Source organism: Puma concolor, chromosome A3 (assembly GCF_028749965.1).
Source record: "Puma concolor isolate L17-30 chromosome A3, mPumCon1.1.hap2, whole genome shotgun sequence".
Classification (NCBI taxonomy): domain Eukaryota; kingdom Metazoa; phylum Chordata; class Mammalia; order Carnivora; family Felidae; genus Puma; species Puma concolor.
In genome coordinates, this window is record NC_141669.1 from 118813056 (window position 1) to 119101413 (window position 288358).

The following is a 288358-nucleotide window of genomic DNA, read 5'->3' on the forward strand; positions in this document are numbered from 1 at the left end:
AGAGCTGGAAGTGGGGCATGAATTCACAAATCTAAGTTTTGTGACCTGAGCCACCCAGGCATTCCTAAACTTAAAAAAAATAATAAAATAAAATAGAATCCCTTCAGTTTCCGTGTGTCAATCCTTTCACATGTTTACCTTTACTTCCCCATATATGAACTGTTCCTAGGCTCAACAAAGCAACAAAGCTCAACAAAGCTAAGGTAGCTTTCTTTGGGAACAACCCCTGCCTTCTTTTTGGGCTGCCCTTCTGATAGTAAAGCTTTGTTTCAAAACTCGTGTCTCAGATACTGGCTTACTGTGCATCAGGTACATGGACAGGTTTCCCTCTGGTAACATCTCCTTCCCTGTGCACACACAACAGAAAGACCACGTGAGGACACAGCAAGAACATGGCTGTCTAGAAGCCAGGAAGAGAGGTCTTACCAGAAACCAATTGTGCTGGCACCTCGATCTTGGACTTCCAGCCTCCAGAAGTGTGAGAAACTAAACTTCTGTTATATTTAAGCCACCGTCTGTGGTATTTTGTTACGGCAGTCCTAGCAGACTAATACATATGACCAACATGTTTGTACTATGTCCACTCCTGAGTTGATGGCCTAAGGTTGGACATTTTGACTTTGTGGTTGCCAATCTTTGGGTCCCAGGCTTCTTGGTTATTATGCAAAATAAAGTCACATGGGGGCGCCTGGATGGCTCAGTCGGTGAAGCATCTGACTTTGGCTCAGGTCATGATCTTACAGTTTGTGGGTTTGAGCCCTGTGTCGGGCTCTGTGCTGACAGCTCAGAGCCTGGAGCCTGCTTCAGATTCTGTGTCTCCCTCTCTCTCTGCTCCTCCCCAACTAGCGCTCTGTCTCTCTCTCAAAAATAAAGATAAAAAAAAATAAATAAAGTCACATGTATTTGTCTATTTCTCTACTCTTAAGGGTGCTGTCATTAGTAACAAAACACATAATGATTCAAGTATTAAGGAAGGCTTTGTTCATTTTTTTTTACATTCCTTCCCCAAGTTAAATATCTTGTTTACATTGTGATCCTTCTCACTTAAAAACTCGACCCTTGGGGTGCCTGGGTGGCTCACTCAGTTAAGGGTCCAACTCTTTGATTTCAGCTCAGGTTGTGATCTCACATTTCATGAGATCCAGCCCCATGTTGGGCTCTTCTCTAGGCATTTGTATTCTTGGGACTTGTTCTGGAGGGTGGGTGTCTCTATTATCAACAAGGATAAGGGTTTCAGGATTTCTATAAAGGTGGGACTTAAAGCCTGTAACTTGGGTGAGATTGGAGTTACACATGCATAACAAGCATACTGAACTTACCTATATTGTGAGTTAAAGTGGACCAATAACCATAGTGTTTAAGATGCTCTTATTCACTTTTTACAGGACTGAGAAAAGCCTCTATCCCTAGGAAAGAGAAGTACCACATACATTTGAAGTGGTTGCCAGAGAGGCGCCTGGCTGGCTCAGTCGGTGGAGAATTCCACTCTTGATCTCAGGGTGGTGACTTCCAGCCCCACCTTGGGCATGGGCATACAGCTTACTTTATTATATTTTTTATTAAAAAATTGTTTTGTTTTTACATTTATTTATTTTTGAGAGACAGAGTATGATTGGGGAGGGGCAGAGAGAAAGGGAGACAGAATCTGAAGCAGCCTCCAGGCTCTGAGCTGCCAGCACAGAGCCCGATGCGGGGCTCGAACCCACAAACTGTGAGATCATGACCTGAGCTGAAGTCAGACACTTTAAGCGACTGAGCCACCCAGGCACCCCCATACAGCTTACTTTAATAATAATAATTAAAAAAAAAAAGTGAAGCAGCTGCAGGAAAGTGAACTTTCCCTTACCCAGTCCTCTCTGAGTATTGCGGGGGGGGGACTGGCACCAGATTCTGAGGAGGACAGCAGTGTTCCTTGGTGAAAAGACCCTTTTCCTTGGGAAAGTAGCTAAGGGGGCACTGAATCTTCAGGGTGTTGGTGGAAGCTGGTGCTAAGGCTTCCAAAGTGGGAAGTTTAGGGAAGACACAGTAAAGGTGAAGCATTTGGGGTTTGCAGGAGGCACTGGGAGACAGGGTTTAGAAGAAAATTGAGTGAAGGGAGAAGATTGTCATTGGAGGTCATTACCACAACCGCCCCTGCCCAACACTTTTGTTATCTGGGAATCTTTCAACAGGCAGAGTTCCTTCTGTGGGAACTGGGAGTGTGAGGATGTGCTCTCAAATGTAAACAGACAGTTTTCCAGAGCAAAGGAAGAAATGAAACTTAAGAGTACAGACTTCCCAGAATACAGGGGATCCTTACGTGAATCTGAGTCACTCAAGACTAATACTGAAAGACATTGTATATCATACAGATTAAAAATTAGGCTGCAATCGAAAGACAGATGAATGGATAAAGAAAATGTATATACTTGTAGTGGAATACTACTGAACCTTAAAAGAAGGAAATTCTGACATGCTACAACGTGAATGAACCTTGAGGACATTATGTTCATGTCACAAAAAGACAAATACTTTATGATGTGGGAAACAAAGGCAAAAGAAAAAATTAAATTTCCTTACTACCTACAGCCCATTGACAAGTCCTTCAAACAGGCGGAATGAACTCCTCTGAGAGCTCAGCTCCCTCAGTGTTGACACTTTGCTAAGGGCAAAAGGCAATCTTATCTCAACATTATCCTGACCCTCCAGGATCCTGTGAGTCTAGTTTAAACATATAAAAATTCTGGGGCGTCTGGGCGGCTCAGTCGATTAAGCGTCCAACTCAGGTTTCAGCTCAGGTTATGCATGTTCTCCTGGGTTCATGAATCCGAGCCCTGCGTTGGGCTCTGTGCTGACAGTGTGGAGCCTACTTGGGATTCTTTCTCTCTCCCTCTTTCTCTGCCCTTCCCCCACTCGCACTGTCTCTCTCAAAATAAATAAACTTAAAAAAATAATAAACATATAAAAATTTCCTTGGAAACTTCCTTTATCTCTAACCCCTCAAACATAGGTTAGCAGTCATCCTCCAAGCATATGGCTCACTGATATACATCTGAAGGGTCTCATGACTGAGGATTTACTACACAGTAATTTTTCATTGACCTTTTCCTAACAATAGCTAGCCTCCTCAGGGTCCTGGAAACCTTGTTTCCCAAATTCCTTGGAGGCTTGTGCTTTCCCTAACCCTCTCCCAACTTGAAAATATATAATCAGTCACCCATCACAACCCCAGTGCAGCTCTTTCTGTCAACGAGTCTGGACCCGTGTTTTAATAAAACCACCTTTTTATTTTTAGAAAGAGAAAGTGAGATTGTGAGCAGGGGAGAGGGGCAGAGGGAGGGACAGAGAATCTTAAGCAGGCTCTACACTCAGCAAGGAGCCTGGCGAGGGGCTTGATCCCATGACCTTGATATCATGACCTGAGCTGAAATCAAGAGTTGGGTGCTCAACTGACTGAGCTACCCAGGCACCCCAATAAAACCACCTTTTTGCACTGAAGACATCTCAAGAATTCTTTCTTGACCATTTGCTCCGAATGCCAACATTTCCACATCAATTCCACTTATATGTAATGTGGTATCTGGAGTAGTCTAACTAATAGAAATTAGAATGGTGGTTTCCAAGAACCAGGGAGAGGAGAAAAGGAAAGTTGTTTAATGGGTATAGTTTCGGTTTTGCAAGATGAAAAATTCTGAAGATTGATTGCACAACAATAGGAATGTCCCTTTTTTTTTTTTTTTTTTTAAAGTAAGCTCTATTTCCAACATGGGGCTTAACTCACAACCCAGAGATCAAGAGTCACATGCTCTACCAACTTAGCCAGCCAGCCACTGCCTTTAATTTCCAATTTTGTACAAAAGTTTTATTATAGGATTTTACGAGAATTGAGCCTGGCACATAGAAAATGCTCCATACATATGAGTTATCATTATTATAAAAAGCATCCCTAAGCCTCCTTCTTCATTAATTCAACAAATGTCAATATCATACTTTCTTTAATGCATCATTCCACACTTTGGGGAAACCACAGGGAAAAAGTACTACCTACATGGAGCTTATACACACTTGAAGTTTATATATTCAACTATATGCACTTACTAAATTACTAGTGGTAGATTCAGATAACACGAGTAGATCATAAGTTCTGGGGAAAAAAAAAAAAGAAACCAAAAGTACAGGAAAGGCTGGTTGGTCTAGGAAGTGCTGTGCTTTGGCATGGGAACAGAGACCCAAGTGAAGGGAGCCTATGTGGTACTCCATTATATGATAAGTATCTTTAGTATTTTAATAACCTTGTATCATAATGTTACAAATAATGCCTGATTAACTTTGCAAACATTAGACTCACCAAACAAAATTTATACCAAGTTCTTTTTTTTTTTGCTTGTTGATTTGTTGCTATGTATTTTTTACTTAAAAAAAAACTTTTTTTAATGTTTATTTATTTATTTTTATTATTTTTTATTTATTATTTTTTAAAATATGAAATGTATTGTCAAATTGGTTTCCATACAACAGCCAGTGCTCATCCCAACAGGTGCCCTCCTCAATGCCCATCACCCACTTTCCCCTCCCTCCCACCCCCCATCAACCCTCAGTTCTAATATTTGAAACACATTCAAACAAAAAACCTCCCAAACACCCTTTTAATCTTTTCTTGTTTGATGATAAAATAACGTAAATGATGATACATCCATACATTGGAACATAACCATTAGGATTGTTACAGAAGGGGAGCCTGAGTGAGTCAGTTAAACGTTCAATTCTTGGTTTCGGCTCAGGTCATGACCTCTGGGTCCTGGGACAGAGCCCCACATCCGGCTCCATGCTGGGTGTGGAGCCTGCTTAAGATTCTCTCTCTCTCTCTTTCCTCTGCCTGTCGTTTCTTGGGTGCCCGGGCTTGGGCACTCTGTCTCTCTCTCTCTCTCTCTCTCTTTTTTTTTTTTTTTTTGAGAGAGAGAGAGAGAGAGAGGGAGAAAGAATTGTTGGAGCGTCTGGATGGCTCAGTTGGTTGAATCAGACTCTTGATTTCGGCTCAGGTCATGATCTCACGGTTTGTGAGTTTGAGCCCCACATTGGGCTCTGTGCTGACAGCAGGGAGACTGTTTGGGATTCTCTCTCTCCCTCTCTCTCTGCCCCTCCCCCACTCATGTGTGCGTGTGCTATCTCTCTCTCTCTCTCAAAATAAATAAACAAACTTTTAAAAAACAAAAGAAAAAGAATCATCTCGGGGCATAATTTAGACATTACAATGATAAATCTGCCATAGTATGTGATATAAATGGATATATGATCCATTTCTTACTAAAAAAAATACATAATATATGTATTGAAAAAAGTCTACAAGATTCACATCAAGAGGTGGCCAGAATGTGGAGCAAGTGGAACTCTTTTTTTTTTGTTTTAAGATTTTTTTCTTTTTTAGGTAATCTCTACACTGTATGTGGGGCTTGAACCCACAACGCCAAGATCAAGAGTTGCACTCTACCGACTAAGCCAGTTAGGCACCCCACAAATGGAACCCTTATACACTGCTGGTGAGAATTCAAAATGGTCTACTTTGAAAAAGGACATGTCATTACCTTATGAAGTTAAACATATATTTGCCATTTGACCCAGCAATCCAATTCATAAAATAATAAAAGAAATAAAAATATAAGTACAAAGACTTGAATGCAGATATTCATAATTATTAATAACACAAAACTAGAAACAACCCAAATGTCCATCAACTGGCAAATAGATAAATGAATTGTGGTATATGTATAATCTGGTAAATAACAAAATCAACCAAGTAAATTTAAAGATTTAACTGGATTTATTAAATGATTCATGAATCAGGCAGCACCCCATCTAGCAAAAGAGGTGCTCCATGGTGTAGTACAGAATGGAAAGGTTTTTTTTGTCTTTTTAAAATCTATTTATTTATTCTTGAGAGAGAGCGAGCGAACATGCATAAGCAGGGGAGTGGCAGAGAGAGAGGAAGAGAGAGAATCCCAAGCAAGCTCCACATTCAGCACGGAGCCTGATGCGGGGTTCAAATCTACCAACCGTGAGATCATGACCTGAGCGGAAATCAAGAGCCCGAGGCTTAACCAACTGAGCCACCCACGTGCACCTCAAAATGGAGAATGTTCTTATAGGATGGTGGGGCAAGAAAGTTATTAGCAGAAGAAAAGAAGTGTTCCTGGCAAGGCTGTTTTTTAGGGGGAAAAGCAAGGTGTCTTATCATGCAGACTACCTCATTTCACTTTGAGGGTAAAAGAGGACCCAGGTGCCTGCCTGATTGGCAGGAATTGAAAAATTCCTGACTGACCAGTTAAGACTACATTTCTAGGGGAACTTGAAACTGCAATTAGATTATGTATTAATTAAGCATTGATTTGGGAACTTGGTCTAAGTAACACTATTTTGGGCCTCTGTTTTGTTTTTTTTAATGTTTATTTATTTTTGAGAGAGAAAGAGCATGAGTGGGGAAGGGGCAGAGAGAGAGAGGGAGGCACAGAATCTAAACCGGCTCCAGGCTCTGAGCTGTCAGCAGAGAGCCTGACACAGGGCTCGAACTCGGAAACGGCAAGATCATGACCTGAGCTGGTCAGTCGCTTAACCGACTGAGACACACAGGTGCCTGTTTTTGTTAACAATCCATAGTATGGGCAGTTATTTAGCAATAGAAAGAAATTATCTACACATACAACATGAATGAATCTCAGAAACATTACACTAAGTGACAGAACTCAAATACAAAAGGTTACATACTGGGGCGCCTGGGTTCCTCAGTTGGTTAAGCATCCAACTCTTGATTTTGGCTCAGGTCATGATCTCATGGTTCAGGCTACCACAGAGCCTGCTTGGGGTCCTTTCTCTACCTCTCTCTCCCTCCCTCCCCCTCTCTCTCCCCCCTCCCCCTCTCTCTCCCCCTGCCCCTCCCCTGCTTTTATACTCTCTCTCTTGAAATAAATAAACATTAAAAAAATTTTTTTAAAAAGGGGCACCTGGGTGGCTCTGTTGGTTGGGCGTCCGACTTGAGCTCAGGTCATGATCTTGTGGCTCATGGATTCAAGCCCCATGTTGGACTCTGTGCTGGCAGTTTGGAGCCTGGAGCCTGCTTTGGATTCTGTGTCTTCCTCCCTTTCTCTCTGCCTCTCCCCACTCATGCTCTGTCTCTCTCTCCTTCAAATATAAACAAACACTAAAAAAAAATTAAAACAACAAATAACAAACAAAAGGTTACATTGTGCATACATATATTTTATATTAAAGTCTAGAAAAGGCAAAACTATAATGATAAAAAAGAGTCAACAGTTGACTGAGTAGAGTGTGTGGTGGGAAGGATGTGGGGAGGGCAGGGAAGATCAGAGGGCACAAGAGAACGTTTTGAAGTGATGGAAATTTTTTTTTTTAAATGTTTATTCATTTTTGAGAGACAGAGAGAGACAGAGCATGAACGGGGAAGGGGCAGAGAGAGGGAGACACAGAATCTGAAGCAGGCTCCAGGCTCTGAGCTGTCAGCACAGAGCCCAATGTGGGGCTTGAACTCACGAACTGTGAGATCATGACCTGAGCCGAAGTCAGACGCTCAACCAACTGAGCCACCCAGGTGCCCCTGGAAATATTCTATATATGGATTGTGGTGGTGGTTACACAACTATATACTATTATTAAAATTCATCAAACTGTATACTGAAAATGGGTACATCTTACTCTATGTAAATTATACCCCAACAAAGCTGGAAAAAATTCAGTGTAGTATATATAACTTAAGACTTACACATTTTCCTTCATGTGAAAAATAATTGTAATACATTTTTTTAAGATTTTATTTTATTTATTTTGAGAGAACGAGGGCACAAGTGACTAGGGTCTGAGGGGGGGGCGGGGAGAGAGAGAAGAGGGACTCGTGCTCACCAGAACTGGGGCTCCAGCATACCTGATTCGGGGCTCAAACTCATGAACCCCAAGATCATGGCCTGAACCGAAGCCAGACACTTAGCCGATTGAACCACCCAGGCCCCCCTAAAGATTTTAAGTAATCTCTACACTCGATGTGGGGATGGAACTCACAACCCTGAGATCAAGAGTCTCATGCTCCACTAACTGAGCCAGCCAGGTGCCCTTGAGGTCGTTTGTTTATTAAAACAAGCTCTGGCCAATTTTATTAAAGATGTCATCTTTTTAAACTTAACAAATTTTTAGGAGTGCCTGGTTGGTTCTGTTGGTGGAGTGTGAGACTCTTCATCTCGGAATTATGAGTTCAAGCCCCACGTCATGTGTACAGATTACTCAAAAATAAAATCTTTAGAAAGATGACGTCTGAGTGCTGGGACTATAGTTTGTTTTGCTTTTGTTTATGTATCTTCTAATTTCTCTACAATAAATGTGATTTTCTATAATTATTTCCCGAAGTGATGATGATGATGATGACCTAACTGAAGTAACATTCAGTTTGGTTTGGCAGTGCAGCGTCAAGGAGGATATTTGAACCTGGATCTCCATACTCTTGGCCATTATACTCTTCTGCTGGCTTCAGACTTCCATGGTAAGAACAGCCTGGGATGCTTAACAAAACTGTGCATCATCCTATTGAATCTGTATGGTTCATAAATCTTCAACAGTGATTCTTACCATTGGGAATTTTGATGGGACTATTGCCTAGATGTAGGATCTGAGGATCTGAAACCTCCTGAACATTTTCTTAACATATTAAGGGTCTGTCATTGATGCCAAATAACCTCACATATATATTAGTTACCCCACCTGGAATCTATCATCATTAATCCTTCCTGGAAAGTCATCCCTGACTGTGCCCCCATACATGCTCAGTCAGGTGACTCTCTGTCCCCACTACCAGCATCCGAAAGTGTACAGATCTTCTTGACAGGTGTTTACTTAATTCAGGGACTGGTGCACGCTCGCCCCTGAATTGCGATAACCAAAAATGCAAAAATGCCTCCAATCATTGCCAAATGTCCCTTAAAGGGACAAAATTACTCCAAAATTAAGAACTACAAATTTGTGTCTCATATCAGTCTAACCATCCTCTCCTCCAGCCTCTCCACAGCTTCAGATTCCTAAACCTTGCTATTCAAAGTATAGTTCTTGGACTAGCAGCATTGGCGTTAAGGGGGCTTGCTAGAAAAGCAGAATATTAGGCCCAACCTCAGATCTACTGAATCAGGATCTGAGTTTTACCAGGATCAACAATCCCTGGTGATTCCTATGCACATTAAGTTTGAGAAGCACTACCAGGTCTCTAACTTACTTGGGGGTGACTATCACTTGGAACAGAGGTTAACAGTTCAACAAAATTTCTGGAGATGATCATTCCATGGTAAAGGGCAGGACCTAAGAATCTGTATTGTTATCATGTGGCTCAGGTAATTCTCATCCTTGGGCAAATTTGGGAATTGCTACTCTAAAATAAACATCAGATTTTGTCATTATCCACCTAAAATTAAAATCTCTTTAGTGACTCTCCATGGCCTACAGTAGTGATTCTCAACTCAACCTTAGGTGCTTACCTAGGAAATCTTTAGAAATCTGGATGCTAGGCTGTTCCCCAAACCCACTAAAAACTCTAGGGGAGGGACCCACCCACTGGCGAATTTTTCAAAGCTCCCCAGTTGCAGCCAATGTTAAGAACCACTGGGAATGATCAAGCCTGAGCTGCTTAACCTAGATTAGAAAACCCAACTGTGAAAGGCCCCTGCCTGCGTTCCTAGCCCTATTTTGCGTTGTATTTTTGCCTGTGCATACTACACTCCAACCTCACTGAACTACCTGTAATTCCCAAACCTGTGGTACAGTCATGCCTCTGGGCCTTTCTACAGGTTGTGCTCTCTGAATGGCAGTTATTCATCCCTAAGGACTGAATTACCACTTAGCTCCTTCGCCTTTAGAGTAATTTTAGATTTCCTTCACACACCTGCCCAGACAGAGTAATTCATTCTCTTTTCTGTGCTAATACCATGCCTCTTTGTGTAGAGCTCTATTACTATACTTATTACATTATACAGCTGATTCTTGAACAACGTGGGTTTGAACTGTGCAGGTCCACTTAACAGGCAGATTTTTTTTCAATACAGAACAGTACTGTATTTTCCTTAACATTTTTTTTCTCTTATTGTAAGAATACGATATATAACATATAAAACATACAAAATATGTGTTAATCAACCATTTGTTATTGGTAAGGTGGAATTCTGGTCAATAATTAAGTTTTTGGGGGAGTCAAAAATTATACACGGATCTTTAATGGCAGGGCATGAGGTGTGTGTGTGGAGATGTCAGTGTCCCTAACCCCCACGTTGTTCAAAGATCAACTGTAGTAATGGGTTACAATTATTATATCTTGAGAATGAAAACTAAGGCTGGTTTAGTTTTATATCCCTAGTACCTAGCTAAGGGCCAGGAATATGGTAGGCAGCTAGTAACATTTTTGACTTAGTGAAAGTAGTATAAAAGAAGAAAAAAAAGAAGAAAATAAAAATGAGCAGGAATATTATTACTTTCTTTAAAAATCTGAATTAATATAATCTAACATTAAAATCTTAATTAGAAAAGAACTTTAAGCTGTGAGTTTCATCTGGAGAAATATGCATGAAGGCAGTAAGAGAGAAATAAACCCTTTCCTTAATTCAGTAACATAATTTGGTCCACAAATTCATTCCAAGGAGTTGAAATAATCCTGTTTCTTTATGTGTCTAAGGCATTTTTTGAACTGAGGTAAAATTCACCTAACTTAAAAATTACATTTTTATTTTTTTTAAATAATCATTTTAAAGTGTATTTTAGTAAATTCACAATGTTATACAACCACCATCTAGATTAAGCTCTAAAATGATTTCCCTCCCCTCAAAAGAAACCCTGCTACAAACATTGGGGTACATGTGCCCCTATGAATCAGCACTTTCAACAATAGCCAAATTATGGAAAGAGCCTAAATGTCCATCAACTGATGAATGGATAAAGAAGATGTGGTTTATATATACAATGGAATACTACTTGGCAATGAGAAAGAATGAAATCATGCCATTTGCAGCAACGTGGATGGAACTGGAAGGTATTATGCTGAGTGAAATAAGTCAGTCAGAGAAGGACAGATATGAGTTTTCACTCATATGTGGATCTTGAGAAACTTAACAGAAGACCATGGGGAAAGGGAAGGGGAAAAAAAAATTGCAAACAAAGAGGGAGGGAGGCAAACCATAAAAGACTCTTAAATACAGAGAACAAACTGAGGGTTGATGGGGGTGGGTGGGGGGCAGGGGAAAATGGGTGATGGGCATTGCAGAGGGCACTTGTTAGGATGAGCACTGGGTGTTGTTATGTAAGCGATGAACCGTGGAAATCTACCCCAAAAACCAAGAGCACACTTTATACACTATATGCTAGATAATTTTACAATAAATCATATTAAAAAAAGGAATAAAAAAAAGAAACCCTATACTCAAGTAGTTAGTCACTCCCCATTTTCCTCCTAGCCCCTGAAAACCACCAGGAACATTAACTTTTAAGTTACACTAAGGTATTTATTTTTTTTTTTTTTAATTTTTTTCAACGTTTATTTATTTTTGGGACAGAGAGAGACAGAGCATGAACGGGGGAGGGGCAGAGAGAGAGGGAGACACAGAATCGGAAACAGGCTCCAGGCTCTGAGCCATCAGCCCAGAGCCTGACGCGGGGCTCGAACTCACGGACCGCGAGATTGTGACCTGGCTGAAGTCGGACGCTTAACCGACTGCGCCACCCAGGCGCCCCTACACTAAGGTATTTAAAAGATATAAAGCAGGTATTTAAAAAGGTCTAGGTTCTAGATGGCTGTACAATTGTTTCTAGTCACACAGAAAAGAGTACAAATATAGTTTTTTTCAGTATCTCAAAAACTCCAATGTTTTATTAACCACTTTATGTACACTGATATCGTCTTGAAAACTAATAAAAACATGTCCAAAGCTTCTTATATAGTCACTGTACAAATACTCATGTATGTTTTCTACATTAATAATGAAGATGAAAATGACACAATAGTTACAGCTACATAAAAATATATACAAGGACTTAAGACACATTTGATATTATTTGGTTTACAACATGTGTAGATACTACACAAAAAATGAGGATATAATTTGCAGAAAAGTAAAATGTGACCAAAATCACTTTTCTTAAAATTTAAAAATAAAATTCCTGACAATAGCAATTACTAATTTACAGCCAAATCTTAGACTAAGTCAAATTAGCCAGGGTTAGACATAAGTTAAGTTAAACATTTTGTATTTAAAAAAATAAGTTTTTCAGTTTAAAAAACATACATTTCATAACATTTTCTCAAAATTAATTAAGAATGGTTTATCCATATCCTTCCAGATTCTGGAAACACATTAGAAAAAGTGAATATTGAACAGCTGATTCTTTGGAAAGCTGCACCCAAGTACCCCTTTTATTAGGTTGTGACATCAGCTAAGAGGGCCTTTATTAGGTCTGGAAGGCAAGGAGCTGGAGCTCAGGTACGAATCTACTTATGCTCAAAGAGAGAAAGGCCATGAGAAGGGAGCTAGACAACCCAGGATAGTAGTGGCACTTGGATGTGGAGTTGCCATAGTGGGTCAGAGACAGGCTGGTGTATCATCCTTTGGCTCAGGTGCTATAGGAACCAATCCCTATTCAATATACATATGTATTTTTTAGAGTAATCTCTATGCCCGACATGGGGCTTGAACTCACAACCCTGAGATCAAGACTCACATGTTCTCCCAACTAAGCCAGCCATGTGCCCCCCTGCTCAATATTAAATGAGAACAGAAATATTTCAAAGTGTGCTTACCAAAAACAGATTATGTACCTTCATATTACAAAGCATAGAAGGAGACATTTATTTTTAAAAAGTGAGCTAAAAAGTTATGAGGTATCTCCTTACTTCATCTTAAAACTAACCCAAGAAATAGACGTTTAAAAAATTCTTTAACTATTAAAATGTTTAAAAGGCACTTGAAATATTGCTTTCCAATCCAACTCAAATATACTGTCAATTAATTTTGGACATAAAAAAGCGCATAATTTTGGTGCAATTTTTCTTGTAATTCAGTGATACTTTCCATCTACAGGGCTGAAAGTTTTGAGGGATAGAGCCCCAACATTCTGCTACCTGAAAGTGCTTTTAGCGTAGAAACAGGAAGGGCGTTAATGATTTGCTCTCTCAGTGACAACATCCTGTAGTCGTTTAAGCAAAACATCATCATTTTCTTGACAGAGGCGTTTGGCAGGTGATTCTGCATCACCATCGATGGCTATTGCTCGCTTCTTGGTTCTCTGTTCACCCTGTCTTATCATATTGTTGATATCTTTCAAACTCTGCAAAAATAGAGGACATGTGTGAGTAAAAGGGGAAAAAAAGCAAAGAACTAAGCTAACTGCTTTTTCCTGCACTCTACCCAAAGCTGAACACTAGGGTAGAGATTATCTTTTGAATCTAGGCCAACCTAGTAAGAGCGATTAGATCTAATCTTTTCATGGTTTTAAAAACTGGATTTACTTTACAGCAGTAGTACTCAAAGACACTGGACCAGATGCAGAAATATCAAGGAGCTTACTAGGAATGCAAACTCTCAAGCCTCACCCTAACACCTACTGAATCAGACACTCTAGGGATGGAGTTCAGCAATCTATGTTTAATCAAGCCCTCCAGGTGATTCTGAGCTCCCTTGACATTTGAAATCCTCTTCCTAGAGCAATGCTTTTTAAGCTTTAATGTGCTTACTAATCATGTGCAGATCTTGTTAAAATGCAGATTCAGATTCAGCAGGGCTGGCATGAGGCTTGAGATCAAGCATTTTTTAAGTTTATTTTTTAATTTTTTTTTTTTTGACAGAGAAAGAGAGAGAGAGAGAGAGAGAGCACATGCACGTGTGAGCAGGGGAGGGGGTAGAGGGAGAGAATCTCAAGCAGGCTCCACACTGAGTGTGCTCCGTACTGAGGTGTGGGGCTCAATCCCAAGACCCTGGGATCATGACCTGAGCCGAAATCAAGAGTTGTTCAACTGACGGAGCCACCCAAGTGCCCCAAGATCCTGCATTTTTAATATGTTCCCAGGTGATGCTGATGTTGAAGGTCTATAAACTATATTGAGTAGAAAGGCCTTAGAGTAGTGGCTCCTGAATGCTGTGGATCATAACTGTCTAGAGAACCTGACTGGCAGAGCTTTGGGATTCAGTAGGTCTATTGAACAGATCCGTGTTCAACAAGGTCCCCCAGGTGATTCCGGTCTATGGTTTTGAAATCATTGCCTTAGAAGTCAGGTGGTCCCATCTTTGATTTCATTTAAGAATCTCTTCTAAACATCCTTGTAGGAAATCAACTTCTATGAAGAGGAAATGCAAATCTGTGAGGTATTCTATCTCAAGTGAGGTTGACTTCTGGAGACATACTAAACATATTTGCTTGATAGCCTTTCAAGTATCTGAAAACATCAATCATATAACTGTCACATATTCATCACTGTACGGGGGTTAAGATGAGGATAACCACAGAACTTTTTGCATAAATAAGAGAAGGCCTCTGTTTTTAGACTTTTCACTATCCCATCACCAAAGGAACTTCCACTTTGAAAGCTTTCCTTTAAAGTCAATATTCCTCGTGTCTGACCACCTGCCTTACTGGTCCCTTCTCAAGATCGTATTTAAGCAGGGTGACACATTGGACTCTTGCAGTGAACTTCCCTAGTATCACAACAATAGTGATGGATTAAGCTACTGAAGCAGTTGAATACACTGCTCTTAATCACAGGAAACTTGCCACAGTAACAGTTCATATTATTTAAAAAATTTTTTTAAATGTTTATTCATTTTTGAGAGAGAAAGAGACAGAGCGTGAGTGGGGGAGGAGCAGAGAGAGGGAGACACACAACTCGAACTCACGTACAGTGAGATCATGACCTGAGTATCCATAAACCTCATGTGTATATTGCTATCACGGTATTTGTGATATTCTGACAAAACTACCTTCTTATTCATCTATTTTCCTGCCTGGTTGTGGATTCAGATCAAGGCAGGGAATGGATTTTCTTTTTTTTCAATTCACTGCAGCAATCCAACCCCTATATTAATTACAAAGAAATGCTTTATAAAGCCCTGCTGACATGAAGTGTAAAGAACAGTCTGAGTCAAAAATGAAGACCAATATTGTGGGTTTACGTGTTTTAAAAAATTAAAAAATATTTATTTTTGAGAGAGAGAGAGATAGCGTGAGTGGGGGAAGGGCAGAGAGAGAGGGAGACACAGAATCCAAAGTAGGCTCCAGGCTCTGAGCTGTCAGCACAGAGGCTGATGTGGGGCTTGAACTCATGAACCAAGAGATCATGACATTTGCTGAAGTCAGACGCTCAACTGACTGAGCCACCCACGTGCCGCAATTCATATTTATTACTAGTAATTTTGCAGACAAAGAGCAAGATTAAAGATTATTAACTGGCAATATGAAATCCAATTTTTAACACAAGTACATAGATTGTTGTAACACCTTACCTTAGAAGGGCTGCCATTGAACTTATATAGCAGAGCACTCCTTGGTGTAAGGCCTGATGCATTCTTGTGTGGGGAAACATAAATGGAGTGCTGCTGGGAAATGCGGCGTGGTGAGCCTGGTTGTTGCTTAATATGTGGAAAAGGCGAGAGTGGTGGAGCTTCCATCTGAAATAATCCAAAAGTAAATTTTTGTATGATAAAAGTTCTTTTTTGAATCCCACCATATTTTTATTCCTTTATTTTTTTTAAGTAGGCTCTGTGCCCAACATGGGGCTTGTAACTCACAAACCCAAGATCAAGAGTTGCATGTTCTACCAACTGAGCTAGGTAGGTGCCCCCATATTTTTATTCTTATTGGCATTTCTTTTTTAACGTTTATTTATTTTTGAGACAGAGAGAGACAGAGCATGAATGGGGGAGGGTCAGAGAGAGAGAGGGAGACACAGAATCTGAAACAGGCTCCAGGCTCTGAGCTGTCAGCACAGAGCCTGACGCGGGGCTCGAACTCACGGACCGCGAGATCATGACCTGAGCCGAAGTCGGCCACTTAACCGACTGGGCCACCCAGGCGCCCCCTTATTGGCATTTCTTATGTGTCAGCTACACCATAAGAATCTATTAATGGCTGAAAAAAAAGCAAAGACATGGTCCATTACCCCTTGTTTTTCAAGAGTTACTAACAGATAAACTAAAATTTATTTTCCTGCATCTTTCAGGAAATACTGAAGAATTCTGAGACACCCAGAAGTGGTAATAAGCCAGGAGTATAGTATAGTATATAGGAATAAGCCAGAAAGGAGAGGCAAAGAGTAATCAGTATTCTAACACAATGATAATCTCTGTATATACATAACATACACCTCCTGCCCCATAACCAAAGCCATAGCAGAGAGAATAAAAGAGAGACAGAACTCTATGAGCCAGAAGGATGGGTCCATCATGAAACAAATTTGTTAGTGAAATGATTAAGACTTTATACTGAAATGCAAATTATTTAGAAATAGAATTAGGGAAGCAGGGTCTGCACTTTCCTTTAATATTCTCGACAATGTTTCCATTCTAGGAATAAATAGAGATGGTTCCTTAATTAATAATTTCATCATCTTCAACTGAAGCTAATAAAACTAGTTTCAATTGGCTCATGACAGACATATTCATGATAAGGAGAGGTGGAACTGATGGGAGTTGAATGAATAGTCATGGCCTCTGAGAATAGTCACAGACCGCATTCCTTGAAATGTAAAGGGAGACACAAAATACACATATATGGCTACTGGCTAGATGCAGTTTCACTTGGTTCCTCTTACAACTAAAGTCTGCTCTCCTGGGAACCAACCTCAGCTTATACACTGATGATGTTTTCACAGGCCTGCTAGTACTGCCAAATCTGCATTAAAATGTCTTAGTGTTGCCTCTACTAATGATTCAGGCCTATTTATTTCCTTTTCTCTTTATCTTGAGAAAAACATTTATCTCATATATACATATTACAATAGAAATTAAAATTAAGAGAAAAAATTAGCAGAATTGTTTTCTTTTTTCCACATTCTCATCTAGTAGTTGCCCATATGTTAACATAATTTCCAGCAACATAATCATAATACGGATAAAATTTCCCTGATTTCTTCTGGTCTGTGTTGTATGATAGTTTTAATCATTCTCTAATTAATTACTGGTATTTTTTTTTCTCCTATAAAATGCATCAGTCACATTTTAACTCTGAAGCACTTATCTAACAAACTTATAGTAATCTAACTATGACTATGAATATTCATATCATAGTAAAATATAAAACATACCACATGGTCCTGATTTGACAAGTCATATCTCAGTGCAAATGACTTCACTCTTCCTACATATATTGTATTATAAAATTTGATAAGATCACCTCTTTCCTCTTTCACTGGTCCACTAGAACAGTCAGGTGTTTTTGTAGCATCTTCCAATTCTGTTAAAAGATTCAGGGTTATGACAGATGTATTATAATACACAAGTGGTGATCTGAATCACAACTCTATGATATAAAAACAAAATCAGAAGCGCCTGGATGGCTCAGTCAAACATCTGACTCTTGATCTCAGCTCAGATCTTTTTTGTTTTTTTTAGTTCATTTATTTATTTAGAGAGACAGCAGAGCCTGATGTGAGGCTTGAACTTACAAACCATGAGATCATGACCTGAGCTGAAATCAAGAGTTCTATGCTTAACTGACTGAGCCACCCAGGTGATCCTCAGCTCAAGTCTGAATCTCAGGGTCATGAGTTCAAGTCCTGCATTGGGCTCCATGCTGGATTTGGAACCAACTTAAGGGGAAAAAAAAGTAAACACAAATCTTTATATAAAGCAATTAATGTTTTTAGAAAATGTTTGAAACCCACCTATATTATGTATAAATTAAATTGGAAACTTGAGAAATACAAATACACGTACTTAGGCTAATATTCTTCTTTTTTTTTTTTTTAATTTTTTAAATGTTTATTTTTGAGAGACAGCAAGAGACAGAGTGTGAGTGGGGGAGGGGCAGAGAGAGAAGGAGACAGAGTCCAAAGCAGGCTCCAGGTTCTGAGCCTGATGTGGGGCTCAAACTCAAACCAGGAGATCATAACCTGAGCCAAAGTTGGAAGCTTAACTGACTGAGCCATCCAGGCACCCCAAGGCTAATACTCTTTTCTCTAGATACTATTTCAGCAAGAATTTTTTCACAACGATACTTTTTAAGTTTATTGATTTATTCATTATGTATTGGTGGAGGGGGGCAGAGAGAGAAAGAGAGAGAGAGAGAGAGAGAGAGAGGGAGAGAGAGAATCCCAAGCAGGCCCCATGCTGTCAGCATAAAGCCCAATGCAGGGCCTGAACTCATGAGCCACAAGATCATGACCTGAGCTGAAATCAAGGGTCGGACGCTTAACTGGCTGAGCCACCCAGGCCCTTCTCAGATTTTTTATGCACAGTCCCCTTTCCCTGTAACACCTACTACCATCCTAATAAATGCTATTCCAAGCCATATTGGCTTTGTAACAGCTGTTGTAGGTTATTCTCACTACATGGATCAGTCAAAATTATTTAAGGTCCTCCTTTGATTAGAAATTTCTGGACACAGAGACTATACACAGTCTTCAGATTTGTGTGTCATTCCAATTCTAGTCATTAATATTTATATAAAGTAATGGGCTCTATTTATTTTGAAGGAACCAAACATTTAAAACTCTCTGGGACCTTGGTGGGATGCCTGGCTGGCTCAGTCAGCAGAGCATGTAACTCTTAATCTGGTGGTTGTGAGTTTAAGCCCTATGTTGGGTGTGGAACCTACTTAAAAAAACAAAAAACAAAGAAACAGTGATATTTTGGCAGTTTCTTGTGAACTCTAAAAGGCATGACCATAATATAAAAACAAGTAAAACTGTGCTCTATTTATATTTTCATTGTCTATCTGGTGATTTTAAGATGGGCATAATGTGAAATAAAGTTACCTGATTTTCAATATGCAGTTACCAATATTATATATCTCATATGAAAACAGAATTTTTGTCTCATGAGAGAATTTGCTTTTACTGTTTTCTTTTAATGTGACCTACTCAACATTTCAAGTATTTTGTTTTTATTATGTTTAATCTCTACACCCAACATGGGGCTTGAACTCACGACCCTGAGGTCAAAAGTCACACACTCTTACGACAGAGCCAGCCAGGCACCCCAACAACATTTAAAATATTGCAAATAAGGAATATGGCCTTAGACAAATTAGCGTGAAAAAGAAAAAGAAAAAAAAATTTAAAGAGAAATATTCATTAATAAAAAACCATAAATTTTATACTGCTTAAAAAATGATAGGGGTGTATGGGTGGCTCAGTTGGTCGACTGTCTGACTCCGGGTTTCCACTCAGGTCATGATCTCATGGTTCATGGAATTAAACCGTGCATTGGGCTCTTACTGACAGCATGGAGCCTACTTGGGATTCTCTCTCTGTCCCTCCCCCACTCATGCTCGCTGTCTCAAAAAAAAAAAAAAAATTAAAAAAAAACTTAAGTAACAGCTGTTACTTACTGAGGTCTTACTATAAGCAGGTCTTGTGTTAAACATCATACTTACATCATTCTTTGTAATCCTTAAAACAAGTCTCTGAGGAAGTACTGTAAACTTGTCAGTGTACCATTATACACTTGAGTATTGTATTTGTTACTGAGATTAAGCTGTAATCTGGATCTCTCAAGTGTTCTAGTCAATAATGCCAGTGTAGGGTGGTCTGCTGACATAATGGTGAAGAATTGGTATTTTGATCAGGAAGCTCATTCCCAACAGGTAGCTATTATAAGAGTTTCTGTTAGGTTTATCTTAATCAAAGGCCAATGCTTTGCTAATTAACATACTCAATGTAAGAAATGGGTTTTTATTCATTAAAAAAGGGGGGGGGTGGGCACGCCTGGATGACTCAGTCGATTGAGTCTGACTTTGGCTCAGGTCACAATCTCATGGTTCGTGAGTTTGAGCCCCACAATGGGCTCTGTGCTGACAGCTCAGAGCTTGGAGCCTGCTTCGGATTCTGTGTCTCCCTCTCTCTCTGCCCCTCCCCCACTTGTGCTCTTTCTCTCTTAAAAATAAACATTAAATGGGGCGCCTGGGTGGCGCAGTCGGTTAAGCGTCCGACTTCAGCCAGGTCACGATCTCGCGGTCCGTGAGTTCGAGCCCCGCGTCAGGCTCTGGGCTGATGGCTCAGAGCCTGGAGCCTGTTTCCGATTCTGTGTCTCCCTCTCTCTCTGCCCCTCCCCCGTTCATGCTCTCTCTCTGTCCCCAAAATAAATAAACGTTGAAAAAAAATAAAATAAAATAAAATAAACATTAAAAAAAAAATTCAAGGGGCGCCTGGGGGGCTCAGTTGGTTAAGCGGCCAACTTTGGCTCAGGTCATGATCTCACCATTTGTGAGCCGGAGCCCTGCGTCAGGCTGTGTGCGGACAGCTTGGAGCCTGGAGGCTGCTTCGGATTCTGTGTCTCCCTCTCTCTTGGCCCCTCCCCTGCTCACTCTCTCTCTCTTTCTCAAAAATAAACAAACATTAAAAAGCAATTTAAAAATTTAAGAATCTGGTTTTTATTGATGAAAATAGTGACTGTTATGAAAGCCTAATGCTTAAAGTTGGTGCATGTTGGGGAAATTAGAAGTACTTAAATAGACTGGTTAACATATTTGAGACACTGTCCACAATATCATGATACAGATGAGTGATTCACTGAAGTGTGTGGAGCTCTACTATTATGGATGATAATGAAGACCAGCCCTGAACTCTGATGCATGTCATTTGCTTGATCCTGGCTTTAAGGCTAACAGAGTCCTGAATCTGGAATCTTGGCACCTGCTTCAAGTGAACCTTTAATGTGTGAGGTGGTGGCTGGACAGCTGGGTGTTTGGACAACCTATATAAGATGCATAAACTATGTGTGCTTTCTAAATAGTAATCATTTTATACCTAATTAAGAATTTTATAGAACCAGAATTGTTCTTCACTATGTGGTGTTCTTTGTTATGTTTAAGTCATAGCAACCAAACATAGCTGGAGAAACTTTAACATACCTTATCTGAACATAAACTTGCCTGACTGTATCCTCCACTGTAACTTTTTCCTTTTTGGTGCCAGAATTCCTGAGTCCATTATCACTGGATACTTGTGCAGCTCTGTGCCATCACCATTGGATAAAATCTTAAAAATGGTTGTTTGCTTGCTAATAAATATCTAGTTAATAAATGTATATACAACAGAAGTTGATTTGAAACCTTTAGGTTGTAGAGAGTAGCTAACCTTCATTGACCTCAAATTTCATTTGCAGATACTGTATCTATTGAACTTCACTGCTCCTTGTATGCCAGATACTTGCTAGTAGTTACTTTGTTTCTCATGAGAACATTACTTTCCAGCTAACCTCTGGTGCCTGTTTGTCTCTACCCCCACCCCACATGCCTGGTTTTGTATGGACAGAAAAACTACCTGGGACAGATGAGCAACATGTGTTACAAAAATAGAAAGGCTGTGTGTGTGTGTGTGTGTGTATTTTATACACACGTTTGTAGTTGATGTATATGTACGTATATATAATATATATGCATTTTTTCAGTTTTACTGTCTGATACACTTCCATTGCCTTGAAAAGGCTCGGGAATAATATATCTATGTAAAAAGAATTGAGCTTGGCTTATGTATCCTTAAATAGGGCAGATTCTAGGGCATTGTTATTAAAAATATTTTTGGTGAGTAAGATCTTAAAAGTTCAGATCCCAAAAAACACCATAATGATCACGGATATCTACGTGATTAAAAAAAGAGTCCTTGACTCTGGCAATTTTCTCTAAGAATTTATCCTAAGGATATGGATCAAAGATTAAGCTATAGTGATGTTCCTCACAAAGCTATGTATAATGGTTAATAATCTAAATGTCCCACACTGTAGAATACATCACAGTACATGTGTTACACATGTACACATTAAGTAATGGGAAGATGAGACAAGGAAAAGATGGGCAGAAGAAGCATTTTTACAGCTTATCAACATAGGAATAATTACCTTGACAATATGAATAATTGATTTTCCTTTCTTTGAAAAAAATTTCCTAGTGCCTCAAGTCTTACATATCATGATGGTTAACAACAGGATGGCAGCTTTGTTGGTGGTGGAAGAATACTTATATAATTATTAATGAACAAGACATTTCCTTAATTGTCACCCCAGGCAGATCACTGACAGCTACCTTACTTCCCCTGTAATTCAGATTTATTTTTAAAATTTATTAAGAGCCTTTTATGTGTTTTATTAATGTTGTAAGTATTCTACAAAACTTTTTTAGAACAAAAAAATTTTTTTAATGTTTATTCATTTTTGAAAGACAGAGAGAGACAGAGCACAAGTAGGGGTGGGGCGGAGAGAGAGGGGGACGCAGAATCTGAAGCAGGCTCCAGGCTCTGAGCTGTCAGCACAGAGCCCGACGCGGGGCTCGAACTCATGAACGGTGAGATCATGACCTGAGCCAAAGCCGGACACTCAACCGACTGAGCCACTCGTGCGCCCCACAAAACTTCTTCTAAAGCACAATTAATAGGGGAAAAATGGTTTCAATTCACAACCTCTTTGGATGGAGGCATCTGACTCATACTTATCTCAAACTTGTTTCTTCCCAAATGCTTTCACATATGCATTATCCATTCCGCTTACATCACTAACTCCATGCCGCCTGACATCCACTGCATTACGTACAATGTAATCAAAGGTATATTACATATAGAATATTAAATTGGGCAACTTACCATAATCTGTCATTTCAAAATCACCATTTATGTTTTTATTGTATGCCACAACTTCTTTTGGAATACTTTTCAACAGTACACTTCTATAGACCTACAGGTTAGAGTGGAAAAAGACTGCTAAGTCATAAAGATGCACAGTTTAAGCAAAACCAAAATAAGAACAGAATATCATGCCAGTTAAAAGGTATTTGTCTGTAATGGTGATAATCGAGGGCAAAATGTTACTAGGCTGGTAAATATAGATTATAGCAACCATCTTAGTAGAGGGGATATGGAAACAGAGCCTACCACCTAATACTGCCACTGTAGTTTACAAAAACTAAACACTGATGAGGTTTTGCCAAATAAAAGCAATTTCAAATATCTGAGCTTGTTCTTCCTTTTAATTCCTTGCATAAGAATCATTTGATCTCATTAAGGCTTGTTTTCCTACTCCCGTCCCATTCCCATCTCCTTTCAGATGGTCACATGAAAATGTTTCCCTTCCTTCTTCTAAATTCTTTCCTACCTCCAAGACAGCTGAAAGGCATAATCCATTTCCCCTCATCCTATGGGTGGTAGGTATGAGAGGATATTTAGGAAGCTATGGCTCGGTCCACTTTGGACCCACACTAACTTCACCTTAATGATCTTTAGGGATAATCTGGACCTTTCTAGAATCTGTTCCTGAAGGATTTTTCTGAAGAGGTCCAGACACTCTTAGCCTATCAAAGGATATAACAAATGCTTGTACTTGGCTCTTCCATGTATTTTAGAGCTTAAAGAAGTGAAACTCTATGTGGGGCTCTCTTAGAAGGGGGTGTGACTACCAGTACTTAAGCATGGGATATCTGAGTAGCTACATCACATCACATCTCTCTTCCTAAGATGGCAGATCACCAAGGCTCAAAAAGAGGTCATTATGCTCCCTAGAGCTCAGCAACTAAGCTCCTGAGTGGTCAAAACCTTAAGGTAGCCCAACTTTATGTTCTTCAGCTGTAATAATAACAATATGGAACTAATAGTCATTAAATACTTACTATGTGTCCGGCCACTAGGCTAGCATTTTATATTTCCATGACTGAAAGGTTTTATAGGATTTTTACCATGGTTATTATAAAATGACATTATCAAATATGCTTGGTATCTATTTAAAGATTCAAACATTAAGATTCTTAGTAGGTGGCGAATGAAGCTAGACTTGAGCTAATAAATCCTCAAATTTCACGGGATTTTAAACATCATTAGAGAATCAAGTCCCACACAATTAGAGAATATTATTATTATTATTTAAATTTATTTTTTTGGTAATCTCTACACCCAACATGGGACTCAAACTCATGACCCCTGAGATCAAGAGTCACGTGCTCTTCTGAGCCAGCCAGGCATTATTATAGATGATTTTCATTAGATTATTTATTTTAAAGTTTACTTATTTTGAGAGAGAGAGTGCATGTGCAAGTGGGGAATGGGCAGAGGGTAAGAAAGAGAAAAAGGCAGAGAGAGAAAATCCGAAGCAGGCTCTGCACTGTCAGTGCAAAGCCAGATGCGGGGCTCCCACAACCCTGGGATCGTGACCTGAGGTGATATCAACAATTGGACACTCAACCAACTGAGCCATCCAGGCAACCCTAGATTTTTTATTAAAGTAGGCTCCATATATTACGTGGGGCTTGAAATTCACCACCCTGAGATCAAGAATCTTATGCTCTATAGATTGAGCCACCCAGGCACTTCCCTTCATTAGATTTTTTTGTGAAAAATGTCCCCACTCAACAAATGAACAAATAAATGGAATAGGAAAACACATGACAAATATATGCAAATATATCGATGAGTATATAAACAGCCAATTTCCTGGCTTTTACTGAAATTTTCTTTAGAGTTTAATGATATCCACTAAACCAAAAAAATCTAAAGTACAGTAAAACTATAAAAGAAGTTTACCTTTTCTATGACTTGTCAACAGAGAACTAGTACAAATCTATTTTTGGATGGGAGGAAAAATGTTACTCACATGACTGTTTGCCTGGGGCTGATTCCTATAACTTTTCATTATTTCTTGAAAAGTTCTTTCTTCTTTTGTTACCTAAGGAAAAGTAAATTCTGCATTTATCAGTTGCTCTTAAAAGAAAAATGGCTCTGAACAAAAGCTTCAATTATAGGTTGGCAGTGAGAGCAGTCCTGCAGAAAGTCATTAACCCCAGGCCAGTCCATGACTAAAAACCACTACCATTTATGATTTTTACTACCTTTAAAGTTCAAGCTTTGTGGCCTGTGGGGACTCAGCTAATAGCTTCATTAATCAAAAGCACTGAGATTGCTATGGTATAACTTTACTGAAAATACATTTCTTTTTATAAAAAGAATGATACCAGAAAACTCCGATCTGCTGCATCCCCTGCAGTCTCTGATTTTACTGACTTTTAAAGTACCCTCTTAAAAGTAAAGTAGCCACTTACTAAAGGATAAAAAATGTCTTATGGTGATTCACAAGAAAACTGAACAATTATTACAGGATTAGGTTTTTAATATTTTAGGACAGACTATATGGTTTCTAATACTTAGACAGAAAAGTTATGGTGGAAGGAAGGAAAGGAAGGAAATGAATTGGTGATCCATAACAGTATCCCTTCCAGTCTATTTATTATTATAAAATTTACTTAAATTACTCCTTCTCTCTGCTTTACTGTCCGTTAGCACTAAACCTGTTCTTCCATAATGATGAGCTAAAAATGGCAAAGCCTGCACTCTGAGAGTTCCATGGAAAACACAAAATATTAGGTAATAACATTTATTAATCTCTATTTTGTATAGAGATCTTAAAGGCATTGTGAGAGAGGAGTCAAAAGGAGTTTGAAAACATGTCCTCTGCCTCAAAAAGCTTAAGAATTAGGTCTTAACTATGTACATCTGCGAGTACTGCCAGTGCGGTCAATATGGTTCAGACCAAAGTTATAGATGATTGTTTCAGGTATATCAGAATTTTAAAAAGCAAGTAAGATATACTATTTTATGAATGAAAGCATGTTGTAGCACCTAGAAAGTAAAATGCTTTTCTGAGGTGGTGCAAAAAATCACTGGAAAGCAGTATATTAGAGAAGCTATTTTATGAAGTATGAGTTCATTAAATTATGAAATAAGAAATCCTAGGGTGCCATTTGTTAATTGTATAACTGACCAAGTTACTTTCAGCTCTGGGCCTCAATTACTAACCTACAACATAATGATCATTTTATTGTAAAGTATTAGATGAGAGGGGTCACAGCGATGGCGGTAAAAATGATGTTCACATTAACAGTATGGAGAACCATTTATACAAATGGTTTTTAAGACCTTTTCCAATTTCTTTACAACCAATGTATTCTTATGATGTGGGAAAGCTGATTATTACAAAATGAAATGGAGAGTCCAGAGAATAGATGCAGTAGCTGGAATTTACTACTTAACAATAGTGGGCATTTGAACAAACTAACAATTAAGTGCAAAAGATTTTCACTTTGTGCTTCAAAAATGGGTAACTAGGGCAAAGAGCTTCCCCCAACTTATACATTACCTTTGCCATGATGTAAAAGGCACAAAGAAGCAGCTGATCCAAATGTCGGTCTTTCATTAGATCAGGGCAATGAACTAAAGTGAATTCAAAACATGTCCATATCTTCCTTCGTAACTCATTTGAAACATCCAGTTTTAAACATAAATCTCGTAATCGTACACTTGCTAAATGATAGACCTAAGATGGAAGGTAGCACATTGATGCAAAAAAAACCAGTAAATAATTCTTCGAATTTATGTCTTACCATGAACATGGGCTTTCAGGCCAAGATTAACAAATACCTAGGCTGTTGATAAATGTATGTAAAATTACGTAAAATTTCTGTTCTATAGTACTAGTTCACTGGCAGAAGACTTCAATTCTCTTCAGAAGACTGTCTTAAAAACTCTTTTGGAAAAGATGTCCTCTATCCTGTCATCTATGTAAAGTAAGAAACACTAAAATGCAAGATTTACTTGCATCATGATCATTATGAATACATAATTTTTCAAGTGTTCAGAAATCCCCCATACCTTTTTTTGTTCAGAAAAGATTACTAGGAAGTCTAAAATGTCAGATAATAGGGGTGCCTGGTTGACTCAGTTGGTGGAGTGTGACTCTTGATCTCGGGGTTGGGGGTTCTAGCCCCATGCTGGGTGGAGAGATTACTTGAAAGTAAAATCTTTAAAAATTTTTGAAAAAAGTCAGATAATAAAGAACTAAAATGTTTTCAAGAATGAGTCAGAAAGCAAAACCATTTAAAAAACCTCCCCTATATTCTACACTGTTTTTATGAGCACATAAATGGAATATTAAAGTAAATGAGATACAAGGTTTTTTGTTTTTGTTGTTTCTAAGTACATCAGAGTAAATTTAGTTCAATGCCCTAAACCTTTCATGTATAACTTTTTTTTTTTTTTAAATTTTTTCAACGTTTTTATTTATTTTTGGGACAGAGAGAGACAGAGCACGAACGGGGGAGGGGCAGAGAGAGAGGGAGACACAGAATCGGAAACAGGCTCCAGGCTCTGAGCCATCAGCCCAGAGCCTGACGCGGGGCTCGAACTCACAGACCGCGAGATCGTGACCTGGCTGAAGCCGGACGCTTAACCGACTGCGCCACCCAGGCGCCCCTCATGTACAACTTTTATACGAATTGATAACTAATGCAAATGACCTGAAGGTCCTGCAAGATTCTAAAATGGCTTCCAATCATCCAGGAAGCATTATGTTTTACTGTTTTAAAAACTGGTGACCCTGCTGTGGTATTCCTAAATCACACTATTCTGTTTGAACTAAGTCTTCAAATTTAAATGTTCAGGGAAAAAGAGTCAGGCATCCCTTACAGCAAATTATCTTTGGGGACACCTGGGTGGCTCAGTTGGTTGAGCATCTGATTCTTTTTTTTTTTTTAACATTTATTTATTTTTGAGACAGAGAGAGACAGAGCATGAACAGGAGAGGGTCAGAGAGAGGGAGACACAGAATCTGAAACAGGCTCCAGGCTCTGAGCTGTCAGCACAGAGCCCGACGCGGGGCTCGAACCCACGGACCGTGAGATCATGACCTGAGCCAAAGTCGGCCGCTTAACCGACTGAGCCACCCAGGCGCCCCAAGCATCTGATTCTTGATTTTGGCTCAGGTCATGATCCCAGGGTCCTGAGATTAAGCCCAGTGTCAGGCTCTGTGCTGGGCATGAAGCCTGCTTAAGATTCTCTCTCTCCCTCTGCCCCCTCCCCCGCTCTCTCTCAAAATTAAAAAAAAAAAGTATCTTTGGCAGGAAAATAATCCATAAATAAGAGTTTAAAAACAAATATAAACTATCCAATACACTAATATGATAGAAAGTCAAATGGTAGACTCCAAAGCCACAAGTGATTCATTTTATAGCAAATTCATTTTTTCTGCATCCTATCCCCTTGTTTCTAGTCCATCTGGCCAAAAGATAAACAGAATCCATTTGGGTCAGTGCAGTGGGAAAGATGTCAGAACTTTACATTTGTCACAGAAAATAAAAGATAATGGCCCTAGTTAAAAAGATTAAAAATAATAAGTCATTAAGTAATATTTGTTAAGTATCTTTTACAGAGTTGATCCAATGCCTTAAAGAAACACATACTCTGGAAGTCTGATTCTGACAAAAAAATTCAGAGTACATTCTATTCAGTCCTGGAACACCAGCACCACGCTGAATTCAGCATAGATAATAGCTGCAACTTACTCAAGGAATGGTTATTTTGAATTCACTATAGATACGGACACATATGTTCTTTTTTTTTTTTTAACGTTTATTTATTTTTGAGACAGAGACAAAGCATGAATGGGGGAGGATCAGAGAGAGAGGTAGACACAGAATCTGAAACAGGCTCCAGGCTCTGAGCAGTCAGCACAGAGCCTGACGCGGGGCTTGAACTCACGGACTGCGAGATCATGACCTGAGCCGAAGTCGGACACTCAACCGACTGAGCCACCCAGGTGCCCCATGGACACATATGTTCTTTATACAGACATCCTATTCTCTTTTAGGATAGAGTTTTTCTAGTTTCTAATCTATGTCAAACAGGTTATAATTAAATGGAAAGAAGGATGCCTGAGTGGGTCAGTGGTTCAGTCAGTTAAGTGTTTGATTCTTGATTTTGGCTCTGGTCATGATCCTGGGGTTGTGAGACTGAGCCCTGCATTGGGCTCCTCGATGAGCATGGAGCCTGCTTGGGATTGTCTCTCTCTCCCTCTGCCCCTCTCCCCAGCTTGCACTCTCTCTGTCTGTCTGGTCCCTCTCTCAGATAAATAAATGGAAAGAAAAAAACCCAATATTCTTAAATAAATGCAGAATTAAAAATTCAGAACTAGGGGCGCCTGGGTAGCTCAGTAGGTTATGTGTCCGACTTGATTTTTGCTCAGGACATCATCTCACAGTTTGTGGGACTGAGCCCCACATCGGGCTGTGCACTGACAACGCACAGCCTACTTGGGATTCTCTCTCTCTCCCTTCCTCTGTCCCTCTCCTGCTCGTGCTCCCTCACTCTCTAAATAAATAAATAAACTTTAAAAACAAAAACAAAAAACAGGCCTTATATAGGCACAAGGTGGAGGCAGTAGTCATGGAGGCAGAGTAGAAGAGGCAGTGGGAAGTGGAGAAAATGGCAAGTCTCTCAAGAATTATGATTAAAAAGACTAGAGGAAATAAATTTAAATTTGCATCAAAAGTAATTTGGAAAGATAATTTCTTAAAATTTTTAAGTCTTAAACCCTGATCACAATGCTAAGACAAAAAACAGTGCTTTTTCCTTTACAATTTTTTTTAACGTTTATTTATTTCTGAGAGAGAGAGTGTGAGTGGAGTAGGGGCAGAGAGAGAAGGAGATAGAATCTGAAACAGGCTCCAGGCTTTGAGCTGTCAGCACAGAGCCCGATGAGGGCTCGAAATCAGGAGGCTTGAGATCATGACCTGCGCTGAAGTTGGAAGCTCAACCAACTGAGCCACCCAGGCGCCCCTCCTTTATAATTCTTGAGAATGGGCTAGCCAGCCATGTAGTTATGGAGTAGACTACAGAGGTACTTTCAGTTCTGGGATTTATTTTAGAGAAGAATCATGTTTGGTTATAAAAATCTAATTAACTTACCTGTCTTATCAGAAGTTGACAGTGCTTGTAAAAATGGGTAGGGCAAATTGAAATTATTTCTATGTTAAATCTTTCAGTCCTTTTTCATTAATACTACAGTAACGAAAAAAATACTACAGTAACGTATGTATTATAATGGAAATTGGTCAAATCTTATTATTATTTTTTTTTTAATTTTTTTTTTCAACGTTTATTTATTTTTGGGACAGAGAGAGACAGAGCATGAACGGGCGAGGGGCAGAGAGAGAGGGAGACACAGAATCGGAAACAGGCTCCAGGCTCTGAGCCATCAGCCCAGAGCCCGACGCGGGGCTCGAACTCACGGACCGTGAGATCGTGACCTGGTTGAAGTCGGACGCTTAACCGACTGCGCCACCCAGGCGCCCCTGGTCAAATCTTAATTTAAAAGGTAACACAGTAAGGGGTGCCTGGGTGGCTCAGTCCATAGAGTATGTGACTTTTAATCTCAACGTCATGAGTTTGAGCCCCACTTTGGGAACAGAATTTACTTAAAAAAATAAATAAAAGGTAACACATTGGATTTATGATAAAAACTGTGTAGCCACCCAGTATTCCACCAATTTTTATAACAATTCTTCAATAATTTAAGCTTATCTGTAAGATCCAAGAAGCACCTGTCCCACAATGAACTCTAATCTACAGCAACCTAACACAATGTAGTTCCACTAAATTTCAGAGGATGGCCAACTGCTCAAAGTGATATAAGAACATAAGGTGGTAGGATATATAAGTTATATCATGAAATGGAGTCACACCATATAAGCCTGAGTCAAACACAGTTCACCAAAATCATAATGTTTTCTTAAGAGGTCAAATATGTTTCTTTTAAAAGGGTAAACGTATATTACCTGATGTCAAAGCTGACAAAGATACTACAAAAAATATAGACCAATATCTCATGAATATTGATACAAAAACCCTCAACAAAGTACCAGTAAACTGAACACAACAGCATACCCTAAAAGGATTTTACAGTGTGATCAAATTATGATTTACTCTTGGGATGGAAGGATAGTTTAACATAGAAAAACCAATTAGAGTAATATACTACATTAACAGAATAAAGGGAAAATATGATTATCTCAATTGATGCAGAAAAAGCAACTGACAAAATCCAAAATGATTTTTTTCTTTTTAAATTTTATTTTCTAATTTTAAAAAATTTTTATTTTACACAGTGAGAGTGTGAGCTGGGGAGGAGGCAGAGGGAGAGAGAGAGAGAAAGAGAGAGAGATAAACTTAATCAGGTTCCATGCTTATGGCAGAGCCTGATATTGGGCCTCAATCCCGTGACCCTGTGATCATGACCTGAGCCGAAATCAAGTGTCAGATGCTCAACTAAGCCACCCAGCTGCCCCCAAAGCCCCCCCTTTTTTCCCCATAAAAACACTCGATGAACTAAGAATAGAATAAAACTACCTCAACATGATAAGTGCCATATATGAAAAATCCATAGCTAACATCATACTCAAAAGTAAAACAAAGAAAAGAAGAAAGCTTTTCCCCTAAGATTAGGAACATGACAAGGATGCCCAATTTCAGCACTTTTCAACATAGTACTAGAAATTCTAGCCAGAGCAATTAGGCAAGAAAAAGAAATATAAGGCATCCAAACTGGAAAAGAAGTAAAATCATCTCTGTGTGTAGTTTACATGTGTAGAATACTGGAAAACTCTAAAAAGTCCTTAAAAAACGTGAGAAATAATAAATGAATTCCATGAAGTTGCAGGATACAAAATCACACAAAAATCTCTTTCATTCTTATACTACCAACAATGAATAATCCAAAAATAAAGAAAATGATTTCATTTATAATAGCCTGAAAAAGAATAAAATACTTAGGTATCAACTTAACCAAGTATATAAAAGTGTATACTGAAAACTGCAAAATACTGCTGAAAGAAATTAAAGAAAGTGCAAATAATAAAACACTGCATGTTAACTAAAAAACAAAAAAGCAAAACAAAAAGCTCAAAACACAAATAAATGGAAAGACACCCCATGTTCATGGACTGGAAGACTTTTTTTTTTAAATGTTTACTTATTTTTTTTTTTTTAATTTTTTTTTTCAACGTTTATTTATTTTTGGGACAGAGAGAGACAGAGCATGAACGGGGGAGGGGCAGAGAGAGAGGGAGACACAGAATCGGAAACAGGCTCCAGGCTCCGAGCCATCAGCCCAGAGCCTGACGCGGGGCTCGAGATCGTGACCTGGCTGAAGTCGGACGCTTAACCGACTGCGCCACCCAGGCGCCCCAATGTTTACTTATTTTTGAGAGGTGGGGGGATGGGGGGGGTGGGACAGAGGATCCAAAGTGGACTCCATGCTGATAGCAGTAAGCCTGACATGGTGCTCAAACCCACGAACAAGATCATGACCTGAGACAAAGCTGGACACTCAACCAATTGAGCCACCCAGGTGCCCCTGGACTGAAAATTTAATAATGTTAAGATGGCAATACCAGTCAAAACAATCTACAGATTCAATGCAATCCTTATCAAAATCCCCATGATGGGGTGCTTGGGTGTCTCAGTTGGTTAAGCATCCAACTCTTTTTTTTTTTTTTCAACGTTTATTTATTTTTGGGACACAGAGAGACAGAGCATGAACGGGGAAGGGGCAGAGAGAGAGGGAGACACAGAATCGGAAACAGGCTCCAGGCTCTGAGCCATCAGCCCAGAGCCCAATGTGGGGCTCGAACTCACGGACCGCGAGATCGTGACCTGGCTGAAGTCGGACGCTTAACCGACTGCGCCACCCAGGCGCCCCAAGCATCCAACTCTTGATCTCAGCTCAGGTCTTTATCTCAGGGTCGTGAGTTCAAGCTCTGTGCTGGGCTCCATGATGGGCATAGAACCTACTTTAAAAAAAAAAAATCCCCAAGATGTTTTTTGCCGAAATAGAAAAATCCATTCTAAAAAGAAAAAGAAAAATCCATGCTAAAACTCGTATGGAATCTCAAGTGACTCTGAATAGCCAAAATAATCTTGAAAAAGAAGACAAAGTTGGAGGTTTCACATTTCCTAATTTCAAAACTTACTACAGGAGTACCTGGATGGTGTAGTCAGTTAAGTGTTTGACTCCTGACTTTGGCTCAGTCATGATTTTATGGTTCATGAGTTGAAGCCCTGCGTCAGGCTCTGTGCTGACAGCATGGAGCTTGCCTGCTTGGGATTCTCTCCCTCAAAATAAATAAACTTAAAAAAATTTTTAAAAAGGAAGGAAATTCTGAATGATGCTACAACATGGATAATCTTGAAGACTTACGCTAAGTGAAATAAACCTGTCACAAAAGGACAAATATTGTATGATTCCACTTATATAAGGTACCTTGAATAGTCAAATTCATAGTAGAATGGTGGTTACTAGGAGCCAGTGGTGGGGAGAGAAATGGTGAATTATTGTAATTGTTTGGGACAGAGTTTCAGTTTACGAAGATGAAAAAGTTCTGGAGATGGATAGTGGTGAAAGCCCCTCGACAATATGAATGTACTCAATGACAGTTTTGTACTTAATGACATTTTTGTACTTTTAATTTTTTTAAATGCTTATTTAATATTTTTGAGAGACAAAGAGACAGAGCGTGAGCAGGGGAGGGACACAGAGAGAGGGAGACACAGAATCTGAGGCAGACTCCAGGCCCTGAGCTGTCAGCACAGAGCCCGATGCAGGGCTCAAACACACGAACCGTGAGATCATGACCTGAGTCGAGGTCGAACGTTTAACTGAGTGAGCCACCCAGGCCCCCCGACACTTTTGTACTTAATGTACACTTAAAGATGGTTAAGATGGTAAATTTTATGTCCATTTTACCACACACCCAAAAAAGAAGGCTAAAATTGCTGTTAATCTTTCTTGCATTGATTGAATGACATTTTATTTTCATTTTTTAATTTTTAAAAATATTTATTTTTGAAGTTTATTTATTTATTTTGAGAGAGTGAGAGAGAGAGAGGCAGGCAGAGAGAGAGGGAAGGAGAGAACCCCAAGATGGCTGCATGCTGCCAGTGCAGAGCCTGACGGGACACCGAATCTCACCAAGTGTGAGATCTTGACCTGAGGTGAAATCAAGAATTGGACGCCACAACTAAGCCACCCAGGTGCTCCTTAAATATTTTAACTAATCTCTACACCCAATACCCAATGTGGGGCTCAAACTTACAACCCTGAGATCAAGAGTTGCATGCTCTACCAACTGAGCCAGGCGGGTGCGTCAAATGAGATCTTTTTAGATGTCATAAAATCACATACCTTTCTATAAAACAGTGCTAAAGACCCAGTTCTCTTTGGTTTGCTTATTCCAGCTGTATGTGCCTCTTGTGCTTTAGTCAGATGGTTCTGTTTTGGAGAAGCACCAATTAATGACTGAGCAGTAAGTGACACAGGACTCTCGACTTTGGACTCCTGAGTTGTGTTCATGGAAATTGGTATCAGTGTGATCTCTCCAGCATCATTTGCAATACCTAAATGTATAAGCAAGAATTCTATTTTAGAAATAAGTTGCATGTGTTCCAGAAAAACTGTCAATTATCTACCTACCTACCTATCTACCTAGCTATCCAAACATAGGAATAGGTTAGAAAAGAGGAAAGCTACAAAAATTGTAATTCTAGGTTATAACACTCTTGTTTTCTATTTCTGCTCTGAAACAATGTTTTCTTTTGAACTCTTAAGGAGATGTTTATAATTAAGAAAAAAGATTTTTGCTTAACACGCTCATTTGTAAAGCTCAGATAAGAAAATAAGTCCAATGAAAAGGGTGGTAAATTCATAAAAGTATGAAAATTCAAAAACCAGTATAAGTTCAAAACAAAACAAAAGGTGGAATACAGAAGATTTTTAAGGCAGTAAAACTATTCTGTATAATACTATAATGTTAGATATATGTTATCAGACTTTCATCAAAATCTATAGAAGTGTACATCAACAGTGTACTTTTATGTAAATTATGGACTTGGGTCATAATGTGTCAATGTAGGTTCATCAGTTGTAAGAAATACACCATTCTTTGGTATGTTGATGGTGATGAGGTCTGTGTGTGTGTGGGCAGTGGGTATATGGGAAATCTCTATACCTTTTACTCAATTTTGCTGTGAACCCAAAACTGCTCTAAAATAATAAATTAAAAAAATGGTATAGGTTAAAAAAAAAAAAAACTGGATCAAAAAGGCCATGTGATTCAACCCAGCAAGACATTTCTTAAATTACTAACCAACTCAGAAAAAAAAATAAAATAAATACATTAAAATGTTACCGTGCAATGGGATTGTAACTTTATGTCCTGTTGTCCCTGTGACTATGGCTGTGGCCATAGTTAGAAGACTTTGCCCAGGTGAAATTGATAGATTTTCAGCAGTAATGCTTGAAGAAGGAGCAATTTTCAATTTTGTTCCTTCTGTTATGATCCTGTCCATAAGTATTTCTTTTGGGGGATCTTCCCCAAAAAGTCTTCTCTTAGCACTCCCTGCAGTAGGAGAACTGTAGCGTTCATGAACAGAAATTGGAGACAACGGTTGCATATCTAATAGAGAGAAAAATAAATTTAAAATAGTTTGATATGTATTCTAAAATAATAAATCAGGTTCACTCGTTCACTCAAAAAATAGATACTGAGTTACTATATGCTAAGCAATAGGTATTCAGCAGTAAATAACACGGCTTCTATCTTCACAGAATATAGAGTATAGCAAAAGAGGTATGAAAAAGTTACTACATGTGAAAATTATGATAGCTTATCTTCCTGGTTTCTTGAACCTCTGCCTACTATTAAAGGAGCAAAATATTAAGGGTAAAATAGAAGCTGAGAGGTAGAATGAGGTGACCACTAAATTTGAGCAGTCCAATTAGCTTCTGTCTCCCAATCTTATCTAGTAAATAACATCTGAGAAGGAAAAATCAGTGATTTGGTTCACAGTTTTGCCCCCTCCTACACACCCATACTTCAAGCAGCTTAAGGCAGTAGCTTCGGCTTTTTCTTTTGTTTAAGTAGGCTCCATGCCCAACATGGAGCCCAACATGGGGCTTGAACTCACAACCCTGTGGTCAAGACCTGGGCTGAGATCAAGAGTTGGACGCTTGACCTACTGAGCCACCCGGGTGCCCCTATGGCTTTCTGATTTAGTAGGTACAGAATCATCTTTTATAAGCTCACGAGAAGATAAAGATGAGCAAAGGTGATAAGACTCTGTTTAACTTGCCTTAATCTGAGGGTTGGCAGTAGTGTGTTGATTAAAAGATTATAGATTATATTTAGTTTTCAATGCTATCCTTCCATAGGAGTGGCTTTCCCTATATACCAAGTGTGTAAAGGTTCTCCTAGCCCCTAAAAACCCTACATCTTTTTCCACAATCCTTCCCCACTTTCCCTGACCCACTGATTCTTTACAGGTATATAATATACTTTTTATTTTTATCTATTTATTTTTTCATGTTTATTTTTGAGAGAGGGACACAGCATTACGGGAGGAGAGGCAGAGAGAGAGGGAGACACAGATGCAAAGCAGACTCTAGGCTCTGAGCTGTCAGCACAGAGCCCGACATGGGGCTCGAACTCACAAACTGTGAGATCATGACCTGAGCCAAAGTCAGACGCTTAACTGAATCACCCAGGCGCTCGTATTTTTTATTTTAAAAGTTTTTTTTTTAAAGTAATCTCTATACCCATTGTGGGGCTCAAACTCACAACCCCAGATCAAGAGCTGCACACACCACTGACTGAGCCAGACACTCCTATGGTATGCTTTTTTTTTTTTTAAGTGTACTTATTTATTTTGAGAGAGAGAAAGTGGGAGTCGGGGAGGGGCAGACAGAATCACAAGCACTGACAGTGCAGAGCCCAATGTGGGCTTCAACCCCACAAACTGAGATCATGAATGACCTGAGCTGAAGCTGGACGGTTAACCAACGGAGCCACTCAGATATCCTACCTATAATGTGCTGTTTAAAGTGAAAGCATTTCAGGGCACTTGGCTGGCTCGTCAGTGGCACATGTGGCTCTTGATCTCAGGCTCGTGAGTTCGAGCCCCATGTTGGGTGTAAAGATGACTTATTAAACATGTTTACAAGGTATAAAAATAACTTCTGGAAATGATTTGACAGCTCTCTGTATTAATAAGGTGAGAGGAGAAACAGTTATGTCTTAATAAAAATCTCTGCGTATTTCTGGGGCTTATGAAAACAGCTCTGATTTCCCAACCTCAGTGGCAGATAGAAAGTTCTGTGGTAACTCCCATGATCACTTAATAGGAGTGTACCTGGATCCTTTATACATAAGAAATCCAACACAGCCCTTGAATCTGACTAGGAATGTTTAAGCCGACATTTCAAACAATTTTTTTTGAAGTTTATTTTTGAGAGAGAGACAGAGTGTGAGTGGGGAGGAGCAGAGAGAATGAGAGACACAGAATCCGAAAAAGGTTCCAGGCTCCAAGCTGTCAGCACAGAGCCTGACACAGGGCTCAAACTCACAAACCGCAAGATCATGACTGCAGCTGAAGTCGGACGCTTAACCAACTGAGCAACCCAGGTGCTCCTAAAGCTGACATTTAAAGAGAGGGTTCATAGTATAGCCATGAGGTTAGCTGCAAACCCCTTCAAATTATCTTTTGTTAGCACAGAAGTGGAAAAGATACAGTGAACTCTTTACATTTAATAAACACAGAAATTAATATTATGTCTTTTTCTTCCTAGAGTCAAGGCTCAATATTGTTTTCTAAGGATTTTCCATTATTTGATTCTCTTGCCTGAACCCCTATGAGAAAATACTTTTTTCTTCTACTTATAAAAATAATATGGGGCGCCTGGGTGGCTCAGTCGGTTAAGCGTCCGACTTCAGCTCAGGTCACGATCTCGCGGTCCGCGAGTTCGAGCCCCGCGTCGGGCTCTGGGCTGATGGCTCAGAGCCTGGAGCCTGCTTCCGATTCTGTGTCTCCCTCTCTCTCTGCCCCTCCCCCGTTCATGCTGTGTCTCTCTCTGTCTCAAAAATAAATAAACGTTAAAAAAAAAAAATTAAAAAAAAAATAATATATGCCCTATATGTTCATAGCAGCATTGTTCATAATGGCCAACAAGTGGAAATAATCCAAATGTCCATCAACTAACGAATGAACAAACAATATATAGCATATCCACACAATGAAATATTATTCAGTCATAAAGATGAAGAGCTGATATATGCTGCAATATAAACAGATCTTTAAAACATGCTACATGAAAGAAGCCAAGCACAAAGGCCACATATTATATGATTCTATTTATATAAAATTCTAGAATAGGCAAATCTATAGAGACAAAAAGCAGATTGTAGTTCCAGGGGATTGGGTGGGGGAACTGGACAGTGACTGCTATTGAATATGGGGTTTCTTTTCTTGGCTGATGAAACTGTTCTGGAATTAGATAATGGTGAGAATTGTAGAGTCTTATGAATATACTAAAAACTACTTAACTGTACATGTTAAAAGGGTGAATTTTATGGTATGTGAATTATAACCCAATGAACAAAAGAGCTCACCGAAAGAAAATTCTTAGAATACCAAAAAACTGTAATATAGAAAGTAACATCCACTCAAAACACCACCATCTGGAGAGAATCATATTTGGGTGACCATTATTCATGATCTTAGTTCTGAGATGTCTAGCTAGGCTGTAAACACACACACACATATAAAATATAAATATATATGCATATGTATACATATATACATTACAGTCAAGGATACATACACATATGCACACATTCTCACACAGACTGTTCATACTTTGTTCAGTTCCAATATGCAAGAATTTAAGTTACCATAGTTTAGTTAAAATAACAACAGCCTAACAAAATGGTTCAAATTTCAGTTTCCATGATGTACTAACTGTAACTGCATAAACAAACTTTAGTTAACAAATCATTATATAACTAATAGATGTGAATCATGATCAGTAACTAATCATGTTAATTCTTTCAAAGTCTGTCACTGATTGGTCAGGGCACATCTGCTATTCAATTCATGAGCACAAGAAAGCATACAGTTATGTTGTCTCTTTGTCTCCAGTGAAAAACCCTATATGACATTTTATAAAAACAGACACATGAGGGGAATCATCAAAAAAAAAAAAAAAGTACAGGGGTGTTGGGGTGGCTCAGTCGGTTAAATGTCTGACTCTGATTTCAGCTCAGGTCATGATCTCACATTCGTGGCATCGAGCTCCACATCAGGCTCTGTGCTGAGCATGAAGCCTGCTTGAGATTCTCATTCTCTCTCTCTCTGCCCCTCTCCCCAGCTTGTGCTCTCTCTCTCTCTCAAAATAAATAAACATCAAAGGAAAAAAAAAAGAAACCTTAAAAAAAAAAAGAAAATTGCAACAAAGAAATGAAAGTGATAATACTGAAACTGAAATTAATTTAGAACATCAGTAAAGTTACAGAAGGAACAACTGACTCTGGGAATACTGACACTGACACTGTTCAAGAGATTAGATACACAGCCTGAAGAACTTCCTGAAAGTGAAATTCGTTGACATAACTGAAGAAAGTTGTTGAGATTAAAAGGATGAAGATATCCAACAGAAAGTGATGATGGCAAAAACTTCACATTTGAGGAACTCTCAGAGATATTTCAAAGAATTAAACACACAAAGTATAAAATGTTGAAAGCTGATCCAAATTTAGAAAGGAACATGACAGTTCACCAAGGCACAGAAAAGATGCTCATTCACCAGCATAAATTACAGGAGAAGGAGGTGGCAAGCACTGTTTAAACTATTCTTTGTAAGTTTGAAAAAAAAAAAAAAAACCCCACCAACAAAAAAACCAAACCACTTTCAGGGCACCTGGCTGGCTCAGTCAGTGGAGTGTGTGACTCTTGATCATGGGGTTGTGGGTTTGAGTTCCGTGTTGGGTATAGAGATTACTTAAAAATAAAATCTTGAAAAAACAAAAACCAAAAAGATGAAAAACAAACCACTTCCATTCTCAATGTTTCCAGTGCTTTATACTGTACTATGTAAATACTTTTATTATCTTTCATTTTGCTAAACATTAAGGACTCATAGCTTTTTTTTAAATTATCACTTTTTTAAAGTAATCTCTACACCCAATGTGGTGCTCAAACTTATGCCCCTGAGATCAAGAGTCACATGCTCTACTGACAGCAGCCAGGCGCCCCTAATGACTGATCATTTTTAAAAGTTTTGATGAAACAAATAGATAAATACAAGTTTTGACAAGATTTTTTTCCTTTTTAAAGGCTTTTATTTATATATTTTTAAAAAGCTTATTTATTTTGAGAGAGAGAGAGCATAAGCAAGCAGGGGAAGGGCAGAGAAAGAGAGAGAATCCCAAGCAGGCTCCATGCTGCCAGCGTGGAGCTGGACACAGGGCTCAAACCATGAGATCATGACCTGAGCCTAAATTAAGAGTTGGCTGCTAAATGGACTGAGCCACCTAGGTGCCTCTGGACAAGATTTAAAAAAAAAAAAAAAAAAAAATTTTTTAATGTTTATTTATTTTTGACACAGAGAGAGAGAGAGAGAGAGAGAGAGAGAGAGAGAGAGAGAGAGAAAGACAGAGCATGAGCGGGGAAGGGGCAGAGCAAGAGGGAGACACAGAATCCGAAGCAGGCTCCAGGCTCTGAGCTGTCAGCACAGGGCTCGATGCGGGGCTTGACTTCACAGACCGAGAGATCATGACCTGAGCCGAAGTCAGACACTCAACCGACTGAGCCACCCAGGCGCCCCTGTCTCCTGACAAGATTTTTAAAGGTCATAAAACAATCCTAATCATTCTCATTGCTTATGAAGACTATTTTGCATGCACATTTTTATCATCTTGGACTACATGTAAAGCAAAGACTATATGTGTGCCTGCACACACATACACAAAATTATAGTTCAAGTTGGATCAAGAGCCATGTGAAGCCCGAGTACTTGTTCATCTGAAGTTTGTTCAGGGATATGTGATCAAAAGATTTTAACTGATTAAAAAATTCAAGAAAAAATTCATATAATCCAGAGGATGCACACATCAGATGCACACATCATAAGAGAAAATAAGGACGAATGAATGAACTAAAATCTTCCCGTAAGGTTCATATGAACTATTTTTTTTTTTTTTTTTTTTTTTTTTTTTTTTTAAATTTTTTTTTTCAACGTTTATTTATTTTTGGGACAGAGAGAGACAGAGCATGAACGGGGGAGGGGCAGAGAGAGAGGGAGACGCAGAATCGGAAACAGGCTCCAGGCTCTGAGCCATCAGCCCAGAGCCCGACGCGGGGCTCGAACTCACGGACCACGAGATCGTGACCTGGCTGAAGTCGGACGCTTAACCGACTGCGCCACCCAGGCGCCCCTCATATGAACTATTTTAAGAGAGTATGGATAAGTTATTTCTTAGATGAACTTAAGCATCCCAAAGAGTTTTTTTACTCTGCTTCAAATACTTTTCTTTCTATAAAGACATACATAGAGAAAGAATATAACTTTTGTCACATTTGAAAAGTAGGTATTTTGCTTATTTACAGTTTTCTGTTAGCATTAGGAAAAGTGTGTTTATTAAAAGGCTAAAATACTATTTCCACAACAACTGACATTGAAGTAAAAAAATATTAAAAAACAGAGTGAAAATCTTATTACTTTGATATGCAAAACTATACAACAAGCCACAAAAGGGTGTTAGCATAAGCCTCCTTTTACATTTCGTTTTATTTTTATTTTTAAGTAGGCTTCACACCCAATGTGGATGTAAGATTAAACCCATGACCCAAGTTTAAGAGTCCCATGTTCTACTGACTGAGCCAGCCAGGTGTCCTAGCCCCTGTTTATCTTTTAAATTTAAAAAATCTTTTTCATAAGCCCCTTTTTCAATCTTGATGAAGAAATTACATTTCATAATAATATATTAGCAAGACTTGAAATTTTGAGAAAACTATCTTTGTTATTTTTTTGTTTTACCTGTGTTGAACCTACCCCTTCGAAGACTCCCACTGTCAGTCCGAACTTCTTTGACCCTTGGATGCATTAGAGGAGACATTGGCATCATAGGAAGGTGTCCCTGTACATTTCCCCCATTTCCTGTTTCAAAGTTATTTGGGAATATAACCTGTAAAAAATAAAAACCTCTTGCTTTACATATAGATAAACCTACTGATGAAAACTTCTAACAGAAAAATGAGAAAAAAGTCTTCTTCAACTGTTCTATTTCCCTTCTTTCTTCTTCACAAAATAGAACAACTTGCATAAAGTGCTCAATAGTTTGTGTTGTTACACATATCTCACTTAATTTTATAATTTATCTCCTTAAGTTGATTGACCACTTCTAGAAGTAAACTGATGAGGTAGGCACCATCTATTTCCACTTAAGGATGACAAAATACAGGCTTAAAATATGAAATTTGCCTGAGGGCAATTACTATTTTTTAAGTTTATATTTTTTTAAATGTTTATTTATTTATTTTGGTAGGGGGCAGAGAGAGGGAGAGAGAAAGAGAGAATCTCAAACAAGCTCCATGCTGTCAGCACAGAGCCCAGTGCTGGGCTTGAACTCATGAACCGTGAGATCATGACCTGAGCTAAAATCAAGAGTTGGATGCTTACCAACTGGGCCACCACAGGCACCACTAAAGTTTATTTTTTATTTGTTTTGAGGCAGAGAAAGAGAGAGAAAACAGGAGTGGAGGAGGGACAGAGAGAGAGAGGGAAAGAAGAGAATCCCAAGCAGACACCGTGCTTTCAGTGCAGAGCCTGACGTGGGGCTCAGTCTCATGAACCATGAGATCATGACCTGAGCTGAAACTACAAGTCAGGCACTTAACCAACTAAGCCACCCAGGTGCCCCAAGGACAACTACTATTAAGTAACAGAGCAAGGGCTTCAACCCAAATCCTCTTTCTTCAAGTTCATTGCCTTTTTTCACTTTCCCAAGAGATTCTACAATGGAAGTATTGATGAATACACAAAGATTGCACAGTTAATCACAGTTTGTTGCAAAAAACCAAAGATACATGGAAGAGAGATTTCAAGAAATCATTTTCTTTTCAGTTCTTCCTGGTCTTGGATAGTCCTTCCAGTAGTGTGGAATTAGGGAAAAATTCACCAGGTTTCATGAAGTATAAGACACAGAAAAGCAAAGAAAGATGAAAAGACAAGAGTTCTGAAAGAGCAACACAGAGGTAAAGAAGAAAAAACTCAGTTTCTCACGTGATACTAAACTGTGAAATGTGTGGCTTGTGTGTATTAGGCACAAATTTCTGATTTTTTAAATTCTAACTACTACTAATGAAAACCATTTAATTTTTTACATAGACATTTGAAAAATTAAATATGATAAAATTAGTGGTTTCTTAGATATGACTTCCAAAAGCACAAGAAACGAAAAAAATAAACAGGACATTATCAAAATTAAAAACTTTGTGTTCTAAAAGACTTGATCAAGAAATTAAAAGGCAACCCATGAAATGAAAGGCAAATTTTAAAAATCCTATTAACAGATAAGGGAGTCATATCTACAATATATAAAGGATTCCTATAATTCAATAATAAAAAGACAAATAACCCAATTAAAAAACGGCAAAGGATTTGAATAGATATTTCTCCAAAGGAGATACACAAATGGCCAATAAGCACATGAAAAGATGCTGCACATCATTAGCCAACAGGGAAATGTAAATAAAAACCGTAACGAAATATCACTTTATGTCTACTAATGGCTAGAATAAAAAAGATGTGTCAGGGAAGAAAAAACAAAGGTAAGTTTTAGAGAAGATGTGAAGAAACTGGAATGTTCATACACTGATGGTAGGAATGTTAAATGGTGCAGCCACTTTGAAAAGAGTGTGACGGTTTCCCCAAACTGGAGGTACACAGCTGGAGGTACACGTGTACACAGCTGGAGGTACACGTGACCCAGCAATTCTATTCCTAGAAATGTACCTAAGAAAAATAAAAACATATCCATACAAAACTTGTCTGTGAATGCTGATAGCAGCATTATTCATAAAAGCCAAAAGGCAGAAACAACCCAAATGTCTATCAATTGATAAATGGATGAACAAAATGATATATTCAAATGACAGAGTATCATTAAGCCATAAAAAGCAATGAAGTGCTAATATATCCTATAACATGGACGAACCTTGAAAACATAATGCTAAGTGAAAGAAGCCAGACACAAAGGACCACATATCATATGCTTCCACATATTTGAAATGTTCAGAATACACAAATTAATAAAGACAGAAGTAGATTAAGTTGCTTAGGGCTAAGGAGAAGAAGGTGGGTAAGGAAAGTGACAGCTAAATGATACAGTTTCTTGTTGAGGTGATGGATATGTTCCAAAATTGACTGAGGTGATGGGTGCACCTATCCATGAATGTACTAAACACTAAATTATATGTTTAAAAACAATTTTTTTTAATGTTTATTCATTTCCTGAGAGAGGGAGACAGAGTGTGAGCAGGGGAGGAGCAGAGAAGAGGGAGACAAAGAATCCGAAGCAGGCTCCAGGCTCTGAGCTGTCAGCATAGAGCCCAATGTGGGGCTCGAACCCATGGACCGCGTGATCATGACTTGAGTTGAAGTTGGACACTTAGTGAGCCACCCAGGCACCCCATAAAGCTATTATTTTTTAAAATGACAGGATCATCAGCCTTGCCCTAACTCACCTCTTCACAGGTAGGAACTTTGTTTCCTGAAGCCTGGAGAGCCTCCCACAGTGCAGAATCATGACTCCACGCCAAACTCTCTAAAATCTGTTCTTCGATGCTGTTCAGGTGTTTCACCATGTCCCTGGAAAGTCCCTCCTCTGAGCGGATAACCACCTCAATAACCTGGTAAAGAGAAAATTGAAAAGGTAATATAGGTAGTCTTGGTCATTTCTAGGCTTTCATGTATGACTAGCTTTGGTCTTATAAGGACACAGAACTAATGATATTGTTGAACTATGATTCAATGGCTGATCGATATATTTTAATTTAAAAGGACTTCTTAAGATGTCCCAAATACTTTCACATACATTTCTGTTTTTCATGTTTTCTTTTACACATGGAGAAATGAGGCAATGATAGGGAGAAACTGGTCAACCAAGGCCAATAGTGGAAGTCGGGTCTTGGGTTCTGAGTCCAGTGCTATTTTGAATTTACTGTCTCTTCTCAGACAATTCTTCCCAATAGATCAAGAGAACAGATGAATAATATATTTAAAAGGAATTCTGCTTATATAATTCTATTTTAATAAGGGTAAATTCTAGAACAAAGTCTGTAGGTATATACACAAAAATATTAAGTGATTATTATTTATAATTAGGATTATATTGTATGGTTTTAATATTCACATTTATATGTACTTTCCTGTTTTTCTTCAAGGAGGCTATATTATTTATGTGGTTAAAGAACAAAGGCATTTAACTTCTTGAATGAAAAAAGGATGCTACAAATAAAAATGAATTGCTATCAGATAAGGTCAAAACCAACATTGTCCTTGAATAAAATTACTTATATTTCCTAACAGAAAATCTGAAAACACACATCAACAAGTATCAGAAGCAATTTTCCCTAAGACACTAAAAAAATATTTAAATCCCACTTAGCAATTCAAATGGATAAGCTTTCTAATGATCTGCATTTTCCATTACTTGAGACATATTTTAGGTATAAAAATTGAACTCTTCAAACTAACTTTTCTATAAATACTTTGAAAATAGCACATACAGCAAAATATTAACTAAATCATACCAATAAGGGTAATGTAGTAGCATCAGTCTTAAATTCGGATACTAGGTAACATTAAATGTTATTGTAGTTGTGACCCTTATGTTGTGTAAGAAAAAGATTAATAAAATAGTTCTAGCAGGAAAAAAAAAAAAAAAGCTAAGTAAGACTGATCCACACTGAATTAGTTCAAATTTAAGGAAGGAGCACAATCTTTTATTTCAGCTTCATTAGCTAAACCATAACCACGAACCATTTCATACCTTTTCTTTCTCCTGGGGAAAAGAGCTTTTCTTCTTCATTATGCATCTGTTTAATAGGATTATGATTTCCATTTATAAATATGGAAAATTCAAAGCTAACTACTTAATTCCTGGTCACATTTGCAAGTCAGTGAAGGAAAAAGGACTGCAGTTTGAGACTGGCTGAATTTACTAATATCCTCATCCTTTCCCTTTTGTTTTTGATTCCACCCAAAGGACTAAAATGTTTTCAGAATACCTCTGGAAATATTTCCCAGACATCATTACAGCCTGTAACTTTAACACTAAGATAAACAGAACGTTTATGAGGTGCACCATATCATAACTTTGCTCTCATCTCACCTTATAAAAATAAAATGGTTGTAAATTGAGAACTTCAATAATCCAGGGGAAAGTACGAGGTGAGCTATAGGCAAAGAGCACAATTTCCAAACAACAGGCCATCAAGGAACGATGAAATATATCCTGCTCTAAAAGAACCTTGGAGAACAGAAAAACTGCAGTTTAATATTTCTCAGCAATTTCAGCCTTTGCCATTCTATAAAGACTACAGAAACAAGATAAAATAATGTGTACATTATATTATACCAGATTATCAAAGATAATGTGAGCTCTCAAACTGGTAAAGAGTTTTGTTATAACATATAATCTTGCTCAATGGTAGATTTTAAATTTAAATGAGGCATACACAACAATCTGCTTTGAAATAATAAAACAGTCAATATTCCCATCAAGAGGAAGCATTAGGATTGGTTCCATTTTTTTTTTTTTTTTTGTTCCGTTTGTTTTTAAATGCCAGTTTTACAACTATTTTGTTAACATAAAGACTGTTAATCAGGGGTGCCTGGGTGGTTCAGTTAAGAGTCAGACTCTTGGTTTCAGCTCAGGTCATGATCTCACGGCTTTGTGGGTTCAAGCCCTACACTGGACTCTGTGCTGGCAGTGCAGAGCCAGTTTGGGATTCTCTCTCTCTCTCTCTCTGTCCCTCCCCCACTTGCGCTGTCTCTGTCTCTCTCAAAATAAACAAATAAACTTAATAAAAAAATATTTGTTAATCAAAACACTAAAATCAAAGGTATTATGTCACAGCTAAGACTTAAAAAAGTTCAGAGAAATAATTTACTAAGAAGATAAAAGTCGTGTTGAGCATTAAGACTTTTTTTTTGAGTTTAAGATTTAACAAAATTTTCAGTTTTAAAAAGTGTTTGTTGCCATCCTTCTTTTAAATATCACTCCAAATCAACAAAAAGGATAAGAAACAGAAACTCCTTGGATAAAACTAGAAGTCAGCTGTAACTGCAAATTAGAATACATGAAAACTGAAAGTGGATGGAAGGATGACAAATTACTCAGTAGAAAGTAGGATGGTCAAACATAAGGGCCTGAAGAGAGACACTTGGACCTAATTAATTTGCTCCATGCAACCTGGGGAAAACATAGCAACTGAAGGGACAGGAGGAATGGAAAGTAGGGGCTAGGCAGGGGCTGACACGAATGGATGATTTGAAAGTCTGTAGTAGTTAGAACTCGTCAGGTCCCCATTCAACCCCTACTCTAATGAAGCAGATGATAGGCCTCTAGTCTGTCCCAACAGGGATCTGGAGAATTATTCTAAGACTGAACTAGGGAGACTCAGCTTGAGAACACCAGACATAGAAGAAACTGTGGTTTTAGGCAAAAGTCTGCAGACTGCATTGTGAGATCAAGTTACCCTTTCTTGCTCTGTTCAGTAACACCAACATCCAGCAAAAAATTAGCAGATACTTCTTTACAGAAACTGAAATATTCCAGAAGAATCTTAAAGACACCAAATGTTAAGGGTCTCTAATACTACATGATTATATGAGACTGTTGGGTTTATATTCCTATTTTTGCCAACAAAGCTTTAAAAAAATTTTTTTTAATGTTTTTATTTATTTTTTGAGACACACACACACACACACAGTGCAAGTGAGAGAGGGGCAGAGAGCAAGGGAGACACAGAATCGGAAGCAGGCTCCAGGCTCCGAGCTGTCAGCACAGAGCCTGATACGGAGCTCGATCCCACAAACTGTGTGTGAGATCATGACCTGAGCTGAAGTCAGATGCCCAACCAACTAAGCCACCCAGGCGCCCCAACAAAGCTTTGAACCAAACTGTTCAGTTACCATAAGGGTTTATTAATGTCCCATTTTTAGTGCCTCATTTAAATGTAAGTGGATATCCAAGAACAATCCAACAACATAAGGAAATCCTCCCACTGGAAGACAAAAATTAAAACAAAGAGAAAAAAGGGGCACCTCGCTGGCTCAGTCAGTTGTTCTCAGCGTTGTAAGTTGGAGCCCATATTGGGTGGAGGTGTTACTTAAAATCTTTAAGGGGTATCTGAGTAGCTCAGTTGGTTAAGTGTCCGACTCTTGATGTCAGTTGGTTCCGGTCACGGTCTCAAGGTCATGGGATTGAGCCTTGGGTTTGCACAAATCTCTTGGGATTCTCTCTCCCTCCCTCTCTTCTGCCTCTTCCCTACTTGTGCTCTCTCTCTAAATAAATAAATAAACTTTAAATATCCCAGGGTCATGGATTGAGCCCCACGTCAGATTCTGTGTTGAGGGTGCAGCCTGCTTGGGATTCTTTCTTTCCCTCTGCCCCTCTCCCCAGCTCACACATACTCTCTCTCTAAAAAATAAACAAAACAAAACAAAACAAAAATAAAATAAAATAAAGCCTTTATGCAGAGTTTTAAAAAAGGGCCTTAAGGCTTTTACATTTTGTTTGAACTGTAAAATGTCTATACCAGTGGACTGTGAAGATATGCATATATAACGTAATATTTAGAGTAACCACTAAAACAAATCCATACAAAGAATAACAGTCTAAAAAATGTTCAAGCAGGGGTGCCTGACTGGCTCAGTCAGTAGAGCATGCAACTCTTGATCTCAGGGTCATGAGTTCAAGCCCTATGTTGGGCATAGAGCTTAATAAACAAATAGGGGCACCTGGGTGGCTCAGTCGGTTAAGTGTACAACTCCGGCTCAGGTCAGGATTTCACAGTTCGTGAGTTCAAGCCCTGCGTTGGGCTCTGTGCTGACAACTCAGAGCCTGGAGCCCACTTCAGATTCTGTGTCTCCCTCTCTCTCTGCCCCTCCCCAACTTGTGCTCTATCTCTGTCTCTCAAAAATAAATAAAGGTTAAAAAAATTTTTTTTAAAACAAATAAAAAATGTTCAGGTAATCAAGAGGAAGATGGGGGAAAAAAAAACAAACAAAACACCAAAGAGTACAAACAGAAAACAAGAAATAAAATGGCAGACATATGCCCTAACAGATCAATAATTAAATGTAAGTCTGAATTTACTGATTTAAAGAGACTGAGATGAAAAAATGTGACTCAATTACATGCTGCCTATAAGAAATTCACCTCAAATATAATGATACATGTAGGTTGAAAATAAAAGGATAGAGAGGTGCCTGGGTGGCTCAGTCAGTTAAGCAATTGAATCTTGATTTTGTCTCAGCTCACGATCTTAGGGTTTGTGAGATTGAGCCCTGCACTGGGCTCCATCCTGACAGCACAGAGCATGCTTGGGATTCCCTCCCCCTCCCTATCCCTCCCCTGCTCAAGTGCACTTGAGCGCATTCTCTCTCTCTCAAAATAAATTAATAAACTTAAAAAAAAGAAAAGGATGGAAAAAGACATACCATGCAAACAATCAAAAACAGGAGTGGCTATATATGAACAAAAGATAAGACTTTGGAACAATTAACGGCTTCAGAGAGGACATTATCTCATGATAAAAGGCAAGAAGACATAGCAATCTTCAATGTGTATATATCAAACAGCAGAGCTTCAAAATATATGAATAAAAAATAACCTGATAGAACTGAAAGGAGAGGGGTGCCTGGCTGGCTCAGTTGGTAGATTACCTGATCTTGGAGTTGTGAGTTTGAGCCCCACACTGGGTAGGGAGATTACTTAAAAATAAATCTGAAAAAAAAAGGAAAGAACTGAAAGGAGAAATAGATAAATCTACAATTATATCTGGAGACTTCAATACTGCTCTCAACAACTGATAGAGCCAGACAGAAAATGAACAAGGATACAGAAGAAGTCAACACCACCACAATTAATACTATAGAACTGACATTTACAGAACACTCTACCCAACAACAGCAGAATACACTAGGGGTCATAAAATGAACCTTAACAAATTAAAAAAAATTGAACTCATAAAGAGTGTGAGTAGAATGAGCATTACTACAAAAGGGTAGCATGAGGGAGATTGTTGTAATAACAGAACAATTCAGTATCTTGATTTTGGTGGTAGTAGCATTAATCTACAAGTGATGCAATGGAAGAAGATACATACATTGTTCCAATATTAATTTCCTAGTTTTGATATTACACTATGTAAAATGTAGCCACTGGGGGCAACTGACTACATAGGACCTCTCTGTACTACTTCTGTAATTTTCTGTGAATCTATAATTATTTCAAAATAAAAAGTTGAAAATTTACTTCTTTCTCAGGAAGCTATGGAACCATATGCTCTATCAAATATTAAGATAAATCACAAAAGAGAAAGCCATGAAATCCAGGAAAAAGGTGGACCAACACAAGAGAGAGATGAACATTTCCAGAATGAAAACTAAAAGAAATTTTATTACATTAGTTATGCTGCACTCCTAGACATCAACCTGTTGCTAATGGAACTGAAAGTCAGAGGACTCCAAGAGTGACAAGAAAGAGGAGGAGGAGGAAACTGAAAGATGATATTAACAGCTTTGAGTTTTTATAAACAGTATGTATATATGTACGTGTGTACATATGTATGTATTTACTTATGTATTTATAGTAAGCTCTATGCCCAACATGGGGCTTAAACTCACCACCCTAAGATCAAGAGTCACATACTCTGCGAACTGAGCCAGCCATGTACCCCAACAACTTTGACTTTTTTGAAAAATTCCTTTAAATAGCTATTGGAAAGAGTGGTCAGACTTATCAAATGATCAAAGGACACAAAGCAATTTCTTAACAAGCCACTCACAGTTTATTCCTCAAAAATTCCTGGGAGGTATGAGCAAATATCTTAATTATCAGTCAGGTTAATAGTTGGGGGAGGGGGGTGACTCATTATTAGCTAGCTGGAAATGAAAGGACCTGAAGGGAAAGGATACTAATGATGTAGCAGAGATTAATTTCATGTACTTTACATTTCTACCTAGAGGTGGCCAGGTCTAGATGTGCAAAACACAACTAGGACCAACTAGCAAGTCATACTGGCTAAGTTTGCTATTAACTGCTGATGCCCACAACACCCTTAGAGCCTCTCAATACACTGTTTTAAGGCTTAGGAGTTTTGAACCTTACCAGTGCTTGGGAGAATGGATTTACTTACTGACATGTCCATTCCATGAAGTCTTCGTGTTTCCTGAACCATTACAGTCTCTAATATTTTATAATACAAAATTTCTGCAAGTTTTAGTCTGTTTACAGCAAAGTCTACGGAGGGGAATAAAAGGGAAAATATTTGCTACTGAAATGTAACTGTTAAGCACTGAAAGACAAAACTTATATAAGCTTAAATCTTATACATTAAGAATAGCAAGGAAGGAAAAAATTTAATTTCTACTTTTTTAGGGCCAATCTATCTACTTTCAATGCTGTGTCAACTTTAGTTTTGTCTTCTTACCTATGTGCGATCCCGGCTGTTCATCTGTTGATTGAGTATAGTGTTGGCAGAAAGTCTCTCCTATTCCTTTCACTATTTTCATAATGTTTTCCGTAGGATTACGTATACAAGATCTATAAAATAGAAGAGGAACCTAATTACCAGGAAAAAAATCCAGACTACCAACATTTCAAGAATTTGGTTTTAGTGACCACAGTTTTATTCCCAACTGTAAATCTAGATATGTTAAAAGCATGTTTCAAATAAATCTACAGCTTTTAAACAAAATCATCTGGCATACTGTTTTGGAATTTCAACATTAGCAGTGTCAATATTATCTCTTTTGTTCTTCTATTTATATGACATTTTAGAAATGGCCAAATTATAGGGATAAAGATATATCCGTATTTGCCAGTGGGTGGGATGACACAGGGTTGACTAAAAGGGGCATAAATTTTAGGGGCTAATGAAATTGTTAAAAGGATGACTCCTATTGTGAATTATATAAATTTATATATATATGATATATATACAAATTTATATAATATTACATAAATTTATATATATATGATATATATACAAATTTATATAAAATTACATAAATTTATATATCTATAAATTGACATATAAATTATACTCCAATAAACCTGATTTAATAAAAATAGAGGCTATAGCAGTATTTATGTATATATTACACATACATATTATAATATGTAATATAATTTACTATATATTTATATATATTACATATATAATTATATATTATAAATAATTATAATTAGAAACACAATTATATTATAAATGTAATATATTATTATTATATTATAATTGTATAATTATAAATATAAATGTTGAAATTCCAAATTTAATTCCAAATATAATTTTAAATACATATACTTATAATTATATATATTAATATAAAAAATATACTTATGTAAATATAAATATAATGTTGAAATTCCAGACTTAATTCCTAATATAATTATGATTTTAAATACATATATTTATAATTATATATATTAATATATAAAAATATACTCATATAAGTAAATATAAAGTTGAAATTCCAAATTATAATTATATTATAAATACATTATTATAATTATATTATAAACATTACACATAATTATATATAATTGTAATAATATATTATATATTATTTTAATTATGTATTATATAATCATACAACTATACAGTTATATATATTATGTATATAATATATAATAGGCCATATTATAGGGATAAAAAATAAATCAGTATTTGCCAGTGGGTGGGAATGATATAGGGGTTGACTAAAACGGGGCATACAGGGGGCGCCTGGGTGGCGCAGTCGGTTAAGCGTCCGACTTCAGCCAGGTCACGATCTCGCGGTTCGAGCCCCGCGTCAGGCTCTGGGCTGATGGCTCAGAGCCTGGAGCCTGTTTCCGATTCTGTGTCTCCCTCTCTCTCTGCCCCTCCCCCGTTCATGCTCTGTCTCTCTCTGTCCCAAAAATAAATAAATGTTGAAAAAAAAAAAAATTAAAAAAAAAAAATAAAACGGGGCATACATTTTGGGGGCTAATGGAATTGTTCTACATCTTGCTTGTGATGGTGGTGGTTACATAACTATGCATTTGTCAAATTTCATACAACTATACAGTTAAAAGGATGACTCCTATTGCATATAAATTATACTCCAATAAACCTGATTTAAAGAAAAATAGAGGCTACAGCAGTATTCATATATATATTATATATAATATATATATAATAGATACAGTTGATCCTTCAACAAGATGAGTTTGAAGTGTGCAGGTCCACCTATAAGTGGATTTTTTTCAATATAGTACAGTATTGCAAATGTATTTTCTCTTTATGGTTTTTTTGTAAATTTTTTTTTTTTTAATTTTTTTTTTTCAACGTTTATTTATTTTTGGGACAGAGAGAGACAGAGCATGAACGGGGGAGGGGCAGAGAGAGAGGGAGACACAGAATCGGAAACAGGCTCCAGGCTCTGAGCCATCAGCCCAGAGCCCGACGCGGGGCTCGAACTCACGGACCGCGAGATCGTGACCTGGCTGAAGTCGGACGCTTAACCGACTGCGCCACCCAGGCGCCCCTGTAAATTTTTTTAATGTTTATATTTGAGAGACAGAGAGAGAGAGGGAGGAATGGAGGAAGGGGCAAAGAGAGAGGGGGGACAGAATATCCGAAGTGGGCCCTGTACAGACAGCAGAGAGCCTGATGTGGGCCTAGAACCCATGAACCATGAGATCGTGACCTGAGCCAAAGTCAGATACCTAACCAACTGAGCCACCCAGGCGCCCCTCTTTATGATTTTAATAACATTTTCTCTTCGCGAGCTGAATTTATTCTAAGAATACAGTATACAATACATATAACATACAACATGTGTCTATCAACTGTTTATGTTACTGATAAGGCTTCTTCTAGTCAACAGTAGGCTGTTACTAGTTAGATCCTGGGGAATCATTAGTTATGGAGTACCTGGCTGGCTCAGTCGGTAGAGCATGTGACTTGATCTCAGGATCATAAGTTTGAGCCCCATGTTGGGTGGAGACATTACTTAAAAAAAAAGTTATATACATATTTTTTGATTGTGTGGAGGGTTGGTGACTCTAACCCCCATGCTGTTCAAGGCTCAACTATATATATTTATAGTAGTGGAACAATAAACTGTATGTAATTCTCATCAAAGCCTAAATAATAATAAATAGAAAAATACAGCACTAAAAAGGCACTTAGCAAGAAATAACTGTTACCCTTATATTGTTACCTTTCTTTCATTCAAACACAGAATCTTAATTCAGAAATGACAAACAAGGGCAACTGGGTGGCTCAGTGGTTAAGCGTCCAACTTTGGCTCAGGTCATGACCTCACGGTTTGTGAGTTCAAGCTCCACACTGGGCTCTCTGTTGTCAGCACAGAGCCCTCTTCCGATCCTCTGTCCCCCTCTCTTTTTGCCCCTCCCCTGCTTGTGCTCTCTCAATCAAAAATAAATAAACATTAGGAAAAAAAAAGAAATGAAAAACAAATCCAGACTATGAGAAAGAAAGTGATCTGCCTGAAACCAGATAATGAGTGCAGTGTTCAGGACTCCCAACTCCATGTCCAAACAGACCAGTATGATGTGTAGAGAGGTAAGCAACACATATGGCAAAAATACTTTGTTTTTATCAAGTTCTTCTAATGCAAGCTGTGCCTCTTGAGTAATGTTTTCTTCCAATTAGGCTGTCTTTAATTTTTTTTAACTATTTTTCTAAAGTTTATTTATTTATTTTGGGGGGGGGGGGCTGCAGAGAGAGAGGGAGAGAGAATTCCATGAACTGTGAGATTATGACCTGAGCCAAAATCAAGAGTTGGATGATTAACCAACTGAGCCACCCAGGTGCCCCTCATGTCTAGTTTTTTAAGTTAACTTTTTGAGTTAACTGTTGGATATGGCGTAAGATAAGAGTCCACCTTCATTATTTTGCATGTAGACATCTAGTTTTCCCAGAAGCATTTGTTGAAGAGACTATCCTTTCCCCATAACGTAGTCTTGGCACCTTTGTCAAGGATCATTTAACCAAATACATGAAGATTTATTTTAGCATTCTCTAGTCTGTTCTATTGGTCTACAAGCCTGTCTTTATGTCAATCCAATTCTGTTTTGACTATGGTAGCTTTGCAATATATTTTGAAGTCAGGAAGCATTCCAGCTTTGTTGTTCTTGCTTTATTGTTTTAAAGGTATTTTGAAATTCTACATGAAATTATAGGAATTTTTTTTTCTATTTCTATAAACAATGCCACAGGCATTTTGATATGGACTGTACTGAATCTACAGATTATTTTGGGTAATAAGGACATTTTAACAATATTAAATCTTCCCATCCATGAACATGGAATGTCTTCCCATTTATTTGTTTCTAGGTCCTTTGTGTTTTGCATACTATGTTTTCTTGCTTCCCACTTTCTCTTGTTGCTATAAAATGTTTGCATCATTACCTTGACACTTCTTTTCAACTTGTTCATGCTTACACAGTTTAGTCCAGATCTATTTTATTCAAGTGCTATGAGGATTGAAGCTCTCCATGACAGTCTTCCCACCCTATCAGCAGTCTGCATATCTTTTGAGCTGTGTCTGAGGTTAGGATTGTTCTGTCTACTTTTCTGTAAACTAAAGGTTTGGGGAGTAGAAGAGAGCTCAGGTGGTGTTATGTTCAGCTTTTGTTAGAAGATCAGGGCTTTGCTTATTACTCTTCTGAAATTTAGTTAAATATCCCTATTCCAGGGTTCACTATATCTAGTCAGAGATATCTTCTAGTTCTATTAGGATTAGGATCTCACCCAAATCGGTATGGAACCTTGGAAAAGGACAGGCCCTGGGAGTTTTTCATATTTCTGCTGCGATCTTGGTGGTGGAATATAGGGGCTTTCACCTGGGAGGTATCTATGACCTTTTACTCATTTTCCTGCTAACCCCATTTGTTTCTCTCTACATCTGGGGTATTAACAAACATTCTCAAGATCCATCAACATATCTTCTTTCCCTAGTAATGCTTCTTAGAGATGGGCATATAAGAACCGTCCATTCCTTTCCTTATCATCATTTTGGAAATTTATAGCATGAAATCATATCCCTCTCATTTAGTTGCTGCTAGTAAGTAGTTTGCTGGTTTTTACTATTCTCTTATTTCACTAAGTATTAGGAAAGAAAGTTCTCTGATCTGGCTTCTATTTACCATCTTTACTAGGACACATGCCTCTTTATCTTAAGCAACTGCATTAAAATTCCATTTACTGCTGCACCATCAATATGTATTCAGTCTCCCACTTGATGAACATTTAGACTGAACCCATTTAAAGTCAATGTAAGAAGAAAACTTATTAATGCATAACTTAGGGGTAGATATAAGAGTGGGATGTCAGGGCTAAATAACCTTAAGAGGTTATTTAAACTTTAAGGTCTATAATATTATGAAATAATATCTCTGTGTAACTTTAATAGGTACTTCCATCTGATTTTAGGTCAACATACCTTGTAATTAAAATTTATTTAGAAAGATAATATTATACTTACTCAAAAATATTCATAAGTTGTTCACTTGGTGCATTTTTCAGTCCAGCCACAATACTCTGTAACCGGCTCACACTTTGAGTGGCTGAAGCAACAGGAGTAATGACTGCTTCTTTTTCTTGTAAATATCGCCGTCCTGTCAGTGGGGTAGAAGGTGCAAATGATGTTTTCTGTCAAAAAAGAAAAATCTTTTAAAAAGTTTAAAAAGATTAAAAAGTTACCTTGCCCTCATTATGTGTTTAATTCAGTGTATGTATCACCTTCTCTATTCATATTTAGTAGTACTTTTTTCCTCCCTCCTCTGGTTATCCACCAAATTTTTAACAATATAATGCTAATAATATCCTCACATTCAAAAAAACACTTTTTCAAAGTACTTACTACTTATTATCTCATTTTATCATAATACTCATTTGAAATATACACATTTTCACTTTACATATGAAACAAGCACAGAAAAGTTTAAAAAACTGTTGAAGCTGATAAAGTTAATGGAAGAGGCTTGGTCTAAAACAGGTTTTCTACCTTCTAGACCAGTAAATTTTCCATTAGACCTCATTCTCCAACCCATTTTACACATAAATACAGAATTAAGCCTTCACTATTCACAATCAAGCCAAGAGTTGTATGGCTAAAGTTCAGGGAAAGCACATAGTTTGTCATGGGTAGAAGGAAACTAAATTTTAAAGCAAGTGGCTAAAGTGATGCAAAGAATGATAAGAAAGCATAAACCCTTCTTTATGTCAAAAGACACACACCCTACTGAAAAGTCCAGGCATTCTGGGAAAATACATCAAAAATATGAAAAGCATCAAGAAATGAGGTAATACTAAATGCCACTTTTAATTTTCTTTAATGTTTATTTATTTTTTGAGAGACAGAGAGAGACAGAGTGTGAGAGGGGGAGGTGGAGAGAGAGGGAGGGAGGGGTAGAGGGAGAGAGGGAGGGAGGGAGGGAGGGAGAGGGAGAGGGATAGAGAGGGAGGGGGAGAGAGAGAGAGAGAAAGAGAGAGAGAATCCAAAGTAGGCTCCAGGCTCTGAGCTGTCAGCACAGAGCCCGACGTGGGGCTCGAACCCACAAGCTGTGAGATCACGACCTGAGACAAAGTCAGATGCTTAACTGACTGAGCTGCCCAGGTGCCCCCTAAATGCCACTTTTAAAAATTACCTTTTAAGGCTTTCATGGAAAATATATATTAGTAGAAGAAACTCAAGATTTAACTTGAAAGATGTGTTTGTTGTTAGTAGAATCAAACACAGAGAGAAAAAGATCATTCAAGACTGAGGCCAGGCTAAGTTATATTACTTTTTCAAAGTGTTGTTGAAGATTACAGTCCACATTAGCCTGTGCTGTCAGTTTCCCTAATGGGGCATCACCAGTGAACTTTCGAGGCGTTCCAATTTCCTCTTCTGCATCTGCTCCCAAAAAGATCCTCTCATCAAAATCACCAACAGTTAAAACATATTCTTCATACTCCTTGTTCACTGCTTTGCTGAAAAGAGAATTATTTTATTTACTTTTAAAGATTTTTTTAAATTATTTTTTTTAAAGTTTATTTATTTTGAGAGAGAGAAAGAGAGAAAGGATCATGACCTGAGCTGAGATCAAGAGTTGGATGCTTACTTAACCCGCTGGCCACCCAGATGCCCCTTTAAAGATTTTACTAAAAAAAAAATTTTTTTTTTAATGTTTGAGAGAGAGAAGAGACAGAGCACGAGTGGGGGAGGGGCAGAGAGAGAGGGAGACACAGAATCCGAAGCAGGCTCCAGGCTCTGAGCTGTCACCACAGAGCCTGATGTGGGGCTTGAACCCATGAACTGTGAGATCATGACCTGAGCTGAAATCAGACACTTAACCAACTGAGCCACCCAGGCATCCCATAAAGATTTTATTTTAATATTTATTCATTTTTGAGAGAGAGAGACAGAGACAGAGAGAGAGAGCGCGCGCAGAGGAGGACAGAGGACCCAAAGCAGGCTCTGTGCTGACAGGAGTGAGTCTGGGGCTCGAACTCACGAACTGTGATATCATGACCAGAGCTGAAGTCAGACACTCAATCGACTGAGCCACCCACGTGCCCCTTTAAAGATTTTATTGTTAAGTAATCTCTACACCCAACATGGGGCTCGAACTGATAAGCCTGAGATCAAGAGTCTTGTGCTCTTCTGACTGAGCCAGCCACGCACCCCAAGAATTATTTTAAGTAGCTAGAATAAAACTAAGTTACACACAGATTTACCTTTTTTAAGAAAAAAATTTATTTATTAAAGTAATCTCTACACTCAACATGGGGCTTGAACTCATGATCCCAAGATCAACAGTGGCATGCTCTACCAACTGAAACAGCTAGGCATCTCCACAATGGATTTATCTTCACTTCAAGATAGATTTAGACTCCAAGACCTGGAAAAGCTGATGACTTTCAAATTTTTAACTCTGCCCATCTAACAATATTGAAGGTTCTTATCTGATTATGGACATGCTTCACATTCACATATATAGCGATAATAAATTACTCTGAAAGATGAGCAAAAAGAGAGTATAAACTTAATCTCAAAACTAGCTGAACCTAATTAAGATCTGATCATTGAGAGAACAATAGTTGCTTTGAATATATATACATTCTGAATTTGCCAGAAGTCATTGGGTCTGTTTATGAGTTTCTCTGGAAGGAGCTCTTTTAAGTGGCAAAGGTTTCCTAAAATAAGTGTACTTAAAGACAACAAGGCTTAGTTAACAACATCTAGTTAATACCACTAATGCAGAAGGAACTTGAGTTTGAAGGAGTTAATTTGATATAATGTTCCACTTAATAAGTTGCAATAAATCATTATTGACAGCCTATAATATGGCAGATACCATTAGTGTTAGATACTTACCTATTATCAGTAAAACTGGAAAGGTCCAGGAGGCATTCTCCTTTTAAAATCTGGGAAGAAAAAGTCATTTTGTGACATGTAATTAAACACAATAACATACAAAAACATGACATTTATCTAAATTTTCACATTGGTAGTTGTTATAAATAATATACACACAAAAGAGAATTACTGAATATTTCTTTCAAATCAGTAAAACCTATATAGTGTGCAAATAAAAGTTTAAAGTCCATTTTGAAAATACTTTGAAGTTGGCCTATGGCAGTGGTTTATAAATTCTAGTGACATAAGAAGCACTTAGGGGAACTTCTAAAAAATGCAGATTGATGGACCCCAAGGTCTGAGCTGAGGCAGCATTTTATATAAACTCCCCAAGTGATTCTGACAAAAGCAGTTCAATTTTAAACCCTGGTCTATGGAGAAGGGAAACTAACATTTATTGAATGATTATATGTATCAGGCAAGAAAAAGATTCAAAGGGAATATAGGTACTGTTGCTGGTGAGAGAAGCAAAGTACAGTTTATAATATTTTCTATGTACCCCACACTATGCTTAGACTACTATACATCAGGGTTGCAAACTCAAATGCCTTCATGGGTCAAAGCTCAACATACATAAATGAAGAGGGTAGAAAGCATACTTCCCATCTTAAAAGACGTGGCCATCATTTAACTTGATCAGTTACCCATGTAGAAATTCATGTAGATATTCCAATCCTGTTTTGCCATAGCTTCTGATTTTTGAAAGAGATTGTCACATAAAAAGTCTTTATATGTAAATTAAAATGGAATGAAATTAAAATAAAGAACGTCCTACACAGGCCAAACAAAGTATCTGTGGCCCAAGAGCAGGACAATTGTCCAAATCAGGATACTTCAGGAGTGAAATGAAGTCCTATAATAATTATGCCAAGACAACACCCCAAAACTAGATAATCCAGGCAAACCAAGATGTATGGTCATTAAACCTTAGAGCTACTAGTATGCTGCTGCTGCAGAGCACAAAAGACATAATCCTTGAGTTCCTGTCAAAGTTTACTTTGCTGGAGATGTTTAACATACAGATAAGGAGCCACGACACTCTCTCTCTCTCTCTCTCTCTCTCTCTCTCACACACACACACACACACACACACACACACACACACTGGAAGAAAGATAACACTAAATACAAAAGTTTGTGTAAAAGAAGAGCCACCATGTAGGAAAGACTTTATGCTTAAAGAAAAATCTCATAATATCTACAAAGAGGGGTACCACAGTGATGACCTAATTTAAAACCCTTTTTCACCAAAGAGAAAACTCAAGGACTAGCTGGATTAAATGGCTCAATGTTTGGGAAGACACTGAGACCAAGAGGAATAAGCCATTTCATAAATACAGAAATAGCTAAGTGAATTACCTAGAGGAAAACCCAGAATGCATGCAGATAGCCTGTAAGCAGCTACAAAACTATAACGGATTTCCTGCTCTATTTATATGGAATTAAAGCTATAGTTGTTATAGATCATCCCACCTTTAGAAAATACTCAGCAGTTACTCAAATTTTGGCAGTAAATTAGTTTACTCTGACCTCCTGCTTTTTACGTTCTGTTCTTCGTAATTCTTTTATCAGAGCCTCTTACAGCTGCCTCTGCCTATGAATTTACTTGACAGTACATACAGTTGGTCACAGTCTTTAACAGCTCAGTTTGCACACCACAAAAGATCATAGGGCAATTCTGCACCACAGCATTCTACAACACAGCAGAGACTGAACCCTGATAATCTTGACCTTGAGTCCTGTAACACTGAGAACTTGCTTAAAGCCTTGTTTTTGCCTTTGAGGCTTCTGCTACTGACCCTTAAAAATCTTAGCCATTCACTTATAAGTACAGTACCTTTCTGTCAAAGAGTTTTGAAATATATGGCTTAAAGTAGTGCTCCTTTATTCCTTTTGCTTCTACTAGAAGTCCATCATGCAGTTCACACAGTACAGCAATGATGCAGGGAGGTTCTTCAGAAGCCCTAAAGTCAGCAGTATGGAAATCAGATGGTAAACCTATTTTGATAGGGTATGAAGAGCAAAAGAGGGGGAAGAAGAATATGGTCAACTTTCAAAACTTTTTCTAAAAACTAATGACGAATTTTTAAAAATAAATAAGGTTATTACCTTTAAATGATGGGTTTAACAAATCTCGTCTATTTGGGCATATAATGGCATTGGCAAAAATCAGATCCAAGCAGCACAGAAGTAAATGGTAAGAGTTTACTAAATCATCTCCAATCATACGAAAATTACCTTTATAAGAAAAAAAAAAAAGACACGAAGACCAGAAACCTCTCATGTCAAATAACCAGTTCCCACAGTAGAAATGTAAAACCACTGAAAGTATCACCTTACCCTTAGTATAAACAAAGAGGGTCCAACAGAAATTAAAGAGATCCTTAACACTGCAAGGAATCCTCCTAGAAAGAAAAAATGTACTTTTTAATTGACTAATTTGCTAAATATCACTCCACATTTGTCATTTAAATTGAAATAGCAAATATAAATAACTAGAAAGTCAAATTACATGTAAAATTCCATTCACAAAGGACAATTTACAGTCCATTAAATGGACTTAAATAAGCCTTTTTAGTCTGCACAAAATAATCAGAACATAAAAAAATAAGTATTACCCTGAATTTCCAGATATGGTAATTATAAATGGGTTTTTAAAAATTTTTTTCCACAAATGGATTCTTATGGTAAAAAGCAGACTTTAAAAATGCAAATTTCCTAAGCTTTATGTTTTTTTAATATCAATTATATAACGATTAAGGTTCTCACCTCTGCTTCCTGCTTCGTGGTAACCTCGGTAGCTCTTCATATGGATTTTGAAATATATCTAAAAAAATTGGCTCAAATTTTTTGAAAATTACAGTAGACACCTCAAAATTTCTTTCTAGCCTTTCTATACGTTCACGAAATTCTTGTGGCAGGTTTGACATGTCCATCCACTTCTTCATTTTATTAAAAAACTGTATTAAGCTAAACAAATTAAAAAAAAGCAACTTTAAAAGGAGTCCATACAATGGACAAGTTAACATTTTATTTACGCCTACAAATCTTTATTTATTTATTTATTTATTTTTTTAAATTTTTTTTTTCAACGTTTATTTTTATTTTTGGGACAGAGAGAGACAGAGCATGAACGGGGGAGGGGCAGAGAGAGAGGGAGACACAGAATCAGAAACAGGCTCCAGGCTCTGAGCCATCAGCCCAGAGCCCGACGCGGGGCTCAAACTCCGGGACCGCGAGATCGTGACCTGGCTGAAGTCGGACGCTTAACCGACTGTGCCACCCAGGCGCCCCACAAATCTTTATTTAAAAACCTAAATTTATCAAAAAAAAAAAAAAAAACCCAAAAAATCTCGCTCCCAAGTGCTATGAAATTACTCTGACTCCCAGAATCACTATAGGAATGTAGATTTTGAATTATGGTCATTACATCAATGTCTTCTAAGCAAGGGGCAATGACACCTACCTACTTCTTTTATTCCCTACAGCACCTAGACAGTAATTTGTATATACATTACAGAGTAAATACCAACAGATTGTTGAGTTCACAAAATTAGTTTGAGGACAGACATAATCTCCCAAGTAGTGGATTCTGGAAGTTGATCACAAAGCACCAGACAGCTACAGTTTAGGAATAAAATTCAAGTGTTCGTGTTCCAATGTGTGGTTCTACCACCAAATATAAACGAAGAAGGTAGTACATATCCAGAAAATCACTTAATGATTATTACTCCACCTTTCTGGCTTATTCAATTATGGGTACATTTTTTATGTCCCCATGTTAGTATGGTCTTAGATTGAAAATATGTAGTGCTAAAGTCCATTTAAGTGTCTAGCACTATATACAGAATACTTTTTTTTATAAAGATTTTAAAAGTAATCTCTTCACCCAACGTGGGGCTTGAACTCACAACCCCAGGATCAAGAGTTGCATGTTTTACTGACTGAGCCACCCAGGGGCCCCTGGAATGATACTTTAGAACAATTTTTTTTAAATGCTATTTAGCTTTTTGAGAGACAGAGACAGAGAGCGAATGGGGGAGAGGCAGAGAGAGAGGGAGACACAGAATCTGAAGCAGGCTTCAGGCTCTGAGTTGCCAGCACAGAGACCAATGCAGGGCTCGAACCCACAAACCGTGAGACCATGACCTGAAGCTAAGTCCGATGCTCAACTGACTGAGTCACCCAGGTGCCCCTGGAATGATACGTAAAAAAAAAAAAAAGTTGATAGAAGACATCATCAGCTAATTGTCCACAGGTACTCAAACTCCAGATATGCTGACTGAAATCTGAGACTCTAAGAGTCTTTTTTTACAAATTTTTTTTTTACTCTTTATTTTTGAGAGACAGAGAGAGAGAGATACAGAGTGTGAGTGGGAGAGGGGCAGAGAGAGAGGGAGACACTGAATCTGAAGCAGGCTCCAGCCTCTGAGCTGTTAGCACAGAGCCTGACTGGGGCTCGAACCCACGAACCGTGAGATCATGACCTGAGCCGAAGTTGGACGCTTAAGCAACTGACTCTTGATCTCAGCTCAGGTCATGATCTCATGGTTTGTGAGTCTGAGCCCCGTGTCAGGCTCTGTGCTGACAGCTTGGAATCTGCTTGTGATTCTCTCTCTCCCTCTCTCTCAGCCTTTCCTTGGCTTTCTCTCTCTGTCTCTCAAAATTAAATAAATATTTTAAAAAAGATTATAAACAATAGCCAAAAACATTATTGCCAGGTTGCTAAATATTTATTTGGGCTGACAGATTATAGTCTCTTGTAGGAGACTTTGTTTGGGGAGGCAGGGATGCTCAGCATGTGAAATCCTTTCCTTTGTTTGAGGAATTCCCCAATTTTGAGTCTTGCCATCTGCTAGATAGATCACCTTCACTGGAAGTTAGGGTGAAGGCATAAAACCTGAGGTCTTTGATATATGTTTGGGATTTTGAATATGGAGCTGGTGGCGCAGAGAACACAACAACTGATTAATTCTTACAATCAATTAGCTCTTAGGGGCAAATACAGTCGCAATGTCCAGGGATGGTACTGATGATCATGCAAGTCATGTCCTTGTTAGATAAATTTTTGTGATATGCTTTTCGCTATAGCTAGGCTCCTTTGGTTCCTGGACATTTTCCAAGTCTATTTTTTCAAGTCATTCTAAAGACTTTGTCGGCTATTCAATATCCTTTCAGTAAATTTCTCTTCTCCTTAAGTTAGCCAAAGTTGGTAGTTGGTATCTGTTTTTTTTTTATAAACAAGGGGCTTGACTAACACATCCCCATATAAATCCACTGTATTTACTGTTACCCCCAAAATGGCTGTTCTATCGTGGAACAAAGTACATCAAATGTTTGAAAACAAACAAACAAAAAACCTTACAGCATTGTTATTACTTAAACTAGGATTATGATTTTTAAAACTAAAATAAGAAGCAAAGTAAACTTGACAGCTTTCAAAACTATCCTGTTCATTGGGATTCTGTTGTAAAGAAAACATTATTCCAAAAAGCACATGAAAAGAAACTCCACATCACTGGCCATCAGGGAAATGCAAGATACCATTTCATGCCTACTAGAATGCCATAATAAAAAAGACAAATAATAACAAGTATTGGCAAGGGTAGTGGTAAAACGGAACCCTCAAGCTCTGCTGGTGGGAATGTAAACTCGTGCACTTTGGAAAACAATCTTGACAGTTTCTCAAAAGGTTAAACAAAGAATTCCCATATGATCCAACAATTCCATTCATACATATACACCACCCCCCAAATGAATATATGTCTCCAAAAGTTGTACACAACTGTTCATAGCAGCATTATTCATACTAGCCAAAAGGTACAAAGAACTCAAGTATCCATCAACTAATAAGTGGATAAACACAATGTGATATATCCATGCAACGTAAATATTATTCAGACATAAAAAGGAATGAAGTGCTGATATATGCCAAGGGCTAGGAGGAGGGAGAAGAAGGAAGTTGTTGTTTAATTGTTACAGAGTTTCAACTTGGGAAACTGAAAAAGTTCTGGAGATGGATAGTGGTGATGGTTGCACAATGTAAATGTATTTAATGCCACCAAACTATATTCACTTAAAATTGGTTATGTGGTAAATTTTGTTATGTAGATTTTACCACACACACACACACCCTAAAACAAATATAGAGTAGGGATGGTAAACATGGGGCATACGTCCCAATAGCAGCACACTACTGAATTTTACTGGCACTCAAAAAATAAAAAAGAAATTATTGTGTAAAAAGTTAACATCATCAATGTTCCAATTAAAATTATGAAAAAAAATTTTCATGAACTAAATATTCATTCAGGTTCTATTATAACATGGAAATAATGAATGTCATCTTGATTTAAATCGCAAGTTATTGAAAAACTTGTGAAAAATGTGGAAAAATTACTTCTCAATACTTAATACAATAAGATGCAGACAAAATAATAAAAATTCAAATTACATAACAGTAACTATTTTTTAATATTACACTTAATAGCCAAACAAATTTTTAGTTGGAACTCATTTTAAGTTGAAAGTTGCTTTGGTTAAGTTTTTTCACAAACTGAGGCTGAATATATAAATACATTTCAAAACAAACATACTAATATTTGTGGGTGGATGCATATGTAATACAGCATGGACTTGGGAGGCTCCGCCACTTACTAGGGGTGTAACCTTTGGGAAGTAATTTAAGTTCTTGGTGACTTGGTTTCCTTATCTGTAAAATGAGATTCATTTCATGGGATTAACTGTGAGGATTAACTGAATAAAAAAATACAAACCCTTAGTATATAGTAAGTGTCTACCATACAGGTAATTTCTCAATAAAAATTTTCTAGTTTTACATGTACATCTAGAATCTAAATTTGCACAGTATTTTGCAGTATGATTTATGAGCAATATTTGATGAGAATAATCAGGGGCACCTGGGTGGCTCAGTCAGTTAAATGTCTGACTCTTGGCTTTGGCTCAGGTCATGATCTCATGGTTCGTGGGACCAAGCCCCATGTAGGGCTCTGTGCAGAGCCTACTTGGGATTCCCCGAGACCAAAATAAATAAACATTAAAAAAAATACATATTTAATCATTTAAAATTATCCTTAAAGTTCAAATTGTGAAAATAGCCCAAATTATTATAAATCAATGTAAATAATAACATCACTTGTAATTCTTTTTTATTTGTCTGAACATGATGAAGCTGGTCTATGCTCTTTTAGTAGTTCAGAATCTGACACCTGAAAAAATTTATATCAGGGGCACCTGGGTGGCTCAGTTGGTTGAGTGCCCGATTTTGGCTCAGGTCATCATCTCAAGTTTGGTTGGTTCAAGCCCCACACTGGGCTTTGTGCTGACAGGCTTTGCCTGCTTTGAATTCTCTATCTCCCTCTCTCTCTGCCCCTCCCCTGCTCACTCTCTCTCAAAAATAAACATTAAAAAATTTTTTTTTTTTTAATTTATATCAATCTACATTTAAAAAACTAGTATCTTTTGACCCTTCACTACATTTTTAGAAATTTAGCGGAAATACATTTTCACAATGATGTTCAGCTGTGTATTATCACAAAGAACTGGATACAACCTAAATGGTCATTGATAAGGGGTTGGCTAACTATATGAAACATCCTTACACCCTAAATCCTAGAGTAAGGAAGAGCTACTTATGGTGATATGGAAGGATTACCAGAATATTAAGAAAAGCAACTGCAAAACAATACATATAGTAGGATCGCATTTATGTTTTAAAAAACAACCAAAACACTAAAAAACAGGCTTTTTTTTCTGTTTAATAATTTATTAACAGTAAATTGTTTAAGTGGTTAATTCTGGGGAATGAGGAAAAAAAAGAAAGAGATATCTTTACATTTTTAAACTTTCTGTATTATTTGAAAATTTGTGAACCTTTTAAAAAATGATGGTAAAAGTATACATAACAGAAAACTTACCATTTTAACCATTTTTAAGTGTACATTAAGTACATTCCCAACGTGCAACCATCACCACCATACATCTCCAGAATGCTTTCATTATTTGAAATTTTTACCATATACTTACACTGCTCTAAATTTTAAGTTCTTCTTTTTGGTCCAGTTTCCCCAACAACCTAATATTCTAAATATTTAAAAAATTTTTATATGGTCAATAATGAGAAACACTGATAGAAAAGTCAGATTATTTTATATTGCAATGAAGAGGGAATTTCTGCTCAATTAAAAAAATTATGTGAATTCAATCTTAATTATACTTTCATTTTATTTTTATCACTAATGACAAAAATTGATACCTATTAAAGTTTTAAAAACTGCCTTCAGGGAAAAATTTTGTCTTTAATGTACTATTTTTCCACTTATGAAAACTAAAATTGTTCTGAGAAAAAAAAATTTTGGTTTTTAATTTAGCATGAATTGAAACCTAATTGCTCTCCCTGGATAGGTCTTTCAAAGTTTGTTTCTCTTCCATGCTGGAAACACATGACAGCAAATAGACAACAACCTCAAGTAGTCTTGTCATGGGTAGAAAATCCCAGAAATTGAGAACACTACCACCTATGTCTGGTTCACTCCATTTCTTTTGTTTTGTATCCAGGCAAATAGTTCCACATGATTAATACTAGAGCAAGTAAAAGCTATAGCCAAGACCTTCTGATTGCTTACCTGTTGCAAGGTAAAAAATACTAACTATACAGTAGAAAAACAAGACAACACCTTAAGCAGATAATCAAAATTAACATCACCAAAGAGAAGCAGGTGGATATCGTGCCTCCAGATGTAATATAGTGAAGACACAAAACTACTTATGTAGTTTTCTATCTGGGGATATGTAACTTGCTTCTAAGTATAAGAAAATATGAGACAAATCCAAAATGAGGAGTAATCTACTAAAAAGGAGGAGGTAATTGGGGTGCCTGGGTGGCTCCAGTTGGTTAAGCATCTAACTTCAGCTCAGGTCATGATCTCATAGTTCATGAGTTTGAGACCCACAACAGGCTCTGTACTGACAGCTCCAAGCCTGGAGCCTACTCAGACCCTACGTCTCCCTCTCTCTCTCTGCCCCTCCCCTACTGGCACTTTGTCTTTCTCTCTCTCAAAAATAAACATTAAAAAAAAAATTTTTTTTTTAAAGTGGGGGGTAAGGTGGTTGTGGACTATATTCTTGCTGTGGAAACATTCCTGATTAAAGGAAACTAAACAGACATGGTAAGTGAATGTAATAACTGATCCTAGATTGGAAACTGTTCTTTTAAAAAGCTGCTATAAAGACCATTATTGGATCAACTAATAAAACTAGAATAGAGATAATAGATTAAATTATTGTATCAATGTTAACTTTGCTGAAGTTGATAACTGTTGTAGTTATCTAAGTTTATACACTGAACTATTTAGGGGCAAAGGGCTATAATGTATGTTACTTACTTTGAAATAGTTGAGGAAAAACTATTTGAGAAAGATCAAATGACAAAGCAAATGGAGTAAAATGTCAATAGGTGAATTTGGGTCAAGGGTATATGGGTGTTCTTTCTACTTTGCTTATTTTTGCAACTTTTCTGAAAGCTTGAAATTGTCTCCAAATTTAAAAAAATTAATAAAAAAAGCTACAGATAAAAAAGATTTAGTACAGAGACCTCTGAAGTCAGAATTTGAGGAAAAGGGGCAATGGAATAATGTGAGAATTGGAAAAGGAGACCTATAGGATAACAAACTTAAAATGGAATAGAGTTAAACAGAAATTAAATTCTAAAGCTAAATTTAGGACTTATAAAACAGTGTTTGAAAAATCAAAGTGCTTTACCTTAATTTAGCTGAACGTAGTATTCTGGTAAGTGAAACACAATTTCCTTCCATGATACCCTTCCCAACAGTAGGAATAATGCTTTTGCGGCATGCAACATATAACGAACATGCCAACCAGTGTATAACTTCTCCCTGGCAGGCAAAAGACAAACAGTAAAATGTATGTATTATGTTAAAATGCTTGAATTCTAGAACCAAAAAAGATCTTGGAATTGTCTGATCTTACATTATGTATATAACAGGCCAAAGTGATGAAGATATTCGCCCAAGGTCACGAAGCTTAGTTTTGCAGTAATGGGTATAAAACTCCTTACATCAGTCCTGTGTAAGATGCTAAATCAGCATTAGTCTAAAAACAGATCTTTCATCTACACCCCAAATCTAATATTATCCAAAGAGTTCTCTTAAAATTTCTCAGCACTGGCTTTCTCAATTTTATAACACTGGTGAGTCATGGCCTTAAAGATGCTTAAGTTCCTTTCCACCATGTTAATTTTATGTTTCTTCTTTAACCAGTTTGGCAGAGAAAGGAAAGTACTGAGTAGAAAGATGGCCAGGGAGACACATAAAAAGTTCATATCTATCTCAAGCAACATAAAGGAGACTGTCATTTTTGTTAGGTAAAAATTTGGGGAATTATTTACCTAATCTTTAAAGAATTTTTTTATTTTAGAGAAAAAGAGAGAGCATTAGCAGGGGAGTGGGGTAGAGGGAGAGAAGGAGGGCGAGAGGGAGGAGGAGGGGGAGGAGGAGGGAGAGGAGGAGGAAAGGAGAGAGGGAGGAGGAGGGAGAATCTGAAGATGTTCTACGCTCAGTGAAGAGCCTGACAAAGGGCTTGAAGCCACAACCCTGGGATCACAACCTGAGCCGAAATCAAGAGTCAGATGTTCAACTGACTCAGCCACCCGAGCACCCATATTTACCCAATCTTTAAAATAGTAATTTAGCCTATTTTAGCAGATATCTCAATTTATAATGCTATAAAAAAGATGACATTTGGTAATTCAACACTTAATTGTCTGCTTTAGACTTGAGATATCTCCCAAGTTAGAATCACTTTATTATTATTAATGTTTATCTACTTTTGAGAGAGAGAGAGAGAGAGAGAGAGAGAGAGAGAGACAGAGCCCGAATGGGAGAGGGGCAGAGACAGGGAGACACAGAATCTGAAGCAGGCTCCAGGCTGTGCACTGTCAGCACAGAGCCTAATGAAGGGCTTGAACCCATGAACCATGAGATCATGACTCAAGCCAAAGTCAGATGCTCAACCAACTGCGCCACCCAGGCATCCCTATTATTTTTTCTGAAGTTTGTTTATTTTGAGAGAGAGAGTATGCATGCCAGTGGGGGAGGGGCAGAGAGAGGGAGAGAGAATCCCAAGCAGGCTTTGCATTGTCAGTGCAGAGCCTGACATAGGGCTTGATCCTACAAACAGTGTAAAATCATGATCTGAGCCAAGATCAAGAGTCAGACACTCGACTAAGTCACCCAGGTGCCCCTTAAAATCACTTTATAAGTTTACTACTGAACTATATATGGATTTTAAGGTTTAAGAATTAGACACAATACAGCACAACATATTACTGTTCCTATTTACTATTCTACAGATCCTCTTTAAGACCAGATTCTAGAAGGATAAAAACATGGAAAGATTTCTTGTAGTAATCCAAAAGGGGTGGGCAGAAATGGGGTGGGTACCAAGAGTTAAAGCCCAGTGTTACTACCTTAAAGTAGTGAGAAATCTTATTTGCTCAAGGTATTAAATGAGGCATGTAAGCTTAAGTTTGGATAATTTTAGAAGCCTTGATTAACCAATTATTTGGGAATAGCATCCAAGTATTACAAGAGCCACTGGAGGGGCACCTGGGTAGCTCAGTCGGTGAAGCATCTGACTTCATCTCAGGTCATGATCTTGTGCTTCGTGGGTTTGAGTCCCACATTGTGCTATGTGCTGACAGCTCAGAGCCTAAAGCCTGCTTCAGATTCTGTGTCTCCCCCCTCTCTGCCCCTCCCCCAGTCGCACATGCTCTCTCTCTCTCTCTCTCTTAAAAACAAACGTTACAAAAAAAAAAGAGCCATTGGATACAGGTTACTAGATGAAAACACCATTGAGATAAAGAAAATAAGTACTGAAAGTTTTGCTTCTTTTTCCTAAAAAAAAAAAGAAAAAAGTCATCTTTATTATTTATTCTGATGCTAGACCTTAGAAATGCAATGATGGTTTCTGACCTCATGGAATTACAAATTTAGAGTTAAGAAAAGGAACAGAAAACCATGATCTATAATTGGTGAGACATGCTGTAAGAATTGAAAATAAAGTGTGAGAGACTATAGTATAATAACTGATGTTAAGTGGAGGTCAGAGAAGGATTCACAGAGGGAGACACCAAAATGTAAGACGGAAAGGCAAAGGAGAAATGTAAGCAGGAAGTTGTTAGGCATACTGACAGGCAAGAAGCTGGGGACAGGGCTTCTTAACAACAGAGGGGCACCGGGGTGACTCAATTGGTTAAGTGTCTGACTTAGGGTCAGGTCATGACCTCGAAGTTCACGTGTTCCAGCCCCACATCTCAGTCCCTCCAGCCCCACATCTTCAGAACCTCTGTCCCTCTCTCTCTCTGCCCCTCCCCTGCTTGCGTGCATGATCTCTCTCTTAAAAAAATTTTTTTTAAAGATTGCCTTATAAAAACCAGTAGATCTATGAAAATACCTACTCTAAGAGTCTTTCACCAAAAACAAACAAAAGAGAAAAAAAAGGAGGGGCGGCTGGGTGGCTAAGTTGTTGAGTGTCCAACTCTTGCTTCTGGGTGCAGGTCATGATCTCATGGTTGGTGGGATGGAGCCTGATTCCCGCTCTGCGCTGTAAGTGTGGAGCCTGCTTGGGATTCTCTCTCTGCCCCTCTCTGCTCGTCCTCTCTCTCAAATAGATAAGTTAATTTAAAAAGTAAAAGAAGAGGAAGAATATAAAAGACTCTGGACAGAATAAACCCTCACCAAATCTTAATTCACAGATCTGTGCTCTCTAAATCAAACATTCAAGATGTCCTGATTAACTTCCCCTAACTGGAGATTTAGTTCTTCAATTTGCCTGTTGGTGAGTGGGAAAAGTTTCCAGGCAGAGGGTGTGGCATGAAGAAAGTACACAAGTGGGAAGAAACTTGGCATGTTCAAGAATCTGAAAGAGGTGTCTGGTTTAATGCCCTGACCAGTTTGCACAGTAAATGCTTATTCAGCGACAGACCAAAAGAGGACTTGGGATGTCGGAAACACTTTCTTGGGCTTTTAGACATTAGTTTGTTTTCACTGAGCGGCCATAATTCATAATCTCCCTTTCTTATTCTTCCTTCAGCTTTCCAGTCATGCCACTCATGGATGCAGGTCACTGTCCTTTATCCAGTCTACAATAGTCCTACCGTAGAGACATACGAAGAGTGTCTCCTAGGTATTTTTCCCTCATATACAGACACACATACTCAATTTCAAATATCCAACTATGTGCTTCTGAACCCACCAATTAATTATTTCGCTGGGTGGTGAGTCGGTGGAGCACTGTGTGTGTGTGTGTGTGTGTGTGTGTGTGTGTCTAGACCCCTTGGATCATGAAACAAAACCTCTGAATTTAAATATAATGAAACACACTCCGCCGCAATGCCATCTCTCCACTGCATTCCTTGTCTGGATTCCTATAATAATTAGCAGAACGACCCTGAGGAAGACCCTTCTCTGGGCCTTGATATTATTACCTGGAAAGCAGGTATAATTCGGCCCTGCCATATTCACAGGGCGGTGGGGGAGGACTCAATGCAAGAATGGTTGGGAAGAATCTAACGATGGTTTACACTTATTTTATCCAGAACCAGGCACTGTGCTAAGCATCAGGATACGGACACAGGAGCAAGCTGGGGCTGAGAGCCTTTCCTCAAAGCGAGTACCCCACACCTCCGCCTGGACGAGGCCAAAGGGTGGGAGGCCAAAGCTTAAGCCCTTTCGTGGAATGGCGATCCCAGGTCGGGTTCCCAGGGTCGTGGTGAGAACTAAGTGAGATAACAGATTTAAAGAGCTGGGCAGTGGTGTAGGCACTAACTTCACTTTAGCTTTTACCATTATGGTATTTGGTTTTTTAACAAGTTTACGGGCACGATCATGACGTCTGCGGCGCTCGACGGGGCGGAGGGAAGCTGGTCTGGAGTCTAGGGGCCCCCCGAGTGACGTGTGACCCTCCGCTCCTCTTCCGGACTTCGGTTTCCCGCCTCAGAAAGAAAACGGATAGACTGGTCTACACCCGCCCTTCCAGCTTCGCACTCCTCTGCTCCCGGCTGGGCAGCGACCCTTCCCGGCGGGGAAACTCCCACCGCCCCACAGGGTGGGGTAGGGGCGGGGCGAGGGTGGGGCCTGGCAGGGGTCTGGTCCGGCCGCCCCACCTGCCGCCGCTCACCTCTAGGCTGTAGTTGCCCCGGATGGCGGTGAAGTCGTCCAGGGCTTCGGCCGCGCTCCCCTCGTCCAGGTTCAGCTCCTGGCACAGAGCCTGCAGCGCCTCCCCGGCGGCGGCCAGCACCGCCGCCCCCTCAGCGTGGGGCTCGTCCTCGAACATCCCCTCAGGCCCTGCGGGCGGCGCGGCCACGGCCCCCCGGCTCCTTTCTCGTTTTCTGGGCGCGCTACCCACAACCCCCTGCGCCAAAGCGCGCGAAAGTCGGTGACTTTAGCACGACGTCTCTCCGACAGTCTGCATCCGCGTTTCCCCTCAAAAAAGTCCGTTTCTCCTCCAGGGCACCCAGTGGCCTCTCTCTGGAGATGTGTGATAAGAAGATGGATCTCAATTCCTGGGGAAAAAAACAAAAACAAAAACACCCTGGGCGTGGTCTTTGTCGGGCTGCGAGGGGCACAGCCAGCGCAGCAAGTTGTTGCGGAGGGATCGGCAGCCGCGCGCAGAGGCTGCTGGGAATTGTAGTCCATATCCTGCCTTGACGGCCGCGGCGCTGCCTGGGTCTCGGCGGCTCTTCGGCTTCGACGGAGCTGTCTCTTGTGAGGTGGTCTCCTCGATCGTCTTCGGGAGAAGCCTCCTCTGTACCACTAACCCATGGGCGTGTGTTTTCCACTGCCTCGCCAAACTTCGTCTCAGACTTGCCCCTTGATAAGAGACCGAGGCACGAAATGAAAAAAGTGGTCTCGTGACAGCGGGAGGCCTCGGGATTCCTGTCTCCAGCGGCCAGTGAGTGGTCTGTTGGATGACTGAAGGGCTGGAGAGGCAGGGATGTCAGGGAACTACTCCTTGTCTCTTCTCGGTTGCTAAACCAGGCTAGACCTGGGCTGAGAGAATTGCAGTAATCAATGACCCTGGGAACCGTCCTAGTCAAGACAGTCATTCCAGGCTTAGAAATGGCCTGAGCATAAGCCTTAAGGCATGGAACGGGTCTCCACGCTTCCCCTTCTGCTCCACCAAAACCCCTTCTGCAGGAAGAGCCAGAGTGATCCAGAGCATGTCACTCTACTCAAAATCTTTCAAAAGACTCCTCTTGCCCTTAAAATAGTATCCAAATTCCTTGTGATCTGGCCTCACCTCATTGCCCCCCTCACGAGTATATAATAAGGTGCAGCCTAACTGCTTTGTTTTGGAACCTTGAAAATGCCATGCTGTCAACCTAGTTCTTGCCTCAAGGCCTTTCTCACATGCTGTTCAAAGAGCCCCAAATACTCAACACCAGGTCTTTGCTTGTCTGGCTCCTCCTCCTGGTTCAAGTTCAACTAAACGTTAACTTCTCAGGCCAATCCTGAGCACTGTATGTAAAATAGCTGACCCTCCCGCCAACACTCCTTTTCATTGTCTCATAGTGCCATATCACAATTGATATTATCTTGTTTATTCACTGCCTCTTCCTACTAAAATGTGACTTGAATGTAAGCAGGGGCTTTTTTTTTTTTTTTTTTTTTTTCATGTTCACAGTATTACAATGTTTAGATTAGTGCCTGGCTCATAGTACTTGAAAAATTACAAAATGTCCATTGATGCTTGGGTGAGGGAAGGAGTCACCAGAGATGAAAATGGAAGACAAGTCAAGGTAGGTTACAAAGGACCTCATAAGCCCCACCGAAAGCCTAGACATTGCCAGTGTGTTTTTCAAATGTTTATTTATTTTGAGATGGAGAGTGGGAGGGAAAGAATCCCAAGCAGGCTCCGTGCTGCCAGCGCAGAGCCTGACTCGAGGCTCAGACTCACAAAACTGTGAGATCATGACCTCAGCCGAGATCAAGAGTCAGATGCTTAACCAACTGAGCCACCAGGCGCCCCATCGGTGGCGGGTTTTAATGAAAGGAGGTAATGAGTGATCCATATATGTTCTGAGAACGTCCCTCTGGCTACAGTGGGACACAGGTTGGACGGGGTAGAGACCAGAGGTATGGAGATGGCAGGGGGCTGGTCCAGCATTGGAAGGAGCCAGTCTGAAGAGAGGTCGCTGCCTCAGAACTGAATGGGACACTGCTAAAGAGGGAAGTCCCCCCAAACAGAAGTTTCCATCTAGGCCAAGAGGGTGAAAGGTGATGCGGTTTCCTGGAATGGGAGTGCAAGCAGAGGGCTGAGCTCAGTCTCAGAGCAGCTGTGTTTGGGATGCTTGCAGGAAGTTTAAGAGGAGGCTGTTGGAACCTGGAAGGTAGCCCCTTTCTCCTCTCTCCTGACAATTTCTCAGTCTTCTATACTGTCCACACATGCAGAGGGGTGGGATTTGGGAACCAGCTGCAAGCCAGGTCTCAAAGGAGAAAAAACTCAAACTCCTCTTACCCCTCAAACTCAAAATCAAACTGAAACACCCATGTGGTACTTCCAACTCTCTCCTTCCTTCTAGAAGCTACTACTGCAGCTGACTTTAGGACCATCTCATTATCTCTGGAGGGAATGTTGGCACATAGTGTCTGCACAGAGAATCTCCTCCCATTGGTTTTTATTTACTTAGAGGGCTGGTATGGGTGGTTGAGGGGAGGTCTATCTCCAGTGCCAAGGGGTGTGTCAGTAAAGAAATGTCAGGATTCGTGGAGGTAATGGGTGAAATTCCTCTTGTAGTGGCTCATTTGTTTCCTGATTAACCTATGCTTATTGAGGAGAGAGCTACAGGAGTGGGGACAGCCCGGATATGAGGCATTGGGAATATTCAGGCAATTCCTGATGCTAACGGAGCAGGTAGGGGGTGTGTTGGCATGAGAAGAGATTCCAGGGTAGAACCTTTAGGAACACCTACATTTCAGAGATGGGCAGAATTTGAGGAATGAATGAATTAAACTTCTAAACAGGTATAAAAATAAAGGAGTGGTGTCTCAGAGGCCAGGAAAGAAGTATTCCATAGAGCCCAACACCGCAGAGAATTAAAATAGAATTCAAAGAAGACCTCATATCTTATCATTCATATGTTTTTTGTGACCTTTGCCAGAGCAGTTTTCTTTGGCACGGTGAGAGTGGAAGCCAGAATACTGTGGCCGAGGGGCTAAAGGGAGGAAGGTCAGAAAGTTGGAAGTAGGAAATAAAAGCTTCTAAGAAGTTTTGTGGTGGAGAGGCAAAAGGAAGGGAATTTTCTAGGATAGGGGAAACACAAGTATGTGAATAATCAGCAACAGGGGCAGGCAGAGAGAGACTGAAGATAAAGAGATCATTGATTTAGCCAGGCCCTGGAAAAGCTGGCCAAGCCAAGAATCCAGAGCCTGGGTTTTTTTCTAGGTAGCTCTTGTCTGCAAGGTTATCACCTTACATCTAGATTAAGCAGAACTGCTAGGTGCTCTGCTGAGTGCAAAGTAGAGCAACATGCAGTAGGGAGTTGAGAGTGGTAAAGGTTTGTTTGGAACAACTGCTGAGAAATATCACTTGGTCTGTCAAATGCAAACATATTGGTCGTAAGTTTTTGAGGAAAAATAGAATAAAACTAACTCTGCCCCATGGGATCCTGGCTTTCATAGTTGGTCCTGGATAGGATCACAAGAGCTGAGAAATGTCAAGTTTTTTACCTTTGTCATAACTAATCACTTTTTTATCCAGATCTAAACCGCAGAGGGTGATTCTGACCTCAAAAGAAACCAAGATAAAAGGAAAGAGCTTCAGGAATTACAAACCAAACCAGAGACTCACTGCCTCATTTTTCATTTCTCTAGTAGTTTGGCTTTCATTGAGTTGCAGCATACGGACTCTAGCCCATTTCATCTTTGCTACTGGATTTGATTCTCCTGATTCTTTTCTCACTTCATGTATACTGAGTCCTGAAAATCCTTAATTTCTTCATTCCACGATGTCTACTGAATGCCTGCTTTGTGCAAGATACTGATTCTTCCTTTGATGTGACTTTCAGGACATCTAGACTTGAACTGAGGGGCGCTGCTGGCTTAAAAATGATCCAAGAAACAAAATAAGCACCTTTCAAATGTCATCCAGCAAAGAAAAATTGAGAAACACACATTTTTCCTTCTTTCTACGACTGGATCTAGGCTGTAACTTTGGATTTTCAGTAAGTCATATCCTGTCTATGTAAAGCCTTCCACTTTCATCTCCTATCTTTTGATTCACCTGATCTGTCGCCTTTTACATTAAATCAATGACTTACTTTTTTTTTTAACTTTCATTTATTTTTTGAGAGACAGTGAGAGAGACAGAGCATGAGCAGGGGAGGGGCAGAGAGAGAGAGAGGGAGACACAGAATCCAAAGCAGGCTCCAGGCTCTGAGCTGTCAGCACAGAGCCTGACGTGGGGCTCAAACCCACAAACTGCGAGATGGTGACCTGAGCCGAAGTTGGACGCTTAAACCGACTGAGCCACCCAGGCGCCCCATCAATGACTTACTTTTACGACTTTCTTTTGCCATGTTGTAATTCTTTCAAATGTTCTAAACCGAATTATTAGAAAGTACATGCCTTGGCAGTGAGGCCAAGATGAAAGGAAAAAACTCTTTATGTTCCTTTATTTCCCTTATGAAATAAAGCATTATTTAAACAGTACTCTTTTTTTCCTCCTCTTTCGGACTGTAACTAAACTATGTCATTGCTTTTCAATAAACAGTACTGCCGTAGTCACCAACCCCCCCCCCCCCCCCCCCCGCCCCGGCAAAACCAGCCATGCTTCCCTCTTAGTCACCACTCCATGCCCTATACCTAGTCACTAAATCTTGTGGATTCCTCCTCCACCAGGTTTCTGGTTGTCTTTCAACATTTTATGTTTTCTCTTCCAATCCATCTTATGTTTAGTTACTAGACCAGTTTTTCTCAAGCAACATTTACACCATGTCGCTTTCTTTCTCAGAACTCTTCAGGGGTTCACTATTATAATTGAATCAGATTTAGACAGCTCAGCATTGAGCATTGGGGACATGTCTGTCACATCCAGCCTCACCTACATGCTTTTTTTTTTCTTTCATCAATACGCTCTCCCTGCTTTTTATCAGGATTCATGTTGGTTTTTATTTTTTCTTATTACCCATGTTGGTTTTTATTTTTTCTTATTATCCAGTGGAATTCCCATTTAACACTACACTGAATTTCGAATAGAAAATGAAGTATGGGTACTGAATCCAGATACATTGTGAAAATTGTCTCTGCTTTGATTCCACTGTGTGATAGGGCCCTATGATTAGCCTCCCTGGTGTTTAATATTTCAGAATTCTCCAGAGCATGCGTACAGAACCTCTTAAGGCCTTTAGAGGCTCCAAAACTAAAACATTTACCGTGTACCTCCTCCAGATGTAATTTAAAATATAAACAATTCTAAACAAAATAAGTACAACACCAACAAAAAACAACAAAAAGAAAGTGTAACAAAGTTCTGATTGTTTTTTCCAACATGGCTATTTCATTTTGTAATTCTTTCAAAAAATTATTTTTTCGTCCCCCAGCTATGTTGTGCCCTAAGCAGGTACTTGGTGTGCACAAACATGCTCCTCTAATGAAAAACTACCCACCTAACCTTTTAACTGTCAGAAAAAAAAGCAGTTGATAGTTGTGGGGAGGAGCATAACCTGACCTCATTCTTCCTATTCTTGTTCCTCAAAAGAAAAACTAAAGTGGGGGCACCTGGGTGGCGCAGTCGGTTAAGCGTCCGACTTCAGCCAGGTCACGATCTCGCGGTCCGTGAGTTCGAGCCCCGCGTCGGGCTCTGGGCTGATGGTTCAGAGCCTGGAGCCTGTTTCCGATTCTGTGTCTCCCTCTCTCTCTGCCCCTCCCCCGTTCATGCTCTGTCTCTCTCTGTCCCAAAAATAAATAAACGTTGAAAAAAAAAATTAGAAAAACTAAAGTGGTGGTTGGTGAGTTGGGTCCCTCCCAGGAAAGTAGTACCAGTCCTGCTCACAAGGGCAGTTAAGTGATTTTTGCTCCTCTTCCTTTGGACTTTGGATAAGGAAACAAGAAACTAAAAAGTCCAATTTAACTTAAAAATGTAATTCTAAGGTCTTTATCCATCAAAATCTATGTCTAGGGCACTCAATTTGGTCACAAGAAGATATTTCAGGACGGCATTTTAAGTTTTCCTTTAAGAGATTACACTGACACAGACTTAATTCTACCTAGGACCAAAACTTATGATCATTTTTGTTTCCTGAACCCATGCATACCTAGAATAATCTTGCTCACCCTTAATCCCAGGGAAGCTGAACATTATTAACTAAAAATCACCCCAGATATTAGCCCAAAGCAGAGGAACCTGATGGAAAATCAAACCATATGAGAGAGATGTATGTAACATTCAAAGACAGTAATAGCAAACAGTCTTGGTGAGATTATACCTGTTGCTTCTTGCCTCATTTCAATTTCCTCATTCAGTTTAGAGAAACTTTGAAATAGCTAAGGCTGTTCCCTATGGAGCTACCAAAGAAAGTACAGAGAATTAGAATCAAGAGACTTGAGTTTAAGTCCTAGTAATGCTACTTACTGATTCTGTGCTCTCTGGCAAGTTCTTTAACCTCTCTGAGCCTGTTTCCTCATCTGTAAAATGGCAATAACAATAATGTCTAAATTATACAACTAATGCAAGGGAAAAAAATATGTGAAACTTCCATACAAATAACATTATAACTTACTATTTCCTTTACTATTTTCCTACTGCACCAGAAACACCTGCTAATCTTCACTTCCACATCTTAAAACGTTAGCCCCGTCAATATAGTTAATTCTTAAATGCATGAATTTACATTGAATAATTGAGATTAGGAATGGGTCTACTTAGAGCAAACAGACTGAAGATTATATGTACCCACACATCCATATAAGATGTCTCTGGAAGGATGTATAAGAAACTGAAAAATATAAGAACTGTAGTGCTTAAGGAAAGAGAAATTCAATAATGGTGAGATAAAAATAAGGAAATTTGCCTTTTACTGTGTATCTTCAGTATCCTTCGAACTTTGTACTTATTCCAAAAAATAACCTAATAAATAAAATGTATGCTATAAAGGAGATAGACTGTCATGTATGTTTGCTATGATACTTAAGATACTTTTTTTATTACCTGCTTTTATTGATTAGCTCTGTTAATTAAAACAATGCACCTAAGGGGTGCCTCGGTGTCTCTGTTGGCTAAGCATCATAGTGTGGAGCCTGCTTGGGATTCTCTCTCTCTCCCTCTCTGTCTGCTCCTCCCCACCCCCCCCCCTTTCTCTCTCTCTAAAAATAAATAAACATTTTTTAAAAATGCACCTAAGGACTTCTAAGCATTTTGTTCATTTCAGAAACTATTTTTCTCTGTATATTTGATTTAAAAAATAAGATGCAGGAATAGAGAATCATGAATTAATTTCCATGTACAATCACACTGTTACTTCTATGGTCCTAAAATTTGAAATGCAACAGACAAAAGTGAAACTCATGTGGTTAGACCATTGCAGATATTAACTGAATTTGTAACAAAGTAACAGACCAAAGACTAATTTCATCAATATATAAAAGTTCCTATGAATCAACATGAAAAAGACTTAACATCCTCAAAATGAGAAAAGGATTTGAATACTTAGAAAAGGAAATAACAGCTTTAAGACATCAAAAGGTGCTCAACCTAATAAAAAAACACAGACTTACACCACTGAAAAACATTTTTTTAAAATGTTTTAACGTTTATTTTTGAGAAAGAGACAGAGCATGAGCGGGGGAGGGGCAGAGAGAGAGGGAGGCAGATTCTGAAGCAGGCTCCAGGCTCTGAGCTGTCAGCACAGAGCCCAACATGGGGCTCGAACTCATGAGCTGTGAGATCATGACCTGAGCCAAAGTTGGACGCTTAACTGACTGAGCCACCCAGGCGCCCCCCCAAAAAACATTTTTTTTAAATCTATTCAGTTGTCAAAAATCCAAAAGTTTGGAAAGCTTCAGTGACTCCCCATTTCAGAGTTAAGTCAAACTCTTTGTCACAGCTTACAAGTCACTAGGAATATGGATCTAGTCCCTTATATAACTTTATTTCCCTCTGCCTTCATTTGCTTCTCTCCTTTTTTATCCCACCCTAGTCATCCTGGTCTTACGGTTCCTAGAATACCTAGGCAACCCTAATGCCTTATGACTTTTTAAAAATTGTATTTTAAGGATTTACTTACATAAGTAATCTCTATGCCCAACATGGGGCTCAAATTCACAACCCTGAGATCAAGAGTCACATGCTCCATCCACTGACTAAGGCAGCCAGGTGTCCCACGTTATGGCTTTTGAAATGTCTATTTCCTCTGCTGCTAATATTCTTTCCCCAGGTCTGCATAATCAACTCCCTCACTTCCTTCAAGTCTTTGCTCAAATATCACCTCAATGAAGCCTACTATTAACCATTTTATTTAAAATTATACCCCCTGGTCCCCACAACCACCACACTACTGATTCCTCATACCCTGATCATTTTCCAAGAACATATTCCAGCTTCTAAGATACCATATGATTTTATATTTATTTATACTATATATTATGATACATTATATTCTTTTTCTCTTCTGGTAAAATACAAACCCCACTAGGGATTTTGGTTTATTTTATTCATTGATATTTCCTAATTACCTAGAATAGTGCCTGGGCCATAGCAAGAATTCAATAAATATCTGTAGAATGAATATCACATTGTGCAGGCAAGGATGTAGGGAGAAAAGCATGCTCTTACATCACTGGGGGGTAACCGTTATTACCTCCATGGAAGTCATTTGGCAATATTTTAATATGAAATAACATATCCTTTGACCTGGTGATTGCACTTTTAGGATTTTCTTCTAAAGACACACTTGACCATATGTGAAATACATATGTCTGGAGTTACTCACTACAGTATTGTTTGTTCTAAAGATTGGAATTTCTCAGGGCACCTGGTGACAGCTGAGCATCTAACTCTTGGCTTCAGCTTGGGTCATGATCCCAGGGTGGTGGGATTGAGCCCTGCACTGGGCTCCATGCTGAGCATGGAGCCTACTTAAGATCCTTTCTCTTTCTGTACCCCTGCCCTCTACTAGTGCTCTCTCAAAAAAAAATTGTAAATTACCTAAGTGTCTATTAATGTAATAAATACTGGCCAGGAATAAAGAATGAGGAAACTCTTTTTGGAGTAGTATAGAAAAATCTCAAAGATATTAAGGAGAGAAAGTGCAAGGTGCAGAAAAATATGTATAGAATACTATAATTTGTGAAAAAAGGGACACCTGCTGGCTCAGTTGGTAGAGCATGTGACTCTTGATGTCAGGGTCGTGAGTTCAAGCCCCATGTGGGGCATGGAGCCTACATAAATAAATAAACAAACAAACAAACAAATAAATAAAATTGATTTGTGAAAAAAGCAGGGAAGAGAATACACATATCTACTCATAAATGCATAATTATGTCTTGGAGATATAAGAAATTGATAACATGGTACCTCTGGGGAGGTGAAATGGATGGCTAGGAATATTCTGTAACTTTTGAATTTTGAATATATATATATATATATATATATATATATATATATATATATACGTATATATATGCATTACCACTTTAATAAATCTATCATGAGTCAAGAAAAAAATGTTTTCTGAACTTCTCTCTTTACATACTGTATTTTAATTTCAAATAAATCCTGATTTAATATTTTGATTAGAAAAGTATTGAGGCACAGGGTTTTTACATAAGGAATCAGATGCACAGATGAACATCTTGAGATTATTTTCAGATTTAGTCACTGATTTTTCAATATAAGACCACTTAACTAATGTCTATTTCATGCTTTTATTTCACTTTTGGCAGTGATGAGGCCTGGGTAGTGTTATGATATTAATATTTCAAACATCTTAAAAGGTTCTTATAACAACCAGAATGCTATAACAATTCATTGTTAAGTAGTAAAAAGGTCTGAGGTTCTGAAGGTCTGAATTAGAAGACCCCTTTAAAACTTTTTAAGTTCCATTTTCTTTTTTTAAACATTTTTTTTAATGTTTATTTATTCCTGAGACAGAGAGAGACAGAACATGAGTAGGGGAGGGGCAGAGAGAGAGGTAGACACAGAATCAGAAGCAGGGTCCAGGCTCTGAGCTGTCAGCACAGAACCTGATGCGGGGCTCGAACTCACAAACCGTGAGATCATGACCTGAGCCGAAGTCGGCCGCTCAACCAATTGAGCCACCCAGGTGCCCCAAGTTCCATTTTCAATTATTTTAATAATTCAGTTGCTGAAAAAAGTTTTGCAAAAGACTTTTGGGTTTGAAATCTGAAAAAGAAAAAATTTCCGACAAGATTATTTAAAGCTCTAAAACAGGATACCACAAAGGAAGCTATGGAAATGTGTTTGGCCTATTTGAAAAAAATTTTTTCATATGAAACTACTAAAATGTGGTGGGATTGACTGGCCAAACTGTATAATTCTGTGGGGTCTTGAACTGAAATGATAATCTGGGTTGTAATATAATCCAAAACTCCTTAGAAATCACCAAAGCTCTTGCAGGGGAAAAGCTTGAGGTCTTTCCTGAAAAAATCAATTTCTTTAATTTTAAGGTCAGAATACTTGATTTGAACTATCTACAAATTCTTAAAAAAATTTTTTTTAATGTGTATTTATTTTTGAGACAGAGAGAGTGAGAGAGAGAGAGAGAGAGAGAGAGAGAGAGAGAGAGAAGGGCAGCGAGAGGGAGACACAGAATCTGAAGCAGGCTCCAGGCCCTGAGCCGTCAGCACAGAGCCCAACACAGGGCTCAAACCCACAAGCTGTGAGATCATGACCTGTGCAGAAGTTGGATGCCCAACCAACTGAGCCACTCAGGCGCCCTGAACTGCCTACAAATTCTTATCCTTTTTAGTGTCCTGCCCTTTTTGCCACAAAAGTGATTTCCTAAGATTACCTGATGCACACCAGAGTTTAACTCAGGATTTAGTAGGTTTACTTTGGTTGGTGGGTGGTTGAAAGACAACGGTTTGGGAGATAAAGCCTTGTATGGCATAAGAACCATGACCTCATAAATATTTGAGTGTCTGGAGAGACAGATTCTCTACCTGTGGTCTTCTGACCAGTCTGGGGCAAGATTTCACTGAAAACTAGTGTCTGGGGGGTCATAAAAGCTGGACTCTATGTTTGATATATCTTCTATACTGTCTCAACCTTCCACCTTTTAATCTAATTCACATAAGCATCCTTTCTAGAATCTCAGCTCCATCTCCTTCCTAACCTCTTCCCATATCCCTGTTCCCTTTAAAAATGTCCCTTGCTGTATTCATACCACCACCTCTGTCAAAAGAAAAGGGGGGAGGGTTGGAGTGACAGGTCCCTCATAAAGATTCTTTGGTATCCATAGGAACCACTTTAAACCAGTGCTGTCTCCCTTGGACTTCAGACTATAAACTCTACAGGGTGAGAGAAAGAGACATCACTGAATCATTCAACAACTGGCACTCAGTCATTCTTTGTGGTGGGAAGTCATCACTGTTGTTCAGGAAGAATAAAATCCATCACTTCCCTCTGTGTTTTCTGTAACAGAAAGCAGTTGTTAATTATCCTTTCTAAAGCTTTTCCTCTGCTGTGTTCTGACAAGGGTTTGAAGATGTAGGGAAAGCAGCTGATATGATGTGGTTTCAGGGATGACAGGAAAATCTCTATATCCCACCCTTACCTTCAAACTCATTTCCAAATACCTCCTCTGCATCCTGCTTAGTAATGCCTAACATTTCTCAATTAAAGGTTCATGCCTTTGGCTTAGAGATCTACCTTATTAAAAAGCAAGCATCCCTGGGGGTGCCTGGGTGGCTCAGTCCACTGAGCCTCCAACTCTTGATTTCAGTTCAGGTCACGATCCCAGGGTTGTGGGATCGAGCACTGCGTCGGGCTCTACAATGAGCGTGGAGCCCGCTTAAAATTCTCTCTTTTTCCTCTCTCTCCCTCTGCCCCACCCCCACTTGCATGCTTTCTCTCTCTCTAAAATTAAAAATTAAAAAAAAAAAGCAAACATCCCTGGAAGAGTTAGGCTCATTAAAACTTGCATTATTAATCATTTTCGCATAACAGCCTGTTCATTAGATCCCTTCCTGAGAGGGAGAGATAGAAAAAGGAGCTTTGAGCCAGGAAGGAGAGGGAAGCTGGAAGGAGAGAGAGATTTTACAATTTTACTCAGTGCAAGTTTACTTGGCAGGGTTGATGTCTAGGAGATGGTCTCATTCCCTAAGCCCATCTCTTACTTATATGATAGTTTAATCTTTCAATAAGAAAAAATATTTTTTTTTTTTTACATTTTATTTATTTTTGAGAGACAGAGCACAAGTGGGGGAGGAGCAGAGAGAGAATGAGACACAGAATCAGAAGCAGGCTCCAGGCTCTGAGCTGTCAGCACAGAGCCTGATATGGGGCTCAAACTCACAAACTATGAGATCATGACCTGAGCTGAAGTCAGACGCTTAACCAACTGAGCCACCCAGGTGCCCCCCAAAATAATAATTTTTAATAAAATATGTATCTCAGTATAAGGAAGAAAAGCAATACTAAGAGTAAAAAAGTAAGAATCTAAAATAATAAAGACATGGCTAGGCCAGCAATAGATAATGAGCAATACCTTTTAATAGTATATGATGAAGATAAAACTGAAATCTTATTGACTTATACTGAATTTTTAACATATTATAACAAAATTAAATGTCCAGAAATTTTTGTTTTATATATTTAAAAAATTCCATGAAAACACAAAACTATGTTTGAGAAGAGCCTTGTATAAAAATAATGGAGATATTTGGAATATTTGGATATTTGAATTTGTTAATACAATCACTATTAAATACTTCTTCAGCCTTTCCCAAACTGCGGAGGTAGTCAGTAAAAAAATCAGACCTCTGCTTTTTTTTTTTTTTTTTAAAGTAATCTCTCTGCCCAACGTGGGGCTTGAACTCACGACCCTGAGATCAAGAGTCATATGTTCCACCGACAGGCCCAGCCAGGTGCCCCCGACCTCTGCTTCTTAATGGATGCTTCTCTCTGTGAATTTTAACACAATGAAACAAGTATTATTGTACTTGCCCCTCCCTGTTGGTAGTATTACTCAGAAAATAAAAATCTTCCTGGAGGGAAATGGACTCTGGCATAAATATGAGTGAAGAGATATGTCTTCACTGCTGTGAGACAGGGTGGCATATGAGGTCAAACCAGGGACTCAAACAATATTCCTCAAGAATAACCACGAGCTTTTGTCTAAGTACACTCCTCTACAGTGTACAATGTACATAGTATCCTATTAAATAAGATATGCTAACTTTATTTTTATTATTTGAAGCTCGATATCATTTTACAGCATTTTTGAATTTGGGGTATGAGTTTAACAACTGGGATTTAATTGTAGAGTGGATCTGCATTTATTGACATTAGAGGGACAGAGCAGATTAGAACAGCGCAGAGCAGGGGTGACTGGATGACTCAGTCGGTTGTGTCTGACTCTTGATTTTGGCTCAGGTCATAATCTAATGGTTTGTGGGATTGAGCCTCATGTCAGGCTCTGTGCTGACAGCATGGAGATTGCTTGGGATTCCCTTTTTCCCTCTCTCTCTGCCCCTCACGCCCCAAAATAAATAAATAAAAAGAGAAAAGAGCAGAGCGGAGGAGACTAGCCAAGGATGTGGCTTTTGGAGCAAGACTACTTGAGTTTGAATTCTGGCATTTACTGGTTATGTGACTTCGGGCAAGTCACTTTTTCAAATTCTGTTCCTCAGCTTCCCCATCTGTAAAACGGAGAGAATAATATATGGAGTGGTTATAAGGATTTAAAGAATTAATCATATAATGTACTTAGGAATCTGGCTCATTGTAAACACTTAATGAGTGTTAGTCATTTTCACTGGATAATCCACAAAATGGACAGTTCAAAAGCAGAGAGTGAAAAGTGGTTTAATGGAGTGAGACCAAGGAGAGAGCAGCAAGAGACATGTTTAACTCAACTGTGCTCAGTGCACTCAAGTTTAGCATCCAGCAGCTAGCTTCAAGGTGTCCTCTTGGCTCTGCTCAAGGGTGAAGATTTAATTCAGCAGATAGCCCTGGCCTGCAATTAGCTCAAAACTCCTGACTGCTAGTCCCAAATATGAAGACCTCTCTTGGCCAGGGATCCTTTTGAAGTCACACTCGACATGCCACAACCCTGAAAACAAACCCAACTCACCATGAATCATAAAGAAATTTGTTTGTAAAGATGTATTGGCAGAGGGCTGGGGGTGAAAGGTGAAAATCGAGGGGACAGGGTGGTAAGATTCACGTTGCTTGCTTTACAACAAAAACCTAATGCAATTCACCATTGGGTGTGTCTCTTTTTCACATGCCAGTTGCCCCTTTTCCTTCTGGCATATATATGAGTGAAGAGAAAGGCTTCTTTCAACCTCTTACATGTCACTCCATGTCACTACCTCCCAGAGGCCTCTCCATTGCCCTAGAGAGTTCACCTGTGGCTCTCCACTTATGTTCCTCAACCAGACAAAAGCCTGGGAATTAGATCAATTTCTACTTAATCTGGTATGCCTCTTGGGGGTTCCCGCCCTTCTATATGCAGCTTATCAAAGTACTCACCCAACACAAACTAACCTCTTTCTTGGGAAACTTCTGCTTGTAAGAAAATGTTCTCTATCTATGCTTAAAGCATACAGTGGGTGCTCAACAAATAATAGTTCCCATCCTAGAGCCATTTGAGGATCTGACAGTAGTTGTAGGAGAGGGAATCAGGAAAATGAAAAGGGGAGGGAAAGAGTGGAAATCTTGCATAATTGGGGTAGATTTAGTATTATGCCACTTCAGAAATTTTTTCTTGCTTGAAGGTTTTTAAGGGAAAGAGAAAGGAAGTAGGCCACAGGGATTTCATAAACATACACCAATAATATCAAACTATAAGAATTGGTTGTTAATTTATTCTTAAGATTGTTGACAAGTAGACTGGGCTTTGACAGAAGACCCAATTATCCTAAAATTGCTATATGTATATTTTTTAATTTTTTTTAACGTTTATTTATTTTTGAGACAGAAAGAGACAGGGCATGAACGGGGGAGGGTCAGAGAGAGGGAGACACAGAATCTGAAACAGGCTCCAGGCTCTGAGCTGTCAGCACAGAGCCTGACGCGGGGCTCAAACTCACAGACTGCGAGATAATGACCTGAGCCGAAGTCGGCCGCTTAACTGACTGAGCCACCCAGGCGCCCCCTAAAATTGCTATATTAACATTTATTTAGAATCTCTTTTGAAGCTGTGCTAGACCTGTTTATCAAGACTGGAACTTTATGGAAGTTCTGGCATGCCTCAAAAGCTCCATAGAATTTCATGATTTCTGCAAATTTACACCGAGAGCTTCCCTCCCTCATATATTCTATTTCCTTAAAGATTTTGACAGCAAAAAATATGTTCTGAGGTAATTAAATGGCAGGAGGTAGCTTCGGGCTGGCATTATTTTCAGTCTGAAAAAAAAAATGGGGCATGATTGCTTCTATGGTTTCTGAAAGGATTAGTTTTTACCTGATGTTACTTGCCTTGCATTTCTAAGTAGAAAGACAGCCCATGAGTTTCCTCAAGCCGCAAACAGTCTGCCTGGGGTCTTGTTCAGTCCCTGCCTCCCGGACTTGGAAGAGAGCCTGAGAGGCGATGATGCGCAGAGAGGGCTCAGGGTCACACAGCAGATCTCTCAGATCTATGTGGCCAGAAAACACAGGTGGGAGGTGAATATCTATGGAAATGATCACTGATCCAGACACCAAACAGCCAACAAGCCTACAGTAGGTGAGATAAAGGACTATTTCTAAGAATCTGTCTGAAAATTACACATTTGTAGATCAATTCCAATTGTGACCTACAAAGCATTCATTTTTGAGTTTCCAAATAGTTTACTCCTTTACAATAGCCACAATGCCAAGTAGTCCACCTGAAGTCAAATCATCTGTCAGGCCATGTCTAAAACTGCTAATTTCTAAATTCCTGTGTTGGTCCTAGAGATTACTCTTAAATCATTATTTTCTTTTAAGTGTACTTTATTTTTTTAAAATCTTTACCTTTTGTTTTCTTAGTATAAAATAAATACATGTTCATTGCCTAGAAAATTTGGATAATACATGTAAGCACTGGAAGAAAATCAGTTATCCATAATTCCACCACCAGAGAAACAGTTATATTTCTGTTTTTTCTATTCAGTTACATACATGTGCTTTTTTGTTAAAATGAAACCAGGTCATGCAGATTATCTAATAATTGCTTGTTTTATTTTATATTGCATCATCACTTATCAAAGTCATTAAATTTTTTTTCTATGATATTGTCATGGCTTTGGGGTACCTGGCTGGCTCAGTCAGTAGAGCATGTGAATCTTCATCTTGGGGTCATGAGTTCGAACCCCCATGTTGGGCATGGAGATTACTTGATAAAAAAAATTTAAAAAAATTTTTTCATGGCTTCATGGGATTCTATAATATGGATATGCCATGCTTTATGAAAGCAATTTCTCAGTATTTCTAATCTTGGATGTTTTCCATGTTTGCTATTTTATTTATTTATTTATTTATTTATTTATTTATTTATTTATTATTTTTGGGTATTTTTATTTTTAGAGAGAGAAAGAGACCAAGTGTGAGTGGGGAACAGGGGCAGAGGGAGATAGAATCTTAAGCAGGCTCCACGCTCAGTGTGGAGCCTAATGTGGGTCTAATTCCACGGCCCTGGGATCATGACCTGAGCCGAAACCAAGAGTCAGACGCTCAGCTGACTGAGCCACCCAGGTACCCTTCTGCTGATTTTTTTTTTTTTTTTTTTTTTTTTTTGAGAGGGAGAGAGAGAGAGAATCAAGCAGGTTCCACACTCAGCATGGAACATGGAGCTGGATGTGGAACTTGATCCCACATCCTGGGATCATGACCTGAGCCGAAATCAAGAGTTGAACATTCAGCCAACTGCGCCACCCAGGCACCCCTCTGATTTTCATAGGTTAAATTCCTAGAAGTGAGATTGATAAGTCAAAGTATATATTTATTTAAAGGGTTTGATACATATTGCCGAACTTAAATATAAAAAAGGTATATCTATCTATGCTCATACCAGTGCAGTGTACAATAATGTCAGTTTTCCCTTAACACATTTATGGTGACTATTAATTAGTAACCTTTGCCATTTTGGCAGAAAAAGTCATCCTGGCATCTCATCATTGTTTTGTTTTCAAACTTTTGATTACTAGGAATAATGAATATTTTTCATATATTTACTGGCCATTTATCCTCTATAGACTTGATTTCGCCCTCTATAGACTGCTTATTCATATTGTTTGCCACTTGTCTTTTGAGATGTATTAATTTGTTGGGGTGCCTGGCTGGCTCAGTCGGTAGAACAGGCAACTCCTGATCTTGGGATCGTGGGTTCGAGCCCTATGCTGGGTGTAGAGATTACTAAAAAAATAAATAAATAAACTTAAAAAAAGAGAGAGATGTACTGATTTAAGGATATTAACTCATTATCATAGTACAAATATATTTCCTAAGTTATTGTTTGGGTTTTAGCTCTGTTTCTTTTTTTTTTTTTTTTTTTTTAATCAAAGTTGATTTAAAAAATTTTTATATAGAGGGGAGTCTGGGTGGTTTAGTCGGTTAAGCATCCAAATCCTGATTTCAGCTCAGGTCATGATCTCATGGTTTGTGGGATAGAGCCCTATCAGGCTCTGTGCTGACAGCACAGACCTGCTTGGGATTCTTCCTCTCCCCCTCTCTCTCTGCCCCTCTCTCTCTCTCAAAATAAATATTTAAAAGAAATAAAATTTTTATATAGATAAATCTATCATTCTTTTACTTTATGGATCTGTCTTTGGTTTCATATTTAGTTAGATAAGGCGCTCTCTCTCTCTTTTTAAGTTTTATTTATTTAAAATAAATAAATCTCTGCACCCAACCTGGGGCTTAAACTCACAACCCTGAGATGAAGAGTTGCATGCTCTTCCGATGGAATCAGCCAGGCCCCCTAGATAAAGCTCTCTTTTTAATTTCCAGTTCTCCAAGGTCTCAAAAATGCTCAAGACCTCTTCACAGTTTGCAGCTTTTTATTTCTTCAGTAGCATTTTAGCCTTTAAACTCATGTTTATTTCCAAAAGGGAATACTTAACTATTTTTAATTTCTTTCAGTTCTTGCATTAAGATCTGTTTCACAGAATACATGAAGGAGTACACATCAATTCTAGAATCTAAAGGAATGGAACTTTATTTTGTCATGAAGTCAGTTTAAATTCACATTTAAAATTTTGTTATTTTTCTGTTTAAATTTAGCTTAAAAATTACCTACAGTAAATGACATAAATTTGTTCAGGAGTGCTGGAACACCCTATTCTAAGACAGATCAGGCACTGTTAGGGAAGGAAGAGGGTGGGATTATTCCATTAGATTGAACCACATGAGAATGTTATTTGACTTGATTTCGCCCTACAGATTGGCAATTTAATAAGGTTCATATATAGATCCTATACATAAATGACTTTAGAATGAAAAAGGAACTTTTGCTCCCCTTGTGTTAGATTAGAAAATAATTTCCTTCTGGGGCACCTGGGTGGCTCGGTCAGTTGGGCGTCTAGCTTCAGCTCAGGTCATGATTTCATAGCTTGTGAGTTCAGGCCCCATGTCAGGCTCTGTGCTGACAGCTCGGAGCCTGGAGCCTGCTTTGGATTCTGTGTTTCCCTCTCTCTCTGCCACTCCCCCACTCACTCTGTCTCTCTCTCAAAAATAAAAACATTTAAAAAAGTTAAAAAAAGAAAATAATTTCTTTTTAATTGAACAGAATCAACCAGGCACAGGCCTACCTCATAGAATAAAAGAATCTATTTTACTTTTACTTTTTTTTTTTCTTGCTTCTGATAGCTGTGAGGAGATAGAAGAATTTAGAAAAGTGGCATGACCTTCCATTTTTTTTAAAGCTCTTTTGCTTTTTTGGTTATTGTTGAGGTATAATTGACATACATTATATATTGGTTTCAGGTGTACAACATAATGATTTGATATTTGTATATTTTGTAAAATGATCACTACAACAAATCTGGTTAACATTTCTCATAATTTTTTTATACAAATTATCTTTTTTTTAGTATATGTGCTGCCAAAGTGAGCACCAAATCATCTTTTAAAAAAAATTTAATTAATTACTTTGAAATGAACTCTACCCCCGATGTGGGGCTCAAACTCATAATCCCAAGACTAAGAGTTGCATGCTCTACTGACTGAGTCAGCCAGGAGCCCCTCTCATAATTTTTTTCTAAGATTTTATTTTTAAGTAATCTCTACACCCAACATGGGGCTTGAAACTACAACCCTAAGATCAAGAGTTGCACACTCTACTCACAGAGTCAGCCATGTGCCCCTCTCATAATCTTTCTTAAATAAGGTCCAGCTTCTGGCTATTTTACCAGTTGTATATTCTTATTTTAAAAGCAGTGAATTGTTCAGGATTTTATTTTATTTTTTAAAAATATTTTAAGTAATCTCTACACCCAACATGGGGCTCGCACTCACAACTCTGAGATCAAGAGTCTCATGCTCTACCGACTGAGCCAGCCAGGTACCCCCAGGATTTTAATTTGGTTCTCTTAGTACATACTTTTGGGTGTGAGGCTTAGCATTTCATGGCATTTCTAATTGTAGAACTACTTCTTTTTTTTTTTTTTTTTCAACGTTTATTTATTTTTGGGACAGAGAGAGACAGAGCATGAACGGGGGAGGGGCAGAGAGAGAGGGAGACACAGAATTGGAAACAGGCTCCAGGCTCTGAGCCATCAGCCCAGAGCCTGATGCGGGGCTCGAACTCAGGGACTGCGAGATCGTGACCTGGCTGAAGTCGGACGCCTAACCGACTGCGCCACCCAGGCGCCCCTAGGACTACTTCTTAAATGGGAATAAGTAGTTCTCTGAGTGCTAAATCCTCCAAACTGTACAGTTATAGAAAATTTCCACTCACTGACAATTCAGAAAGCCATTTATGTTATGGTTGCCTTATATGATTATAAAACATCTGTATTACCAAGTTTTACCTTCTCACAGGACAACTGCTTATGGAAAGTAGTGCTACAGCCATTTCTGTGGTGCTTGTGAGGTATCATCATAATTTACTAAGATAGTATTTCTAGGTAATGTCTTATTTCCCGAAAAAATTCAGAAACTGTCCCTGAGACACTCATCAAAGCTGGCTTCCAGACAAATAGGGTCATGTCCTTTCCTAATTGGGTAGTTGGATTGGGATGAGACCATCATTCACTTGAAGTCACCAAGGGCTTTCTTACTGCGAAAGTCAGGCTCTCTGGTTCCCAGGGTCTAAATTCTGTCAGAGAGCCTGCCCACTGTCACTGCCTCAGATCCCTTTCAAAATGTGAGATGTCCCAAACCAAACCCAAGTGTGTTGTCACTCACCTTTCTCTATCCAGTCAGTGCCTTTCATCCTGAGCTCACTGTGATCCACGTACTTCAATAAGAGCCCTAAACGTAGGATAAAGTCAGTGAGTCTGTGGTCTGGCTCTGGCTCTAAGCAGTTGGCAGAACTGGCCTTTTGATAATTAGATTCTAAAACTTTGACTTCCAAGTGCCTGAAAGTTACCTAAAGACAACAGCCCCTTTCTTCAAAAAAAGTATTTTTGAAGTTATCTTCATAAAGAATGAGGATACTCAACAACACAGTTTGGGAGAATATAGGGTAACGTGACTGTAGAAATGCAAAGATTATTTATACCTGCAAATAAGACTGCTGCTCTTCTGATAGGAAGCTTTGCATTCTTGGAGAACATCAATGTTTGGGCTACGAGGTTAACTTTCCCCTTGCATTTTTTTCCCTAAGTGGGGAAAAAAGTAAGAGTAGAAAGGAGTGAAACACTCGACTATTTTTGTCAGCCTCACTATAGTTTCCAGAGTCAGGGACTATGTCAGACATCGGACACATATAGCATAGTGCTTGAAATAGTGATTGTGGTTGCTTAGCGCCACAATAACAAGCCCCTAGACAAAGTTAAATCCTCTGAATACACCTTGCTCACAGTCACTCATGCCACATACTGTGCCCGTGATGCCTCTAAGTCCATCTCCACCTCTCTGTTTCTAAGTCTTCTCTGTCTTGAGCTCTGCCTCCCTATCAGCTCTTCCCCCGTCACCCTTGCCTTCCTGACCTTACTCTGCTCTGAGCATTTTTGCAGGTACTCCTCTCTAGGCACATGTCATTTTCCACCTTGAGTTTCCATTTAACTTCCCACAGAAGTTTTATCCCCCTTCCTAGCTAGCAAGCTCCCTTGGGAAGTTTGTATCCTTGGCATGTTTCTGGGTTCCCCATGGCCTGTTGCACATTGGATGTGTTGTGCCTACTGGCTGAATAAATGTGCCTCTCAGTGGGTCTGCTACAGGGATAGGCAGCTTGGGATAGGAGGAGGGCAATCAGAATCTATTCCTATAGATCTTACGATGGTACATGGATAATCTATAATCGGAATTTCTGCTGTAAATATTGTTATCACTGCCTCAGATGTAAGTTTGCCTACAGGTCAGAGAGATCATCCCCAGTGGAAAGCCTGACACTGTGAGGCTTCCTAGCCCTGTAACTCTGATCGGAGGAGCCCACCACTGGGTCCTAAATAGGTTACACAAATGGAAGATCCCTGTGGGAATAGTCAGTCCTAGGGTCTTCATAGTAGGATCCCAGCAGTTCTAGAGTCAGATGTCCAGAAAACCATGGATAGGCCCCCTGAAACTGCCCTGGCTCAAGCCTTCCCCTGAGATTGGCCCCAGTAGCCTTAGTTAAGTCTGGAAGGAGAAAGGATGCCATCTGGGTCCTAGCAGAGTCAGTGGCATGCTGCCAAGCATGCTGCATGGCCCCTGATAGCCTAGCAACCCTTGCTTGCGGCTCCCTAAACATGTTCTAATGGAGGGTAAAATAATCCACTACACCCAAGAAAAGGGTTAGAGATCATTGTAAAGGCAATACATAACTCCATTTCAATTCACTCCATAAGCAGTTTTTTGAGCATGTACTATCAGCCCTATACCCTATATAAGCCTCTGACCCAGGTTAATGGGGCTCCCAGGAATTCAAAAGAGAGTCTTTCTGATGAGAAAGGGTGGTAATAGAAAGTGCATCTGTGACTCAGTTGGGAGGAAACTGTAGAAAAATAGGTTCCCAAAGCAAGACGGTTCATGGATAACAGCTGCTGATGTGAAAGGGGATGGGAAATATTTCCTGTATGTCATGTTCCTCCCTTTAAAACTACGTCAGAAAAAATAAGTATGCTAGCATATGAAAGAGCTAACATAGCCATTATTGCTCACGTACAAAGAACTTGCAGACTTTTCCAACTTTGCCACACCTGATGTACCAGGGATCTTTGCAGTACACTTCTTGGGGCAGCTTCCACTTCAGGAACTGGGCACATATAGTTAGGACCTGCCTGCTTTCCTGTGGAAAGGATTATCAGAGATCAGCATTTTTCAAATATTTCTTTTTTTAGCTGACCTAACTTTTCTTCAAATAAAACTGATACTGAAGTCCAATACGAAAAGCTGATAAACTCAGAATTATCCTGGCTAAAGCGAGGGCAGGGATGGAAAGGAACCAGAGTCCTGTCCTCCTTCAATTTCCCCAGTCAGTTCCTTATAGGGGACTCATAAAGCCTGCAGAATTGTGGGGAGGATGGAGAAGCCACTGGTCTAGGGCAACAGTGAGAGCTGTCAGGTGTAATACCCAGAGCAGGGATTTGGGCAGGAGTTCCCACTCCCCCACTCCTAGACCTAGGGCTCCTCCGCCCACGTGCTGCTCCTGTGATATTCTCCTGTCACTTTATACAGGGAAGTATAGCTTCTCTTCTCCCAGACCTTGTGGAATCTCTGACTTGGAACGACTTCTGGAAGGCACTGATCCCTTCCTGATCCAGATGCTTGAGCAGAATTTAGCAAGTAGGCTTCTTCTCTATTCACTGCTGTCAGAATGCTTCCCATGTACCACACACCACCTCAGATGAGTATCCAAGCAAGTATTTTGTCCCACGTCCACTAGATTTGGACCATTCTTTTGGAGACTGATAGGAATACAAGTTAGTTCAGCTACTCTGTTTATTTGTAAATATCTAGTAAAGTTAGAGATGCCCAGATATTCTACTTCTGAGTTTATTCCCTCAAGAAACTCTCACACAGGTATGCAAAGAAATACATAAAGGAATGCTCATTGCAGCATCGTAGTGATGAAAAACTGGAGGCGATGTAGATGTCCGAGCATAGGAGGGAGAAGTGTGAGGGTATCCTCAAGATGGAGGATTCTGTACGGCAGGAAGAATAAACAAGCGGGAGCCCCACATGCGGGCAAGTCTTATAATGCTAAATATGCAAAAAAGAGCAAGCTGCTTGCTGACAGATTTATAAATGATACAACATACGAAGTGTTTTTCTACATATAAAGTTTTAAAACATGAAAACATATTACCACAGAAGTTGGTAACAATACAATTCAGGAGGATAGTTGTTGAGGGAATTCATTTGGGGATAGGCGTGTGATTTATTCCTATTTTATTTCTTACAGTGGGTGGTAGACATGTGGGTATTTATTATGTTCTCTGTGTTAGTGACTCCCAACCTGTTTAATGTTGGATTCCACCTCTCTAGCCTTGAAGACAAGGCTAGGGATCATTCAAGGTTTGAAAGAAAATAAGCCCAGAGCCTCGGCTGCTCTATGCCTTGCCTGATTGCCAAGGGCTGACAGGGGTGGGGATGGGGTGGGATGGGTATCAACGCATCCACATATCTATGACCCCTACAGGACATACTTCTCCATCACTCGGTTGGGAAGCTCTACTCCATACTTTTTTGGGGTCTGAAATATTTCATATTTCTGTTTATGAGGCCATAACACTTCCCCCATGTCAGGACACCAGGGCCCACTATAATCTTAAATCTTGTTTCTGATTCCGCTTTCATTTCTGTAATGGGGAGCATAAATAAGGGCAAGTCCAGCATTTTTCCAGAATCCTTGTGCACCTCTCTGGTTTGCTGTAATTGGTCGTCATAGTTAGCACCTTGGGATGGATAGGCTCCTGAGGTATGGGAAAGTACCAAAGATGATGACATCCCACCCACAACTCTATGACAGAAACTTGTGGAAGATTAAGGAGATGCAGAGCCTTCTTTAGATTGTCAGAGGAGCTACTATTTCTGACTTAGCCTGAACACAAGTCTATTTGTCCAAAGGCCATGAGGCAGTTCTTAAATACAAGAAAGGTAATGGGATATTGTTATTGACATCAACAAAAAGTTTGTTGAAGTGGGCACGGTATTTAGGCCTCTGTGCTAGGCTAAATATTGGGGTGGGGTAACAACAAGGTATATTTATTGTTCTTACCCACAAAGGGCCATAATTTCCTATACAGAAATAAGGAGTAAGATTTTTTACATAATTCACTTAGGCAAAATAATTGAAAGGTAGTCTGTGCTAGAGGAAATGGTGAATAAAGATGGCACGGCAAAGTCCCTGCCCTCAAAGCTATAAAAGCTTATTTGCGTATTTGGCTCTGGATTGGAAGTTATTCAGGGCTGAAAGAAGTTTGACAGAGGTGTTACCTCAGCTACTGCATCATTTTCATCTTGAGAATACAGAAGTAGTGGGACCAAGCTGTCCAGGACTTGATTCTCTATACCCTTCTTATCTGTGTATTTCACAGACTTTATGGAGGCTCCAAAGAGGGTCATGGAGAAACGATGAACATCAGGTCTCACCTATAAAGTATCCAAAGGGAAGCAACTCATCGAAAGTGTTCATGCTTAACTTGCAAGGACTAGGTCAGTTGAAAACCCAGTCCTAACATGAGGCTATTTAGCTGTAGGTAGCTGAGGGCAAGAAGCCAAATATAGGTAAAGTTAGCAAGACCTGATGCTTTGTACTACTGGTTGTTCTCTCACTCTGCATATGAGAAATGTAGTCAGCACAGTTTGTGCCTGATACTAGTATTAACTACTCACACAATGTTTTGCTGAAATTCAAAAACCCAACCTTGGCATATTTGACTCTTCCAAGGACATGGTTCATTGTGCTCCATGCATTTCTTTTTTGAAAAATCTTTTGGGATTTGGGATGGGGACATATGTATAGTCCACCACCTTGACCCATCCTGATTGTTCCTTGAAAGACATCTTTTCTTACACAAACTCCTTCCCCACCCCATGATCAGGGTAAGTCTCTACATCTCTGTAGAGACTCTCCTTGGCAAGTCTCTACATCTCTGTTTTTCGTTTTTGTTTTTGTTTTTTAATCTGAGAAAACAGTAACACCAGTCCTGCTAACATCACAGGTTACCTGGAAGGATCCCAATTTCTATTTGCTGTTATGCCAATTACCCTCCTCTAGGAAAGTCTCTCCTCTCTCATTGTCTTACATCACCAAATAGGGAGAACAGGGTCTTCATCATGGCAGTCAGGGTAGTGAAATCCATTGTCTCCACGAGTTGCAGGAGTATCTGGATGGCCAACAAAACAATCTTCTCGTCGGTTTCACATAAGAGGTCTAAGATGCATGGCAACAGGCTCTTGATGCCTTCCCTCTGTGTGCCCAAAGGGAGTGCACCATCACCTCTCCTGATAGCACTTCATCTGTTACCAAAGTAGGGCTCCCCAGCTTAACTCAGTACCTGGTGCTTGTTGAATTTTTGGTAGGGCTGGCTAATTAAGAATAGAGAAGTAAAGAGGGCATGATTGCCCTCTCAGTATTGGCAGGGCTGATAGAGAATGGAGCAGAGCTGTTGTAAGTTGCCTCATAGGGAAAAAATGGAACCAAGAGGGAGATGGTCCAATAACAGAGACTTAGGATTAATGTAAGGAATTGCTTATAGAGAGAGAAAATGGAATGGCTAGCTCAACTCATAGTGAGTTCTCCAACATGGAATGTATCCAGAGCAGAAAGATTCCTTGCCGGATTTCAAGCAGAAATTGACTGAGGACCTTTAAGCGTCCTTCCCATTCTGAATTGGGATTCTGTTCTTCTGAAACTCCCAAAATGAAGCAATCTCAGAGTTTCAAAGTGTAAGACATACATGTAAAAAGTATTAACAATTAACATGCTAATATCTGTCATTCTTGTGTCAGACATACACACATATTTAAATATTTAAAAGAAATGGAACTCAAATGACAAAGTCAAAGGCCCGGAATTAATTTTCCTTTCTGACCCAGGCCTAGTTTCTAGCTAGCCCTGCAGAAAATGAGCTCTCTTTCAACATGAATGTCAGTGATCTTTATTTAGATGATACACATCTTGGGATAGATACCATGGCATATCCAATTTATTCCTTAGAGCAACATGGTTCAAGACATAAAAGGACACCTGAATGTCACCCAGGCTGTGATGATAGTGAGGGTACCTCCTTACACAAATTGTAGGTTTCAAATTTTATGAATATATGTGACTTGGACTTTTTACTTAGTTCTTATAATTTCATGAAATACTTTATAGTCAGTACTTACATATTTCCTAGGCATAAGATTTAAATGGTTCAAAGGGATGCATTCCCACTCGATCCTATTCCCAGCTACCCAATTTCCTTCTCAGCTGTTACCAGTTTCTTGGGTGTCTTTCTAGGGTATGCTTGATTTGTGACTTATAAATCAGTACTCTCAGGGCCCCTCCTACCATCTCCTGGTGTCTGGTAAGATAGTGCAGTCCCTTTAGGGCAAGAGTTTTGAAGACATTATTTCCATGATGTAGCCAGTCTTTCAAGCGGGCAATAGAGTATATGCTGGGCAGTCTCCTAGCCACTGGACTCTGGAGAAGCTGAAAGAATCCAGAAATAAGCCAAAGGATTTACCTTTTTTTAAAAAAAAAAATTTTTAATGTTTATTTATTTTTGAGAGAGAAAGACAGAGTGTGAGCAGAGGAGGGGCAGAGAGAGAGGGAGACACAGAATCTTACACAGACTCCAGGCTCTGAGCTGTCAGCACAGAGCCTGACGTGGGGTTTGAACTCACAAACTGTGAGATCATTACCTGAGCCAAAGTTGGACGCTTAACAGACAGATCCATCCAGGCACCCCTGTAGAAGTTACCTTTAAGCCCTTTTTCAGGAGGGGAACCACCTTCCCACCAACTCCAAAATACACATTTTCCTTTGAAACCTGTACTATATTACAGGGTGATGCTTACACTGTAGGTACATAAGACAAGAAGTATTTCAGTAGGCTTGAACCTGAAACTATTTCTATCCCATGTCTGTTATGGATCCCAGCCTGCCATGAAGTTGGATGGGGCCCAGGAAGGCAGGCAGTGCTGCTTTACAGGCTTCCTGAATTCAGCTTCTAACGAATCTTACCTCCACGAAAAATCCTGCAGATGTGAGTTTATGTTTATCATTCCCTCGGTTAAGAAGAGGGACCAACAAGTACATGATCTTATTTGCAAAGAGGTGATTTCTTTCCAGCAATGCACTGCAAAACAGAACACCCAATAGGACACCTCTTAGAAATGCTCCTATTCTTGGGGTGCCTGGCTGGCTCAGTCAGTGGAGAGTATGACTCTTGATCTTAAGTTTTAAGTTTGAGCCCCATGGAGGGCGTAGAGATTACTCAAAATTAAAATCCAAAAAAAAAAGGGGGGGTGGTGGAAATAAATGCTCCTATCCAGATTGCATTATTCCCAGGGCTAGGGGTCCTCTGAGGATTTTGCCCAGCTTCAGGTGCACAGGAGGGTATAGCACTGTCAGGACCTCTAAAATATTTGCCTGGCATAGTGGGTATTTCCCTAACCTGTGATGTTATCCAACTTAGGTTGCTGTTTTAACTAAAAGGGAGAAAAGTACCTAAATCAATGCTGATTTAGAGCAGGTGTACATGGCAAGGAAGCCTTACTTGGCAAGGAGAGATATTCCCTGAAGATGGCCATCTTTTCCTTCCAAGAGGGTCCATCCTTTATTCTTTTCCATGATGTTGAATTCCTGCCAGCACAATGTTCTGAGAAGGAGAGTCTTTGTAGCCTGTATGGCGAAGCTAAATCCAACAAAACCAGTACACGTGAATAGAACAGGTCCCTCCAACTTATCAGCACATGATCACCCTGCTCTCACTGAGGAGGGTCATGCACTGATAGCTGCTGGACAGTAATTCTCTTCTTTCCAGATTTCCCCAAAGACTCTTAATGCTCTAACAACTTGAAAAGCCCTTCACACAAATTTTTAGCATAAAGAAATCTAACTAAATTTTGTATCCCTGGGAGTTTGAAAAGAAATCTATGATAAAACAAATGATATGGGATGCTAAACCCATACCCACTGCTTTTCTCCAAAGCTTTATTTAGGGGTGCCTGGGTGGCTCAGTCAGTTAAGCATCCGACTCTTGGTTTCAGCTCAGGTCACGATTCTCTCTCTCTCTGTCTGTCTCTTTCTGCCCCTCCCCCACTTGCTCTCTCTGTCTCTCTCTCTCTCTCTCTAAAAAATAAACTTAAAAAAATTAAAGCTTTATTTAGATACAATTTACCCCCTCCATAAATTTACCCACACTGCTTTTTATTTTTATTTTTATATTTTTGGAGAGAGAGAGAGAGAGAGAGAGCACACCAGTGGGGAAGAGGGGCAGAGGGAGAAAGAGAATCCCAAGCAGGCTCCATGCTCAGCATGAGCCCAACACAGGGGCTCGATCCCATGACATTGGGATCATGACCTGAGGTGAAATCAAGAGTTGGATGCTCAACCAACTGAGCCACCTCCAGTGCCCTTACCCACACTGCTTTTTAAACTACCCCCATTACTGGGATGCCTGGCTGGCTCCATCAGTAGAGCATGCAACTCTTGATCTCCAGGTTGTAAGTTTGAGCCTCACTTTGGGTGGAGAGATTACTTTAAAAAATAAACTACCCTTACTACTTACTGAACTTGTATGCTGGACATAACACCAGAGAATCCTAAAACTAGAGGGTCTTTGGAGAGTATTGAGCCTGACCTAATTTACAGACAGGGAAACCAAAGCACAGAACAACAGAAAGATTTGCCCAGGGTACATAGCTAATTAAATGAATGAGAATTAGAACTCAGTTCTCCTGACTTTTAGTCAGGTGTTCTTAATAATCCACATTATAGCACTTCGTCTGAAAGAAAGTCATGGGCCACAGTGACACTAATGAATTTATACTGAGTTTACCTTGGCACCAATAAAACCAGACAACCAACCAGTGAGAGCCCAGAATAATTCCTGGGCATTTCATCTTGATGTCTCATGATAGTGGACTGTAAACTCTCCCACGATTGGGACCACATCTTGGCTATCCTTGTGTCTACCACAGCGCTGAGAGCTTAGTGTTAGTTAAGGTCAATGATATCACAAAAGGCAGTACCACAAAGGGGTGACCTGTGAAGACATCTCCTGTTCTGTGTACAGACCGCTTGGGATGGCGACATCAGACATGGTAAGGCCAATGCTGTGGTGTATCTGGATAAGCAGTGTCATGAGAAGCTGAGGGAAGAGTCGGAATGTAGCTGCTCGGAGCCTGTTTCCCACAAACACCTCATAAAGGGCGTCTGTTGCCTGTGGTAGAAAAGACACACCAGAGGGCTGAACACCTGTTAGCACTATCCCTTACTTGCTTTATCTGTGCTTGTGCCAGAACATGCTTTCTGGCTTTACTATCCCATAGGCAGAACAGTAGTGGTAAACGGTGCAGGGACATGAAAGTGAGGGGGAAAAGGAATAGGAGTACAATAGTTACTAAAAGTTACCCAAGAGTGAGGGGAGTCTAAAATCCAGAACCATAAAGGAAACTATTAACATATTTGACCACACACAAATATAAAACCATGGCAAAATTTGTAGTAAACATAGTTAGATTACAAATAACCTAGAGAAATCATTTGCACTGATGTGATGTTTTTAATATATAAAGTCCTTTTTTGTATCAGTAAGAAAAAAAAGGTAAAGGCTTGCTACTCAAAGTATGGGCCACACACCAGCAGCACTGGCATCGCCTGGGACCCGGTTAGAAATGGAGAAGCTCAAGCCCCACCCCAGACCTGCTGCATCAGAACCTACATTTCAGTAAGATCCCTAGCTGATTGTGGTTTGTGTGCATATTTTTATTTTTAAAAAAATTTTTAATGTTTATTTATTTTTGAGAGAGAGAGACAGAGCATGAGTGGGGGAGGGGCAGAGAGAGAGAAGACACAGAATCTGAAACAGGCTCCAGGCTCTGAGCTGTCAGCACAGAGCCCAACGTGAGGCTCGAACTTGGGACCGGCAAGATCATGACCTGCAAAGTCAGATGCTTAACCAACTGAGCCACCCAGGTGCCCTGGTTTGCATGCATATTAAATATGAGAAGCACTGGTACATAGAACATGAGCAGACAAGTCACAAAATATAAATGGCTACTTCACTCTCACCAATAACAAGATTGTAATCAAAATAATACTCTTTTTTTTACCTATCAGCTAGGCAACAATAAAAAGGCTAGGAATGCTCAGTGTGGTAAGGGTGTGGGTAAATGGGCATTCTCACATATGACTGGTAGAAGGGCAATGTTTTAGAGGACCATCTGGGAATTCTCAAAAGTTTAAATCAGCCCACCCCTTGACCTAGAAATTCCCCTACAATGGCCTTTATCCTAAGAAAATAATTGGATATGTATAACAGACTTCATGTGTGTGTGATTAAATTTATTATAGCACTGTTTTAATGGCAAAAGTTTAAAAATTGTCAAAATGTTCACTAATAGGAAACTTGGAAATGAAATAAATGGTTCTGTGCCATATTAAGTGTTACCTATTTTTAAAAAGGTAATAAAAATGAATGAGTTACTATGCAGCCATGAAAAGAATAACAGAGAGGCTTATGTTTTGACATGGAAAGTAGTTCATATACTGTTTAAAAAAGCAGATCATCAAACAGTACATGTAATTTGATCCTATTAATATATACATACAATTTTATAGACTAACATGATTAAAAATGTACCTTTGTCTGCCCTAACTCCTAAAACTACACTAAGTTAACATTATAGGGGTTTTTAAAAAGGTATAAATCCACAAAAACAAAGAGAATAGGAGAGAAGACTATGGCAGATTAAAGACGTCAGAATAATTTTGGAAGCTAAAAAATACATGTATGATAATAACTTAGGTCAGAGAGAGCTGAACCGTAAGCTGGTAGGAAAGAAAAGAAAGTAAAAAGTATATAGTGATAGTGGGGAAGGTTGTGTGTGTAGGAGTCAGAGAGTATATAGAAACTTTGTACTTTCTACTCAATTTTGTTGTAAACCTAAAACTTCTCTTTAAAAAGTATTAAAAGAAAAAGTGGGGGAAAGTATACCAAATACAAAAAAAATATATATGTATAAATAATTCTAGAAAGTTCATTTTTAGGAGATGATACAGCTAGGCTAAGAATGGTCTTTAGGTTTTTAAAAGATTTAAAAAAAAATCCAAAGAATATATGATAGAGATTATATGTGACGTGAAAACCTAAAATATTTACCTTCTGGTCCTTTACAGAAAAAGTTTGCCGACTTCTGCTCAAGGAGGACCTTTTCTGTTATTTATACTCTTCGGTATTATTTGACATTTTTTTTCACAAGTGTATATTACTCTTTTACTATGATGATACATATTTTTTAAAGGATAAAGGAACATTTAACCATACTGATTAAACTAAACTTCATTATACCATATTGATTCCTTCATTATCCCAAGCCCCCTCCATATTAATCCCTTGGCAGAGACATTGTAGATTTATAAATGGATGACAGATGCAAACTTTTGAGAGTGATGAGAAGGGATACTACAGATGGGGTGTTGGGCCAGTCATCCCAAGAGGGGGAGCGTATGGTGTTGAAGTTGGAAGGGCAAAGTTCAGTGGCTTACAGCAACAGCCATATAGGCCATCTTCTCGTGGGTGGGTGCATTATGGCATTTCTGCAACTTCCTCAGGAGTCTCCACAGAATCCAGGTGGTGCTGTGCAGTTTTACATCCAGAGTTCTCCACAATTCAGCCAGATGCCTGGAAATCCCAAAGAACAAGAGGGTTCAGGAGAATGGCTTATCCTAGGCCCACCATGACCATGACCTTCCTAAAATCTGGAATCCAATCTGCAAGTGATTTTCCTCTCTGCTCAGGTTTTCAGGCTATCAAAAGACTTACTCTCTGATTTCATAACAGTAAGTCCCAAGGTTTTATAATCTCAAATTCCCATGCCTCAGCATGGACTTCAAGACAAACTGGTCCTAATTGATCTTTTCAGATCCCTGTCACATATCTGCGCTCTAGCTACCCCAGACCATTCATCTTTACCAAACAATGGACTTTGACAACTCTACACGTCTGCTTATTGCCTGTCCTTAAACTGGAAGGCCCTTTCCCAAACGCTTCCCTGCCTGACAAAATCCTTCAAGGTCCAGCTCCAATGTCATCTCCTCTGTGAAACTTTTGCTGCTTCTTTACCATGTCTCTCATGAGAGTTCTCATAACACTTTCACAATTTCTTCTGTATAGAGCTTGCCTCGATCTTACACGTACTATTTTCAGTTCTTTGTATGTGTCCATCTGTTCCCTCTGAAGGCAGGGATTATATTTGGCTTTTCTTCTATGAACCCCTCAGGGTCTAGCACAATGCCAGGCTTACAGAAGGAATTCAAAGATATATTTATTCAATCCAGTCTATGGTCCTCAAGTTTTGGACAAGTCCAAGCTGAGAAATAAAGCTTTGATTCTCCTTACAGGAAGTCTCTTCTTTTATTTACTTACTTTAAAATTTTTACTACTGGACTTTTTATTTTTATTTTTTTTAAGTTTATTTATTTCTTTTGATAAAGAGAGAGAGAGAGAGCAGAAGGGACAAAGAAAGAGGGAGAGAATCCCAAGGAGGTTCCACACTGTCAGCTCAGAGCCTGAAGTGGGGCTCAAACTCACGAAATGCGAGATCATGACCTGAACCCAAACCAAGAGTCAGATACTTAAGCCACCCAGGTGCCCCCAGACTTTTTTTTAAGTTTACTTATTTATTTTGAGGGAGGAGGAGGGACAGAGAGAGAGAGAATCCAAGCAGGCGCCAAGCTATTAGCACAGAGCCTGACTCAGGCTTGAACTCACAAACTATGAGATCATGACCTTAGCTGAAACCAGGAGTCAGATGCTCAAATGACTGAGCCACCCAGGTGCCCCAGAAGAGATCTCCTCTTCTTTTTTTCTTTTTTTTTTAAATGTTTATTTATTTTTGACAGACACACACACACACACACACACACACACACACACACACACACAGCATGAGCGGGGGAGGGGCAGAGAGAGAGACACAGAATTCGAAGCAGGCTCCAGGCTCTGAGCTGTCAGTACAGAACCTGACACGGGGTTCGAACTCACAGACCGTGAGATTATGACCTGAGCTGAAGTCGGACGCTCAACCAACTGAGCCACCGAGGTGCCCCTCTTTTTTTGTTTTTTGTTTTAATTTTATTTATTCATTTCGAGAGAGACAGAGAGAGCAAGTGGGGGAGGGGCAGAGAGAGAGAGAGAGAGAGAGAGAGAGAGAGAGAGAACCCCAAACAGGCTCAGCACTGCCATCATAGCCCGATGCGGGGCTTGAACTCACGAAACGTGAGACCGTGACCTGAGCCGAAACCAAGTGTCGGATGCTTAACCGATTGGGCCACCCAGGCGCCCCAGGTCTCTTCTCGAAGAAAGATAGTGTGTAGGAACTTTTCTTCTTCTATAATTGACTCAAAGGTAGGGCCTGACATTTATATAAACACTGTAGAAGAGCATTATCAGGGGAACATTGGGAGTTACTCCTGGTTTTAACTCATTCTCTTATTTCCGGAATCTACTTAGGTATCTTTGTGTGCTACAGCAAGTATGGTCTTCCAACTGTCTATATCAGAATCACTGTAAAAATTGAGAGGCTTAAAGACTATTCCAACATTTCACTCCCTGATAATTTCACTCCTCTGATAATTCTCATCCACAAATAAAACAAATTGAGAAGGTCCTAAAGGACTCCTAAAGGGAAGGCCATAAAGGCAATATGAAATACTGAAAAGGCTCCTAGCTGGGGCAACAGATTGTAGAAAATGAACATTCCTTCTTGGGATGAAATTAAGAAATTCCTATATTTACCTATCCTTTTTTTTTCCTTCTTTGAATTCCCTAGGAAGTAAATGAAATAATTTGAGAAGCTATTTATTGTGAAAGAAGTGTTTCAAAAATGCTTTTGGTCTGTACATTTGTAAGTGCTGGGAATGCATCTGAATTAGGAAAACACATACATTAGCCTATAAGCCAATGGTTCACAAATTTTAGTGTGAAAAATACATCTGGAGAATTTGTTAAAACTACGGTTTCCCTCCAGTGATACTGATTCAGTGTTTTTTGTTTGCATCATCCCTTTGGGGGTATGCATTCATCAAGCTGTTTCATACCTTCCTTGTGTTTAGTTTTGCTATTCCTCCTGTCCAGAATGCCTTTTCCACTGCCCTGTCCCACCTTCTACTTGGCTAATTTACACTAAACACTTAGCTTGTGGCTGCCCTTCTTTTAAAACTCCCTCCCCAATCCTTCATCTAATTAAAAAATTTTTTTTTCAACGTTTATTTATTTATTTTTGGGACAGAGAGAGACAGAGCATGAACGGGGGAGGGGCAGAGAGAGAGGGAGACACAGAATCGGAAACAGGCTCCAGGCTCCGAGCCATCAGCCCAGAGCCTGACGCGGGGCTCGAACTCACGGACCGCAAGATCGTGACCTGGCTGAAGTCGGCCGCTTAACCGACTGCACCACCCAGGCGCCCCTCCTTCATCTAATTAAATCACCTCCTACAGGAGCTTCCACAGAACTCTTTTATTTTGCTTTGGAGTCCTCTGTTATTCGTCTAGGTCTGCTATCAGACTGTGTGCTGCTCCAGGACAGGGCTTGTGTCCTATCCCTTATTTCTACAGGCCCAATAGCACCTTGGACATAGTAGTTGCTTTGCACAGACTCCTAAGAACAATCCCCCAGTTAAACCAACTCTTGTTCCAAGAGCTAGAACAATAAAATTATGCTAAAATTATACTTTAAAATGATTAAGTATATTTAATATTTTGTATGAAATCATAAGTTTCATATAAGAATCTATATTTAATATTTTGTATGAAATCATAAGTTTCATATAAGCTGAAGCAAGCAGTAAAGGTTTAAAAATAATGGATTACAGAAATATACAAAATAATATTTTTTTAAAAAATTGTATGAACTCTTTTTTTTTTTTTTTTTTTGCATGGGTAAACATCTTCCTTTATTCGACTTAGTGGTAAAGTGTCTTAAGTTCAGCTTACAGAAAACATCAGCACTGCACCAAGACATTGTGAGAATCATTCATTGAAAGTGGTTTTCAAACAGTTTAAAGCTAAGAAATCTTGGGGCGCCTAGGTGGCTCAGTCGGTTGGGTGTCCGGCTTCGGCTCGGGTCATGATCTTGCGGTTTGTGGGTTCGGGCTCCGCACTGGGCTCTGTGCTGACAGCTCAGAGCCTGGAGCCTGCTTCGGATTCTGTGTCCCCCTCTCTCTTCGCCCCACCCCTGCTTGTGCTCTGTCTTTCTCTGTTGTTTAGAAATAAATAAACATTTTAAAAATTAAAAAAAAAAAAAGCTAAGAAATCTTTTTTTCAAATATAATAATTACCCAGAATCACAATATATAAAGCAGACAAAAAGAGATGCTGCTCTTGTCTGGCTGGCTCAGTTGGTAGAGCATGAAACTCTTGATCTTGGGGTGGTGAGTTTAAGCCCCACCCTGGGCACAGAGCTTACATTAAAAAAAAAAAAAAAAAAAGATGCTGCTCTGATAAAGGAAGTGGGGGCCTAGAATCTTCTCATAATGCTTCATTATCTTCCCCATAGGGATCTCCTGGAACTTTCAGGGTGCTTCCAACTCTGAAAGCCACAATTGTATGTAAAAAAGCATCTTGTTTTATTCTCTATGTGATTTATTCCTATTTATGGATATATTCATATTTTCTTTTTTATGTATGTATGTTTTGGCTAAATCTTTCTCAAGTGCATTACAGATAATCATGATATTCACCCCTAAATAACTTCAGCTTTGATATCCTAAGAATAAGAACATTTTTCTGTATAACCACATTATCATTTCACACCTAAGAAAATTACATTAATTCAGTAATCTATTACAGAGTTTATACTTAAATTTCCTCAAAATTTTCTTTTACAGTTTATGTTTTCATCCAGGATCCAATCAAGTTCATGTATTACATTTGGCTTTATCTCTTTGGTGCCTTTTTATCTAGAACAGTGACCCCAGCACATTTTTCTTTCATAACATTAACTTGTTTGAAGAGTTTAGTCCAGCTATCTTATACAGTGTTCTTCATTCTGGATTTGTTGGATTGTTTCTTTATGTTTATGCATTATATTCTGACTTATATTGTCGGTTATCTGTCTATATCTTATCTCTTCTACAAGAATATCATTCGATTTTTGAGGGCAGCCATGTTCCACAATACCAGGGGCTGTGTCACACACTCCAATTTCATTTAGAGAACAGCACTAGGTTCTGTTACCTGTCATATGGTACTGGATGACACAGAAGGTGGCTGATCACTATATCTGTGTACTTGGGCCTGGAGATAAACAAACTCACAGTATTTATGATTTGTTGGCGGACTCTAGGCTGGCTGATTATGGATAGCCGGGCACAGATCACTCCCATAATTTCTGGCACCTGAAGAAGGAAAAGAAAGCACTAAGACCTTGATCCTATGGGACAATGATGGTTACTGAGGATATTGTGGCTATTTCTGAAAGATTCAGGGGGTGACAAGAATGTTTAGTATTTAAAAACTACCTACAATAGATCTTTATGTATGTATATGTATATAAAAATATTTAGAAGAACTTACACACAAAGATATTAATAATGTGACTTTGAATGATGGGATATTGATTTTTTTGCTTACATATTTTTCTAATTTCTCCTCAATGACTATGTATTGATTTTATAATAAACCAAACTAGTAAAAGTGTTCCAAGGAAGTTGGGATTTTTTTCTGCTCTGACTCTGACAATGCCAGAGGAGTCTATACTTGCCTTTCACCCAGAGATGTCTACCATCTCTGGAAACAGGAGCCACTGGATTTTGGCGCAATTTTTTTTCTTGGCCTTCTCTGCCCACCCATAGACTCATGGCTTCAAGTCTCTGTGGAAATGTCAGCTTCTCAGAAAGGCAGTCCTCAGCACCCTCATATAAAATGGCTTTCATTATCACCAGTTGCCAGAGCCGCTTTTAAGCTGGCATGTGATGCAATTCTGGCCAATGAAACATGGGAAAAAAAATCTACCGGAGGCTTTTGGGAAACACTTTCCTCCCTGATTAAAGGGACAAAAGGAAAGCAGTATCTTTCTTGTTTGCTGGATACAGTCTTATCTGTACATAAAGTCTGGAACTGCTGTGACCACCTTATGACTATGTGAACAGGCAAAGTGGCAGATGGAAAAGCCCCTGGCTCTTTGATAACACTGTCGACTGGCTGAGCCAGTCCTAGAAAATACTTCACTTCCAGGCTTCTTATTGTATGAGCAGACAAACCCTTTAAACTTCAGCTGTGTGCAAGCCACTCAGAGTTGGTCTTTTTTACAGCTGAAAGCTGATGCAAGGGCCCATCTCACCATGTTCTCATCACGTTGTTCTTTTTGTATCTTTGCTATTTTAATAGGTTAAAAGTCGGTTTTCATCATTTTAAAATTAACATTTATTGTTATCAAAGTGTAACATGTACACAATTTAAAAAGTCCGGTGCTATTTCAAGGCTCTCTCCTGCCTGTTCCCCAGACCTGCTCTCCAGGGACTACTACTTTACCCCTTTTATCGCTTTCAGTTGTCCTCCCATATTGCTAAATGATATAATTACAGTGTTGTTTCTTGATGTATCAACTATAGATACACTTAAATAAAATCTCTTGATTTTAAGCTAAGTTGGTCTCCTTTGATGATTGCTCATGGCTTGCTTTTCAAAAATTTGGCACCTTGAATTGACCTGGATGAGGATCTAAGTAGAAGTTACCATTCTCATAAGTGCTAATGATATCTTCCCTCAAAACTATTCTATTCTGGAAAACATGGAGCACATCTTGGATTTTAAAACTATCCATCCCTAGTTGCATACAAGTGACTGTTTTCATTACATGCTTGTTGAAGGGGACTCCACTGAACAATGGACCCTGGGCCAACAGTGGTTACTCTCCATTGAACAGGAGTAGCAGAAGAGACCTTAGTAACTGCAAGAGGGGAGAGCATTTGCCGATATTTCAAACCCAGGAAACGACCACTGAGCTTTTTACCTTCTCAAATCGGGACTCTGCATTTTTCACCAATGTTATCAGTAATTCTCCTGCTGATTTTTGGGTGCACGGATGTTTCAGATTTTTCAGGCCATCCAATATAGTCATTACAAACTGGCAGAGCTCGTTTGAATTGAGAAACACTTCAAAGACCTGAAATGATTTAGAGAAAATGAACTTCCAGGAAACTTAGTACAATAGAAAGAACCCTGAATAAGAAATATTATGTTAATTTTGTTGAGTTAATTAGAGAGGCATACAAATATGGACAAGGCTGTTTATTTCGGTCTTGTTTACAAAAGTGAAAAACTGGAAGCAGGTGCAAATGTCCACTGCTAGGGTCTGTGCATGGCCTTTTACAGTTCTGATTTTTAGAAAGAGGTTTTATTACCAAGATCCTCATAAAGAATCACCTTTTATAGGAACAGAACTAAAATAAAGGCCTTAGTGCTATACAGCTCACAGGGTCCCAGACATAGCTAAAATACCTTGGCTGGTGATGATATAGTCAAAGAATGTTTCATTCTGTTTCTCATTGTGCTTGGTGGTGTATAAAGTCCTTCACATGATTATAATACGTGTAATCTACTAGGCACTTACTATATGACAGGCACTAAGCAAAGGGTTTTCCATACAATATCTCCTTTAACACTTACAACCCAATTTTTACAGATCCCCTGTACAGATGAAACGGATGCACAGGGAATTTAAATTACCTGACACCTTAGACCCTACCTGAGTAAATCTGTAGGTTTTCTTTTTTCCCCATCTGCTAACATAGTGCCTGATACCTATATTTGTTCAATAATGGATACATATATTAATTAAAAAATGTATAGCTTGTTGGGTCAACTACACTCTCTAGCAGCTCCTTTTTGTGACAAGAATCTACATTTGCAAGAGGCTGGCCAAAGTTAGAAGAGCAATCAATGAGAGCAAAGCCTGTCTGAAGAGATATTCAAACAGTGATACTGGCCCCACTGACAGGCTGACCTAAACCATTAAACTAACGGGGCCAGCTGTATAACAGTCACAACCATGGCGCCTCGTCTCCAAACTGTGGAATGATTAGAGAGGAAATTCTGCAGGCAATCTTGTATGTTTAGTTTTCTTCTTCTTTTTTTAATGTTTATTTATTTTTGAGGCTGGGAGGGGCAGAAGGAGAAGGGGACAGAGGATCTGAAGCAGGCTCCGTGCTGACAGCAGAGAGCCTAATGCCACGGAGGGCTCGAACCCAGGAGCCACGAGATCATGGCCTGAGCCGAAATCAAGAGTTGGACACTTAACTGACAGCCATCCATGTGCCCCTTGTATGTTTAGTTTTATAAGAAATTAGAACTTTTACCCAAGTGGCTTTACCTACCATTTTATATTCTCATAAGAAAATGTATGAGACTTCTGGTATTTCCCATCCTCTCCCACGTGTCCAGTTATCTGTCTTTACATCTGCAGCCATTCTGATTACCTGGGCAATTTTGAAGGGACAACTGTAGAACTGATTAATACTGTAGAGTTCTAGGAGTTCTTGACACTTTTTCATTGCTCTCCTCAAGCTTGGGTGATCTTTCTTGTCATGAGTGACATCTGAGAAGAAAACATGGAATATTAATATTTTCTGGCTTATGTCTTTCTTATTGAGTTTGCAAGTCTGGTCGATCCCCAGGCTGAAGTGAATCCAAAGATCTCACTCTTCTTATCTTTTCCACTTGGATAAGAGTGTCTGGGGGAAGGAGCGTGTGTTAATCTGAAGGCTGATTTTTCCCCCTCTGTGGTCAGACAATATATCAAAAGGGCTTAAAGAAAAAGAAAAGAGCTTTTTTGAGAACAGAGCTTTTGAGTGATTTGAGAGTATAACTGAGACACACTAAACCATTCCCCCATTGGTGAGGACTTTTGAGGGGTCTCCTTATGAAGCTTAGGTCCCCATAAAAAATTGCACACTTTCACGATGTCTGATAACTCCAACATCAGAAATCTTTCTGTGTCTAGTTTTGCTGATTATTGAGCCTGCCAGTACTCCCTCACAGTGCCTTGTTTTCATGTTGCTCTGTGACTCGTGTTTGCTGGAAATTATCTATGGGAAGTCTTTGAGTATCTGGTTGAGGATACAGAGTCTCCACCTGGAAAATAAACTCTTTCGGGGAAGCAACTTTGTCTGTCTTGTTCACCAACGCACCTAGAATAGTAAGTGCTTCATAAATATTTGTTGAATGAATAATCAGTTGTATTTTCTTGGCTATATATGTCTTGGTAGACATTCCTCATACTCAGAGCTGCCCAGAGATGTGATTGCTGTTTTGGGAAGCACAGAGTTTCCTTATCCTGGGGATGAGCAAGCCCAGGCAGGGTAATCCTTGGTGGGAGTAGATTAGACTGAGATTCAAATACTGGGGGCACTGGGCTAGATATCTTCTAAAATCTCTCCTACCTGGGGGCAGTCAGTGATTCATTCCTTGACTGCAATGACCCTCTTTCTATTTTTCAAACTCCTCAAGTTCATACCTGTTGTTTCCTCTGCCCAATATGCTCTTCCTACATCTTCATCTGGCTAATGTTTCTTATTTTTCAGGTTATCTCCAGAGAGGCCTTTGCCGAATGCCACAGCTAGATGGGATTCTTCCTCATGGCCCCTGCAATTTCCCTGTAGCAGATTTCTTTATTTATAATTACAGAGTTATTTGTTGATTCTTTGATTGTCTGATTCCCCCACTAGACAATGTGTTATACAAGGATTGGACCACTTGTGTTCTGGTTGCCATTAGATCCTAAGTGCTCAGAAAACGTTTATGGGATAAATAAATAATAATGAAGGCCCAGATGATGGCAGAACTTCCACTTCTGACCAAACTAACTTACTTTAACAAACTTTAGTTTGTACATGAGGCTACATGTTTAGCTATTTCAACTCCATGGCCATGCAGATGGCTGACACTAATGGATCATCCAGGGTTCTGATTCAGGTTATCAAGTCAATGTTGGTTCATCTATGCTTGTGGACTATGTGCCTTTCTCTTTGAAAACCACCATAAAAAGTCTTTCTAGAATATAGGGAATGAGGGCACAAGGAGAACTGGCTGCCATCAGCAGTGCCTTACACTTCAGCCTCAGCGTGATATGCAGTAGGTAGTGCGTGCCCTCTGCAGCCTCCTCAGCTACCTCTTTCACTGGGTCCCCACACAGTAGTGCCATCAGAGCCACCAGGCGCCCAAGCCTTTGGAATTGCAGTGGAAGCTAGTTAGGAAGAAAAAGAAAAATACCATTAGCATACGGGTGCATTTGATGCCTTAGATTTGAGTTACTGAAAAGTAATTCTACTTCCACCCTCTGCTCAGGAAAGTGCAAGAGTCACATGCAGCCCTTAGATCTCTTTAGGGTAAACACTGAACATGTGTGGATACACTATGTCCATCAGGTGGTATTAAATAGGACAAATTCTAACCTAAGTCAGCAGTCTAAAGAATGAACAAGCTTTATATATACAGGTGTTCGTTCTAGTACTATTTTTAAAGACATACTGGAAATAATTGTCCAATAGTAAAGAGAACTATGGTGTAACCACTTTAGGAATACAGCCATTAGGAGTCAAGTATCCTAGGAATTTACAGTAAGGTGGGAAAACGTACTAGTCTGCTAAGTGAAAAAGTTGGATGCAAAGTTGAGGTGCACTATTTAATAAAACTAAAAAATGTATTTACTGATATTTTACCTTATTATGGGAAAAAAGGTAGCTGGAAAAAACCATACCAGAAAAAGAAATATAATTTAAAATAGTAAAAAAAGGAAATTATAAAAAAGATTAAAAGAAAAGATAAATGTGAAGAATTTGGTTGCATGCAGAATGCATAATCATTTGCTCAAGGCAGGACACAGAGCTAGGTTCTGAACTTTCTCAGGGCTAATGTGGAGGTACGTACAATGTCCCACATAATATGATTCACATTGCCTAGAAGATAAGAAGCAAATACCCATGCAGAGGAAGCACAACTGTTCTTAGGACTGAAGCAGAGAGAAATTCCTCATGTGGCTCTTTAGAGAAATGGACTGAGATATTGCGAACAACAGCCTGTTTCACCTATTTACAGTCAACACAGCAACACATACACACAGCCATGTAATGTCTTTCATTCACTGATAGAACCTTCATTCACCCAATCAACAAATCCTGAGTGTACTTATAAACCAGGAACTGGTTATGAGGATGACACTTAGGGCTAAGGCACTGTAACTGGCACTGGCAATACAAGCTGTGAACAAAAGACAATATCCTGTTCATGGAGATGATATTCTAGTTGGAAGAACATAAAATAGCAAAGAAGTAAATTTTTTTTTTAAGTAGTCTTCACGCTCAGCGTGGAACCCAGTGTGGGGCTTGAACTCATGACCCTGACATCAAGACCTGAGCTGAGATCAAGAGTTGGATGCTTAACCGACTTTGACCAAGAAGTAACATTTGTTACGTGTTAAATGGTGATAAATGCTATGATGAAGAAAAATACACAAAAAAGGACAGGAATTGCTATTTTAGGATTATCAGGGAAGACCTCACTCACGTTGAAATGAAGGATGCAGCCATGTAGATATCTGGGAGAAAAGCACTCCTGGTGGAAAGAATAGCAAGTGCAAAGGGAAAGGAGTGTGTTTGGTGTTTCAGAGGAACAAACAGGTTAGGTAGACTGGAGCAAAGTAAACAAGCTAAAAAACAAAAGAAATAGGAGGTAGATTAGGTATAGGGTATAGCAACTTAGAGAACACTGTAAGAATTTTGACTATTTTTCTGTGTAAGATGGTAAGCCATTGGGAGTTTTAATGCTTATTTATTTTTGAGAGAGGGGCGCCTGGGTGGCTGAGTCGGTTAAGCATCCGACTTCGGCTCAGGTCATGATCTTGTGGTTCGCGAGTTCGAGCTCTGCATTGGACCCTGTGCTGACAACAGAGAGAGAGAGAGAGAGAGAGAGAGAGAGAGAGAGAGAGAATGCAAGCAGGGGAGGGGCAGAGAGAGACACACAGAATCTGAAGCAGACTCCGGGCTCTGAGCTGTCAGCACAGAGCCCAGTGTGGGGCTCAAACTCAAGAACTGCAAGATCAGACCTGAGTTGAATCAGCTGCTCAACTGACTGAGCCACCCAGACGCCACAGTCATTGGAGAGTTTTGAACAGAGAAGGCACATGAGCTGATTCACACTTATTATTCAGTGCATATTTAATTAAGCATTTACTGTGTGGCATATTCTGTGTTAGGCACTGGGGATGCTGTAGTGAATAAGACAAGCATAATCACTGATGGAATTTACATTCTCTAAGAGAGAAAAAGATAGTAAATCAATAAAGAAACAATCAAACAAGATAATCTCTGATCTTAAGAATCCCTAAGAAGGAAAGAGAGTGATAAGACAGAGCATAAGTATATATCTATTTGTAAGCAAAGGCCTTTTTGAGGTGGAAACATTTGAACTAAGCACTAAAGAATGAGAAGGAGTTAGCTATGTGAAGAGTTGGGGAAAGTCATTCCAAGCAGAGGGAAGTAGTAGGTGCAAAGGCCATGAGGCAGGAAGGACTTTATATGGTAAGGAATATAAAGGAGGCCAGTGTGGCCAAAGTAAGTCAGCAAATGCAAGGGGACAGGTAGGAGTTGGATTGTATAAGATCTTGTATTCTAGGAACAGCTGGAAATCACTGGATCAAAAGAGTGACATGGGTTTCAAGATAATAACTCTGGCTACATGTAGATAACTAGAAGGAACTAAAGTGGAAGCCCCCAATCCATCACATTCATGCAGCAAATGTTTTCAGAAGGAATAAAGACAATTGTTATGTCTGGATGACAATAACTCAATAAAGTTGGTTTAAGAAAAGCTATGGACCTTCCTCAGGAAACTCTAGAAGACTCCACTGCACAAAATTCTGCCTATAGCTTCCTGGATGTTCACAGACTCCAATGGCACCTATATTTAGCAACCTTGTATTGCCACTTCTCCCTAGGAAGAAAACACTAAGGATGATCTCCAGGGCCTATAGAAAGATTATATATAAGAGATCATTTGAAACTCTTCTTAAAATTTTTTTTAATGTTTTATTTATTTTTGAGACAAACAGAGACAGGATGCGAGCAGGGGAGGGGCAGAGACAGGGGGAGGCACACAATCTGAAGCAGGCTCCAGGTTCTGAGCTGTCAGCACAGAGCCTTATGTGGGGCTTGAACCCATGAACCGTGAGATCAAGACCTGAGCTGAAGTCAGATGCTCAGCCAACTGAGCCACCCAGGTGCCCCTGAAACTCTTCTTTGGTCTGCAGCCAAAATTAGAGGTTGAAGCATGTAGAAAGAAGACCAACGTGATGACAGAATAGTAGGGTAGTCAGGGATGGCTGCATTGACCCGAGAGAAAAAAGAAAGTAGCATAGTTTGAGGGACTGAACTTACTTTAATAAGGAGGTGGAAAGCTTGGATTTATTTCCAATGTGAGAAATAAAAAAGTTAATGGAATGCTGTCCTTTTAATAAGCATGGCTGTTAGAATGTTTATACCAAAGACAAAATCTCTACGAAAAAAATCTAGCATTAGGACCTAGCATTCCTCACTAACTTCTCTTCCAATTAGATTGGAGAAATGATGGCTGGAGACAGAAGCTCTAGTGCCTGGAAGATCTACTAGGAAAGAGCAAAAAGATTCACAGATTAAAAAAGGAATAGATCCCGGAAAGAGGATCTTAGTTTTGATGAACTCTTTTCAGGAGTTATGGGAAAGCATTCAGAACTGAGAAGTGAGTGAGTGAAAGAGACAAATGAGAGGATTTAAAAAGAGGTGCCACAGAACCTTCTTCTGTAGGATGCTGGGAGATATTTAGGGGCTCCTAAGTAGCTCAGTCAGTTAAGTGTCTGACTCTGATTTCGGCTCAGGTCACGGGACTGAGCCCTGCATCAGCTCAGCACTGGGCATGAAGGCTTCTTAAGATTCTGCCACTTCCCCCACCCTCAAAAAAGTTGATTTACTTACATTTGCTGTTTGACTTTATTAATTCAAATATGACACTGCCCAGAGTCTAGGCCACTGTTACATTTATTTACTCACTATTCAAAAATATTTGCTATGTTATTATGTTCTAGCTCTTGTGTTAAGCAACAGGGATGCAAAATTAATAAACGTGGTACCTGGCCTCAAACCGCTCAAATTTTAGAGGGGCAGATACGTGAATAATGCTAAGTGCTATGGTATTATACATGGAGCACCAAGAAGTCATCAGTTTGGGAAGTCATACATAGGAGGGGAAATAGGCAGTAGTAGGGTGGCTATGGATCCTTCTTCCTGTGTGACTGAAGGGCTGCTTACCTTCAAGCTGAGATGTCTGGATGAGCACTTTAGAACTTCAGCCATGCTGACTGCGGCCCGTTCCCGCTCATGGTCTTTGGTTGATTGTAACCAGGGGTCCATTTGCTGTGAAAAAATAGAGGGAGACTAAATGGTTTACCAGAATGATTTGGGATAACATCTTTATTCTGTTTAGAAGAAAATATGGAGAGAGAATTTCTACATGTCACCACTGTATCTGAAAAGGTCTTCCTAAATGACCAGTTAGGGTTGTAAATGAAAGCGGTGCAAAGGCAAACAAGGCATAAAGACCTGGGGTCAGATGGGCTGGCTTCTACAGAGGCTTATTTTCTAGACTTATTTTTCCCTTCATCCCACTTTCTTCCATTATTTATCCTATTCTCCTGTGTTTCTAGCCTTCTGAAATCTCTTCGGAAGGAAAAGAAAATCAAGGCTGTGGTATTAAAGAACTCTGAGGATGAGAAATTGCATCTGCTTGTAACAGTCAGGGAAGGATTCCCAGAGAAGAAAACAGTCATAATTAGGAACTTCATAAAGGTTACATTTCATGGCCCCATGTGGCAAAAAAAAAAAAAAAAAGAAAAAGAAAAAGAAAAAAAAAGTGGCATTTTAGGTAGAAGAAACAGCTTGGATAAAGCTGCCAACATAGGAAAGTACAAGGCACAACTGGATAAAGGAGAGAAAGCCAATATGGCTGGAGTGCTGATTTACAATATAAGAGGAAGGAGAAATAAGGTGAAGGTCAGTTGTGGCAAAGATAAATGTCCATCTGCACTTAGGCACAGATGATTCCTAATAGCTTAAAGGGCTATTCCTTTAAGGGATATCTGCATTTTAATAAGGGGCAAGAGGAGTAGATGCTTGAACTGCAGTGAATGCATTCCAATGAGCAAATTCCTAATGATGGAATGGCATACGCTGGAATGGGTACAGGTGAGGACAGGGCGTTATCAATGACCTTGAATCCTGCCTGGTAGGCACCTATTTACTCATTCATGAGGCTCACTCTGTTCTCTGGTCACTGACTGAAACATTGCTATGGTAGTAAGCAATAGTAATTTAAGGAATAATTATAGCAACCTTTTAAATCACATATTGAAGGCCATTTATTCAATACTCACTGTAATTACTATTTCAATTTAAAAGTAATGAGACTCTGAGAAGGCTCATTTCTGCTGAATTTATAACCACTGAATGACACAGAGTCAGAATTTGAACCCAAGTCTGACTAAACACTGATAGCTGATACTCTTTTTAATTTTTTTTTAATGTTTGTTTATTTTGAGAGTGGCGGGGCGGGGGGGGTGAACACAAGCAGGGGAGGGGCAGAGAGGGAGCAAGAGAGAATCCCAAGCAAGCTCCATGCTGTCAGCACAGAGCCCAATGCAAGGCTTAATCAAACAAACTGTGAGATCGTGACCTGAGCCGATATCAAGAGTCAGATGCTTAACCGACTGAGTCACCCAGGCGCCCCAATAGCTGATACTCTTAACTATTATGCTATCTCTTAAAACTTAATCCTTTCACATTTTTGTCTTCCACTTTCACCAGTTAATAAAAATAGTTTCCCCTTCTCTCTGATATCCTATTTACCTTAAAAATGGTGTCGAGATTTTCCAAATGTGGGTCTTTTACTACCAAACTCTGGAGCATCTCAGAGAATGCCTGAAGTGTCTGCCTGTAGAGAGACTGAAAAGGCATAGGATCGGTGATGCCCCCTCCCCCACACCCCCACCACGAAGTTCCCCAACACTATACTTTTTTTGCTTCTTTTTTTTTTTTTTTTAAATTTTTTTTTTCAACGTTTATTTATTTTTGGGACAGAGAGAGACAGAGCATGAACGGCGGAGGGGCAGAGAGAGAGAGGGAGACACAGAATCGGAAACAGGCTCCAGGCTCCGAGCCATCAGCCCAGAGCCCGACGCGGGGCTCGAACTCACGGAGCGCGAGATCGTGACCTGGCTGAAGTCGGACGCTTAACCGACTGCGCCACCCAGGCGCCCCCTTTTTTTGCTTCTATATAGAATTTTACTTTTTTTTTTCTTTCCAAGTTTTTATTTCAATTCCTGTTAGTTAACAGAGTTTAATATTAGTTTCAGGTGTAAATTTAGTGATTCATCACTTCCATACAACACCCAGTGCTCACCCCAACAAGTGCCCTGCTTAATGCCCATCACCCATCTAGCCCAGCCCCCCCTCTGCCAGTAACACTGTTTCTTCTCTATAGTTAAGAATCTATTTTTTGGGGGGCCTGGGTGGCTCAGTTGGTTGGGCATCCAACTCTTGACTTCAGGTCATGATCTCATGGTTCATGAGTTCAAGCCTTACATTGGGCTCTGTGCTGACAGCATGGAGCCTGCTTGGGATTCACTCTCTCCCTCTCTCTGTCCCTCCCCAGCTTGCATTCTCTTTCTTAAAAATAAATATAAACACTTATTTAAAAAAAAAAAAAAAAGCCGGTTTCTTGGTTTTCATCTCTTTTCCTTCCCTCCCATGTTCGTTTGCTTTGTTCCTTAAATTCCACATATTAGTGAAATCATATGGTATTTGTTTTTCTCTGACTTATTTCACTTAGCATAATTCTAACTCCATCCACATCTTTGTAAATGGCAAGATTTCATTCTTTTTTATGGCTGAGTAATATTCCATTGTGTGGTGTGTGTGTGTGTGTGTGTGTGTGTGTGTGTGTGTAGACACACCACATCTTCTTTATCCATCTGTCAGTCTATGAACATTTGGGCTCCTTCCATAATTTGGTTATTGGTGATAGTGCTGCTATAAACATCAGAGTGCATGTATCCCTTTGAAACTCTATTTTTGTATCCTTTGGGTAAATACCTAGAAGTGCAATTGCTGGATCATAGGATAGGTCTATTTTTTTTTAATGTTTTTATTTTTAAGCAATCTCTTTACCCAACATGGGGCTTGAGATCAAGAGTCACATGCTCTTCCAACTGAGCCAGCCAGGTGCCCTGTAGGGTAGTTTTATTTTTAACTTCTTAAGGACCCTTCATACTGTTTTCCAGAATGGCTGCACCCATTTGCATTCCCATGAACTACAATGTACACTTTTAAGGCTCCATTATCTTTGAGGAAAGGCACAGAACCAATGTAAAAGTACTGGTAGGCAGTTTGTGAGCTGAGGTGAAATAATATATTCACTTTATTTATTTTCTTTTTTTATTATTTTTTTTACATCACGTCATAGTTAACATATAGTGTAATAATGATTTCAGGAATAGAATTTAGTTATTCATCACTAAACACTCAGTGCTCATCCCAACAAGTGCCCTCCTTAATGCCCCTCACCCCTTTAGCCCTTCCCCCTACCCAACACCCGGCCAGCAGTCCTCAGTTTGTTCTCTATATTTAAAAGTCTCTTATGGTTTGTCTCCCTCTGTGTTTTTATATTATTTTGCTCCCCTTCCCTTATGTTCATCTGTTTTGTATCTTAAATTCCACATGAGTGAAGTCATATGATATCTGTCTTTCTCTGACTTATTTCGCTTAGCATAATACATTCTAGTTCCATCCACGTTATTGCAAATGGCAAGATTTCATTATTTAAAAAATTTTTAACATTTATTTATTTTTGAGAGACAGAGAGAGACAGAGCACAGCAGGGGAGGGGCAGAGAGAGAGGAAGACACAGAATCCGAAGCAGGCCCCAGGCTCGGAGCTTCCAGCACAGAGCCTGACATGGGACTCGAACCCACGAACCATGAAATCATGACCTGAGCCGAAGTTGGCACTTAACCAACTGAGCCACCCAGGCACCCCAAGATTTCATTCTTTTTGATTGCCGAGTAACATTCCACTGTGTGTGTGTATATATACAATGCATATTATATATACATATATATATGTATGTGTATATATATATATATACACACACACCTGTATATATATATATATATATATATATATATATAAAATGAATGTTTTTTTATATATATATATATACATATATATATATATACACACACACACACACCACATCTTCTTTATCCATTCATCAGTCAATGGACATTTGGGGTCTTTCCATACTTTGGCTATTGTCGATAGTGCTGCTATAAACATTGGGGTGCATGTGCCCCTTCAAATCAGCACTCCTGTAAACTTTGGATAAATACCTAGTAGTGCAATTGCTGGGTTGTAGGGTAGTTCTCTATTTTTAATTTTTTGAGGAGCCTCCATACTGTTTTCCAGAGTGGCTGCACCAGTTTGCATTCCCACAGCAGTGCAAAAGGGTTCCTCTTTCTCCACATCCTCGCCAACATCTATTGTTGCCTGAGTTAATTTTAGCCATTCTGACAGGTGTGAGGTGGTATCTCACTGTGGTTTTGATTTGTATTTCCCTGATAATGAGTGATGTTGAGCATTTTTTCATGTGTCTGTTAGTCATCTAGCTGTCTTCCTTGGAAAACATGTCTTTTGCCCATTTCTTCACTGGAGTATTTGTTTTTGGGATGTTGATTTTGATAAGTTCTTTATAGATTTTGGATACTAATCCTTTATCTGATATGTCATTTGCAAATATCTTCTCCCATTCCATCTGTTGCCTTTTAGTTTTGCTGATTGTTTCCTTCGCTGTGCAGAAGCTTTTATCTTGATAAGGTCCCAATAGTTTTGTTTTGTTTCCCTTGCATCTAGAGACATGTCAAATAAGACATTGCTTTGGCCGAGGTCAAAGAGGTTGTTGCCTATTTTTTCTCCTCTAGGATTTTGATGGCTTCCTGTCTTACATTTAGGTCTTTCATCCATTTTGAGTTTATTTTTGTGTATGGTGTACGAAAGTGGTCCAGGTCCAGGTTTTGCATGTTGCTGTCCAGTTTTCCCAACACCATTTGCTGGAGAGACTGTCTTTTTTCCATTGGATATTCTTTCCTGCTTTGTCACAGATCAATTGGCCATAAGTTTGTAGGTCCATTCTGGGTTCTCTATTCTGTTCCATTGATTTATGTGTCTGTTTTTGTGCTAGTACCATACTGTCTTGAAGATTACAGCTTTTTAATACAGTTTGAAGTCTGGAATTGTGATGCCTCCGGCTTTGGTTTTCTTTTTCAGGATCACTTTGGCTATTCAGGGTCTTTTCTGGTTCCATACAAATTTTAGGATTCTTTGTTCTGGCTCTGTAAAGAATGCTGGTGTTATTTTGATAGCGATTGCATTGAATATGTAGATTGCTTTGGGTAGTATCAACATTTTAACAATATTTTTTCTTCCAATCCATGAGCATGGAATGTTTATCTATTTTTTTGTGTCTTCTTCAATTTCTTTCATAAGCTTTCTATAGTTTTCAGTGTATAGATTTTTCACCTCTTTGGTTAGGTTTATTCCTATGTATTTTATGGGTTTTGGTGCAATTGTAAATGGGATCAATTCCTTGATTTCTCTTTCTGCTGCTTCATTATTGGTGTATAGAAATGCAACCGACTTCTGTACATTGATTTCATATTCTGCGACTTTGCTGAATTCATGGATTAGTTCTAGCAGGTTTTTGGTGAAATCTTTTGGGATTTCCACACAGAGTATCATGTTGTCTGCAAAGAGTGAAAGTTTGACTTCCTCCTTGCCGATTTGGATGCCTTTTATCTCTTTATGTTGTCTGATTGCTGAGGCTAGGACTTCCAATATATGTTGAATAACAGTGCTGAGACTGGACATCCTTGTCATGTTCCTGACCTTAGGGGAAAGCTCTCAGTTTTTCCCCATTGAGGATAATATTAGCAGTCGGTCTTTCATATATGGCTTTCATGATCTTGAGGTATGATCCTTATATCATATATAGGATCCATATATCCTTTTCTTGAGGGTTTTTTTTTTTTATCAAAAAGGACACTGTATTTTGTCAAATTCTTTCTCTGCATCTATGACAGGATCAGGTGGTTCTTATCCTTTTTTTAAATTAATATAAGGTATCATATTGATTGATTTGCAGATTTTGAACCAGCCCTGCATCCCAGGAATAAATGTTACTTGATCATGGTGAAATATTCTTTTAATGTATTATTAGATCCAGTTGGCTAGTATCTTGTTGAGAATTTATGCATCCATTTTCATCAGAGAAATTGGTCTGTAGTTCTCCTTTTTATTGGGGTCTTTGGTTTTGGAATCAAGGTAATGCTGGCCTCATAAAATGAGTTTGGAAGTTTTCTTTCCATTTCTATTCTTTGGAATAGCTTCAAAAGAATAGGTGTTAACTCTTCTTTAAATGTTTGGTAGAATTCCTCTGGAAAGCCATCCAACCCTGGACTTTTGTTTGTTGGGAGATTTTTTATTACTGATACAATTTCCTTACTGGTTATGGGTCTGTTCAAATTTTCTATTTCTTCCTGTTTGTTTTGGTAATTTATATGTTTCTAGGAATTAGTCCATTTCTTCCAGATTGCCCATTTATTGGCATATAATTTCTCATAAAATTATCTTATTATTGTTTATATTTCTTCAGTGTTGGTTGTGATCTCTCTTCTTTCATTTGTGATTTTATTTATTTGGGTCCTTTCCTTTTTCTTTTTGATCAATCTGGCTAGGGGTTTATCAACTTTGTTAATTCTTTCAAAGAACCAGCTCCTGGTTTCATTGATCTGTTCTACTGTTTTTTTGATTTTGGTATCATTGATTTCTGCTCTGATCTTTATTATTTCCCATCTTCTGCTGGTTTGGGGCTTTCTTTGCTGTTCTTTTTCTAGCTCTTTAAGGTTAGGTTCTGTATTTGAGACCTTTCTTCCTTCTTTAGGAATGCCTGGATTGCTATATACTTCTCTCTTATGACTGCCTTCTGCATCCCAGAGGTTTTGGGCTCTTGTGTTTTCATTTTCATTGGGTTCCATGTACTTTCTAATTTCCTCTTTAATTTCTTGGTTAACCCATTCATTCTTTAGTAGGATGCTCTTTAATCTCCAAGTATTTATGGTCTTCCCAAATTTTTCTTGTGGTTGATTTCAAGTTTCACAGCATTGGGGTCTTGAAATATGCAAGGTATGATCTCGATCTTTTTGTACTTGTTGAGGGCTGATTTGTGTCCCAGTATGTGATCTATTCTGGAGAATGTTCCATGTACAATATATTAATTTTAAATAGACATTTCAGCCTTATTGGGAACACAGTTAACCGATTCTAACTACAGTTGGGAAATTAGGGTCATCAAAATAGTTTTAAAGTGTGACTTGTGACTTTTTCTGACATCTTGCATTTTTTTTAAAGTGATCTCTACTCCAAACATGGGGCTTGAACTCATGACCCTGAGATCAAGAGTCCCCTGCTCTACAGACTGAGCCAGCCAGGTGCTCCTTCTTTCTGACATCTTGAAACAAAGGGGACTTAAGTCCCCTTTGGCAACTGCTTTACCAACCAGTTTACTAGCTGCAGATGAAAATCAAGGCCTTTGCATTTTTTTTCCCTCTCTGCCTGAAAGCTTCCCCTTCAGAGATATTCATACCATCTTTTCAACAGTCCCTTCATCAGGAAGACTTTCCCTAACCACCTACGTAAAAAAGCCCCCGTGCCTCCCAATCACACTACTCTTTATCCTCCTCTTTCCCTGTTTTATTTTTTTCATAGCACTTTACTACCACCAGATATGATAATCAGTGGTTTGTATCTCTGCACTGGGATGTAAGCTCCCCAGATTAGAGAGTGTAGTGTTGTATTTCTGTTGCCTCTCATGATACTTAGCACATGATAATCCTAAATATCTGCCAAGAATATGGGCCATTCCCACCTACTTCAAAGTCAAAAGCCAAGAGAAAAAGAAAGAAAGAAAGAAAGAAAGAAAGAAAGAAAGAAAGAAAGAAGACAAAGAGGAAAAAAAAGCTATTTAATTTAACTCCCTATTTTATTCACCAGATTTGGCTTAAATGAGTTTTGGCTGGTTCCAAAAAATCAAATGCACTATCAAAGGCCATGATCAGCTGACGCTGTGGATGGCACGTTATTAAAGCAAAGCATGAGTTACTACCTCTGTGTTGTAGGATCCACTTGGCACGATTTCCTCCAGCTGGGTAAGAGTCTTTACAGGGGGCAGAGTGATTATACTTTTTGTGAGAAGACTGAAAAAGTCAGCTCGATCTTCAGAGCCAAGTAGCAAATGGACATCTTGGTAACTAAAAAAAGACAGTTTGGGAGTAGTGAGCTGGGAAGAATCTGATTTGACATTGATAAGCAGGGATCAAAGTAACCCAAGAAGAAGGGGTGGACCAATTGGTGTATCATTCTGATGGAAGAGACAAATGGCGTGCTTGTTAGCCTGTTTAGACAAATCTCATAAAAGGTTAGAGGAAGAGTTTCAGGGCTCAGAGGCTCCATCCTTCTCCCCTCTCCCTCCCCGCCTTCCCAAGAGGTTACTGGAGTGACATCCTTCCAGGGTTTTTCCAGTTCAACCATGGAGAAAAGCCTGCTACAGTCTAACATAGTAAACCACAACTTGCCAAAGGGTGTTCTGCTGAACATTTGTTAGTTTGGAGAATGGTGGGTTGGGCCAAGTTCAAAAATACTTTTCAACTACAGGGGTGAGTGAGTGGCTCAGTTGGTTGACTCCTGATTTCAGCTCAGGTCATAATACCAGGGTCGTGGGATCAAGTCCTGCATCAGGCTCTGTGCTGAGTGTGGAGCATGCTTAAGATTCTCTCTCTTTCCCTCTGCCCCCCTCCCCTGCTTGTGCTCTCTCCAGATATATAAAAAATAAATATGAAAAAAACTTTACAGGATTTCTTGGGATCGTTAATAAGTTAGTATGCCATACAAATCTCCAAGAAAGACAAACAGCAGGCCCCTCCAAATTTCTTGGACTATGGAACCGTACTGTCATGAAACATAAATGAGAGTAACTTTCCAATGAATATACTTTGGACAAAACTGAACTCCAAAGAGGTTCCAATAAGGTCTTTCAGATATGGACGGTAGCATATATGAAATCAAATTTCTTACACACACACACACACAAAACATGGATTTGGCTTCCCCTTCCCTATATAAACTGTTTGCAAAAGTTCAAAATATGGAACATGTCAGTTGGCTCTGGTATTGACCCTGAATGAAAAACTGGGGCATGTGTAGTGGGCGGGGGCATATGGGTATCACCTGAGGTCAGCAATGGTGACAAAGACCTCCTGGTGCACAGGGCTGAAGAGAGAATGCAGAAGCTCCTCTTCTACCAGCACCTGCAATGAGAAGGAAAGAACTTTAAAGAGTCAAGAATGTGCCAAGTCCTTGGGCCAGATGATCAGAAATGTAGATGGCCTTCAAGAACAACAGCAGGAACTTCATCGGGCCCTGCTCCTTTGTTCCACAGGACTGGCAGCAGGACAGTGGCCAGGCTAGAAGATTATTCTCTGGAGCCAGAGCCTGAGGCCTGGCTCTGCCTCTTACTAGTCATTTGAGCTGACACAGGTTATTTAACCTCCTGTATCTCAGTTTCCTCATCTGTAAAATGAGGTGGTAACAGTACTATTTGCCATCACAGGGTGGTTGTGGATACTAAAGGAGCTAGTTCATAATACTTAGTAGCCCTTGATAACTGTTAGTGTCTGTTATTCATCATTTTTATTACTTGTGATTATTTCCAGCTGAGGCATCTGAACCCCTGTTTCTACTAAACAGCACTCTGCTATAGTGCCTAATATTATTATGTTGGCTGTCCTAGAAAAGGACTAGCTTTCCAAAGTCCACACTGGCAGAGGGAAAGCTGCCTTGCTTTGTTGGAAATATCTGCAGAGTGACAGAGAAGAAAAAACAGAGATGTTAGGAGCTAGACAGCAGCTGAGTTTGGGCACTGGCTCTGCCACGCACTCCGTGTGCGACCCTGGATGTATTAACTTCCCTGGGCCTGACTTTCCTTATCTGTATAGAGATTCGTCTCAGGAGCTGATATAAATAGCAAATGTAAATGGTTGTACTGGAAGCCTTGTTGGATTGTCTAGCCAGACTCTTTGGAAACTGGGTCATAGGAATGGGTACCTCACAGCCATGTTTCTGCTAAGTCGTCCTGTCCCACTAATCCCAGCTTATCCAGAAAGGAGTACACACTAAGGTAAATTAGATTCTTTGTCTCAGCACTCTGGAATTGAGACCACGAGCTTCAATCTCAGTGTAGCTGGCCTATTAAGAGGAGAATATTTTAAATTTGGGAACACTGTGCCCTATGAACAGGGTAACAGAGAGGGAGAATTTGGGGAAGAGAGGGGAGGGGGAGACACAGAGAGAAATGAAAATGTATGCAAAGGAGCAAAGATAAGAGATGGAGAGAAAGTTCTGAGTATGTGAACTCTGGGAGCACTCAGTTCTCAGAACTAAGAACAAATCTCCCCTTTTGTGTTTCAGCTGCCTCGAGTGGATGTCTCTTACCTGCCACCAAAAAGCCTCACCGGGAACTTAGAATAGTGTCCAGGAGGCAGTGCTCAATAAATATTACTGTGTTCTCTTTCTTGACCCTTCCCAACTTTTCTCCTTCTCTTCTCACTTTCCAACGCTGGTCAGATTTTGCTGGTGGCCTGATGCTCTTCCTTATTTCCTCAAGGAGTTCACTTAATTTTATGGCTTTATAGTCTAGAAGGGACAAAGCATAAGACTCTGCCTTCAGCCCCCCAGGGCTTTCCTTGCCCACATCTAGTTATCTCAAGGGCATCACCACTAAGATCACTGCTATGACCTGAAAACTTGGTGTTTAAAAGTGAGTTCATTATCTTTCCCCTCAAAGGACACACCTTCCCAGCATTCCATTGTTATCAATGGTGCTCTTTCCCAGGGCTCATAAAAGACATGATTTCTTTTTCTGCTTTATTCATTTCCCACATGCAATCAATCATGATGATAGCCACTGCCTGCTCTGCACAATATCTGATTCTCCATTCCTGCAGCCACACCCCTCACACTGGATGAAGGCAGCGCCTCGTAACTAAACCACCAGGCCTACAATCCCTTTTTACAATCAGTTGGGTATGAAAGTCTTATTATTTGTTCACAATTATGCTAACCACTATAGGGAATTCAGAAGTGAGAGGCTATTTTTTGTTTGTAAAGTATTTGTGTAGTAGAAACCTCTTGGGTGACTATCCAGAGCACAGCAATCATTCTTTCTCTGGGAACTGCCTCCAATACACAGACAGGGATGCCCAGAAATCATGTCATTACTATACGATGCTGCCCCCAAACATACCTAATTGATGAAGGAGTGGAGAACAGACCCAGTCTGAGCCAATTGGATTCCCTCTCCCAGAATCTGGAATTTTAATTTTTTTAATGTTTATTTATTTTTCAGAGAGAAAGAGAGAGAGATAGAGAGAGAGAGAGAGAGGGAGTGCAAGCTGGGGAGGGGCAGAGAGAGAGGGAAACACAGAATCTGAAGCAGGCTCCAGGCTCTGGGCAATCAGCACAGAGCCCGATGTGGGGCTTGAACCCATGAAATGCAAGATCATGACCTGAGCCGAAGTCAGACACTGAACCCAAGACTGAGCCACCCAAGCGCCCCCCAGAATCTGGAATTTGAGAATGACAGACACAGATTGAGAGCTGCTAGAGGTTTGAGTCATAGTCACTGGAGAGCAACCCCTGCCTTTGAGACCCCAGGAGTTGTCCTGGAACATGCTCTTCTGGAGGCTTGATTGTTAAACCTCTTCCTCAGAGTCTAAGAGAGATATCCCAGCATGCTGTTTTTGTTTTTTCTTTTAACTTAAGTGAGCCAGAGTTGATTTGTATTGCTTTCTCCAACAAGAATCTTAACAAGTCTTAACAAAATGACAGAGTTTGTCTCAAAGGCCTTAACGAAAGCCAGACAGATATTACTGTCTCCATTTTTCAGGTGGAGCCAGAGGTTCAGAGAAGCTAAATGATTTGTCTAAGATCACATGGGTTGCACTTGACAGAACTGGAACTAGAATTATGTCTTCTAATTCCTAAAATAGCTCTCTTTCCTCTCCACCATTCTGTTTCAGGGAGCTCAAACTCTCACTGGCACAAATGGACAGTCTTTTCATATTAGTTCAGTCTACTATGAACTGCCCATCCTCTGAAATCCTTCAGCATTTATTACCCATACAACTGAACAGTCTTCTGGCACATCATTCTCATCCATTGCCTGCCTTGCTGCTCAAGTAAATACAGTGCCTGTTCAATACTAAGTGTACCTTTATTTACCAAACAACAAAATAGTAGCTGGGTTTTGTGGAGGACCCCAGGTACAGAATTAGGGTAGAGCCCCTAGCAGGCAGAGGAGAAGTAAGAGGCACTAAGGACAGGTCTGCCTCCATTAAAATTCCAGTAGAGTAGGTCTTAGTGCCTGTGTCTGCTGCTGGCCACCAACAGCATCTAAAAAGGACCCCCACTGCTATTCTGCTTATTTCTAGAACCCTGGCCTGGACAGAGCTACATAGTAATTTGCCAGTCAAAGCCCCTACCCACTGGTCCCTTCTGTCTACCCTATCCATCACATCCTCCAAGCTTAATCAGAAGATCTATCTGGATTAATTTCACATCAATCTTATCATTTTTTTATTTATTAAAAAATTTTTTTTTAATTTTTATTTTTTTGAGAGACAGAGTGCAAGTGGGAGGGGCAGAGAGAGAGGGAGACACAGAATCCGAAGCAGGCTCCAGGCTCTGAGCTGTCAGCACAGAGCCTGATGTAGGGCTTGAACTTGTGAACTGTGAGATCATGACCTGAGCCGAAGTCGAGTGCTTAACCAACTAGCCACCCAGAGGCCCAATCTTATCATTTCTTTACTCTACATCCCAGTTGCCATTGCATTTTTTCTTTTCTATTAAAGTTCTCAACAGAATTTTTACAGGTTTTTTGACTTTGAGATAATAGACATACAATAAACAATACATATTTAAGTGTATAGTTTGATGATTTTGACTTATGTGTACATCCATGAAATACCATCACCACAATCAAGATAATAAACATACGGGGGTGTATGGGTGGCCCAGTCAGTTAAGCATCCAACTCTTAACTTTGGCTCAGGTCATGATCTCATGGCTTGTGAGTCTGAGCCCCCCATCAGGCTCTGCACTGACGGCACAGAGCCTGCTTGGGATTCTGTCTCCCTCTCTCTCTGCCCCTCCCGGGCTTGCTCTCTCTCTCTCAAAATAATAAAAATAAACCAAAAAAAAAAAAAGAAGACAATGAACATATGGATCACTCCCTAAAGTTTTTTGTGTTACTTTGTAACTTCTCACTCCTGTTTCTCCCCATTCTACTCCTATTTTCAGGTAACCACTGATCTGATGTCACCTTACATAAGTTTGCATTTTCTAGAATTTTATATAAATGGAATTATATGACATAGATCTTCTTTTTCTGGCTTCTTTCACACAGCATGATTATTTTGAGATTCATTCAAGTTGTAGCATGTATCAATAGTTTGGTCCTTTTTATTGCTGGACAGTATTCCATTGTAAGGATATACCATAATGTGTTTATCCATTCATCTGTTGATGGACATTTGTTTCCAGGGTTCAGCTATTATGAATTGAACTTCTATGAACATTTGTGTACATGTTTTTGTTTGGGCACGTGCTTCGTTTTACCTAGGAGTGGAACTGCCGGGTCATATGGTCAGTATTTAATGTTCTAGTGGGTGTGTAGTTGAATCTCACTGCGGTTTTAATTTGCTTTTCCCTAATCACAGTGAGGGAACATCTCTTCATATGCTTATTTATAAATCTTTTTTCGTGGAGTATCATAATAGATCTTTTCCCCCATCCTTTCCATATTCTGTTCATAGCTTCTTTGGTTCTTTTTATTTAAATACTGAGGAGGCGGGGCGCCTGGGTGGCTCAGTCGGTTAAGCGTCCGACTTCGGCTCAGGTCATGATCTCGCGGTCCGTGAGTTCAAGCCCCGCATCAGGCTCTGTGCTGACAGCTCAGAGCCTGGAGCCTGTTTCAAATTCTGTGTCTCCCTCTCTCTCTGATCCTCCCCCATTCATGCTGTCTCTCCCTGTCTCAAATAAATAAACGTTAAAAAAAAAATTAAAAAAAAAAATACTGAGGAGGCATGCATTGGCATGGGTCATGAGAAGACTGGCAAATGCCTTATGATTCTTCTTTATGATGGATTTCCCCCCCCCCGTAGGTTACTCAGCAGAAGTGCCTCTCCTCTTAGGTACCTCTCTTCTTGGTTTTTGGGAGCTGTACTCTTTTATTCCCTGCACATGGACTTTCAGGGAATTTGTAGACTTGTCCAGTGATGCAATGATCCATGCAATTCTCTCATGGACACCAACTACCTTTAATTCTAGGTTATACCCCTTCTTAGCTCAAATTTTGGTTGATACCTGACAGTGGGTATTTTACTACTGGCAGGACAGATCTAGATGCACGGGATGGGGAAATTCAGTGTACTTTTGCTGTTTGTGACTTGCATTTGTGGATCTTCTGAGCTGGCTGGTTGAAAATGTGGCAACCCACTGATGCCCATTCTTGTAGAAGTGAGATTCTGGAATTGTGACATTTTTTGGGGTCCTGTGGCTGCCTATCACCCTCTTTCTATGGAGTGAAGCCGAGTAGGAAACTGTATTCATTCTTAAATCTGCATTAATATCATTTTACTATTCTTGATGTATTAGTTGGAATAGTTCTCAACCTATTTATGAAGTGTGGTCCCTTCCAAATGGACTGTAAACTCTTGGAGGGCAAAGATGAATACTTCCAGGAAATTTGTATACTTCATTAAAGTACCACAGTGTTCTAAATACAGAAGACCCTTGATAACTGTCTACTGCTTAACAAACCTGTTATCTGGTTAGCCTTCAATTCTGAAAACTAATCATCAGTCTAATTAGCCTTATAGATTTGTGGGTTGGAAAAAAAAAAACTACTCATTTTCCTGGAGTGTGTGAGAAATCTCAGATTCAGAATTTTAGGCTTCAGAGAAACTGAAGGGGATATTTCATAGATGAGAAAAGTAAAGCATCAAAAAGTTAAACACTTGCTTAAGTGCATCACCTCCTTTGTAAAGCCTTTCTGGATCTTTTGACATGGAATCGACCATTCACTAACTCCTCCATACTCATACTATACTTTTTAAAACTTTTGTCACTGTCCCCAAGACACTTGATTACACCTTGCTTGGCTTTAGGAACAGGACTCATGTCTTATCTTTGTAGCCTCAATTCCCGGACACTGCCTGGAACTATGAGGCACTCAATAAGTCAATAAATTAATGTGGCTGAGTGTGGCTGGAGTTAAGTACAAATACAACAGTAAAACGAATACAACCATGTTTCTCAAATGTCAAATATGTGTTAGGTATCATGCTACATGACTTACGTTTATTTCTTATTTGGTACTCTCAATAGCTCTGTGAAGTATACAGCTATTCTTATTTTATAGATGAGGAAAGTGAGGTGCTGAGAAGTTAAATAGCTTCCCAAAGGTCACACAGCTAGAAAGAGGCAGAGCTGGCACTTGAACTTAGGCATCTGATTATAGAGTTTGCCTCACAACTATAGCGTGATTAATGAGAATGCAGTGTTGCCCTTTCTGAGAATTTTAAATGTTGTTCCTCTCCTTTCTACTCATCTTTTAGTTGGTTTTCATGGGTAATTATATTTGTGGATATTCCTGAGTATTTCTCCTCCGTGCACAGATATTGATATGAAAGAGGCCAAGGGATTTGATAATGTATACAAAGCCACTAAAACATTTGTTAGTCAAGTCACTGAATCTGTATGGTCCTGATAATTTGTGATAAGGTCACAATACTTACATTTAGGATATGCACAATGTCCTCTATGTGGCTGTGGATGAATGCTCCTACGGTTTCAGCATAGGGTAAAGCTCGGCTGAGAGAAGACAAAGATCTTAGGAATGTCAGCTTCTCAAGTTCACTCTGAATTTGTGGAAAAATGACAAAAACACAATTACATATTATAATCTCATTTGATAATTGTAGAGGGCTTTTAAAAAATGTTTATTTATTTATTTTGAGAGACAGGGAGAGCACATGTGGGAGGGGCAGAGAAAGAGGGAAAGAGAGAATCTCAAACAGGCTCTGCACCATCAGTGTGGGGCTTGATGCAGGGCTCAAACTCACGAACCACGAGATTATGACCTGAGCAGAAATCAAGAATTAGATGCTTAACTAACTGAGCCACCCAGGCACCCCTGTAGAGGGCGTTGGGGAAGTTTCCTGTAATGTTTCAAACATCTGACATCTCATTAATTCTAGCATCAGTCTTTTATTATAAGTAATGAATAAATTACAGGGGAATGAAATTCCTCATCTGCTGGTCCTGCTTGGGCTTACGATTTAGTTTTCCCTCTCAGCTAGATTAAATGCTAAATTACTAACTGCTCCATGATGGCTCTCCCCACCTTTAGTCTTTGCTTCCCCACCTACCCACCCTGTCTGTATACTGATTAACTGATTAAACTTTCTAAATGTGACCTTTGATGCTGTTACTTCCAGCTCTTGCTCTCTCTTTTTTTTAGTTTTTATTTGAGAGAGAGAGAGAGAGACCATGAGCTGGGGAGAGGGGCAGAGGGGGAAAGGGGGAGAGAGAGAAAGAGAGAGAGAGAGAGAGAGAGAGAGAGAGAGAGAGAGAGAATCTTAAGCAGGCTCCAGGCTCAGCATGCAGCCCGACGTGGGGCTCAAACCCATGACGCAGGATCATGACCTGAGTCTATATTAAGAGTCAGACACTCAAACAACTAAGCCACTCAGGTGCCCCACTTCTAGCTCTCTTCATGCCATTAAAGATTATTTTGAGACTTTAAGGGTTCCTATTAAAATGCAAGATCGGGGGGCGCCTGGGTGGCGCAGTCGGTTAAGCGTCCGACTTCAGCCAGGTCACGATCTCGCGGTCCGGGAGTTCGAGCCCCGCGTCGGGCTCTGGGCTGATGGCTCAGAGCCTGGAGCCTGTTTCCGATTCTGTGTCTCCCGCTCTCTCTGCCCCTCCCCTGTTCATGCTCTGTCTCTCTCTGTCCCAAAAATAAATAAACGTTGAAAAAAAATAAATAAATAAAAAAATAAAATGCAAGATCAGGGCGCCTGGGTGGCACAGTCGGTTAAGCGTCCGACTTCAGCCAGGTCACGATCTCGCGGTCCGGGAGTTCGAGCCCCGCGTCGGGCTCTGGGCTGATGGCTCAGAGCCTGGAGCCTGTTTCTGATTCTGTGTCTCCCTCTCTCTCTGCCCCTCCCCCGTTCATGCTCCGTTCATGCTCTGTCTCTCTCTGTCCCAAAAATAAATAAACGTTGAGAAAAAAAAAATGTTTTTTAAAATAAAAATAAAAATAAAAATAAAAAAATAAAATGCAAGATCTTGGGAGCCTGGGTGGCTCAGTAGGTTGAGCCTTCAACTCTTTTTTTTTTTTTTTTTTTTTTTTTTAATATTTGAGAGAGAGAGAGACAGAGCACAAGGCGGAGAGGGGCAGAGAGATGGAGACAGAATCTGAAGCAGGCTGCAGGCTCCAAGCTGTAAGCTGTCAGTATAGAGCCCGATGTGGGGCTCAAACTCACAAGCAGTGAGATCATGACCTGAGCCAAAGTCAGACGCTTAACGGACTGAGCCACCCAGGCGCCCCGAGCCTTCAATTCTTTTTTTTTTTTTTTTTTTATATATGAAATTTATTGTCAAATTGGTTTCCATACAACACCCAGTGCTCATCCCAAAAGGTGCCCTCCTCAATACCCATCACCCACCCTCTCCTCCCTCCCACCCCCCATCAACCCTTAGTTTGTTCTCAGTTCTCAACAGTCTCTTATGCTTTGGCTCTCCTATCATGGTATTTGTGACACTCTGACAAAACTATCTTCTTATTCATCTATTTTCCTGCCTGGTTGTAGGTTCAGATCAAGGTAGGGAATGGATTTTCTTTTTTTTTCAATTCACTGCAGCAATGCAATCCCTATATTAATTACAAAGAAATGATTTATATAAAGCTCTGCTGCCATGAAGTGTAAAGAACAGTTTAAGTCAAAAGTGAAGACCAACAGGGGTGCCTGAGTGGCTCTGTCGGTTTAGTGTCCGACTTTAGCTCAGGTCATGATCTTACTGTTTGTGAGTTCAAACCCCCATCGGGCTCTGTGCCGACAGCTCAGAGCCTGGAGCCTGCTTTGTCTCCCTCCCTCTCTCTTTCTCTCTCAAAAATAAATAAACATTAAAAAAAAAGTGAAGACCAACATTCTGGCTTTAAAAAATTTTTTTTAAATGTTATTTATTTTTGAGAGAGAGAGAGAGAGAGAGAGAGAGATGGAGTGTGAGCAGAGGAGGGGCAGAGAGAGAGAGGGAGACACAGCATCCAAAGCAGGCTCCAGGCTCTGAGCGGTCAGCACAGAGCCTGATGTGGGGCTTGAACCCACAAACCGTAAGATCATGACCTGAGCCGAAGTCAGACACTTAACCGACTGAGTCACCCAGGGGCCCCTAAAAAATTTTTAATTAGCATTATACATAAAGGAAATGTAAAGCTTGAATAATTTTTACAAACCAAAACATCTGCATATATATATTCAAAGAAAATGAAATCTGGATCTCAAAGAGACCTCTGCACTCCCAGGTTCACCACAGCATTATTCACAACAGCCAAGATATGGAAACAACCTAAGTGTCTGTTGACAAATGACAGACACCTTCGATACTGTCACTTAAACATACCAGGCTTCTCTCAGTTCATAAAACATGCTCTTCTCCTTTCTGCCTCAAGGTTGTTAAACATACCATGTCCTATTTCTGGAATACTTCCTCCAATTCTAACTTCTAGTTTCTCCTAGTCATTCCTCAGATCTGAGCTCAAGGTGTCCTTCCTCAGAAATGCCCAAGGTTGGGGCGCCTGGGTGGCTCAGTCGGTTAAGCGTCCGACTTCGGCTCAGGTCATAATCTCACGGTCTGTGGGTTCGAGCCCCGCGTCAGGCTCTGTGCTGACAGCTCGGAGCCTGGAGCCTGTTTCAGATTCTGTGTCTCCCTCTTCCTCTGACCCTCCCCTGTTCATGCTCTCTCTCTGTCTCAAAAATAAATAAATGTTAAAAAAAATTTAAAAAAAAGAAATGCCCAAGGTTAAGATAAATTCTTCTGTTATGTGCTCTCACAGAATAAACTAATGAATGAATGTTTTGCCTGAACAACAGAATACTGTGCTAAGTAGGAAAATATAGACCTATAGCTATTGACCTAGAAAACTTTTTTCCTCCCACCATCTCTGATGTTTATTTTTCTATAATTACATGCATTTTAAAAATAATTTTGTATTTTATTTTTTTTAATGTTTTATTCATTTTTGAGGGAGAGAGAAAGAGACAGAGCACGAGCAAGGGAGGGGCAGAGAGAGGGGGAGACACAGAATCTGAAGCAGGCTCCAGGCTCTAAGCTGTCAGCACAGAGCCTGACACGGGGCTTGAACCCATGAACCGCAAGATCATGACCCGAGCCAAAGCTGGATGCTTAACCAACTGAGCCACCCAGGCATGCCTAATTACATGCATTTATATGTGTTGAAGAAAAAGACTGAAAATAAATACACTAAAACATTAACATTAGTTATCTTAGGAGAGTGGGATTTGTAAAGACTTTTATTTTTATTTTCTTCCTTTAATAGGAATTTCATAGTTTTTATAAACATAAGTATAAATACAATTTATAAATGTATACATGTATATTATCAAAATATAATCATAAATCAGTTTTATAGTCTAGAATATCAGTTATATTTGCATGTTAACAAAACAATAAATGTTTAAAATATTTGTTAAAATGGAGGAATAAGTTGGATAACTAGGTAAGACTGCTTGTGCACACCTGTAGGTCACCATTAAAAAACTCCTGGATAGACTGGATCAGCCTCTCAACAATGGGCTCACTGAGGGGGCCTTGTTGGGTCAGGTGTCTGAAGCTATCTGTGAGCGATTCCTGAGGGAGTCCAGCGATGTCAGAGATGTCCGAGTCTAATACCAAAACGAACACAGCAGGTGATGCCTCCATACTACGTAAAGTTATACAGTCTAGTGGGGAGAGCCACTGGACATCAGGTTAGGCATGTCCTGGTCTCACCTTTACTATCTGCTCTGCAACCTTGACTAAGTCCCTTCTGCTCTCTGAGTCTCAATTTTCTCAATTACAAATTCAACATTCTTTTTTTTTTTTTTAATTTTTTTTTTTTTAACATTTATATTTGAGACAGAGAGAGACAGAGCATGAACGGGGGAGGGTCAGAGAGAGGGAGACACAGAATCTGAAACAGGCTCCAGGCTCTGAGCTGTCAGCACAGAGCCCGACGCGGGGCTCGAACTCGCGGACCGCGAGATCGTGACCTGAGCTGAAGTCGGATGCTTAACCGACTGAGCCACCCAGGCGCCCCACAAATTCAACATTCTTTAAGGGCCTCCTAAGCTACAAAAACCTTTAAGTGTGAGCTATGACAGAGTGGTTAAGAGCACGGATTTTATATCTCAGTTTGAGACTAATTTGAATCCTGGCTCTACTACTTATTAGTTGTATGATCTTTATCAAGATAGTTTGCCTCTTGGTACCTTAGTTTCCTCACCTGTAAGACAGGGTTATTATGAGGATTAAGTGAGGTAATAAATACAAAAGACTTATCTCAGTATGTGGCCTCCAATAAGCATTTAAATAGTAGATTTTATTATTAAAAAGTCTATGACTCTGGGGTGCCTGGGTGGCTCAGTTGGCTAAGCATCCGACTTCGGCTCAGGTCATGATCTCGCAGTCTGTGAGTTTGAGCCCTGCATTGGGCTCTGTGCTGGCAGCTCAGAGCCTCGAGCCTACTTTGGATTCTGTGTCTCCCTCTCTTCTCTCTCTGCCCCTCCCCTGCTCATGTTCTGTCTCCCTCTTTCAAATATAAACATTAAAAAAAAAAAGTCTATGACTCTGTAGTGACAAGAGCTTAAAATATAGTAGCAGCCCCTTGTTGATCTCTCCCTACTGGACCAGGTTGCAGTAAATGTCTGAAGTCTCTCCTTCCAGACCTGGGATATACTTTGATTAAGAGCACAGGCTATGGAGTAGGTCTGCCTAGGCTTGGATCCTTGCTCTGCCTCTTTCTAGCATTCTGACCTTGTGTGATCTTACTTTCTCCGGACATATTTCTTCATTTCCAAAATGAGGATGATAATAGAGCCTACCTCATTTGGTTGATACAGAGCTAGCACCAAGGAAGTGTTGGTAAATATTATTCCCTTGTTGAGTGACAATTATGGTGGCATCCTTTCCCTCTTCGTATTGCTTTGCATCCTTACCTCCTCTATTTTCCTAAACCAAATCCCTTATTCCTGTTGGGGAAACAGTCTTACTATTTCCCCCTTTACATACCCATCATCTGAGGGTTTCTACCACCCTTCTTCTGTACACTTTTTGCTCTCCTGAATTATAGCCTCTCCTGCAGATTCCTGCAACTCACTGTCACATTCTTCTCATGCACTAGAAGCCCTGTTCTCATTCACCTCTCATCTTTGCATGGGCTTTCCTTCTCTCTGCATGTTTCTTCTTCTTCCCCACCTTCCCTACTTCCTACCCTGTTTGCCTAGCTAGCACCCACTCATCTTTCAGGGCTCTGTGCCAGGATGCCTTTCTTAAATCCTCTCTTTGCCCGTTTTGACTAAGTATCCTCCTAGCTGCTAAAAAACCTCTTTATATCTGTTCCCTATCCCCACTCCCAATCATCCATATTAAACTGAGTTCCAGTCATTTATTTATAAGTCTGTTCTGTTCATTAGTAGATCTCCAGCAGCTAGATCAGTGTTTATAGCATAGTAGGGCTTCAATAAATATTTGTTGATTGAGTGTAGAAATGAGTAAATGTAGTTCCTAAATAGTCTTTCCTGTCTCATGCACATGCTATTATATCCACCTGGAATGTTCCTTCCTCCACTTCTTGCATGGGTTGTTCTTTCATATCCTGGAGGACTCCTTCAGGTTTGAACCACACCATCTCAGATAGGTGTTCTCTGACGACCATGGCTTAAAATCGGTTCCCATCTCCCTTACTTTTTGTCTCAGCCCTTTGTATAATTCTTTTAGAGTATTAACTACAGCTCATACTTTATTTGATATGTTTAATTTTTTTGGTCCTTTCCAGCAAATTATTTGAGGACAGGGAACATGTCAATCTTGTTCATTACTGTACACTCAGCAACTGGTACTCAATGAATGTTTGCAGAATAAAAGATAGATATTCTGTAGCCCGATCAAGTTTCCACCTACAACCATCTTTCTCTTATCAGAATCCTTCCAGCACCTAGACTCTGTGCAAGTCTGCAGGATTGCCTGTCACAGTTTCCTATATGTCTACACAAATATATTTTATCTCATTTTGCCAACCATATTCCAAGCTCTTAAATGCAGGGACCAAATTCATTGTCAAAGTCTAGTTGAGGGCTCTTATCCAGCAACGTGACTTGAAAAGTCCCTGCCAAAAAAAAATTAATAATAATAATAAAATAAATAAATAAATAAATAAATAAATAAATAAATAAATAAAAATCCTTTCCTCCTTTCACCTGTAAGTTCAAGGCTACTTGCATCTTTTTTAACATCCTCTAAATTGCTCAGCTGCAAATCCACACTTCCTGAATCATTGTCAGAAGCACAGGGGATCACTATGTCTTCCCGACTACAGATCCTAGGAATGAAGAGGGGATTAGAAAGGTTAGTATTTTAGGACTGCTTCCATGTCATCACTCAGGTGAAAGCTTAAATGTCACCTTCTCAGAGAAGCATTTACTGGTCACCAGTCTAAGTGAAGTAGCCTCTCTCCACGCAGTCCCACAGCTGTTTTCTAATTTTTTTTTTCATAGTATTTAACCATTACCTACAACTATCAAGTTCATTTGTGTTTGTTTGTTGACTGTCTCCCATCAGACTGTAAGCTCCATGAGGACAGAAACCTTCTCTACACGGTCATGGCTGTATTCCCAGCACCTAGCACAGTGTCAGCCTCATGGGGCATGAATGGATAGGTAAGAAATACCATGTCGCTGTTAAAAGAAACTGAGGTAGAACAATTTCCCCTTCCCTAATCTCCCTTACCCTTTCCTACTTTTTGTTTCTATAGCATGCAATACCTTTTAATGTATCATTCACTTACTTATGATATTGTTTATCATCTCCTCCTGCAAAAAATGTAAGTTCCATGAAGCCAAGGATCTTTGGCTGCTTTGTTCACGAATGTATTCTAAGAGACTAGAATACTGCCAGGCACAAGATAATGTTCAATAAAAACTGACTGAGTGACTGAATAGATCTCTATTTTCTCAATGTTTAGCATATAGTAATGAATGAAAAGGCAAGTTGTTGAGCAATGTGTGTAAACTGTGTGTGTACATATGGACAGACACACACACACACACAAATGTTGGGATACGTGTAGGAAAACTTATGGTATTTAAACTTTTATATTGCCTGAATTTTTTTTTTACATTGGCATGAATATAAGATGTTGACAAAGATGTGGAACGGGGCGGCGGGGGGAGGCACCTGAGTGGCTCAGTCGGCTAAGTGTCGAGATCTTGACTTTAGTTCAGGTCATGATCTCATGGTTTGTGAGATCAAGCCCCACGTCGGGCTCTGTGCTGATTGCACAGAACCTGCTTGGGATTCTCTCCCTCTCTTTCTCGCTCTCTCTCTCAAAATGAATAAACATTAAAAAAAAAAAAAGATGTGGAGCACAGAACTCCTATAAATCAGAGTTGGTAGTGTATATTGGTACAACCATTTTGGAAATAATTTGGCATCATCTGGTAAAGCTGCAAATGTGCCTATAACATGATTGCAATAGATATAAACAACCATAAAAGCATACACAATGGTAAAATGTAGTAAAATAATAACGAAATGATGAGTTTGGTTTTCAATCGATTTTATTTCATTGTTAAGTTTGTATAATTTAATTTTTCTAAGTAGCTGTATTTAACAACCAATTTGAAAAGTTCTTGCTAAATTTAATAAGTGAGTCTCACAAGTCAGTATGAGATGGTTCCAGCACAACACTGGTTGTCTTATTATTGAGTTGGGAGATTTTTTTAGTATTTATTTATTTATTTTGAGAGAGAGGGAGAAAGCCTGAGCAGGGGAGGGGCAGAGAGAGAAGGAGAGAAAGAATTCCAAGCAAGCTCTGCACTGTTAGCTTAGAGCCCCACACAGGGCTTGATCTCACCAACCACGAGATCAAGACCTGAATATAAATCAGAAGTCAGAGGCTTACTGACTGAGCCACTCAGGTGCTCCAGTAAGAGTTTTATATATATATATATATATATATATATATATATATATATATATATATATTCTCTATCAGCACCATCCATTAGAAATTTCTGTGATATTGGAAATTTCTATAATTCTGTGCTGTCCAAAATGATATCCAGTGGCCACATGTGGCTATTGAGCACTTGAAATGTGACTAGCACAACTAAGGAACTTTTAATTTTAATTAATTTAAAGTCAAATTCAGATATTCACGTATAACTAGTATGTAAGTATCTATTTTATTTAATAGCACAGTAGCAGACAGAAAGACCTCACTCTTCCCTATTTGGGGTAATGACATTGGGGACACTAATATTTACCATATTGTGCATGCTTTTAGATGTTCTTAACAGTTAAAAGCACAGATTATGGAGTCAGAATGTCTGGGTTCAAATCTTTAGTTCCTTTCTCTAGAAAATGGGAATAACAGGACAAACCTCACAGAATGGTGATAAGGAGTAAATAAAGTACGGAGAATGCTTACTACACTCGGGCTATCCTGTAAACGCTCAATTATTACAGTTAGTTATTATTGAGTTCTTAGATAAGACACTTTCATTTTTTTTATTATTATTATTACGGGATTCTTCTTATCTTAAAACAAACAAGCTGCTTTTGTCTCAGGAGTCACTTCTATTTTTGACCCTGTTACTTCTGTAAAATTGGGCTAATAGGCTCAGTTATTTTGAGAGGTACTAAACGTCACCTATAGGTCAGTTACTAACGAGCGAAACAGTCTTTGGAGGAAACTGCCATAATTCCTTAAAGGAAAAAAAACTTAAAAGGAAAAGAAAAAGAAAACCTAAGCCCTCGAATATTACCCGCCCCTCCTCAAGGGACCCTACCCATTCCTTTAAAATTGGCCGGGCTGCAGAGAGAAGACTGAGTGACGGCGCGATCGGCCAATCAACGCGATTGGCCAATCAGAGGAGGCCCCGTTTCGGGCCCTCCCCAAAGCCTCATCCAACCGCGTACCGGTAGCGCCCGGATCAAGACCGTTGCGAGGCGGCCGGTTCCAAATGGGCCAGGTTGCGGGGGGTAGGCGGGCCTATACAGAAGGACCGCGGCGCCCTTTGCGCGTGGGGACTGGAATTCAGGCCCCAGCTGCTGGGACTGGCCCGACCCAGCGGGACGGCAGGGACTAACCTGTGTCTAGATCCCATCCCAGCACGCGCAGACCGCCGCGAGTCCCTGGCGTCCCCTCCGGCGCGCTCTTGGCGCCACTTTCCCGAGCGGAAGTCAGCCTGCGGCTCGGGCCCTGGTGGGACCTGCTCGGAGAAATGGCGTCGCCGGGTGAGGCGTTGTGCATGGCTCGGCAACGGGGCCCCGCGGCCGGCACGCCTGGGCGAGTGGGCCGTAGCCCGCGGGAGGCTAGTGCTCGCCCCTCGGGAGCCGGCCAGGCGGGAGCTTCTTCCCCTGTGGGGAAGGGGCATGTGCTTGGGCTCTTTTTGGGGTCGTGTGATGGAGGGCTGTCTAGCTGGTGGGACTGCAGGCAAGCGGAGGTGGGGTGGGTGCGAGTGCGGCGTGGAGCTACGGGTGCCCCCGAGGCCCAACCGGGGGCCTCGGTTAACCCTAGGTCTGGCTTCACTCATTCATTTGACTCGCGGCGGTTCCCGGACCGGCGGGGGGTGCCTGAGTGGAAGCTTTCGGCCAAATCGTTCTTCTTTGGACCGTGGTTTCCTTTTTAGTAAAAAGGAGGAAGGAAATCACTCACCTGAGAACGTAGGATATAAATTCTGAAGTTAGATTCTCCTGGTGCATGCTTGTAGCCTGCCAAGTGTTCGTTTTGTGTTCCAGCGCAAGTTCCTTAACCTCTCCGCACCTCAGTTTCTGATGTGTAAACTAGATCAGTCACATTATCCGCTGCATAAATTGCTGTATCAAAATAAGCTGATTCCCTTGCGTAGTTTAAAATAGTATATGGCACTAAGCAAGCATCAATAAAGTTAACTGCATTGCTAGTTATTGAGTGAGCACTGTGCAGAATGGAATCCTCATGTAGTCTCACCGCGGCGGCGTGGGGCATGTGTACTATTATTTACATTTGACAGATAGGAAGGCAGAATTTCAAAGAAGAGAAGTAACTTGCCCACGATAACAGTGACTAAGATACTGGGTCATTGTTCCAGTTTTTGAAAAGTTGAGGGTGATAGAGTGGTTAAAAACAAACTTTGGATTCAAAATGCCTGCAGTTTGATTCTCATTTGTTTTTTAGGGCAGGTAACTCCTGAGTCTCAATTTCTTGGTCTGTAAACCACACTCATTTGCATGTTGTGAAGATTTAATGACTCAGTGCATGCCAAGTACTTAGCATATAGTATGGGCATATCCCACACATGTTTTCATAGTCATTTACTAGATCTTAATATATTGAGTACATGCATGTATACAAAGCACTGGAGATTCAGGTTTTTCTTGCATTTTTCTATCCTTTAAAAGTTCTGGCTTTGACCTTGAATTCTAGCCAGACTGACTGCTTCTCACCTCTACTACTGTCACCCTGGCTGTGACCACCATTATCTTTTTACTTGGGTTATTACTAACTGGTGATCCTTTTTAGGTCCTTTCTCCTGCATAGTCTCAACACAGTTTTGTTTATTCTTGGCAATTGTGTCAAGATCCCATTAAATCCTGACAATTGTGTCAATGATCCTGTTAAAATGTAAATCAAATCACTCCTCAAAACTTTCTAGTGGCTTCCATCTCACTCATTAAAAGCCAGAGGCCCTACAAAGATGTTAAAGGCCCTTCAGATTTAACCTCTGCTGCCTTTATCACCGCTTCCATACTTTTCATCTTTTGCTTATGCTACTCTAGCTATACTTTCCTCTTTGCTAATATCCAAGAATACTATATATACTGCTGATTCAGGGTCTTTGCACTTGCTTTTCTTCTTGGGATAGTTTCCCCAAAAATGTCTTTGTGACTTGCTCCTTCTTTTCCTTCAGGTCTATACACAGTAGTTTTATTTCTTAGTTAGACCTTCATGGACTCTCATATTAAAAATTGTAGTTCTTCTCAGTTAATCTCTTCTGTGCTTTTTTATTCTCCATAATGATTGTCACCTAACATGATGAATAATGTTTCTTAATTGTGTTGTGTGATATCTTCCTTTTCACCCTAGAATGTAGACTCCGTGAGGTCTTGTTTTGTTTTTTCTGTTTCCTGCTTTAATACCAAAAATAGTGCTTGGTAGGCATCCAATAAATATTTTATTAATGAATGCATTATAGATTTCTTTCTAGTGTTTTTAAATTTTTTTTTTCAACGTTTATTTATTTTTGGGATAGAGAGAGACAGAGCATGAACGGGGGAGGGGCAGAGAGAGAGGGAGACACAGAATCGGAAACAGGCTCCAGGCTCTGAGCCATCAGCCCAGAGCCTGATGCGGGGCTCGAACTCACGGACCGCGAGATCGTGACCTGGCTGAAGTCGGACGCTTAACCGACTGCGCCACCCAGGCGCCCCTCTAGTGTTTTTAAAAACAATTTTTTTTAATGTTTATTTTTGAGAGAGAGACAGACAGACAGAGAGTGAACAGGGGAAGGCAGAGAGAGAGGGAGACACAATCCCAAGTAGGCTCCAGGCTCTGAGCTGTCAGCACAGAACCCAACACGGGGCTCGAAGCCGCTAATGGCGAGATCGTGATCTGGTCCAAAGTCGGACGCTTAACTGACTGAGCCAGGCACTCCTTCTAGTGTTTTCTTAAACTGTCTATTTTTTTATTTTGAGAGGGAGAAAGAGGAAGCGTGAGCAGGGGAGGGGCAGAGAGAGAGGGAAAGAATCCCAAAATGTAGGGCTCCATGTGGGGCTTGATCTCACAAAACATGAGGTCATGACCTCAGCCAACATTGAGTCGGATGCTCATATGACTAAGTCTCCCAGGCACCTCTCTTTCTAGTGTTTTAAAAAGAACTTTTCACATTTTTTAGATTATTTAACACATACACAAGGATTTAAATAGAACTAGCATTCATAGAAGAACGATTCTGAGTAGCACTAATGTAGGCATCATTTCTATAATATACTCCAAAAAATAATTATCTAACCTCTTTAGTTAGATTTGAGTTTGAGTCCAAGATCGGCTGCAGGCTACTCTCACTCTGAATTTTCTTATTTGTAAAATAGATACAATCATGCTTTTTAATAAAAAAAGTAATGTGTATGCCCAACGTGGGCATTGAACTCAACAACCTCGAGATCAAGTGTCACATGCTCTACCAGTTGAGCCAGCCAGGCTCTCCCTAATAATGCCTTTCTTAAGGGATTATAGTTCAAAGTAAATTTGACACTATAGACAGAGGTTTAGGACCATTTCTATTGGCCTCATGATTATAGTAGTGCTCCCGTATCTGCAGGGCATACTTTCCAAGAACCCCGGTGGATGCCTAAAACTGAACCCTATACATATGTGTTTTTTTCTATACATGCATACCTATGATAAAGTTTAATTTATAGATCAGGCACAGTGAGAGATTAACAACAATAACTAATAGTAAAAGAACAGTTACAACAATACATTGTGCTAAAGGCTATGTGAATGTGGTCTTCCCTCTCTTTCAAAATATCTTGTCCTGTACTCACCCTTCTTCATATAGATAACTACATGATAAAATGCCTACGTGATGAGATGAAGTGAGGTGAATGACACAGGCATTGTGATGTAACGTTAGGCTACTGTTGACCTGACAGTCCTGGACCGTGTTTGAACATGGGTAACTGAAACCATGAAAAGTGTGGATAAGGTGATGGTGGTGAAGGATGGATATTGTACAATCGGGTGGCAGACAATTCAGGAAACAGCCCATAGAATGTACCATTCCTAACTGCTTCCTGTCTCCTGGAGCGTAATAGACAAGGATTAACTTTTCTTTCCATGTATTTAGCAAATATTAATTTAGTACTATGCCAGGTGATGTGTAATACTTGGAAATACGGGGATGTATCGGAGAAACTATCCTGGAGCTTACAGTTTAGCAGAGGAATCAGACATTACACTATTACTTACGGTTGTGAAAAAGACAACATGGAAGAAGTACCGGTTGCTATGCATTGATCTGGCAACAATAGCAGTGCTAATAGAGGTAGCTAACATTTATGTAGTTCTTGCTGTAACAGTCACTGCTCTAAGATCTTTCTATGTTAACTCATGTAATCCTCATTACACCCCTAAGGTAGGTACTGTTACTCCCCACTTTACACTTGAGGAAACTAAGGCATGGGTTGGCCACATTGTAACTGCCACAGCCACGCTGCTAATAAGTAGCAGAGCTAGAATTTAAACCTGGCCTCAGAGGTCACATTCTTTATAGTACTTTATAGTGTGGCTGTATAAGTCACTATAGTACTGGGGACCTAACCCAAGTACTGAGGGCTGTTGGGAGGCTTTTTAAAGAAGAGATACTTGAAATCTGAGAGTAAAAATTAAGCAAAGTTGAAGTAAGGGAAAGCATGAAAAAGTGCTGGGTAGGGAAGAACATGACTCATTAGAGGAACAGAGGGAGCCAGAGAGCCACAGATGGAGGGAAGAGTGAGGGAAGAGATCCTGTGAGAGGCAGGCAAGGCCGTGGTGAGGGGTCAGGATTGGGCCTGTCCTAGTGGCATAGGAGTTACAAACGTGCTTGAAATGGAGTGGCCTGATGGGTTCTGTGCTTCAGCCCACAGAGGCTGCCAGGAGGACTGCCCTTCAGATGGATGAAGGAGACAGTACCCACCACTCCCTAGGACTTCTTTCCAGTTTAAACCTCCCAGTCCCCTCCCGCTTCCTCTAATGATTTGGTTCCCAGACCTTGGTATACGCCATCATTGGAACTGTACATAGAACTTTGGAATCGTTTGTGGAGTGTATTTAATAGTTATTTCCCCCCAAGGTTCAAGCACTGTCTTCCTGTTGGCTCTGACAATCATAGCCAGCACCCAGGCTCTGACGCCCACTCACTACCTCACCAAGCCAGATGTGGAGAGACTGAAAGCCTCACTGGACCGCCCTTTCACAAGTTTGGAAACTGCTTTCTACTCCATCGTGGGACTCAGCAGCCTTGGTGCCCAGGTGCCAGATGTAAAGGTAAGGCTACTTTTGTCTTGGCCTCATCCCTTGACTGTGTTCCTTTTGTGTACTTCAGAACTAACTCTTGCTCATTTGAGGAAGACCAAGGCAAATCCAATGTAAAAAATACTTATTTCCGTCTGCCAGATCTTTTTTTTTTTTTCTTAATGCCTAATGTATGTTTAGGACCATGCCAGGCGTTATAGTAGAATATAAAGAAGAGTGAGTCTTAGAAACTTAACATTTTACTGTAAACTTGACATTTTACCTCTAGAAACTGTTGCTATAGTTCTGAGTGAGACTGTACAATACCACATGGACTTCTTAAGTGCCCTGTACGTGTGACTCATAAATAATAAAGGAATTCAAGATGAGAGCATTCATATTTATTAAACACTGACACTGTATCAGGCAGTTTTGATTTTTTGTTTTTTTGGACCTTTGATGAGGAACATGCATCATGACTAAAACTTTACCTGGTTTTAGGAACAGTCTTAAGTGAATTTACATTTTATTTATTACAGTAGCATGGATAGCTAGGGTAAAGGGGTTAAGGCCAGGTTTCTCATATAAGCCTTGTGTTATTAGTTTTCTGTGGCTGCATAACAAATGACTATAAATTTAGTTATTTGAAACAGTATTCATCTATTAGCTGATAATTCTGTAGTGAGAAGTCCAGGCAGGTTTGTATGTGCTCTCTACTTAGTGTCACAGAAGGTCCAAGTAAAGGTGTTGGCCAAGCCTGGGCTCTTATCTGGAGGCTCTGGGGAAGAATGTGCTTCAGTTTTCTTCAGGTGATTGACGGAATGCATGCAGTTCTGTGCAGTCTGAAGTCTAAGATCCCCATTTTCTTGTGGGCTGTCAGCCAAGGGCTGCTCTCTGTTCCTCAAGGCGACCCACATTACTTCTCATGTTGTCCCCTCCCCATTTAAGTCAGTAATGTCATGTTGAGTTCTTACTCTTCAAATCTCTCTGATCTTTTCTGCTACCAGTTGGAGAAAACTTTGCTTTTAAAGACCTTTTTCGTCTAATAACCGTTTCCATCTTCCCCTCCCCCAGTACCTTTTACTTGTAGAACAAGCCAGATCAACTCATCCTGGAGAAGTTTCCACATTCTGCCTTTGGTTGATAGCATCTTCATACTGTTTTTGAACATACCTCCTTATCTCTTGTATTCCTATAAACTGATAGTTAGCTCTTGAGGCTTACTTGTATTCAGGTCAATTTTCTTTTTTTTTTTTTTTTAATTTTTTTTTTTTTAACGTTTATTTATTTTTGAGACAGAGAGAGACAAAGCATGAACGGGGGAGGGTCAGAGAGAGGGAGACACAGAATCTGAAACAGGCTCCAGGCTCTGAGCTGTCAGCACAGAGCCCGACGTGGGGCTCGAACGCACGGACCTCGAGATCATGACCTGAGCCGAAGTCGGCCGCTTAACCGGCTGAGCCACCCAGGCGCCCCTCAGGTCAATTTTCTTGGCAAAACCATTTCATAGGTACTTCCTATGTGTACTTTCTATCAATGGGTGTGTAACTAACATCTGGTTGTTTTAATTATGATAAAGTTGGATCAGTGGATTCAGGTGTTGTCAGATTACCCTCTCTCTGTAAACAGTATCTAGTAGGGACTTGTTTTTGTAAAATCTCATCTGACAATATCTTTTAATTGGGAGTTTAGTCTATTTATATGTAATGTAACTATATTGTTTAGTTTAAGTCTACCATCTTGTTTTTTGATTAGCTGTTTTTTTCCTCCTTCCTTCCTGTCTTAGATTGAATAATTTTTTATAATTTAAGTTTATTTATTTATTTTGAAAGAGAGAGAGCATGGGAGGGGCAGAGAGAGGGAGAGAAAGAGAATCCTGAGCAGTCTCTGCACCGTCAACATGGAGTCCGATGCAGGGCTCGAATGCACGAACCGTAAAATCATGACCTGAGCCAAAACTAAGAGTTGGATGCTTAACCGACTGAGCCACCCAGGTGCCCTGGATTGAATTAATTTTTGATTATTCCATTTTATCTCTTCTGTTGGCTTTTTAGCTCTACTTATTATTTTAGTATTTGCTCTAGAGATTGTAATGTGCGTTTGAACTTCATCAATATACTTTGAATTACTATTTTGCTATGTCACGAATAACAAAAGAGCCATATAACGAGATATTTCTATTTAAAATCCTGTCATTTGTGCTATCGTTTTCATACTATTTACTTTCTTTTAAGCATCACAGCCTTGTACTGTCTGTTGTCCAGTGTCTCAACTTCGTATATTTTTTTAGTTTTGTCATTATTGATGGCAGGAGGTAACTTCAATGCCTTTAATTCTGCCACGGCCAGAACTGGTAGTCCCGGTTAATGTTTTGCAATCCATGGCAGTTGTTATTCTTTTTTTTCTTTTTTCTTTTTTGAAGTATAGTTGACCTACAATAACAGTTGTTATTCTTTTTGATGCTCAAAATGTCGCCTTTTAGCCAGTAGGCCAAAATGCCGTTCTATGTGCATTTTTTGCTTGTTTTTATGTGATCTAGTAGGAGAGTTTGTGATGTCTTAGGCTTACTTTTACATTTCCTGCCCCACACTAAAATCAGTAACTGCTATTGATTTATTGAATGCCTCCTGTGTGCTGGGTACATTGGATATATTAGCTTGAGTTAATTGTCTTAATTCTATGTGGTCAAAAATAGTATCCTGTAATAGAGGAGGAAATGGAAGCTCAGAAAGGTTAGGTAATTTGCCCGAGGTCTGCCAGCCATCATCTGAATACTGTATGGCAGAAGTGTTGACAGACTATGGCCCCCAGAGTCAAATCCTGCTTTTGTAAATAAAGCTTTATTGAAACACAGCCATGCCCACTCTTGTAGCGGCTTTTGCACTTTAGCAGTAGAGTTGAGTAGTTACTGTAGAGACCGTCTGGCCTGAAAAGCCTAAAATATTTACTCTCTGGTCCTTTACAAACAGAAAGTTTGTTAATCCTGCTGTATGAGGTCCACACTCATTCAGGTTTCTTCCTGACAGCTAGCTCTTGTTTCCTGCCCAGTATTTCCTTCCTTAACATATGACTGTATTAAGGAGACAATTTTTCCTTGTGATCATACTGTTATAAACCCTCAAGGTGAATGTACTTCCTAGTAAAATTAGTTTTGCTCAAAAGAACGAGTGCAGGCATCGGTGCTAGTTAGCCCAAGTTTTTGATTCTGGCTCCACCTCTCTGTAAAATGGGAGTTACGATCCCTTCCTCACTGGATCATTATAAAAATAAAGTGAAATCCTATTAAGCCTAGTAAGTGTTCGGCCTACAAAAGGCCCTTCAGGTGGTAGTTATTGTTATTATTATTATTATCATCATCGTCAATATTTTAAAAGTTTTGCTTCTATTTATAATTTGTTCAGGGGAGTTCAGACAATGCCTGGCACAGATACTGCAATGTACAGAGGGATGCAGTCTGTAGAGGGCCTGGGGACGAGACAGAGCAGATTGGGAGATACAGAGTGAAACAGTCTTGCCCTATAGAGGTTTTATATTGTGAGATATAGGAGACAAAATTGGAATATTAGGTTAATACTAAATTTTGGTGGATTTGAATGCAGGAAGAGCAGTTTCTACTGGTCATTTTCAAGCTTGTATGGAACTGTAGGATTCAGTCCAGGGAGATCATGGAAGAATGAGCCACTTCCACGTTAGCTAGAGCAGTGGCTTTTTATCTGTCTCATGATTTGGGGTTCCACATGGATTTAGGTTGAACACATACTCCTAAAGGTGTTCTCTGGTGATGTCCAGAGTTTGAGGGGACGTTGGTCAGGGCTGAAGATGCAGACTGAAGCCATCTGGATGGCTGCAGTGCAGTGTGATATGGGGTAATTGCATAATTGGGCCAGCTATGGCTTTGTGTTTATAACACAGACTCTAAAGTCAGACTGCTTGGCTTCAAGTTCTTGACTTCAGAACTACATAGCTGAGTTAACTGTGCAGCTTACCGAACCTTTCAGAATCTGTTTTCTCATCTGTAAGATGGAGATAATAATAGTCCACTCACCACTCATAGTCTGTTAGCATAGTTAACATGGTGATGGCATGGAGTATGTACTAAGTATTAGCTCTCAGCTCTATTATGTAGTAGTAGTGGGTGATGGACATCGATTGACATTTTTCTCGACTGTCATCCCCATTGCTTGATGGCTAATAAACAGAGGGTGTTCGACACATGGTTGTTGAATGAATTGTAAACGTTGGCTTATTAGAAATGGAAGCTCTCAAATATGCCTGTTAACCAGAAAGTAAATGGGTTAATCACACTTTTTTCTTCAAGTCGCTTGTGGAATGTGCTGCGGTGATTGTGTGATGTGCACATCGTAAGCAATGGAAGGGAGTTGTATGGAAGGTTCAAGCTAGCAAATTGCCCTATTAGATGTGCGCACTAAATAAATCCACTGAGGACAGTCTCCCTTACTGCCACTTCCATGTGGTGATGTGCATCCTGCTCCATTGTTGTTGCTTTCAGCTGAGCAGAGAGAATGCCCTCAGCCCTGCTAGATGCACTGAACTGGCTGCTCTCACAGGTAGATCCTTAGGGGAGATTTTGGTTATTTTGTCATAAAAGATTTTCCCAGCAAAACTGAGAGGAATGGGGTTTAATAAGAATATGAGTAGAAGGCAGTTGTAGGAATAACAGAATGTGGAATGAGAGTTAGTTTTAGGTGTTAGGAAGAGTGAACAATTTCATTTTAATAATCAGGTTCTATATATGTATAATTAAAAGCCATACGCACATGAGGGTCACCTGGGAGGCTCAATTCGTTGAGTGTCTGACTTTGGCTCAGGTCATGATCTCATGGTTCGTGAGTTCAAGCCCTGCATCGGGCTCTCTGCTATGTGCACAGAGCCTACTTCAGATCCTCTGTTCCCCCCCTCTCTGCCCTTCACCTGCTTGTTCTCTCTCCCTCAAAATAAATAAACTTAAATAAAAATAATAAGCACATGAGAATGGTGGTTTTATAGATGTTACTGCTTAGCCTTCTTTAAGATTTAAGAATAATGAGAGTTGTTTTGTATTCACTATAATGAAAACATGAAGTAAATAGGTTATATATTATGGCAAAACTTGTGATGTAGTGTTTGAATGACTAAAATCAGGAAACATTAGGCAGTGTTTACAGGTTGTCAGACAATCACACACTTTCCCTGTCTGTAAAAAGGCGAAAATGGTACCTATCTTATAGGGTTGTTATGGGGATTAAATGAGATGATTTGTATAAAACGCTTAGCTTGGGGCGCCTGGGTAGTTTAGTTGGTTGAGTTCTGACTTCGGCTCACATCATGATTTCTTGGTTTGTGAGTTTGAGCCCCGCATCAGGTTCTCTGCTTGGGATCCTCTGTCTCACTGTCTCTGCCCCTTCCTCTCTCTCTCTCTCTCTCTCTCTCAAAAATAAAAATTAAAAAAAAAAAAAAGAATAAAGTGCTTAGCTCAGTGTCTGGTACATGGTGAGTACATATGAAGGACAGGATGTTTGTACCATTCACCGAGTACTGAGTGCTTGTTGAGGGCCAGGTACTCAGCTGGTTGCTAGGGATAGCAGACAGTCAGACATTCCTTCAGGCAGTAATTATTTGTGGAGCATTTGCTATGTGCCAGGCATTATACTAAGTGCAGAAAAGATAACAGCTCATTACCTAGTGAAGGACAGGTACCACGATAGTGAGATCAGGTGCTGAGTACAAAAGGATGCATAGCATGTAGAAAGTCCCAGGCCCACGTGGTGTGTGGAGTTCAGCAGAGGGAGAAGCTCACTCACGCTGTCTGCTGAGAAAGCTCGCCATAAGCCCTAACCTTGTACAGGGGGGTTGCCATCTGTACTGGCTGCTGCACGATTCATTTAGTCATTTAACAGATATTTAGTGAATTCGTGCCATGTGCTTGGCACTGGGGATTCAGTGTTGAACAGTGAAAGAAAGCTTCTGCCCTCTTGGAATGTATACTCTAATAGTGGAGATAGACATTAGTCATATAAGCAAATGTATACATGAATATTTGTAACTACGGTAAGTTTTACGAAGGTGAGGTATATAGTGTTTATTTTTATTTTTTATTAAAAAAATTTTTTTTTAACGTCTATTTATTTCAAGAGAGAGAGACAGCGCACGAGTGGAGGAGGGGCAGAGAGAGGCAGACACGGAATGCAAAGCAGGTTTCAGGCTCCGAGCTGTTAGCACAGAGCCTGACGCGGGGCTCAAACTCACGAACTGTGAGATTATGACCTGAGCCAAAATTGAACACTCAACCGACTGAGCCACCCAGGTGCCCCAAGAGATATATACTATTTATAAATAGGGGACTTTGACCTGGTCAGGGAAGGCTTTCCCAAGGAAATCTCTGAACTTAAATCTCACTCTGTATCCCTCTAAATTACAGCTCCTTGAGGGCAGGGACCTTGTCCATTTTATTTGTTGTACATCTCCAGTTCCTAGAATAGCAGCTGGCATGTGGTAGGCACTCAGTAACTGTTTATTAAATGAAGGAAGGTATGACTGATCTGAAGTCTAAAGGGAGAAGAAGAGTTAACGGGGGCAGGGGAGGGAACTTTAGGCAGAAGGAATGGCATGTGCAAGGGACCTGTGCAGGCAGGGAGCAGATTACATTTGAGAGACTGACTGGAGGCCGCATGTTAAGCAGACAGTGGGAGAGAGAGGAGTGCAGCCAGAGAGAAAGGCTGGAGCTAAGTCTAAGTGCCTTGGCGGCCACAGGAAAATTTTTGCTTTTTCTCTAAAGAGCAGTTGATTTTAAGCAGCAAGTATCACGATCCATTTTCATTTTAGAAATGTTTCTTTCCTGTTCTATAGAAGACAGACTTTGGTAGGGGAATATGGGGCAACACTGAATGCAGAAGGGGTGCAAAAGATAATACCCGGGGATGCCTGGGTGGCTTAGTCATTTGGGCATCTGACTCTTGATTTCAGCTCAGGTCATGATCTCATGGTTTGTGGGATCGAGCCCTGCAATAGGCTCTGTGCTGCCAGCATGGAGACTGCTTGGGATTTCCTCTCTTCCTGTCTCTGTCTCTGTCCCTCCTCTGCATGCATGCGTGCTCTTTCTCTCAAAATAAATACACTTAAAAAAAAAAAAAGTTAACACCTGGACTTCCAGCGTTTGCTGCACAGGTAGATGTTGAGCTGTTCTGTAAGACAGGAACATAGGTTTGTGCAGGCAAGTTCATGAATTTGGTCTTAAACCTGTTGAGTTTGAAATGCCTTTGAGTCATGTAAATGGCCATTGAGAGAAGTCTGGGTTGGGGGTAAAAATCTTGAGAATATCTGCATAAAAGTTCTGGATGAAGCCGTGGGCATGAGTGAGATTGCCTCGGGAGAGAGAGGATGGATGAGAAGTGGGCCTAGGAGTTGAAAAACTCCAGCGTTGAAAGGTCAGGTAGAAGAGGATGAAAGTAAGGAGCCCCTGTGAGAAGTAGGACAAGAGCCAGGAGAGTGCTGGAGAATCCTGGAAGCAAAGGGAGGCGAATGTTTCAGAATGAGGAAGTGATCAGTTCTGTCCAGTGCTGAGGGAGTGAGCACTGGAAAGTCTCTTTTGGCTTTTCCGACTTGGAAACTCACTGGTAGCGGAGAGAAGGTAGCAGCTGGGGGGAGAGAAGGATCAAGAAAAGTTTATTTTAAAAAAATGTTTATTTATTTATTTTGAGAGAGAGAGAGAACCTGAGCTGGGGAGGGGCAGAGAGAGAATCTCAAGCAGGCTCTGCGCTAACAGCGTGGAGCCCAACGAGGGGCTCAGTCCCCACGAACTGTGAAATTGAACTGTGAAATTGTGACCTGAGCCAGAATCAAGAGTTGGGCACTTAACCGACTGAGCCACCCAGGCGCCCCCAAGGAAAGTTTTTTTTTTTTTTTTTAATTTTTAATTTTTGAGACAGAGAGACAGAGCATGAACGGGGGAGGGGCAGAGAGAGAGGGAGACACAGAATCGGAAGCAGGTTCCAGGCTCTGAGCCATCAGCCCAGAGCCCAATGCGGGGCTCGAACTCACGGACCGCGAGATCGTGATCTGAGTCGAAGTCGGACGCTTAACCGACTGAGCCACCCAGGTGCCCCAAGGAAAGTTTATTTTAAAAGAAGTCTTGACTTCTGGGTGACTCAGTCCGTTGAGCGTCCGACTTTGGCTCAGGTCATGATCTCTCAGTTTGTGGGTTTGAGCCCTGCATCGGGCTCTGCACTGGTGGTACTGAGCCTGCTTGGGTCTGTCTCTCTCTCCCCCTGCCCCACTTGCTCTCTCTCAAAGTAAATAAATAAACTTTAAAAAATAAAATAAAATAAAGTAAAAGAAGTCTTGAATTTTGTTAATATGTCAGGAGTTACCAATTGAGAGGGAGAAGTTTAGCTGACAAGTTGAATGAGATGAATGGGCTTCCAGATGGAGAGAACTGCTCACACTAATCTGGAGGCCTAAAAGTGCTTGTGTTTTGGGAGCAGTGAGTCGGTTGTCCGGGACAGCCAGAACAGAGGTGCGGGGGAAGTGTGGTAAGAAGTATGTATGAAAAAGGTGAGCCCAAGGGGCGCCTCAGTGACTCAGTCAGTTAAGTGTCCAACTCTTGATTTCAGCCCAGGTCATAATCTCATGGTTTGTGAGTTCGAGTTCCACAGCAGGCTCCATGTTGACAGTGCCGACAGTGTGGAGCCTGCTTGAGGTTCTCTCATTCCCTCTCTCTCTCCCTCCGCTGCTCATGCTCACTCCCTCTCTCTCAAAATAAATAATATATATGTACATACACACATACATATATGTGTGTGTATATGTATTATATACATGTATGTATATATACATGTATGTATATATACATATGTGTAATATATACGTATTATATATATGCGCACACACACACACACACACACACACACACACACACATATAATTTTTTTTTAAGAGGAAAAGGTGGGCCCCGTTACAAAGGACCTGGTGTGGGAGCTCTTGCCTTGGAATGCCTCTATATCACAACACGGTGACGAAGTCTGGCGAGATTACAGAGTGTGGTGTGAGAGGAGTTCAGAGTAGTTGGGAGATGTTAATGGTGAAAATAAGGGAGAGGTAAGGGCAGATGAGAGAGATTTAGCTATCTTTTCTTGGCTCCTGATTCTGTTCAGGGAGTTGTAGGGAAGAATGGGTAGAGAAAAGCACTGATGTTCTTTGCTCAGGAGGATGTTTAGATAATTGGGAGTATTAATATAGGGCATAGAAGGTTAGAGAGGAGCAGATAGGGAGTGGACACTTAGGGGACGATTTGCAGGCCTCAGTTGGGAAAATGAATGTAGGATGAGGACAGCTCAAGTCAGAGTTACAAACCCTTGGAAGTGGCCAGCTGAAGCCTCAGCATTGGGTGGTCTTCCAAGAGTCCAGGGTGTGTTTCCAGAGGTCTTCTGGCACTTCTGCTGCTGCTGCTGTTAAAACCTAGTACACATTGGGAGCTTAAAAGCCACTGACTGCTGGGACTGTTTACCTTCATTTGCCTGTACAAAGAATTAGGGAATTGGCACAATGCTGGTTTTCCTACAGGATAAATAATTTTTCACTAGAGATGAAAAACCTTGAGAGACAGAGGTTGTATGTAGCTCAAACTATGGAGCCAGGCTGCCTGGGTTTGAATTCCAGCTCCTCCATTAAGAGCTGAGTGACCTTGGACAAGTCACTTTGCCTCTCTGATGACTCAGGTTTCTTGTCTGTAAACTTAAGATAAGAGGAGGACCTAATACTTAAGGAGAAATGCACATAAAACACTTAGAACAATGTTGACACATTTTATTTATTTTTTTTTTAAAGTTTTTTTTTTTTTTTAAACGTTTATTTATTATTTTTGGGACAGAGAGAGACAGAGCATGAACGGGGGAGGGGCAGAGAGAGGGAGACACAGAATCGGAAACAGGCTCCAGGCTCTGAGCCATCAGCCCAGAGCCCGACGCGGGGCTCGAACTCACGGACCGCGAGATCGTGACCTGGCTGAAGTCGGATGCTTAACCGACTGCGCCACCCAGGCGCCCCGATGTTGACACATTTTAAGTGCTCAAAAAGTGGTAGCAGTGACCATAATCCTTGGGGGGTGGAGGGGGAGGGGTGGTCTTGGATGCTGTTGTTCTATTGTTAAAGCACCAGATGGCGATAAAGTACATGTCTTAAGTTTACCCACATTGTCCTGAAGGATTCCTTGAGTAGATTGTTTTCTTTTTCAGATCCCTAATTTGTGCAGTGTGAAGTATTTCTTTGTGTGTTTTTTTTCTTCTCAAACTTCTGGTTGAAACCCATTTGTTTTGAGACTCTTATTTAACTTCTTTCATAAAATTTAAAAATAGATTTTTGGTTAAAGTAGCACACACACACACAGGAAAAAATCCAATAATACAGCACAACTGTTAATGAAAAGCATCAACCCATTACCTGGCCCACCTTGTTCTACACCCTGTCTTACTCCTCAGAAGCACCCACTTTTAACTGGTTTTATTGCCACTTAATTTTGAATAGCTGAATTTTATGTTACCTCCATCAAAATGTTTAGCAATGTAACTATTAGATAGTATTCCTTGTGGTTTGATACAGTGAGAATAGCATGAGTTTTATTATGTGCCTACTTTGTGGCAGACACTGTGATTGGGGTTCATCCAAGTTTTTGCTCTTCAGTAACTGGTCACTGGGGGAGGTAGTTAGTACAGTGTGGTAAGCACTTTGGGGGAGCATTTGGGAGGGAAGGCCCTGGCCTAACCTGGGATGAATGTCCGTAAATGCTTTCTGGAAGAGGTGACATCTGAACAGAGATGAAGATAAGACCTGGTTGGGCAGACTGGAGGGACAAGGGAAGGGTGCTCCCAGCCGGGGTAGTAGCAGGGTCACATACATGCCAAGGCAAGATCATAGTGTCTCTGGGTAGCTGCAGCACGCTGGAGGGTAAGACTTTGGAGTCGGAGGTGGTGTGGTGGTAAAGCTGGCACTGAAAGTGCCAGTCACAGGGGCATTTTATGCTGTATCAGAAACTTCGGCTCTTTTTCTGAGGATAATGTGGAACCACCCGAGGGTTTTGATAGCAGAGTAACATGGTTACATTTGTATTTTGTGAAGACCACCCTTGAAGCAGTCAGTATGCAGAATGAACTGCATGGCTTGAGGCCAGTTAGGAGATGATTAAAACAGACTAGGTGACAAATGGCAAGTACCTGAAATAAGGCAATGAGGGAAGCCAGAGGATGGGGATTGGGTTGGAAAAATGAAAGGAGATAGGGTCACCAGGCTTGTAGGGTAACGGAAAAGTCGAGAATGATTCCTAGGTTTCTGCTTCAGGTAGTAGGGTATGTGGTGGTGCCTGTACATGAGCTGGAAGGTCCAGGTGAAGAAATAGAAGGTTTCAAGCTCATTTTAGGTGTGTTGAACTTGACTTAACTTTGGAGACATCTAAGTGGAGACCCCAGTACAGTTAGAATCTGTGGAGACGTTGCCATTTTGTGGCTTTGTCACCTTCATCAGGTGACTTACCAACTCTAAGCTTAGTTTCTTTTCCTGTCAAATGGGAATGGTAATCTCTACCATAGGGTCCTTATGTTCATTAAAAGGAAGAGCATCATAAACACCCAGCACAGGTTATGGCCACAGCAGGTGATCAGTGAAAATGTTTTTTTTTTTTCTTTTTTCTTTTCTCTTAGGCTTCAGAAGGACTAGAATACTTTAGGTTTGTTGCTCTTGATATGAAGTCTACAGTGTTGGGTAATACAGTGTTCTATGGAAAATACCTGCTTAAAACACAAAATCTTGTATAGTTCATACTTTTAGCCATCACAGATTGTTTAGCATTTTGTCCTCAAAAAACATGTATGCTTTCCCAGTCACTGTGTATATTGCCACTTATCATTGACTTTCCCTCCTATTTAGAAAGCGTGCGCCTTCATTAAGTCAAACCTTGATCCAGGCAATGTGGATTCCCTTTTCTATGCTGCGCAGTCCAGCCAGGCCCTCTCAGGGTGTGAGGTGAGTCCAGCTTCTACGTTTCTATATGCTTTACACTGTAATGTGTATTTTTAAAGGGGGAGGGTCATGTCAGATTAATTTTTTTTTTTAACAATAAGGATCCATTAGTGTGGGTGGGAATTCCATTCTTGTGATTTTATTTTTCTTAAGGAAATGGAGTTTATTTTTTTCTCCGAGTTTTCACTTTTCATGGCTTTTCAATAATTTTTCCTATAGTTGCCTCTCTTCTGGGAAGCCTAGATTTTTCTCTCCAACTCCCTTTAACTTTTAAAAATGTTCAGAGTAAAAGAAGAATGTCCCCATGCCAGATTTCTGGAAATCCGTTTCATTGAACATAGGAGAACCATACAAATAGACAAGTGACTTGCCAGAATCTTTTCAAGTGTTATGCTGAGTTCCTACAGACATTGAATTCTGGTGTCCGAGCAGTTGAGGAGGGACAACCGTGTGCTAGCCGGGTGGTATGACTTTGGCGGTCTCTCTGTGTGTTGTTTGCCACAAACTACCAGCACCTGTTCTAAACTCTATGTCTGCCAATCCTTTCTTAGATCTCTATTTCAAATGAGACCAAAGATCTGCTTCTGGCAGCTGTCAGTGAAGACTCATCCGTTACCCAGATCTACCATGCAGTGGCAGCCCTAAGTGGCTTTGGCCTTCCCTTGGCTTCCCAAGAAGCACTCAGTGCCCTTACCGCTCGCCTCAGCAAGGAAGAGACTGTGTTAGCGTAAGTCACCGTGTCGAGCACTTTTCAGACTTCATTTGTGTCAGAGACTGTCCTGAGAGAGGGTTCGTCCGCTGATTTCAGCACATATTTTCTGGGCATCTACTATGTGCCATGTGCTCTGCCAGGCGCTGCAGACACGATATTAAATTAAGACAGGGAAGGTCCCTGTCTTGGTGGACTCATCTGGACACCGTGTTCCTCAAGATACTGAGTCAGAATATAAACACACTGCCATATAAAGACAGAATTGCTTCAGGGGCACCTGGGTGGCTCAGTCGGTTAAGCGTCCGACTTCAGTTCAGGTCATGATCTGAGTTTGTGAGTTCAAGCCCCACATCAGACTCTGCACTGACAGCTCAGAGCCTGGAGCCTGCTTCGGATTCTGTGTCTCCCTCTCTCTCTGTGTCCCTCCCCTACTTGTGCTCGCTCTCTCTCAAAAGTAAATAAATAAACAAACATTAAAAAAATTTTTTTAAATAAAAAATTAAAAAAAAAAGAGAATTGCTTTTGAGGTTAGAGGCTGAAGCAGGGGAGGAGATAACCGAGGGAAAGTGAAGCCAACAAGCCACGTGCATCTTTGTTGAGGTTTGGCTGGGGCACAGTGAGCTGTTGGCAGTGGAGGCCCTGCACTGGAGGACGGCTTATAGGATCCCTTGAAGCTGTGACAGACACATCTGCTGGGAGAAGTGTGTGCTCAGAGGAGAGAGCATTCTAGGAATCAGACTCTACTACTCTGCAAAAGCTTAGGTGAAGGAGAAGCACTTAAAGGAAAGGAACTCTGAGCAACTTTCCTGTTTATTATAAATTTAATGTTTTAACGGACTTAAGGATGTTTACTAAACTTTTTTTTTGTCATTAGTGAAATGCATTTAAAAATTTTTTTTCATGTTTATTTTTGAGAGAGACAGAGACAGAGTGCGAACGAGGGAGGGACGACAGAGAGAGAGGGAGACACAGAATCCGAAGCTGGCTCCGGGCTTTGAGCTGTCAGCATAGAGCCCGACTCGGGACTTGAACTCATGAACTGTGAGATCATGACCTGAGCCAAAGTTGGACGCTTAACCGACTGAGCCACCTAGGTGCCTTGATTAGGGAAATGCATTTTAAAGTTTATTTACTTATTTTTGAGAGAGACAGAGACAACGTGAGCAGGAGAGAAACAGAGAAGGGGGGGGAGAGGGAGAGAGGGAGAGAGGAAGAGAGAGAGAGAGAGAGAGAATCTTGAGCAGGCTCTGCCCTGTCAGCACAGAGCCCTGTGTGGAGCTCGAACACACGAAACCATGAGATCATGACCTGAACCGAAACCAGGGCACCCAGGATATTTATTAAACTTAAAAGTGATTCTATATGTAGTTTTTTTCTTTAACACTGAAATTCCCCACTTATAACAGTACATGTATTTTTTGTTTTGTATTTGTCCCCCATTCAGTTGCAACCCCTGAAAGGAGGGGGAGCACCTGGCCTCTTGTTATTTGTTTAGCAAGATGTTGGTGACACCAGTTCCCTATTGCAGATAGTTCAGTTGTTTCCCAGATTTTTGGGTTTTTTGTTAGTTTGTTTTTGTGGGGAGGGGGTAAGATCAAAATGTTTTTAAACTTGAAATTTTGTTAAGGGCAGGGCTCACAATCAGTTGACATTCTCTCTCACTCACACCCTGTTCATTTGCACACGCTCAGTAAGTAATCAGTGACTTTGGGGCTACTTTTCCCAGGGCTGACGTCTTGTACACACTTTGTCCAGTGCTTGGCCCTGCAGTCCTTTGCTTTCAGGTCACATTATTTTGATCTCCTCTCATAATCCCTTGGGAGAAATCCCCAGGGATCCCCAGTGAGATCCGTAGTATCATGTCCAGATATCCCTGTCATCACTGCCTCAGTCTGATGCCATCTTCTACAGCAAAACTTTCCTTTTCCCTCCAAGCAAAAAAGAAAGTTTCCCTCCTCAAAATCCCAGAACAGGAAAAAATACAAAGAAAGTACATCTATTTTGGAGTCAGTTATACTTGCTTATATGGTTATACTTTGAACACCAGCTCTGTTCCTTTCTTGCTCTGACTTTGGGTTAGTTACTAACTTCCCTGAGCCGCATCTATAAAATGAGCCCAATAATCCTTACATCATAGAATAAATGTCAGGATTAAATGAGATAATGCATGTGAAGGAGCTCTTGCAGTGCCCAGTTCTTAGCGGGCTTGCACCAAAAGCTCCTTCTCTAGAGCATTTCCTTCTTAGTCTCTTTCTTAGGAAGCTGGTTACTTCCTTGGTTTACTGTAGTTCTTTCTCTTTTAGATTGTAAGCTTCTTTATTTGTGGTGTGCACACAGCATGGTGCATGGGAGGTGCCCAACAAAGAGTTTATAAAGGCTGAAACTGTACTTTGATGTTTCTGTTTTCTTGTAGAAAGCGTGCAGGTAGAAAGAGCACGTGCTTGGGATCGGGGAGAACTATGTTCAAATCCAGACTCTTCTACTTAATATCTTTGTGACCAACACCAGGAGCTTCAACCCCCTTAAACCTCAGTGTTTTCATATGTAAAACGGAGAGAGTGGTATCTGTCTCATAGGGTTATTGTGAAGATCAAACTGGCAAGGTGCCTTATATAACATTACTACTGACTTGCCCTGTGTAAGGAAATTGGATCTAAATTAGGACTTGTAAATGGGTCATCTACATTTAAGTGGACTTATTCTAGGATATGAATGTTCATAAACTTGTCTAGAATGGAGAAAAAAAAAATTGTAGGTTTGAAGGAACCATCTGAAAAGATGCCATTGTGGTGTCCTATAACCTAATTTCTTTAAATCATTTGCTGTATATTAGCAAGACAAGATCGGCTTTCTTAGTGTTTGAAAAAGTACTTCAGAGGGAAAGAAATTGCTGACTGGGGAATAAGTAATTAAAGCCAGTGACAAAACTTTTCAAAAGCTAAGTGGATTAATTTCAGTCTAAAAACTTCTAAAGTTGTTACCAGCATGACACTCACTCGTTCTAAAGAAGAGAAAAATGATACCTTAATTGAAAAGTTCTTTCTTGGCTGTCTTAGCAACCTTTTCTGGCCTCAGCATTTATCACGGGCAGATGTGGGATTTTATCTTGTTTGGAAATTCAGGTTTTGTTTTCTCTAGTGCTTTTTAACAACAAAGATCCCATGGGAGTCATTGAATACTCTGGGGCTTTCCTGTCCATGGACTGTAACTCCCCTATTTTCCAACTTGTCATCTTAATGGAATTAATTTTCCATAGAGGGAATCTAAATTGTTATGATCTCAATGAAAGCAGATAAATTCTCTCTACATTCCCCAACACATTGACCTGATTGATAAATGGTGGTTTTATATAAAGGCCCAGTCGTGTCTTGGGAAATAGGTAACCATTCTGGGGTTGAGTAGCAGTGGCTTAACCACCAGGGGTCCTCAGCTTTATGCATTCTAGAAAAGCAGCATTTATATTTTCCGGGTTATCTGCACTAAGAGAATAGAATCTAATAAAAAAATCTTATGCATATATACCTTTCACATTCTGCCTTGAAAGTTTGTCTTACAGGAATATATTCATGAGTGGATAAAACTACATGAATAAGGCATAAAAACAATGAAGTACTGATACATGCTACAACATAAGTGAGCCCTGAAAACATGCTAAGGGAAAGTATAAGGAACCAAATACAGGTTACATGTTATCTGATTCCATTTACATGAAATATCCAGAATAGGTAAATCCATAGAGACAGATGCAGATTGGCGTTTACCAGGGGCTGTGCCCATTAAGCTGGGAAGCAAGTGCTTAATGGGTACGGGGTTATCTTTTAGACTGATGGGAATGTTTTGGAACTAGACAGAAGTAGTGATTGTACAACATTGCGAGATACATACTAAATACCACTGAATTGTTCACTTTTCAAATGGTTAGTTTTCTAATGTAAATTTCACTTCAATTTAAAAATATTTAGAGAGATGAGTAAGGGCTATCTGTTACAGCATTGTATGACTTAGGACAACATAAATGTTTATCAACTGGAGATTGAGTAAATTCTGGTACATCTAAACAGTACGTACTATGTCATGGTTAATAAGAATGAAGTACATTTATATGTACTCATGTGGAAAGTTGTATACAACGTATCATTAAACTAAAAATAAGTTGGAGAACAATTATCTTTTAGGAGTAGGTATTATAGGAATTTTAACTTTCTTCTTTAGTAATGTATTGCTTGAAGTTTTGACAAATATGTACTTTTATAATCAGAAATAAATGGTAGGAAAAGAAAAAGGGAATACATTCCGGTTTCAGAACTGAATTCCTTTTATCTTATTTAATGCCTGAAGGATTAAGTGACTTTCAGCTCTCCCAGCAGGGTGATGATAGCACAAGTATTGAACATTCAACATGTGTTTCCTGAAGCCTTCTTGTTTATAACACATTCATTTGGTTTGCTCCAAATTCTACCCAACAGTCTGCATATGTAGATTCTATAATATTCTTTGGTCTTAGAGTAAGAAAAGTAGAAAGTTAACAGGCAGCTAAGTTCTGCCTAGCACAGTTTCTTGTACAACATACAGCTTGGTTGAATTCAATTCTGTTCTCCTGAAGAGCGTATCTCTTTTAAAACTAAGTAAGTCTTAGTCTCAGTGTTGTGTGTGTGTTGACACTAGGAGCAAAACATATTTTCAGAGGAGAGTGAACCTGTGCTCCCTCTCTTCCCTGTGCCCACGGTACTTATTTCAGGTCATGTTGCCTGGACTGCCTTCTCTTGCTGTTATGATCTTTGTAATATGATGTCCTTTCCCAACTGGATTATGATTAAGTTCCTTAAAGACTGAGACTGTGTTATACTTGTAAAGAACAGGAGAGGGGTATTCTTGAAAATGTCCCAATATAGGAAAGAGTGAGTAGATAAACAGAGATTTGCCATTCATTGGGGTTGTACTCTTTATCTTCCAGAACGGTCCAGGCTCTGCAGACAGCATCCCACCTGTCCCAGCAGGCTGACTTGAGGAGCATTGTGGAGGAGATTGAGGTGTGAATTTATTTTGCCAAATGAATTTCGCAGCTCCTGTCTTTGAAACCCTTTAGAAGAGTCTTGCACAGAGACATGCATGGTTTATTTTGGCCAGTTACATTTCTTTTCATATCCATGGCACACTTATGTTCTTTGTATCAGAGCAATATGTCCTAGGAGATATTTGTTCAGGTAGGATAGCTACACCATCAATAAGGCAACGGACTACTTTTGCAGCCTTTTGTAGGTATAGGTTCATAGTCCACAGATTTTAGAGCCTAACAAACCTCAAATTCAGGTATTTTTTAATGCTACTCATTACTTTGTAATCTCAGGCAAATTTTTAATGTGTGAGCCTCAATTCCTTATATGGGGTTGTAGGAACAAGTGAGGTTCTCAAGTCCCTAGTACATAATAAGTGCTCAGCAAGTGGTCACTGTGTTTTTATTACTCCATCCTTTCCTTTACCTAGGACCTCCTGCTGCTCAGAGCCTACTCTCATGGACTGCATAGTCAGTGATGACAGGCAGTCCACACAGTGTCATCACTGGGTGCCCCACCCAGTGTGGGCACATTAGCTGCCCCCTCATATTGCCCAGAAGAGGTATATGTCTCTGTTCATCCTTTAGAGCATTGAATAAGAGAAATGCTCTGCTCTGTAGGTTGTATCCAAAAGGATGGCCATGGGATCCGCCTGTGTCATGATGCTTCCTGGGTGCACTGCGGCCTGGCCCACTGGCCCTCTGCCCAGAGCAGGGCTTAGGCTTGAGTATAGGGGTCAGGGAAGGAACACTGCCAGGGCTGCAGCAGATACTGTTCTCTTCAGATGCCTGTGTGATATTCTTCACTCTGTGCCTAAGCATCTTAACTGAGAAAGTGCTAAATGTCAGAGGTGTTCTCCAGATTTGGAGTGTGATTTCTCAAAACTGCTCGGGGCGACAGGTTTGTTCATCTTGTTTCTGTTACCACTTGACTTCCAACATGCGTCCATTTTGTTGTGACAGGATCTTGTTGCTCGCCTGGATGAACTGGGAGGTGTGTATCTCCAGTTTGAAGAAGGACTGGAAACAACAGCATTATTCGTGGCCGCCACTTACAAGCTCATGGACCACGTGGGGACTGAGCCATCCATTAAGGAGGTACCTGATAATTCTCAAGCATGAAAGCCAAAGGGGTTGTTGACTTTATCTGCTAAGAACAGCTTTTTTCAGAGGGGGCTGTTTAGTTAGCCTCGGGACGTAGTCACCCAGTGTCTTGAGTTAGGCATTGAAAATGAGAAACGGAAAGATGTAATGCCTGTCCTCAAGAAACTGGTTGTCAGTGGGATGGACATGTAAACAAATTGTCACCCTTGCGTTATTTTATTTTTTTATTGTTTTTTTTTTTCTCACAACACTTAACAGTTTATAAAGCATTTTTATGTGTGGCTCATTTGATCACCATAGGAAATCTGTGAGTAATATGCTCAGTCAGATTTGGTCCCTCTCTAGAGTGGCAACGTGACACGTGTGAGGACACACAGATAATAGGTGGGAGAGATGCCTCTAAACCAGGTCTCCCCATGCTACAGGCTCTCTCCTTCCCATGTGTTATGAAATGGATGTCCAGCTTTCTTGTTCCTGTACTGCAAAACTGCCTCTTCTGCCTCCCACCTCAGCCTCAGCAGTGGCTAAATGGCTAAATCTTAGCTAATCTTTGCCGATTGACATAGTTTTCTGAGAGGCATATGTTTCTACAGACATCTACCAAGAGTTAATTCTTCTTTTTTCTTTGTTTGTTTGTTTCTTTGTTTGTTTTTTTTCAAGAGGAACTTGTTAACCTGCAAGAACCTTCGGCGGGAATGTGTGTGGGAAATCTTTTTGAGTTGGGCCCTCTTTGTACCCCTTGTTTGTGAGAAGGTTACCAACCCTTAACTACAGGATTTAAAATACAAGATGCTGTTGTTTTCATTTTAGGAGAAGAGATCTGGGTTCCAAGTTAGAACTTTCATTTCTTTTAAGCATTTTGAGTTCTGTGCTGAGTTTCTTCAAGTAAATAGTAAATACTTATCTGCGTTGGGTAATTTGAATTAATTTTATATTTTCTCTGGAGGATATGACCTAATAATTTATTCATGTGTTAGCATTCTTCTGTTGTCTTTTGTTTACCCTAAGTGTAGAAGGTCTGGAGATCCCATACTCTCTTAATTTCTATGACGGGTGAAAGTGCAGGAATGTGGGTCTTATGGTACAAATCATTAAGGAACTCTCCTGTACACAGCAGAGTAGATGAATTGGCAATATTCTACATATACAACTTAAACTTTTTCTTGCTTTATTCCCAAGCTTCTATTCACCAGGTATTTTGGCTGGAGTAATTTTGCTGTCACTGCTTTTGACATAACCATTCTGGTGAACAGTCCTCCATTTTAACATGTCAACAGCCTAGTGATGGAAAAATGTAATTGGTACAATTAAAGAAAATTATTTCATGTCGACTGTGAATAACACTGCCGGGAACAAGGGAGCTCTTTTGTTAGATTGTAGATTTTAAAAAACAAAACTGATTGAAGTGAAAAATGTTTCCTCTTAAGCACACAGCCTCCAGAATTTTAATAATGCCTTTTAGGTTCCACATTTTTAAAAAACTGCTTTCACTTTTCTCCTCTAAACAGCCCATTAGTTCTTAATGGAAAGTTATTTTAGTTTGTTTCTAATGTATATGTTGGTTACAAGGTTTGGTCTTATGAATTCAAACTTAGCCCCAGTGTACTGCCCAGAGGGGGTTAGGGAGAGAAGTTGGCTTAGCTCAGAGAGTGAGAAGAATCAGGAAAGAACATATTTTATTCTGGAAGGACTCGGGACAAATAGACTTCCATATAAATTTGGGTCTTTTTTTTTTTTTTTTTTCCTCCTGTTACAACTTGTAGGACTTACTTAACCTTCTTTAGCCTCACTTTCCTCATTTGAAAAACATTGATAATATTGATCTTGTCAGGGTTTTAATCAAGATTTGAGTTCATGCATGTCAAGCACCTGTTACAGTGCATGGCACATATGGTAACCTGGAACATAAGGTTACTGTTGTATGTATTTTGTCATATACTTTCATATCTCAGTAGTTATCTTGCATTTGTACAGTAAGCATTCAATAAAAGGTTGACAAATAAATGTGTCAATTTCAGTTTGAACCAGAAGATGGAAAAAAACAACCAAATCAGATTTTAATCTTTTAAAAAAAAAATTTTTTTTTTTAACGTTTATTTATTTTTGAGACAGAGAGAGACAGAGCATGAACAGGGGAGGGGCAGAGAGAGAGGGAGACACAGAATCCGAAACAGGCTCCAGGCTCTGAGCTGTCAGCACAGAGCCCGACGCGGGGCTCGAACTCACGGACCGTGAGATCATGACCTGAGCCGAAGTCGGACGCCTAACTGACCAAGCCACCCAGGCGCCCCAGGTTTTAATCTTAACATTTGCTTTTCACCTTCTCGGTCAGTTTGGATTAATGGCTGAAAGATCCTCCTTGTGAACACCAAGAAGCAGATAGAGAATGACTTCAGCTAGTGGGGAACGAGGGGTGGCTCTCCCACCTTCCTGCTGGAGGAGGATCTCAAGCTGCATTTCTCTTTTCTTTCAGGATCAGGTCATCCAACTAATGAATGCGATCTTTAGCAAGAAGAACTTCGAGTCACTCTCAGAAGCCTTCAGCGTGGCCTCTGCTGCTGCTGCACTCTCTCAAAATCGCTACCATGTGCCAGTTGTGGTTGTGCCCGAGGGCTCTCCTTCTGACACTCACGAGCAGGCTATCCTTCGGGTATGGCTTCCACGTCCAAACTGTGTCACTCTTCTTGCTGTTTCCAGTGTAAGGCTTTCAGAAACCTAAGGACTGATAGAAACCTGGCCGTAACCCCCGCCCCCCGCCCCAGGACACACCCATTAAACGTAGAGCAAGGCTCATTTCCCTTAGCCTGAAACTGGGGACATGACCCCTGGGTGAACTAGTCACAGAACCCTTCAACTCCATCCAAAAAAAGCTCTCCCCACCCCCCCACCGGAGGATTTTAAACAGTAAGGCTTTCAAGAAATTAAATGCAAGAAAATTGCATTTCAGGGTTTGTAACACCAGGTGTATAGAGAAAGCTTGCTTTATTTATTTTTTTTTGAATTAAAATTTTTTTTTCAACATTTATTTATCTTTGAGAGAGAGAAAGAGAGAGAGAATGAGCAGGGGAGGGACAGAGAGAGAAGGAGACACAGAATCTGAAGCAGGCTCCAGGCTCTGAGCTGTCAGCACAGAGCCTGACATGGGGCTGGAACCCATGAACTGTGAGATCATGACCTGAGTGAAGACCGATGTTTAACTGACTGAGCCATCCAGGCACCCCGAGAAGGCTTACTTCTAAAAGGCATTTTCCAGTACCAGAACTTTCTAACTATGTTATTTAAAGACCACTTTTTAAATTTCCCAGTAATTCTGGTGCTTGAAGTTGTTAACACCAGGTCTCTTCCTCCTGCTGTTGACAGTATGTCTTTCTGCCTCTTCGTAGCACAGCCCTCCCTCTCACTTAGCAGCAAGCATAGACTGCGCATGCTGACTCTCTGAACTTTTATTATGCTGCCTGAATCTCTGAGTAAATGTACAGATCTTGAATACGCATAGAGTTGTCATCTCAAATGGGGCTTTTGTTGCTGTTGTTTGGAAATCCGTGGTAAGCCAAGATCTTCATAAGAAATTAGCATTTTATTTATGCCTAAACATGGGGGTTCCACACAGGACAGTTGCATCAGTTCTACCCTGGTGGCCTCTCCAGATGCTCTCCTGTGGAAGTGCCCTTTCCTTCAAAACCGCCTCTCCTCTCCCTGCTTACACCCACACCCCCTCAGCAAAGGCTAGTGTGAGAAATAGCCTGATTAACATAGTTCACCATGAGTTGTGAGTGGGCGGCTAAGAGAACAAAGTAGTATTGGTTTCGTAGCTTGATAGGCTTGAGGTTGAGTCTTAGACCAACCACTTAACTGGCCTCAGCTTCTTCATCTGTAAAGTAGAGATGGTGCTGTTTATTTCAGATGATCAATAAAGGGGGGTGTATGTAAAGAGCCTACCTTCACCTGAAGAACGAGATTATTGGACAAGGTCATCTTTAATATCCTCCCTACCTCTCATATTCTATAATCTATCCCATTACCAATCTCCTTGTGTTTCCTGTGTTTGATTTCTGATAGACCGTAGACCAGAGTCAGTGAAGATGTCCTGAAATGAGGTGTTTTTTTCCCCTGCAGAGCTGGCTTCCTATGGATAAAGTACCCCAGAAATGAAATTTTGTACTCCTTCAGTCTTTGTTGCTGCAGATAATTTTCAAATTTATTTCTAGTTGCAGGTCACCAATGTTCTGTCTCAGCCTCTGACTCAGGCCACTGTGAAACTAGAACATGCTAAATCTGTTGCTTCCAGAGCCACTGTCCTCCAGAAGACTTCTTTTACCCCTGTAGGGTAAGTGCTGATTTTATTTTTGCAGGGCACCAATAGACTTGTTTTGTCTGTAGCCAATATAACCCAAATTAATATGGATATTACAAAATGTCCCCATGGTTAGGTAAATTTGACTTACTGATATCAAAATCCTACAGTCATAGAAGAAAAGGATTTTTAAAACCAAAAGAGGAGTACCTGGCTGGCTTAGTTGGTAGAGCATGGGAATCTTAATTTTGGGGTTATGAGTTCAAGCCCTATGTTAGGTGTAGACATTACTAAAAAAATAAGTAAATAAACTTTAAAAAAAAAGCCAACTAGAAGAATTGTGCTTTAGTTTTATTGTTTCCTTCCCTATCTATTTCTAGTTGTCTCTGTCTTGTCATTGTGATGTAAGTAGCTGGTTTTAAATTTAATATTTAATTTTTTTTTCTGATGTATGAGTAATACATATTTATTGTAGTAAAAATATGGAAAAACACAAAAAATAAAACAAAAATTGCCCATAATTCTACCATCTAGAGGTAACTACTGTTCACATTTTGTTGTCTTTTTTGGTCAACCTTTTTTCTATGCAAATAGGTGTGTGTGTGTGTGTGTATATATATATATATATATATATATATATATATATATATATATACATGTATGTATATACAAAGCCATTCGTATATGTGTCTGTGTATATATATGTGTGTGTGTGTATGTACATGTTTTTTTAAATATTTAAATATTTATTTTTGGGAGAGCATAAGCGGGGGAGGGGTAGAGAGAGGGGGACAGAGGATCCAAAGCGGGCTCTGTGCTGACAGCAGTGAAGCCCATGTGGGGCTTAAACTTACAAGCTGTGAGATTATGACCTGAGCCGAAATCGGATGCTCAACTGACTGAGCCACCCAAGTGCCCTGCAAATAAATATATTTTTAACTGAATAAGGATTATGTTTTGTCTATAACAATATGTCATGAACATTTCCCTGATAGGATTAAATATTCTTCTTTAGTCTTATTTGTAATGGCTGTATATTGTTAGATAAATTTTAAAAGAATTAAGGATCAATTTTTATAAGAGACTTTGTTAAGTGTTAAATTAGTAAGCTAATGAGATCGGGAATATGCATTTCTTTTTTTCTTTTAAGGAAGCTCTAGGCCCAACGTGGGGCTCTAACTCCCAACCCTGAGATCAAGAGTCATACATATCCTCTATAGATTGGGCCAGCCAGGTGCCCCGAGAATATGCATTTTTTAGACCGTGATAAAAATACACAGGCAATATGTGAAATTAAAAAGCAAAAATTTTTTAGGAATGGTGAGCGCAATGGTAAAAGACATTGGGGATTTTGCTATGTAATTAGAGTTAAGAATTCTCTACCTTTTTCCCCCTTTAAAATAAAAGTTACTGATATTTTTATAAAAGTAAGATATGCCATTTTAAGGAAATTCACAAAACATAGGAAAGTAGAAATAATACATAAAATTACCTACGATTATACTGCTCTACATCCAGCTTTTTGAACATTTCTACTCTCTTTCTTTTTTTTAAACATAATAGGTTTCATACTGTAGACTGTTTTGCATTTAATTGTGGAAGTCTACCCAAAGGAGGTGGGTTTTAGGAGCTGAGAGGAGGAAACAAAGGGAAAAAAGGGACTTTAGAATCTTGAAAGAGGAGGTCATTTTATTTTATTTATTTATTATTTATTTTTTATTTTAGAGAGAGAAGAGAGTGCAGGCAGGGAAGAGGGGCAGAGGGAGAGAGAGAGGATCTTAAGCAGCTTCCACACTCAGCCCAGAGCCTGATGTGGGGCTTAATCCCACGACTTTGGGATCATGACCTGAGCCAAAATCAAGAGTCAGTCGCTCAACCGACTGAGCCACCCAGACGCCCCTTGAAAGAGGAGGTCATTTGAGATTGGTCTCAAGTTTTCCCCACACCATATTCCGTGATTGAGCAGGAGGTTGCCCAACTGGGGTGGGAAGCTAAAAGGTGAAGTGGTGTAGCCCTGGATGGTCTCTAGGAGGGCGGCGTGTGGCCCATTTGGTACATTCATGGCTTTGCTGTGTGAGTTCTTGCTAACCCTGCTGTCATTTTTAACAGGGATGTTTTTGAACTAAACTTCATGAATGTCAAATTTTCCAGTGGTTATTATGACTTCTCTGTCAAAGTTGAAGGTGACAACCGTTATATTGCAAATAGTGTAGAGGTGAGTGCTTTTCTTTCGTCCCCATTAAATCCAATGAAATGACCAAGTGGGCACACAGCATTAATTAATATTGACCTCACTTTACTACCAAGTTAATGTGACTATGTTAAGAGAAGGGTAGGTTTAAACTATGCTGTTTGACAGACTTCTCCAAGATGTTGATCATAGTGGGTTTTATTTATAAATTACTCATTTTCTATTATAATTTAGTGTTGCTATCTTACATAAAATTTAGGAAACAGAAAGATAAAAACCACCCATAATGTCACTGAGACATAAATATTCTTGTAATGTTTTACATGGTAGGTCTTGATAGGTTTAGACAAGTGCTTGATGCTAAATTAGGTGACGAAAATCATCAAGTGACAACACACTGTAGCAAGGCTATCTGGGTAAAGTACAAAAGAATGTCAGTAAGTTTCATAATGAATTGTGTTTCAGATGTTTAGCTGCCTCGAGTTGTGTTGAAGATCTGAAGCAGTTTAAAAAAAATTTTTTTTTAATGTTTTTAATTTATTTTTGAAAGAGAGAGAGAGAGAGACTGAGCAGGGGAGGAGCAGAGAGAGAGGGAGACACAATTCAAAGCAGGCTCCAGGCTCTAAGCTGTCAGCACAGAGCCTGATGAGGGGCTCGAACTCACAAACTGTGACATCATGACCTGAGCCAAAGTCAGACACTTAACCGACTGAGCCACCCAGGCGCCCCCCAAAGCAGTTTTAAAGATGGAAAACTATGTCTCATTTATCTGATGCCTTAGGAAGGAGGTACTTCACATTAGTGGTTTTCCCAGCTAATTCAAGTATACCCCTTTAGGCACTGTGGCTTTCATTTCAATCTGTTTCACAGAAGTTTATTTAAGATGAATTATACATTTTCTTTTTTCTTTTTTTTAAATACATTTTTTAAATGTTTATTTATGTATTTTTGAGAGAGTGCACAAGTTGGGGTGACAGAGAGATAGAGGGAGACACAGAATCCGAAGCAGCTCCAGACTCTGAGCTGTTAGCACAGAGCCCAAGGCGGGTCTTGAACTCGTGACCTGAACTAAAGTTGGAAGCCCCTACATTTTCCTACTTTCTTAAACTATGGGATATGGTTTAACCTTTTCTTATTCTGAATTAGAATCATCTGTACAAACCCTTTATTGAAGTCCTTTGACATGAGAAGCATAGGTCTTTATGCTTTTGCTTACATTATTTTAGTCTTCTGACAACCCTAAGGCATGGGTGGAGCCATCTTCATTTCACAGATGCAGCTCAAAGGGGTAGAGTAACTTGTCCAAGGTCACCCAGCCTGTACTTGGGTGGATTCCCTGCACAATAGTTTGGTTAGTGTTCTCTGGTGAATATACAGCTGGCATAGAGCCTGAAGAGCTGTGTGCAGCTCCAGCAGCTGGCCTTTTTATGATATTACTTTCTCCTTTCAGCTGTCACTTCTCAATGTTTTTGTCACTGTGTCTTTGCTGCATCTACTTGCTTACATTGTCATTTATTCTGTTGGATGAGGGGGAATTTGGAGTGGCCCTGTGCCTTTCTTTGAGTAATTGAATATGTGCTGTTTGTGATAACTCTTTTCTTCACTATTCAAGTATCATTTCCCACTGACTTTTCTTTAAATTTATTTTTATTTTTTTAAGTAAACTCTATGCCCAACATGGAGCTTGAACTCATGACCCCAAGATCACGGGTCACATACTCCACTGACTAAGCCAACCAGGCATTCCTCACTTTTTTAAATTATACTTTTTCGGGGCGCCTGGGTGGCACAGTCGGTTAAGCGTCCGACTTCAGCCAGGTCACGATCTTGCGGTCCGTGAGTTCGAGCCCCGCGTCGGGCTCTGGGCTGATGGCTCAGAGCCTGGAGCCTGTTTCTGATTCTGTGTCTCCCTCTCTCTCTGCCCCTCGCCTGTTCATGCTCTGTCTCTCTCTGTCCTAAAAATAAATAAACGTTGAAAAAAAAAAAAAACTTAAAAAAAATAAAAAATAAAAAAATAAATTATACTTTTTCATTTTTTTCATCTTGAAATAATTTTGAAGTTGCACAATTATAAAGTATACAGTTTTTAGTTTTTTGGGTTTAAAAAATTTTTTTTTAATGTTTATTTATTTTTGAGAGAGAGAGACACAGTGTGAACAGGGGAGGGGTAGAGAGAGAGGGAGACACAGGATCTGAAGCAGGCTCCAGGCTCTGAGCTGTCAGCCCAGATCCTGATGTGGGGCTCGAACCCATGAACCACGAAATCATGATCTGAGCCAAAGTCAGACACTCAACCGACTGAGCCACCCAGGCACCCCTAAAGTTTTTAGTTTTTAAGGATGGAAAACTATTCCTCATTTCTCTGATGCTTTGTGGGACTTAGCCAAGTATAGTAGTATAAAAAATGTCCTTTACCCAGCTTCCCCAAATGTTAGCATCTTGTATAACTGTAATATATCAGTAATTACTATCCAGATAATAATCAGGAAATTAACACTGATACAATGCTATTAAGTAATCTGTAGACTGTAATTCAAATTCCACTAGTTATCCTACTAATGTCCCTCTTCTGATCCAGGATTCTACCTAGGGACATGTTCCTTTAGCTTCCTCTAATTTAGGATAGTTTCTTTCATGACTTTGGCACTTTTGAAGAGTACTCTAGTTAGTTCGTAGAATGGCCCTCACTTTGGGTTTGTCTGAGTTTCCTCAAAATTAAATTTATTTTTTGCAAGAATACTCCAGAAGTGAAACTCTGTCCCTCTCAGTGCATCTTCTTAGGAAGTATATGATACTGATATGTCTCACTGCTGGTGATGTTAACCTTGATCACTTAGTTTCAGTGGTGTCTGCTAGGTGTCTCTACTGTAAAGTTGCTGTTTTTCTGCTTTATAATTGAGTCTGCAAATATCCTGATGGTCTAGCTTGCAACCATTATTCATGTGTTGTCTGCCCAAAGGTGATTTTCTCTTTTTTTCACTCTTTCTACATTTATTAATTAGAATTCTGTAAGAAAAAGCTATCCCTCCCCTGACTGACTCTGTCTTCATTTATTTATTCAATTATTTATAACACTTTGGGCTCATGGATTTTTATTTTACTCTGTAGGTTATGATACCTTACTGTCATCATTTATTTTGTTTCTCACATTATCCCAGATTTGACCTTTCGGAAGCTCCTCAAGTTGGTTCCTGTGACACTCACTTTTTTTAAATGAAAGGACAAGGCAGCTAGAAAGTTTGACCTTTTCAAAACTGGGGCATTACTTAACATAGTAGATTAAATACTTATATTTAAAGTTTGTCAGAAAGGAAGATACTTTCTGAAACTCTCATCTCTCCCTTTTCTCCACCTCATATCTGACCTTTTTGGGCATGAGACATCTGACCCCAGTCCGTTACTAATGCAATATTTGGACAGAAGCTATTGTAGTGTGCACCTTGAACCTTTACGAGTTTTAGCTCCCCTCATTAAGGGTCCCTATTTGCAACTGAACACATTAAAAGGCAGACTTTTCTTTCTTTCCTTCTTTTTTTTTTCCCCTCTGAAACCTTTTCTTCCTTCTACCTTTACAGTCTTGATAACAACATATCCAGCTTAAGTGCCATACCCATATGACACAGTCATTCTTAACCTCTTCCTTTCTTTCTACTTCTTTCAGTCAGTCACCAAGTCCTGTTGATTCCGCCTTTGAATGTCTTTTGCATGAGTTCTTTGTTGTTTAGTCCCTGTGTTCTCAATTGGGTAGAGCCCTATATTGTCTGTAGATAAGGGAGTTTCTAACTACATCTGACCCTTGAACAAATGAGGGTTTAAAATGCAGGGGTCCACTTACACGTGGATTTTTTTTTTCGACAAAAGCAATACGGTACTATAAATGTATTTTCTCTTTCTTATGGTTTTCTTAATAACATTTTCTTGATTTTTAGCTTTACTGTAAGAATACACTATACAATATTTATAACATACAAAATAAGTGTTTATCGACTGTGTTATCAGTAAGGCTTCTGGTCAACAGCAAGCTATTAGTAGTGAAGGTTTGGGGGAGTCTAAAGTTCTAGATGGATCTTCAACTGTACTGGGTGGGAGTCAGCACTCCTCACCCTTCGTTGTTTAAGTGCCAACTGTAGTTCCATTGTCTTCAGATTTCTGCCTCTTTCATTTAATTTTCCCTAAGTGCCACTAGAATGATAAAATCATTGTTCTTTGGTTCCCCATTGCTTGTGAGTGAGGTCTAGACTCCTGAGAATGGCTAAGAAGGTCCTCCACAAGGCACGTGCATATGCTTCAGTGTGGGTGCGTCCCCACCCCCTCAATGCTAGCTGCTCTTGACTGCATACTGCTCCTCAGATATACTTTACATGCACATGTCTTTGGGTTTCAACTCTTGCTGCCTGCGTAAGAAATGCCCTTCCCCGCTCTTGCTCATATGCTGAACTGCTCATCCTATGGAGTCTAGTTCAAATGTTACTCCTTCATCTGTGCTCCCACAAAACTTTTATTTTTTAGTATGGACTACTTCAAATATACCGAAAAGAACAGAAAATAATTTAGTGAATTCTCATGTACCTCGTCTCCTTCACTCATTCTCAGCCACTCATCTCCTTCAAACCCTACCATTTTGCTATATTTGCTCCACCCTCTCCCTTTTGTTTTGGTAAGAAACTTCTATATTTCTGCTACACATGTACATATTTGAAACAATTTTTTTTAAGTTTATTTATTTTGAGAAAGAGAGAGAGAGCACAGTGGGGAAGGGTCAGAGAGAAGCAGAGACAGAGCCCCAAGCAGGCTCTGCAACATCGGCACAGAGCCTGATGCAGGACCCGAACCCCTGAACTGTGAGACCGTGACCTGAGCCGAGATCAAGAGTCGGATGCTTAACTGACTGCGCCACCCAGGTGCCCCACACGTGTACATATTTTTAAATAATACAGTGCATTGATTTGCCTCTTCTCAAAATTTATACATTATCTTGTATGCATCCTTTTGCAACGCACTTGTTCTCATTCAATATTATATGACAGTTAGTTGCACTTATACCTGTAGAACTAGAGCTATATGCGTAACTGTGGATAATTGTCATGTAATTGCCTTCCTTTTATGAATGAAGTAGATTTTATTAATTCATTTTCCTATTGGACATTTAGATTTCACCATTACAGTGCTACTGTGAACATCTTGGTACGTTTCCTTGTGCACATTTTGTTTATTTATCTGGAGTGAAGTCATAGAGTGTGTTTGTCTTCCAGCTTTATTAAATATTGCCAAATTGCTCTTTTCTTCATATTCTTATCAATATTTGGTATTATGAATTTTTGATAATCTGATGGATATGAAATGGTGTCTTGTGTGTTGTTTTTTAAGGTTTTATTTATTTTTTTTAGTAATCCCTACACCCATCATGGGGCTTGAACTCATGACCCTGAGATCAAGAGTTGTATGCTTTTGTGGCTGAGCCAGCTGGGTGCCCCAAAATGGTTTCTTGTTTTAATGTTTTTCCTTGGTTACTAGTGAGATTGAGCATTTTTTTCTTGTGTTTATTGGCCTTTTAGTTTTCCTCTTCTGTGAATTGTTGTCTTGTTTGTCTGTTTTTCTTTTGGTTTGTTAGTCTTTTTATTATTGAATTTTAGGAGCTATTTATATTCTGGAAAGTAAGCTTTACTTATAAGCATCAGATGTCTTCCCCAGTGTTATCTTTATGGTATCTTTTTTTTTTTTTTTTTAATTTTTTTTTCAACGTTTTTATTTATTTATGGGACAGACAGAGACAGAGCATGAATGGGGGAGGGGCAGAGAGAGAGGGAGACACAGAATCGGAAACAGGCTCCAGGCTCCGAGCCATCAGCCCAGAGCCTGACGCGGGGCTCGAACTCGCGGACCGCGAGATCGTGACCTGGCTGAAGTCGGACGCTTAACCGACTGCGCCACCCAGGCGCCCCTCTTTATGGTATCTTTTGATGCACAAAAGTTATTTTCAGTGAAGCCTAATTTAAAAGCCTTTTTGCTTATGTTGTTTATGCTTTTTGTGTCTTTAAAAAACTCCAAGGTCAAAAAGATAATCTGCAATATTTTCTTCTACAAATTTTTAAGTTTTTTCCCCCTTATATTTAGGACTTCAATCTACTTAAAGTTTATTTTTGTTGCTGTAGTATTTTATATCCTATCTATAATTGTTCTTATTGTATTCTATTACCGTTGTTTGCTTATATGTTTGCTTTTTCATTGGGCTGAGAACTCCCTGTGAGTGGAAACCAAATCTTATTTTTTGAGTGCTTATTCTCCATTTCCGACCATTCGAGAAGAAAAGGATGGAGTGGTATAAAAATATTTCCTTACATTCCTGGGCCCTTAAAACTATGGTAACTCATCTTCAAAGGGTTAGCTTTTTATTCTATACAAAGTAGCTTGGCCTTTTTTTTTTTTTTTTTTTTTTTTTTGGTGACAGCTTTCTTGAGGATATAATTCACATATCTAATAAAGTATTTATAATTCAGTGTTTTTAGTATATTTACAGATATTTATTTATTTATATTTACACCACTTTCAAATTCCAGAACACTTTTGTCACCCCAGAAAGCAGTCCTGCGTCTATAGTAGATATTCCTTATTCTACAGGAATAGATCTTCTAGTCCTAACAACTACTACTTTTGTCTCCATGGTTTGCTTATTTGGGACATTTCATATAAATGGAATCATACAATATATAGCTGTTTGTGTCTGGCCTTTTTAATTAGCATATTTTGCAACTTAATTCATGTTGTAGCATGTATGAGTACTTTATTCCTTTTATGGCTGAGTAATATTCCATTGTATGGATATACCACATTTTGTTTATCCGTTCATCAGTTGATGGACATTTGGAGCTTTTCCACTTTTTTGGCTTTTTAAAATAATGTTGCTATAAACATTCATGTACACATTTTTGTTTGAACATCTGTTTTCAGTTCTTTGAGGTATATGCCTACGAATGGAATACGAGGTCGTATGATAAACTCTATGTTTAACTTTTTGAGGAACTGACAAACTTTTTCAAAGAAGCTGCACTATTTTACATTTCTACTAGTAATGTATAAGGATTCCAATTTCTCTGCATCCTAACCAACACTTGTTATTATCTGTCTTTTCATTCTGGCATTCCTAAGTGGGTATGAAGTGGTATCTCACTGAGATTTTGGTTTGCATTTCCCTGATGGTTAATGATATTGAGCAGCTTTTTCATGTGCTTATTGGCCATTTGTATATCTTCTTTGGAGAAATGTCTGTACAGATGACCCTTTGCCCATTAAAAAGAAATTGTTTTTTGTCTTTTTATTTCTTCCGTCCCAATCTATATACCTCTTATTTCCTCTTCTTGATACATTATTATCTTTTTGTATATTCTTGAGGTTTTTTTGTATGTATATATATTTTTTTATTTTAAGAGAGGGAGGGGGACCATATGTATGTGCATCCCCACAGGAGAGCAGGGGATGGGCAGAGAGAATCACAAGCAGGCTTCACACTGTCAACACATAGCCCAACACGGGGCTCAATCTCACAAACCGTGAGATCATGACCTAAGCCAAAATTAAGAGTTGGATGCTCAACTGACTGAGCCACCCAGGGGCCCATATATTCTTGAATTTTAAGAGTTCTTTTTATACTATGGATACAAGTCCCTTGTCAAATACATGATTTGCAAATATTTTCTCACAGTCTGTAGGTTTTTTCCCTTTGTTGATTTTGGATTTTGGAGCACAAAATGTTTTAATTTTGATGAGGTTCAGTTTCTTTATTTTTCTTTCACTGCTTCTGCTTTGAGTGTCATATCTAAGAAACCATTGCCTAATCCAAGGTTATGAAGATTACTCCTCTTACAGCTTTAACTCTAACATTTAGGTGTCTGATTAATTTTGACTTAGTTTTTGTATATGGTGTGAGGTAGGGGTCCAGCTTCCTTCTTTTGCATGTGGAAATCCTAGCGCCATTTGTTGAAGACCATTCTTTCCCTATTGAATTGTCTTGGCACACTTTGCATCTTGCCATCAAAAATCAGTTGGCCATACAGGCAAGGGTTAATACCTAGTCTTGCAGTCGTATTCCATTAATCAATATTTTTATTTTTATACCAATGCTATGCTGTCTTGGTTACTTAACAGCTTGGCTTTTTGTAACATCAAATCTGGCGTTTGTCCAAGTGTTTCTGTGATTGTTGGAAAAATTATTTAAGTGCAAAATAGCAGAAATGGCTAATAGCTGTTACTCATGCAATGATAATAAGCCTCAACTGAGGCCATTGCTGTCCTTTTCCTTCCTGGTGATGGAGTGAGCATTAAAAAATCTCTCCTTCATTATGTTAGAGCTTTATGCATGCATATGTACGTGTGTGTGTGTCCGCACGCACGCGTGTGTGCGTTCTGACCTCTGTCACATAGGCAACTTTACTTTGTAATTTCAGTAATAGTCACACTTAGAACCTCAGAGCGGGTCAGCAGGTCCTGTTTCCTCTCCTGAGAGACGCTTGACATTGGTCAGAGTGCATTAACGGTGGTTTGGTGTGGAAGGCCTGTAATAGCCCTCATTGACATTGGACTTGCTGTCAGGGAAACATGGGTTTTAGAAGCTGTCATTAGCATTAATTGCCCCTAATGCACCATCATTTTTGACAGTAATGAGCTAAACAAGGGGGTTATTACTCTCAGCAGAAAGACTACATTTCCTGGCGTTAAAACATTTTTTGAGGTGTATGTGGCATGCAGTACAGGCAAAGAAAAGACTAGCATGATTCAATGTAAAGCAGGCTTAGCTGCATTTAAAGTGGCTAAACAAGTCCCTTTCCTATTAGAAAAACTAATCTTGAAGTGTTAGTTTGAAGGAAGAAGCAGCTAACCCACAGGGATCTTACTCAATTCTTTACAACATGGCTTTGAAAAAAGTTACGATAATTTTTATTTCTCAATTTGCTTTAAAAGAGTAGTATAAAAACGCTTTTCTTTTCAGTGTTTCCAGAGACTCATTTGTATTAAGATTTTAGGAGCAGAAGTACTTGTTTTAAACTGTTCCCTATTCAAGAACAGCCCTGCAGTGTTTCTCTGCAACAAAGAAACCTTTAACTTAGGGAGCCTTTTAGAATTAGGGCTGAGAGCAAACCCAAAATGACTTGAGTTCACTGCAATCTGCCCTTTTGTCATCCATGTGTGTGTATTGTCTGGGAATGCTTATAATGTCTTTAAAACACACAGTTGAATCTTGATTAGCGGGCCTTAGTGACCATGTTACTGTTGAAAGTTTGTAGTCAGGATTCTAAGGAAAAAGCTAAAAGTTGATGACTTTTCTATCACTATAATTAGGATACATTGAGGAGCCTTACATAAATCTTTAAACATCTGTCTCTATGTATCCATCTGCTGAAAGGAAGAATGATTATTTTTTTAAGTTTATTTATTTATTTTGAGAGAGAGAGGGAAAGAGAGAGAATCCCAAGCATACTCCACACCTTTGGCATGAAGCCCCATGTGGGGCTTCAACTCACTAACTGTGAGATCACGACCTGAGCCAAAACCAAGAGTCAGATTTTTAACTACTGAGGGCCCCCCCCCCCCCCAGGCACCCTGGAAGAATGGTTATTTTTGCAATTCTCTTTATTGGGTGGTGCTTTTCAATACAAAATGTTTATAAAGAAAAAAGTATATGGCACACAGTCTCATTGCTGAGATAATCTCTATTTTTTTCAAAAAAGGAGTAAAATATGCATGTAGTTAAAAAAAATTCAAAGTGCAAATGAATTTTGTAAAAGTATATAATGAAATGTAAGAGCTTTCTCTCATCCCTTCCATCCAGTTCCTCTCCTCAGAGGAATCCATTTCTAAGAGTTAATTATTGTACATTTTAAGAAAAAGAAGGATACAAAATTAATGAATGAATGTATGTTTATCCTTTCTTGTTTACATAAAAGGGATTACTCTAGGGGGGCCTGGGTGGCTCAGTTGGTTGAGCATCTGACTTCAGCCCAGGTCATGATCTCACAGATCGTGGGTTCGAGCCCTGCGTTGGACTCTGTGCTGACAGCTCGGAGCCTGGAGCCTGCTTCAGATTCTGTGTCTCCCCCCTCTCTGCCTCTCCCCTGCTTGCATTCTCTCTCTCTCTCTCTCTCTCTCTCTCTCTCTCTCTCTCTCTCCCTTCTCTCTCTCTCCCCACCTCTCTCCTTCTGTCTCAAAAAATAAATAAAAACATTTAAATTAAAAAAAAAAAGGATTATTCTAAAAACAGCTGTATTCTTTGCTCTTGTCATAAAATAGAGACTCCCAGCTTTCCCCTCAGGGATCTTTTTAACTTGATGACTCCTCCCAACCCTCCACCATTCTTCTGCCAGAATTCACCCAGTTGCCTAGACTCCATGACAGTGATGTTAAATATAATCATGTCAGTGGATGTACTCAAAAATAGGTGATAATATCTCTTTATCTGTTTATAGACATCTACCTTGTCCTTTGTAATTGTTCCATGGTAATTCATAGTGTACACGTACCATTAGTCATGTAACCATCTCCTGTTTATGGAAATTTAGGTGGGATGATGATTTTAAGATCACATTTACAAATTAAATGGGTGAGCCCTTGAGGGAATGAGTCACAGAAGTAAGGAAAGAATTATCTGGGTAGTGTTGATGGGTAGGTTGCAGAGTGGTTAACTATGAAGATGGATTGTTTTTATAGCATGGAATATTGCTAAACTCCTTCCTCTCCCCAAACTGGAGGACTTCTGAGCCATTGTGCTACACATTCTCTCGCTCCCCAACCAAGCAAGGGCTACCCCCAGGCCAGCTTAGGTCACAGTTATTTCTCCTGTGCTTTCATAGCACTTTGTATATCCCTCCATTAAAGCAGCAGCCTGGTTTGTTAACATTTAGCTTTACATGTATGCTTCTCTTTAGGACAAGAAGTGCATCTTGCCATCTCTGTATATCCCCTGCACCTGTGTGCTCCAATTGTGCTAGGGGGATGTAGGCAAAGTGATCTTAGTGGGAGGTATCTTGCTAAGCAGCAGTAGTCTAATCACAGCTCTTTGGCTACTTTTCTGCTTAAGCCTTCCACTCCAGTTTTTCTTCAAATGGTCCCAGTGCCTCTCCGCATTGAGTTTCATGTGGTTCCAACCCCTATGTGAGTTGCGAAGCTGTTTTCTCAGCGCAGAGCCCAAAGAGCCAAAGGAGAGGCTCCCAACTCTTACCTTGGGGATTTATTCAACTCGAAGGCTATCTGTTTCCCTTCCCTACCACTGTCATTCACCCAGTTGCCTAACCTCAGTGACAGGCAGCGAGGCTGAGTATAATTCTACCAATAGGTGGCTATGTATTTAGGAGTAGGAGGTAAGACTGTCCTTACAGCTTCTGTAATAAATCTTGTACATTCAGTTTTTTGTTGTTTTTTAAAAATTTTTTTTTAATATTTATTCTTGAGAGAGAGAGAGAGAGAGAGCACGCAAGCAGGGGAGGGGCAGAGAGAGAGACAGAGACAGAATCCCAAGCAGGCTCCAGGCTCCAAGCTGTCAGCACAGATCCCAACTCGGGCTTGAGCCCATGAACTGTGAGATCATGACCAAGCCAAAGTTGACACTTAACCAACTGAGCCACCCAGGCACCCCTTGTTTTTTAAGTAAAACATAATAGCCCTATTCAATCTGATAATTGAGGCTGTTGTCACAAAATAGTTATTATGGAGGTAGGAGAGAAGGCTGTTATATTACTTGATAGCTGTCTTTATCCCTTTTTAATTTTTCTTCTTTGGCCTCAATTTGAGGTTGTTACACCTTGATAGTGCATTTTAGCAAAATGCTAAAGCCATTCTTCAATTGCCCAGCCCTCTATCTCTGTTCCTTGATCCTGACTTAGACTATAAACCAGTGGATTTGGCAAGGATTTCCTCAAGCATTACATTCAAGCTTAGCAAATATTTGCAAGTCTTATAGATATGTTTGCATATAAAAAGTACCTTGGGTTTTTATAATTTGCACATTAAAACTTGGACTTTATTTATTTTTATTATTTTGGTTTACAGTTTTTATTATTTAAATTTTTTTTAATGTTTATTTTGAGAGAGAGAGACAGAGCACAGCAGGGGAGGGGCAGAGAGAGAGAGAGAGAGAGAGAGAGAGAGAGAGAGACAGAATCCGAAGTAGGTTCCAGGCTCTGAGCTGTCAGCACAGAGCCCTACGTGGGGCCCGAACTCACCAACTGGGAGATCATGACCTGAGCTGAAATCAGCCGCTTAACCAACTGAGCCACCCGGGCACCCCAAAACTTGGACTTTAAAAAATTTCCCATGAATAGACTTTCAGAATGTTTTCTGCCTCTTGGAATTTTACACTTTAAGTCTAACTTTTAAAAAGTTCGTGTTTATTGTGTTTATTGTGTTTATTGTGTTATCTAGCTCCTCTTTGTGAAAATATTTACAAGGAATATATAGAATTCAAACCCTAAGAGTCAAGATGGGCTGGTTTGTGCTTCTGCCAGACTCCAAGTCTCAGTAGCTTAAAATAACAAAAGTTTCTTTTTTGCCCATGCTAGGTATCTTAGCATATCAACTGGAGGCTCGGCTTCATGCTGTCCTTAGGCTGGGACTCAGACTGAAGGAGCAGGCCTCTTTCTGCATTGTCTGTGTCCATGCAGAGGAGGGGAGAGAATCACGCACTGACTCTTAAAACTTCCATTTGGGGGCTCACATTTCATTGGCCAAAGCTAGTCATGTGGCCACACCTGATTCCAGGGAAACAGGGAAGCACATCCCTACCATGTGTGCAGAAGTGCCTGGTGAATGGTGCAGATGTCTGCCATGCTTACATCTTCATGGACAGACTTAAAATACTGCTTGGTACAGAGTAAGTTGTTGCTGGGAAGTTGGATAACCAGGTGCCTAAGAGTATGGACACTGAATCAGAATGCCTGAGCTTGAATACTGGCTCTGTCACTTACTAGCCATCAAAACTTGAGCTAGTGGCTTTATCTTTTTAATCTTTAATTTCCTTATCTGAAATAGCACTACCTTAGAGAATTGTTGTGAGGATTACATGAAATTGTCGTTTTAAAGTCAGTGTCTTTCACAAAGCAAACAATAGCTGTCATTAGAATCAAGTATTTGTTGATTCAAATTATTTGAAGGTTACTGCTTACAAATTTTCCCCCTTATGTATTTTAATTTCTTTTTTTTTAAGTTTATTTATTTATTTGTGTGTGAGAGAAAGAGCATGAGCAGGGGAGGGGGAGAGAGAGAGAAAGAGAGAGAAAACCCCAAACAGGCCCCATACTGTCATTGCAGAGCCCAGTGTAGGGCCCAAACTCACAAACCGTGAGATCATGATCTGAGCTGAAATAGAGTCAGACACTTAACCAACCGAGCCATCCAGGCACCCCTTCATATCCTTTTTTTAATGTTTATTTATTTTTGAATGAGAGAGAGAGAGCACACGAGCAGGAGAGGGGCAGAGAGAGGAGACAAAGAATCTTAACTAAGCAGGCCCTATGCCGTCAGCACAGAGCCTGATGTGGGGCTCGAACTCACAAACCGTGAGATCACGACCTGAGCCAAAGTTTCAACTGAGCCACCCAGGCGCCCCTCCCCCTTATTTTATTTTAAAGGACACGTGAAAAATCCTACTTTGTTTTCTTCTTTTAGTATATACCATCCAACCAATGCCAAAGAAGAGAAGAAGGGATGAGAATCAAGGAGTTGCTTTTTTTGTTTGTTTTTAGTTTATTTATTTATTTTGAAAGAGAAAACGAATCTCATGAATTGTGAGATCATGACCTGAGCCAAAATCAAGTCAGACGCTCAACCTAGTGAGCCACCCCGGGAGCCCCACGGAGTTGCTTTTAAGCCTTGAGATTGAAGAGCTGGAAATCCTACCTGGCCGAGTCAGCTTTATTAAAATCATTGAAGACTCCCGTCCTAGGATCTTTTCATGCCTTTGCTCACCTTTATGAGGAAAATTTGGGTATGCCTGTAATTCTTGATGTATCAGCTGACTTGGTGATTTTCTTCTGTGTTTCACTCTAGCTCAGAGTTAAGATCTCCACTGAAGTTGGCATCACGAACGTTGATCTCTCCACTGTGGATAAGGATCAGAGCATCGCACCCAAAACCACCCGGTAGGTGGGGTACCTTCTGGGCACCGGGGAAGTCTAGGCTTGAGCTGAGAGGAGCACGCCCAGGCACCGATCCCCTCTGGATGCCATTTCTGGGTCAGCAGTAATCCAGCCTGCACTCTAAATTAAAGAGGCTTCAATTTTGCTGGCACCGTGCCACACAGCATCCAAGCAGATTTGGGGTTGTCTCTACCAGCAGTTAGTCCACAATGGGATAGGGAGCATCTGAGTCTGAATCAACTATGTCACCAAGTATATTATTTAGTTTGGATGACTTTTTCTTAAAAAAGGCAAGACTTTCTCAACGAAGGAAGCAGTGTGTTTATATTTTGGTAATTTATCTTCATAGTCCTGAATTGGCTTTTAGTGGCCTCATGACTACTCCCTTCGGCTCACAGTGGGTCTGAAATTGGTTGGAAGCCTCAGAGATCCTTAGAATTGAGATGGAAGATACCTAGCACTGGGGCTGTGAATTCCTTTCTCAAGTTTGTGGAAGGCATCACTAATCAGTCATAGCTTTTGTTCCTGTTGAACTCAGAATCTTTTCTAACACAGCATTCAAGGTCATCATTGGCAGTTGATCAGAGCAGGCTGGGCACTATATGGAGCCTGTCAGCCCTCTTCCAGATCCTTGTTTTGGGGGGGCCCATCTAGACCTCTGGGTATAGTTTGGACCTCAACTTGACTGGGTGGCTATAGCTGCTAGAGAAAGTAGGTGAACCCTCAAGGCTGTTATGAAGACAGGAGATGTTAGCCAGGGCCTAGAAGCTAAACATTCACTCCTTTTAAGTCATGTGAAAAGGCTGGGCTTTCTGCTTCTGGCTTAGTTATTTTCATAGTGACACTGGAGATGAGAGCCCTGTTGAGAGTCCGTGGAAATAATGTAAGAGTGCCTTGCAAAGTTTAATACTCTATACAGATGAAGAGTTGGTATTCCTCACATGTAAATATAAAGCCTAAGTATAAAATATAGTCAGGTGTGAGCTTTATAACCATTTGGCTTGTTTTTTCCCATGGCCATCTTACCGCATCCCAGGAGATGGCTGGGAAAAGAATAGTTTTCTCATCAAGTCTGCCTTTTGAGAAAATAACTCTTTAAAACCCAACTTGAGGCAGAAAAGTAAATTGAAACTGTATCCATGAAAAAATACAGCATTAAAAAAAGAAAAAGTGATAAGTACCCGTCTTTCCTTTGCATCTCCTACCCCCTCATCTTCCAACCATGCACCCACATGCTGCTGACATCAATCCTGTGATTATTTCTCCTTGCCCGCTTGCCAGCCCAACTCTCTATTCCCCCCTGTAGCTGCAGAGGGACACGTGAGCCCCACTGGTACCTGACTTGGTTGAGCTGACATCCTTAGGTCCTTGAAGTGACAGCCTGGAGCGTCTGTGCATAGCATTTCCCCAGACCCCAATGAGAGTTTATCCTGTGCTTTTCTCAGTCCTGGCTCTCCTAGTCCGGTTTGCCCTCTGGCCACAGACAACTGTACTCCTGTCTGTCTGCAGCAGGGAAGTTTTCCAGTGGGGAGAGGAAGGATTAGGCAGTGAAGTGCAGTTTGTCTTTTTTATTCTGTTCTCAGAGACCCGCAGATCCTCTCCGAAGATTTACTGTATACATGTCTCTTTCAGGGTGACCTACCCAGCAAAAGCCAAGGGCACATTCATCGCGGACAGCCACCAGAACTTTGCTTTGTTCTTCCAGCTGGTAGATGTGAACACTGGTGCTGAACTCACCCCTCACCAGGTCAGGAAAAAGCCCAGGTGTTCCTCCTGGCCTGCAGCCTTACCATGCACTAGAGTGTACGGCACAGTGTATAAAGTCCACACTCCCTTTCAGGTCTTCACTCTGGACCCTGATGGACTGGCACGTTTTCCCACATGGCACTGTCCCCACTCATACTGGTTGTAACTCTGAACGTGGCGGACACAGTTCTTTTTATTTTTTATTTTTATATTTTTTAATGTTTATTTATTATCGAGAGACAGAGAGACACAGAGCATGAGCAGGGGAGGGGTAGAGAGAGGAGGAGACATAGAATCCGAAGTAGGCTCCAGGCTCTGAGCTGTCAGCACAGAGCCCGACACTGGGCTCGAACCCACAAACTGGGAGATCATGACCTGAGCCAAAGTCAGTTGCTTAACCAACTGAGCCACCCAGGTGCCCCGACACAGTTGTTTTTATTTTATTTTATTTTATTTTTATTTTTTTATTTTTTTAATTTTTTTTTTTTCAACGTTTATTTATTTTTGGGACAGAGAGAGACAGAGCATGAACGGGGGAGGGGCAGAGAGAGAGGGAGACACAGAATCGGAAACAGGCTCCAGGCTCTGAGCCATCAGCCCAGAGCCCGACGTGGGGCTCGAACTCACGGACTGCGAGATCGTGACCTGGCTGAAGTCGGACACTTAACCGACTGCGCCACCCAGGCGCCCTGACACAGTTGTTTTTAAAAGATCAGCTGGTATTGAGAAGATAAATTTAAGGCAGATTAGCGCTTAATTGAGGTTTTTTCCTTTCTGAGGAAAAAAAAAAACAACAAAACAGATTGAAATAATTATGAAAAAGGAGAACCTAGGTGGGCCCAAAGGGTTTTGTTCTGACCACAGCAGAGTTCCTCTTTTTAGGAATCTGAAGAATAGCCCTTTGTAACTCATGCTTAATTTGTATTAGAAAACAATAACCTTCATTTTTGTTTTCCATACATAAAATCATGAGAATTATTATTTAAAAGATTTTCAGGGGCACCTGGGTGACTCAGTCAGTTAAGCATCCAACTTCAGCTCAGGTCATGATCTCCCGGTTCATGGGTTCAAGCCTCGTGTTGGGCTCTGTGCTGACAGCTTAGAGCCTGGGAGCCTGCTTCGGATTCTGTGTCTCCCTCTCTCTCTGTCCTTACCTGCTGCTTGTGCTCTCTCTCTTTCTCTCTCTCTCAAAAATAAATAAACATTTAAAAAAAATTTTTTTTCAAACCATATACCCTTTCCCCAGAGAATCTGATATGGCCCCTTATCCTCTCAGACACCTTCTCCCCTGCCCCTATCATCCCCCTAGATTGAGAATAACTGCTCTTGGGCCTTCCCCATCCATGATAGTATTATAATGGGAAATTCCAGTAAATACTTTACTGAAAGAAAACAACATGGGACGTAGGGGCCTTGGTTGAGATGTTTTGTGGGGATAGTTTAGCAAGAGCTGGTGGAGTCGAGTTTGTGCCGAGAGACAGCTTCAGAGCAGATGACTGAGGTGAGTGGATTTACTTGGAAACCTTCCTGCTTTCTGCTGCTTGTAGCTACAACTGCTGCACATGTGGCCAGGCTCCAGAGTGGCTGCCCCCAAGACCGCCGCCACCCCTGGCACTTCTCTGCTCCTCTCCCCTCCACCCCCAAGCTTCAGAGAGCTCAGTCAGGACACTTAGCCATGGCTAACTGACTTTAAGCACTTCAGCCTCTCAACATTTCCGAGCTCCTTTTCCGAATGACGTGTGCCAACCAAACAGCACAAGGGAAGAAAGAACATGAAGAGAAGAGATAATAAGATTAAACTGGTGGGGTTAGGGCTGAGGCAGGGAATTAGTGAGGGAGTGTAACTTTAACTGAATACTTGTCTCATTTAAGATTCTGCTTTGGAACCGTGACATAGAGAACCCCCCCCCCAGGTAGAGATGGCGTTGTGCAGGTGAACCTGGCTGCCACGTGCCCTTGGCTGTCACAGGAGGAAGGTCAGGCCTAAATCCCATTCTTGGCCAAGACTGCTGTAGTCAGGATACTTCACATCTCTGGGCCTTTTCTCTAAATACTTTGATGGTGGTTCCTCGTTGCCCAGATGCAGAGTGACAAATGAGATTTACATTTTTTTCTGGGAGCCAGGGCTGAATTGCGTGAACATGGCAACTCATTTAATCCTTGGAACCTTCCAGCCTTGTTCAATTCTTTGTTTTGAAACACCTGAAAGGAAAGCTCAGAGTGGATGTTAAGTTTGCTGCAGTTCTAATATGCAGAAGCCTTAGTTTCTTGTGCCATTGGGGGGATAAGGACTCGTACCATCACATTGGTGACAGTATCAGCTACTATGTGTCAACTAGCTAGCATATACCAGGTCTTGCGCTAAATGCTTTGCATTTATCATTGTGAATCTTTACACAGGTACACCACATATAGAGGTTAATCGTTCTCTCATAAAGATGAGGAAATCAAGGCCTGAGGGGGTGAAGTGACCTGCTCACCTAAAAAGTAGTGGAATCAAATGTGTCTGTCTTCAGAGCCTGGGCTTTCTCTGTGACACCAGGCTGCTCTGCTTGGTTAGAACTCTGCCTTGCTATCAATCCTCAAGCCTCTTCTACTAAATCTTTAGCTAGAGGCACTAGGAAATTGAAAATGGGCCTCTTACAGTTCCACCTCATTTCCCTTCTTTTCACCCTCTGGTGAAGAAGTTAATTGGGCAGCAAAGTGGCCAAAAGGCTGGCAGGAAGAAGAAACTGCAGCAGCAGCAAAGGGCTTAAATCTTCCACAAACTGGGCATTCAGCCTCCATGTAGTTGAGAATTGGCTGGACCCCTAAGTTAAGTATCTTAGACTAACAAAAAGTGATCTCTAATCTCTGAGCTGGGAACCAGAGTGGGATGGCCACTCCTTCCTCGCTCTTAGGCAGGTCTGGCACATCCCAGAGCTTCCACTGTGACAAAAGAGCCAATAGTCTGCTGCCTTGTTGATTTGGTGTTGGGTATGGAGGGAACTTTGAAATTATCAGATGAAAGGTTGTATTATTATTGTTCTACTCAGACATTTGTCCGACTCCATAACCAGAAGACTGGCCAGGAAGTAGTGTTTGTTGCTGAGCCAGACAGCAAGAACGTGTACAAGTTTGAACTGGATACTTCTGAGAGAAAGATCGAATTTGACTCTGCATCCGGCACCTACACTCTCTATTTGATCATCGGAGATGCCACTTTGAAGAACCCAATCCTTTGGAATGTGGTATGCCCTAATGCACCTTGACCTAGGCAAGAGTGGCTGTGCCACAGTCAGACAGAGACTGCTCTTTTTCAGGAACATGGCCTCTTTACCCTGGCCTTGCCTGTGCAGGGCAATAAATAGGCATGGTGAGGTGAGGGGCCGTGTGCTGGTCCTAGGGGTATGCACATGGCCTGGCACATCGTAGGTGCTCGATAAGTAGTGACTGAGTGAATGAATGAAGCATGAATTTGCCCTTGTGGGTCCTAGCAAATTTCTTTTTTTTTTTTTTTTTTTTTAATTTTTTTTTTTTTCAACGTTTATTTATTTTTGGGACAGAGAGAGACAGAGCATGAACGGGCGAGGGGCAGGGAGAGAGGGAGACACAGAATCGGAAACAGGCTCCAGGCTCTGAGCCATCAGCCCAGAGCCCGACGCGGGGCTCGAACTCACGGACCGCGAGATCGGGACCTGGCTGAAGTCGGACGCTTAACCGACTGCGCCACCCAGGTGCCCCAATCCTAGCAAATTTCTATAAAAGTTCCACTCGAAGGAAGTTTTCATTTTATAGCAAAGCACTATGGGGATACATAGATGTAAGAGACAAAAGCCTGGTCTTTGAGATGTGGTATAGCCTCACAGGGTGGGGTGGGAAAGGGTAAGATTTGAATTTTGAAAATAATTCAGATGAATTCTAGAATATGCAAGATGCTAATAAACTATTAACCAGTATTTGCATACTGTGTTATAGTTTACATAGTGCTCTTCACCTCCATATCTCACGTCTGATAGATGTGATGAGTGAAATACTTCTTGAAAGACAGCATTCGAGTGAGGGGTGGAAGAATTGCAGGGGTTTATCAGAATAGTATCTGGGGGCTGGGGAATGACCCGCAGAAGATGTTTTCGGTGAGGCCTGAGTGGGTCCATTTTGCTGGAGCCCCTGCATCTGGTCAAGAGCAGTGGGTGGTGAGGTTGGAAAGGTAGCAGAGGCCAAACCCCAGGCCTTGAATGGCGGTCGCTCCCTCTGCAAGACAAAGGGGCGGCTGCATTTCTTTGCGTTGTATTCAGAGCCTTTTTTCTTCTCCTGGACTTCGGGCTGCTTTTTGTACGAGAGCACATTTTCATTTCTTTTTTCTGTGACTAAATCACACTTCCCAGGGACACCAGCAGTTTCTGATTGCAACTGTAACAGCCTGAATGCCAGCTGGGATTTTTGTATTAAGCAGCTCTGTGGGGCTCACCAGACCAGTAGAAAATTGAAATTCTAGCTCTAAAAAGCAGTTTCAACAAATACTTATTATTTTGTTCTTGACATTTTTACTGCCTCAGTTGTCAGCTAATAGATCAGAAGTGATTAGACTGCTAGGAGCTGTTTTCAGTTATGGGCCTGCATGTGAGTTAGGGCATGCTACCCTGTTTCAACCCCTTCTCTACCCTGTGCCTTTAAAAGCTGCCCTTATTTTTTTAGGCTGATGTGGTCATCAAGTTCCCTGAAGAAGATGCTCCATCGACTGTCCTGTCCAAGAACCTTTTCACCCCCAAACAGGAAATTCAGGTATAAGGAGCCTAAGGGCTCTCCCACTAAACATGGAGGAGATACGTGAAATGGGCACAACGAGAGGGGGCAGCGAATGCCTGAACTGTGGCTCTGGGATCTCCTTTAACCTGTTTACACAATATCTTATAGTTTTGGCTTCACCAAACTGCAGATTAAACGGGACAAATATCAGCGCCAACCTAGAACTTGAAAAAACAGGCTCAAAGAGCCCAGTGACCAGCTCCCTGAAAGCAGATAGTTGGACACAAAATCAGAGTCTGTTTTTCCTAAACATTCAGGAGGCTCAGCCTTCAGTTGACAGCTACAGGACCGATGGGTTTGGCATTCTTCCTCTCTGCTCCTGCAGAAATCAGGGCTATTGGGGCCTATAGGTGGAAAACTCAACTGGGTGGGAGCATAGGGCTTTCCTCCCCCAGGCAATCCTCTCTCCAGGGATTCATCTTCCATGCACACAGTTAGCAGTCTCTGCCCAGCTCAGCTCCACAGGACTGTTGTGAGAATCAAAATAAGTAACTGGTCAAGGAAGAAAGGCTTTGAAAAGTCTCTAAAACATTTTACAAAATAAACATAAACAAAATAAGTATAGTAATTGTTAAGCAGTTTGAGCCATTGGTTAAGGAGACTGAGGTGGACGCACTCAGTGGACTATTTTGCAGTCCCAAGAAATGATCATACTGTAGTAATGTGGAAACTATTCACACCACATCTGAATGAATGTCGAGATGTTCCAAGCAGACTGCTTACTCTTGTTTCACTATTTAAAAAAAGGACAAGGGTCCAAAGGGTGTAAGTAGTAGGATTCTTCTTTGAAATCCTCCTAATGTTGATACAGCATTGTTTAAGATTGTAAAATGCAGTTAAATAGAAGGTACAACTGTGAGGATGAAGGGTGCCGACTGATCTGCCATAGACGGTGTTAGAGATCCCTTAATGGTAGTGGCAGCAAAGAGGAACCGAGGTGAAAATTTGGGAACAGGACTCCCAGGTGGTGTTGCCTCATCCTGGAGCTGGGTTGGCTGGACATTGGCAAGGAAAGACAGACATGAGTCTGTGCATTGGAAGAAAGACTGAAAAGAAGTTAAATTTGCACATGTTAGAGCTTACAAAGCACAGTCAGATGCCCTATTGCATTTGGTCTTTACAGCCACCTTGCACACCTAATAGGATGGTCATTGCCCTCCCATCCCCGATTTTCCAGTTAGAAACTGAGGCAAAAAGTTGGTAAAGCAACTTGCCCCTCTACTTGGGCCCAAATAGAAGTCTTCTGGCCCCCTAGTCCATCACTGCCCCTGCTGGGTGACACTGTCTAGATGAGCCTCCCGAAGATCTTCATACAGAGGTTCTCAGAACAAAGCAAAACAAAGAAATACCAGAGCAGTGCTTGCCCAGCTTTCTGGTTCCAATTCTGGAAATCAGGCAGAACAAGGAAGAGAGAAGGTTCATTTAGGGCTTCCTTAGAGCCATGGGCTGGATGCAGAAGGGGTGAGTTATGGTTGGAACCATCAGTAGTGAAGCTCTTTTACAGTGAGTGAGGTTACCACCAGTTAGCTAACTTAAGTGGGGCAGTAATATATGATAGTGCCACCCTAGGAACCCAGAAGCATTATGAAAGCCAGAGTCCTGCCTTGGATATATCATCCAAACCATCCATATACCTGGGCACCCTCTCTGACACTAAGCAAAATGCCACTGAATGGGTTGCATTTTCTAACCTCTAAATGGCAGTGAGTCTTTGCGAGAAAAAGAGGGTTGCCCAAGTAGTGAGCTGGGACTGGTGTCTTTGGAAAGAGGCCTCTGGGACTAGAAGCCAGCATTGAGAAGAGGCAGAAGCCCAGTGTCCTCTCACTTCCAGGAGGGTTTAGCCTCTGGGAAGCATTTCTTCTTCTTGACTGTCATTGGCATTTTGGTTCCTGGTATACATGGCAGCCCCTGCGGGGAAGGGCACATTCTTAAATACTCTTGGTATGTCCTCTTTTGGCAGCACCTGTTCCGAGAGCCTGAGAAGAGGCCCCCCACCGTGGTGTCCAATACGTTCACAGCCCTGATCCTCTCGCCCTTGCTCCTGCTCTTTGCTCTGGTGAGTAGCTGTAATTAGCATGGGCAGCGTGTGTCTGGCGCCAGACTCAGCAGATGTAGCTGTTCTAAAGGAGGCTTTGTGCTCTGGCCTCCGCACAGCTCTGAAGGGGTCCAGCAGCTGTGACCTGAACCGATGGTCAAAAAATTTTAGAATAACTGAAATTCCCCACTGTGGGGAACAGCCAACTGATCCATAAACGAGAGGCATGAGAAAGTACCTTATAGCCACTAAAAAATGATAAAAGTGTATGGACTGGGATAGTCTGCAGGAGTGTTCAGATGAGGTCAAGTGTGAAGAAGGCAAGGCCCAATGCTGATAGCTATATAAAAAGTGAGTACAGAGGGACACCTGGGTGGCTCAGTCGGTTTAGCGTCTGACTCTTGGTTTCAGCTCAGGTCCACACAGTTCATGATATCGAACTCTGCGTTGTGTGTTGGGCTCTGCGCTGATAGCTCGGAGCCCGCTTGGGATTCTCTCTCTCTCCCCTGCTGTTTCTCTCTCTCTCTCAATAAACAAGTAAATAAATAAATTAAATAAATAAATAAATAAATAAATAAATAAATAAATAAATAAATTTTTTTTTGAAAAGATAACAACAGAGAACAGAGGCTGTGCATTTCAGTGAACCTAAAACCATAAACAACCCAAAACCCTCATAAAAGCAAGTGTTAAATAAATTATGGTACATCCATATGATGGAATAATATGCACTTTATTAAAAGAATATATAGATTTATATGCTGGCATTGACAAGATTGCCAAGATGTACTGGGTGAAGAAGGCCAGGGGTAGAAGAGTATGTTTAGTATGGTCCTCTTTGTTAAAACCTTGAAAAGGCATTATCTGTTAGTGTTGGTCACCTCTAAGGAGAGGACCTTTTAGGGAGTATAAAGGAAGGAAATTTTTATACTTCAGTGTACTGTTTGAATTTTTTTTTAATAATTTTCTTTTGGTCTCTCTTTACAAATTATAAATATAAGAAGCATATCCTCGAAGTTCAGAGAATTTTGATAACTGTATGGAAAACTCATTAGATCTTACTTCTGGAAAGTTAGCTGCCTGTGTTTCTAATTTATTCATTGATTTTAGTAAAGGAATTATTGGTCAGTCTAAATCTGGAAGGCATGGCACAGTCTTTCAGAAACCAGACTGAGGGTATGGGCACCTGTTCTCATGAGTGATCAGAATTCCAAAAGGCATGGAACCCACAGCAGGAGCGTGCACCCTACCGGCTGCCAAGGGTCTTATCTTACCAGTACTTAGAGGAATTAGCCTGAGTGCCAGTTACTTCATCATAAATGCGGTCTGTGACCTTTCAGCTTTGTGGTTTCACCTGCTTTAAAATAGAAGAGTTTGCAGTCATTAAAAAGGATGTTCAGGTTTGAGTTACTCGAGCACATTTGAGAGCAGGTGTAGGAATGCCTTCCTAAAGAGAAAAGGGAACAATTTTTTTCCTGAGGACTTATAATAGGATGGCTGTCACTTGGAAAAATTTCCTGTCCTTCAAGTATACATGAACTTTTAAGCCCTTGGGGCTGTTCATTGGATTAGCATTGACGTAGCATGTGTTGCCTTCCCTTTCAAGTTCTAATGTCTTTTTAATTTATCTCTCCCCATCGTTCAGTGGATCCGGATTGGTGCCAATGTCTCCAACTTCACTTTTGCTCCAAGCACGATCATCTTTCACCTGGGACATGCTGGTAAGCACTCTAGGCTGCTAATTCCATTTAGCTTCCTCTGACATTTTGCCTGCCCATGCAAAAGCCCTGTTAAGTAGACCCACAACCTATTAACTATAATGACTTAATAGCATAACATTTCCCTCTTCCTCCTGGCCTTTTAGGACAGTTAATATGATGATAAACCTGTTTGGTCCATCAGCGTAGAACAGCTGTCATTATATTGGGTTTCATTGTGCTAGGCTGCTGTTGGCTGGCCATTTACCCATACTTAATAGCCCTGTTCATTTCCAGAGATTACTCACTTGCCGTAGCTTTACATTGAGCCATCTTCCTGGATGAAGAGCATTAATGCAGTTTCCAAAGGTTATCTTTCCCCACCGTATCGATCTTCACGTTTGTTGGCGGCTGGGTCTGGACAGTAATAGAAAACAGTTTCTTCCACAGTTGGCCACACTGTCCCGTGTTATTCTCTTGAGAACTTAGGACCTAAACATAACAAGACGGTAAATTCACAAACCAGCTAAGCGTTTGAGACGTTTGACCCTGTTGGATCTGTGGCGCCTTGCATTTCACTGAGATTTCAGTATTCTCTGATTTCGTTGACGCTTTGGGGAGTCACCCTCTGTGCATCCATAGTGTGTGATTCTGTAGCGGTCCACAGATGAATCAGTTAAAATTCTAGGCAAATGTGTGTCTGTGTTTTTCTCAGGAAAGAGGGAGTTTGTAACTTTGATCAGATTCTCACAGTGGTCCGTGACCTCAGAAACAGTTAAGAACCCCTGCCGTAGTTCATCCGTCATCTTTCTGGGCAAAATTGACAGGATGACCTTTCTCACCAGCCTAGTTACTGGGTTTGATGATAGCCCTCCTGAGTGAAGCTGAGACTGGAACCTGAATATAAATTTGTTTAGAGCCATGACTTTTCTTGCCAGAGTGTTTTTTGTGCACATTCCCTCATTTGATTTTCATCACAGCTGTGATGTGGGTGCCCAGGGCAGGAGTTAGGATCCTCCCTGTTCAACAAGTGAGAGAATGTAGGCTCAGAGAAATGGAAGCGGCTAGGCAAGGAAGAGCCTGGACCAGAACCCAGGGTTCCCAGTGCCCAGGCCTGAGCCCTTTTCATTAAACCTTCTTCCTCAGTGCTTCCTGCTTCCTTCCTACTCACACTGGCAAAATCCCCTTAATAATCTTTTTTTTAATAGAAAGGAAATTATTCATTTATATAACCCTGCATGCTTTCATTCAGAATTTAAAAAATAAAATGAATGCCAAATATAGTATCATAGTAATGCTTTAAAAAAAACCCAACAAAAATAAAAAACCTACATTAGAGGAAATAGATGTGAGTTGGAACATGGAACCGGATAGTTAAGGTAGCTGACATCTGATTTTTACCTCTGAATTTCTCAGTAGCCAAGGTAAGTATATTGAGTTAATTTTCTGGCACCAGATAAAAGGAATAAAATGAGCTGGTCTAGAAATAGAGACCTCTTCAGAGTCCAGCAGTTTAATTGGCTGTCATGACATCTGTTCCTGTAGCCATGCTGGGGCTCATGTATGTCTACTGGACTCAGCTCAACATGTTCCAGACCCTGAAGTACCTGGCCATCTTGGGCAGCGTGACGTTCCTGGCTGGCAATCGGATGCTGGCCCAGCAGGCAATCAAGAGGTAAGGCTGGGGATGGGCCAGGGACTCAGAGTGGGATTAGAAATATTTTTGTCAGCTCTGCTCACCCAGCTCTTTGAACAAAGGTATGTGGCAGAACGATTCGTATCCTTAGGGGCAAGTGTGACACCTTAATCCAGCCTTTTAAGTCCGAAAGGGGCCTTGGTGATCAGTTTTAAATGTATTAAAACCACAGTGATTTATGCCCTGACACATTAGAACAAGAGAAGAAAATAATTGCTTTATGAAGATTAAAATGGATTAGAACATGTGCGGCAGAAGATCGTTGTTAATGTGCTGGCTGTATAAAAATGTTCTCTACTCGCCACGGGGAATCCTATTCTGTCCTCCTCCCATGCCCCAGAGCTAATCCTCTATAACCCCTGGCAGACTCACAGAGCGTTTCCTCCTAAGTGTGAGGTCCACGTTCTTCCCATCCCATCCCACCCCCACCCCCAACTGCCACAGGTTTTAAGAAGCCCCTAACAGGGAGCCCTGCTCGGTAGCCTGTACCACGTCCCTGAGAACCAGACAACCTTAGGTTCACACAAACGGTCAGATCTCAGCACGGCAGCAGCTTGCTGGCAGCTTGATTTTCGAACCTGGATTAGAAGCAAATTTAAATGTCACATAGGTGTTTCTCATTGATTTGACTTTATTAGAACTTGGGTGATTTGAGCCACGGAAAGGTCGGTAAGAAAAGGTCAGAACTGCTTTCACCTTTGGAAGTTAACATTTTCAGATGTGCCCTGCTTTCTCCTCTCCAGGACTTTTGCTGTAAGAATGTAACTCAATAGTGTGCCCTCCAACATGGCTGCCAATTAAGTTGGGCAGATCAGAGAGGCTTTCTCAGAGACCATTAGTAGGCGGGAGAGCCACCTGTCTCATCCCTGCCTGAGTCGCCATTGTGCACTGAGTGCCTCGCCTCGTGGAGACCTGGCCCCGAGGTGCTCCCTCACTTGCCTGTAGTGATCCACGTTCCACCAGAGCTTCCCTTAGCACCGGCAGTGGCAGCTGGTTCATTTCTCTGCCCTTCCAGGAGCCTTAACTTGGCAGCTATGCATCGCATCTGAGAAAGAGCCAGGGACTCAGCTGTTTTTTCTAAGCAGAGTCCTGTTCCCTTGCAGCAGCCAGTCCAGGCCCCAGGGAGCCAAAAGGCTGTGCTCTGTTGAGTTCTCTCTTTTCTGGAAGTTGCCCACACAAGATGTACAAATCAGGGGAGTAGTGGACTGGAAACCGTTTGATTTAGATCCTGTTTAGCAGGAGTTCCTAATCTGAAATCCTAAAATTGTGTACATTTTCTGGGGAGAGAGACCATGGTCCTCATCCCCTCTCCAGCATGTGTGCACATGGACATGCACGCACCCTCATACGGAAAGTTCTGCTGTGAGTCCTAGAACAAACTCTGCCTCTGGGGGAATCACAGACCCTAATGGAAGCTCTGGTTGGGTGTTTGCCATTTCTTTTCTCAAGCTTATTTCTCTTCCCACTGTCCTTTCTTGATTCTCAAACCCTCTTTCCTTTGGCAGGATCGCTGCAGAGCAGAGCAGTAGATTGGCAAAATATAGGACACTACGGTAAAGATGAAGGGTGGACTCATCCCAGAAGCAGGGCCCCTTTCCCATCTTGCCCACCTCATGCATGTCAGTTTTTTATCTGATGTTCAGCCCACTCGTTCCTCCCCACCTTCCCCAAGCCAAAGCTGAATTCTGGGGCCATTTTTGAACTTAGTGGACCAGGGCAAAAAACCAAAACTCCCTGAGTGAGCCCAACTGATAGGGTAATTTGACCTGGCTTTGGCTGCATTAGACTCCATCCTCCCTTATGCCCATGGGGTACTTGATAGACAGCAGCCCCTTTCTCGATGAAGAAAGCAGAGTTGAAGATAAGACAGATGCAACCTTGGACTTCTTGAAAGGGGACCCCGTTCAGAACATCTCAATTCATTAAATGATGGTCCCATGGCAAATCCTGGCACACCTTGTCACTGTTTCTAGGCCTTTTTGTAACACTGATCTTTGGTTGGGCCAAACAGTGTGGTTTGGTGAGATTCTCTGTTACGAAGGACCAATGGCCATAGCTCAAAGCCAGCATCAGAACCCCGGTTTCTAGAACTCAGGGTGTAGTTCAGGGCTGATCCCTGTGTGACTAAAATGTCATTTTCCTAGGTATTAATCCTAGGATGAGGATGGAGGTGAAAGCAAGGTGAAGGGAGGGAAGGAGAGAGAGTATGCGCTTCATTGATCAGTTCCTCTAGACTAGGGATGAGGAAAAGTTCTCTGGAAAGATAGTATTTTAGGCTTTGCAGACCATATGGTCTCCGTCACAGCTACTCAACTCTGTCACTATAATGTGGAAGCAGCCGTAGACTAAACAAATGAGCATGGCTGTGTTCCAATAAAACTTTATTTACAAAAACAGGTGGTGGGCTGGATTTGGCCCATGGGGCATCATTTGCTGACACCTGTACTAGGCCAACATATAGAGAAGGAAAGTATTTGAATTTTCAAGTCATGTTCCCTGGTCCCTTGCCTTGGAAGTGGCTTCCCTGCCAAGGCAGCAGAACCATCTAATTTTTAATCCTCTGCAGATCAGGGAGATCAACAAAAGCATGGAATGTAGAGCCTTTTCACTGATGTGTGAGCATAAGCTGGCACATCTAATCCTCAACACAAAGACTGCGTTTGTCCTGGTTTTGTTGTTTTGGGTTTAATTGAGGTACAATTTATATCCAGTAAAAGTTGCCCTTTTTGAGTACAATCTGAATATTGACAAATTACACAGTCGTGTAAATAGCACCTCAGTCAAGGTATAGACTATTTCTACACTCCAGAAAGTTCCCCTGTGTAGTCAGTCCCTTGTGTCCTCCCCCATTCCCTAACATACCCAGTTGATTTTGTCCTGCATTAGAGTTGTTCTGAGATTTTACTTTCAGAACTAGTCCTTTCTGCTAAATATTGAGCTCTTTAATTCTTCAAAATAACTCTGGATTGATTTTTTTTTTTCTTGCTATTTAGATAGTCTACTTTCATGCTGCTACTACCCCCAAATCACACTGCTTGAGAGAGAGGAAAGATGCTTGATCATGTGGACGTTTGGGACTTCAGAGGTCGGGGCCTAGTATTTTAAAGGAAAGTCTGTGGTAGCTAAGTGCTTTTGATCTGAGGACAGACATCGATTTGATGAGGCACAATAGAGGCTGTACCTTCTTAGCCAAGACGGAGGCTGGTGGGCCGCTGCCCTTTCAGCTCCTCCTGTTTCATACTCACGCTCTCCTCTCCTCATGGTCGTTCCGGAGCACACATGTTTTAGTGCACCTGGGAACCTCTGCATGTTGGCAGGGGATTAGGGGCACTCACTTCAGCCTTCAGGATTAGTTCTGTGCCTGTGTGTGTGTCCCCTGGAACTGTGGATTAATCGGTTTGGAGCCTACCATTCTGCAAGACTGCATCGCCATCGCGTCAGCCCTCACCACTGGGTAGAACTGCCCGCTAAGGACGGCGTGCGTGTCGGCGCGGTGCCTCTGCCTGCCGGAGCTGCCCGAAACACCTGTTTGCTGCTTCACCCTCCTACTTGGACAGCAGCTATCTAGATTGTCATTTCCGTTCTCATGTTTCCCCTCAGTTCGTAGAGTCGAGGGTAGGGCAGCCGTGGGGAAAGAAGGAATAAGAGATAGAGAGGTTTTTGTCTCCTCTTAGAGTTTTTCTGTGAGCTGAGTTCCATTTTTGAGAATCGTTCTTAGGTTTAGACACTGAGGCTGACCATTGGCAAGAACACGACTGGAGACCTGCATGGCAGGAGTATGGTGCGGGTTTCTGTCCTGAGTGGCCGGAATGTCATTGTCCAAGCTACGTGAGGGCCCGTGCTGGTTGGCGGACCCGGAGCGTGGGAAATTGAAGATGGACATTCTTTAGGCTTTCCTTTTTTCTTCCCCTAGTTGAAATTTACACTGTCTTTCTGGCCTTGCACTGTGAGAGGTGTGCCTGGAATTACCTCATGTCAGAGCTCCACATGCCACTTTCTTTCCTGTTGTCAGGTTTGCGCTGTTGTCCGTATTTACATTATCATCAGCTTTTGCTGGAACTAGTGGTCTCACAATCTCTTGTGAAATGAGATGGGGGATAAATAAATACAATTAATAGATTAATGATTATTCCTATATAAATAGGGTCTTAAAACAGCAGAGAACCTTGGGTCTCTCTGTTGTCACCAGTTAGGAACTGTAACAGCGAACTGAAACCTTCAGTAATTTGGTGTTTGTCTCCATTTTCTTTCAGAACAGCACATTAGTGCCAGAAGAAGGAAAGAAATTTTGCAAGCTGAGATGAATATCAAGAAAAGGAGTCAAGAACAATTCACAGTTCGTAAAGAGGAATGAAGAAACTTTATTTAAACAAACAAAAGTCAGAATTGTGGTTGTACGTTTGCTTGTTGTTTTTCTATTTCCCCGACACAGAGCACACACCTGTGAGCCCAGATATCCTGTTTCTTTGGCATGGCGCCTTAGCAAGAGGCTGTGAATATTCCTAACTTAGCCAGATGTTGCATTTGAAAAGTTGAAATTTGTAATTAATCTGTTTTGGAATAAAGAGAATAACAGGAACAACGGCCCGATTGAGAGTTTGTTCTAGTACTTTTGGGCTGGTGGGATCCCCGGGGTACATAACATGAGGACTTAGTTGGGAAGTATTGTTGACAAGGTGGCCAGGGTGTTTCTCCCAGGCCTTTTTACTTTAGTCCTTTTTGCCTCTTTCCTGACAGGACTGAGAATTGCCTGGAAAAGTGGGCATTTTTTCTTCTCCAGTAGTGGGCACCATCTGTCTGCAAAGGAGTCCTGTTGATATCTGAAGGCCCCTCTGCTTTTGCCTTCAAAGTATGGGCTTGGCATGCAGTGGGGAAGGGGAGGAATTGTCTTAAAAGGAGGCGGGCCACATGAGTATTCTTAGGCTCTTACAGGGACACACATATCTCAAGGATGTCCCTTTTGAAGTTGTGTCCAGGACCACCATTACCTGGAGGTTATATACTATCACATAGAGAAGAAATATTGAATAATATGGTTAAGTGTATAGACTTCAGTGTTAAGCAAACCTGCTGTCACCACTTGTTAGGGTGAGGGACGTTGGGCCAGTGGCTTAAGTTTTCTAAGCCTCCTTTTCTTCTGTAGAAGAGAGATAATGACTGTACTTACGTCATATGACTGAAGGAGTTTCCTGCATCTAAAGTGCTTGGCTCAGCTCTTGGCACCTTCCCCAGTTAGCTCCTAGCTACATACTTTCGCTCATCACCTCTGATTCTATTAATTGAAACATCATAAATACATTTAGATTACTTTTGAAAAGCAGGTAATCCTCATGGTATTTATTGAATTTGGGAGGCAGAAATGATTTGAATCAGATTGCATTCCAGTGCAAGCTGGATTTCACTACAGTGAGGAAATTGGGATTTTTGGTTGGGGAAAAGAGATTCTGGAACTTTGGACTACTTCTGAATGGGATTCTACAGGTGAGAGAGGGTGATGTGGGCAATTACAGGGTTGCTTCCAAGGTGGGAAGAAGGCCTCACCTTTCCCAGAGGCTGCAACCAGAGGTGGCCCATTGATAGGTTTTATTTGACCCATATGTTTTCTCAAAAACTGAATAAGCTGCTAACTTAACTGAGAAAGTAATAAAAATACAGGTTTTGGGTGCTGGATTTTTTTTTTTTTTTCATTTTTTATTTTTGTTTTTAGAGAGGGAGAGCATGTAAGTGAGGGAGAGGGACGGGGGGTGGGGGGGAGCAGGGAATTCAAAGCAGGCTCCATGCTCAGAACAGAACCCCACACGAGGGCTCAATCCCATGACCCTGGGATCAGGACCTGAGCCGAAATCAAGAGTCAGACCCTCAACTGACTGAGCCACCCAGGCTCCCTGGGTTTTCGATTCTCTTAAAAAAGAAAATCTGAGCCTGTGACATTGGGCCTGATTGCTACATGGCAACAATCAGCTGGAGCCGAGCAGCAGCAACTCCCTGTCGGTGGGGCCTGCTCTTTCCAGCTTGCCGGAGCTCCGTCCCCACAGGTGTCTGTGCCTGTCACCACAGCACGGCGCCTCTGCTGTTCCGCCTGCCAATTTCACCTGCCTGGTTCCTGTCGACCATGACTTTGGAAGCCTTCTTTGCTTTTAAGTGTTTGTTTCTTATCCCACTCTGTGGGGAAAGGGTAATATTGGGCTCTAGAGTGGCTCCTAGTGACCCTACTTAGGCTGGCACCACACCAGCTCCGTGGTGGGGGAGGGATGACAGCAGGGGGAGCCCACCCAGCTGGGACTTACACCTAGAACCAGGTGGGTACCGTTCTGGAAGACAGACCAATGAGACCTGATGGACAGAGGTGTAGAGAAAGGGTAAAGCCTGAGAACAGAAGTATAGGGGCTACAGGAAAGGAAGTCAGAAAACAGCTTCCAGGCTGGTTGAGGGTTGGCCTGTGGACCCAGAAAGGAGCTGGGGAGTAAAGCACAGCAGACTTGCAATGTGCCACGCTCTGTGCTGCGTCGAGCTGTAGCCGAGAGCAAGACGGACAGTTCCCTGCCCTTGATCCACTTAAAATTGGAGGGGACAGGGAAAACAAGACTGCAAATCTGAAGGGCTTTCAAGGAAGCACTTTTTACCTAGCGGGGTTGGGAAGGCTAAGTTGACACCAGAAGGACAAGAGGGAGCCTGTGCAGAGCTGGGAGAGAACACTCTGGGCATAGGGTCAACATATGCAAAGACGCTGAGGCAAGAGCTTGGCATGGCATGTTCGACCTGAAGGCAGGCCAGTATAACTAGGGTGTAGTTAGTAAGGAGGAGAGTATCCTTGGAAGCCAGAACAAGTACAGCTTTCAAAGGCTGTGGTAAAGGTCACAGATTTTATTTTAGGACCAATGGCAAATTTTAGGCAACTTGAATTTTATGCTGGGACAGAACAGAGTGTAATAATGTGTAATAATGATTTCAGGAATAGAATTGTGATTCATCGCTTAACATATAACCCCTAGTGCTCATCCCAGCAAGTGCCCTCCTTAACGCCCATCGCCCATTTAGCCCAACCTCCCACCCAACACCCCACCAGCAATCCTCAGTTTGTTCTCTGTGTTTAAGAGTCTCTTAGGCTCCTGAAACTTCTCCTGGACCCATCTCTGCACTTTCTTGTAAAATCTAGTTTAATAAGAATTCTGCTAAGTCAGTTTAACCAGAACCTACCCCCCACCTCGATATCTGATCAGGTCCTTCATCCTCTACCAACCCCCAGGTGATGTCTGAGCACCCTGGCCTGTCTACAGCAGGGATCTTGTTAAGGTCCGTTTGGTCAGAAGCCATCCACCTATCCCCACCCTACTCCTTGGCTATAAATCCCCCCTTGCCGATGCCGTATTCTGAACTGAGCCCAGTTCTATGCCGAGGTCTCTTTCGCCCTAGTGCAGTAGTCCTGAATGAAATCTTAACTATTTTTACTATGTGGCTCTGGTTTTTCTTTGACAATGTAGTAGTGCTGAGCCTGGCTTTCTCTAAGAAGTATTAAACATGGTGATTTAGAGCCCAGCTGACCTGCTTGATTAGCTCTGTGCCCTTCTTTACCCCTCAGGGTCTTAGTTTCCCATCAGTAAAAATGGGGATAATACCTCCGAGAGCTTTAGAAGGATTAAATGAGGTCACAGCCAAAACACATACCACAGTGCCTGGCGCTTAGCATCGACTCCGTATTTGCTCTGGTCAGTGCAGATATCGGTATCACCGTTATTTCCCATGTGTCATTAGTAGGATCACAGAAAGCAGTTTGTACCAGGTCCACGTGTTTATTTGTCTGATTGTTTAATTCACTCGATTCCCCAGCTCGCATTTCCTGAGGGACCTGGAATCGTGAAACCACATAAGAGCGCTGCCCTGGAATGAGGAATCGGTTCCGGCTTTGCTCCCTCTGCGCGGGTGGGACCTGGCTGGGGCGCCTGACCTCTGTGAGGCCACCCCTCCCTGCCTTTCTCCAGAGGGCTGTGGGAGGGAGCAAATGCAGTAATGGATGGGAAACCTCTCTGTGAACTTTAAGTTAATACAAACATAAGGGATTATTATTAAAAGCGACAAGTCCCCCATTGATTAGAGCATTTCCTTAGGGGGAAAAAAATAACACTGGGTCTTAAGTAGGACCCCCACGGGAATGGGAAGCTCCCAGCCCCTCTGTGGGGAGGGGTAAAGTCTTTTAAGACACCATTAGTGTTGTGGTTAATGGTGATAAAGCACCGGAATTGTGGCCATCATGGTTTTTTCCTTTATAATTGTATTCGCCTTGAAAACCACAAGTAGCAGTGGGTCCCAGTGGTCATTATTTCATTTGAAAAACTTAATTGGAAGTTGGGAGAGTCCTCAGTGTTTGTTTCTGTCGGGGTGGAGGAAAGAGATGAGCAGGTGGGTCTGGGGGAAGGAGGGGGCCTCGGGGCTGGCCATGGTGAGCCCACCATTCAGCAGCTTCCTCCTTTGTTCTCCTTCCTTGGCAGGTTCTCGGCCTGCCCGCCTCTCTTGGTTGAAGTGGACTGCCAGCCCTCAATGGCCAGCCTTCTCCTCTGGAGGGGGCTTTTGTCCCCCATTGTTGGTATGGTCTCCTCGGCAGAGCCGCCACAGTGGTCCCCTGCAGAGCCTTTCCCACGCCTGACATTCTTTCTTGGAGGGTAAACTGGGGACTCCCAGGGAGAGCAGGTGGTCTAAACCCTGTGAAGAATCAAGCTGGCTTTACAGTTCTGGTGCAGGGAGACAGGAGACCTGCCTGCCAGGCCCCAGGTCGGTGCTGTGTGTCCCTGGCTGCAGAATGGGAGTAGGGATTGCTTGTCTCTGAGTCCCCATCGACTCCAAAATGCTGTGATTCTTCTTACACTTTTAATCAAAACAGACTTCCCATCACCCGGACTTTTCATAGTTGTTTTTTTTGTTTGTTTTTTTTTTTTTAATTACAGCAAAATACACAAATCTTAAGTGTACAGCTCAATGAATGTTTATATCTAACTACACTGGTGTAACCATTGCTCAAAGCAAAATATAGAACAATTTATCCCCCCAGGAAGTTGATGGATTCTAAGAGGCATGTGTAAGGTAGATGATACGCGGGGGTATCTGGCCCAGGTGAAATGGTTCATCAATAGAAAGAGCTGAGTAGTCACTGGCCTAGGTACCTGTGGTCAGTGGCTTCAGTTCTTTGCTTCCCTTTATAGCAAAACCTCAAAGTGTGCTGGGTGGCTCAGTCAGTTCAGTGTCTGACATTGGCTCAGGTAATGATCTCAAGGTTCATGGGTTTGAGCCCCACATTGGGCTCTGTGCTGACAACTCGGAGCCTGCTTTGGATTCTGTGTCTCCCTGGCTCTCTGCCCCTCCCCCATTCACACTGTCTCTCTCTCTCTCTCTCTCTCTCTCTCTCTCTCTCTCTCTGTCTCTTAAAAATGAATAAACATTAAAAAAAATTGTTTTTTAACTCAAAAGGATTAGCTCTACCAGCACTATTTCATAGAGATGTAATGCAAGCCACATGGGTGCTTTTTAAATTTTCTAGTAACCACCATAAAAATGTAAAAAAAAAAAAGGGGGGGACACCTGGCTCATTTGGTGGAGCATGGGACTCCTGATCTCAGGGTTGTGAAGTTCAAGACCCACAGTGTGTGTAGATGTTACTTAAGTAAGTAACTAAATAAATAAATAAAATATTTTAAAGAATAAGTTTCTTTAAAACATTTTTTTAAATGTTTATTTATTTTTGAGAGAAGGAAACAGAGCACCAGCAGGGGAGGGGCAGAGAGAGGGAGACACAGAATCTGAAGCGGGCTCCAGGCTCTGAGCTGTCAGCACAGAGCCCGACGCAGGGCTCGAACCCATGAACCATGAGATCATGACTTGAGCCGAAGTTGTACGTCCACTCAACCAACTGAGCCACCCTGGCTCCCCAGTTTCTTTTTTTTTTTTAAGAAAGATATTTTTTTAAAAAGTAAAAGAGAAACAGGTGAAATTAATTTTAATATCCTATTTAAACCAGTATATCTAAAATATTATTATATAACCAATATAAAAAAAAACATGGTGGTATTTTGTATTCTTTTTTCATACTGTCTTTGAAATCAATGTCTATTTTACATTTACTGCACATTCCGGCTTGTACTAGACACATTTCAAGTGTTCAGTATCCACATGTGGCTAATGGCTACCATATTGGACAGCCAGGTCTATAACTACCAGCTCTGATTCCTCTCCTTCCATGCTCTTGCCTCGGGGCCTTTGTGTTGGGTTTTCACTCTGCTTGGAATGTTCTTTACCCAGATACTCACACAGCCAACCCCCCTCTCCTCCTTCAGGCCTTTACTCAAATGTCACCCCGTCACTGAGGCCCTCCCTGGCCACAGCACAGCACAAGTATGGATTCTAGGTACAAAAACGCCCTCCCACACTCTTCAACCCTTTAAATGTTTCTCCTTTGCAACTGCTGCCATCTAACATTTCTATATTTACTTGTTTTTATTATTCTTCCCCCTCATTAGAATATAAGGTCTTTGCCTGTTTGCTCACAGTTGTATTCCCAATGCCTAGAACAGGGCCTGGCACATAATGGGTACTGTATAAATATTTGCTGAATGAATAAATGATATTGCTCGTGGATGAACAAGCCACCAGTGGATGAAGGATGACTTTGGCCCAGAGTGGATGGGAATGATTAAGAGCCTGGTTCTGAACCAGCCCGCCTGGGTTTGAATCCCTGGACTCTCACTTGTCAGCAGTGACCTTGGCAGTTCAGTTACCCTTTCTGTGCCTCAGTGTTTTGTCTGTGAGATAAGGATACCGAGACCTCCCATTAGGCTGTGTGAGGAGCATATGAGATTCTATGCATGAAGCTTCCCGGCTACCACTCCGCGTACTTGGTAAACGTTAGCTATTTTTGTAGTATATCTTGTAATACCTCTTTGGGAAATGGAACTGTGTAAAACACATACAAAATTAGGCAGAAGATAAAAGGAAATTGAGATGCAGAACAGTATGGGGGAATTTTATTGTATCTGTGAAGGAAAAAGGTAGGTCAGAAATTAAATAGGAGTAACTGGATGCAGTTGTGTTTGGCTGCAGGTGGCATGAGACACAGGTGGAATCCTCATCCTTGGCAATTCCTGTTTTGGAAAGAAAGATAAAGCTCAGCTAGGGAGACCGAAGCAAGGGTGAGTTTGGGCAAGACACCCGGAACTAGGGTGACAGGTGCTCCAATGTCAGGCCTAGCTGTCTGGGTTCCAGAAGAGGGACTATGGGAGGAAGGGAAGGATCTCACGGGTTGCAGCACAGCGAACATCAGTCTCAGCCCCAGCTCTGCTCACCTATTCCCACGGAGATCCTGGGCCAGTTACTTCCTCTTGAAGTAGCCACCTCTAATCCCCAGACAGGGTTAGATTAGGTTATTCCTTCCGGCACGTACGTTCAACCACACCCCTTACATCTCTTACCACTTATCACAGATTAAATAATCCACTGTTCGGGGACTTGCTTAATTTCTGTCTGCCTCAGTGCGTCAGTGAATTCCATGGGAGCAAGGACCACTGTTGTCCTATTCACTGCTGTGACCCTCAGTCCAGGGCCTGGCACGTCGTAGTCAGGGGACGATATTCCAGAGAGAGGAGGACAGGTAATTCTGAATCTCGGTTTCCTCACAGGGCCATTAGGTGGACATAAAGTGTGGTGGGTGCACAGATGTGCCGTCTTCCAGATCATTCTACTCTAAGCTCTAAGAATTCATTCTTCTGTTATGTGTCCTCAGGCCCACCAGGAGATCCTAGGATTTGCAACCCTTAAGCTGGAGGGGGAACAATGTTTGGAGCAGCCTCCAGGCCCCTTCCTGCCTGCTCTGTGACCTTGAGCTCTGCAGCTGTCTCCGGCTTTTAACCTGCAGGAACACAGCCTGTGTTCTTAGCACTTGGCCCTCCTTGGGGCCACTACACCCTAGCCCACCAGGGCCTGGCGGGAGCCCTAAAGCAGGTGAATGATGACCTAATCCCAGCGTGGGCTGCTCGGGGGAGGCATTATTTTTAGAATTCTAGTCTTAGGATCCTTAGGGGTGATTGGAGCCCCTCCTCCCTTCACAAAGGAGGAGACAAGGAAGGCAACTTGCTGTGTGTGCCTCCCAGGCTGGCTCTCGCCCCTCCTGCAGCCTGCCCATCTGCCTGCCGCTCGTGTCTCCACAGGACTGTGGTTGGTGAGATCTCTGGGCTCTTGGTGTCTAATTAGGTTGGGAGGAAGGTGCCGGAGCACATGGAGAGCTCTGCTGGGAATGGATTTGCTTAATAGGCTCATCCAGAGGTGACTGGCAGAGCCCTGCTGGGACATGTTTGTGCTCACAGTTAAAATCAGGCTCAAAAATACAGCAGTTTCTCCACAAACAGTCCGTCATCCCTGGGGAGCTGTGTCTGTGAAGTGGAACTCCGTGTGAAGAAGGGAAGAAAACAGGTCTTGGGTCTGGCTTTCCAGTCCCTGACTTGGGGCCAGCTGCTGCCCCTCTTTCCTTCAGTTTCCCTCCTCTCTAAGCCGAGAGCACTCCCTGATCTTCCCTGATACCCAGGGGAACATGAGGGGCCATGAGAGGAGGGGTGACTGTCCTTCCCAACTTTCCTGGTCGTGAGTGCTGCCCACGCTAGTCTGCCCGAGGGTGTTGGGAGGGGCTGGCCTTTCCTTGGCCTTGTAGTTTTGGAAACTTGCCAATGGACCCAGGATGTGCCTGTCACATCGTCTGCATCAGAATCCCCTGGACATTTTTTAAACTTCAGGTGCCTGGTTCCTATCCCAGAACTACTGAGTAGGTAACATTTTTGTACACAGACGCTGAGCCTGGCCTCTTGCTTCTCACTGGAGATACAGCAGTAGATAAGATCTGGTCTCTATTATGCATTTGCTCCCCTTCTTCCAGTTCTTCATGTGTGTAGGAAGGAACCTTGTTCCTTGGCAGGAACCCATGTCTTTGGAGAGGAGGAGATTCTTTCCTTTTCCTGGCAACCCATGCGGAAGGAAGCCTGCAAGGTCCCTAACTACACACACACACGCGTGTGCATGCCCACACATATTCCTACCTGTGCTTCTGCAGCAGGGCCACCAGGATGCTCTCCAACGCCATCTGCTTTTGACCTGCCCACACGCTGTCCACCTGACGGCCAAGCCGTACCTTTGCTCCTTGCTCCTGGTTTCTCTCTCTGTTAGATTAGAAAAAGAGCAGCAGTGGAGGTGACTATTTGGATAGGATGTGGAGAAGCCTGGGAAAGGCCAGGGCCAAGTAAGCAGAACAGGTATGTCCTTATACCTATTCCAATATCTGGTGTGGACTCTTTCACCCAATCGAACTAGATTCAGCAACACTTAGGAAGGTGCTCGATATAGTAGTGAAGAGCATAGGCTGCGAAATAGATTTACAAAATACCTCCCCACAGATTACTTGTTAATGATAAAGGAGAAATGTTAACTGGACAGAGGAGAAACGTGGCAGACATCACGTTAACCAGGCGATTAAAGTTACCATCACCAATAAGGGGATGAATTGACATCATGTGCCTCCTGATGTAATGCACCAAGAAGGAACAATATCACTGCTATGAATGCATAACCTGAATCTAATCATGAGGAAGCATCAGGCAAATCCAGTATGAGGAACATAGGGACGTTCTATAAATAATAATTGAACTTTACTGGTAAAAAATGTCAATGTCACGAAAGACCGAAGAGCAGTTCCAGATTAAAAGAAACTAAAGAGACATGGCAATTAAATGCAATCCATGACCCTGGCTTGGATCCTGGATCAGGAAAATGAAAAATTGCCATAAAGGACATGTTGGGAAAACTGATGAAAGGTGAATGTATACACTAAGTGTTAATTACACTGTGATTATATCAGAGAATGTCCTGTTGTTAGCTGTTTGGAGACACCGTGCAGAGCTACTTAAGGGTAAATGGTTGTGATGACCGCAGTTTACTCTCATATGGTTCAACAAAGTAATGACAAAGTGCACATGTGTTTGCGTGTGTATATAAGCAAATATGACAAAATATTAGCAATTGCTGAAGATAGGGAAAGGGGATGTGGAATTCCATTATATTATTGTTGCAGCCAAACTTTTTCAAAATAAAAAATATACAGGCTGTGATGTCAGGCTCTTTGGATGCTAGCTGTCTGGTATGCGTCCTTTAGAAGCTATGAACTGCCCCGTAAGATGGGAGTAAACAGTACCTACTTTGTAGGGTTGTTACAGGCAAGAAGCCAAGAGTAATGGCTAATACTACCAAGGGCTTCCTGTGAGCCCAGCACTGTCCTGAATGTATGGAAATGTCTGAGGGCACAGCCTCTGTGTCCAGCACAGAATCATGATCAGATGGTAACTATCATTGGTATCATTCCTGTTGGAGCCTAACATGGGGAGAAGCACATCGTTGGTGTTCAACAATCATAGCATAATTAGAGGTAAGCTGGGGCTTCGCGTTAGGGCCTTTCTGCTATGGCAAATCCAGAAATAATAGATGCTGTGCCAGGCAAGGGACCAAAAGTCCCTCCAAACTCTGATGCTTGGAAGACTGGGAAAAAACCCACTAGACCTGCTTACCCCTGCTGCCTGCTCATGATGTCCTGCAGTAGCTTGCGGGCAGACAGCTGACCCAGCACCTTCCGGTAGCTGTTGGTGAAGATGGCATCTGCATACCGAGGCATTCTATATGGAAGGAGTCAGACGTCAAAGGGCTGGGTGGCAGGGCCAGGTGAGGAAACGGGGGTGGGGTGAGGGGTACTCACCATGTCCCCGTAACGTCCTTCTGCCCTTTGCCCTACTGATCCCCGGAGAAGGTAGGACCCAGGGCTGGGAGGCTTCTCTGGAACTCAGGATCTGCCCCCCTCCCAAAGATAGGCAGTGGGGGCTGCCTGAGGAGGTGGCTGGGGCCTGCTTAGGGCTCTGTTCTGCACGCCCTAAATCATCCCCCACTGGGCTGCAGGGATGGTTCTGGGACATTGGGTATCTAGGCCCTAGAGGCGGGACTGCTCACCTGAGGGGCAGGGATGGCGGGGAGCCGTGGGAGCCACTGTCGAGGGTGAGGATCACCAGGAAGAACACCCAGAGCAGCATCCTTCACCCCTCCGGTGACTCCTGGAGAACGACAGAAGGAGAAGGTCAACTGCAGCCATAGCCACAAGGATGCCTTTTATTGGCTGGGCCCAGTTCTGGGCTTGGCTGTATACAAGCCTTAGTCCTCGTCATTTAGAGGCAGTGAGGTACGAAAAAGAACCCGGACTCTGGAAGTCAAACAGACCTAGGTTCAAGTCCTGCTTTTGCCAGTCACAAGCTTTGACCTCATTTTCTGCATCTATAAAATGGGCCTGATAAGCTACCCTGCTGACCCCATAGGGTTGCATGGAAAATTAATGACATGGGTGAAAATGCCCCTTGCTGTAAGGCATCATATGTGGAATTCAGGCCTCAGCAAGGGTTGGGGGCTACACCTTCTCCTAGTCTCCTAAGTCACCCCACCCACTGTGACACTTGACAACAGAGAGCAGGGCCAATAGCTCAGGCTCTGAGTCAGACAAATCTCAGTTCCTATCTGGGCTCCACCATCACCAGCTGTGTGTCCCAGGACATGTGGCTTCTCCTTTCTGGGCCTCAGTTTCCCTATCCATGAAATGGGGTCTATGACGATACTGACTGCATAGGGCCCTTGTGAGGATGAGATGAGATGAGAGTTGCTTGGCACATAAGGAATTCTCCCAAACGCTTTTGCTGCGACGACCTCAGATCAGACCCACTCGAGGGGGCAGGCTCTCATCCTGTTTGGTTCTGTGTGAAGTCAGAGGGAAGGGAAAGCTCTACTTCTCGCTCCAGACATTTCGATTTCGCTGAAGGCTTTTAGCCTTGGAAGAGACCAGGGAGCCTGGGGAGCCAGTGTGGCAGAATCATCTAATAGATCATGTAATTACCCTTAATTGGGGCCTGCTGACACCGTGCTCTGCGATCAGGGAAAGAACAGGCAACGTGAGAAAGAGCCCGCCTGGGCTCGGGGAGGAGGCTCCACCGTCAACCCAGACCTGCCCAGTGTGGAAGCAGGGGGCTCAGCTAGGAGACCTAGGAATTGGGTCTCCCCACCTCTCATGCCCCCCTCAGTAGAATATCCATTCCATGGGGCTACAGGCCCATGTGGGGACCCAGCCAGCCCAGAGAGGGGCAGGAACCCATCTAGCCCAACCTCACCCCCTGTCTTCCGTGTTCTCTCCTGTCCTGTTGAAGAGTGATCTCCAGCAAGCAGGGCCGGCACTGGCAGAATCCACCTTCCTTTTCTGGTCTCGCCCGCCCTCTTAGGGCATCCCCTTCCTTCTACCAGACACCAGGGTCTTGACTAAGCCAGGGAGCACCTGCAGAGCTGGGCTCAGAGCAACCTTTGACTCTGCACCTCCAGAGCAGAAGGGAGGAGCCCTCCAGGCCTCACTGTCTCCCCAACAATCCTCCAGTTCCTGCTCAAATGCTCTCTGCCAGCGAGTGGCAGAGAGCTCACTACCCCCGAGCCAGGACGTGCTATCTCCAGGCAGCTCTTCTTGTTAGGAATTTTTTCCCATTGTGTCAAGTGCAAAAAGACGTGTTAAGCTTCTACTCTTCTGGGAAGGACTGGGGCTGGAGGAAAGATGAGAACATGGCATTTGCCTGCCCCTCCCTCTCCCCGGCTTTGACATCCACCCTCTGTGCCACCCACAGCTTCTGCACCCTCATCCACATGAGGTGGATCTGACTTAGGCCTTTGCTCTCCAGACCAAGGATCTCAGTCTTCTGTCCTCTTCATCACACCATATCACATCTGGCCCCCCGTCTCCCGGCCCGGTTCCAGGCTGCCTCTCTAGCAATGGAGTTTCCTAAGCAGGGAGTTCTTTGGAGGTAAGGAGGTCCCCTTGTAACGAGCCCTCTTTTTTTCTGTCTCTTGGCTGGACTTCCTTGCCTTCTTTGCTGCTGATCTTTAAAAAAATTCTTTTAAATGTTTATTTATTTATTTTGGGAGAGAGAGATAGAGAGCGAGCAGGGGAGGGGCAGAGACAGAGGGAGACAGACTCCTTAGCAGACTCCACACCAGCAGCGCAGAGCCCGACACGGGGTTCGAACCCCCCAACCGTGACATCATGACCTGAGATGAAACCAAGAGTCAGACGTTCAACTGACTGAGCCACCCAGGTGCCCGCTGCGGATATTTGAAAAACCTGGGCACGTCCAGGCCCCTAATCACTTCATTCCCCTGCTCAGAGGCCCTTGGTTGCTCTCCAGAGCAAAGCCCAACCCCCTGCTCTTGGGCTAAGCTCTCCCTTGGCTTCCCCACCTCCCGCCCCTTCTCGTGTGTTTCGCAGCCCCTGTGCTCCCCTGGCCTGCACAGCCCACCCTCACACTCGCCCTCTGGAGCAGGTATCAGGGTCTTCATCTTACAGCTGAGGAAACGAGCCCAGAGAGGAGAAGGACCTTTTCTCCATGGTCCTCCATCACATTGGTTTCTGACTGGACACTTCAGAATGGGCCTCAAAGTTCCCAGGCCAGCAGGCCCCTCCCACTCCGTGGAGGCTGCCTCCCAGATACAATACCCTATTCACAGCTCCCTATTCAGCTCCCTGTTCATGGGAGGTGCTGCAGGATTCATCACCTGCACATGGGAAGCCGTTCTGAAAAACAGAAAGCTTTTGCTCTTTGTCACTGGATCTCCAGGGAAATTAAAAAAAAAAAAAGGGACACACACAGGAACAACACCTGCCTGCTTGGCACCTTCCTATGTGCAGCCAGTGGTTTCAGGGAGTTGAAAATAACCTGATACGAGGGCAGACTTTGGAGGGCAAGTCACAGTAAATTCTGTAACCCCTAGCTTATTTGGAACGAGGTTGAGCAACTGTATAGTCTGGTCAACCAAGAGGCACATTTACTACAAACCGTGTGCCCCAGGGGTGAGTCAAGACACCATCGCAACCTCTAGGCTTGGGGTTGCAGCCTCTGATCCTTGGGGTTGCAAAATTCCACTGGACAAAGTTGGGAAACGACAAGAATTCTCTTGCTTACGGTCCGATGAGAATTAGATGTTGTATCACCACGGATAAAGTAGCTATTGACAGACGTATTCCACGCGAGCAATCTACAGAGACAGAATTCCACTGAATTAAGTGTAGTACAAATTCAACAGCATCCTCAACAACTCCTTGATAGCTCCAAAGGTATTTTAAGGTTTATCATCTATCCTCATGAGTATCAGTTAGCTTTCTGCAGTGTTGACAAGTGAATTCTGCGGTTAGATCTAATTGAGGTCATCAGGATTCAGGATAAATGGACACTTGACCTACATTAGTCGGCACCTCTTGCCAGCCTCTATGCCAAGAATGCTATGAGAATTCTCCAGATGCACCTTTTGCTAATGACAGAGGTCAGGTCTCATGTGCCCAACCTAGCAAGGCCACTTTTGGACAACTAGGAAGAAAATCTTTTACCTTTCTTTTTTATTTTATTTATTTACTTTGAGAGAGAGAGAAAGTGCGAGCAGGGAAGGGGCAGAGAGAGAAAGGGAGAGAGAGAATCTCAAGCAGGTCCTGTACTGACAGCGCAGGGATCGATTTGGGGCTCAAACTACATGGACCGTGAGATCATGACCTGAGCCAAAACCAAGAGTCAGATGCTTAACCAACAGAGCCACCCAGGCGGTTCTCGTTTACCTTTCTCAAACATTCTGCTTTGTAATTTAAGAACGCTGAGGCACTGACGTCCTGATTTAGTTTATAAACTGTTTCAGCAATAGCATTCCAAATTGAAAGAGATCTAAGTTTTTAATGAGGAAGCATCTTGAATTGTCACTCAAAAGAGAGACACTCCACCTCCTTCCTGGAAGAGTTTGAGGCGGCTTATGGTGAAAGACACAAATACTATGAGACCATCAAAACATGGATCAAGAAACAAGCGTGGGGGTGATGGAGTGCTCCAGGGGCAGATAATTGTGTCTGAAACCTCGAGTAAGGAGCGCAGCAGCAATTGAGCAAGAAAGCAAAATGTTATCAATTTCCAGGCAATAATGTTGAATGGGTTCAGAGCGATAGATGGGATGTATTGATTTGCACAGCCCACTTGGCTCCTTTCCGATCCATGGCAGACCCCCATTGTTGATGGGAGAATCTAGCCAGCTTGTGTCTTGCCCCAGACACCTGCCTGCACACCGGAGAAGGAGTGCTGAGATTTCATCTGCCCCCCGACAAACCCCTGGAACACATCCGTCTGCCTGCCCCTTCTCCATGGTTGAGTGCCATGTATCCAAAACAACCTCAACATGGAGCCAACCATCACAAGCGTGTTCCAGAGCCCCTAACCAGGTACCTGAGTGTACTCACTAGTCCACAGGCGACGAGGATGATGGTGGGCCTCTTTGACTCGGTGTCTCTGAGTTGGTGAGAAGGTCAACCGTCTTGCCCCCATCCAGCCCAGCCCCCAGGACCACCCCCTCTCACCTCCGATATGGCAGGTGTCCCCTCTGCTATGAGGCGCTGCTCCTGCTGCCTGGACCTGGGGCTCAGCGTTTGTTCGGTGACTGCGTGACGCTTCCATCATTTATACCTTCATTTTCCTAAGCGTCGCCAGCGTCAGAGAATCAATTACCCACAAGTCAACCAAAGGACCGTTTTTAGCATCATACTGACAAACCATAATAGGGGAAAGAGGTTTTTCCCCTTGCAGATGAAGACCTGAATGGAACTTTCCCTTTACGGACAGAACGCAAAGTTATGATATTATTCCGAGGGGCATAGAGAATATAATACTGCTTCTCTAATAATTGGAGTAATCATAACAGTGAAACAACAAAGGTTCATTTACTCTCTGAGTTAAATGTGCGTTTTAAAAAGTTGATATAATTTTTTTTTGTCCGTGTGCAACTTTATCTCACTTTCAGGTAGTCCACTTATTACAGATAAGTGTTTGTCTCTCCTTAGCGCAGCATCCAATTATCAAGATTTCCCCCTATTCGATTTACATCTGCTGCAGTCATAGGCCACTGTAGGCAGCTAGCCCAGGGAGCACCTGTTCTCATGTGTCAAGGCAGCCAAACATGGAAGGAGATGGAAAACCTTGGGAGGGTTGTTGTGTTTCCTGATTTTGCTAGCCTGTAGCTAAAGAATCCTCGAGAATGGTCTGAAAGCGTGTGAGTCAGAAACACCAGTTTTCCACGAGGCTGTTGTGGAGGGGTGGAAAGAGCCATAAGCTTCAAGTCCAGAGCCCTGCCCAGCCCTCCTGCGTCTGTTAGTCATGACCTCTGTGACCCTCAACAAGTTACTTCTACCCTCCAGATCTCAGTTTCTAAACTTGGAAAAGCGAGGGCTGCCAGAGAATAGCAGCTTTCAAACTTAAAAAAAAAAAAAAAAAAAGGTGGCATAGAACTTTCTTCGGAAATCTTCTATGGAAGTGCAGTATATAAAGCAGATTTAAAACAGGAAACTGCTCTGGTTGAAGAGGGGGGAGTGAAGACTCCCTTTGGCTGCACCTGGGGTACCTCCATGGGCCACAGAACCAGTAGCTTCTGAATGAACCTCTTGGCAATGTTATGTTGTGATCCTTCTGCTTAGCCTGCACCGAGCCATGTTCTTGGCACAGAGCACACAAGGGGTGTTTCCTTGTGTGAAGCAGGGACTGAGTGGCTTGTCACCGTACCGGCCTGGACACAAAGTGGTCAGGTCAGGCCAGGTCCCCGGGGACTGAGAGTGGGCAGATGGAGCGTTTGGGAGCCCCCTGGGCAATAGGTTCTCATACAGTCAGGAGGTGTGAGGTTATCTCAGGGAATGCAAGGTGGGGACCACCTACAGCTCGAGTACCCACAATGGACACCAGGCCAGAGTACAGATGTAGGACACATGGAATTGCCTGGAGAAGCCATGGGGATCAGAATGCAACCTTAGTTGAAGTTCTGTTGCTAAGGACTTCATGCCTCTTCTCAAGTTTTCTTATCTGTAAGAGGAAAGTGATAGGGCTCGACTCATGAGGCTGCTGGGTGAGGATTAAAGGTGCCAGTGCATAAGGCACAGGCCTGGTATAGAGTAAGTCTCAAAAATTAGCTCTCACAGGGGCACCTGGGTGGCTCAGTCGGTTAAGTGGCCGTCTTTGGCTCAGGTCATGATCTCTTGATCTGTGAGTTCGAGCCCCGCATCGGGCTCTGTGCTGATAGCTCAGAGCCTGGAGCCTGCTTCTGTTTCTGTGTCTCCCTCTCTCTCTGCCCCTCCCCCATTTGCGCTCTGTCTCTCTCTGCCTTTCAAAAATGAATAAATGTTAACAAAAAATTTAAAAAAAATAGCTCTCACTTACCATCGCTATTATTGTAATAAGCAAGAGAGAACAGAGGCACAGAGAGGTTACCCACTCATCCACAGGCACACACCTGGGCAGCGGTAGAGCCAGGACTCAAACAAAGGTTTCCGACTCCCGAATCCAGTGCCCCACACCAGGCTAATGTTCTCCTAAGGCCCTTCCGTGGCCCACTGGGTCTTCTACTCTTTTTTAAAGAACTTTAACAGTTTTGCTTTTTACTTTACTTTTATTTTATTTTTAAACAAAATTAAAAAAAATTTTGTTTTCAACATTTATTTATTTTTGAGAGACAGACACTCTATTTGAGTGTGAGCGGGGGAGGGGCAGAGAGAGAGGGAGACACAGAATCCCAAGCAGGCTCCAGGCTCTGAGCTGTCAGCACAGAGCCCGACTCGGGGCTCAAACCCATGACACTGGGAGATCATGACCTGAGCTGAAACCAAGTGTCAGACGCTTAACCAACTGAGCCACCCAGGCGCCCCGAGCACTTTAAGAGTTTTATTGACATATATATAACTCATACACCATAAAAGGCACCTGTTTGAAGCCTATGGTTCAACAAGTTCTCATAAGTTTATAAAATTGTGTCACTGTCATGCAACCCCGTTTAGAATACCTCTGTCAGCCCAAAAGTTCCAGTCCCATTTGCTATCAACACCCACTCCAACCCCAGACTTCGACAACCACTGATCTGCCTTTTGCCTCTATACTGTTTCCTCTGCTAGAACGTTCATACGGATTCATGTGAATTATGGAGTCACATAATACGTACTCTGTGCTGTCAGTCTCCTTCACTCATCCACCTGTTTTTGAGATTCATTTGTGTTGGATCCATATCAGCAGCCTATTCCACTTTATTGCTCAGTAGCGTTCCGTTGTACAAAAGTCTGACAGCTTGTCGACCCATTCACCGTGATGGACATTTAGGTAGATTTCAGTTTGGGGCGGTTACGAAAAACGCTGCTATGAACATTCGTGTATAAGACTTTGTACGAACGTGTGCTTTTATTGCTCTTGGGTGATTACCTAGGAGAGGAACTGCTGGGTCATGTGGTACGTGAATGGTTTGCTTTTTTTTTTTTTTAATTTTTTTTTCAACGTTTAATTATTTTTGGGACAGAGAGAGACAGAGCATGAATGGGGGAGGGCCAGAGAGAGAGGGAGACACAGAATGGGAAACAGGCTCCAGGCTCTGAGCCATCAGCCCAGAGCCCGACGCAGGGCTCGAACTCACGGAATGGTTTGCTTTTTAAGAAGCGGCCAAGCTGTTTTCCGAAGCGGCACCCACATTCCATTTCTGCCAGCTGTGATGGAGAGTCCCCCGGGGAAGTCCTTAAACCAGCCTTTCTTTACCCCGCAAACACCTATGAAGCACTGAATTAGGCCCACACAGAGCTCGCTGGATTAGGAGTTTGTCAGTCTCTGAAGCCCCAGTTCTATTCTCCTCTTAGGAGAGTGGGCTGGGCCTTTCCCCCTGCATGGCATTTTCTTGAGCACTAGGAGGACAGTGGCATGTGCTTGTACTCAGAGCTGCAGGAGGCAGGCATGTGAGAAGCTGAGTGACTTACCTCAGGCAGGGAGATGGAGACAGGCACACGGTTATGTGGGTTAAATGTCCCAAGAATTGAGAGAAGGGAAAAGTCACGCTAAAGCTGGGAGAGCCTCAGGGAGGAGCAGAGAGAAGCCTAAAGCCTAAAGCAGAGAGAAGCACGAGGCCCACGGATTTAGATTTGAAACTCAGCTCTGCCACTTGCAAACTGTGTGATTCTGGGCGAGGGGTTTATTCTTCTCGGAGCCTCAGTTACCGCATCTGTACAATGGGGGCGATGACATCTACCTCCTCAGGTTGTTGTGAGGGTCAGGAACATGCTTGTAAAGTGTCTGATGCACAAGGCAAAAGGCAGCTGTTACTGTAGCTCTTACTGATCAGAGCGGAGCTCTGAAAGCTGGGCAGGGTGGTGGCCAGAAAAGCAGGAGCCTTCTGGGAAGAGGGGCTTCATTTGCAGCGTATTCTCAAAGCCCTTGAGGCGGAGGATGAGGGAAGAAGCCAGAACCAGCCTTGACAGTGAGAGCGCAGCCCCCCCCTCCACCAATCCCCGCAGCCAGCCGCCTCGTCCTTATCCTCTGAGAGGCGGTGGGAACGCCTCGCTTGCCACCCGGCTTTCTTCCCAGGACGGGTTTTAACCCAGAGTTAATTAGCGATCGTGCCTGCTCTAGGGGCTGGGGACTTGAGCTGTGGAAAAAAATGCCCAGAGAAAGGCAGGCTTTAAAAAGCCCCAAAAGGCTGGGGCAGAGAGGCTCCGCTGGGAGAGAGACAAGCCGCGCGTTTGTGTTGCAAATTTCCAGTGTGTTGAAGCCAGCCATTCAGGGAGGGTGATGCTAAAGGCAGTGGGCCTGCGGGTGGGGAGGGCAGAGGAAGTCGACAAAGGGGGCCTGTCTGAGGGCCTCAGACCCTGCTTCATAAAAGCTGCTTTCATCGCCCTCCCTGGATGATGGCAGCGTTCCCAGCCCGAGGCCAGCGTGCAGGGAAGGGGAAGGCCTGGACCCTAGACTCCCAGATTCCCTTGACACCCCCCACCTAGTGTGCCTTCTAGGCCTGTTTTTACGGAGTCAGCAGCAGCAGATGTCACATGAGCACTCATGAGTGCTATGTCAGGGTGAGGGACCAAGGTTCACACGGTTGGCCCAGTTGGGGGGCCTCAGGCAAAGTCAAGGGACTTTCCTGAACCTCAGTTTCCCATTCTGTAAAATGGGGCTGATGGGGTCCTTCCCCCTACTTCATATCCTACCCAAGCAGAAGTGCCCGTGATTGGTTGGTGATCCAATAACCATCAGAAGTTCATCTCTTTCTGGAAAAGTCTGCATTTGGGAAGGTCATTAGGAGAGCTTTTTTAAAGAGGTGAAGTTGATTGTACTTAGCAAATCAATTAAGCAATTCTGGGTTGCTTGGAAATGTTACTCTCATAAGTGTTTTAGATATTCACCTTGCATGGAATCTTTAGGCCTGTCCCAAGTCAGTTATGAATGCTAACCAGGTTGGTTTTCTGGGTTGGTAGGTACCGTGCGGGAAGGCTGTCCCCAGCTGATCCTGTAGGCAAGCTCTCCCTGGTGGAGATCTGACCAGCCTTTAAAGACCTCTTTGGGGTTAGAGTGGAAGAGAGCCAAAGCATAAGAGACTCTTAAAAACTGAGACCAACCTGAGGGTTGATGGGGGGTGGGAGGGAGGGGAGGGTGGGTGATGGGTATTGAGGAGGGCACCTTTTGGGATGAGCACTGGGTGTTGTATGGAAACCAATTTGACAATAAACTTCATATATTGAAAAAAAAATAAAATAAAAAATAAAGACCTCTTTGGACCCTACCTCCCCAAGAAGCATTCTCACACCCTTCTCCTCCCTCCTGGCCTTGCCTTGCGGTTGACTGATTTTATATGTGGAAGCGTCTCCTTTCCTGAGACACTTGGGATGTCTGCAAGCAGACCTAATTAAAAATTTTTAAATATATATTGATTTATTTTGAGAGAGAGAGAGAGAGAGAGGGAGAAGGTGTATGAGCTGGGGGTGAGGGGGTGGGTGGGAGAGGGAGAGAGAGAATCCCAAGCAGGCTCCACATTGTCAGCACAGAGCCCAAAGTGGGGCTCGATCCTATGAACCGTGAGGTCATGACCTGAGCCAAAATCAAGTCAGAAGCCCAACCGACTGAGCCACTCAGGTGCCCCACATCTGATTAATTTTTGAGCCCCCTAAAGCCTTCTTTCTTTTCCCAGCTTTATTAAGATGTGACTGGCATAGGGGCACCTGGGTGGCTCAGTCAGTTAAGCATCGACTTCGGTTCAGGTCATGATCTCACAGTTTGTGAGTTCGAGCCCTGCGTCAGGCTCTGTGCTGACAGCTCGGAGCCTGGAACCTGCTTCAGATTCTGTGTCTCCCTCTCTGTCTGCCCCTCCCCTGCTTGTTCGCACGTGCTCTCTCTCTCTCTCTCTCTCTCTCTCTCTCTCAAGAATAAATAAAGATTAAAAATTTTTTTAAAAAGATGTGACTGGCATATATAAAGCTTGATAATGAAGGTGTGTTTCCTAGACCAACAGTAACAGTATCTCCTGGGAGTTTGTTGGAAATGCAGAATCTTGGGCTCCACCCCAGAGTGACTGAATCAGAGGGCAAATCCTCTTTGTTCTAGGATTTTAAAGGCATCAGGTCCCTAAGATGGTTTCTGAAGGCCTTGCGATTTTCTCACCAGGGAGGAGGGCCTTGACCACAGGCAGCCGGGAGATGTCGCTCTTCTCCAGTCTTTGGGAGATGTCAGGCTTCCTTGCAAACACCAGAGGCCCCAAGTGCCGGGTTTTGTTTCCTGTGAAATCCAGGAGAACCGAGGGGTCCAGGTCCGTTATGTATTCAGGCCACCCCCTCCTCAGCCACCTGGGCCGCCTATCTCTCTCTGCCCATTTCCTGCCCTGGGTTCTCAGTTGTGTTTCCAGTTAGGGAAGGCTGTGTGTTCCCCAAACTCAGCCCGTGCCCCAGGATCCCCAGGAGAAAGCCCAGAGGAGAAAGCCCAGCATATGGAGACTTCTTCAAGCCTGGCTCATCAGGCAACAATGTGGCCCGGCAGAGGAGGGGACATCTGTCTGTCGGGAGGCCCCTTCTCACTTGGAAGCTGAGTTGGAGGATCTTAGTGACAACGGGACCTGCAGACACAGCCAGAGGAACTTCGCATTATTTGTCTACAGGAAAACCCCGCAGCCTGCCTGGGACTCCAGTTTCTGGTTCCCATCTGAACTGGGTGCCCAGTGTCGGGGCCAGGATATGGCTGCACTTCCCCACGGCGGTGATAGGGCAGTTAACAGAGCTCCATTAGCCATGGATGCATAAACCTGGGCTCCAGAGTAGGGCCAAAGTGCCCTCAGACACTTCCAGACTGGAAGTAGAGCTGCTAGTTTCTCTCCAGAGCTCAAGTTTCCAGTCCAGCCACCTCCTCCTGACCTCCCCCCATCCCGTGTCATCTGGTCCCTGAACACCCAGGCCACAGAGCAGAATGCAGCTCAGCTTCCACGTCCAGCCCCACCCTTGGAGCTGGAACTCTCCTCTAAAAACCCCACAATCCACCCCTAATCCACGGCTGACACCTGGCTTTCTGCTTAACTCCTGTCACTCCAGCCCCAGGGTCAGCCCCATTCACCCCCACCCAACTCCTTATAGGAATCCAGTTGTCTTGGATCACAGCACAGCAGTATAGCCATAATATCTTTTGATGCCTACTATGTACCAGTCATGTAACATGCATGATCTCATTCAACAAATTTAAGGGTTAGGAGCACAAAGTGGTTGCTTTTTTTTTTTTTTTTAAGACGGGGTGGGGGGGGCGCCTGGGTGGCGCAGTCGGTTAAGCGTCCGACTTCAGCCAGGTCACGATCTCGCGGTCCGTGAGTTCGAGCCCCGCGTCAGGCTCTGGGCTGATGGCTCGGAGCCTGGAGCCTGTTTCCCATTCTGTGTCTCCCTCTCTCTCTGCCCCTCCCCCGTTCATGCTCTGTCTCTCTCTGTCCCAAAAATAAATAAAAACGTTGAAAAAAAAAATTAAAAAAAAAAAAAAGACGGGGTGGGGGGAGAGGAGTGGGGCATAGGGAGAGAGAGACTCTCAAGCACTCTCCACACTCAGCACGGAGCCTGATGTGGGGCTCTATCCCATGACCCCAGGATCATGACCTAAGCTGAAATTAAGAGTTGGACACTCAACCGAATGAGCCACCCAGGCACCCCAATTATTGTGGAAGAAGCTGAGTGTTGGAGCCATTGGGTAACTCATCTAATCTCACTCAGACAGTAAATGGGGAAGCCATGGCCAGAAGTGGCACAGGTCTGCCTCCAGACATGCCCTAGTGCCCTGGAGCAGTGCTACTGCCGCCCCAGCCTTGGCATCTTTAAAAAAAATTTTTTTTTTAATGTTTATTTTTGAGAGAGAGATGGAGTGCAAGTGGGGAGGGGCAGAGAGAGACAGAGACACAGAATCCTAAGCAGGCTCTAGGCTCTGAATTGTCAGCACAGAGCCTAATGCAGGGCTTGAACTCACAGACTAGCAAGGTGGTGACCTGAGCCAAAGTGGGACGCTTAACTGACTGAGCTACCCAGGCGCCCCCAATGCCCCCAGCCTCAGCATCTTAAGGCTGATTTCTGCTGACTCCTCACAACAGATACCAGATTTCCCTTTGGGCAGTATCAGTAGGGTCTCTGTGGACCTGTGAGGTGTAAAGAGTGAGGATTTCCCATGTCTGGTGACCAAGTGGCACTGTACTTTTCACATGCATTTGATGTGGTGACAGTGACATTTCTTATTAACATCAGAACTTTGGTGATCTCCCCCGTTGAACCTGGAACCAAAAGTCCCAGCCTCACATCTGACCCAATTCACACATCCTTCAGGTTCGAAATAGACTCGGGCAGGCACAAGCATTTCAGAACGATGAACACTCATCACCAATACATTTGCATATTTCATCATTCATTCAGGGTTTCATCCATCCTTTGACAATTCGCCCCTCAGACCTCCCTGTAATTATGCCCTCTGGGTGTTAAGCATTGTGTTTTGGCATCCGGGAACCAAGGAGTGGTAAGATACAATTCAAATGAATAGATATTTATTCAGTGCTTGCTGTGGGCCATTCGCTGTGCTGGGGGCTCCAGGCATTCCGTGGGCTTGCTTTGGTGGAGACTTCATTCCAGCTGGGAAGGCAGGCAGGCCAACAGATAATTAGATATGGTGTGATACACATGGTCTATAACAGAGGTGTGTTTCATGTGCTAAAGGAGCAGGGTGGGTGGGGAGTTTGCTCTGCTAGGGCTCAGCAAAAGCTGCAGAGATGGCGTTTAAGCTGGCCTTGAAGAAAAGGGAAACTCTACTACAGCATGAGCAGAGGCCGGGCTGCACGGTCAGCGCGTGGCAAGTCGTTTGGGTGGCTACCGTGAGGGTCCTCAAGCCTTTGCGTTGGGCCTGGACCCCCACGTTCAGTTGTCTGGGGTAGGGCCCAGGGTTCTGCAGTTTTAGCCAAGGCCTCAGGTGATTCTGATGCAGGTGTGAGAGACCACAACTTCATTGGCAGGAAATACAGAAAATGACTCTGGAATGATATGTGAAGACCCAGCCGTGCAGGGTGTCAAACACCACGCTTGGGAATTTGGGCCTTTTCCCTTCTCAGTGGAGAGAGCCCCATGGGAGGCTTTCAAGCCAGCAGCCCGGAGGGGGTACTGAAAAGCAGAGTGGCCACAGGGAGGGAGCCTGGCTGGGAAGCTTTTACAGGTGTTCAAGCCTGTGGTTCTGAGGGCCTGAGCCAAGGCCCACCAAGGAGGTGGCGGGGAGCACAGGGGGCTGGATGCGAGAGGGCCCTGGGAGATGGGACCGCTGGGTCTGGGGTAGAAAGGACAAGGGAAGTGGAGGAGGGGGAGATGTTGAGAATGAGCTGATGTTTCCAGCTGGGGCCTGAGGGGTGATGGGTACTCTGGGGGAGCAGGTTGCGGTGAACTCCGATTTCCGTGCGGTGAGTTTTTAGGACTCAAAGGACGTCCAGAAGGAAGCAGGTAACAGGCAGTTGGACCCAGTCTGGAGCTTGGTTCTGGGCCAGGGGCCGGTGCAGAGAAGAAGGTAGCCAAGCTGGGGGGCATCAGCGGGATCTTAGAATGCACATCCCAGGGCAGCTGGCAGCAGAATGAGAAACAGCGGGCAAGAAGACAATCAGAAAAGGAGGCCGGTTGCTGTCAGTTTATGACTTCCACGTCATGGATAAATGTCTTGCCTTTGGTCACTGGGCTCCTCGGGGCGGAGCCAGGGTTTTGAATCTGAGCCTCTTTGGCTCCAGCATCCACACTGTCTTCTCTGCTGAGACTCCAAGAGGCAAAGCCCATCCCCAGAGACAAAATAAGCAGATTCACAGATTGGGGGTGGGAGGCTGGGGGAAGATGTTGCAAAAAGAGCTTACAAGAGAAACGGGGTAGAAAACAGCGTATTAAGGAGCGTCTTTTTCTTTACCTTTCCCCACTGGTGTATTTTGAAGCAAATCCCAGACCTCTTATCATTTCATCCATAAATATTTAAGTATGTAATACAAAAAAGATAAGGACGCTTTCTTTGACATAGTCACAATGTCATTATCACACTCGAAAAAAAAAAAACCTCTAACAAGAATTCTTATTAAGTGAACCTACTGAGGGCAATTTGACAAGACCTCAGAATGGAAGCCTGGCTTGCTTATCTTGAGCCGGTATTGTCACAAAGCCATGATAAGGAATTTAAATTTTCCCAAGATAATTACAGAGAAGGGAACAGGGGATTGGCAATGCAGATTTGCGAAGCTTGTCGGGGCCCTGGGAAGGAAATGTTATAAAGGGGAAAAAAAAAAAAAAAGTCTGGAAAGATTTGCAGAGTACAAAAGAAGAGATCCTTCTTTCTGACTTCCCTTTTCCTCACTCAGAGGCCTCTAGTCATAAATGTGAAATAGGAACCGGGTCTAAAGTGAAACCAAACAGAATAAAAATAGCACAAGGAGTAGCTGCTGAATGCAACGGGACAGATTTCTGGGGCTCATTTCCCACCAAGGCTCCCCAGACTGCTCACTTCCTAACTAAGGACTGCTCTGCTTCCTGCGGCTGTTCAGAATGCTAGCTTCCTGGGAGGTCCTGTATATGGTTTAGTGATTGGGCTCTGCCCTTCTGCTAGGCATCAGGAAACCTGGATTCTGGGTCCAGCTCCTCTACAGACTTGCTCTGTGACCTTGGACAAGTTCTTTCACTTCTCTGAGCTGATCTGCAGCATGAGGGTGCTAGACCACAAGATCTCAAAGTTCCCTTTAAGTTCGGAATTCAGAGGGACTGAACTCAGGGTGGTTCAGTCGGTTAAGCATCTGACTTTGGCTCAGGTCATGATCTCCCGGTTCCCGAGGTTGAGCCCCACACCAGGTTCTCCGCTGTCAGCACAAAGCTCGCTTCTTCAGATCCTCTGTCTCCTTCTCTCTGCCTCTTCCCTATTTGTGCTCCCGCCCCTCTTCTCTCTCTCAAAAATAAACATTAAAAATAAATAAAATAGTTCTTAAAAGTTCTGAATTCTCTGATCCAACGAACACCTAGTGAAATGTCACTCATCCCCTGAGTTTCAGGATTTGGTTTGATGTTACCCCATGTCAGCAAAACGCTTGGATAGCTTGGATGAAAGACGCCGTGGAGATGCCACGTGTTTATTATGAAGGCTCGTGCTTCCAAATCACCCAGGGTCGCCCTTGGCTGACCCCCCAGAGGAAATCTAGGAGGTGGCTCCATGTGCCGCTCTTGGGAAACCAGTGGTGGCTGAAGAGCAGCTGGAAACCGCACAAGCCACCCACAGATGGAGCCGGTGGCCTGAGGCCCTGGAAGCAAACGGTAGAAATAAGTGTAAAGGACAGCCCGATGTTCTTTCTATGGCAGGTAAAGAGGTTGGTGAACGGCAGCCAGGGATTTGGGGCTGAAATGGAGCTAAAGGCCAGTGGTGGCCATATGGTGCCGTATGTTGTGGCGTTCTGGCCCAGTGGCACCTGGGGAGCTGCATTCGAGCAGAGTCTTTAAGAACTAAGGGCGGAGGGGAGCCAGAGGAAGACACATAAGAAAGTGGACCGAAAGGGGCAGGAGGGAAACAATGCGGACTCCTCCCCGGGCCGGAAGAGCGGCCCTCTCCTGAAACCCTGCCCCGTGCCCCAGCTCCTCACCAACATGCTGAGCTAGAAGGTGAGGGTGTGGCAGCTCTCAGCCCCAAGGGCCCAGGTTTCATTTTTTTTCAGTTCCTCCAATGTGCTTTTGTTTCCCGTGAAAGCGTTTTTGCTGGAGCCCTGTCCTCTGCCTGGAAGGCAGCTGGCTGTCTTCTCCCGGTCAACTTCTGCTCAGACCTGAGGTCAAACCTGCCCCTACAACAAAGCCTTCCTTGGCCTCCTACCTAAGACGAACCACTCCAGTTTTAGGTCCTTACATCATTCTGTACTGAAAAAAAAAAAAAAAAAAAATAGCACTCGTCACTGTTACAATCTGTAAGTATTTATGTGATTCTTTTTTTGGAGGGGGGGTGGTGCTTTTTAAAAAATCAATTTGTAATACACACAAGAAAACATGACACTAGATGGGACCATTTTAATGTTACAGAATCTTATACAGATGAATTTGTTCAAGAGCTTCTCTGTCAATATGCTTTTCTGGATATATGTTGTAGTTCAGTGGTACCTCTTCAACTCAGGGAGATAACCGTATATTCATTTGAAGACCTGAGAGAGAATCTTCAAGGCTTCGTACTGTTACTAAGCTTTCAGAAAAGTTGCAAGAGTAGTACAAAGAACTCCCATACATTCTTGGTCCGGGTTCAACAATTGTTAATGTTTTGTCACATTTGCTTTATTATTTTGTTTCTCTCTCTGTGCATGATCGATTATATAGTTTATATCTACATTCATACATGTATAGCTAATACACTATATACATGATTGTTATTTTTTTGAACTACTTGAGAAAACGTTGCAGGCATCTTGTCCTTTACCCCTACATGTTTAAGGATTATTTCCTAAGAACCAGATCACTCATTTACATAACCGCAGCACAATTAAATCGTATGATTCTTTGAGTAATGTCTGTCTCCTTTCACTTAAATGTAGACTCCATGAGGGCAGGGGCTACCCTGGCTCACCGCCCACGTGTGGGTCACCTGACGTGTCTGGCGCTCTCCCAATATTTGTTGAATGTGCTAGAAACCTGAATAGGGAAGGACTTGTCCTCAAGGGTTGCATTCTACCCTAGCCATGAACTTTTCGCTGAGCACGCTCTGTGTGTTGGATGGGGTTGGGGGTTTGGATTTGTCTGCCTGTTTCCATTTCTATGGGGCACCGGAAGCCCACTGTGGTAAATTTTAATGCCTGAAGATTTGGCTTCTGTCATTTTTCAAATCCTCTCCAACCAGCCCTGGCCCTTGCTCAGCCTCAGTCTTAACTGGCAGCCACCCTTCCTCTGGCCCAGCAGCACCTGTTGGCTATTGCACCCAGTTAATTAGCCCCATGAGAGAGTTCTGGCAAAGGCAGCTGGAATGCCAGCCAATCTTTCCATGCAATTGCTTGTATGAGGTGTTGGCCTCTGCCTTGGAAACTGCCCTGTAAGCTCTTGGCCCGCTACTGGCTTTGAGCTACCTTGAGACCTGTGTTGGGCCATCCTTTGAGATGGTGTAGCTGCTTAGTGAACAGAGGAGCCGATGGAGGGGACGGATGTGCTCAGGGAGAACAGGAGCTGGAGCACATGGCTCACGGAATCCCCGAGTTGGAGAGGCCTTTAGAGCTCTTTTAGGACAGTGGTTCTCTAAATATGGCCCCAAAGCACAGTATTCGCACCTCCTGGGAACTTGTTAGAAGTGCCCGCTCCAGGGGTGCCTGGGTGGTGCGCTCGGCTCAGGTCATGATCTCACAGTTCTTGAGTTCGAGCCCCGCTACGGGGTCTGTGCTGACGGCTGGAAGCCTGGAGCCCGCTTGGGGTTCTGCGTCTCCCTCTCTCTCTGCCCCTCCCCCACCCGTGCTCTGTCTGTCTGTCTCTCTCAAAAAATAAATACACATTAAAAAAATTAAAAAAAAAAAAAAAAAAGAAGTGCCCCACTCCAGACCTCCAACCAATCTCTGGGGTTGGTTAAAACATAGCAGTCTGCGTTTTTTTTTTTTTTTAATTTTTTTTTTCAACGTTTTTATTTATTTTTGGGACAGAGAGAGACAGAGCATGAACGGGGGAGGGGCAGAGAGAGAGGGAGACACAGAATCGGAAACAGGCTCCAGGCTCCGAGCCATCAGCCCAGAGCCTGACGCGGGGCTCGAACTCACGGACCGCGAGATCGTGACCTGGCTGAAGTCGGACGCTTAACCGACTGCGCCACCCAGGCGCCCCGCAGTCTGCGTTTTAACTAGCCTTCCAGGTGATTTGGATATGTGCTCCAGTTTGCAACCCTCTGCTCTCGGACAATTTTTTTTATTTTTTATTTTTTATTTTTTATTTTTGAGACAGAGAGAGACAGAGCATGAACGGGGGAGGGGCAGAGAGAGAGGGAGACACAGAATCGGAAGCAGGCTCCAGGCTCCGAGCCATCAGCCCGGAGCCCGAGGCGGGGCTCGAACTTACGGACCGTGAGATCGTGACCTGAGCCGAAGTCGGACGCTTAACCGACTGAGCCACCCAGGCTCCCCTCTCGGACAATTTTTAAGGGGGGATCTCAAGCCCCCGGAAGGTCACCCTGATGCTTCCTTTCACACAGGCTCCTTCTCTGCTCATCTGCAGCTTGCTGTTGTTGGCTTTTTTTTTTTTTTTTTTAATGTTTTCAGACTCATAAATAAGCTTTTCACAGGCTATTACATTACCATGGCAACCTGGCAGCTGGCTAGAAAGAAGCAGGTAGCACACAGCCTTGGGGTCTCAGTGGCACTAAAGTAACTGTGATTTTCTCTCTGCTGGGGTCAATCTCTTTATGCACGGCCTCTTTGTTTCTCTCTGCTTTTCCTCCTTCTTTCTGCTCCTTTCTTCTCTGTTTGGCCCTTATTCCTACCTCGTCTCATTAGGGGCAACATGTGTTCTAATTGTTTTCTGTTTTCCAAGGGTTGCCAAATCTGACCTCTCCTTTGAAACTAACAATAACTCTGTAAGGTGGGTGAATGTGAGCAGCCCTATTTGACTGCATTTGTATTCCCGTGAAAATGTTGTATACAAAATTTTAAAGAATCGATTAGTTTATCTTTCAAGACATTACACGCACAGAGTGCAAGATCCAAAAGGTACAAAATGGTACACAGTAAGAGGAAGTCTCAGGGCGTCTGGGTGGCTCAGTTGCTTGAGCGTCCAACTTTTGATTTCGGCTTGGGTCATGATCCCAGGTTCATGGAGCCCACTTAAGATTCTCTCTCCCCCTCTGCCCCTCTCTCCCGCTCGAGTGTGCTCTCTCTCTCTCAAATTAAAAAAAAAAAGAGCAAGTCTCCCCATAACCCCTGGTGTCCAGGTCCCCTCTGGGAAGGGGGGGGGGCATGTCCTATTACCTGTTTCTTGTGCATCTTTCCTGGGATAGCCCATGCATAGATAAGCATGTTCCTTTATCTCCTTTCTCCTTTGTTATGTAAGCAGCTGGGAACGTTCCATACCCACCATCCTTGACCTTGTTCTTTCACTCAATGATGTCTTAGCAATCTTTCTCTAGCATTTCGGGTTGTCTCATGCTTTTTAATAGCTGCATATTCCATGGTGTAAATGTACCATCATTTATGTAAACAGTCCCTGTTGATGGGTATTTGGGTTGCTTCCAGTCTTTTGTTATTTCCATTCCCATTTTATAGCTGGGAAAACTGTGATTTAGAGAGGGAACTGATTTGTGGATATTCCCAAAGCAAATGTGGGAATCGGTAGGCATTGCTCAGCCACAGAGTCTAAGAAGAAAGGAAGAATTGACTGACCCCTGAATTATAGAAAACAAGGAACCATCCAGGCACCTGATTTCTTTTCTCACCCTGCTAAGTGTCTTACCCAGTTGAGTTACATTCTGTTAACACTGGCTGATGATCGATGTGTCTAATTAAATAATTGTTTGTGGAAGGATTTTAAATCTGTCTTCCCTTCTAGACAGTAATCTTTGTTAGGATACGATGATGTTTTCCTCACCACTGCATCCCTAGCAAGTACTATACTCCTAGCCAGACTGGGTATACAGTAGGCGCTCAATAAATACTTGTTGAATGAAAGAACAAGTGGGCCAGGATTGTGTGTGGTTAAGACAATGGGCTTAGAGGCCTGGGTTTGAATCCTGACTTCTGACACTTATTAGTTGCGCAATCCAAGACCCATCTCTCAACTTCTTTATGTCTCAGTTTCCTCCGCTACGCAATGGAAGCACTCTCTCAGGGTTGGTGGGGGGAGGGGATGACCAAGTGAGTGAATGCAGGCCAAGCATCCATCACAGGGCCCTGGATACAGTGAAGGCTCTGCCGATGCTCTCAGCTTCTTTCAGTGTCGTGTACTTCAGAGAAATTCTGATGAGGGAGCTGAAAAACCTTCAGAGAAGAGGTCATTTGAGCTGGGCCCCGAAAGAGAAGAAAGATTGGAGCTTTATGTGGCTAGCGCCAGATCTCTTTACCGAGTTCATCCAAGTACAAAATGGAGATGATGACACCCAGGTTCTGTCTCCCTCTGAGGAGATGTTCTGGCTTAAAGTCCCTCAAGAGGAGGATACCACACAATTAAAAGACACCATTATTATTCAGCTGGAAAAGTGCCTTCGCAGGACAAGTGAACTAATCCCTGCCAAATACGATTCTGCTTGTGCTGTGTGTAATTGAATATTTAGCATGGATTTAGCCCAGGGAGCCAACCATGCTGTTGGTGAGACTCAAGTTTAATGGGGCACTTAATAAACATGGCGGTAATTAATATCACCCAGGTGCTAGGTGCGTGTGATGTCTGTGCTGCTCCTATGACTGAAGCATTTCAGAGATAGAAAGTTCTGGACTCGCTCCCTGAGGGGGGAGCTAGAGGTGCGAGCCCTGGCCTGGTCCTTTGCTTCTGCTGTAATCTCCTTCTGGAGAGTGAATATCACCTATTCTGGGACGCCTTCCATGATTGCCAAAGGCAGAAATCCGAGGCTTCTCCTGGGTTCTTATGTCCCTTTGCACACACTTCTTTTGGAGAACTCAAAATATCCTAATGTATTAGTTTGTTTCTATGTCTCTCCCCCACCAGAGCCCAAGATCTTGTCCCCAGTGGTTACCTGACATATGGTTGGCACTCAAAGAATGTCTGCTGAATAAAGCTTTTCAGGTCCCAGGACTGTGGGAGATCCTGGGTCTCAAGAACAAGTTGGAGTGTTTGGATTTTCCTGGGAAGGGCAGGCTGGTGTTGACATGTAATCTCTCTTCTGATGGAAATTCTCTGCTGACCAATCTCATGAGCTCCACGCTGGCATGTGAACCTCCCCTCCTTATAGCAGCTCTGCTCCTGGAAGATCCTAGAGCACAGGAATAGGACTTGGGTACCTTGTGTTTATAGACTTCTGAGCATGGAATCCAGCCCTGAGTCCATTTCATACGTGGCAGAAAGCAAGAGAACAGGCCTTGTCAATCAAAGTTGGTTACTGCTATGAGGCTCCTGGAGGCCCAGAGCAAGAGACCAGGATGTGACGAGTCTCCATGTTTGGGCTTTGCTGCCTCAGAGGGGAAAATGTCCCTGGCCTCTCTGGCACGTGGAAGATGTCCAGATCACCTGTTTCAGCCCTGTGTCCTAGATTTATCAGGATATGCCACACTCAGCATTCTTGGTTTCACACCTGAGCTGAACCTAAGACAGAAGGAGGTGATGGGACACTGCAGAACTGGGCTCAGGCAGGAACCACCCAAAGCCAAGTGGCTAAGATCTTGCCCCTGGAGCCGCCTGCTCCAAACAAGGCCCCCAACTCTGGACTCGCCTCTGTCTCTGTCTCTGGCTGACCTTTACGGCTGGAATTTCTGCCTCCGGACTTGGTCTGGGATGGGGGACTCTGACACATCATGAGTACATCCAACATCCATGCTCTAACAGGAATTGAGGTAAGGGTGTCTTTACCCCATGCATCTGCCATAGTGGGAGAGGGGGCTGCCTCCTTCTGCTTCTTGAGATTCATACACATGGGGGTTGGGCAGCCCAACTGACAAATTCCAGCTTTTCCCCCATCCACGAACTCTATATTCTCCCCCATTACTCTACAGAAGGGTTCCATCTCCTGGGCACAGTTAGTCACTCAACAAACATTCACTTGTACCTCCACGCACCAGGCAATGTGCTAGGTGCTGGCAGAAGGAGTGAGCAGAGGAAACAGAAGTTACACTCTAGTGGGGGAGAGGCTGATGATGAATAATCAAGGAAACAAGACTATCTCAAACTGTGGTAATGCTATAAAGGAAAGGGGCAGGGAGCTGTGATGGAGAGTAAGAGAAGTCTACTTAGTTTCTGTTTTCTGTAACTCCAAAATTAGTGGCTTAAAGTACTCATTTGTTTAGTTCATGATGATGCGGGTCAGGAATTTGGAAAAGGCTGGACTGGGAGCTTCATCTCTGCTCCATGTGGTATCAGCTGAGGTATCTGGGGCTGGAGAATCCACCTCCAAGATGGCTTCTCTTTGCCCCAAACTTTGTAGTGAAACATTCAGACATATAAAGAAATCAAAAGGATTGTACAGGCAACATTATACTTACCACCTGGGTCGTACACTTAACATTCTACCATCTTCCCTTTATCTCATATCTATCCATCTCTTCACCTCTCCAAGATGGCTCTTGACTCCCTGACCTGGTGTCTGATGCTCCTCGGAATCTCTTCCTCCCATGTGGCTTGAACTTCTCACAGCTCACTGACCTCAGGCTAGTCACGCTTCTTACGTGGCTGACTCCCAGGCCAGGTAAGTGCCATGCCTGAGGCTGACACAGTCTCTTCCAGAGTATGCTACTGGTCGAAGCAGTTACGGGCCAGAAGAGCCTGTGGGATGGGTAATACGCTGGAGCCATGTTTTAAAACAACCACCAGCTAGAATGGGTGGTCAGGGAAGCCTTTTCGGAAAATGTTGTATTTGGGCTGAGCCCTAAGGGATGTAAAAGAGCCTGTCTTGTGAAAAGCCAAGAGAGGAGAGCATTCCAGGCAAAGAGACCAACAAAACGAAGGCTCAGAAGTAGCAAAAGTAAATCTGGCACCTTGACTTTCCTTTTCCCATATTCAATCCAACCCATTATCTGGGACCCACATTGAGCTGCTTCCTTCACGAAGTCTTCTCAGATACCTCAGTCCCTGTGGATCCTTCCTTTCTTCCTGGAGCACCTATCTGGCTTGCACAGGTTGGCCGGGTGTGCATTGGTTATGCACAGAGTCTCTGTGGGACCTTGGGAAGTTGCTTAACTTCTCCATCCCTAGGTGTCTTGCAAACGAGAATAATTACAGCTGCCTTATAAGGCTTGCTGGCAGGAGAATATTGATACATGGGAAGTGCTTGGCACTTAGTGAACATGGAATAAAGGTAATTATAAACCAGTTTATACTGTCATGTGTTCATCTAGTTTAGAAATTGTTTTCAGAGCAGAAACCATATCTTTTTCAACTTTTTCTTTCACGGTGCGAGCAGTGTGCCTTGCCTAGGTATTATGGATAGGAGCAAGCATGGCACAGAGTTCTTCACCGTGCTGCGGTGCTGATGGAGCCATGCAGGGCACAGGGATGAGCAAGACTCAGCTGGAGCCTTTTCCAGGAGCTTCCAGAGAGTGCAACAGTAGCTATGCCTACAGCAGCCACATTGGATATCTTTTACATTTGGAGATGGAGTGGCAGGTCTCAAAGCACCTGCACATCCATATTAGTCTGCTAGGGCTGCCCGAAAAAAGTACCACAAACTGGGTGGCTTAAACAACAAATATTTATTTTCTCACAGCTCTGGAGTCTAGGAATCTGAAATCAAAGCTGAGGGCTGGGAGGAAGAATCTGTTCCATTGCTTTCCCCTGGCTCCCAGTGGTTTGCTGGCAATCTTTGTCACTTCTTGGCTCGCAGAAGCATCATCCTTTTTATTTATTTTTATTTTTTTAATGTTTATTTATTTTTGAAAGAGAGACAGAGGGCAAGCAGGGGTGGGGCAGAGAGAGAGAGGGAGACACAGAATCCAAAGCAGGCTCCAGGCTCTGAGCTGTCAGCAGAGAGCCCGACGCAGGACTCAAACTCACAAACCGCGAGATCATGACCTGAGCTGAAGTCAGACGCTTAACCGACTGAGCCACCCAGCTGCCCCGAAGCATCATCCTTGATCTTCCTTCATCTTCACATGGCATGCTCCCTGTGTGTGCATCTGTGTCCAAATTTCCCCCTTGAGTAAGGACACCAGTCATATTGGATTAGCGCCCATCTTAATCACCTATTTTAACTTGATTACCTCTGTCAAGACCCTACCTCCATGTGTGATTACATTCGAGGTACTGGGGGTTGGGACTCCAACATAGATTTTTTTTGGGTGGGGTGTGGGGTAGGGAATACATTTCAACACATAAAACATCTCCGTCTCCTATGACCCTCCTCATCCACATCCCGCAGTGAGTCCCTTTAAGGGCAAATACCAAGTCTTGTCCTATGTATCTGTACCCTTCAGGCTCAGCTTCTCCCCCTTCTTATGCTCCAAGTCTTTCCCACAGCCTTTCAACCTCCTGCCATGCTCTTTCCTTCCTCTCTTTGCCTGGAAAATTCCTACGCATTCCTCATTTCTTAGCTTAAATGTTACCTCCCCAGAGAGACCTTCCCTGATCACCCTGTCTTGATTGTATCTCCCATGTCATTTATTCTCTCGTGGTTTCCCTTTCCTCCCAACAGATCTCCTGATTCATATACATTTCTCTGTGTGATTAGTGGGGGTGTCAGACATTAACCCCTACACTGTAAGCACGGTGAGGCTGGGAACCCACCTACCTGCCATTGTCTTCCCAGTTCCATGGTACACGATCCAGGGTAGAAACTCCATAAATATTTGTTGAATGAATAAATGAATGCTACAGTTTTGTAGCCTCTGTATCGCCTCATAAAGCATGGTGTTGGTGGATGTTGACTGAATTATCATTATTTTTGTGTCCTCTAAGAGTGAGCTCCTTGAAGGTAAGATTAGGTCTCCATTCTTTTTTTTTTTTTTTCCTTCAAACGTTTACTTATTTTTTAGAGAAAGAGAGCACAGAGAGAGGGAGACAGAGGATCTGAAGCAGGCTCTGAGATGATGGCAGAGAGACAGATGCAGGGCTGGAACGCATGAACTGTGAGATCATGACCTGAGCTGAAGTCAGAAGCTCAACCGACTGAGCCACCCAGGCACCCCAGGTTAGGTCTCAATTCTTTTTTGGATCTCTACCATCCAATCCCTTCTCTTTGACAGTCTATGTACTTTTATTAGTTATCTATGCTGTGTAACAAATTATTCTGAAACACCGTAGCTCAAAGCAGTAACATTTATTATCTCACAATTTCATTTCATCTCCAAAAACCAGCACAGGGCATAGAGTACGTGTTCAGCAATTTTTTTCGCTTTTTAAAAGTAGGTTCTACACCCAACGTGGGGCTCGAACTGACGACCCCCGAGATTAAGAGTTGCATGCTCCACTGACTGAGCCAGCCAGGCACCCCTGGGTGAAAGTTTTGAACGAATTCTATAACATACTTCTGTTTGAATGATAAGAATTCTTGTCTCGCCTCTGCATTGTAGGCTCCTAGCTTCAGGATCTAGTATAGAATTAAAGTTATAGACGTACACTTGATCTTAGCCAAAAGGCCGAGAAGCGAAAAAGTTATAGACGTACAGACGTCTATAAACATCTGCCGAAATGGGCCGAGGACAAACGGGCTTAGAGAACCGAGGACGTCTGTACCGCGCTTCCCCAGGGCTCTCCCTCGGGATCAAACCCACAAAGTGGGGACAAAGACCGGAACCCCAGCAGCGCGGGCGGAGCGGAGCCCGCCGGTTGCTCCACGCGTCACTTCCGGGATCCGCCGCGGGGAACCACTTCCGGGGGAGCGGCCCGGCGGCGCGGGAGGTAAGTGCGGCGGCGCGGCGGCCGGGCTCGGGCTTCGGGGCGGGGCGGAGTCGCCGGGGTGGCGGGAACGTTGAGGGGGTTGGACTCCGGCGCCCGCGGCCCTGCTGCTCCCGGCGGCGGCGCTGCTCCGCCGGTCCCGGGCACGCCCGGCGCGCGGCGAGAATAACTTCCCGGGGCGCCCCTCAGGAAGTTGCTTGCAGAGGGGAGTTTGAGTCCCTGGGAGATGGACGGCCTCGCCTCTGCCGCCCCGAGCGTTGTTCCGAGCCCGGGCCCGACCCCAGCGCTCGCTGCCGGGACCTGGCCTTTCCTTCCATCCGTGGAGCATGGGAGGCGCTCGGGCGCCGGAATCAGTCCGGCCAGAATTCGACTGCTGAGTGGGCCCCATATTGCTGTGTGTTGCCCCTCTGGTCCTCAGTTTCCTCCTCTGTAAAATGGGCGCATAGCTTGATCTGAGAATTAAATGAGATGGCGAGTGCAGAGCGCTTAGTAGGTGCACAGTGCGTGTTTGTTGGGTGATTTCTTTTAAAAATTTATTTATTTATTTTAAATAATCTCTACACCCAACCTGGGGCTGGAACTCACCACCGCGAGATCAAGAGCCCCTGCTCTTCCGACTGAGCCAGGGTGGCGCCGTGAGAATTGCCCCTGTTCTTAAGATCTTACCTTAGGGTAGTGCATGTGTCATAATGAACCAATATTGATAAGTTAGTGTTAACTAAAGTCCATGCTTTATTCACAGTTGCTCAGTTTCCGCCTAATGTCCTTTTTCTGGATCCTATCCAGGATACTCTATTATGTTTAGTAGTCACGTCTGCTTGTCTCCTCTTGGCTGTGATAGTTTCCCAGACTGCCTCGTCAGCTTGACAGTTTTGAGTATTACTGGTCAGATATTTTGTACAGTGATCCTCAGCTGAGGTTTGTCTGATGTTTTTCTCATGACTAAATTGAAGTTACGGGGTTTGGGGAGGAAAACCACAGAGGTAAAGGGCCATTCTCATGACATCATATCAAGGGTACATACTATCAATATAAATGGTCACTGTTGGTGTTAACCTGGATCACTAGCTTGAGAGAGTCAGGTTTTTCCAGTAAAATTACTCCCCTTCCTTCCCTCTTCCATATTGTACTCTTGGAAGAAAGTCATTACATGGAACCCATACTTGAGTGTGGAATCATGCTTCACGCTTAAAGTCAGATAAATCTAGGTAAATTATTTGGAATTCTCCATAGGAAATTTGTCAACTCTGCCCTACTTATTTATTAACTTATTCAGTTTATATCAGTGTGGGCTCATATTTATTTTCATACTTTGGATTACAATCCAGTGCTGCTCTGTTTTATTGTTCACATTGTCCCAGCTTCGGCGGTTGGGCACTCCTTTATCCCTTTGATGTACCCCGGCACATGTGTTTTTTCTTTTGTTTTGTGAACACCTTCTGTTCCAGGTTCATCTTGTACATTTCATGCCTCAGTCCCAGAATTAACCATTTCTCCAAGGAGCTTGGTTCCTTTTATTGGAGAAAGTATTAAATGCCAAGACCTCGGTGCTAGGTGTGATCATTATGCCCATGTTTCCAGGCCTTCAGTGCAAGAGACAGATGTGTGTGTACTAACTTGTATATATACACGCATATCTATAAATATTTCTCTGTGGAGTCACCTGTATCTATGTTAAGCTAAATACGGGTTCATACTGATATCTGCAACTCTCATCCATTCCACGTGGATCATTCTAGCCTCCTCCTCTGGCTTAGCTGTGACTAATCTTAGCTCCCACCATCTACCATCCATTTACCCAATTCAGTTTCAGTATACATATGTAATGGTTTCAGAATTGTTAACCTCTATCCCCTTTGGGAAATAATGTTATCAACTAGAGTTGTACAAGTGCAATTCCTTTTATCTTTAGTCCACAGACTCCACTCATTTCCAAAGTTACTGAGGTCAACACCTGATTCCCCCTGCCCTTTCAGTGAAGTTGTTTAATACAGTTGTCAAACATTTCTTTTTTTTTTTAATATTTTTTAATATATATATATATATATATTTTTTTTTTTTTTTTTTTTTGAGAGAGAGACAGAATGCGAGCAGGGGAGGGGCAGAGAGAGAGGGAGACACAGAATCCAAAGCAGGCTCCAGGGTCCAAGCTGTTAGCACAGAGCCCGACGCGGGGCTCAAACTCACAAACCGCAAGATCATGACCTGAGCTGAAGTCAGATGCTTAACTGACTGAGCCACCCAGGTGCCCCATACATTTGTAAAACATTTCAATTCAGAATGTCACATTTTGTGTTCCCTACTGGGATACCTTGACCTCCTAAATGATTTTTTAAAAACATTTGCATCCATTAAAGTTTACTCATTGTGCTATAAAGTTCTATGCATGTTGACAAATCCTTAATGTCGTGTATTCACCATTTTAGTATCATACAGAATAGCTTCACCTTCAGGGATTATTTTTAACTTCTTTCAGATTTCACCTCAGCAATGCCAGTAGCTCTGTCTTCAAAATATGTCCATAACCCCAGAATTTACCATCTCCACTTTACAACCGGGTGCAGGCAGGTCTTTTTGACTGTTACAGCAGCCTCCTAAGTGGTCTCCGTGTTTCTTTTCCACTCTTACCCCTCTGCAGTCTGTTGTTCTCAACACAGCAGCCAGAGGGACCATTTTAAAATAAGTCAGACCATATCATCTTCTTTGCTAAGTAGCTTCGAGTGGCTCCCCTTTTACTAAGGGGAGAAGCCAAAGGTCTTATAATGGCCTGCTAGCCCTACACAGCTTGCTCACTCTACTGTTCTCCTGGATCATCAAGTTTCATTCCTGACTCAGGACCTTATCCTCGCTGTTCCTCCAACCTGGGGTAGTCCAGCAGACATTTAAATGACTCATTCCTGTGCTTTATTTTATTTTATTTTATTTTTTTTTGGCCTCTGCTGAAATGTCACCTTCTCAGAGAGGTCCTTCCCTCACCGCCTCATATAAAATAGCACTCCCTCTATATTTTCTCCTAATACCTTTGACATTGTATTACGTGTGTGTGTGTGATTGGATGAAATTTCATTTGGATGAAAACTCCCTGGCAGGAGTCAGAATAATATCGACACATAATAGGCGCTGAATAAATATGTATCCAATGAGCGACTATCTGAGACCACTGGAGTCTGGCATTCAGGGATGAGCCTCAAGGGTTCTAGTAGCTTATGAAATTATTTGCCATGTTTGGTAATAGATGAGTAAGTAGTTTTTATTAAATTCTGGTAGGGGTAAGAGATTTCCACAACGTGTGAAAACCTCTGCTCTTAAAGTGACTCTGGCTAGAGTCACCGGAGGATAGTCAGCTCTGCCCTGACTCACTGGGAAAGCCTAAGCAGGCCCCAGGCTTCTCAACTCCTACTTCTCATTGTTAAATGAGGCATTTGGTTGAGGCATCTGCTCTTGCTTTCATGGTGGGAGACAGGCATAGGCATTGTCATTTACCAAATATTTGAGTCAGGTCCGGACCAGGGCCTTATAGTGAGCAAGTGAAAAACATTAAGACTCCAGACTTCTTACTTCTCAGATAACAAACAATAGGTTTTGAATTTTGGCCTAGAGCACACATACTTGGATGTAAATGGCTACAACTGAAATAAAGCTTCAGGATACAAAATTGATCCTTACTATTACGGTATTTTCTGTTGTTATTTATTTAATTAAAGTGCTAGCTAATGAAGGGAAAGGGAAAACGTGCTGGATACAGCCCCTAAGTGGTTTCCATAGCTCACCTAATGGGTCACAGCCTGCAGCTGGAAAGCCGTGGACCTGGTGGGGAAAGCTCAGGCTCTGGAGGAGCCAGCCAGTTTGAACCCTGACTTTACCACTCATCCACCAAGTAATCCCTGGGCAGGCCATGTAACCTCTTGAAGCCTCAGTTTCCTCATCCTCATCAGCAGTAATACCCACCTCCCCACCGGTTGGGAAGCGAATGAGATACCGACTGGGAAGTGTCGTGCGTATCCGGCAAGTGATTCGCTCCTTGCTGTTGCTGCTACCGCAACAGTGGCCCGGGGAACCACTGGGCACCAGGCAGCCTGGGGGCAGCCGCCTCCCGCTTGAGATGTGAAGGATGAGTAGGACTCATGGGACTTCTGTACTCAGGAAAGGAAGGCCCAGGGTACTGGCAGGAAGGCCGGGAGGTCAAGCACAGGGGTGCAGAGAAAGCTAGGGAAGCGTTCTAAAGCATACACTATATGTGTAGAGCGTTTGACGTTTCCCAGGACCCTTTTACAGCCACCCTCCTGTGACACCTGTGCTGTCCAGTATAGGAGTCCTCACTTGAACAGCAGCGATTTCCATTTTCCTAGTCTCTTCTGATCTCTGGCCGGTGAAATCACTTTATACGTGGTCACGGCCGCGGGGTTTCTATAATTGTTTTCTTTTTTCAGCTCATGTTATTCTCCAAGACTTTATGCTGGCCTGATACGTGTTGTTTATATTTGCCATTGTAGTGAAGGGGGACTGTGCCGGGATGCGCCATAATCGGGTTAACTGCTTTAGTGTTGGACATTTTGGTTGCTTCCTGTTTTGCAGCATAATGAATAGCATTGCCATGAACTTTTTTGTACCTGAAGCCTTTTTTCTTGCTTTGAATTGTTTCCTTGCTGTAAATTCTAGGAAGTGAGTTATTCAGTCAAAGGGTATAATCACTTTTATGGCTCTTGTTTTAGGTTGTCCTACTGCCATTAAAAAAAAAAAGAATCCTAAATGCATTGTAGCTCAGAATAGAGATGATTGTCATCTGGCTCCTGAGAACATCGAGTCCCCAGGAGGTCAAGAGATGGGCCCAAAGTGTAGCCAATTGCTGATAGAGTCTGGCTTTTTGCCTCCACCCCCAGGCCCCATCTTTTTATGATATTCCAAATATTCATTAACAGTGTTGCTGTTCAGCATAGTTCATCTAAGTATCGATAAGTTCAATAGGCTTGTTACAGCTTTGGGACCAAGGGCATTTTTAAAAATGTATACTTTATGAGCTGCCACTGTGAAGGAATGTGAGCTTTTTCTTACACCTTGGTGTTCACGTGGTGGTGCCCTGGCAGAGCCGCGTGTTTCCTCCAGAGAAGCTGTTCTCGTGGCCACCCTGGAATTCACTTCGGGGCCAGTTCATGAGCCACCCCAAACAAGCTGCCTGGTGTCTGAGCGGCATACCTTGTATTTGACCAAAAATGGTATTCCTGAGCTCGAGGCCCCACCTGATTCACCACACTTGGATCCAGATGAGGTTGGGTTCTTTCCAGAAGTCAAATCCTTCCTGGGAGGAGGAAGATCTGCCAGCTCTGAGGATTTTTTTTTTTTTTTTTTTTTTTTTTAAAGAGGGGCCTTGGGCTTTGAAGGCAGCTCCCAAAGAGAGCAGAAGTGATGGGAGAGTGGCCACCCTGTTGGCTCAGGCACGTGACCTTCCTGTGTGTCCAGGACAGTGTGAATTTGCATAGGTCCCACTCTGTTTACTGAGAAGGTGGTTTTGTCATCCTTTAGTCACTCCCTGGCGTTGGGACAGTCGTGCAAAGCAGTGATGCTGCAGAGCCAAAGTGGAGGAAGGTCTTAGAACCTTTTCTTCAGCCCGGAGCAGAACGTTTTCTTTAGCCTGGAGCTATGCCACAGGAACACAGTGCAGGCCACTTTGGGTCATTTTAAATTTTCTAGTAGCTACATTTAAACAGTAAAAACAGGGGCACCTGGGTGGCTTAGTCCCCTAAAGTGTCCAAGTCTTGACTCTTGATTTCTGTTCAGGTTTTCATCTCAGGGTCATGAGTTCAAGCCCCATGCCAGGCTCCCTGCTGGGTGTGCAGCCTACTTAAAAAAGTAAAAAGAAAAAGGTAAAAAAAAATTTTATTGTGGTAAAAAAAAAAAAAAAAATATATATATATATATATATATATATATATATATATAACAAAATTTACCGTTTTAATCTTTTTTCTTTCATTTTAACCATTTTAAATTATTTTTTGTTAAACAGGTTTTTTTAAATGCTTATTTGTGTGTGTGTGAGAGAGAGAGAGAGAGAGAGAGAGAGAGAGAGAAAGAGAGAGGAGACAGCATGAGCAGGGGAGGGGCAGAGAGGGAGGGAGACACAGAATCCAAAGCAGGCTCCAGCCTCTGAGCTGTCAGTACAGAGCCCGACGCGGGGCTCGAACTTGTGAACTGTGAGATCATGACCTTAGCAGAAGTCGGACACTTAACCAACTGAGCCACCCAACGCCCCTCATTTTAACCATTTTTAACTATATAGTTCAGTAGCATTCACAGTGGTGTCTAACCATCATCACTATCTATTTCCAGAACTTTTTCATCATCCCAAACCGAAACTCTATCCATTAAACAATAACTCCCCATTCCTCCTCCCCCAGCTCCTGCTAACCTATAGTCTAGTTTCTGCCTCTAGGCTTTGCCTCTAGAATTTGTGTCTGTCTCTAGAATTTGCCTATTCTAGGTACCTTTTAGAAGTAGAATCATACAACATTTGTCCTTTTGTGTCTGGCTTGTTTCACTTAGTATCATGCATCATGTTTTCAAGCTTCATCCATGTTATAGCGTGTATCAGAATTTCAGTCCCTCTATAGTTGAATAGTGTTCCTTTGTATGTATGTGCCTCGTTTTGTTTATCCATTCATCTGTTGATAGGCTCTTGGTTGTTTCCATCTTCTGGCTGTTGTGAATGCAGCTGTGAACACTGGTGTACAAGTATCAGTTTGGGCTCCTGCTTTCAGTTATTTTGGGCATATACCTGGGAGTGCAGTCGCTGGATCATATGGTAATTCTTTTTTTTTTTTTTAAGTTTATTTATTTTGGGGGAGAGCGCGAGCGAGTGTGCAGGAGCGAGCCCACGTGAGCAGGGGAGGGACAGAGAGAGAGGGAGAGAGAGAATCCCGAGCAGGCTCCGAGTGTCAGCACAGAGCCGGACATGGGGCTTGAACCCATGAACTGTGAGGTCATGACTTGAGCAGAAATCAAGAGTTGGATGCTTAACTGATTGAGCCACCTAGGCACCCCTTCATGTGGTGGTTCTAGGTTTAGCTTTTTGAGAAGCAACCAAACTGTTTTCTAGTTTCTGTTTTCACTCTAGTATAATTTCACTCTAGTTTGTATTTTGATAGTGTTCTTTGATGCACCAATTTTTAAATTCTGATGAAGTCCAATTTATTTTTTATTTTGTTGCCTGTGCTTTGGGTGTCACATCAAAGAAATCATTGCCAAGTCCAGTTTCATGAAGATTTTCCCGTACGTTTTCTCGTATGAGTTTCATAGTTTTGGCTCTCAAGTTTAGATCTTTGATTCTTTTTTTTTTAAGTTCATTTATTTATTTTGAGAGAGGAAGAGAGCGTGAGCAGAGGAGGGGCAGAGAGAGAGGGGGAGAGAGAAAATCCCAAGCAGGCTCCATGCTGTCAGCACAAAGCCTGATGAGGGGCTCAATCCCACAAACTGTGAGACCGTGACATGAGCCGAAATCAAGAATTGGACGCTTAACTCACTGAGCCACCCAGGTGCCCCATATCTTTGACTCATTTTTTAGTTCGTTTTTGTATATGGTATAAGAGTCTAGCCTCATTATTTTGCATGTTGCTATGCAGTTTTCCCAGCACCATGTGTGGAAAAGACTGTTCTTCCCCATTGAGTGGTGTTGGCGCCCTTGTTTGAAAATCAGCTGACTACACGTGAGGATGTATTTCTCAGCTGCCTATTCCGTTAGTCTACATCCTTATCCCAGTGCCTGTTTTGCTTACTGTGGCTGTCTAGTAAGTTTTTTTTTTTTAATTTTTTTTTTTCAACGTTTATTTTTTATTTTGGGGATAGAGAGAGACAGAGCATGAACGGGGGAGGGGCAGAGAGAGAGGGAGACACAGAATCGGAAACAGGCTCCAGGCTCTGAGCCATCAGCCCAGAGCCCGACGCGGGGCTCGAACTCACGGAGCGCGAGATCGTGACCTGGCTGAAGTCGGACGCTTAACCAACTGCGCCACCCAGGCACCCCTCTAGTAAGTTTTAAACTCAGAAAGTAAATCCTCCAATTTTGTTCTTTTTCAAGGTCAGGTGAAAATAATACAACTTAATCCAGTATATCATTTCAACATGTAATCAATATAAAAATCTCGTTAATGAGATATTTTACATTTTTATGTTCCTGCTAGCTCCTAAATTGAGTATATATTTAACAGCCCTCTCAGTTTGGATCGGCTCTGTTTCAGCTCTCAGTAACCACATGTGGCTCATGACCACCATATTGGACAGCTCAATTTTAGCACGAAGTTGCATTGTGGCACAGATCTCTGAAAATACAGAGGACTTTGGAGTCAGGTGGGCCTGGTTCCAAAGTAAGTTTGCCCCTTTCTCATTGGGGTGGGCAGGAGGAAGACGCTGTTAGGTGCCGTGGTCGAGGGGAAACAGTTCAGTCATACCAGGGTAAGAGGATGGCAATAAGGAGGGCGTGCTGGAGAGGTGACCCTTGAGCTCAGCCTTGGAGGTACAGTGGGGGCTTCACCATGCAGTCAGAACAGAAAAGGGCATTCTTGGCAGAGTGTGCAGCCTGGGCAGAGGCCCAGGATTTTGTTTTTATTTTTATTTTTGAGACAGAGAGAGACAGAGCCTGAGCAGGGGAGGGGCAGAGAGGGAGGGAGACACAGAATCCAAAGCAGGCTCCAGGCTCTAAGCTGTCAGCACAGAGCCTTATGCGGGGCTTGAACTCACGGACTGTGAGATCATGACCTGAGCTGAAGTCGGACACTTAACTGACTGAGCCACCCAGGTGCCCCAAGAGGCCCAGGATTTTGAAAGAGCCCGGGCTCTTGGAGAACTACAGGCAGTTCTTTCGGCTTGACCAGGGTATTAGGAGTGGGGTCCCTGCTGAAAGCAGAAGCTGGCTGAGGCTGGACCTGTCACCACTGGCCACCACCATGCCCCCTGTCATTCATGTCCCCAGCATCTCTTATTTGGGTTACTGGCAGTAGCCTTCTCACTGGCCTCCTGTGTCTACTCTGTACCCCCTCATCCCACCACTTAAAACGTAAGACCCTCGGGGTGCCTGGGTGGCTCAGTTGATGAAGCGTCTGACTCTTGGCTCAGGTCATGATCTCACGGTTCGTGAGTTTGAGCCCCATGTCTGGCTTTGTGCTGTGGAGCCTGCTTGGGATTCTTTCTCTCTCTCTGCTCCTCTCCCACTCTCTCTTTCTCAATAAATAAGCATTTTTTAAAAAGTTAAAAAAAAATAAAAAATAAAATGTAAGTCACTCTAGGGGAGAGTGGGGAGGTTCCTCAAAAAACTAAAAATAGAAGTGCCCTACCATCTAGCAATTGCAGTATTAGGTATTTACCCACAGGATACAAAAATACAGATTTGAAGGAGTACGCACAACTCAATGTTTATAGTAGCATTATCAACAATAGCCAAACTATGGAGAGAGCCCAAGTGTCCTTCGACTGATGAGTGGATAAAGAAGATGTAGTGTATATACATAATGGAATATTACTCAGCCATCAAAAAGAATGAAATCTTGCCATTTATGACGTGGATGGAGCTAGAATGTATAATGTTAAGCAAAATAAGATAGCATACTTTTTCAATCAGAGAAAGATACCATGTGATTTCACTCATGTGGAATTTAAGAAACCAAACAGATGAACATATGGGAAGATGGGGGGAAGGAGAGAGTAAAACAAACTGCAAGAGACTCTTAACTTACAGAGAACAAACTGAGGAAGGTTGATGGAGGGAGGTGGGTGGGAGATGGGCTAGATGGGTGGTGGGTACTAAGGAGGGCACTTGTGATGAGCACTGGGTGTTGTATGTAAGTGATGAACCACTGAATTCTACACCTGTAACCAATATTACACTGTATGTTAACTAAAATTTAAATTTAAAAAATATGTATATATATAAAAATGTAAGTCAGATCATGTCACTTGTCTGCTCAGAACCCTTCAGTGGCTTCAGTCAGTTCGGAAGTGTCCGGGTCCTAGTGGGTCAGCCTGCACTCCTCTCTGATCTTTGTTCCTTCCCGAGCATTCTTCTCTGACATTTTGGACTCATTTCCCTACCCCAGGGCCTCGACACTTGCCTTTTTCTCTGCCTGGATATGCTTCTCTCATGCGTTCCAGTGGTTTGCTTACACTTCGTGTCTCTGCCACTCGATTCCTGTCTCTCTCAGAGCGCTTCCTGTCTGTTACCCTGTACAAATTAAAATAGTACCCTCAAGTTTTGTTCAAAACAGTTGTCACTAGCTGGCGTAGCATGTCTGGATGCATTGCCTGCCTGTGCCCTGAGATGTAGGCCCCAAGAGAGCAGGGATTTGTCTCTTTTGCCCTCTGTTCAGTACTTGGTGTTCAGTAAGTGTTTGTTGAATGGCTAATTGGATGAATAAGTGAACGAATGAACAAAACCTGAAACATAGCTGGCCTTCAAACGTATGTTGATTAGAGATTTGTGTTGAAGTGTTTGCATTTACTTATTTATTTTCTCTAACTTGGAAAAATTTCAGACCCACAAAAAAGTTGAAAGAATAGTCCAACGACTATCCATATGTCTTCTACTTAGATTCAAGAATTGTTAGCATTTCACTATAATTGCTTTATGTATTCTTGCAAGTTTGTGTGTGTTTGTGCAAGTGGAACTATTTAAAAGTCAGTTGTAGAAACATGACACTTAACCTTTGTGTTTAGAAGTTGGCTCTGGAGGGTGGTGAGTCAGAGGACACCGACCGAAGGCAGCAGGCGGCTGAGGTCATGGCCTCCGACCTGGACTTCTCACCCCCCGAGGTGCCCGAGCCTACTTTCCTGGAGAACCTGCTGCGGTACGGACTCTTCTTGGGAGCCATCTTCCAGCTCATCTGTGTGCTGGCCATCATCGTACCTGTTCCCAAGTCCCACGAGGTGGTGAGTTCTTCCCTGTGAGCCTCCACTCCTCAGACGGGGTTCTAGGTACTAAAAACAGCACAGCAGAGAAGATCAGTTGGGACGATGTCACATTCCCACCCAGTGGCCTCGAACCACGTGACCAGTATTTTCTTTGTTCACATGTGTTAAGCAGGTTTTTATTTAGTGCCTACTACATGTCATCCTGCTTCGAGATGTAGTATCTGTCTTCATGGAGCTTCTAATCCTTGAGAGAAGGGCAGATATGGAACAAGCGTGCAAGTTGCCATAAGTCCAGGGCACTTGTGCCGGTGTGTATCAAGGGGAAGGACCTGATTTTACTGGGGCAGGGGCCCGCCTGTTGCCCCTCCCCCAGGGAGAGGGAATTGCATTTGCAAGGACTCTAGTTCAAGCAACTGAATGAAGGTAACTGTGGCCAGAGCACAGAGGGGTCATGATGAGAGGTGCAGCCAGAAGAGTGGGCAGGGCCCAGAGGGTTTTAAGTAGGAGACTGACATGATCAGGTGGGCTTTTTGTGGTTTTGACGTTTTCCTATAGGTCTCTTTATCCTGTAGCCATTCACACTCCTTCTACCCTCTGTTTTCTCATGACATTGATCTGTTGGAGAAAGCAGGTCATTGTCATCTACGATATCCATATCCAGGATTTAGCTGATTGCCTCTGTGTGGTGTCATTTAACATGTTTCTCTGTTCCCCATACTTCCTATTAATTGGAAATTCGGTCTAGAGGCTTGAGTCAGCTCCGATCAGGTTATTTGGTAAGAACACCCCATAGCTGGTGCCGTGAACTTCCTGTTGTATGTCATCAATGGACATGTGTCTGGTTGTCACCCGTTTAGAGATTCTAGGATTGATCAGTGGATTCAGGTGGTGTTAGCTGATCCCTCTATTAAAAAATCCCCACCAAATCTTTCACCTAAGTCGTTTTGGCATCCCTCGGTGATCATTGCTAAGTTCCATTATTTCCTTCTGCTTTTACTAGCTGGAATTCTTCAGTGAAGAAGACCTTTTCTTCATTGCCTGTATGGTTATTCTGAAATGCTATTCATAGTAAAGGCTGGATAAATTATTGCTTCTTTCCCTTTATAATTTTCAGAGCAGAAAGTTTGGACTCCAGCAACCTCCAATCTTGACCAATGAAACTTTGATTTTTATATCATTTTGAACATATATTTTTATACATTTGACATGTTATTAGTTATTTTAATTACAAAAATTTTTAATGTTTATTTTTGAGAGAGAAAGAGACGGAGAATGAGTGGGGGAGGGTCAGAGAGAGAGGGAGACACGGAATCCAAAGCAGGCTCCAGGCTCTAGGCTCTGAGCTGTCAGCCCAGGGCCCGATGCGGGGCTCGAACCCACGAACTGTGAGATCATGACCTGAGCCAAAGTCGGACACTTAACTGACTGAGCCACTCAGGTGCCCCTTTAGTTTTTTTAATGCTCAGATGGTCTCAATGGGAGCCTCATCAAGTTGTGTGAAATATTGTCTACCAGGGAAGTTCATTAGAGACTCATTGCCTAGGACTTAATAATATTGAGTGTACGTTACATAAGCTGCTTATGGACAAAATTCTAGACTTCCAGCAGGAAAGCAGGTATTCAGCATAAACCATATTGTTTGGTTTAGGTACAGTGAGTCACTCTTACCAGTTCTGGGAATTGTAGGAACCACCCAAAATCCAATTTCACTGGTGCCCTCCAAGGGCCAACCTTGCAAGTAGGCTTTTCTAAAGAAAGCAGGTTTTTGGTTTTTGGTTTTTGGTTTTTTTTATGTTGATTCTATTCTGCACACTTATAATATATTTATTATAACTTAAAACTGCATTGTTTTCTACTACTAACAGTAAGACTCAGAATGAAATTTAAGATTTTTCTGAGGTTCTATTTGGCCTTAGCATATGTCCCAGTAGGGATGTATGGTCAGAGTACTGTGTTTAGTAATTCTTTTTTTCATATAGTTATACTCCCATCCTCATATGAATTTAGCTTAATTTGCTTCAGCTTGTTTTGAACTTTTATATGTTTTTCCTTTTTGATTTAATTAAAAGATATAAAATGTGTATGTACACCATTTTCCCACATCAAAATGATACAAGATAAAATTGTCTTCAGAAACAGAAGTCTCCTTTAATATCAATATGCTCTACCCTATTCCCTTCCTCCCTCCATAGGTTACCATTTTTATTATTTTTTTAAATTAAAAAAAAAAAGTTTACTGGGGTGCCTGGGTGGCTCAGTCAGTCAAGCATCCGACTCTTGATTTAGACTCAGGTCATGATCTCACCATTTTTGAGTTCGAGCCTTACATCGGGCTCTATGCCAATAGCATGGAGTCTTCTTGGGATTCTCTCTCTTCCTCCCCCCCCCATAAATAAATAAACATTTTTAATAAATATTTATTTATTTTGAGAGAGTGAGCACGTGTGCATGTGTGCATACAAGTTGGAGAGGGGCAGAGAGAGGGAGAGAGTGAGAATCCCAAGCAGGCTCTGTGTTCAGTGAGGAGCCTGATGTAGGGCTTGATCTGACTGCAAGATCATCACCTGAGCCAATATTAAGAGTTGGACACTTAACCAACTGAGCCACCCGGGCACCCCCATTTTTATTATTTTGATTTATTCTTCTTTTGTTTCTTTTTGGAAACATAAGCAAATGTGTATATATGTGTGTGTGATGTGTATGTACATACGTACATATATAAATATTCTCCCCTTTGACACGTAAAAGATAGCATACTATTAAATACAGCTTCACATGTTTCTTTTTTCGCTAAACAACATACAAGATATTCTGGAGATCAATTTTTCTTGGAGATGACTCTGTCCCAGAGATCCTGCTCATGTAGCTGGGAGAGTCATAGCCATTTACTGATGCAGTGGGGAGCCCTGGCAAAGGAGCCACTTGGGGTGTAGCTGGGGAAAGAGCGTGCTGAGTTCAGTTTTAAACAGGTGCCTTTAAGATATCCAGGTGGTTCGGGGGCACCTAGGTGGCTCAGTTGGTTGAGCTCCTGACTTTGGATGGGGTCACAATCTCTCGGTTTGTGGGTTCGAGCCCCACATCAAGTTTGCTGCTATCAGTGCAGAGCCTACTTTGGATTTTCTGTCCCCTCTCTCTCGCCTCTGTCTCTCTCTCTCTCCGTCTCTCTCTCTTTCTCTCAAAAATAAACATTAAAAAAGAAAAGATGGCCAACTAATCTTTGACAAAGCAGGAAAGAATAGTCAATGGAATAAAGACAGTCTCTTCAGCAAGTGGTGCTGGGAAAACTGGACAGCGACATGCAGAAGAATGAACCTGGACCACTTTCTTACACCATACACAAAAATAAACTCAAAATGGATGAAAGACCTAAGTGTAAGACAGGGAGCCATCAAAATCCTCGAGGAGAAAGCAGGCAACAATCTCTTTGACCTTGGCTGCAGCAAATTCTTACTTGACATGTCTCCGGAGGCAAGGGAAACAAAAGTGAAAATGAACTGTTGGGACCTCATCAAAATAAAAAGCTTCTGCACAGCGAAGGAAACAGTCAGCAAAACTAAAAGGCAACCAATGGAATGGGAGAAGATATTTGCAAACGACATCTCAGATAAAGGGTTAGTATCCAAAGTCTATAACGAACTTACCAACTCAACACCCAAAAAACAAATAATCCAGTGAAGAAATGGGCAAAGACATGAATAGACACTTCTCCAAAGAAGACATCCAGATGGCCAACCAACACATGAAAAAATGCTCCACATCACTCATCATCAGGGAAATACAAATCAAAACCACAATGAGATACCACCTGACACCTGTCAGAATGGCTCACATTAACAACTCAGGCAACAACAGATGTTGATGAGGATGCAGAGAAACAGGAACCCTTTTGTATTGCTGGTGGGAATGCAAACTGGTGCAGCCACTCTGGAAAACAGTATGGAGGTTCCTCAAAAAATTAAGAGTAGAACTACTCTACGACCCAGCAATTGCACTACTAGGTATTTATCCACGGGATACAGGTGTGCTGTTTCAAAGGGACACATGCACCCCCATGTTTATAGCAGCACTATCAACAATAGCCAAAGTATGGAAAGAGCCCAAATGTCCATCGACGGATGAATGGATAAAGATGTTGTGTATATATATATATATATATATATATATATATACACACAATGGAGTATTGTTTGGCAATCAAAAAGAATGAAATCTTGCCATTTACAACTACGTGGATGGAACTGGAGGGTATTATGATGCTAAGCGAAATTAGTCGGAGAAAGACAAATATCATATGACTTCATTCATATGAGGACTTTAAGATACAAAACAGATGAACATAAGGGAAAGGAAGCAAAAATAATATAACAACGGGAGGGGGACAAAACATAAGAGACTCTTAAATATGGAGAACTTGCTGGAGGGGTTGTGGGAGGGGGGATGAGCTAAATGAGTAAGGGGCATTAAGGAACCTACTCCTGAAATCATTGTTGCATTATATGCTAACTAATTTGGATGTAAACTTAAAAAATAAAATAAAAAAAGAAAGAAAAGATACCGGGTGGCTCTGCCAAGTATGCAGAAGGTCTCTAGCAGGAGGAGGGTCTGGGCTGAGTGTTCATCAACACGTGAGAGTCGAGATGTACTTGAAGTCGGGGCGAGGACGAAGTTTCCGGGCTGAGAACATGGGCTGAGATGAGGAGAGGTCCAAGGCTACAGCTGCGAGGATTTAGCATTTAAAGGGCAGGCAGGGGGAAGGCATAGCCAGTGAGGGCATCGAGAACTTTGGTGAACATGGACATGGGCCCATGGCCTCCGGATGGTTCTGTCCATCTCTGTTTCTTATTCTGGTATTTGGAGAAGGAGGTCACGATTGGAGTGTTTCCACCCACAATTGTATCACACTCTAAAAGCGTAATCCCTGTGCTCTGGGGCTCTGTCCTCCCAGCCTCGGCATGCTATTGGCAATTATAAATAACCAACATTTTTACTGTCATTGGCCACTGATGAAGCCAATGCTAAGAGTCCCAAGGGAGGGAGGTGATGAATGTTTTTATTTTGTAGGCAGAGATGTAGAGTCAGAGGTGTGTGGCCTTTTGGAGAGCTGCTGCTCACCTCCTGTCATGTTCTTAACCCTTCCAGGCTAGCCACAGAGGCCTGGGTCAGTTCAGCAAACAAGGGAAAGGGGGTGCCTTTTCCTCCTCTCTCTGCTGTCCTTAGCGGAGCAGTGGGTTGCGGTCTTTTGAGACGGGGAGTTGACAAAGGGCTCAGCAATATGCCTACTTCCCCACTCTGCTATTTAGAGGTTAATTTGGGACAACAGCTTCGTCTTTTAAAATGTAAATAGAGTACATAACATCTCATTTTAATTTATCTTGCAGTTTAGAGCAGTAAGGCTCGCATAAGTGAACTGTCTTCATGACTGAAGCTTACTGTTTTAGCTTTTTAAAGCTTTTCAGTGGATCAGTAGCAACAAATAACAGTACCGGTCATTAAACTTTTTATTGGTGCCTCAGGCCCCCAGTTATGCAGAGACTCTGCTGCTAGCTTTCCTCAGGGTGCCCCCATCAGGCAGCCTTCTCAGACTCCCCACACTCCTAGATAGATAGAAGGGGACACGGCACTCTGCGCACAAGCCATCTCATGAAGGGAGGGTGGGTGCTGAGCCTGTGTTCAGGGATGGAGCCTGACAGCTAGCTGGGATGTGGGATTTGGATGGGGATGGAAAAAAGAAGATTTTGCTTGGAGCCAGGGAGCTCTTAGGGAGGAAGGGTACCTGTGGAGTGAGAATAGCTGGTGGGGACCCCGGCAGCCTGAGGGCAGGAGGGAAGTGGAGGGTGCCAGGAGGTGGGAGAGGGCAGAAGTGGGGGTGGGAGGACCCAGAGAACAATCTCGCTCTTTTTGACGGTCTGCTTCGGGCAGAATCATCCCTCTTGCTTGGCCTATAGAAACAAGGTTTATTAGTGGCTTTTTGGGTCAGAAGATAATATTTTTGGCTCTAGATGATGGGAAAGCCTTTGAAAAGCGAAAGAATGTCTTTCCTGTTGTTCCAGTAAGCCGATTTTTTGCAACTAGTTTATGACTTCAGTACTTCAATACTTAGCAGATTATTTTGAAAGCTCTTTTGGGGGTAATCAGGGAAGAAAGAAGGAACACATACGAATGCTTCCCACCCCACCCCCTTCCTTTTCATAGTGGGAGTAAGAACCAATTTGCAAAATCAAAACTAAAGTCCTTCCAGTCCTAAGCCAAATGAGAACTGTTCTCGTCAACACCTCATTAAACTAAGACCTGAGAAAATAAACATTTGTGTGAGAATGATTGAGGCCTGGGCCACACTTAATCCAAGCATTTTCTTGTAGGTTGGATTCTAAAGTATAAGATTGTAGATCCTTACACCGTTTCTCTCTAGTGCAGGCTGGCAGGTACATTTCATCTCTCATGCCATTCTGATTGATTTTGTGGTGGCCATAGTGAAAGGCTTCTGGGCTGCGTCTGGGCTCCAGGTAAAGCCTCATTGAGGTCTGCTGTGAGTAAGGGCCTAGGGAGTTCTTGGGCTGGTCCACTACTTTCCATCTGTCTGCGCCTGCCTGGGGAGTTTTCAAAGGCCTGGACTGCCCCCATAGAGATTCTGATTCTGTTGTTCACTGTAGCCTGGATCAGTATTTTCTTGAAGTGTTCTGGTGATTCTATTATGCAGCCACTGGTCCAGTCTTTAGACGATTTCCCTGAAGCACAAACCAATTTTGGGAGGGTAGGAAGTGTTCAGTTCTACATGTGTTAAGATTGAAATAATAGCAAGACGTTCAAGTGGGAAAGAAACAGCCAGTGAGAAGTTGGGGATAGAGGCCTGGGAATTATTTTATCAATATGGCATTATTACTTGAAACCCTGAGAGTGTGTTGCTGAGCTTTTCAACAGAAATTAAGATTCAGAAAAGGCCTGAACCTGGGGCATTCCCAACCTGCTTGAAGTGGTTTCTGTGCAGTGTGGGTATACTGAAAAGATGTACTGAAAAGACAGCGGGTGCTGTCCCAGAGCGGGGGTGCAGCTGGGCCTCTGGAAGGGGTGAGAACCAGGGACTCTGTCACTCACCATCTGCATCTCCTCGGTATCCCCTCCCTGTCCATCTCCTGTCTTTCATTTATCTTACCAGGGCCCTGCTTCCTCTGCTCACTGTCCCTGTGGTGAGATGAAACATGGCCACTAACAGCTTCCAAAGTTTATGTCTTTCAGCTGCAGCATCTGGAGGCTGCCTTCCTGCTTGGTCCCAGTTCCAGAATCCCCAGGGAAGGAACTGTGGCTGACCCAGCTTGGGACAGCTATGGCCAGTGTGGCAGGAGGGGAGGGTCCCGCCCCAGGAGGGACGGGGTGCCGTGCAGACAAAGCTGGGGTCTCCGTTCCTGTCGCTGTCTCAGGAGAGACAGGGCAGAGCGGCGGGCAGAGGGGACTGTGGTCTCCCTGAAAACCGCCGTGGTTCAAGGAGAGTACGTGTACAACCCAGTCCCCATGGGGACCGCACAACAAGAACTCCTGAGCGACCGAGGAAAGGCTGCTCTCCTCCAGAGTTCGGCTTCAGTGGAGCAAAGTTCTTAACAGAGTTCCTGGGTCCCTGTGGGTCCCTGAATAGGCTTCAGAAGTTCACAGGGTCCCTGAAATTGTGAACAAAAATGTGCTAGATATCTTTATGCTCAGGCACATTTTCTGGGAAGACAGGCTATAGCTGTTCTCAGTTTGATGAGGTGGGAGCCAAATTCCAGGAGTTTAAGGAGCAGGTAGTGAGGAAATAAAGGCAGCACGCTCCTCCCCCTTCCCCAAAAGCCTGCTGGAACTTACTCCCAGCCTCTTTCGGATCAGTTTCTACACAGAATGTTGATCCAGTTAACCCTAAGCAAGTGGGTATTGACTTTTAGTTCAGCGACTCACCTAGCAGATAAGAACGGTTCCTCTGGCAGTGAATCACAGATTCTCCTACTAGTTCGAACGCTGACTGTTCCCATCTCTTCATGTGTTGGGTTCATGTCTCCCCAGCCGGCTGCCAGCCCCTAGCCGGTACCTTCAACTCGCACTCTGCTGTCTTTGTGTGGGTTGCCACAGTCTCTTCCTGCAGTAATGGGGACTCTGTGTTGAAAGTCAGAAACAGCTCCAGCAGTTTTTCCAGAAAGAAATTGTATTGGTTCTCAGAACTGGGAATTTTAAGGCACATCTGGGTTCAGAGGCTCAAAAGGTCTTCAGGGCTCTGTCTCCGTCTCCTGGCTTTCCTGTGAGTGTTGGCCTCATTCTTAGGCACTCGTCACAAGTCAGGAAGATGGCTGCCGCAGCCCCAGTCTGCATCCTTACTGCTCATGGTTTATAAGCAAGAGAAGCCATCTCTCTGCCTGTGCTCACTTTCCAGGTCTCATGGAAGTCCTCTGCCTGGCTCTGGCTTGGCCACATGCTTGCACCTTGCCCCATCGATAGGAAGGGGCAGTGGGTACCATTTCTGGCCAGGCCACATTTAACTGGCCACAGGAGTGGCCACCGTGACTGAGAGTCCCCCTAGAACCGTATGGGATAGAGAAATGGCAGAGCCCCAGTGCAAAAGGGGGTGTTGGGCAGACAGAGACAACTGATGCCCAGCATTGTGATCCAGTGGAGAACTCACCAGAATTGATAGCAAGAGTGGTGGCTTTCAGTGTGATGTCCACGTAGACTTCACTGTCAGCCAGAAAGCTCTGCAGATTTGGAACCCTAAAAATGAGGGAGCCTTCCCAGCTCTGGCTGTGGCCTGGAAGTTCAGGAGCCTGTTGGAAAATTCCTCCTGGGGTTGCCAGAGTAAATAATTAACTTGGGCAAGTGTATATTATACCTACTCTCAACACCTTAGGAGACAGCCTTGTAGAACTAACTTTGCACTTCTGCCCTGTATTTTTTTTAAGCTTGGGAGCAGTTTGCAGTTGAATTGGGCAGCAGGGTGTTTTTTACTTAACGAGCCCTTCTGGAGAGATTGCTGTGTGGCGGGCAGGGTGACGGTATAAACATGGTCTCGAGATGTGTGCCGTCTCATGGGAGAGACAGCCGGACGCAAAGGGCCACAGCCCAGCCGGTGGGACGGGCCTGCAGTCGTGCTGAATTGTGTCTGGAATGAGCTCCAAGGCTGTTCTCTGTAATCACAGTTCTTGCCTGCCAGGCACATCCTGGACACTCCGTCTTCGTGCGCCTTGTTGAGCCGCCACGGAAGGCCTCCCCCACGCCCTGTTTCTGCCAGTCCTCTCTCCCCCTCAAGGCCAGTGCTAGTTCTACCCCTGCAAGGTCTGCTGGGGGGGGGGGTGGCCCACCCCACCCAGGCCTGGGGCAAGAGACCAGGACCAACAGAAGCATCGGCACTGGGCACGCCCTTCATGTCCCTGAGCCTGTGTCCTGAGCTATAAAAGGAGGGCATGCAGACCCAACCCAGAGTTCTTGGGGATCAAGTGAGATAAGGTGCGTGAGGACCTGAGCATAGCACAGTGGTTTTCCTTCCCGGGACCACTTGAGAGGAGAGAGTGGTTTCAGCCCGTATGGAATGACATTCTGTCCTGATTTATCGGACTCAATCCACACTGAACTGTATAGTGGAAATCATAAAATCCTGAGTGCCTTCCCTGCTGGAAGGGATTTGATGCATTGTGGCACAGATTCGATTATTCGAATCTGATGAATAGCAGCAATTTTCTGGCCTCGTAAGCAGCTGTGGAACTGCTTCATTATTGATGAGGCCTGTGTCCACAGAGGACGGGTGCCTCCACAGAGCCCGAAGTCACCTGGCGGGGGAGGTTTCCTGATCCTCCCGGTGGTGGTGGCCATGGCTGGCCATGGTGTGCTCGCTGAGGAGACTTAAAACTTGCCTCAGGTGAGGCCCGGAGTTCCCAGATTTAAAGGTGGGGCTGTGGTACTCGGAGTCTGCCTCGCTTGTACCAGCAACGTGCGTTTGAAGAGAAATTACGAGTCAGTCATTCATGCAGAGTCGTCCTTACTAGCTAAGAATTCGGAGCTACAGCTCTTTGTGGCTAGGACCCCAGAGTCTTATCATGTGCATAAGAGCTGCCTTTTCTTCCCTGTAGCTTGGGGGGAAGGTGGCTGTGCCCCATTGGACCCGTCACCGAGACTCAGCCTCAGTTTCCCTTCTTGTCAAATGAGCTCACAGTGGCTGGCTCATTGGGGTGATGGGGGCTCAGTGAGCGGACGCTTGGTGCGCATCACTAAGCATGTGCTCTCTTCATTACCCCGTGGTGCCTGGCACGGAACCTGCATCCATTGGGTGTGGATAGATAGGTGGGGGTGCGGGGAACCTAGGCAGAGCAGGAAAGGGAACAAAGCAGTGGGTGATACTGGCGGGCCGGCAGCCTGGGGTGACGGAGTGGGCTCTGTGAGGGGGCGTGCCGGGGGGCAGGGCCGGCTCTGGAGTGGAGTGGCCCTGGAGGCCACAAGGAAGGTCTTGGAATTTGTCTCCTACGAAGAGGGAACCAGAAACATATTAAAGCGGAAAACAGACATGGTTGGGACTGTTGTTCTAGAATAGACTGAAAGCGGTGAGGTAGGTGGCGAGGAGAGCGTGTGGGAGGCTGACACAGTGAGGGGGCAGACCGCGGGCTGTGACCTGGTGCAGCAGTGTGTGTCCAGAGGGGCCGGGTGGGTTCGAGAGACCCTCAGAACGTAGAGCGGGCAGGACCTGGGGCCGATGGGATGCGGGGGGCACGAGGGGGCGGCGAGAACTCAGAACTGGCTTGGAGGTTACTAGCTTGGGTAACTGGGTGGGTGACGATGCCAGAATCTTTGATGGGGAGGAGAGGAGGAGGTCTGGGGTGAGGAGGAGACAGATCATGCATCCAGATGACTCGATGACGGTAACATGTACATACGCCCACAGAGAGCTGCTTTCAGCTGTGGGAAACAGAGCCTGGTGCAGGGAGCACTCACCCGCCCTCCTGACTCCTGTGGGAACCTCAGTCACAAACAAGGGGTCTGAGTGACCCGTCGACAGAATCTGGAACAAGCCATTCTTGTCGTTCCACACGGCCACCTGTGGAACCTGTGGTTCCAGCCGCTACTAAATAGAGAATAGATTTCACAGTTGACTCTGGTTCTCAGTCTCCAGCCCTGAGGCCCCGAGGAAACCGGGGACAGATGATATCCTAGAGCCGTTAAGACTGCACTTCACATGCTGGCACTGCTGCTCACCAAGTGACACCTTGGGCAAGTCACACGATCTGAGTGTTTCTTTCATCTGTACAATGGGACTCGTTATGGCACTTTGTGAGGCTAAAATAAGGTATGTACACACCATACAACCCAGGGCCCGGCCTCCTGTAAACAGTAGTATCAGCAGCCGTTGTGGCTGTTGTTGTTGTTATTATTACTGGTGGCTATGTCTGGCCATGCTTCTGGGAATGTATATTGGGTTTCAAAGCTGCTTATGTCCTCTGTGCCCATGGGAAAACTGAGACCCAGCACTAAACGTTATGTACATATATTTGTAAATATTTACTGAAGTTATCTCTATGCCCCAAGTGGGGCTTGAACTCAGCAACCCCGAGATCAAGAGTCACATGCTCTACTGACTGAACCAACCAGGCACCCTTAAGTGTGTTCTGTTTTCATGATGATAAACAAGAGTGAAGTCCCCATGGTTATGGGAGATCTTGCCTGATCTTCCATTTCTTTTCCCTTCCCTTCCCTTCCCTTCCCTTCCCTTCCCTTCCCTTCCCTTCCCTTCCCTTCCCTTCCCTTCCCCCCTTCCCTTCCCTTCCCTTCCCCCCTTCCCTTCCCTTCCCTTCCCTTTTTTCTTTTCTCTTCTCTTCTCTTCTCTTCTCTTCTCTTCTCTTCTCTTCTCTTCTCTTCTCTTCTCTTCTCTTCTCTTCTCTTCTCTTCTCTTCTCTTCTCTTCTCTTCTCTTCTCTTCTCTTCTCTTCTCTTCTCTTCTCTTCTCTTCTCTTCTCTTCTCTTCTCTTCTCTTCTCTTCTCTTCTCTTCTCTTCTCTTCTCTTCTCTTCTCTTCTCTTCTCTTCTCTTCTCTTCTCTTCTCTTCTCTTCTTCTCTTCTCTTTCACAATTGAAGCTGTCCCAAGGAGCTCACAGCTGGTAGGGGAGACAAATAGGAGAATATGTTATTGTGGTAAGGTAACAGTGGCAATGCATAGTTCCTCAGTACTGGGGGTGGGAGGGGGTAGGGGTGGAGGGAGGGATGGACGCTGCTGGAGGTGGAGGAGCAGGGAAGGAAGGCTGGATGGTGAGTAGGAGTGTGTTCTTGTCCTGGGCCACAGGGAGGGCTTTGCTGGGTGGCCAGGAAGGGCGCTCCTCTTGTTAAGAGTGACTGGCAGAATCCCCGACACCTGACCCAGTGTGAGGTCTAGAGAAGTGCCCAGAAGAAGCTGGAGATGTGGCCTCCTTAGATGCCATCCCATGTGTGGGGCATGGGACCGTGGGGGATAGAGAGCCCCCTAGAAGGTTTAAGGTGGGGGGATCTGTGGCACTGAGCAGAGAGGTCAGTTAGCAGTGGAGGGACCAAAGGAGGGACTTTGGTGCTAGAGAGGGTGACCAAGTCAGGAGGTGGAAGGGGTTGTTGAATCACCGGTACCTGGTGACTGATTGGACAGTTGGGAGGAGAGAGGGCTGGGGTTACTGGGACTCCAGTTGCTCTGCCTTGGGTGGGGAGGAGGACCCGGCCTGCTGGAGAAGGGGCCGTGCTTGGTCTGGGACAGTGGGGTTGGAGGTGCCTGGAAGGTGCCAGTCCAGTCATCTGACAGAAAGCTGGATCGGGAGCGAGGTCTGCTCAGGAGAGATAAAGATAAGGTGCCTAAGAGAGGGTCTGAGGGAAGCACTGGGGATGGCAGCCGGGTGTCACCGTCCCTGTGGATTCTGAACTGGGCCCTACTGAAAGTGGAGGAGGCACCCAGCTTCGAGCTTCGAGTGGTGGGGGAGGGGGGCTCCATCTGTGGAGATCCTGGCGGGCTTGGCAAGTTCCCTGCGCATAAGCCATCGTCTCATGGGGCCTTTGCCTGGGGCACTCAGGGACTGACTGGTTTCCTCTGGCCTCATAGGTACTGCAGTGGGGACGGTTTCCAGCTCCCAAGGTCTCCAAAGGCATCGTGCCTTGTGGGGTTTGCCTTAAACAGTAGCCTTCCTGCTGTGCTCTGCAGCCGGCAACTCCTGCACTTGACACACTGGCTCCTCTGAGGTTTTGTTTTGTTTGTTTGTCTTTCTAACAGGCTAACTTTTTTTTTTTCTTTCTTTCTTCCTTTTTTTTTTTTTTTTTTTTTTTTTGGCCAAGTTACATTAACAGTATCACACAAGTAGATAGGCTGGGAAAGTCCAGAGCCACCGTCGGAGACCTGGCCAGGGGAGGGACCAGCCCCCTCATTATCTTGGGAAGGTCACCCGCGGGTACCCGGGGCTGGTCTAGGCCTTTACATCTGGTGTCTCTGCTGGAGGCTGGCAGGGTGGAGAGGAGGCAGTGATGGCTGATGAGAGGGAGCCGACAGATCTCTGGAGTAGGCCAGTACATAGGTGTGAACTGCCTCTCCCAGCCACGGTCACGCGGCTTCTGTGAGCACATAGCTTAAGGTGCAGGGCCAGGGAAGGGCAGAGAGCAAAGCAAGCTGGAAGCTGGGAGTCGGCCGGTTAAACACGGGGAAATATTTTTCTCTTCCAGAAGTGTGCTCCTTCTTAGTATTCTTAGTCTGTTTTTTATTTTCCCGTTTTTGATAAAAGGACACAGGTACTGAGAAACATTTCCTTTCTGTAGTGCTGGGGACAGCGGGCCGTGGGGGGTGTGGGGAGCGTGGGCACCTGAATAAAGGGGCAGCCGCTGCCCAGCCCATTTTTTTCCACCGGGGGATTAGGGGCCAGCGTTACTAGGTGTTTAAAGTTTTCAAGAAAAGCTAGGAGTCCAGATTGAATGGGAAGTCTACCAGTTGGCTCAAATGCTTAGAAATAAACACTGCAGGCCAACTGAAGTCTGCCTGTGGGCCGGAGGAGGCCCAGGGGCTGTGGTCAGTGTTCTCTGGGCTGGACCTGCCTCGCTAGCATCCTGCCTGGCCGAGGCACAGCGTGACTTATCACCCAGGGGAGGAGGGAGCACTTGACAGGACTGAATCCACTCCAGATTCTTGGACATAGGCTTCTGTGGCTGTGGCAAGCCGAGTCCCTCGCCTGGAGTCCTCTGTCTTCATCTGTGCAACGAAGGCCAGGGCTGGATCTGCGGTTTTGAACCTTTTTTTAGCAGCGGGACCTCTGTGTAAACCAGATCTTACAGGGAACGAGTCCCGACAGATACAAACCAGGGCTGCCCCAGTTGTAGGGAGAGTCTGGAGTTCCGCCCCAAGGCTGCCCTCTGCCCTCCCCCACAGGGCACCTCTGCCAGGCCCCACAGAACACAGTGTGGGGGTTGCCCACCTGCCGGCCGGCACTCTCCACCCCTCCCGGCCCTGGCAGTCTGTGGGTTGAACGGGAGAAGGAGAACAGCAGGGCCGGAAGGAGAGCAAGCCACAGTGGGTCTGTCCCACAGCCGGCTCCCCACCTGCCATCTGCCCGGGACCAGCACAGGGCCAGCAGCCAGCCGGCCCCCGGGCGCTTTCCATGCGTTTTGCCTCCTCACCTCAGCCCTCTGGGGCGTGTATCACTATTTCCATCTCAGAGGTGGGTAAACCAAAGACACAGGAAGGGGAAGTGAGTTGCTCACAAGGTCACTTGGCTGGTACGCGGAGGAGCCTCAATGCCACCCAGGCCTCCTGAGACTCCAGAGGCTGCCTCCTCCCTTGGGGCCTCTTCCTCTGTTCTTCACTGAGGACCGCCCTGCTCCCCCAGGGGCAGCCCTGCAGACCTGCGGTCCGGGGTCCCGGCGCTGACGGTTCCTGCCCCTGGTGTTTCTGTGGCAGTGTGCTTTAGTTTGCGAAGCCCCCTTCAGACACAGTCTCGTTTTGCTGGTGTCAGGCTTGACTCGTCTAAACGGGACTCTCCTTTCTATTGCCATGCAGGAGGCAGAACCCTCCGAGCCTAGAAGTGTGGAGGTGACGAGGAAGCCCAAGGCTGCTGCTCTTTCTGCCAGCAAGAGGCCCAAGAAGGAGGCCAAGAAGAAGCGGTAGAAGAAGAGGCCTGCGGAGCCAGGCAGGCGGGGCGCGGGCCCAGGGGGCAGCCCTCCCGGGACTCAACGTCCTGTTCCCTCCTTCGTCCCAGGGGCAGGGCTGAGGTGGCTGGGCCGCTCTCTGACCACAGAGATCTGGACAATCGTGGCAATCCCCAGGCCCCAGCTGGGCAGTTCCACTTCCTTCTGCTTCCGTGACAGTTTAGAGCCAAGGGGACTGAAACCCCCTACGAGCAGAGGCTGTCTAAGAAGTCCGCCTGTTCAGAAGTTGGGCTGGCTCAGAGTGACACTTCCATGCTTAATCATTGTGGCCAGCCTTTACTTACCCACCTTGTGGATTTACACTACATTCTAGAGTCATGATCTCACGCTGACAAGCACTGCCCCTCCCATTACTCGTGCACCGCAGATCTGCTCATCAGTCACCTTTGTCTCTCCTAGTACAGAAGGAGCCAAACCAGGCCTTCCCTGTTTGTTTAGGTCAAGACACCATGGCCACTGTGATGTTGGTGGTCCCACAGGCACAACAGCCAGGCCCGAAGATGCCTGGTGTGAGAGCCTGCAGGAAAGCCGGCCAGGGTTGTGCCTTGTTCTCTGGCAAATGGAAGGGACTTGGCCCACGTTCTTGGGCCCAGTCTTTCTGAGCCTCTGAAATGGGGGGCTTGTCAATCTCAGACCGACCTCTTTTTAGCCCATCATGGTACATTCAGTGTGTGCCTTTTGGCTTCCATCTGACACGTCTCCACTTCCCCTAATTCTTTCAACCCCAGAACAGTGAGGAAGAGTCATCTGGGCAAATAAACATCAATAAACTGCCTCCCACGCTGGACCTCCTGTGTGTTGCCTGCTGCTGAGGGAAAGGGGGAGGCTGGGTCCCTGCCCTGGGTATAGGGAAGGGGCTCCCCCAGGGAAGTGGGACAGTGGGGCCGAGGATGGCCAGAGCAGTGCTTTAGACCGAGCCGTTCTGGGACAGGTTTCAGGAAGGGTCCAGCCAACTGCTTCATGTGGTCCTTAGTCACTGGAAACAGTCGTGAACGTCCATGCGTGTGTGAGAGTTTCCCTCGGGGCTGGGCCCCACTCACTCCCCAGTTCCCATTGCCAGAGGAAGACGCTGCTTGTCCTCCAAGTGGCTTGAAAAAAACCAAGTAGAAGGCTCACATGGCGTGGAGTGGGTCATGCAGGTCCAGTCACGTGCCCTGAATCATCTGCCAAGGAAAAGCCCTGAGCTACGGTAACTCCGATTTGCCAGGCTGCTTTTCAGTTTGCCAAACACTTTCCTGAATGTTGTCACAACCAGTGAGGAGCCTGTATCACCTCCATTTTGGAGATGGGAGAATGAAGTCCAAAGTGATTGAAAGTGCCAGAAGTCAGGCTTGGACCAGAGTCCACGGCCCTTTCCTTGGTATTTAACAAATACTCAGTGAATGTCCGTAGGCGCAGTGCGTAAATGTCCCCACTAAGGTCTGGGAAGTCTAGGGGCTGGAGCTTCCATGTAACAGGACCGGGAGTGGCCAGACACTGAGTCTCTTGGGTGCCTCGCACCAGGGAGGCACCGGGGTTGCAGAAAGGAGGAACCAGGTTTCTTGCCAGAAACCCAGGTGTGCCTAGCCCAGTGGGAGACTCAGATGTGGAAACTGGCTTGGGGTGGGGAGTTGTCCAAAGGGGGGGTCGTGCAGCAGATCCTACAGGAGCCGAGCAGAGGGGCACCCAACTCAGTCCGGGTGGTCAGTACGGCCACCTGGCAGAGGGGAGGTGACTGAACTGAGTCTTAAAGCCTGGCTGGAGGTGAGACCAGAAGGAGATCATGCTGGGAAACGGGGCCAGACCGCTGGGGCGGATGTGCTGAGCCTCCTGCAGGGGAGGCCGCCTCTGGCCCGCACGAACAAGGCTGCCTCAGTAGGCCAAACTCCTTTAAATTGTCTCCCTTGGAGGCTCTTTGCCAGAAAACAGCCCTAGGAGGGAAAAGGGTCATCCTGTGCTCCACCAGCCCCTCATGCCGTGCTTACTGTGGACAGAGGTTGTAGCCTTCTGCTCTCTTGACTTCCAGAACCGCCCCCTCACGTGGTTTTCCTCCTGCATCACTGGTCCTCCTCATTGGAGGGGCCCTAGGTCTCTGTTCTTGGTCCTCTCACCTCTGCATATATCCCTCAGAGACCTCATCCAGGCTCTTGGCTTTAAATTCCACCTACATACATGCTCACGTCTCCCAAACAAATCCCTGCAGATTCCTGGCCTTGAGCTCCGGAACTCCCATATCCGACTTCCTACTTCTCTCTCCATCCGGGTTCCCAACACGCATCTCGGAGTAAATGCCTGATTTCTCATGGGCAGTCCCAAGTCTGAGCTTTTTGTAGACTTCCCCAGCTTTAAGAGCATCTTAATTCTTCCAGTTGCTCAGGCCAAAAACCTTGGACGTCTCCCCTCTTCCAGCTCCTCTCCACTCCTGACCCTTAAGTGGTTCCTTGTGACTCAACCTTCGAAGTCCAGAATGAGACCTGTTTCACCATTTCCCTCTGCTGCTTCAGTCCAGCCACCATCCTCTCAGCTGGATACTGTAGCAGCCTCCTTGTGGGTAGTCCTCTCTCCACACAGCAGCTGGAGGGGTCCTGGAAAAACCTGTAATACCATGTCCCTCCCTTTCTCCCATCTCACTCATGGAAAGGTCAAAGCCCCCCTGGGACCCACAAGGGCCTGCAAGAGCCACCCTACCTCCTTCACCCTTCTGCCCTTGTGAGACGTCACGCTGCCCTTGCCCACTCTACTGTATCCTCACCGGTCTTCATCTTCCTCAGGCATGTCAGAAGAGCCCTGCCTCAGGGCCTTTGAACTTGCTCTCCCCACTTCTTCTGGATACTGTGTCTCATATGGTAGAATAATGGGCCCCCCCAAAGATGTCCATACCCTAATCCCTGGAACCCGTGACTATATTACCTTACATGGCAAAGGGACTTTGTAGATGTGATTAAATTAAGGATCTTGAGACGGGGGGATGGTTCTGGATTACTGAGGTGGGCGTGCGCACAGTTGCCCACAGCATTTAACCTAGACCTGGTGGAGATGTAGCTGTGTGGTGTTATCGAGGAATTTACATCTCTGATTTTCAGTCCACTAAATGGAGATTGTACAATAATGTTGCAGGGCTATTGTAAAAATTACACATGCTGGGGGCACCTGGCTGGCTCAGTCGGTGGAGAGTATGATTCCTGATCTCAGGTTTGTGAGTTCGAGCCCCACATTGGGACTTTACTTCACTTAAAAATAAAAATCTTAAAATAGATCAGACATGCTGTGTGTATATGAGGTGCCTAGAGCATAGTGGGTAGTTTATAAATGAAAATGACTAAAAATGATTATTTGATCAGATAAACGTATCATGAAAACATTCTGACCTCAGAGTGTCTGGCTGGCTCAGTTGGTAGAGCATGCGATGCTTGATCTTGGGGTTTGAGTTCGAGTATCCCATTGTGCACAGAGCCTACTTTAAATAAATAATATTAAACACACACACACACACACACACACACACACACACACACACACACACACACATTCTGACCTCCAGCTAGCCATGATCTTAGCTTCTTTGGAAGACAAGCAGGTCCTTAGCTTTTCAGTCCTGGGAAACCAGAGGTAAGGGAAGGGTTCTGAGGCTAAGCTCATAATTGTGTTTGTATTTGCAGAGCTCTTCATATTTCTAGTAGATTTTGCTATCAGTTTTTCCCTTCCTCGTTTTTCAAATGATGGAGGTGGAAAGCTACAGAGCAGCAAAGGGGAGAGGAGCTACCTTGAAAGAAATTCTAAATGAGCACATGGAGGGAGTTCATTAGTCATCAGGGAAATGCAAATTAAGGCCACAATGTGATGCTGGAATGACAAATGGAAAAGACTGACCACACCACATGTTGGGAGGGACATGGAGTTAACTCTTGTACCTTGCCGCTGGACACGGAACATGGTAAAACCACTTTAGAAGACCGTTTGGGAGTTTCTTGAAAAAGTTCACCACATATCTGCTCTGTGACCCAGCACTCCACTCCTAGGAATTTACCCGAGAGAAAAGAAAATATTCGTCCATAAAAGTCTTACACTAAATTCTAGCTAGAATATTCATAGCTACTTTGTTCACAAAAGGCCAAAACTGGAAATAGCCCAGATGCTCACCTTCAGTAGAATGGATAAATTGTAGCGTGTTATACAGTGAAATACTACACACAATAAATAAATGATCTACTCTACACACAGTATTATATGAATGACTCTCAAAACTATTATACTGAATAAAACAAGCCAATATACCCACGAACACAGAAGTACAATAAATGGTGTCTGGATCATGTGGAATTCTAAAATAGACTGATCAGATCGGTGGTGGTTCCCAGGAGAAGGACTGACTAGGAAGGGGCACAAGAAAAATTTTCTAGGGTGATGGAAATATTCTGCATCTTGATACGCAGCTACCTACATTGAATGCTTAAGATTAGAGCATTTCATTATGTGTAAATTACACCTTACTAAAACACTTTCCTGTGGGCCATGCACTAAGTTATGTGCTTTGTATACATTATGTTGTTTACCTTGTCAGCAAATCCCATGAAGTGGATATTATTGTCTCTGCTTTACAAATGAGAAAACCAAGGCTCAGAAAGTTTAAGCAATCTGCTTCAGGACACAGTTAAAAAAAATTAGATTAGAACTCAGGCAGTATGATTCCAAAGCCCATGCCTCCAAGATTCCCACTTTTCCCTCAACCCATCTTCTTCCCTAACATTTTACAGATGGGGAAATTGTGTGATATGTCTGGTAATGATTGGCATATGTGTGGTATGTGTGTTTGTAGTACATGTTTAAGATGGGGTGACATTATCGTGTCTGTGTGATGTATGTGCTGTGAAATTGCGTGTGCAAAGTGCGTTAGTGAAATGTATGTCTTTTATGCGTGGTACATATGAGCACCAGAGACACGCTCAATGCCACCTGTGCTCTTTGGAGTCAGAGTTGAACTAGAACCCAGATCTCTGGGGCTTCCTTACCGTAGCACACATCTTTACTTGGGCTTTAAAGAGGTCAAGCTCACTCCTACTCAGCTCAGGGTCGGGAGCTAAAAGTACAATTTTTTAAAATATTTATTTGAGAGAGAGAGAGACAGAGCATGAGTGGGGGAGGGGCAGAGAGAGAGAGAGAGAGAGACAGAATCTGAAATAGGCTCCAGGTTCTGAGCTGTCAGCACAGAGCCTGACGCGGGGCTCAAACTCGGGAACGGCGAGATCATGACCTAGGCAGAAGTTGGACTCTCAACTCACTGAGCCAACCAGGTGCCCCTGAAAGTACAATTTTTAAAGAGTTGAGTATAACATTCATATTATGGGAGACCCAAACTCAGGGCACTGTGACTTCAAAATGAGAGACTGAATTTTCCATCTGTCTTTGTACTGCTAGAATAGTTCCAGAGGTTTCCTGTGACTTGTGGACATACGCCATTCACTCTCCCTGCAATTAAGACATGCTACCCCCAAACACCGCCCCCTATCACCAGGCTCACCTGTTACCGCTCTGTGTGTCTTCTTTCTTTATTTATTTATTAAAAAATTTTTTTAATGTTTACTTTTGAGAGAGAGAGAGAGAGAGAGACAGAGCATGAGCAGGGGAGGGGCAGAGAGAGGGGAAAACACAGGATATGAAGCAGGCTCCAGGCTCTGAGCTGTCAGCACTTAGGGCTCGAACTCATGAATTGTGAGATCATGACCTGAGCTGAAGTCAGACGTTTAACCAACTGAGCCTCCCAGGCCCCCCTCACTGTGTCTTCTTGGTTGCAAGATGTCCAAGGCCTCCAACACATTCAGCAAGCTTCCGTCTACTTAATTTAAGAGGAGCACGCATGAGTTTCTCACTTTCTCCTTTACCGTTGGAGTTCAGACAGGGATTAGCGTCAAGAACAACAACAATGACAAGAAAAAACCACATAAAAACCCCACAAACAAACTAAAAGAACAACCAAACAGCTCGTCCTCCTTGGCCTTAACTCACATCCAATCGGTGTTAAGAGTGTTTTAAAAGCCATGCAGTCTTTGGTGTTCTTAGAGAGCCGTACCTTGTGTTTGGGGGGAATTTGGCTTAAACGACGACAACTTCCCCCAAAGTATGGCTCTCTGAGAGGAAAAATATATAAATGTATAATAGAAATATATAAATATTTACAGTCTATAAATATATAAAATATATATGTTCTCCCAGCCTGAGTCCACTAAAGAGAAACTTCATGTTGAGATTATTTTGTCTTCTCTTCCAAAGTTGCAGAATGTATTTCATGGTCTGCCTTTTCTCTGGAACTGGCAAATGGTGCTGTGAATGAATCACCCTGTTTCTTGGGAATGTTTTGCTCCAAGAGCTCAGAGGGGGGGTACAGCAAGATGATAAACAGCCTCTTGAATGATCTCTCCTCCCCTCACTGCAGGGCCCGGGGCCTGTGGGTTCATAGAACTGAACGAGCCTGGGCTTTTAGAGACTGCTGGGCCTAACCCAGTGTTGCAGACAAGGAACCCTGGGTTTTAGCACTTAGAGTAAGGGGAGCCGTGGAGCAGGGCCAAGGCCATCTGAGTATGATTCATTCCCACTGGTCGTGGGCCCATGGACTGTGCCTTCATTGCTTTGAGTTTCAGCTTCCTCCTCTGGAAAATGAGGGCAGGGAGTCTGATATCCCTTTTGGTTTTCTATCATCTGGGGGCCATCTGCATCTAAACGTCCACCTGATAGAAAGGCTGAACCTGAAATACGGTGTTCTGCCTCCAAAGCCAGAGAAGGGTCAAGGTCTGTGGCCCTCATCAGGCACCAAGTGGTTCAGTTCGGTCGAGCCTGGTTCAACAAACACACCCAAGCCCCAACTCTCTCCAGACCCTAAACTGGACACTGGGGACACCAAAGTGGGTCAGATGTGGCCCCTGCCTTCAACCTGTGGGGCCACATGGACACATAGCCAATTACAATAGACTGTGGCAAGCTTGGTGATATCATTCCTGAGGGGCTTTGGGACTGCAGAGGAAGGACCTCAGCCTGGAGGAGAGTCAGGGGAAGCTTCCAGGGAGGTGACAGTCAGAGGATTAACATCAGGTGGCCTTGATGAATGAGACCTTGGGAAAGCCCCTCTCCCACTCTGGGCCTGAGCCTCCCTAGAATGCATTTGTGGGGGGTGGCTGACTGTTCTGATGGCCATGGTCTCCCTAGTCTGGTTTTCTGAGGTGGGGAAAGTGTCGATTAGAGTTTTGAGCTTGGAGAGTGCTTTGTCCAGCAGCCAGGAGAGACCTGCCTTTTTCTGGCATTCAATGCCTCTGCCCTCCGCATCTTCTAGGCCCACACTCCTCAGGGAGCACAGGGCCGCCTGCCACCCTCTGAGCTCCGACCAAGTCCCAGTTCATGTGGGAACAGCCCAAGCTGAGAGGTTGGAGTGAGTCACCCTTCCCTCCCCTGACCCCGCGCCCTGTCCTCAGTCCACGGGAGAATTGCAGAGTTGCCCTGGCCGGGGGTGGAGGGGGAGAGCTCTCAAGGCTGACAAAGGGATTAGGCGCACAGTGGGCTGGATGATATCAAAAAGGAAATTGTTATTCAGAAGTGTCTGTCCCTCTGGCAAATGGCAGGAGTCCCTGACCCCAGGTGGGCAGGATCCTCAGTCCTGTCAGCTTCCCCATCTCACCCCTGCCCTTACTAGCCAGGCTGAGCCCCCGGGAAAGTGCCCACTTGCTCTCCACCCTTCCTCTCATTCCCTCTGCCCCTCCACCCGACCCCCCTGCCACTGCTCCCCTGGGGTGCAGCCACAGCTGCCCTGTGGCTCAATCCCCTGAACACCCTGTGTTCCTGTCCTCAGTCCTATGGCCTCCTGGCAACATCTGACCCTTCAGAGGCCTCCTCCTGCAGCCTTTTAAAATTTTTTTAATGTTTATTTTTGAGAGCAAGAGAGGACATGAGTGGGATGAGGGGCAGAGAGAGAGAGACACGCACAGAATCTGAAACAGGCTCCAGACCCTGAGCTATTAGTACAGAGCCTGACATGGGGCTTGAACTCACGAACTGTGAGATCATGACCTGAGCCAAGGTCGGACACTTAACCTACTGAGCCACCCAGGCACCTTCCCCCCCCTTCGGCCTGTTAGACACGAGGGCTCCTTGGGACACTGCCTGCTTTCTTCTCACCCTATACACGATGTCCTACTCTGGGCCTCAGTTTCCCCATGAGCATACAGAAAAGCACCTTTTGCCAGGGGGATGATGCAGGGATCAAATGAGTTAACACAAATAAGGCGCTTAGTGCCTGAAGCAGTGTGTTCAATAACTGTTGGCTGAAGTATTACTAATTTTTCAAAATCTCCATGGATACCTAAAGGGTTTCTCCAACATAATTTGGCCAAAACTGAACTCGACTTTTTCCCCTCAGCGGGCTCCTACCCAGGCTTCCCCATCTCAGTAAATGGCAACTCCATCCACTCAAACTAAAAGCCTGGGGACTGGTCTTGACTCGGCCTCTCTGTGCGCCCACACTCCCCATCCAACCGAGGACCCTGGGTGCTTCCTCCATGCACTTGAATCAGGTGCTCCTTGCTCACCTTCCTGACAGGGCTGAGCACTGCACCCCCTCCCAGAGGGCTGCCCGGCCCCTCTCTGCCCCTCCACTCCCCCTCCACGCAGCTGCCAGTGAGATCTTTCAAAAACATCCCCGGGATGTGCCTCCCTCCTTGGCCCTTAGCACAGCCCACGAGGCTCTAGGTTCCAGCTGCATCCCCCACGCAGGTCAGTCTCACCCCAGGGCCTTTGCCTGAACCCCACCAATCTTTGTAGGGCCACTCTTTCTGTCCTTCAGGTTTTCTCCAAAATCCATCTCCTGTGTGAAGCCCTTCCTGTCCTCCTGTCCTCATGCCCCCTGCCCCCCAGCCTGCCCACCTCCCCCCACTGGCTCCTGCTCTGGCACACAGCACAGTCTGTGTTTCTGCATCAGCAGTGTTGCTCTCTGGCTTATTGACTACCTCTCACTTTTCTCAAGATCTCAACCTGTGATCTTAAAGGCAGGAGCTGTGTGTATTTTATCAGCCAGTGTGCAAGCACCAGACGGGCAATGTTTCATCAACTCTCAAGGCCTCAAGTGGATATCCAGACCTGGGCTCTGTGACCTTGGGGAAGTTACTCACCCTCTCTGGGCCTTGAGTTTCCAGTGTCTGGCAGACAGAGGGGCTTGGCTGGTGATGGACTCCTCCTTGCCTTGGCGCAAGGTGCAGCAGGGAGGGGATGCCGCCCAGGCTGGCCGTTTCACCTGCTGTACATTTCCCGGGGCACATTTCCTCTTGTTGACACAGAAAACACTCTGTATGTGTTTGCTGAGTTGAATCAAGTCAAATAGTCCTGCCCCAAGGCCCTGGAAACACAGATACCAGCACCTCTAGGAATGGGAAGCCTACAGGGGAGCTAGTTCAAGGCCCAGGGAGCTAATTTAACTATTGGATGATTAAATATGCTTCATTATTGGGAAGTACCTGTAGTGGGAAGTAGAGCACAGACCGCAAGCAGCAAGAGGCCTGGTTCAAATTCGTGTTGTGGGGAGAAGCCTCCCTGCCAGCTCCGGGCCTCCCCCATCCAGCCATCTGGACGGGGGAGGTCTTAGCCAGGGACCGTGGCCCCAGGGAGCCGAAGCCTGGGCCAACACGGGGGCTGGGATCCTTCCTGGCTCCTCCTGAGATCCCCACCCCACTGAGCTGGCATGGGTCTGGGGAGAAGGTGAGGCCAGACTCAGGGCGTGACTTGGGGCAGGGTTGGCTCCGTTCCTGGTCTGAAAGCCTGTGTTAATATGCTAGCCTCAGGCAGGGGCTGGGATAGGCCTGGCACTGTTCCAGCAGACAGGGGCAATCCAGGCCTGAGGTTCCTGTCCCAACAAGCATGGGGCCTATTCAGTGTCAAGCCCTGGTCTGAGCAGTGCTGGGGCACAAGCATGACCCAGGCCCCAACTCTTAACTCCTGGAGCTCTAGGTCTGTGGGTAGAGGTGGGGGGAGGAGGGGGTGGGGAGTGGAAGGGTTAAACTGAGCATTCCTTGTAGGAAGAACAGATGGGGTCTGTGAAGCTTTGGCCTAGGCTGGAAGGTCAGGGGAGGGACCAGAGAATGAACAGGATTAACCAGGGAGGAGAGGCAGGGAGGACACCCCAAGTGAAAGGGAAAACAGGAGAAAAGCCTGGAGGTGAGACAGTAGCACAGGTGCGGAGATGACCAAGATGGAGCTGGGACTGGAGAGGCTGGCGGGGTCCTGTGTGGCTTCCTAAGTATGGGCTCTGGCCAGAGGCCACAGAGTGTCAGTGAAGGACCAGAGTTGTGTTTTGGAAAGAGGAGCATAAGGGCTGTTATAGGATGAATCGGGAACAGGAGACCAGAGGCCAGGAGCTCAGAGGACGGGATGGTGTGTGGATGAGCCAGGCTCCTCCTGGGCACAGGGGAGGGGGCCAAAGGAGGGGTGGCTGGAGGCGTAGAGGCAGCAGGTCTTGAGTGTGTGTGTGTTGGGGTGGTGGGGGGGGGGGAGGCTGGAATGCCTGGCTTCTGGCTGAAGTGCCTGGGAGGACAGAGCAGCTATCTCTAACTGGGGGTCACAGGAGGGGCCAGTTTCGGGGAGTGGAGGATGTGTTTGTTTAGGAAAAGAGAGATACCTGGGAGACCAGGGTGGGGGTTGGGGAGGTCATAGGGAAAGGCCTGCAGAATGATGAATGGATGGGTGTAGGGGTCTGCAGGACATTGGGGAGACGAGGGCTGGGGAGCGGGGGGGGGGAACTGGGTGGTGTCCCTTCTCAGATCTTCTCCTTCTGGCTCCCTGGAGGCAGGGAGCAGGCTTGGCTAGGAAGTGAGGGAGCTAATGGCCCTAAGAGCACCCCAAAGCCAAGGGAGACGGGAGTGGGGGACAAAGGGTCCAGCCCCCAGCTTAGGATGGATGAAACATTTCTGGGACGCATGTGGAAACCTACTGGACGTCGCAGAGGACTGAAGCTCCTGTGGCCTGTAGCAGTGACCTGGATAGCACATCTTCTCTTGGTTTCTTTCCTTCCTAGGTTCTGCAGCTTCTTAGATCCCTCCCCGAGTGAGTGCTTGTGTCACACTCTGCTTCGGGCGGGGAGGGCTAAGGTAAAGTCTAGTTGAAGCTTCGGGACTGTGGGCTCCTCTTGGGCTAGCACTGGCTGTGTCCTTGGCCTTAAACCTAGGCCTAGGGCCAAAGAGCCCCCCCACTCATTACTGCCTCCGCCCGCAGGAAGGATTTGTGGAAGTAAACAGAGTGAGTCAAGGCGAAGGGGGAAGGGGAAGAGGGGGTTCTGGGACGTCCCGGGAGAGAACTGGGCACTTCCCCTGGGAGTTTCTCTCTTCCTCATCAGATGGAGCCAGGAGCAAATTAAGCACCAAGATCCCAGACAGATGCACCTCCAGGGGCCAGCCCACACGAGGCAGAGAGAGGTCAAGCGCACGACCAGTTCACCCTTGAGGACTTAGATTCCCAGGAGCCCTGAGCTGTGGAGCTCTGTGACCAGGCCTTGTACTGCGTGTCCAGGTCAGTCGGGGAGCAAAGACCCACTGTGGTCAGAGTCACAAATAACCTGTATTACTTCCTATTGCCCTAGGAACATGAGCTTACTGTAGAAGACTTAAAAAGTAAAGACAAGCATGGGGGCACCGGGGTGGCTCAATTGGTTAAGCAACTGACTTCAGCTCAGGTCATGATCTTGCAGTTCATGGGTTCCAGTCCTGTGTCGGGCTCCATGCTCCCTGCTGACAGCCCAGAGCCTGGATACTGCTTTGGATTCTGTGTCTTCCTCTCACTCTCTCCGTCTCCCTCAAAAATGAATAAACAGCATCAAAAATTTTTTAAAGAAAAAAATTTTAAAGCAGTAAGGACAAGCACAAAAGAAAAAAATGATTAAGCTCATGTATGATCCTCTATCCCTGGGACAACTGCTAGAAACCTACTGATGTTTATCTCTTTTTCCTATGCCCACTTTTTTTTTTTTTTTAACAGAAATGGGATTATATGTTAATACTGTAACATAATTTAATTTACTAATACAGCATGAACTCTTTCCATGGCAAAGTATATAGATCTACATTGTTAATTTTAAGGCTGCCAACGTTGTCCACTTTATTTTATTTAAAACAATTTTTTGTAACATTTGTTCATCTTTAAGAGACAGAGACAGAGCATGAGCAGGGGAGGGGCAGAGAGAGAGGGAGACACAGAATCTGCACCAGGTTCCAAGCTCTCAGTTGTCAGCACTGAGCCTAACGTGGGGTATGAATCCACAAACCGTGAGATCATGACCTGAGTTGAAGTTGGACACTTAACCCACTGAGCCATCCAGGCACCCGCCCCCCTTAAAAAAAATTTTTTTTTTTAATGTTTATTCATTTTTGAGAGACAGAGCTACGTTGTCCACTTTATTAATGAAACCTTGGGCCAGCTGCACCAGAAATAATAGTAACAACAACAACATATCCGTTTACCAAACATCTAACATGCGCATGTCAAGCTAATCACTGAAGAGCCACAGGAGGTGTGTCCGTTCCCCTCAGTTTACAAATGAGAGAAGTGAGGGTGAGGGAGGGTCAAGTGACTTGCCCAAGGCTACAGGGCTATTGAGGCAGGATTCAAAGCCAGGCGTCTGTAGCTGCTCTTAACAATGATATTTGGCCGCCTGGTGGGTGCTCCTTCCTGGGCCCCCATATTTGTTTCCACCCAGAAATTCACATGAATTGGAGCCTTGTGCATGCATTTTACGAGTTCCACTTGGAGGGGGAGGCTTTATATTGGGGTTGGCAGGGCGGGGTGAGGGCAGGCCTCGTCATCCTTCCTGCCGATTTCTTATGGCTCCCTGGACGTGTCATTGACCTCTTCACTCTGCAGCTATGGAAACAATGCTGGCCAGAAAGGGGAAGGGACGTGCCTAAGGCTGCACTGTGGAGAGATTGCACTGGACTGGGGTCCTGGTTTTCGATTCTGTCCGCCGGGGGTGAACAAAGCATACGGGATGGACGGACAAGGACATAGGGATTAGAGGCCCAAGCTCCAAAGGACCATCACTGCTACATCTGTCCTGGCACAAGTCTTGCCATATAGGAGACCTGTGAATGGGATACAGAGGCCAGGATGGGGAGGGGTGTCTGTGGAAGTCTTCCAGGAGGCCCCCTAGTCCAGGGGCAAGCAGGGTTTGGACAAGCAGAGAGAGAGGAGACGGTGGAGCCTATGCACAGGCAGATGTGCGGAGGCAGAAAGGAGAAAGGAGGTGTTGAAGGGCAGGAATAGGACAAGGAGGAGACTGACCAGACAAAGGGTCTGGGAGTCTTTGAGGGGCCAGAGAGGACCCAGAGGCTCCAGGCCTGGCCTTTGGGGCAATCCCCTAGCCACCACAGAGCCTGCCCTGGTAATTCCTAAACAGGAACAGAAGGAGGAAGTTCTATAAGCGACACTCAGCTGGTGAGTGGGAGGCACGACTTGGTTTCGTTTCCAGACCGAGTCCTGGAGTCGTTTGGCTCTGGTTCCCCGCCCCCACCCTGGCCCATCCCCTGCTGCCTCTGCCGTCCGCTCAGGTAGTGGTGAGCCCCAAAGCCCAGGGAGAGGCCAGAGGAAGTCCTGTCGTGTGGAAATGCCCTGACGTCTCTTTCTCTGCCAGACCAGACAGTGAATTCCGGAAGCCTGGGCCACAGTTTCCACTTCCTCTTTGCCTGGCAAACCCTTTCCTATCCTTCAAGACCCAACCTAAATGTCCCTCATCTGGGCGCCTCCCGGAGAAACCCCCATCTAGGCAAGCTGAGAAATGTCTACCTCTCTCAGCTCCTCCAGCCCTCAGACTGAACTTAAAAACAGATGGAAACGGGGCGCCTGGGTGGCTCAGTCGGTTGAGTGTCCGACTTCGGCTCGGGTCATGATCTCATGGTTCGTGAGTTCGAGCCCCACGTCGGGCTCTCTGATGTCAGCACAGAGCCTGCTTTGGATCCTCTGTCTCCCTCTCTCTCTGCCCCTCCCCCACTTGCACTCACTCTCTCTCAAAAATAAATAAACATTAAAAAAATAGACGGAAGGAATCACCGTTCATTGAGTCTGTGCAGTGCGCAAGGCACCGTGCTAGCTACCTCTCAGCCTTGACACTTTATTGGAATCTCTCAGCGTCACTGGTAGTTGGTACAATCAATCACCAGGTGCTCGACATCACCAGCAGCAGAGTGAGGCCTCGCAAAGTCCCACGGGTTGCAGATGGTGGGGCTGGATCCTTCGGTCATGGAAGTTCATGGCTCCTGGCCCTCTAGCTCAGGATGTTTCAGCGTCTGTTTCCCCTTCTGATTTGAGAGTCCCCAACGGGCAGGGTCTGTGTCCTTGGACACCTGGCCCAAAGAAGTCGCTGAGCCAAGGACAAATCTTTGAACCTCTCAACCCACCTTCACCATGACAAGGACATAGGCTGGTGCACTGTATACAGTAGACATTTAATAAATTCTTGTGACATCAAGAAACTTTTATCCTAGTCCAGGCTGTCATAAACTTGCGGTATGACCTTGGGCAAGTCCCTTCCGTTCTTCAGTCTTCAGTTTCCCCAGCTTTAGAAGGAAGTGTTTAGAGACCGCTTTCTTGGCTTCCTGCCTGTCCTAAAACCCCCTTTTTTTCTTTTTTCTGGCTCTAGAACATAATGTGGCATATACCCCTATTGTTAACGTCTTGCATTGGTATGGTACATTGCTTACAACTAATGAAACAATAGTGGTATATTATTATTAACTAATGTCCACACTTCACTCAGAGTTCCTTAGTTTTTCCCTAATTTCCCTTTTCTGTTCTAGGATCCCATCCAGGATGCCCCATTTTATTTATTTATTTATTTATTTATTTATTTATTTATTTATTTATTTATTTAAAACATTCTTTTTCAAGTTTATTGATTTTGAGAGAGAGAGCGCGCATGTGCACACGAGCCAGCAGGGGAGCGGCGGTGGGGGTGGGGGGGAGGGGGAACACCAGAGAGCCTGATATGGGGCTTGAACTCATGAACTATGAGATCATGACCTGAGCCAAAGTCGGATGCTTAACCTACTAAGCCATCCAGGCGCCCCAGAGGCCACATTATATTTAATCATCGTGTCTCCTCCTTAGGCTCCTCTTGGCTGTAACAATTTCTCAGACTTTCCTTGCTTTTGATGACCTTGACAGTTTTAAGGAGAACGGGTGAGCTAATATTTGTAGAATTATCTCTCTACTGGCATGTGTCTGATGTTTTTCTCATGGTTACATTGGGATTATGGATTCCTGGGAAGAAGACCACAGAGGTGAAGTGCTGTTCTCATCACATCTTATCAAGGGCACATGTTATCACCATGATTTATCCCTGTTGATGTCAACCTTGACCACCTGGCTGAGGCAATGTTTGTTGGGTTTCTCTACTGCAAAGTTACCTCCCTGCCCCACCTTCCATGCTGTCCTCCTTGGAAGGAAGGAAGTCACTAAGGAACGGAGGAGTTATGCTCCCCTCCTTGAAGGCGGAGTATGGTATTAACATTTTTGCTTCTTTGGTATCTACTTTTCAAAGCCCTCCCACAAAACATTGCTACAGTCCGTCTTTCCAACGAGCCTGGGAGCCTTTGGAGATGAGGTGGAAATGGAGGCTCAGGGAGGGGACTGGGGTGGAGATCAGCAGTTGGGCCAGGCTCCATGTGTCCCACCTCTCCCTTCTGGATGTGAAATAGGTGAAGGCTGTGAAGGCCAAGGCTCACAGAAGGTCTGGGCAGGACAGAACCGCCAGAGTATCATTCTCAGAGGGGCTTGAATTCTGCCTGGGTTTGCATTCGAGGTCCTGCACTCCCTCACTGTGGCATGTCCCCTCACTGAGCCTCAGTTTCCTCATCTGTACAATGGGGATAGCAGTAGCTCCTACCCCATAGTGCTGTGAAGAACAAAGAAGTACACACAGAGCCCCAGAACGGAGCACTGGGCAGGAAGCTCTGTGCACAGTGACGGTGAGCTGGTGCTATGATGATTATTTTTACAAGTATTCTTTGAAGCCCTCCTGTTTCAGGCCGTCTCCTGTCTGCTCAGCAGGCTTCTAACCCCCTCTGATCCGTGGGGTCACGGCTCTGGCTGCAGATTTCCTCCCTGCCCTCTGCCCTCCCGCCAGGCCAGGCAGATCAAGGGCCCGGCTCTTTTCATCTTTTCTCACAAACATTCTGAGACATGGTGGAAGGAGGCCTGGGCTGGAGCGGGGCCTGCCTGCCAGAGATGCCCTGTGTGACCTTGGGAGAGTGTCTGTCCTTCTCTGGTCCTCCACCGTGGCCTGAAGAGAGTGGTGAGGTGTGTGGCTGAGTTTCTTGGCTCTTGGCCTTCACAGGAGCCTGGTGGGGCCAGGTGCCTCCCTTCTCTTCACATGGGTAGGTCTTTTCTGCCTGTGACATCCCCTGTCCTGTCACCAGACCCTGGGCTGGACAGAGAAGCATTTGAACCTCAGGCTTCCCGTCTGTGAATTGGCCGTGCACACACAGAAGGTGGGGCTGAGAGGATTTTGATTGTGTGGGGCTGCACTCAGTGGTTAACACCTTGGTTTGCTTGGGCTCCACCCGCTTCCCTTGGCTGGAAGGTGGGTGGATGCTGGAGGAACATGCTGGAGATTGGCCACATTCCTGGCAGCTGGCCTCTGAGGGAGAACAGGCTCACCTGCTCCTAGTCCTTCTGACTCTCCTGGGGCGAGGCACGCTTCTCTAGTGTCCCGTGTTTATGCCTTCAGGCTGGGCTGGCCCGACTCCCTGGAACTCCGGTGCACACACACCAGGTAAGCCAGGGACCTGGCTTTAACTGGCTCAGCCGTGGCTGCCGTCAGCACAGAGGCCTCCAGACTGCCCCTCCCCACCCCTCAATCTGTCTCCCACTCAGTGATCGCATATCTCCTCAAGCCCTTCTCTGCCTACGACCCTCCATGGCTCCCCGGGGCCTCTGAGATAGATAGAAGCCAAGCCTGGGATTCAGGGATCTTCGGAGCTCACCCCAGCCACACTTCCCACCTCACTTCCCCAACTCCAGCTCCCATCACGTGCTCCATTAGCGCTGCCGCGGCCATAGTTCCAAACACAGCAGTGGTTTGGGCCTGTGTCTTTGTTCATGCTGTTCCCTTTGCCTGGAACACCATCTCTCCTCAGGCTCCTACACTCTATACATAGAAGAGTGTAGCATTACACATGCTGGGGGGCTCCCCTGGGCCCCTCCAGCCCCCAGTGCTTGCTCCATCACCATGCCCAGTGTGCGGGTCCCACTCGCCTCTCCCCGAGGCTGTGAGCAACTCCAAGGCAGAGACCAGACTTGGTTTGCTCCCCGCTGCATCCCCAGCCCCCAGCACAGACCCTAGCACCTAGATGCTCGGTAGATGCTTGGTAAATACTGAGTGGCCAGAGGACGGAAGAGTAAGGCTTGGCCAGGCACTAGGGCATGCAGAGCATTGCCGGCAGAGGGGCCAGCAGGTACGAGGCCTCCGAGTGGAATGATCAGCTCTGACGGAGTGGCTGCAGGGAGGCAGGCTTGACAAGGAGGGAAGGCCACCAGGACCTGCGTAGGAGGCCCGAGTGGCTGGCAAGGGCCAGATCAGGCTGAGGCACTGAAGAACTGGGCATCTCTGTGTAAACTGTAAAGTGCAGTGTCACGGAAGGTGCCAAGCCCACTCCACGGCCTCAAGCTAGAGCCTACCTACTCTTCCACCCTATTCTTTCACACTGAGCCCAGTGGTTTTGAACAGACAACTTGTAGTAGACCTTCTGGGGAATGACAGGGCTGGTCTGGAATTTCCCGCGGAGAGTCTGTGACGGGTCAGCTTCCCAGTCGCTGTCGCTGAGGCTGTCAGAGGGTGAGCTGGGCTGGGGGTGGGCGTGGCAAACAGGCCATTGAGTCAGAGTTGCTGGTGGGGGGTGGTGCCTCAGATCCCATGTGGTGGGGAAACCAGTCTCACCCAGGCGACTGTCGCCAGTCGTGCGGAGCCAGGCCCCGCCCCACACCTTCCACCCTGTCCTCTGTGTAGCTTTGACTCAGGTTGGGTGTCAGAGGGGTGAGGAGGTTTCCAGAGACATAACATGTTGATATCCATAATATCTGTCATTTGCTGGGTGCTTTGGGTTGGGAGATTGTCCTCGTGGCTTTCTAGGCCTGGCCCAGGGCTTTGTATACTGGTGGTGGTCAATGAATGTTTGCTGTCCGTTAACGATGATGAATACTTTGCAGGTATTAAGCAATGAGTTGCTGTTCTACTAACAAGGTTTTAAACAAAATAATGAACAAAGAGCCACTTATCCACCAGGCTAGACCAGTGGGACTCTTGTATCTGCATAATCGTGGAAGTTGGTACGGTTGTTTCCCCCAGTATATTGATGAGTAAATTGAGGTTCAGAGGGCAGGGTCATGCAGTCAATGGAGAGTTGGAACTTGAGCTTTTGTGGATGTCCCTATCTCTCCGGCCAACTGGGCAGTATCTGCTCTGTGCTGGGCACGGGTCAGGCCATAGTCCCTGCCCTCGGGGTGGGGACAGACATACCCTAGATGGACTTGCAGTGTGCCTCCATCAGGGGTTTGTCAGGAAGCATGTCCCGGAGGAGGTGGCGCTTTTTCAGGACCTTGATGAACAGCAGGGGTTGGGAAGTGGGAGATATGGGGCAAGTATTCTCCGCTGGTTTACAGCCTGAGCAAAGGCCCAGAGGGGTGGTTTGAAAATAACAAACACTTCCAACACTCAATAATGAAACCATTGTGCTGGCCACATCCTCCTGAAGGGCCTCCTGAGAACCTCAGCCTCTGAGCCAAGCCTCAAAACCAGTGATGGCTCCAGGTGGAAGGCCACATCTGTGCTTGAGAGCCAACATTTGCCCCAGTCGTCCCCCACTCTCCAAGAGAGTGGGTAGGGGTATGACTAATGAGGGCTCTCACATACTAAGTGTATATCACCTATTTCATTTTCATGAGAGTCTTCTGAAAGAAGCACTATCTTTAGCCCATATTGCAGATTGGCATACCGAGGCTTACAGAAATGGCATGCTAAACATCACATATACAAGAAGTGGCAGAGTTGGGACTTGAAACCAGGTATGTGGGTCCAAAGTCTGTGCTTTTAAAGCCCTCTGTCATCCCAGGCCCAGAAGAGGCCCGGAACTTTCAGTTGAACTCCTGGGGATGAATGTGATGTACTTGTAAATATTTAACAATTAGCTCACTGGCAGGGAAAAAAAAAAGCCTTTTTTTTTTTTTTTTTGCTTATTTCCAAGGTGAAAATATTCCCACCGACCGTGGCTAATATCAGGCTACCAAGGTGACATCGTTGAACTGTTGGAAAGAGATGAGCCCATTTAGCTCCTGCAAGGGGTGCCAAGAGTTGGTTCCAGCACCCACTGGATGAATATCCTGTCCCTGGCCCAGTGTGGCCCGGAGAGGCCTTCAGGAGTGAATAAGGGCTGAGAAACTTGCTCCTCCAGCAAGGGGCCCGCCCAGAATCCCAGGAAATTGCGGTTAATCTTTAAGCCAGCCCTGCAAACAAGTGCAAGCCATTTTACCAGCCCGGGCTGGCTTCTGGTGCTGGCTCTGCTGCTGGCCTACTGTGGGACTTCGGTCAGCCACTTCCCTCTCTGGCCTCAGTTTACCGACCATAAGAGAGAGCTACCATTAGCTGAGAACAAGTTCAGCCACCCTCACACTTGTCCCTTCTCACCTTCTCAGGAGTCCTCTGTGACCATGTTCACTTCTGTTTTACAGGTGAGGGGACTGGGCTGGGGAAGCTGGTGGATTTGTACCAGGTGCAGCAGGTGGGCAACTAGTCTAGATTTGAACCCAAATCAGTCTGGCTCTAGGCCTTGCTCATTCCTGATCTCTTAGAGGCTCTATTGTACTCTGAGGCCTTTGCCTCCCGTATTCTAGGCTTTCCCTCCCAGCTCCTCTTAGGAGCAGCCTAGGCCTGGTGCTATTTGACCTGGCTGGGCCTTAGTTTCCCATCTGTGAAATGGGAGAACTTTCAGAGGAGAGAGGAAGCAGGTGGTGGTATTTAAAACTGGATTCAGGCCCACCCTTCCCTAGGCCATGATTCTAGGAGGGCAAGCGAAGAGCCAAGGGTGGGGTGCCCACCCCTAATAGGGCAGTTCTGGAGCCTGGGCCAGGAGGCGGTGGGGGTAAAGTGGTTGGCACAGTGGTTGGGGGAGCCTCTGTGGCCTGAGGCAGCATTTCCTTATTGTCTCCTTTTTCTGCTAAGCTCCTTGCCCCCTGCATCCAGATATAATTTGCCTCTTTATTTACTTGGAAGTGTGATTGCCACTAAATACCAGCTTCAGCCCCCTCATAAGCAGGAAGATCCAGAACTCAGTGACTTCTGATGAGCTGCCTTAGTTACTGTTTTGTTTTGTTTTTCAATGCACATTAAAACGAACACACATCTATTAAAATAAATGTTGCTCTTCCCCACATGGTG

At 42.8% G+C, this 288358-nt stretch overlaps 6 protein-coding genes and 2 long non-coding RNA genes across 16 annotated transcripts in view; 5 read left to right on the plus strand and 3 right to left on the minus strand.

Moving 5' to 3' along the window:
• Positions 1-8433: 8433 nt before the first annotated feature.
• LOC147582722 (uncharacterized) lies at positions 8434-51110 on the plus strand. The gene is made up of 2 exons (XR_015249452.1): positions 8434-8518; positions 50400-51110. It is a non-coding gene; the product is annotated as an uncharacterized LOC147582722 (long non-coding RNA).
• RBL1 (RB transcriptional corepressor like 1) lies at positions 11844-74198 on the minus strand. Of its 4 annotated transcripts, none has more exons than XM_086702148.1 (22): positions 73746-74192; positions 69309-69442; positions 62298-62498; positions 61869-61933; positions 61638-61766; positions 61366-61526; positions 59487-59536; positions 57913-58099; positions 56610-56776; positions 51566-51678; positions 51272-51375; positions 46237-46374; positions 44588-44752; positions 41880-42027; positions 35200-35466; positions 34197-34408; positions 26322-26498; positions 24783-24854; positions 22787-22877; positions 17297-17445; positions 15498-15662; positions 11844-13329 (listed from the first exon to the last, which is right to left on the minus strand). In XM_086702148.1, exons 1-22 carry the CDS (start codon positions 73899-73901, stop codon positions 13159-13161), a joined length of 3222 nt encoding a protein of 1073 aa, XP_086558274.1. In that variant the 5' UTR covers positions 73902-74192; the 3' UTR covers positions 11844-13158. The 4 variants fall into 4 exon arrangements, with proteins under 4 accessions (XP_086558274.1, XP_086558275.1, XP_086558276.1 ...); XM_086702149.1 differs by having other exon boundaries at positions 41895-42027; positions 73746-74190; XM_086702150.1 differs by lacking the exon at positions 69309-69442 and having other exon boundaries at positions 73746-73866.
• Positions 74199-86535: 12337 nt separating this feature from the next.
• MROH8 (maestro heat like repeat family member 8) lies at positions 86536-145198 on the minus strand. Of its 2 annotated transcripts, XM_025932656.2 has the most exons (24): positions 144690-145198; positions 141797-141918; positions 139080-139225; positions 135053-135175; positions 128427-128506; positions 127306-127450; positions 120939-121034; positions 119346-119450; positions 115117-115252; positions 113487-113605; positions 112022-112174; positions 110245-110405; positions 105556-105691; positions 103038-103228; positions 101561-101698; positions 101026-101140; positions 100351-100491; positions 99101-99265; positions 98289-98444; positions 96016-96138; positions 94432-94531; positions 94116-94181; positions 89225-89386; positions 86536-86704 (listed from the first exon to the last, which is right to left on the minus strand). In XM_025932656.2, exons 1-23 carry the CDS (start codon positions 145133-145135, stop codon positions 89238-89240), a joined length of 3312 nt encoding a protein of 1103 aa, XP_025788441.2. In that variant the 5' UTR covers positions 145136-145198; the 3' UTR covers positions 86536-86704; positions 89225-89237. The 2 variants fall into 2 exon arrangements, with proteins under 2 accessions (XP_025788441.2, XP_086558285.1); XM_086702159.1 differs by lacking the exon at positions 141797-141918 and having other exon boundaries at positions 144690-145193.
• On the plus strand, positions 103066-129713 carry LOC147582723 (uncharacterized). Its single transcript, XR_015249454.1, has 3 exons — positions 103066-103109; positions 103600-103735; positions 129666-129713. It is a non-coding gene; the product is annotated as an uncharacterized LOC147582723 (long non-coding RNA).
• Positions 144602-205598, plus strand: RPN2 (ribophorin II). Of its 2 annotated transcripts, XM_086702160.1 has the most exons (18): positions 144602-144836; positions 149414-149607; positions 161488-161583; positions 162132-162307; positions 167247-167322; positions 168309-168443; positions 170923-171099; positions 172658-172776; positions 174853-174958; positions 188966-189057; positions 190687-190801; positions 193836-194030; positions 195478-195564; positions 197549-197644; positions 199269-199344; positions 200866-200995; positions 202522-202569; positions 205270-205598. In XM_086702160.1, exons 1-18 carry the CDS (start codon positions 144824-144826, stop codon positions 205280-205282), a joined length of 1944 nt encoding a protein of 647 aa, XP_086558286.1. In that variant the 5' UTR covers positions 144602-144823; the 3' UTR covers positions 205283-205598. The 2 variants fall into 2 exon arrangements, with proteins under 2 accessions (XP_086558286.1, XP_086558287.1); XM_086702161.1 differs by lacking the exon at positions 202522-202569 and having other exon boundaries at positions 144604-144836.
• Positions 205599-211997: 6399 nt separating this feature from the next.
• GHRH (growth hormone releasing hormone) lies at positions 211998-224400 on the minus strand. Of its 3 annotated transcripts, XM_086699864.1 has the most exons (7): positions 224174-224400; positions 223109-223299; positions 220491-220606; positions 216035-216135; positions 215602-215706; positions 214084-214203; positions 211998-212142 (listed from the first exon to the last, which is right to left on the minus strand). In XM_086699864.1, the coding sequence occupies exons 4-7, from the start codon at positions 216112-216114 to the stop codon at positions 212127-212129; spliced, it is 321 nt and encodes a 106-aa protein (XP_086555990.1). In that variant the 5' UTR covers positions 216115-216135; positions 220491-220606; positions 223109-223299; positions 224174-224400; the 3' UTR covers positions 211998-212126. The 3 variants fall into 3 exon arrangements, with proteins under 3 accessions (XP_086555990.1, XP_086555992.1, XP_086555993.1); XM_086699866.1 differs by lacking the exon at positions 224174-224400 and having other exon boundaries at positions 223109-223405; XM_086699867.1 differs by lacking the exons at positions 220491-220606; positions 223109-223299.
• Positions 224401-241815: 17415 nt separating this feature from the next.
• MANBAL (mannosidase beta like) lies at positions 241816-268723 on the plus strand. 2 transcript variants are annotated; one of them, XM_086702153.1, is made up of 3 exons: positions 241816-241910; positions 252606-252818; positions 267788-268723. In XM_086702153.1, exons 2-3 carry the CDS (start codon positions 252669-252671, stop codon positions 267893-267895), a joined length of 258 nt encoding a protein of 85 aa, XP_086558279.1. In that variant the 5' UTR covers positions 241816-241910; positions 252606-252668; the 3' UTR covers positions 267896-268723. The 2 variants fall into 2 exon arrangements, with proteins under 2 accessions (XP_086558279.1, XP_086558278.1); XM_086702152.1 differs by lacking the exon at positions 241816-241910 and adding an exon at positions 247333-247768.
• A 14364-nt stretch (positions 268724-283087) lies between these two features.
• SRC (SRC proto-oncogene, non-receptor tyrosine kinase) overlaps positions 283088-288358 on the plus strand; it is a 56906-nt gene continuing 51635 nt past the window's right edge. Inside the window, exon 1 of the mRNA XM_086702164.1 lies at positions 283088-283107. The gene's annotated coding sequence lies outside the window, so the exon portion shown is untranslated. The remainder of the gene's footprint in view (positions 283108-288358) is intronic.

What these genes read in the sequence shown, in the direction of transcription:
- MROH8 (XM_025932656.2), bottom strand. Translation starts at nt 145,135, where the DNA reads ATGAGTGAAGCCAGACCTAGGGTTAACCGAGGCCCCCGGTTGGGCCTC. An exon ending in ACATTGTGCATATCCTAAAT is followed by an intron (nt 128,507 to 135,052) that starts GTAAGTATTGTG and finishes TTCTCATTGCAG; the next exon opens with GTGCTGGTAGAAGAGGAGCT. An exon ending in CAGAGTCCCGATTTGAGAAG is followed by an intron (nt 110,406 to 112,021) that starts GTAAAAAGCTCA and finishes TTCCTTCTTCAG; the next exon opens with GTGCCAGAAATTATGGGAGT.
- RPN2 (XM_086702160.1), top strand. An exon ending in CTGAGCCATCCATTAAGGAG is followed by an intron (nt 168,444 to 170,922) that starts GTACCTGATAAT and finishes CTTTTCTTTCAG; the next exon opens with GATCAGGTCATCCAACTAAT. An exon ending in ATCGCACCCAAAACCACCCG is followed by an intron (nt 189,058 to 190,686) that starts GTAGGTGGGGTA and finishes TGTCTCTTTCAG; the next exon opens with GGTGACCTACCCAGCAAAAG.
- RBL1 (XM_086702148.1), bottom strand. Translation starts at nt 73,901, where the DNA reads ATGTTCGAGGACGAGCCCCACGCTGAGGGGGCGGCGGTGCTGGCCGCC. An exon ending in TTCAACAACACTTTGAAAAA is followed by an intron (nt 56,777 to 57,912) that starts GTAATATAACTT and finishes CTTTTTTGACAG; the next exon opens with AAAACATCATTTGCACCTTC. An exon ending in AAGTTCCTACCTGTGAAGAG is followed by an intron (nt 42,028 to 44,587) that starts GTGAGTTAGGGC and finishes TATTTTTTACAG; the next exon opens with GTTATATTCCCAAATAACTT.
- GHRH (XM_086699867.1), bottom strand. Translation starts at nt 216,114, where the DNA reads ATGCTGCTCTGGGTGTTCTTCCTGGTGATCCTCACCCTCGACAGTGGC. An exon ending in CCGCCATCCCTGCCCCTCAG is followed by an intron (nt 215,707 to 216,034) that starts GTGAGCAGTCCC and finishes CCTTCCATATAG; the next exon opens with AATGCCTCGGTATGCAGATG. An exon ending in ATCATGAGCAGGCAGCAGGG is followed by an intron (nt 214,204 to 215,601) that starts GTAAGCAGGTCT and finishes CTAATCTAACAG; the next exon opens with AGAGAGAAACCAGGAGCAAG.
- MANBAL (XM_086702153.1), top strand. Translation starts at nt 252,669, where the DNA reads ATGGCCTCCGACCTGGACTTCTCACCCCCCGAGGTGCCCGAGCCTACT. An exon ending in TTCCCAAGTCCCACGAGGTG is followed by an intron (nt 252,819 to 267,787) that starts GTGAGTTCTTCC and finishes ATTGCCATGCAG; the next exon opens with GAGGCAGAACCCTCCGAGCC.